This window comes from Alligator mississippiensis, chromosome 4, assembly GCF_030867095.1.
Source record: "Alligator mississippiensis isolate rAllMis1 chromosome 4, rAllMis1, whole genome shotgun sequence".
Taxonomy (NCBI): Eukaryota; Metazoa; Chordata; order Crocodylia; family Alligatoridae; genus Alligator; species Alligator mississippiensis.
Window position 1 is genome coordinate 128441986 of NC_081827.1, and position 288358 is coordinate 128730343.

Genomic DNA, 288358 nt, shown 5'->3' on the forward strand with positions numbered 1-288358 from the left:
AACAACAACTGTGCACCAGAATGAATGCATACTGGTGCACAGTACCAGTACCAGCAACATCTATTAAAGACAAGAACAACCAATTACCAGCGGGGACACATTTCTAACAAGAAAACCACTCTCTCTCCAATCTCTCAGTCCTGATCCTCAAAGGGAATTTCCAAAGCACTTTTCACAGACGAGCCTATAAACTTCACTTCATCAACCTCCTTGATACAAAAACTCATGGACTCAATATAGACATTGGATTTATGACACACCATAACCTGCCTAACATCTGTTTCCCCAGGTACTTCTCCACTTTTACCTGCTATATCCCCCCTACCCCCATCCCTTCCATCCTGTCTCTCACCCCCTGATACCTCAATTTACATTTTCACTGACTGGCTTTCTTGCATGCATACCAGCCTCTGGCTTCTTTACTATTCATTCCATCCAGGAAGAACACACACACCAGCTGCAGATGCTTTCTCAGCCTGATGAAGGGATTTTAAACCCGAAAGCATGCCAAGATATATTTCTCCAACTATTCAGTTGGTCTAATAAAAGATATCAGATTGACCCAAAGAACCTTGTCTGCCTTGTGTGTGTTAAGATTCATAGATGTTAAGGTCGGAAGGGACCTCAATAGATCGAGTCCGACCCCCTGCATAAGCAGGAAAGAGTGCTGGGTCTAGATGACCCCAGCTAGATACTCATCTAACCTCCTCTTGAAGACCCCCAGGGTAGGGGAGAGCACCACCTCCCTTGGGAGCCCGTTCCAGACCTTGGCCACTCGAACTGTGAAGAAGTTCTTCCTAATGTCTAGTCTAAATCTGCTCTCTGCTAGCTTGTGGCCATTGTTTCTTGTAACCCCCAGGGGCGCCTTGGTGAATAAATCCTCACCAATTCCCTTCTGTGCCCCCGTGATGAACTTATAGGCAGCCACAAGGTCGCCTCTCAACCTTCTCTTGCGGAGGCTGAAAAGGTCCAGTTTCTCTAGTCTCTCCTCGTAGGGCTTGGTCTGCTGGCCCTTGACCATACGAGTGGCCCTTCTCTGGACCCTCTCCAGGTTATCCGCATCCTTTTTCAAGTGTGGTGCCCAGAATTGCACGCAGTACTCCAACTGCGGTCTGACCAGCGCCCTATAGAGGGGAAGTATCACCTCCTTGGACCTATTCGTCATGCATCTGCTGATGCATGATAAAGTGCCATTGGCTTTTCTGATGGCTTCATCACACTGCCGCCTCATGTTCATCTTGGAGTCCACTAGGACTCCAAGATCCCTTTCCGCTTCCGTTCCACTAAGCAGGTCATTTCCTAGGCACTAGGTATGCTGGACATTTTTCCTTCCTAGGTGCAGCACTTTGCATTTCTCCTTGTTGAACTGCATCCTGTTGTTTTCTGCCCTCTTGTCCAACCTATCCAGGTCTGCCTGCAGCTGTTCCCTGCCCTCCGGCGTGTCCACTTCTCCCCATAGCTTTGTGTCATCTGCAAACTTGGACAGAGTACATTTGACTCCCTCGTCCAAGTCAGTGATGAAGACATTAAAGAGTATCGGTCCAAGGACCGAGCCCTGCGGGACCCCACTGCCCACACCCTTCCAGGTCGAGACCGACCCTTCCACCACGACTCTTTGGGTGCGACCCTCTAGCCAATTCGCCACCCACCGGACTGTGTAGTCATCCACGCCACAGCCTCTTAACTTGTTCACTAGTATGGGGTGGGATACCGTATCAAAGGCCTTCCTGAAGTCTAAGTATATGACATCCACCCCTCCTCCTGTGTCCAGGCGTTTCGTAACCTGGTCATAGAAAGAGACTAGGTTGGTCAGGCACAATCTGCCCGCCACAAACCCGTGCTGGTTTCCCCTCAGCATAATTTACCCTGCCGGGCTCTCACAATTGTGAGCCTTGATAATTTTTTCAAAGACTTTACCAAGGATGGAGGTGAGACTGACTGGCCTATAGTTGCCCGGGTCCTCCTTCCTCCCCTTTTTGAAAATGGGGACCACGTTAGCCCTTTTCCAGTCCTCTGGGACTTGGCCCGTGCGCCACGAGCGTTCAAATATTCCCACCAGTGGCTCTGCAATGATGTCGGCCAGTGCCTTCAGCACCCTCGGATGGAGCCCATCCCGGCCTGCTGATTTAAAGGCATCCAGTTCTTCCAAATGATTCTGCACCACCTCAGGATCTACGTATGGAAGTCTGGTGCCTTGCTGCTGCCTCTCTACAACCCCAGTGAGAGACTTGTCGTGCCCCTCACTTAGGAACACTGAGGCAAAGAACTCGTTGAGGAGTTCAGCCTTGTCCCCCCTGTCTGTCACCAATTGTTTCTGCCCATTTAGCAGGGGTCCTATTCCTCCCTGGGCCTTCCTTTTACTCCCTATATATCTAAAAAACAATTTCTTGTTGTCTTTTACTTGGGTTGCCATCCTCAGCTCCATGGTAGCTTTGGCCCGCCTAACTGCCTCCCTACAAGCACGAGCAGAGGAGGTATATTCATTTTTAGTGATCTCACCCTGTTTCCACTTTTTATGTGCTCCCCTTTTGGCCCTTAGGCTGCCCTGGATTTCTCTGGTCAGCCAGGGAAGCCTCCTGGCCCCTTTCCCTTTTTTGCCTCGCTCGGGGATCATCTTGCTTTGTGCCCGAAGGATTGTTTCCTTTAGGCACAGCCACCCTTCTTGGGCTCCCATCCCTTCAAAACTCCTACTCTGCAGTGCTTCCTTGACTAATCGCCTGAGTGCATTGAGATCAGCTTTCCTAAAGTCTAGCACTTTCACCCTACTAGTTACCTTACCCACTCGCCATCTTATGTTGAATTCTATTATAAGGTGATCACTGTCTCCCAAATGGCTACCGATCTGGAGGTCCCCTATCATGCCATACTGGATCTGGTATTGGTAACAGGAGATGACATTCCCCCTAGTGGGACCGTGTACCTCCTGTGTCAGGTGGAGGTCCTGTACACAGGTTAGAAACCTGCGTGAGCGATGGGACCTTGCTGTCTGCGTCTCCCAGCAGATGTCTGGATAGTTTAGGTCCCCCATGATTACTGCCTTTTTAGCTTTTATGGTTTCTGAGAGTTGCCTCAGGAGCCCTGCATCTATTTCTTCCCCTTGGTGTGGGGGTCTGTAGCAGACCCCTACCACCAAATCCCTTTCTCCTTGCCCCCCATGTAGCCTAACCCACAATCCTTCTACTTCCTCAACCTTGGATTCTGTCTTGATGAGGGTTGATGTATATTGCTCACTGACATAAAGTGCAACCCCCCCCCCCTTTCTTCCCTGACCTGTCCTTTCTGTACAATCTATAGCCCTCAATATGTACCGCCCAGTCATGGGATGAATCCCACCAGGTCTCTGTTAGCCCCACTAAGTCATAGGTGTTTAGTGCAAGCAGGAGTGCTAGTTCATCCTGATTGTTCCCCATGCTGCTAGCATTAGTATATAGGCACTTGAGCCCTGCGACTGGTGCCTTTGCTGCCCCCCCGCTCCGAGTCCCAAGGGGCCCATTGTTTCTTACCTTCTTGTTTCTTACCTGTTCTGTAGTGCTGGTCTCCCCATGGCTTTCAGGTTTCCAATGTTCTCCTTCTTCAGACCGTGCTGTCCTTGTGGGTGCCACATGGTTTGGTGGTCCACAGCTTCCCCTGCCCTCGTACTCCCCTCCCCCCGACGAGCCTAGTTTAAAGCCCGCTGGAGGAGATCCGCCAACCTAGTAGAAAACACATGCTTACCTTTGGGGGACAGGTGAAGCCCATCCCAGCTAAGCATGTCCCTCGTTGTGATGTGCGGGTCATTGTCCAGGTCATTTTGTTCGTTGATAGGGTGTAGGCCTACATTCATCGGTCTACCAAACAAAATTTTGTATGGCGTCAACCCATGTTTTCTATTTGGCATGTTCCTGAGGTGCATCAGTGTAATTGGAAGAATGTCAGGCCAAGAAAGTCCAGTTTGCTTACAAAGTTTGGATAATTTGGATTTAATATCTCGGTTAAGACATTCAACCTTTCCTGAGCTTGCTGGGTGATAAGGTGTATGGAATTTCCATGTAAACCCCAATGCCTTACTTAATACTTTCTGAATTTGTGAGATAAGATGTGGCCCTTGATCCGAGTCTACCGTGAGGGGTATGCCGAATCTTAGAATTAATTCAGTCATTAATTTCTTTGCTACAGAGACTGTGTCTGCCCTTCTGGTAGGGTAGGCTTCTATCCATCCACTGAAATGGCATATTACAACCAGAACATGCTTAAACCCTTTGCTAGGTGGGAGATCAATGAAATCTATCTGCAAGTTCTGAAATGGTTCATAGGACCATGGAGTAGCAGTGGCCTGGACATGTGTTGGTTTACTAATTCCATGTTGTAGGCATATAGCACAGGTTTCCGATACCTTTTTCGCTTCTGCATGAATGGCGGGTGCATACCAGTACCTCAAAATGTTCTCAGCTACCCCCCTTTTGCACGCATGTCCCATTTCATGGGATGCACGGGCAAGCTGAGGGACAAGGGTTTTTGGGGCAGTAATGCACCCATCTGGAGACTTCCATAGCGTATCAGAATGTAAAGTACAGCCTGCTGCAAGCCACACACGCTTTTCAGATTCTGGAGCTGCATCTTGGAGGAGAGAGATATTAGATAGTGAAAGATTAAGAGTTGCACATGAGGAGATAACAAGTGGGGTGCCTTCAAGGATGGCACGCTGCACGTGCTGATCCACACAAGCATTTCCTTGGCTTATCGGATTAGAGCCTCCTGTATGAGCTTTGCAGTGTATAACAGAAATCTGTTTAGGGAGTAAAATAGCATCTAACAAGGCGTTAATTAATGGAGCATGAGAAATTGAGGACCCTACAGAGGTAAGGAATCTGTGATGCTTCCAAATCTGACCTGTGGAATGGCACACTTCAAAGGCATAGTGAGAATCAGTGTAAATATAAGCAGACTTGTTTTTAGCTAGAATACAAGCATGGGTTAAGGCTGTTAGTTCAGCAGGTTGCGCACTACAGATACCAGGGAGACTGTGAGCTTCAATGACTGCATGTGGTGAACATATGGCGAATCCCGCACGAGGTTGCCCAGTCGTGTCTCTTTTGCATGAGCCGTCTACGAAAAAAATACAATCAGGGTTAACTAGAGGTGTATCTGTGAGATCTGGACATGGGGTAAATACCTGATCTGTTTGAGTAATGCAGTCATGATCTAACAAGTGAGTATCTCCATCGTGCGGTAAAGGTAAAAGAGAAGCAGGATTTAAAACATTACAACGAACAACAGTAACATTATCGGCAGCTAAAATAGTGCGCTCATAAGAAGATAACCTTTGAGAGGACAAGTGTTGAGTTTTTCCACAGTTTAATAAGGCAGATACAGCTTGGGGAACCTCAAGGGTAAGGGGAGATCCTAACACTATAGCTGCTGACTTGGCCAAAAGCAATGCAGCGGCAGCTACAGCACACAGGCAGGGGGGAAATCCTTGTGCAACAGGATCAAGCAAGGAAGAAAAATAAGCAATTGGTTTGTGAAAAGAACCAAAAGGTTGAGTCAGAACTCCAGAAGCAACACCTTCTCTTTCATGACAGTACAAAGTAAAGGGCTTATCGTAGTCGGGGCATCCCAATGCTGGTGCAGAGGCTAGGGCTGCCTTTAAATCAACAAACGCCTGTTCGGTCCATGGGAGAGGGTTATCAGCAGAATCATCTCTAGTAAGCTCGTTTAAGGGTTTTGCCAGTAAGGAAAAGTTGGGTATCCATTGTCAACAATATGAAGCAGAGCCTAGAAACCCTCCGAGTTGTTTCTTGGTAGTAGGTTTGGGGAGAGAAAGTACAGTAGAAATGCTAATCTGTAGTTAAATGTCTATGCCCCTTGGAGATTTCGTGCCTCAAATATATAACTTTTGGCTGGCAAAACTGCAACTTAGCTTTGGAAGCTTTATGACCTTGTTGGGCTAAACATTTTAGAAGGTGAATTGTATCTGTAACACAGGCGATTTCAGTTTCTGAAGCAATCATAAGATCATCAATATACTGAATGAGTACTGAGTTACAAGGTAACGTGATAGTATCTAAATTTTTCTTTAGCGCTTGAGAAAATATGGAAGGGCTTTCAGTAAACCCTTGAGGCAATTGTGTCCATGTATATTGCCTTCCTTTGTAAGTGAACGCAAACAGAAGTTGGGAGTTAAGGTGTATTGGGATAGAGAAAAAAGCAGAACATAAAATCAACAACAGAAAAGAAAGCAGCAGAGGCAGGAATCATGCTGAGGAGAGTAGAAGGGTTTGGCACAACAGGATGAGAAGGAATAAATTGATTGACTTTTCTTAAATCTTGTACAAAGCGATAAACAGGTTTTCCATGCTTGTCTAATTTCCCAGGTTTCTTTACAGGTAGGATAGGGGTGTTACAGGGAGAGTGAATTGGAATTAAGACACCCTGTTGCAACAGTGCATCTATGACCGGGGCAATGCCTTCCTCAGCTTCTCAGGAAAGGGGATACTGATCTACAGCAGGAAAAGGTTTGCATGTATTATAAGTCAATTGAATATTGAGCCAGTTCAAGAGCTTCCCCATTTCATTGAGGTGGGAAGCCCACAAGGACTCTGGAACATCCGAAAGAGATGGAGAGTTGGAAGAGTCACCATCTATTTGGTTATTCTCAGGGTCTGTAGAACAAGAGCATTAAATTTTGGGTCTGATCAGAGGGCAGATCTAAATACACACCCTCAGGGGAACAGTAGATTGTGGCGCCCAATTTACACAACAAATCTCTTCCTAATAGATTTACTGGAGCAGTAGGACTTAAACAAGAAAGCATGGTCAGCAGACATTGGCCCAATTTTGACTGTAGCTGGACTAGCATATTTATGCAGAATGATTTGTCCCCCTACACCAATTGCATTGACTGTTTCATTGGTGGGTATTAGTCTTCCAGCTTCCTCATATTTTATAGTAGACATAGAGGCCCCTGTATCTACGAGGAAACTATGAGATTTGTCATTAACAGTCACAGTTACACTGGCATCTTTAGAGGTTTTGATGAGAGAATGCAGCGCAGTACATTCTGGAGACACAGAGGCTGTGCTGAACCATCATTGAGTAAGTAGGGCTTGAGGGACAGGAAACAGATGGGCCATTACGCTGGGGCTGGTTTGGGCAATTAGTTTTCCAGTGTCCCTTTTGTTTACAGTAATTACAAACATCGTCAGGACATGGTCCACGTTGGAAACGCGGCTGGAAAGGAGGTACATTTGGTCTTGAGTTAACTTGTGAATGAGGGTTTTGATCAGATGCTGGGGCCCCAGGATAAAAGTTTTTGTGAGGTTGGATGTATGGGTGAGGACCAGTATGCTGTTTTTGTTCTAAGTCTTGGATTTGCAAAGCCATCAGGCTAGTTTTAAGTTCTTTTCTTTTTTCCTTTTCTGCCTGCTGTTGTTCCCATAAATCTACACAAGCCTGAACAATCTCAGCCATGGGTTTACCCTTCCAGCCCAGAACTAATTGCTGTAGTTTATCTTGTAGCTTTGGCTGTAAATTCTTTACATAAGTGTTTAGGAGCCAATCAACATCTGACACGGTGGGATTATAGATATTAAAAACTTGTTGCAACTTTTTTCTAAAGTCTGAGGGACTTTCTCTCAGTTTTGGAAAGGTATTGCAAAAAGTGGTGATGTTACTAGCAGTGCAAGGAACATGAACAATAGTCCTTTGGCTGCCATGCATTTGAGGCGGGTATTGTCGCAATGGGCAGAGAACAGTTGATTTAAAATACTGAGGGTCTCCGAAGGTGGTTACAATCAATCTTCCTCCCTCTTGGGCATATTGGGTTATTACAGTCTGCCCATTTAGACCCCTTTCAATATTTTTAATGTCATATAATGGTCTTAATTCAGACTTTAAATTTTTCTTAACATCACGGACAGCGGGCAGGTCATCCTCATCTGAACTTGAGTCAGTAGAAGGTGGGGGAGAGAGGGGAGCGGTTGGTTAGCAGAATTTTGTCTGGCACTGCTTTCAGAGGTAATGGACCCCTCTGCAGGAACTGGAGGTGGAGGAGCTTGACTGGGTACCCAGGAGTCTAGCAAATTTTCTGTGTCTTCCAGAGTGGTGGTAGCATTGGGCACTGCAATACTGGGGTACAATTTTTTTTTTTAATTTTTTTTTTTTATAGGTAGGAGGACCAGGTGGGGGAGCGCTAGGGCTGGATTTTGCCTCTTTTAAAGTAGCCGATTGTTCTTTCGATTTTTCATTTGAATCTCTGCGACTAGCCTCAATTGATTTTTGTTTTCTTTTAGAAGCTTCATTATCCCATAGGTACCAATATTTTATTTGCTTTGGCTTGGGTATTTCGAGGAATCCCCTCAGATAATTTAATTTGTCAGGGTCAAAGTTTCCTTTATTAGGAAATTGTAACTCAGGGTTTTCATAGGTATACCCATTCCAAGAATGTGCCAATTTAACCAAGCGCTTTTGCTTCTTGGAACCCAATTGAGTTCCATAAGTCTTACACATATAACCCAAGGGTGTTTTTTGTTTTCTTCTTCAGTTAAGGAAGAGAATGGGAACTTAAATATAATAATTGTAATCAAGGGTAGTACACAAAGCGGCGTTTTACGTTTACCCGCTGATTAGTCAGACAGCCCGTTCATGAATGAGGAGAAAGGAAAGGAAGGGGAACCTGTTCGCTGGATCACGAGGTTCAAGCTGAGCCCCCTTGCTTTCAAGTCTGCTTTGCGGGCAGCCTTGGGGCGGCTAGACTCAGTCTTAGTCTCAGATCTGGTCAGCGGCTCATTATCATTTTAAAGGATAGCGCTGAGGCACGGGGTTCAAGAAAATGTTCTTTAGTCCCAGCCTTGGTCAGCGAGGGTATGGATAATGTTCATAGTACTTTCAAGGTTTCAATATCCCTTAGTCTATAGTAATCTAATATAAACCCAGTTCCCCACTACACTTGTAGAAAGTTAACAAGTTTGTCAAATCAAATTTTAGCCTCAGGACAGGGACTGCTAAAGCCAGTAGGCAAAGGGATAGGCAGAGAAGAGTCCGGGCGTCCCCAGACCAAGTCAGAGCAGTCTACCTGTCAGGGATCCCATATATTCAGTTTCAGATAAAGTATCCTGTTACAAATTTCAGTCAGTCAGATAAAGCAAGTCTTAAACTCTACATTAATAACGTAGGGAGCGCTTACTGCTAAGAGATGCAACTCGTCCAGGCTAGGGAGCACTGAGACCCGTTAAGTGAGATTATTCAATTAGGATCTCTTACCTCTGTGTTTGGCGCCACAGGTGTCAGCTGTGTCCCCAGACTGTTCAAACCGTCAGCTCGGTGTTCCGCCGCATCCCACTTCTGATACCAGAAAACTGTTGGGGAAAACTTGTCCCCGGGTTCGTTAGGCAGAGGCTCAAACGAACAACAACATAAGTTTAAAGACTTGATTTATTGAAGAATGCATTCTGAACAGACAACTGCCCCGAGAGGAAACTGTTTGTTGTTCTATTTTGCGCGCAACTTGATTATATATCCAATATGATATAGGAAGTATGACATCATATACATAGTAACAGATACATCAATCTATTTAATAGCCACACTCTTTCTATACCAGTATCCTGTTTTTACTAAGCTAGAATTGTTCCAGTTTGTGCTTAGCCTAGCAGCTTTGGGTCATGCCCTTTGACTTCCTCATAGCTTAAGCTGTGTACATGACCTGTTCACTTACACATAATGGCAATTGAATCCATTCTGTTCCCCTTCACCTGAACACACACAGTGTCACCTATGTCATAAGTTTTGCTTATCAGCAGTTTGAGATTCAGTTTCCCAGAAACCCCTGCACCTATCTCCTTGAAACTCGGCAGGCTCCATGGCCTCAGCAAGAGCTACCATCCCTGCAGTTTGCACCCTGCTGTGGCTTAAAACACACATGTGACATCCGTTTTGCTTGCAGGAATTTGAGGTACAGTTTCCCAAAACCCCCTGCACCTATCACCTTGAAACTTGGCACACTTCATGCCCTTAGCAGAGGCTACCAACATGGCAAGTTTCATTCAAATAATCCAAAAAACAACAAAATTTTAGATATTTCATTGATTCCCCATTATACCCTATGACCAAATCTTTTCTGAATTGATTCGGAAGCTCCAATTTGATTTGGAAAGCCTAAAGCTTCTAGCAATTTGATTTGGATTCATATATTTGGCCTCTGAATTGTCCGAGGAAAAGCAAGGGCAACATTGGACCCCTGCTAAACCAGATGGGACAACTGATACCCAGGAAAAAGCAAACTTGCTAAATGGGTACTTTGCGTCAGTTTTTCCACCGGTCCCATGGGAAGCCCCTGCCCACTGCAGCACAGGGAGGCCTGGGTGAGGGAGATTCCTTACCATCCATCAAAGTTGACCTTGTGAAGGAACACCTTGACAGGCTGGATACCTTCAAGTCAGCCAGCCCTGACGGTTTACACACAAATGTACTCAAATTGCTGGCAGGCATCATAGCTCAGCCCCTGGCATGGATCTTTGAGAACTCCTGGTGCTCTGATGAAGTGCCCAATGATTGGAAGAAGGCCAGTGTGGTGCCTATCTTCAAAAAAGGGAGGAAAGTGGATCCAGCAAACTACAGAACCATCAGCCTGACCTCTATCCTGGGGAAGGTCTTGGAAAAGATTATCAAAGAGGCCATCCTATACTGGCTAGCTGACAGCAATATCCTGAGGGATACCCAGAATGGGTTTGTTGCGGGTAGGTCCTGCTTGACCAATCTCATTTCCTTTTATGACCAGGTGACATCACATGGACAAGGGGGAAGAGATTGATGTCATATATCTTGACTTTAAAAAAGCCTTCGATCTGGTATCCAATGATCATCTCTTGGCAAAACTGGCTAACTGTGGCTTCGACCTCACCATGATCCACTGGCTGGGGAATTGGCTCTGTGGCAGGACCCAGAGGGTGGTGGTTGACGGAAGTCAATCATTGTGGTGGCCTGTGACCAGTGGGGTTTCTCAAGGCTCTGTCCTAGGCCTTTACTCTTTAACATCTTCATCAATGATCTAGACATTGGTGTTAGAAGTGGGCTGGCCAAGTTTGCCGATGACACCAAACTCTGAGGTAAAGCATCCACACCTGAGGACAAGAGGGTGATCCAGGCAGATCTTGACAGGCTCGTGAAATGGGCAGATGAGAACCTGATGGTGTTTAACACCGAAAAAGTCAAGGATCTCCACCTTGGGAAGAAAAACCTGCAGCATCCTTACAGGCTCGGCAGTGCTACGCTGGTTGGTGCTACAGATTAAAAGGACTTGGGGGTCATGATTGACCACAAGATGATCATGAGCCTTCAGTGTGATGCTGCGGCTAGTAAAGCGAGCAAAACACTGGCTTGCATTCATAGATGCTTCTCAAGCAAATCTTGAGACATCATTCTCCCATTGTACTCAGCCTTGGTCAGGCCATAGCTAGAGCACTGCATCCAGTTTTGGCCTCTACAATTCAAAAAGGATGTGGAGAAGCTTAAGAGAGTCCAGTCCAGAGGAGAACCACACGCATGATCAGAGGTCAGGATAACAGACCTTATGCCGAGAGGCTGAGAGCCATAGGACTCTTCAGCCTGGAAAACCGCAGGCTCAGGGGCAATTTGGTGGCCACCTTTAAGTTTATTAGAGGTGTTCACCAGGATCTGGGGGAATATTTGTTCACCAGAGTGCCCCAAGGGATGACAAGATCAAATGGTCACAAACTCCTCTGCGACCATTTCAGGCTGGACATAAGGAAGAACTTCTATACTGTCTGAGTCCCCAAGGTTTGGAATAGACTGCTGCCGGAGGTGGCTCAAGCACCCACTTTGAACACCATCAAGACACTTTTGGATGTTTACCTTGGGATCCTATGATCCCTGCTGACTTCCTGCCCTTGGGCAGGGGGCTGGACTCGATGATCCTCTGGGGTCCCTTCCAGCCCGAATGTCTGTGAATCATTTCTGCGATCCGAAGCTTTGACCAGCCCTACTGAGCATCTATGCAGGGGCAAGCAGGTGGATATCCCTTGAAACTTCAGGAGTAGGTGGGACATGGCCAGCTGCCTCACTGTTGCAGGTAGAGGGCACTGGCAAGGTGACCCATCATCCACGTAACCAAAAAGGACCCTGACGGGGCCCATTTAGCTAAGCAGCAGTGGGCAAGGGGAGTGAGACCAGGGTGCCTGGGCCCCAGTGCCAGGGACATCAGGCTCTGGGAGGGGGGTAGTGTCACTATCTGCACCCCACCCCCCCACAGCCCTTGAGGTTGCCCTGTGTGTACAGGCCAACCAAGTGGTTCCAGGAGAGTCCAACAGGGTGCAGAAGCATGTCAAACCAGGAGAAGAGTGCAGCCCACCAGCCCACCAAGCCAGACTGTTGCTGGGACTACAGTTGGCATCTGAGCCTGCCTGCCTTAGCTTGTCCACCAATCAGGCATGGGACCCAGAGGAGATGGGCGGCCCCCAGGCTCAGTCTTGCTGAATGAGGTGCATCCCAGGCTTGGCCGAGGGTTGCAGGCTTGAGGTCCTGAGGGAGACTGGGCGTTCCACAAGGGAGTGCCATGAGTCCACAGTCCCCACTATGGCAATGCCTCCTGCCCTGCAGCTGCCTCCTCCACAGTCTCACACCAGCCTCCCACCCTACAGATCTCTGAGGTGAACAGTAGTTCTGGAATCACTTACCTGTCCATCTCCTACAAGGAGAAATCCCTGGTCTTTACTGCCGAGTCTGGGAATTAGTATCCCAGATTTAAAGCCCTCTTCCCCATACCACCCCTCCAAGTTTGTGTTGAGTTTAGCCTCTGCGGCATTCCCCCTAATCCCAACTCCCTCCCTGTTCCCTGTCCAAACTGCCTCTCTAGGTTATTTTGCCCCTCTCACAAACCTCCCCAGTCCCTGATCCTTCCCCCACCCTCCTCCAAAAGCTTGCTAGTTTGTGCCAATGGGAAGAGGGGCCAGATTGAGGCAGGGGCAGCATCCAACAGGTTGGGTTTTTTTATTATTAAAAGTAAGAAAAATTTGGCAACTACACCAAAATTTGACCACAGCACACACTTCAGGGAGAGCGGACTCCTGAAACGAGATGGTATCCACCACACATGGAGAGGTACGTCTCTGTTCTAAGCAAGGATGGCTGATCTACTGGACAGGGCTTTAAAGTGACTTTGCTGGGGGACAGGGAAACTCCAAGTGGAGCATACCTGGGGACTGGCACACAGGAAAGCTCCCAAGTAAAGGACAGTAAGATAACTGTTTTTGAAAATGCTAACCAAACAGTTCTCCCACAGCATCTCAGGAAATTGAGGGTGTCAGTTGGGGGCCTCAGTGCCTGTACACCAATGCTGGGAGCATGGGGAACAAGGAGGAGCTAGCCCTCCTGCTCTCTAGATTCATAGATGTTAGGGTCGGAAGGGACCTCAATAGATCATCAAGTCCGACCCCCTGCATAAGCAGGAAAGAGTGCTGGGTCTAGATGACCCCAGCTAGATACTCATCTAACCTCCTCTTGAAGACCCCCAGGGTAGGGGAGAGCACCACCTCCCTTGGGAGCCCGTTCCAGACCTTGGCCACTCGAACCGTGAAGAAGTTCTTCCTAATGTCCAGTCTAAATCTGCTCTCTGCTAGCTTGTGGCCATTGTTTCTTGTAACCCCCGGGGGCGCCTTGGTGAATAAGTCCTCACCAATTCCCTTCTGTGCCCCCGTGATGAACTTATAGGCAGCCACAAGGTCGCCTCTCAACCTTCTCTTGCGAAGGCTGAAAAGGTCCAGTTGCTCTAGTCTCTCCTCGTAGGGCTTGGTCTGCAGGCCCTTGACCATACGAGTTGCCCTTCGCTGTACCCTCTCCAGGTTATCCGCATCCTTCTTGAAGTGTGGCGCCCAGAATTGCACGCAGTACTCCAACTGCGGTCTGACCAATGCCCTATAGAGGGGAAGTATCACCTCCCTGGACCTATTTGTCATGCATCTGCTGATGCATGATAAAGTGCCATTGGCTTTTCTGATGGCTTCGTCACACTGCCGGCTCATGTTCAACTTGGAGTCCACTAGGACTCCAAGATCCCTTTCCACCTCTGTGCCACCCAGCAGGTCATTCCCTAGGCTGTAGGTGTGCTGGACATTTTTCCTCCCTAGGTGCAGCACTTTGCATTTCTCCTTGTTGAACTGCATCCTGTTGTTTTCTGCCCACTTGTCCAGCCTATCCAGGTCTGCCTGCAGCTGTTCCCTGCCCTCCGGCGTGTCCACTTCTCCCCATAGCTTTGTGTCATCTGCAAACTTGGACAGAGTACATTTCACTCCCACGTCCAAGTCGCTGATGAAGACATTAAAGAGTATCGGTCCAAGGACCGAACCCTGCGGGACCCCACTGCCCACACCCTTCCAGGTCGAGACCGACCCATCTACCACAACTCTTTGGGTGCGACCCTCTAGCCAATTCGCCACCCACCGGACTGTGCAGTCATCCACATCACAGCCTCTTAACTTGTTCACCAGTATGGGGTGGGATACCGTATCGAAGGCCTTCCTGAAGTCCAAGTATACGACATCCACCCCTCCTCCTGTGTCCAGGCGTTTCGTAACCTGGTCATAGAAAGAGACTAGGTTGGTCAGGCACGATCTGCCCGCCACAAACCCATGCTGGTTTCCCCTCAGCATAATTTGTCCTGCCGGGCTCTCACAAATGTGAGCCTTGATAATTTTTTCAAATACTTTACCAAGGATGGAGGTGAGACTGACCGGCCTATAGTTGCCCGGGTCCCCCTTCCTCCCCTTTTTGAAAATGGGGACCACGTTAGCACTTTTCCAGTCCTCCGGGACTTGGCCTGTACGCCACGAGCATTCGAATATTCCCGCCAGTGGCTCTGCGATGACGTCGGCCAGTGCCTTCAGCACCCTCGGATGGAGCCCATCCGGGCCTGCCAACTTAAAGGCATCCAGTTCTTCCAAGTAACTCTGCACCACCTCAGGATCTACGCATGGAAGTCTGGCACCTTGCTGCTGCCTCTCTACAACCCCAGTGAGAGACTTGTCATGTCCCTCACATAGGAAAACTGAGGCAAAGAACTCGCTGAGGAGTTCAGCCTTGTCCCCCCTATCTGTCACCAATTGCTTCTGCACATTTAGCAGGGGTCCTATTCCTCCCTGGGCCTTCCTTTTACTCCCTATATATCTAAAAAACAATTTCTTGTTGTCCTTTACTTGGGTTGCCATCCTCAGCTCCATGGTAGCTTTGGCCCGCCTAACTGCCTCCCTACAAGCACGAGCAGAGGAGGTATATTCATCTTTAGTGATCTCACCCTGTTTCCACTTTTTTATGTGCTCCCCTTTTGGCCCTTAGGCTGCCCTGGATTTCTCTGGTCAGCCAGGGAAGCCTCCTGGCCCCTTTCCCTCTTTTGCCTCGCTCGGGGATCGTCTTGCTTTGTGCCCAAAGGATTGTTTCCTTTAGGCACAGCCACCCTTCTTGGGCTCCCATCCCATCAAAACTCCTACTCTGCAGTGCTTCCTTGACTAATCGCCTGAGTGCATTGAGATCAGCTTTCCTAAAGTCTAGCACTTTCACCCTACTAGTTACCTTACCCACTCGCCATCTTATGTTGAATTCTATTATAAGGTGATCACTGTCTCCCAAATGGCTACCGATCTGGAGGTCCCCTATCATGTCATCTCCTGTTACCAATACCAGATCCAGTATGGCATTCCCCCTAGTGGGACCATGTACCTCCTGTGTCAGGTGGAGGTCCTGTACACAGGTTAGAAACCTGCGTGAGCGATGGGACCTTGCTGTCTGCGTCTCCCAGCAGATGTCTGGATAGTTTAGGTCCCCCATGATTACTGCCTTTTTAGCTTTTATGGTTTCTGAGAGTTGCCTCAGGAGCCCTGCATCTATTTCTTCCCCTTGGTGTGGGGGTCTGTAACAGACCCCTACCACCAAATCCCTTTCTCCTTGCCCCCCATGTAGCCTAACCCACAATCCTTCTACTTCCTCAGCCTCGGATTCTGTCTTGATGAGGGTTGATGTATATTGCTCACTGACATAAAGTGCAACCCCCACCCCTTTCTTCCCCGACCTGTCCTTTCTATACAATCTATAGCCCTCAATATGTACCGCCCAGTCATGGGATGAATCCCACCAGGTCTCTGTTAGCCCCACTAAGTCATAGGTGTTTAGTGCAAGCAGGAGCGCTAGTTCATCCTGCTTGTTCCCCATGCTCCTAGCATTAGTATATAGGCACTTGAGCCCTGCGACTGGCGCCTTTGCTGCCCCCCCGCTCCCAGTCCCATGGGGCCCATTGTTTCTTACCTTCTTGTTCCTTACCTGTTCTGTTGTGCTGGCCTCCCCATGGCTTTCAGGTTCCCAATGTTCTCCTTCTTCAGGCTGGGCTGTCCTTGTGGGTGCCACATGGTTTGGTGGTCCACAGCTTCCCCTGCCCTCGTACTCCCCTCCCCCCAACGAGCCTAGTTTAAAGCCCGCCGGAGGAGATCTGCCAACCTAGAAGAAAACACACGCTTACCTTTGGGGGACAGGTGAAGCCCATCCCAGCTGAGCATGTCCCTCGTCGTGATGTGCGGGTCATGGTCCAGGAAGCCGAAGCCTGCCTCGAGACACCACTGCCGAAGCCGCCAGTTGGTCTCTCTCTAGTGGACAGTATGACCTGGTAGAGATCACGGAGACCTGGTGGGACTCCTCGCATGATTGAAGCGTAGCTGACATTGGCTCCAAAGATAGGCATTTAGTACAGGCCACCGAAAGAAGGGGAGGAGCTTGATCTGGAGTTCTCATGAGAACTGACAGAGGTAGCATATGCAAGGGAGTTGGTTGTCATGGGCGACTTCAATTACCCAGACATAGATTGGGAGGAACACTCGGCTAGGTCAGATCGGTCATGTAGCTTCTTAACTGTAATTGAGAAGCTCTTTCTGACCCAGGAAGTGCAAGGGCCAACCAGAGGTACTGCTCTTCTAGACTTGGTCTTGGCCAAAGGAGTGTGGGGCCCCTGCTTAACACCTCAGGACTGCTGGTAACAGACACTCAGGAGAAAACTGAACTCCTGAATGCCCACTTCGCTTCGGTATTTCACTGGACCAATGGGAAAGACAAGCAAGATAAGAATCACAGGGGGCATGGTGGGAATGATAGCCTTCCCACTGTGGATGCTGAACTGGTGCAAAGCCAACTAGAAAAGCTAGACATTTAAGTCAGCAGGATCAGATAAACTTCACCCAAGAGTGAAGTTGATGGAGCTGGCTGAGGTCATGGCAGAACCCCTGGCAAAACTTTCAGAAATTGTGGCACATAGGGGATATCCCTGAGGATTGGAAGAGGACCAACATTGTGCCCATCTTCAGGAAGGGGAAGAGGGAGGACCCAGGTAACTATAGGCCAGTCAGCCTAACCTCCATCCCAGGGAAAACCCTGGAAAAACTCATTAAAGAATCTATGTGTGATACACTCATTGAGGATAAGATTCTGAACAACAGCCAGCATGGATTCGTCACAGGTAGGTCTTGTCTTGCCAATCTCATCTCCTTCTATGAACAAGTCTCTTGCCACCTGGTCACAGGAGAGAAGGTCAACATTATATACCTAGATTTCCAAGAGGCTTTTGATCTAGTATCCCATGATATCCTTGTGAAAAAAAATGGAAGATTGTAGGCTTAACTGCTCAACAGTTCAGTGGGTGGAGAACTGGCTGCATAGCAGGGCCAAAAGAATTCTTATGAACAGATCTGTCATCCTGGCGGGAAGTGACCAGTGGTGTCCCTCAGGTGTCCGTGCTTGGACTGGTTCTTCATTCTTAATCAATGATTTGGTTGTGGGGTGAAAAGCTTGCTGGCCAAATTTGCAGATGACACCATGTTATGGGGGAGCGTGGTCATGCAAGAAGATAGGTTGCAGATACAGGAGGACCTGGACAGGCTGGAGAGTTGAGCAGACCGGAACCAGATGAAGTTCAACACTAAGGCATATAAGGTATTCTATCTGGGGGCAAACAATCCCCAACATACCTACAGGTTCAGTGGTGACAATTTGACTTGCACCATGGCTGAAAGGGACACAGGGGCAGTGATCAACCATCGCATGAACATGAGCCAGCAGTGCGATACTGTGGCCAGCAGAGTAACCAACATGCTGACATGCATTAACCATTGCATCTCATGCAAAACTAAGGAAGTGATACTCCCACTGTACTCTGCACTGATGAGACTGCAGCTGGAGTAGTGTCCAGTTCTGGGCACTGTCACAATCCAAAGTTGTGATTTTTTGTTTGTGTGTGCTTCGGCACTGCTAAGTTGCGCCCGCTAAATTGCAGCTTCTTTGCACGGTGGAGTTTTCTGCTGCAGAGGAGAACCCCGGTTCAAAGGAGAATTCCCGCCGAATTTGTAGCTTTCTTTGCAGGGTGCATTTCTCTGCTGCAGAGGAGAAATGCTCGTTCCAAAGAGTTCCCGCTATTCGTATTATAATTCAAGCCCCGTTATTGGCTAGTTTTAAAATATGCACACGTGGCGGCTAGTGATTGGCTTGCTAGCCGTATAAAAAGCTTGAGTGGTTTCCGCCCAAGTTGGAGGACTCCACGAACATCAGGAGGAGGAGACTTCACCCTGTGTGAAGATCTCTAAGTGCTGCGGATCCTTACGGACCCAACGCATTTCAAGCAAGCAACAGAGGTCTGATCAGCCTCTGGCCTCTCCCCGTTGCCGATAGATTCCTAGACGTATCCCTTCCTGCATATTAAAGATACGAACCCGCGGAGCTTTAACAACTTCGGGGCAAAAGAACCGAACTGGACCCACGGAGCCTAGCAAAAACTTCACGTGAGTCTATTCAGAGCTCTTTAATCGCGTACTTCCTTCGGTTGGCACGACAGGCTCGCGGTTTAAAGCCTCCAACCGGATGGGCTAGAAGAGTGTTCACGGGAAGGAACTCTAGTCCGCCTCTTCTTTTCTATCTGTAACCGCAACTCAAGCAAGTTTTCCTGCCTGCACCGCGACCATCTTCGGTGCAAGTAAAATAATCTTTAAATCAACCACTACGCGTCCGTGACTAGTTCTAGCTCGCCCCCGGTCTCCTCCGGCCCCGCGTGCCCGGGCTGCTGGCCACAGCCCACGTGCGCAAAGATGGGCCCGGCTCGCCCCCGGCCCACACAGGCACCACACTTCAACAAGAACATGGAAAAACTCAAGAGGGTCCAAAGAAGAGCCATCCATATGATCAGGGACTTGCAAGACAAGCCATACGAGGAGAGGCTGAGGGACTTGGGCCTCTTCAGCCTACAGAAGAGAAGGCTGAGAGGGGACTTGGCAGTGGCTTACCACTACATCAGGGGAGTACATCAAGAACTTGGTGAACAGCTGTTCACCAGGGCACCCCTGGAGAAGACTAGGAGCAATGGATACAAACTCCTGGAAGGCCATTTCAGGCTCAATTCCAGGAAAAATTCCTTCACAGTCAGGGTGTCCAGACTGTGGAATAAACTACCTCCAGTGGTGGTGCAGTCAAATAACCTGGAAATCTTCAAAAGGAGACTGGACAGTGATCTCACTGGGGTCACTTGATCCCAGTTGTCTTTTCCTGCCTAGTGCAGGGGGACTGGACCCAATGATCTACAAGGTCCCTTTCAGCCCCTAACAATCTATGAATCTATTGTAAACTGAGGCATGTCTCTTCCTTGCAACACATTCCCCTGAATCCTGGTCTGTGCCTCTCAGGGGAATTGGGAGGCAAAGGGGAATGGTGGCCAGGGTTGTGGGTATCACTGCCCAGGACACAGGACCAGAGAGGACTTGTGCAGAGATCCATTGCTTGGTGCCAGGGCAAAGGCACTCTAAGCCCTCTGGCCCTACTCATCCAGGGAAGTCCTCCCAGTCTCCAAGGGTGAGGAGGTAGTCAGCCAGGGCTTCAGAGACCCTGTAACAGGTTACAACTGTGTCTAGCCATTTGCCTGTTAGCAAACCCTGGCAGGAAGTTCTGGCCCCACTTCCAGACTGCCCCCCCAAATCACAACTTAATATTAAATTGTAGAATTCTTTAGCTGGGGCTCTCCTACTCTGCCCGGGTGGTAGTGCCAGCCAAACTGGTCCACTTGAACACATTTAGCCACTGTCGTACAAGTGTAGTATCACTGAACTTATGTTGACCAGTCTGACGTTGATGTATCCTGTCCCCTTGAGCTCAATAGCTCACAGAGGAGGGCCCAATCTCCTTTACTAACGAATGCTCTTCTACCAATGCATAGAAGAATGCAGGGCCTATTGGGAGCTCCTCCATTCAAAAACTTCCTCTATACACTCACTTCACAAACTTCCAAGTCTTTCATAGATGTTAGGGTCGGAAGGAACCTCAATAGATCATCGAGTCCGACCCCCTGCATAGGCAGGAAAGAGTGCTGGGTCTAGATGACCCCAGCTAGATGGTTATCTAACCTCCTCTTGAAGACCCCCAGGGTAGGGGAGAGCACCACCTCCCTTGGGAGCCCGTTCCAGACCCTGGCCACTTGAACTGTGAAGAAGTTCCTCCTAATGTCCAATCTAAATCTGCTCTCTGCTAGCTTGTGGCCATTATTTCTTGTAACCCCTGGGGGTGCCTTGGTGAATAAATACTCACCAATTCCCTTCTGTGCCCCCGTGATGAACTTATAGGCAGCCACAAGGTCTCCTCTCAACCTTCTCTTGCGAAGGCTGAAAAGGTTGTTTCTCTAGTCTCTCCTCCTAGGGCTTGGTCTGCAGGCCCTTAACCATATGAGTGGCCCTTCTCTGGACCCTCTCCAGGTTATCCACACCCCTCTTGAACTGTGGCGCCCAGAATTGCATGCAGTACTCCAACTGCGGTCTGACCAGTGCCCGATAGAGGGGAAGTATCACCTCCTTGGACCTATTCATCATGCATCTGCTGATGCACGATAAAGTGCCATTGGCTTTTCTGATGGCTTCGTCACACTGCCGGCTCATGTTCATCTTGGAGTCCACTAGGACTCCAAGATCCCTTTCCACTTCCGTGCCACCCAGCAGGTCATTCCCTAGGCTGTAGGTGTGCTGGACATTTTTCCTCCCTAGGTGCAGCACTTTGCATTTCTCCTTGTTGAACTGCATTCTGTTGTTTTCTGCCCACTTGTCTAACCTGCCCAGGTCTGCTTGCAGCTGTTCCCTGCCCTCCGGCATGTCCACTTCTCCCCATAGCTTTGTGTCATCTGCAAACTTGGACAGAGTACATTTCACTCCCTCGTCCAAGTCGCTGATGAAGACATTAAAGAGTATCGGTCCAAGGACCAAGCCCTGGGGGACCCCACTGCCCACACCCTTCCAGGTCGAAGCCGACGCATCCACCACGACTCTCTGGGTGTGACCCTCCAGCCAATTCGCCACCCACCGGACTGTGTAGTCATCCAAGTCACAGCCTCTAAACTTGTTCACCAGTATGGGGTGGGATACCGTATCGAAGGCCTTCCTGAAGTCTAAGTATACGACATCCACCCCTCCTCCTGTGTCCAGGCGTTTCATAACCTGGTCATAAAAAGAGACTAGATTGGTCAGGCACGATCTGCCTGCCACGAAGCCGTGCTGGTTTCCCCTCAGCATAATTTGTCCTGCCGGGCTCTCACAAATGTGAGCCTTGATAATTTTTTCAGAGACTTTGCCAAGGATGGAGGTGAGACTGACTGGCCTATAGTTGCCCGGGTCCTCCTTCCTCCCCTTTTTGAAAATGGGGACCACGTTAGCCCTTTTCCAGTCCTCCGGGACTTGGCCCGTGCACCACGAGCGTTCGAATATTCCCGCCAGCGGCTCTGCAATGATGTCGGCCAGTGCCTTCAGCACCCTTGGATGGAGCTCATCCGGGCCTGCCGACTTAAAGGCATCCAGTTCTTCCAAGTGACTCTGCACCACCTCAGGATCTACGCATGGAAGTCTGGCACCTTGCTGCTGCCTCTCTACAACCCCAGTGAGAGACTTGTCATGTCCCTCACATAGGAACACTGAGGCAAAGAACTCGTTGAGGAGTTCAGCCTTGTCCCCCCTGTCTGTCACCAATTGCTTCTGCACATTTAGCAGGGGTCCTATTCCTCCCTGGGCCTTCCTTTTACTCCCTATTTATCTAAAAAACAATTCCTTGTTGTCCTTTACTTGGGATGCCATCCTCAGATCCATGGTAGCTTTGGCCCGTCTAACTGCCTCCCTACAAGCATGAGCAGAGGAGGTATATTCGTCTTTGGTGATCTCTCCTTGTTTCCACTTGTTGTGTGCTCCCTTTTTGGCCCTTAGGCTGCCCTGGATTTCTGCGGTCAGCCAGGGAAGCCTCCTGGCCCCTTTCCCTCTTTTACCCCGCACGGGGATCGTCTCGCTCTGTGCCCGAAGGATCGTTTCCTTAAGGCACAGCCACCCTTCTTGGGCTCCCATCATTTCAAAACTCCTACTCTGCAGTGCGTCCTTGATTAATCGCCCGAGTTCTTTTAAATCAGCTTTCCTAAAGTCTAGCACTTTCACCCTACTAGTTACCTTACCCACTCAACGTCTTATGGTGAATTCTATTATTAGGTGATCACTGTCCCCCAGATGGCTACCAATCTGGAGGTCCCCTACCATGTCATCCCCCGTTGCCAATACCAGATCCAGTATGGCATTCCCCCTAGTGGGACCATGTACCTCCTGTGTCAGGTGGAGGTCCTGTACACAGGTTAGAAACCTGTGTGAGTGGTGGGATTTTGCCATCTGCGTCTCCCAGCAGATGTCTGGGTAGTTTAGGTCCCCCATGACTACCGCCTCTTTTGCTTTTATGGTCTCTGAGAGCTGCCTCAGGAGCCCTGCATCTATTTCTTCCCCTTGATGTGGGGGTCTGTAGCAGACCCCTACCACCAAATCCCTTTCTCCTTGCCCCCCCACATAGCCTAACCCACAATCCTTCTACTTCCTCATCCTTGGATTCCGTCTTGATGAGGGTTGACGTATATTGCTCACTGACATAGAGTGCAACCCTCCCCCTTTTTTCCCCCACCCTGTCCTTTCTGTACAATCTATAACCCTCAATATGTACTGCCCAGTCGTGGGACGAATCCCACCAGGTTTCCGTTAGCCCTACTAAGTCGTAGGTGTTTTGTGCAAGCAGGAGCGCTAGTTCATCCTGCTTGTTTCCCATGCTCCTAGCATTAGTATATAGGCACTTGAGCCCTGCGACAGGTGCCTTTGCTGCCCCCCCGCTCCGAGTCCCAAGGGACCCCTTATTTCTTACCTTCTCATTTCTTACCTGTGCCGTAGTGCTAGCCGCCCCGTGTCTTGCAGGTTCCCAATGTTCTCTTTCTTAAGGCTGGGCTGTCCTTGTGTGTGCCACATGGTTTGGTGGTCCACAGCTTCCCCCGCCCTCATCTTCCCCTCCCCCCGGCAAGCCTAGTTTAAAGCCCGCCAGTCAGTCCTTGGGCGCCAAGTCACACTGGAAGAACTTCAAACTGCACTCAAACTCTGGGCTGGAGTCAGACTGCTTTCTTACATAATAAATCCTGGTCTTCCCACTCAGTACCTCTAAGAGTCCATTTGAAAAAAAAAAAAACCCAAAAAAACAAAAATGCAGGCAGAATCACTGCCCCTTACCAATCCTTGGTGCTCACTCCTCAGTTTCTTGTTCCTCATTCTTCCTCTTGTCCCACTCCTGTAGCTGCCTCCATGGTGCTCCAGCTGGCCAGGGCTGGGTACTTCCAGAGAGGCTGTATTCCTAGTTCCGGCAAGTTAAGGGGAGCCTGCTAGCTGGGGAGAGCCCTTAGTGAATCTGGAACTCCTGGGCTTCCCCAGTGTCCCACATAGGGCTTTTCCCTGTACTGTCATTGGGGCCAATCCCCCACTGTCCACTGGGGCCAGCTAGAGGATGGACCAGTCCACCCTTTGCCCTAGAAGGGAACAACCTGTACCCTTCCCTTTCTCCCTTACCCTGTTACAGACTCCCTGCTGCTGTGCCTCCAAGATCATTGGGGGGCTCACTGTCCAGCATTCCTGTGCCATGCATGCATGAATTGCCATGCCTCATCTATGTGCCATGCCTCCTCTGTCCAAGCTTCATGAAAGACCTCCCCCCTGCTCTCATAGATGTTGTGGGGGACACTTGTGGCAATGACAATGCATGGTAGGTTCTCCTCAACCTCAAGGCATGTGCTGAGAGCCTGCCCATGTACTTTGAGGCAGCTGAAGGTGCACTCCACCATCATGCAGCACCTGCTCAGGCAGTAATTGAAGTGTTCTTTTTGGTGGTCCAGCTGCCCCATGTAGGGCTTCACAAGCGAGTGCAAGAGAGGGTAATCCAGGTCCCTGACATTGAGGTGAGGGATGACAACAGTGCTGATGATGAAGTTGGGGACCCCTGGAGCACAGCGCCACTCCCCATCATCTTGGGGAATGGGGAGTTGGAGAAGATGCAAGCATTATGCAAGACGATACCCGTCTTGACACAGGTACTATCCTATGCCACAGTAAATTACTACACTTAAACACACATCTAAATAGTGACACTGGGATTAGTTTACTTCGATCCAAATTGAGCCAGAGTATATTCAGTCATATTAATTACACGTATAGATGGGCCCACAGTGAAATATTTTGGCAGGATGAAGAATGTTTGTTACTTTTAATCCTTCTCCCATTATCACTAAGTATGTAGGTATGAGTGAGGATGTCTGTGTGTATAATTTGATTTCCAGAGTTGCATACCAGTTCTTATCAGTATACTTCATTGTCTTTCTGACAAACCTCTGATGGGAGGTTATAAGAACCCTCTCTTCCTGCTGCATCAAGCACTGACCCATGCCATATAAAATATACCATACTAAACCCTCTGGTATGCTAGAACTCCTTTGGAAGAGCGATCATAGCAGATTGAGGGCAGTTGTGAAACATTTTTGGCTCTTGGCACAAGTTAAAAATTTCAGGGTTGCAGGATTGCAGACAATCCTATCTGTTGGGGCTTTGTCATGCCTATTACACAAGTGTAGCCAGAACCTGCCAATGCTATGTCATCTATTATCCCCAGAGGCCATGTGAGGGGAATTCTCCATATCCTCTTTATGTTGCCAGGGTGGCCAAAAGGAACAGGGAGCTAGTGCCAACGGTCCATACCACCGATTCCACCATGAACACACAAGCATGCACATTTCAGTTTGTTTTCTGTGAGCATTCACGATGTTGAAATAAACCCTCTGAAGCCTTTATGGATAGTAAGCCAAGTGGGGCATAAATGAGTGAAGCAAATTCACACAAGAGCATTGAAGTGTAATTAAATATTATTTACATTAAAGTAAAAATCTGCATGCATTGTCTGGATGGGTTTGTGTGGTATTTACCAACCTCTAATTCAAATGTTTGAAAGAAGGTAGAAGTCTTCAGGACAGCTTGGTTAAAGCATGCCAATAACTCCACAAAGGAGTGTTGTGGTTACCACTATGACCAGCTTCCTTTGACTCTCCAGCACAGATGACCAAGTTACCATTTTTCATGCTGCTTACTCAGTTGGGGTTGTCTTTAAACATGAGACAAAAATAAGCCTCCACCTCATGCCTCTCGAGACCTAACAAGATGCCTGAACTGGTCTCACCCTGCCCCCCATCTGAATCAAGTGCTCTTTCTTCTATGCTCTGCACCCACAGATATGAAATTCCAGGAGCGCTCTTCAGTATAAATATCACTTTAATGTTTTCCTTCATCAGATGTGGCCTAAAAGAACTGGAAGGGTCTGGAGTGAATTCTATAAATGCAGAGAAATTATAATTATATGCAAGGATACTGCTTCAAGCATTTGTCTATGAAAGGTGAAGGGGGTTCATTTTGTGAGCTGATTAATGAAAAGCCTTAACATTTTCCCGTCATTCTGATTTTACTCAAGAAGCAGTATCTGTGAGTTGAATTATATGGAGGATGAGTGAGCTGAAAAAAAAAAAAAAAATTTTAGCTGAATAAGTATTTTCTTCTTATCAAGTGTTAAAATACACTCTTGTTAGCTCATGTATTGTGATACTTTGTCTGATAATTTTTGGACAAAGCAAATTTTAGACATCATTTCTACTCATTGGGCACCTATACATGAGATGCTTACTGCTCATTAGCGTGTCACTGCAAAAACTGTGACAATAGCTTACTGCACAGTGTTATTAGGATAATGCACAGTAAGCATCACTAACTAACCTGCAGGAACCAAACTATCAAATCCCTGAGGTTTACACAATCCCAACAGTAAAGATTTCTTCTTTCCATCACCCAGTGTTCTGTTTTCCCTGTTCAAAAACAGGTCTGATGCCCCTATAACACATACTGGTTTATCAGACTATGCACATGCTATTCTGAATATTTAAAGAATGCTGTTCTGACTGAGCAGAATTTTATGCTCTTTTCTTCCCCTTTGCAAATAAACCAGGAGAGAGAAGTATGGGAATACAGTCAGAACATTTGTATTTTCTCTCTACATGCAAACAAGTCTATTACAATAAGCACATGAAACAAGATCAATACTGATATTAAGCATTACATACATTGAACATCTTTATCAGAAAACTGTGAAATCTCTGTTATGGCCATTGATTTCCCAAGTGCAACAAGTAAATTTTCAAATAAGGGATAAAATTAACAGTAAAACAAAAAAACCCCCACATATTATTTAAACTCCAAGATATTTACCAGATAATTAGCCTTGAATATGAAATATAACTTTTAAAGCTTCTATTTGCATTGACTTTGTGAGGTGACAAACAATTGTAATGTTATGAATTGTCATATTAATGTTTTTAGTAAATCATTATTTTTTAATAAATTGTTTTCTTCTTCTAATAAGAAAGTTTGCCACAAGAAGGAAAACATATTACTTCCACACTACAAAGTAGGATAGGTAGCAGAATGGTCAGAAAGGGGGTGTGACTACACCACTGCACCCCTTCTGGATCTGTCCCTGGACAGGGATGATCCTGTCTTGAGCAGAGATTGGACTACAACAGATTACTTTGAGTTCCCACCCAGCCCTAGTTTTCTATGATTTTTCAAATTCTATAATAAAGGCTTTCCAGACCTGCTTTCCTTTCCATGTGTAAATTCTTGTGGACCCTGGATTTTAAAGTAAGTATCTTAAGCCAGCCAGTGTTCCAACACTTGTTGTGTGTGCCTGTTTTAGGAAAAAACAAAGCAGCAGCATTATTCTAGATGGGGTAGCTTTTGCAATTTTTATTTGAAATAGCTAGTTAAATAATTTGTAAAAAAAACACAACATTCATTTAGCAGAATGCTATCCTTTTCTTCTTTGTGAATTCTCCACCATTAGACTGTGATTTTTATTAAATTATTAACTCGAAGTTGTTGCAAAAAAGCCTTAGCCAACAAACCTGCTTGTGAACTGCTTGATACCAATAATCTTTCTTCTGCAAATAGCTTTTTGGTAGTTTAAATACCATGAAGCCCTCTTATTGTAAGGTCTAGGACAGGGATTCCCAAACAGAGTGTCACAGCACCCTGGGGTGCCTCGAGAACCTTTTAGGGTGCTGCGGGGTACCACATAATGTTAGTACTGTTAGCAACATGATTCACAAGAAAAACCTGGGGCTGTGTCCAGCACTAATGTTTGTTTCCCTGGGGAAAGTAGCAGCAGCATATCTTGTGCCACTGCTACTTGTCCCCAGGCAATGTTCGTTCCACATGTGCTGTAGTGCTCAGCAGGTTACCCCAGGTGGGGTAGGGGAGGCTGGGACCAGCAACTATGCTAGCCTTACTTGGGGTCTTAGGGGCCGTCCAGGGCTGCAGCTGTGGTAGGAAGCCTTGCCGACAGGCAGAGCATGGCTCCAACCAGTCAGGCTCTTCTCAGTTGGTGCGCACTGCTGCCATGTGCACTGCCCCATTTTTCTTCAGCATAGTTTTTTTTTTTTTTTATCCTGGGATCTCCCAAGGTCAAAAAAACCCTCATGTTACCAGGTAGCAGCACGGGGAACACTTGCATGTGCAGTGTGTGTAGCATACCACACAGCTGCACTTGCTGGATGTGGCCAAAGATTTCAAATAGGAATCTACAGTGTTAAAAACATTCTGACCTGTTGTGGTCTTTGCAACAGAAGAACTGCCCTATTATTTTTTCTGTCATCAAAAAAAACAAGGGAAATCTATGTTCTGGCACTTTCCAAGGGGTGCCTTGAGTCTATTCAGCAGGGCCTTCAGTCTGAAATGTGTGTTTTGTTTTGTTTTTTCCCCCAATCAACAACACTGGTCTAGGTACCATTGGCAAAGAGCCCACTTTCCTGTTAGGAACCAAGTGCCTGGAACAGAGTGCCTGGGTTTCTATTAGAATTATGTCCCTGGACATCTTTGTAAACTGTTCTCATTTAGCCTCTGTCTAGTATAGCCTAGGTAACTTGGGTATATACACACCCCTTCTCCAATTGAAGGGAATTGTTAGCTGGCAAGTGTGCTGTGGGGGAACTGTAGATGGCTCAGTTTCCCTCCGTCCCTATAGAATCAGGCCAGGACAGTCAGGGGACTTAATTATATACAAATGCATTTACATTAACTTATCACAAGGAAAAGAACCATGGGTTTATAAACAAATAACATATAGCATTGACCCAGAGGGTATTGTTTAAAACCTTACCCCAGTGCTCCAGATACAGTCAAGTATCTGATTTGAAACAGATAAACCTGAAAATAAACATAGATAGCCAACAGCTAAACTATAGCTAAGTATGGGTAAACAATAAATAAGACAAATAAATAAAAATAAACAATAGGTAAAATAATAGCAACAGTGGTCCCAGCAGAGCCCTAAGACTCTACTCGTCTACTAATTTACAAACATGAGAGTTCACAAAATATAAGGCATGACATCATACCACCTATGGCACAAGAACCCCAAAGATAAACTTAATCCCAAAGGGAAAGCCCAATGCCCTTGGGCTTTTCCAAGCCCTACAAGGAAGCTGGTAACTTTAGGGGGGCTCCTCCCAGTGGGACTTCCCCCACAGGGGAGGAGGAGTCCTCGCTGGTTAGTTAAGGGCTCCTGAAAGTGGATCATCTTTTCCCTGCAACTCATGGCTCCCAGGCCTGGAGGGTGGCCCTCATCCTCTGTGCCAAGCTACTCTCTCACCTGTAGTGGGCTTGGGGGGAGGGGGTGCTGTCCCCTAGAACAGGGCTTCTCTATGCAAGGCTTCTGGGGCCTCTGGCTTGGTGCCATCTGGTGGCTCAGTAGCTCAAACACCGTCTGGCTCCTTGGATTAGACCTTTTGCTATGGGTCAAAGGCCTGGGCTACCTCCATTCAGCGCCTCCTGCAATGAGCTCCTAGCCTCATTCTGGGGGTTGAGGACCTGAGCCACCCAAGCGCTCCAAAGGTCCTACTCCATGCACCAGCCTGTGCACCATGACTCTGGCCACACACCAGAAGTTGCAGACCCAAGCCGCTTCACGCAGCTCCCAGGGTCTGGATGCCATGCTGCACGCCGAAAGCCTAGCTGCTGGAGCCGTCCGCCATTCCCCACTGATGGAAATCTTCAGGGGTGCTCCTGGGCTACTGCTTCACCCTGCTGAGCAGCTCTCCTCAGCTCTTCTAGGCCCTGATCTTCTCTGTCCCAGATGCGTTTCCCCTCATGCTGGGCATGTAGCTCCTTTTATACTCTCCAGGGCTCTGCCCCTGAAGTCTTCCAGACCTGAGTGTTGCAGTCTTCAATCAGGTCTGAGAGGGGGAGGGGGGGGGGAGCAGCTCCTCTCCCACTTCTCTCAGGAAAGGGGAATGACTTAACTCCTTTTGCTGCCTCCTGATTGGTAGATGGGCTCCACCAATTAAAACAGCAAGTTTTCAAGCCTGGGACTCAACCCAAGCTCTGAAAGGCAAGCCTGCTACACTAGCAAATGTTTTGTTAATAAGATACTTTCCAATCCTCTGGAATTTGGTTTCTTCTCCAAGTCCAGAGCCTTCTGGCTCCTTAGAAAAACAAAGCATTTTCACTTTACCTTTCCATCAGTCTCTGTTGCCTGGATCCTAGTCCTTTTCCTCCAGTGAAAACTCCATTGACTACTTGCTGGTCTTTGGGTTATTTCCCCCCCCCCCCCAAAATCACTGATGGCAGTAGGATGAAATTGACATAAAAAAAAAAAAAATATTATAGTCCACTGCTCTGGGACTAGCCTTGTGCCCTGGTGCGAAACTAACCAGATTTGCTAATTTCACCCTGTTGTGGCTTGGCAAAGCCACGAGCAACGCATAGTAAAGCTGGTCACCCTACAAGTTGGTGATGCTTTGGCAAGTTATATTCTGTTCACATTTGGATACAACCATAAGGGTTATAAATGCATTTAGTTACAGGGTCCAGAGGTAAAACTTAATGGAACATTATAATGGAGCTATGCTAATATACACCAGATAAGGACATAACTATAAATCTTCATATAATCCTATTCATAATATGTATACCTTTCAATTTCGTACTGTTTGTATTCATAAACTCATGTTGGGAACAGAAGCCATCATATTAATATGGAGAAATGACTGACCAACACAACAGTTGATGAAAAACTGGACAGGAATAGATGAGATGTCAACACAAAGATCATTTTCATTCTAAGGACTCTTGGAGGCCTCCTCCCTCCCAAAGCAACGATTTATAACACCAGTTGTGTGACATTTCCCAGCTAAAAGAAAAAAAAATTAAGTACGTCAATCAACCAGTTGTCACTGGGAGTCCATGGTAGATGCATCTGCTCAGTGCTTCTGCAAATTAGTCCTTGAATCCAGAGGTGCATAAGAAATTGTTCGTTTCCCCTATCCAGTCATGCACAACTTTACCAGTCCACACAAGCAGGTTGCTTGGTCAAGTGAATGCATCTCTCCCTTTCATGGGCAGAGGAAGGAGGGAAGTCAGACAAGGGACTAAAAGCAAGGTCTTTTTTGTCAAGAAATATATAGTTTGTTAGGACTTTTATCCTTGCTGAATTTCTGTTATTATTTATGGTTGTCACGGTGGGGTCCTGCAGGAGGGCCGTGATCTCCTCAAGGCCCCCTTCTTGTGCCAAGTTGGCCCAAGGGCACCCTCAGATTCTCACCCGCCACGTCTTTGATGGAGATTAAATGTATGGGAGGCTGCCTTATGCCCTCTTGGTCACTTCTTAGTGGTGACTCAGACCCCGTGGTTTCCCAGACCCCTTGTGGGTCCCGTTCTACAATGGGTGCTTCCGGGGCACCCTAGCCCTATGGGCTATGCATGGCTCCAACCACCCCTTTCACCACGCCCCAAGCCTCGCAGCTGGAATAGACATTGTTCAGTCTCCTTCTGTCTCCACTCCCTTTCTGGCACTCGGGCTCTTGACAGCCCCATCTCTCTCTCTCTCTCTCTCTCTCTGTGCCCCCTCTCGGGGCTCTTCTCTGCAATGCCACCCCCTTCTCCAGGGCTGACCACGCCCACACTGGGGCTTCTCAGCAATGCCCCCTCTCTGGGGCTGGGGTCTGTGCACCCCTAATGCTGCACCCTTGCTGGCACTGGGGTTCCCACACTACTGTGTGTCCCCTATGAGGTCTCCTCCAAACCCTAATAGCCTCACCCAAACCACCGGTGATAAACAGCAACACAAAATGCAAGCCCATCGGCTATAACTTAAACAGAAGCCACCCGGCTATAATCATGCTTTGCCTACCAGGGTTCTTCATCCCACAGCCAGGTCATGTGCTGCTCCTTCAGCAGGCATCTCCTCTCTTCCACAGCAAAAAGCTCCTTCCTCCAGGGCTCCTGACAGGGACTACCTCTGGTCTTAGCTCCTAGGGTTTATAAGGGAGCCAGGCCCTACCCCTTTCAGTCAGCTGACCTCCCCTGGTTGCCCTGGCAACCCACAGCTGGGCTCCTTGTTCCCTGCTAGGGCTCTTTCCCCATCAGTTTCCCCTCTTCACGAGCAGGGCACCTAAGTACCCTGCGACAATGGTCTTCATTGCTGTACGAGACATAAGAGGAAGAGATTATAACTGAAAACTCTGACCTTGCAAACATATATGCCTGTGTTTAATTTAAACACCTGAGTAGTCCCATAAGGCTCCTTAAACTGCAAACTCTGCAGATGACTTCAGTGGGGATACATGCAAGTGCAATGCCCTGCTTGCATGAAGTCATTTGAAGGACTAGAGCCTCAAACACACAGGGAGAACAGACTATGTTATGGAGCCTAAAGAAGGATTAATTTGCAATATTACTCAAATGCAAGCAGGAATAATCACAGAACACCCTCTAAAGAAAAAAAAATCTATTGTTTAAAGTATTAAAAATAATACAAAAGGATGCAAAAAAAACCCAATAAAAAATGCTTTTCTGGGTTTGGACTTTTTATTATTCTTATAACTATTTCTCTACAAAAATAAATAACAAAAATATTTTGTTGCTTTTTCTCACAGAAAAATATTTCCCAGCTTACTGTTAGCCCTCTCCTTCTTTAAAAACTGGGACTTATATTTACAGAGTATGTGCTTGTACAGTATATACATAAATACACTCATGTGCAAAGGTTACATCCAGTGATATGCAAAGGTGAACGCACAGAATGCAGATAACATCATCAGGGTTACACCTAGAGAAAATGATGTAACCCCGGGGGGTAGGGGGGTACATACACACACAAATACGCACACACACCCATATATATATTATACAGGGTCTTCATAAAGTCTGTATGCACTTTTACACTTTAATAACTTAGGTTGTAAGTATAATAGAAACAATCTATAAATGGCATTTAAAAGCAAATTTATTAAAGTTTTAGGACAACTAGAATACACAATGTTAGACTTCAACATAACCACCATTTTCTTCTCACAGCTGATATGGACTTCAATTCTGCTACCCATACGACAGTTTACCTTCTCGTCTACAGTAGCCATTTTTTGTTTGTCAAAGGATCTGAAATAAGAACTAATTCATTATTACTTATGAAGTCTACCATTGTGTACTCTAGTTGTCCTAAAACTTTAATAAATTTGCTTTTAAATGCCGTTAACAGATTATTTCTATCATACCTACAACCTAAGTTATTAAAGTTTAAAAGTGCACAAGGATTTTATGAAGACCCTGTATATATATATTATACTAATAATTGGCATTTAAGGGGTTGAGATATAAAATGTATGCTGGTGGGAGTATGAAGGCAGCTGATAAATCTGGAAGGAGGTACACAATAAGAAAAAGTTTCAGAACCTCTGCTCTATATGTATATATCCTCTCTCTATATATTGGGGTGGAGAACCCCAGTGGCTATATATATATATATATATACACACACACACACACGCGCGTGTCATCTAGTCCGTGTGTATAGAGTTGTGTATATACACACGAACACCCACGCTGGGACTCTCCACCCCACTGTGTGTGTGTTTGTGCATATCTACACCCCTCTTCAAAAACATGTATATATCCCCTATATGTATCTATCATCTGTCTCTCCACACCCACACGTAAACACACTCCGGTGTATTCACACACGCACGCCCACACACAGCAGTACACGTACATGCACACGTACACGCGCGCGCGCACACGGGTGCGTCCTGCTGAGGCGCCCCTTGTAGCAGTCGCCGCGCTGCCGCCATGCCCCGGGCGCCTCTGTGCGTGTCCGCCCTGCACAAGCGCGTGCTCTCTCTCTCACACACACACGTACTCACACGCACTCTGCCCCCGAAGCGGCCCCTGCCCTCAGCGCGGCCGCCACTGGTGCTTTAAGACGCTCCCACAATGCCGTGGCGCCCGGCCCCGTTACCAGGCAGCTCGGGCCGCGGCAGGGCCGGGAAGGGGCGGGGCGGGGCGAGGTGCCCCGCGCACAGCTGAGGGGAGCTGGCAGTCGGGAGCCGTGTGGGCAAAGCTGAGGACCCGCTGTGCTGGAGCCGCCGCTCGCGGTGAGTGTGGACTCGGGACGTGCCCTCCCCCGTGGCCCCCGGCCGGCCCTCTCCTCTCCTCTCCTCCCCTTCGCCCCTCGGCTCTTCTCCGTCTCCCCCAGCTCCTTTCCCCACTTCCCCTCTCTTCGGTTTTTAACAGCCCCCACCCTTCTCTTCCCACCTCCAACTTTCTCTTCTTCCTGGTATTTTTCACCCCTTGCTTTCTCTCTCTCTTTTTTTTCTATTTCCTTTCCACCACCCTCAGTTTCCTCTTCTACCCTGTTTCCTCCTGGCGGCTCACCCCCCCTCTCCTTCTCCTTTCTTTCCCAGCTCCCTTTCCTCCCCTCTTTTATTCCCCCCCCCCTTTTTTTTTTGGTATCTCTGTCCCTCTCCATACAGCTCCCCTCTTAAAAAGTCAGGGGTGTTTTCCACACCCTTGGCAAGACAGTTTCGAAGCCACTTTTACCCATCAGGAGAATGTGTAGCTCTTTATTTTTCTTTTTTTTTTAAACTTCTCTGGGCTCTCTCTTGCCTTCCCCCAGTCACCCGAATGAAAACAAAATGAGTTTTTCTTCCCAAAGTGGATTGTGTTTTTGTGTTGGCTCCCCCCCCCTCCCCCCCCCCCCCCCCCGCCCCTTGCTTCCAGACAGCCAGGATTTATTTTGTGGTTAATCTTTTTTTTATTTCCCCGCCTCCTAGTAGGAAAAAGATTAAAAGTAAATCCGTCCTGCCTGTGGGGAAATGGATCAGATTTTAGGACTGGCTGCTAGGAATGCTTGAGTGAACGGTGTCTGATTTTGATCATAAAACAGCTTTAAGGCTAGGCAGGCGGGTGGTGTGGGTTTTTTTCGGTCATTGGTCGATGCAGCATTGAGTACATTGTAAACTTTGTGGAGACCGAGATGGGTTTGATTTCTTTTTTTTTTTTTTTTTAATTTCCAAGTCAGTCTTCTGATATGGGCCAACCCATCTTTCTCCACAATCAAATGTCATTTGGAGACAGCAACAAAGCTTCACATTAAATTGCAGCTCTGCATTGCTCGTGGATTTGATTGGTGTCCTATGTAAAAAAGGAGAAATATGGTGCACATTTTGTTGTGCCTTACTGAATTGCACCTGTCTCCTCTTCCATTTGAGTCTTGCACAGATCGCAAAGCTTGGCATAATAATGATCAGAAAAAAGTCACTAGAAACTAATTGAATACCTGACCAAATATATTGTGGGTTATGAAGTCTGGCTTGTGCTTTACAAGTGGCTGCATCATCTTTCAGCAGCATTGCTTGTTAAAATTAAATACGCACTGGACTGTGGAGAACTGCTAAATCAATTACCCCTTGATTTCTGGAAAGACACCTGGATTAAGATGATTATTTTCTTAAATTTTCAACTGATTTTGTATATGCAGCGCTATCCCTACTGTATGTATATCTTTGGGAAATGTAATCAAATTGGACATTAATTTGGTGCCGCTTCATATCATGGGGTCGGGTCTGCAGATGGGTAGGTAAAGAGTTGGGGGTGCTTTTTTTTCCTCAGTGGATTATATTGTGTTTTTTAAAATACATTTAAGTTAGATAAGTTAATTGACAATATTGTTTGTAGTGTCTGCATAATTTTTAATATAAGACAAAATGAGGCTGTCTTTGGGGAAGGGGAAGTGAACAGAAAAAGACTATTTTTCCTCCACGGAGTTTTCAAAAACACATGCTCCAGCAGGATAAAACAACTGTGTAATACGGTTTCTACAGCTACATGAGAACCTCTAAATCGGCCCTTCCCATCAAATAAAAAAATCCTTATAGAAGCTGCCCCTAGTTGCTTAGATTGGTAAAAGATGGGTCTTTCTCTGTGTCAAGCTTTCTGGAGACAAAAGACAAATTTGTGAATGGAATCATAAGAAACAGATGGAAAGGCAGCAAATGCTTCTGGCAACAAGTTAGTACATCTTTTTGGAGTCTGGTGGTGCTGTGTCCAGAAATATGAACAACCTGACAGAGATGACTAGCAGCTTATTTTTGATCCTTCCTTGAGGGAAGCTTTGAAAAGGGATGTAGTATTAAGAGGGGAATGAAATCTAGCTTTAAATGAAATGCAGGACTAGGGAGTTGAGTTTCTGTGCCTGTTTGCTGCCATTCCATGGCATGTGACCTTTACCTAAACTTCACCGTCTGCCCCCCTCACAGGATGTTGAGTTTTCCAGTAATGACTCTAAACTACTTTTAATACCATTTGGTGAAAATTCTTTGGTGCAAATGTATCAGTCTGTTTTTTTGCCTAACGGTTGTTTAGGAATGTTAGTTAAGTAGCCCTATGGATTCGTATATTAATATTGGCTCTTGTACGGTTGGGAAAGCACAAACCTCTCTTGTGTACACAGTTAATGTTGTGCTCTGACAGCAGTATATGTGTGAGCACATGGGGAATTTTAACATTGGCATACTGTTATGGAAACCGACCTTCTGCTCATCCACAGTGCAGATATTAGTGCAAGTTTTCCCCATAGTGTGCACCTCAAGCCACTCCTGAATAGGCTGTTTAGTGCCTGGCAGAAAGGAGACCTATTAGTTAAGTGTGGAAAAAGTACTGAGACTCCCCTAGCTTAATACACAAAATTCCTGAGCAAATGTTTTTCCTTTGTAGATACTATAAACAACATTGCCTACTTCAAGCATTCGAAGCCTTATAATCCAGACTTCCAAAATCATGAGAGGCTTAGAAATTGTGAGGGTTTTCTTTCCCCTTTTTGGTGGGGAGGAGGGGCAGGGGTATACTTTTCTTTGCCTCCTTATTTAAGGTGTTTGTTGTTGTTGTTGTTGTTATTACCTGCTTGCGTCATGTTTTCAAGCTAGTAACTTCTCCTTTCTTCTTCTAAGAAAGCTGAAATTCCTCTCCCCCTCCTTCCTCTGCAATCTCTTGATTCCAGGAGTCAAAGCTTTAAGAAATACACTAATAATAATGCTTGGGATAAAATCATGAGTGCTGGCAACATAATAAATATCTTGAATACTGATTCTATTTGCCTTCCTTAGTAATTTCCCAAATGCACTTGGAATTTTATTATGATAGTTGATGATCCTGAAGTTTTAAAATGATGGGTGGTGCCATAATCTAGAATGCTTGCATTTCTGTAAGAGGTTTAGTAGGTTGCAGACTTCTATCCTACAGACTGCAAATACAAGCCTTCAGGTCCCCACACTACAGCTGGGCAGTGTAGAGGAGCAGTAAGTGGGTCCTAGCTCCAGGGCTAAGTACACATAGTCAAAAAGCCTGAGACTGAATTGATTCAATCTTTGCAAGTTAGTCTAAACAGACATTCATTTTTAATTCTGGAAATGGAGCCACTAGCCTGCAGTGGCCCAGGCCAGAAGCTGTGGGGCACTAGAGCACACCTCCCTGCTCAGCTGGAGCAGACAGCTTGAATCTGGAGGGGATCTGGAACAGAAGTTCAATAAACCAGTTTAACCTAAATCACGTTAAATTTGGTACTACATCAATCCAAGTTTATCTTAAACTGGTTTTGATAATTTTGAAACTGGTTTATGTGTACTGAACATCTGTTGTGTTAGATTTGAACTGATTTCCAATCATTTATACCAGTTTATGTGTAATTTCTGTCCCTAGCCCAGTTCATCTTTGACCTGAGCTGAGCCCACTGTTGGGAAATGTTGCTGATCAGTGCTATAGGATGTAATTTAGCTTCTATTACTGCAATAGTTGAAGAACAATCAGCATGAGTAAAGTTTTACAGAATTAGAATTTGGTATGGAGATATACCACGGCTTTGGGCTTGAATGTGTGAAAGTATGCTGTCAGTTGGACAGTTATCCTGTGTAGTCAGACGTGGACTCCTACATAATAGTGGCTTTGCTCTTCTTCAAGGTAATATGCTATGTTTTCCAATCTATGAAAGATTTTATACACTTTTTCTCTTTTGACATTTAGAGGAGTTTACATATATTCCATCAGCAGACAAGAGAGATGTGGCTTTTACATCTATAGGCTTGTGTGAAACGGTGCGATAGTCCTGACATTTAACTCTACTCTGTTAGATGTTGCATTGAGATCATAACATTTACTCTGCTTAGAACTGAGAATGGCTTATATTGAGTTGGTCTACAGCCCCTGAAGCACTCAGTGAATTGGCCACTTGGTGTTTGCTTAGAGCTTTGAGTTTTTGGTCATCTTTGTGGCAAGGTAAGTAAAGATGCTGCTAGAAGTCTGATTAATTCCTCATGCACAACAAGTCAAGAATAAAGTTTCTTTAACACTTTTTTGGGGGGTTGGGGAGTGGGAGAGGAAAGAATGGATAAATGCATTCAATTTCCGTAACATTAGGTATTCAGGTTGTAGCTGTATTGGTCTAGAAAAAAAACCAATCGGGACTCGTAGTAAAGGTGATATTTTTTTATTAGACCAACTAGATTTTTTGCAAAAGAAAATCTTTAATTGCAAGCTTTCAGCCACAAATACCTTCATCAGACATCGCAGAAGAGATTGTAAATGTTCTTCTGGGTAGAAATGAAAGTTCATATTTCATAGGAGAGTTGAAGGTGTGGTAAAATCTCCTTCTTGGAAAAGTTCATTCTATATGCAGATTATGCTATCACTTTTCATAAAGTTATTTTAATCACATTACTTAAAAAGAAAAACTTAGTTTGTTTACTCTAATGTCATGCTTGAAAAAGGGCTTTTCTGCTACAAAAGAAAAAAGAAATTGTAATGCTTACAATCCAGGATTATGGAACAAAAAGGTCTTGCTGTGAAGTATTGTTGTTGCACTCAATGCTGTATGATAACACATGTTACTCAGCTGTTGTTTCCTCAGTGGCATAGACTTCAAAGGCAAGCAGTGAAACACAGCCATGGCAAAAGAAAAAAGGGTTTAGTTTCAGTGGTCTGTACCATCCAGCTGTTTAAGTACTTTGCAGAACTACCAGAGACAGTTCAGGCATCCAGTTAGGCCTGACAAGCCATTGCATCTGGAAATGGATCCTACTATAAGAAGACCACGTAGAGGGAAGATAGCATTTAAACATTGCATATTTATTGTCAATCAAAATCTCCTTGCTGTTTTAAGTTCCTTGTTAACAATACCTTTTCATATATTGACATTTTCTAGTTCTGGTAGCATTGTGCTCTATTTATTTTGGGTTGGTTGGTTGTTTCCTTCAATATAATATTTTTAGAACAGGAAGGGAAACAGAATAATAAAGAACAGGAAGGTCGTTTAGTTCATAGAATCATAGAAGTAGGGTCGGAAGGGACCTTGAAGATCTTCAAGTCCGACCCCCTGCCTGGGCAGGAAGAAAACCCGGCTCAAATGACCCCAGCCAGGTAGGCATCAAGCCGCTTCTTAAAGACCCCCAGGGTAGGAGCCAGCACCACTTCCGTTGGAAGTTGGTTCCAGATCCTAGCCACCCTAACTGTGAAGTAGTTCTTACGGATGTCTAATCTAAACCTATTCTCCAACAACTTGTGGCCGTTATTCCTTGTTATCCCAGGGGGTGCTAGGAGAAACAAGGTCTCCCCCAAACCCTTCTGGTCCCCCCTAGTGAGTTTATAGATGGTCACCAGGTCCCCCCTCAGCCTTCTCTTGTGAAGGCTGAACAGGTTCAGGTCCCGTAGCCTCTCATTGTAGGGTCTGCCCTGCTGTCCCTGGGATCATGCAGGTGGCCCTCCTCTGGACCCTCTCAATGTTGTCCACATCCCTCTTGAAGTGGGGTGCCCAGAACTGGACACAGTACTCCAGCTGTGGCCTGACCAGTGTTGTGTAGAGGGGGAGGATCACCTCCTTGGACCTACTTGAGATGCACCTGTGGATGCACGATAGGGTCTGGTTAGCCCTGCCGACCATGACCTCGCATTGTTGGCCCATGTTCATCTTGGAGTTACTGATGACTCCAAGATTCCTTTCTGCCTCCGTGCTCTCAAGAAGGGAGTTTCCCATCTTATGAGTGTGCTGCCAGTTACTACTGCCCAAGTGCAGCACCCTGCACTTGTCCGTATTGAAACGCATCCTGTTTTTGTTAGCCCACCCCTGCAACCTATCCAGGTCTTTCTGCAGTCTTTCCCTCCCTGCTAATGTGCCCATCTCACCCCAGATTTTGGTATCATCAGCAAATTTGAACAGGTTGTTTTTCACCCCGTCGTCCAAATCGCTGATAAAGAAATTGAACAGTGCGGGCCCAAGGACCGAGCCCTGGGGGACTCCGCTGCTCACTTCCCCCCAGGTCGAATATGACCCGTCCACCACCACCCTCTGAGTATGACCCTTCAGCCAATTAGCAATCCATCTGACTGTGTAGGCATTGATGCCACAGTCGCCTAGTTTTTTAATGAGGATGGGGTGGGAGACAGTGTCAAAGTCCTTGCTGAACTCCAGAAAGACTACATCCACGGTAACACTTGCATCCAGTGCTTTTGTGACCTGATCATAAAAGGCAATCAGGTTGGTCTGACATGACTTCCCCCTAATGAAACCATGCTGGTTGCCCTTGAGCATCATCCCCGATGCCGGCCCATCACAGATGTGCTCCTTGATGATCTTCTCAAAGAGTTTCCCCAGGATTGAGGTAAGACTGACAGGCCTATAGTTGCCTGGGTCCTCACTCCTCCCTTTCTTAAAGATGGGGACCACATTGGCTATCCTCCAATCATCTGGCACCTGGCCCGAGCACCACGAGCTCTCGTAAAGCCGTGCCAAGGGCCCTGCAATAACCCCTGCTAGCTCCCTCAACACCCTGGGGTGGAGAGCATCCAGACCTCCTGATTTGAATATGTCCAGCTCCTCCAGAAGCACTCTAACCTGGTCCTCCTCAACCTTAGGTCTTGAGGCATTCCCCTCGAGTCTGTTATGTTCTTTACTTTTAGATTAAAGGTATTGCAGGCTGTATAGCTTCAGTCATCATATAATATTGCTAATGCTGGAATTAAACACTTATCTGCTAAGTCTTTTGCAGTTCTTTGTAACAACGTGGATATAGATTTTAAAACTGAACAATATTAATTCAATCATTTAAAAAAAATGAACATATAGTGCCAAAAACCTTCTGCAGCTATAAAAACTGTAATAGAATTTATCCCATTGCCATCCTCCAACCTGAGCCTGGAGGATACATTTTTTCTTCATGTGTGCTGTCTTTATTGAATCCTAGAAGCTATACATTTTATCCAAAATATATTTGTTTTGATAATGTGTATATATTATTGTTGCTAGCTCCTAAAGGTGTTCTAAATCCTGTGATTTGCTTATAGGTTTTTTTTCTCTAAATCCATAGCATCTGGGATCAAGTGATTACATGACAATCTCTGCTTTAAAATAAAATAAAAAGGACTGTTGTTTCTGTTAAAAGTGATCCTTAGTGTTTGTAGAGGATCTTTAAACTCCCCAAAAGTTCAGAAACCAGGAGGCAAAGAAGAATTGAATAATATGAATGAATTAATAATTTTGGGGGGAGGGCACCCAGCTCATTCATTTTCAATACAGGAGGTTTTCATAAATTGGAGACTCTGCTTGCGCACTGGAATGCTACTGAGAATTATGTTCATGTTGATGAGGGAGCAGATGCACTACGAAGGCTCACTGCTTAGGCTTTTAAGAATGTTGCGATCCTAGTTCAGTGCTTTTCAACCTTCTTTTCATTTGCGGACCCCTAAAATTTTTTGAATGCAAGCGCCAGACCCCTTTGAATTGTAAGTGTGGGCTTTCACATACTTTTGATCATAATCCTCTTTCATGGACCCCTTAGATATAGTTTGAGTACCCTCAGGGGTCCACGGACCACAGGTTGAAAACCACTGTCCTAATTGCATGAAAACAAAATCCAAGAAAAAAAATGAACTGCTGGTCACTCTGGATGTGGCTGACTTCTGCCTTCATGCTGTTAGGCTCTTTAAAAAAAAAAAACAACATATGGCTGTTAGACATTTAGCATCTGAAATGGACAGTTTCTTCACTATTGTGGCTGCTTTTATGAAGTGGATAGAAAACTGGCTGGAACATTGGGCTCAGAAGGGAGTAATCAGTGGCTTGATATCTAGTTGGCAGCTGGTATCAAGTGGAGTGCCCCAGGGGTTGGTCCTGTGGCTAGTTTTGTTCAATATCTTCATCAACGACCTGGAAGATGGCAGAGAGTGCACCCTCAACAAGTTTGCAAATGATGCCAAGCTAGGGAGAATAGTAGATCTGCTGGTAGGTAGGGCTAGGATTCAAAATGACCTAGACAGATTGGAGGATTGGGCCAAAAGAAATCTCATGATGTTCAACAAGCACAAATGCAAAGTCCTGCAATTGTGCATGGGATTGTTCCATCCTCAGTATGAGATTGTTGACTGACTGGGCAGCAGCTCTGCAGAAAAGGGCCTGGGGGTTACAGTGGACAGTAAACTGAATATGAGCCAACAGTGTGCCCTTGTTGCCAAGGCATACTAATGGCATACTGGGCTGCGTTGGTAGGAATGCTGCCATTAGGTCAAGGGAAGCAATTATTCTTCTCCACTCAGTGCTGGTGAGGCTATGTCTGAAGTATTGTGTTCAGTGAGGGCCCCCCAGTGCAGAAAGGATGTGGACAAATTGGAGAGAGTCTAGCAGAGGGCAACAAAAAATTGTAAGGGGGCTGGGGCATATGACTTAAGAGGAAAATCTGAGAGGACTGTTCTTCTTTAGTCTATAGAGGAGGAGACTTAGAGGGGATTTAATAGTAGCCTTCAGCTACCTGAAGTAGGGTTCACAAGAGAATGGAGCTAGACCAGGGGCAGGCAAAATACGGCAAATGGGCTGGATCCAGCCTTCCAGGCCATTCTATCTGGCCCATAGAGCCCCTAAAAAATTCAGTAAATTCATATTTATTTGCCCTGGCTCCCTGTCAAAGCTGGCTGAAGCTAGGGGCAGTAGGACCCAGAGGGAGCCCTCAGCAGGCTTGCAGGCTTCAGCAGCCCACCCCCACCCACTGCCAGCCTGTTCCCTGCTTTCCTGCCTCTGCCCTGCTCCAGCACCAGGTGGCTGTGGCTCCCAGCTGCATCCCTGGACTGGGGAGCACAGGACTGCACTGGTAGGGATGTGTATGTGTGTGCGCACATGTGTCAGCAGGCACAGGAGCAGGGTATGTGAGTGTCTGCAGGCACAGGGGCAGAGTGTGTGTGTGTGTGTGTGTGTGTGTGTGTGTTCATAGGGTGAGTCTGACACGCATACCCCTCCATACACATGCACCTACACCTCCCCTTGCACTGCCATACACAAATCCCAGCCACCCTACCACCCCATACCCACCCACACCCCACATACCACTGAAAACAGTCTAGCTCAGGGGCAGGCAATTATTTCGGGCGGAGGGCCACACCCACAGCCCCCACAAACCTATACCCCCCCCACAATATACAAGAATAAGACTTGATTTTAAGCTATTGTGCAGTCAGCTCTGTGTACTCTACACAATGCATGTAAATCAGGACAAAAATATTTTTTGAAATCAAATTAATGAATGTTGTAGATGATCGCTTTTTAGAATATAATTTGGTATTTTTCTGGTTCTGAGATGGCAAAACCCCATGTTGAAAGGAGTACTTCTGGTGGCAAAGGTCACAGGTTGGGGGTGGGACTTCGGGTCACAAGATGGGGGCCAGGGGGCGGGGCATCTGTCAAGGGGCCTGGCTACCCACGTGGCCCTTGACAGCTTGCCAAAACTCAGTAAGCGGCCCTCCACCTGAAATAATTGCCTGTCCCTGAGCTAGACTGTTCTCAGTAGTGGCAGATGACAAAATAAGGAGCAACGGTCTCAAGTTGCAGCAAGGGAAATTTAGGTTAGCTATTAAGAAGAATTTTCTTACTAGGAGGGAAGTAAAACGCTGAAACGGGTTACCCAGAGGAGTGGTGAAAGCTCCATCCTTGGAGGTTTTCAACACCTGGCTAGATGAAGCTTTGGCTGGGATAATTTAGTTGAGGATAGTCCTGCTTTGAGCAGGTGACTGGACTAGATGACCACCTGAGAATCCCTTCCAACCCTAACTTTCTATGATTCTAAAGAAAGCTCACTAAATACATCGTCTATCATTCAACTGCTGCCAGAAGCAACATGTGCTCAGCAATGGAAACCAGTTATGAAGTTGATTAAGTGTAGCCAGCACTGAGCATGACTAAAACACATGACCCATATGGAGCAAACATACTGATGGGAACTTTTATCTGTGTGGCCTCTAAAAACACACAGGCAGCACCAGGCTGAGTACAATACCAGGCTGGCATTCAGAGAGGCTGGAGCAAGCTTCAACACCCTCTCCTGGTGCCAAAAATACTGATGGGGAATTTAAAAAATATATATATTTTTTTTTTTTAACGCATTTTATTTAAAACACTTATCACCCTATACTTACACAACTTCACATAGTAAGCATCCTTGTTTTACCAAAATTTTATACCACAAAAGCAATTGCATATCTAAAAACATACAACTACATATATTGAACCCTTAAACAACATATATCAACTTCCTACAAAAGAACCCCTTACAGAACTCTCTTTCTTTATACAGAACCCCATGAAAATTATTACCTCAGTAACTACCTAGAGCTTTTTGCTCCTGCCATCAGTCCTCTCTGTTGGTTCAGTGAAACAAGTGTGTCCAGTCCTCCTTCCTCCACTTCTCTGCTTCTTTTTCTCCAATCTTCTTTCTTGTCTCAATTGATGTACAATTTCAGTCCATGCAGCCCCAGCTTCAAGCACTCTCTTTCAGTGAAAGCCATCCCCTTAAAAAAACACAGTTTTCTTATTTTGCATAAACTGGTTTTATACATGTGCTTGGTGGGAGGGAGGGGGTTCATTTTAATTAGAGCGATTCCCAGACAGCCACTCTAATTAAAATGGCTCACTGTCACGTATATTAAACTGCTGAACATTTCAAAGTGGCCATGGGATGCTGTATCTAAAGCTCATTTGATGAGGTATAGATAAAGCACCCCAACAGCCATTTTGCAATGTGTGAGGGCTTAGTACATGTGACAGTGAGGCAACACTGGAGCATTCTAATTAGAACACAGAGCAGGCTTGATTAATTGAGTCTGCTCCAAAGCATTTTAATTAGAACGTGAACAAGCATGTCTATAGGCACTGTATAGTACCATCTCCCAGGCTAACAACAGATTTATTTTGGTAACACTCAGAAAGTAATGGACCCTTTCCCACACCCCCCTTGCATATGTATGCTCCCAAAACACACGTCCAATTGCTTTGTTTTCCCTGCCTCTTTCTCTGGCAAGATATTTCTTACAACCATCCCCGCTAGGTCAGCTTGTTCTCCTCTTTGTTGTTTACCCACTACTGCTCCCCATAGCCTTCTTCACTTTTCCATCTGTGATGTTTTCCACTGGCGCCATCGTGTCTCTCCCTTACCACTTTCATCAATTTCTTATGATCCTTCAAGACCTCCAGCCCTACCTTCACTATTTTATACCTCTGCAAGAAACTTTCCATCCTCACTTTATGAATTGGTGGTTGCCCATGGACTCTTCAAAGAGGTCTGATTATACTTCCCATTTCCTAAAAATTGCAGCTGCATGAAATTGGGTGATTTATGCTGCATTTCTTGTATCCCTCCATTATGGCCTTTGATACTGTTTTTACTGACTTTGAATAGATGAACAATCCCAAGTCCAGCATTCCCCAGCTCTCTTGCTTTGTACAGTTCAGATCTAGCCAACCTTTATCTTTTAGCATTGCAGAAGAATACACGCATTTCCCTCTGTACTTTTACTATCTGCCACCGCATCTGTCAGAATACAATTCCCATAGATAGAATAATTGACAGTAGCACAGCCTTAAATGCTGCCACTTTTCCAGCAAAGGGTTATGGTCCAGAATGACACTGTTAAAATATTTGCCATATCCTTGCCATCATTTTCACATGCTCCATTACCTTTTTCCTTCAACATTCTTCAGGATACCTAACACTTTTTTTTTCTCTCTCTCATTTGAGGACCAAGTCCCTCTAGTTCCCCACTCCCATTATGGTGCTTTTTATTTAAGTCCCCTAGTTGCTATTTAGTCTAGTCCCCATCACTTCTCCATACTCTGTATGCTTTAGCACCGTTTCCATTGAAAGTCTATCTCTCACTGCTACATTTATGTCATCCATGTATAACCTCTCCCCCTCCTGGTATCTTTAGTTTGCTTCTGAACTTGACTTTTTTCTTGTTCTTTGTGTAAACAGTTCCAAGCTGCACATGAACAGTAGTGTTAATGGGGCACCCTTGTCTCACTCCTGTATGGATTTTAAAGGCCCCACTTAGGCACCCACTAATTTGGACTTGGCTCTCTGTTTCTCTATAACCTTATCCAACATATACATTTCTCTGGGAACCTCATTTTTCCTAACACCCCTAATATGTAATCATGATCCACTGTCATGTGCTTTTTCTAAATCTAGGTTTGCTATAACTGTTTTGTTTTCCTCTCTTGGATATGGGACAGTGTATCTCTGATTGCTCTGATCACTTTGGAGATCCTTCTACCTGGTACTGTGTATACTTGATCTTCATTTATTATCTTCTGAAGGTTTTTCTACATCCTCAAAACTAATGTCTTGGCCATTAGCATATAGTCCATATTAAGGAGCATAATTGGTCTCCAGTTTTTCAGGAGTTCCTTCTCCCCTTTCTTGAAGGGTAAGATCACAATGCCTCTTGTAAAACCTTTCCCTGCCTCTCCTGCTTCCACTATTTCCTTGAACACTTCCACTATATCCCTCCCTACCAATGTACAAAACTTCTCATAACATTCCATTGGCAGTCAACTGGTCCTGGTGATTTCCTTCTTTTAAGGGTTCTTAAACACTCCACTACCTTTAAGTGCATCTTTCCTTCCATCTTCTTTGCTTCCTCCTCTACTTTCTCTACAATCTTTTCCAAGAAATCCTTCATCTTCTTCATGTCTGTTTCTTTCTTCTGATATTGCTCTGTGTAAAATCTTCTCGTCACTTCCAGCACCACCTCCTGCTTTTCTACCCAGGCATCACCACCTTCCCGCACGGCTTTTAAGCTCTCCTTTTGCTGCCTTCGCTCTAGACGAAAAGCACTGGGACCGCTCTTCGTTTTCTCCCACCCAGGGTGCTTGTGCTAAAACGATTTTCTCTCTCATCTTTTTAAACCAGCTTTCTATCTCTTGCCTTGTTTCTTCTAGTTCTTCTCTTCCTTCTGTGGCTTCCTTTAGCAGCTCCTGTATCTTTCTTTGTAGCTTTCAGCTCTTTTGTTCTTTTCCCTGTGGTTCTTCAGCCTTGCTTCCTGAAGAATCCTCTCATCCACTTTTTCACCATAATCCACCTTTCTCTGGTACTCTTAAAATATTTTTTTTAGTGTTCCCTACCCCTCCTATCATCTCATATACACTTGACATATCTCCTCCTCTTGTAGTAGGCACATTTCCACACTCCTGTTCCTCTTACAGGGCTCTTGCCAAGACTCAGTTCTGCCTTCAGCATCCCATGATCACTAAATGCCACAATTACAGTTTCTTTCTTCCTTGTCTCTCTTTCTTTTATATAAACACAAAGTCAATTCTTGCTTTTGTTTCTTTCCACTGGGGTCAGTTCTACTGAAAACTTTCTCCCCTGCCCACACTTCTTTTAGTGACTCTTCTTTTATTATATTTGTTAACAGTTTGGATGAACTGTCTAAAGTTCCATCTCTTCGTCCTGCTGTTCTGTCACCTGCTTCTGTTACGCAGTTGAAGCCCCTGCTGTTATCCATGGTCTCCCTCTGACCATGTCAACTGCTAGCTTTCTAAGCAGAGCTCTCCTCTGCTTCTGGTGGTACACATAGGTTGAAAACTTCTAATTTTCCTCCCCTGACTGATACGTGTAACTCATTAAATAAGATGTATGGTAGTGTGTATTGCGTTCAATCTCCCTCAGCTCTGACTCTTTCTCAAGTCATGGTACGTCATTGACTACATTTTGACTTCTCCCATTACTCCCACAGCTTTCTTTCCCACTTCCAATGACTCCTGTTTTTAACCAGCCTTCAATGTCTGGCAAATGTCACCAAATAGGGCCCTAAACATCTAACCCCCTACAGGGGATCCATGTGTTAATCAGCCCCCACTCATGACTGGAACCAGGTGTTTTTGTCACAAGTCCTGAGATGTTCCAAAAATGTATATGCAGATGAGGCACAGGGCATCCTGATTTGGCTTCATCTTGTGGAGGGGGTGGCCACACATCATATGCACCAGGTGACGCATGGATTCTGTGTGTTTAGAGTACACACATACTAAGCAGTAGGGCTTAGAAGCTTTGGGTGCATATTTGATTTGGAGGAGTTTCAGCCTATTTCAGCAGCCGAATCTCCAAATCTGAATCGAATCAGGAGACTAATAAAAAGGTCCGATTTGATTTAAAGCTCTCCGAATAGATTTGGAAAAGAGTCGAAGATTTGGATCCTGCTTGCTGCTATAAGGAGCTGGACCTGGACTCTGTGCTGGTAAGTAGGGGGTGGGGCTGGAGGAGGGGAGAGGGGTCCATGGGGGCACCGCATCCAGGCCCCATCCCCTGCCCACTGTCCCAGCCCCCCCGCCATGGCTGCCCTGCCCAGTCCCAGTTCCCACTTCTTTAAAAAAATAAATAAATAAAAAATGCCCCCACTCACTGTCTGCTGCAGCAGCCTTGGGGCTTCTGGGGGTTCCCAGGAGGAGCCAGTGAGTTCAGGGCTTTTTTTTTTTTTTTGTGAGGCAGCCATTGACAGGGCTGGGAGAGCAGGCAGGGGATGGGACCTGTCCGATTCAGAGATTCGTCCAATTCAGCAGTGGCCAAACCTCTGAATCGGATTTCGCCTAATCGTTTCGAGACAGTAATTTGAATCACCGAATCAAATCACTGTCCCTCGAATTGGCCAAATCTGAATCCAAAGCAAATACTAGCCCCTTTGCACAGGCCCACTAAGCAGTGCTGAGCTGTGGGGTCACCATGGCTTGAAATGCTGTTAACTGGTGGAGCCCAGCCCAATAAACTATGTTGCAAAGCTTGAGCAGTAGCCTTTGGATTAAGATTACACGTAGTTTTAGCTACATATAAGTAGATGTAAAAGTGCTGATTGGAAGAGTGTGTTTATGGAGTACCTGTGCTAAAACTTGCAGCGGTTTAAAAAAAAAAAGTAACATGCATCAATTCTGGATGAACTAAGTGCATTGGTACTGCATGCAATTGTTATAGCCACATTTAATTTCAAGGTGGTTGGTTTCAAATTTGCTCCTACCTTCCATGTGTTCAGGGAGACCAGGGTCTGACAGTAAGAAGAGCTGACATCAGGGAAGTTTTGGGGGAAGCAGAGAGCAAAGGGGTTACCTGACCCCCTCCCCGCCAGATTTATTTTCCCTGCTGTAGCAGTCGATGGGGGCAAATTCAAGGCAGACCTCCAATAATTAGATTTTATATCTGGAAAATTATATCAAATTTATAAAGTTTCTATATATAGAAACTAATTTACTGGGGGCTTGGCTTATAAACAGGGTCATCTTCTATTCAAGTAAATATGGTTCATTCTTTCTATCATTCTTTCTTTCTTCACTTAAAGGATAGAAATGAACAGGTAACTGTGCTTTTTAACATGGATTTTGTCTGCCCTTGCCCCATGCCTCAAGTTGTAGTTTGAATGTATTTGTTGGAGCTGTGCATTGTTCTGGAAGCTGCACCAGGTATAACCTTGTGAACTGTTAGATCATTCTTTGTAGTAATGCTTAAACATTGTGTCCAGTAAGGCACCTCAGTTATAACTCTGGATCATCCAGTTTTAAAGCTGTTTGGCACTTCCATGCCTTCATTAGACTTCTGTGACAAAAAGCTTTACTTCAGCTGAATGGAAAATAAATTATAAAACAATAACTGGGGTTTTGAGTAATTTGAATGTTACATACTTTTATTTAAAGGAGGCTTGGAGTCATCCCAGAAACCTGTTTTATATCTTTTAAGTGGTGGTTTTGTAACTAAAACCAGCAGTTGCATAAACATGGGTGGGAAAATATGATTTGCAAAACTACATCCAAACTACAATGGGAATTTTTGTCTTGGAGATGTACCCAGGGACTTGGACTTGAAAAACCTGGGTTCTGTTCCTGGTTGTATGTATCTACTGGGTGTATGTATGTAGCCAAGTAGCTTCACTGCCTTCTCTGTTTCTACATCTAAACTGGAGATGCAGTGTACCCACTTAAGTGCATAGTCTTGGGATTTAAGAGGCTATGCCCTGAGCCTGACACCAGATGAACAATACTCACTAATTGCAAGGAGATCCTGCCATAAGCTTTTTTCTTTTCATTAAGACTTGTTTCCCTGCTTTCCCCCCCCCCCCCAAGCAACTTATGCTTACAGCCTTGAAATTGCCAGGGTCCTCAGATCAAGGTAGTTTTAGAAGCACTGGAATTGCCAGATCTTAGTCAGTTTCACCAATTAGGTACTTAAACAGAGTACAGTTGCATTAAAAGTAGGCTGTGGGGCTAAGACTTCTATAGCCCGAGTGGTTTATGCATTTAACCAATATGCAGATAACCAGCTTGTTATGGTATAGTGATAGGGAACAGATAGGAACTTCTTTTTTTAAAATAAAATTATTCCTAATGTCAATGTGTCTGGCCTTGGGACTGATTCCTTCCTGCCACGGCTTTGATCTTTGCTAGTTTCTGGGGAGGAAGAGATCTTAAACGTCAGTACCCGCAGGGAGAAACACGCTTTCTTGATATCAGGTTAACAAGCCTTTTTATTGTTTACAGCTGGTTTCACTTTGACCCTGAATGCCCAGCCCGAGGGCCAATTACTGGGATCCACCAGTAAATTACTTGGGGATGGTTACAGGCTGAGGGTTAGCAGTTACCTGCCCGTCTGCCGCTAATTATCCTATTAGCGGCCAATTAATGCCGGAACCGGGGATTCCCCCTGGCCGCAGCTTGAGTTTGTGAGTGGAGCGTCTTTCTCCTGAGATCTCTGCTAGCTCCGCTTTTATCTCTCTCTCTCTCTCTTTTCTTTTCCTCTGTCAATCTTGACCACCTCGGGACCGCCGCCTGTCGCTGCTTCCCTCCTCCGTCCCCATGACTCACCACTGCAGCAGGTTCTGCAGGTAGGTAGTGACCTGGCAAGTCATGGTGATTCCGTTTCTTGTCGTCAGAGGTGATAGCAGTCTCTATCCCTTTCGGTGCTTCTCGGTTTCTCCTGAGCAGCCTCCTCGTCCAACTTTCATCTCAGTCCGTGCCCGCAGGCAACTCTGGGCACTCTTCTCTCCCTCTTATTCTTCCTTCCGGGTCCTTATTGGTTTCCTGGGATATGGGGTTTCCTGTTTCCCAGCTGTGCTATTCCTCCTCAGCTGTTACTTTTTCTAAGTAACAGAGTCGCAGCCGGGACTCTGTTACACCCACTATTGAATTTGTTTGTTTGTTTTCATTCTAGTAGCTAGTAAGCAACTAGAGCAATCTTCTTAGCTCTTGCCACAAAATTAGCTTTTTTGTTTTGGCTTCCAACTGTGACAAAATAAATTACACCTAGTCATGCTTTGCTTTTCTAAGAATGGAAGACTAAGGGGGCAGGTGGAAATGGAACATAAGCATCTTGCATAAGGTTGCCTTCACAAAGATGACGATCAGTTGTTTTCCATGTGTGCTGCAGTCAAGACGAGAAGAGATTAGTTTAATTTGCAGCAAAGAAGAGTTAGGTTAAAATCTGACATTAGGGCAGGGAGCTTTGGGTTACACGTTAGAAAAAACTTTCTAGTTCTGATGATAGTATGTACCCACCTGGCCTCATGTAGGCGCTCCCTTGCCACCTTGGAGCATGCGCCTGGCGACGGCTGCAGAGATTGTTCCTGCAGCCTTGATGTTGGGTCGTGTTCTCCCCGAGGGAAACCCCAACACTTGCCTGCCACAACATGGATCTTCCTTTCAAGGGTGGGGCTCCCTTCTGTGGCTCATGGGTCAGGCGCTGCTCAGCGCATATTCTTGGGGCTCCACCTCCTCTACACCCCAGCCATGTGCTAGCCTTTTAGGATGGCCAATTGATGGTCGGTCAGCTTGCCCTCCATTGTTGCCTCCTGGATCCCTCCCGTCTACTCAGCTCCCGGTTGTCTTCTCTTGCCCTGCCCAAGGTACAATCAGGACATCGGACCGTCTCTGTTGCTATGCTGGATTTTCTTCACTGCATCACTGCTTGCTGCCTCAGCTCATTCTGCCCTGTGAGCATTGCCTGTGGCCTTAATTCGTGCCTTAGGGCTCTAGGGAAAAAATCAAAGAAAAGAAAGAATTAACAAAGACAAACAAAAATGGGAGATGGGGCCTCAGCCCACCCCACTTACAGCTCTGGCACCTGCGGCTCAGCTGTCCCTCAATGCTGTCTTTCCCAGTACGGCTTCCCTGCTGCCTGGTCTCATGTTTCCTTAATCGCCCTTGGACCCGTCCGATGGGGCCTCCCTCTGCTGGGCCAAGAAACCCTCTTGGCTGAACAGGGAAATCCAGGAAAGCCTAGGGGCAAAAAAAGGAGCCAGAAGAAGCAGGGCGTAGCTACCAAAGCAAGAGTATACCTACTTGGCCCACACTTTCAGGGAGGCAGTCAGAAAGGCCAAAGCAGAAATGGAGCTTAGGCTGGCAACAAAAATTAAACACAACAAAAAGTCCCTCTTTAGGTATATAGGGAGTAAAAAGAAGGCACGGGGCAGCATAGGACCCCTGCAGGATAAACTAGGGCAATTACTGACAGATAGGGGGGACAAGGCTGAGCTCTTCAATTAGTTTTTTTTGCCTCTGCATTCCTGAACATGGATCAGGACAAATCTCCCAATTGGATCATAGACAGACACAAAAGGGAAACCAGTCCACAAACTGTTACCACCGACTTTAGTGAAGGGACACTTGGGGGAGCTGGATGTGCGCAGGCCCAGATGATCTTCATCCAAGGATGCTGAAGGAATTGGCCGGTGTCATAGCAGAGCCACTGGCACAACTGTTTGAGTGCTCTTGGTGTTCAGATCAGGTCCCAGAGGACTAGAACAGGGCCACTGTGATCCCTATTTTCAAGAAGGGGAGGAAGGAGGATCCAGGTAACTATAGACCGGTTAGTCTCACCTCTATCCTTGTGAAAACCTTCGAGAGAATTATTAAGGATCACATTTGTGGGAGTCCAGTGGGAAAAACTGCTGAAGGACAGCCAGCATGGATTCATAGCAGATACATCCTGCCTGACTAACCTTGTTTCTTTTTATGACCAGGTCACAAAATGTTTAGATGCAGGAATTGAGGTAGATGTCATCTACCTGGATTTTAAGAAAGCCTTTGATATGCTATCTCATCCTACTCTTCCAGATAAACTTGAGTGGCTGTGACATAGATGATTACATAGTCAGGTGGGTGGCAAATTGGCTTAGGGGTGGCACCCAGAGAGTGGTGACGGATGCGTTGGTATCAACCTGTAAAGATGTGGGCAGTGGAGTGCCACAGGGCTCGGTCCTTGGACCTGTGCTGATTCAGTGTCTTCATCAGTGACTTGGATGAGGGCGTGCAAAGCACTCTGTCCACATTTGTAGATGATACCAAATTATGGGGTAAAGTTAACACTAGAGGGTAGGGAATGAATCCAGGAAGAACTGGACAGGCTGGAGAAGTGGGCGGAACAGAAGAGGATGCAGTTAAACAAGGACAGGTGCAAGGTACTGCACCTAGGGAGAAGGAATCACCAGCACACTTACAGGCTGGGGGAGGACCTTTTCAGCAGCACAGCAGCAGAAAGAGATCTTGGAGTCATTGACACCAAGATGAACATGGGTCGTCAATGTGACGAAGCAATCAGTAAAGCTTAACTGCACTCTATAATGCAGGTGCATCATGAACAGGTCCAGGGAAGTGATACTTCCCCTCCTTGTGGTAGTGGTCAGGCTGCAACTGGAGTACTGCATCCAGTTTTGGGTGCCACACTTCAACAGGGATATGGACAACCTTGAGAGGGCTCAGGAGGGCCACTTGTATGGTTAGGGGCCTGCAGGCAAAGCCCTACAAGGAGAGACTGAGGGCCCTGGATCTGTTCAGCCTCTGCAAGAGAAGGCTGAGAGGTGATCTTGTGGCCACCTACAAATTGATTTGTTGGGGGAGGGAGGACAGCAAGGAATGAGTAACTAGGCACTCCTTGGAGTAACTAGGAACAACAGCCACAAACTGACAGAGAGCAGATTTAGGTTAGACACTTGAACATCAGGAAGAACTTCTTTACACTATGGGTTGCCAGAATCTGGAATGGGCTTCCAAGGGAGATGGTACTCTTCCCCTACCTTGGGGGTCTTTTAAGAGGAGGCTAGACACTCTTTCCTGCCCAGGGCAGGGGTCAGACTCGATCTGCTAAAGTCCCTTTCGACCCAACCATCTATGAATCTTGCCCAAAATATGCACTTTGGCTTGCTAGTGACCTTGTTTTTAAAGTATATTTTCAAAGGATGCTACATGCTGAGGAGAATTTTTTGTGTAGTCAGTAAGTGTTGTTGTACCATGGGCACTGGATGTTCAGTGCCATTGGGTTCCAGTTGTCCTTCAGTGCAGCTTGCCTTGGGTATTATTGACACATTAATATAGGAAGGGGAAGACCTTTGATAGGCAACACACATTCTTATTGTACTCTATTTAGGATGTGCCAGAGTTGAAAAAATAAGCCCATCTCCAAGGCTTATTGAAGTGAATCCTCTATGTCAATTCAAATATGTCTAATATATTAGGAGATTTTCAGCCCAGCCTTGCAGACAAATATAGGCTGGAGCCTCTGAGCACTTCTCATCTCCGTCAGGCTTGTCCATCAGTGCCTTGCACTTGTCAATTTGCTGGTCCCAATATCCCTAGCATCCTCCTTTGTTATCATTACTTAATTTTTTTATTACAGTAGCACCTAGAAGCCTTAAATAAGATCTGGGCCTGCCCCAAATACCTTGAGTCTAAATAGACCAGACTGATAAAGAGTAGAAAGGAAAGCAGAAGCTGAGCAAGTAAAATTGACTTGCCTAGGGATCTTAGGTCTCTGGACTCCCAAACCATTTTCTCTTCCTTTAGACCAGGGGTGTCCAACCTTTTTGAATGTGGGGCCAGATCATGAACTTTTTATCACCCAGTGGGCCAGTGAGCCATATTCAAAGATGTCACAGGAAGTGATGTCACGTGACCTTTGACACCAGTGAAGTTGCAGGGATTGACATGGTGCTGGCTGACATGGCATGAATGCCCGGGTTGACCTGGTGCTGGAGAAGCTGCGGGGCCAGGCCAGGGTTAACCTGGGGCCCACCTGGCCTGCCGGTGCCATGCCCGGGTTGACATGGTGCTGCAGGACCCGCCTGGGCAGAACCAGGTCGGCACCGGCCAGGAAAAGCAGCATGCAGCTGAAGCTGGCTTCCCATGTGCTGCTGGGGATGGGAGGAGGCTGGCCAGGTCTGCACTGGCCAGCAGAAGTGGCGGCAGAGCCATGTGCTGCTTGGGACTGGCCAGTGCAGGCTCGTCCCGTCCCAACCGGCACACGTCACTGCCACCACTTCTGCTGGCTGGTGCACACCTGGACAGGCTCCTCCTTCCATCCCCAGCAGCACATGAGAAGCGGCCCCCTCGGGGCCTTGCGCGCGGGTGACCAGGCCCGGAGAGCCGCAGTGCCCGGGGGGAGACTGGCCAGGGAAGCAGGCACCGCCTTGCTGTGGGGCAGGGCAGCGGGGCTGGCTTCAAGCAGGCAGGTGAGGAGGCAGACGCAGGCCGGCAGTGCCAGCGGCCACTGCTTGCCCTCCCGCGCAGGGCCGTTCCCCTGGGCCCCGCGGGGGTAAGCAGCTTCCCTCCCCTCGCTGCTGCCTGGGGCCCGCGGGCCGGCCCTGCCTGCCTCGCCATGGCTCCGTGCCGCCCCCGTGGCTCCGCGCTGCTGCCGCCACAGCTCCGCACTCCACACCAGCGGCTCCTCGCTCTATGTCGCCGCTCCACGATGGTGGCTCCATGCTCTGCACCACCTCAGCTCTCGCGCTTCATGCCACTGTGGCCTCGCCACGGCACCGTGCTCTGCACCGCTGCCCCCTTGCGCTCTGCGACAGCAGCTCCGCGTCGCCACCCTGCCGCCGCCGCCCCACACTCTGTGCTCCATGCCGCCCTGCCACTGCCGTGGCTCCCCGCTCCGCAGCAACGCCGCAGGCCAGATAAAATGGCTTGGCAGGCCGCATGGCAGACCCCGGGCTGTATGTTGGACAAGCCTGCTTTAGACCGTCATATTCCACTTTCTCTGATATCCATTGTAAACCCAAGCAAGGAATTTTCTAGTAATTTTTTTTCTGCTCTCGTCCTTCACTGACCTCTTGCTGCAAGTCCGTACCTGACAAAATTCTAGGTTTCATTTGTCTGCAGTTCTCCTTTATTCTCCTCCATCTTTATGATTTATTTTTTCAAATAACTTCTTATGAATGCTAACTCTTTTACCAGTCTGGTATCTCTTTCTTATCCTCAATTCAGTTTCAATCTAATACTTTACCAACAACATGTAAATGTTTTCTGTGAGTTACATGGCATGATGCTCAACATCTAACTGATCAGTAATAAATGGCAAAAAGTAAGAAATGCTGCCACTTTCGCCTTCTGAAAATGAACTCCCCAGCCCTCTGAATTAATCCTATATAGGAGTGAAGAAAGCTTTTTGTCAAAGCTATTTTTATTACCTGTTTCAAGGTTGGTTGGTTGGTTTGTTTTCAAGTCAGGAATGAAAAAATGTGCTAAACGGGAACGGATATCAACGTAGGGGGGAAAAATGGAAAATGAGGCATTCCTTTGCATGCATGAATGCCAGTGAAAAGTTATGGCACTATTCATATCAAAGCTGTACACTAATGTAATAGGTGATGGTGGAAAGATACTACTGTGTGAGGGGAATAAAAAAGGCAAGTATAAAAAATGTTGACTTTCAAATACCAACATTTCCTTCTCTTCCAGATAAAATGGGAACTCCTCTGTGAATAAGTATTCACTGTGGTTAAGAACTTTGTAGTCCCTTGCTTTGTCCCTTGCTTACTGAGTATATCTATTAGTAAGCCTTACCCCCTGCATCTAAAAGTTCAAGCTTTCTCCTTGGGAAAATATTTGTTGACATCAGCTGTCTTGAAAAACTAAATATTTTAAGAAGGGCATATTCCTCTGTGTATGCTGGTAGTGTTGACAGTTACAAGCAATACATTTTTCCTCCCCTGCTTTCATTTGTCTTGACATCAGTGAAGCCTGAGCAATGTTAAAGGATGGACAAGGGTCTTAATGCTACGAAAAAGTGACACTAAGGGAGCTCCAAGAATAAGAATAGAAACTGCTGCAATGTTCTGTTCATTTTAAGGTCATCAGTTCAAATACTGTCTAGGACAGTAGTGACCAAACTTGTTACTGTCCATTGTTGACCTGTAATCAGTGTAAAACAAGCTGGTCTCATTCTGGTTCCTAAAAGATGGGCATTCATTTTACAGAAATTAGCAGCACACACCTTCTTCCCCAATATTAGGTTTTTCTAAAAACTATAAACACTTTAGCTCATGCTGAAAAAAACATGAGCATTAGACTTGATTTATAGAGAGGTAACAAATATCCTCTATTAATCCCTATGTTACTCTATTGGTTCTAGTGGCTACCAGGCCTATAGCACTTCTATCTACTTCAAAGGGAGATTATCATGTATAGACTACATGGTTTATTTCAATCTCTCACACTTGATTCTTGGGACAAGTTTATCAAGGTGACTTAATCTTGGCTTACCTCTTAAGTTTAAAGAAGGTAAAATTATTTTTTTTCTAGTAATATAGCTTCTCTGCAAGGCCTGAAAAGACAAATCTTTGTTAAATAAATAATTATGAAAACTTTTGCTGGCATACTAAATTCCAAATCTTTGCATTTGAAATAAAGCTTACATTTGCAACCAATCATAGTGGACCTTAATGGGACTGCTCATGTGCTTAACTTCAAGTGTATGTGAAAGGGCTTGCAGGCTGTGGGCCTACCTCCTTTGTGGCTTCATTCATGACAAATGCTCTTAGAAGCCAGGTACAGATATTACACTTTTTACCAGTATAAGTGATTTGGAAAGTAGTCTGTGCCTATAACAGAACTGAAGGTTGCTGCACACAGACTGGTTTAAAAATGTCAGAATCTGGTCTAAGATTTTCCGACCCTCACCTTCCTCTCCCCTTCCCCCGTCCTCCCCCGCCAAGGGTGAATGTATGTTCTGTTTGCTACCAATCTAAACTGCACCACTTACAGAAAACTGTGTAACTTAAATGGATTGGGCTTTTTGAATGTCTGTATAGTTCCAGGAGAACTTAGATTGTTGGGCTTGCCTTTTCTGGGAAACAGAAAGTAAGGAAAGGGAGAGGGGAAGTGGGGGGTGGGGAAAGGACTGCTCTCATATTGACTGTGTAGCTGGCCAGTGACTCATCCTTCCCTGAGGTCCCTTCCAATCCCAGCGCTCTGGTGGCAGGGATGGAAAACCATCATAAAAGGCAGGATTATTTGAATTGGCCTGCTTTCTGCCTGGACAACTGACAGTTACTGAGCTATCTTCCAGCAGCTCAGGAGCGTTAGACAAAGGCTACTAGCACTGATCTGAAGGATTTCTTACTTGCTAGCCTAGCCTAGCAAGAGGGATTCCAGAATACCTTTTTCTTTCTTCCAGATACTTGTATTTTATTATTATATTCATTGATTTATTCTTTTCAGTTTTATAATTATATTGGATAGGATATTATACTATAGAATTACATTTATATAGGAAGGGAATACATTTATATTTTATTTCTATACATTTATACTTTGCAGCATACAGACATTATCAAATTTATATAGGAAGAAAGATATATTTATATATTTGTATAAAAGCAAAATGTTATGAAACGCACCATGAAGCATGGTGGAAAGGCAGGTAGCAAGCCTTCAGGGAGGGGCAGAAGAGTGGATAGAGGGAGAGGTGTAATTTCCCCCCCAACCTGAGATGTAGCCTCTTTCTTCCAACTAGCAGGAATGAGGCTTCCACAAACAGCAAGGAGAGGGGAGCAGTGCCACTGCCTTTGCCTGAGACTGCATCCCCTCCAAAAGCACCAGCTATAGTGCCCACCACCACCGCCATTATGACAACAACAAGCAGCAGTACCAGCACTAGCATGACAGTCTCCCCCACCCCCATTTCCCTTTCCATGGTGAGTCTTCCAGTGCCAGAGGAAGAGCTGGATCTGGAGCTGGATCTCAGTGCCCCAACAAGGGAAATTCTGGGTAAGGAGGGGAATAAGCTCAGTTTGGGCTTTACACCCCTCAAGTTTCCCCTACAGCCAGCTCTCCTTCCCAAGAAGTCACTTCAGAGGACGTTGAGATAGAGGTTGTAGAGGCAAGCAACTCAGCTTAGTCTGCTTCTCCTGTTGCTTTGCCTCTGCCTGCTGAGGAGGGTGAAAGTGCAGCATCCACAGATGCACCTGCACCCCAGAAGCAAACAGGTAGTGTGGTCTGGGATCATTTTGAGCTGGCAGATGATCCCACGTCCGCTATCTGCCTGCATTGCTGAGCCAAAATCAGCCGGGGCAAGGGAACAAAACGCATGAGCACCACAGGGATGCTGATGCATCTCTGCAGGCACCACCCCCTTGCCCTTGCTCCTCCTCAGCCTGGCATCAGTGGGAGTGTGCCCAAAAGGAGGTCCCCCTCTCGCTCTAAAGCTCCCATCCCCCCAAAGCAGAGGTAGGTCACCCTGGAACAGTGTGGGAAAGGCAGATGGAAACCAAGGCACGTTGCAAAGACAAGCGAGATCACCCAGAGCATTGGGGAGATGCTTGCTGTGGATGGCCAGCTCTTCTCCTTAGTTGAGCAGCCAGGGCTCATGGCACTCATGGCCCCATCATATCAAGTGCTCGCATGCACCACCTTCAGGAGGATGGTGGTGCCCTCTCTGTATGAGGCATGCAGGGGGTATTTGAGGGAGAAACTATGCAAGGCAGGTCTGTAGGTGGCCTTACACTTCACCTCTGACATCTGGAGCAGCTGGGGTGGAGATCACACTTACCTTCCCTCACAGGGCACTGGTGCGACCAGTCAAGCCATCAGTGGGCTCTCCTTCAAGCCAAGGTGACAGGTGAGTCCCATGGCAACCAAGCTGATGGGGGGCCATGAACCGCTCGTTGGGCAAGGCAAGCTCACCTGTGGGTTCATGGTCACAGACAATGGGGTCAGTATGATTAAGGCGGTCCATGATGCCAACTTGGGCGTCTGTTGTGTGGCACACAAGTTGCACCTTGTTGTCAGGGAAGCCTTGGAAGGGGCCAGGGCTGCCAGTGACAGTGCCAGCACCACCAGCCAGCTCATTTCCAAATGCAGGAAGGTGACAGGCTACTTCCTTCAGAGCATCAAGGGGGGGAGGGTACTGCAGAACAAACAGGCAAAACTGAACATCCCACAGCACAAAATCATACAGGATGTGGAGACTTGGTGGAACTCTACATACCTGATTCTCAAGAGGCTGGTGGAGCAACAGAAGGCCATCCATGAGATGGCCTTGCTCAGGGAGATTGGGATCAGTGGCCCCCTTAACAGAGCTGAGTGGGATACCATCTCCCAGATCTTGGTGGTCCTCAAGCCCTTCCTCGAGGCCACCAAGACCCTCAGCGCTGGTGATGCCCTCCTTAGCCAGGTGATCCCTATAGTGAGGGAATTTCAAAGCCAAATGGAGAGCTTCCAGGGGATCAGTGTTCCTGGCTGGAGCAAGCTGCTGTCACCAGATGTGCAGGTACTGGTGAGGCAGCTGAAGGAGGGCATCAGGAAACAGCTTGATCCCTTGAGGTCTAGTATGGTCCACGTGCTGCCCGCCATGTGTGACCTGAGGGTGAAGGGCAGTGTATGCAGCAGCCAAAGCCTGAATCAGTGGATGGAAGTGCTGGTAAAGAAAGTCAGGGAGACAGAATGGCGGAGGTGGGAGGACCTGGAAGAGGGGGATCCACTGTCGCATGCTAGCACACCATCCACTAGCTAGTCTCCTCCTCCACCACAGGTGCTGCAGCTGTGGGCCAAGAGCATGGCTTCCGTAGTGGGGTCCAGAGGCACCAGACCCCACCATCAGGCAGGTAGCACTTAGGCCTTGGTGGCTGCCTATCTTGCCTAGGATGTGAAGCCGCTGCTGTGCAACCCTTTGGCTGGGCAAGCCACAGCCAGATGTACACTGACTAGTGTTCTGAGTGAGTGGATGTCCAGCATTGTTGCAGATGTAGTGACACTCCCCCGAACCTGCTTGGATCCTGGTTTGGTGGAGCAGCTAGTGTTCTTGAAGGTGAACCTCCTGCTGCTGGGATTGAATTAAGGGGTTTTCAACCTGAAAGTTTGGTAAGATATATTTCTCTTAAGTATTCAGTTTTGGTTTTTTTTAATAGTAAACATATAAACTTAACAGCACAACATAGCCCATCAGACACCACATGTAACGCATCATTTATATAGCCAAAGCAACATCTCTATTGCTACCATTCAAGTCTTATATAAAAATTCTCATTTCATTAACCATAAGCCACTTCGCCCCATTGGACAATCAAGGAAAACCCCTCTCCTTAAAATCAAAACACAACCGCTCACTGTCCCAGCTTTCTCTAACTATTCGGTTAGTCTACTAAAAGATACCAGATTGACCCAAAGGTCCTTGTCTGCCAGTGCCACATCCTTAGACCAACACTCCAGCATCTGTCCCTGGCCAACTGACCGGAAGAACGCAGGGCCCTGGGCAGTGGGCACATCTAAGCCCCAGGGCTGGGGTTGGCAGGGAGAGTGCTCTGGCAGCTGCTGGAGAAGAAGCTCCTACAGGAGAGGAAAGAAAGGCTGTGTCACAGTTTGGCTGCCTGAGATGCTGCTGGTGCTACTGTGCTAGTGCTCACTAAGTTATTTTATTACCTGTTGTCCTGTAAAGTGGTGGACCGGACTGAGGCTGTAGGAGAGGAGGAGACCTCATTGGGGCACACTACCATGTCATGTAGAGGTCCCAGTGCCTGTGAGGGTGCGCCTTAACACACACACAGTCACCCATGTCACGGGTTTTGCTTGTCAGCAGCCTGAGGTGCAGTTTCCCAGAAACCCCTGCACCTATATTCTTAAAATGTGACAGGCTTTATGGCCTCAGAAGGAGCTACCATTCCTGCAAGTTTCATTTGAATCAGGCAAGAAATGACAAAGTTATAGGCAGTTTCATGCTTCCCCATTGTAGCCTATAGGTGAACCATCCAAACAGCAAAACAGTTTCAACGAAATGAAATGGAACAGCAGTTTCGAAACAAAACTCTAAACAAAACACTGTTTTGTCAAAATGGAAGTTGAAATGGAGCTATGCTTTTTCACACAGCCCCTAGTGCTCTTCTATGGATCAGTCGCTTCCCACATAGATGGATAACAAAGTCCCCAGAGGAACTCTGAGTGCCTGGTTCTGAGTGGAGTCCAGAGCTTTGAATTTGGGTAGTGCACCTCTGAATAGCATGTGAAGTGCTCAGAATGGGATCCATGGATGGGATGCTGGCATGTAAGCTTTAGAAAAGCCTAGCAAAACTCTAAGAAAGGGTGTAGGTACTTTAATGCTGGGTTGCAGGGAGGTGCCCAAGACAGATGTGGGTGTGTGCAGCCTGAGCCACTTCCCAGAAAATCAACCCTTTGAGAAGGGGAGCAGGGTCACTCCTTTCTTTTTAAAAAGCAAAAAAGGAATGGAGAAGGTGATAGCTCTCTCTTATGCAATAAGAGTATGTAGGATGGTTACCCAGGATGGGGAAAATATGAATTCAATGCATTTCTCTAGTGGATGGGTTCAAACCCACATCTTTTAGTTACTGTAGAGTACCCTAATCAACCCTCATTACTGTGTGCTGCTCTTCAGTCCTCCTCTCAATACTGTACTGCTTTGCAATAAAAAGCATGCGAAATTCTTTGAACCAGAAAGTGAACTAGAGGGACTGTGATCTAGGCCAGTGGTTTGGGCCCTCTTGTGTGAGGGAGAGACCTGGGTTCTTCTCCCTGCTCTTCATGCATTGTACCCATTAAATGTGTAATGGAAAGTGCATCAACAACCATGGCAGATGGCAGGGGTTCTGAGTGTATTCTGAAGCAGATCTTATGTGCTGAGGAAATCTTCCTCATGAAGACTTAGGCATCTGCGAGTCTGGGTAGAGGATTTAAGTATTACACTGTTGGACTGAAGTGGCAGATAGGTGCCTCAAGTACTCTTGGGAATTTGGACCTAAGCAGATTACTCAGGGTTCCAAGGAGGGTCTGTGACAGAACTGGGAACTAAAGCCAGGTCTCCTGAGCCCTGGGCCAGTGACTTAACCACATGCTCCTCAATCCTTTACTCCTAGTGTAAAGCACAGATTCCTCTAAGTTCTCAATGTTTGGTAGAAGTGGGATTTTCTGCCCATTATGTTTTTTGCTCCAGTAAGTATCTGACATGATTAAGCTGTCTAAAGTAGGGACAGTATTTCTGCATTGTGGATTGCACAGTGCGTAGTGCAACAGGACACTGGCATAAGGCTTGTGTGCCTAGCCTTACTATAAATAATAAACAACATTAGTCACTTGACCCGACATTAGGGATGATCCTGCCTTGAGCAGGGTTCTAGATTAGATCTTGTGAATTCCCTACAGCCTTACATTTCTATGATTCTAGGTATTTTGAAAAGGTTAGAGATGTCACGTGAAAGGGACAATGTGAAGTGGCTTACTTTACAACAATTCAGCAAATTAGGTGCATTAAATGCTAACTTTTGCGATTCCTTAGTCTAGGAGATAACTGCCTTCAAGAAGGTAGCAATGAGCTCTGAATTCACAGAGATACTCTCCCACTTACACAGATATACCCTTTCCCTCAGGTTCTAACTTAGCAGTTCAGGGGCTTTCATGAGCTGTTGAAAGTACAATAGAACTGAGTGTGAAGCAAGGATGGAGACTTGTCTTGGCAAATAACACACAAAATACAGGCAATGACAAGGCTTGAAAGTAGTGGCAGAAGACAACTGCTAAACTATAATCTTTCCCCTTTATCTTCCCTCAAAATGGGGCTACTTTTTCATAGATCCCAAAAGAAACCTAATTTCTAGATTATCAGCTGAGTTTTAAATGATTGTAGGTGTGTGGCTGCTGCCTCGCTTTGAATTAGTATCAGGAGCTAAGATGAGATCCATCTTGTGATTCAGTGGGCACAACTTGTTTATTTATGGTAATTTGATGGGTTATCTAGTAGTGAGTGTTCCTATCATTAGGGCAAATTTGATAAGATTCTACCCTACATTATTAGTAGGGCTATGCAAAATTTCGGCAGCTGTTACTTTTTGGAGGTGTTTTGGTGCCTGAAACACCAAATCCAAAACAGAAGGCTTTGAAACATCTTCAAAACTAAACGAAACCATCCGAAACGTTTCAGAAATGTTTTGGAGGCAGGCTTGCAGGCAAACAGAAACTCAGAAGAGGGAGCAGGAAGGGTGGGGGGGAAGGACTGCTCTGATATTCACATCTGTAGCTGGCCAGTGTCTGCGATTTGTCCCCAAGGTCCCTTCCATTCCCAGTGCTCTGAGGGAGGGACAGAGAAACATCATATAAGGCTCTATGTGAAGCCTTTCTGTCCCTTTTGTGAACTCTCTCTCTAGAAGCAACAGCATGTGAAAGGTACTAGCTGGCTGCCATGACTGGCTTCCTAGTCAGTCTCCTGCTAGTCTCTCTTTTTGGAGAGGATTGGATACACCTTCCCAATATATTACAGATACAAGATATAGTAAGCAGATAGACAAGGATATAGTAAAGACAGAAAATATAGTCAAATAAGCAGATAGAAAAAGATATAGTAAACACATAGAAGATATATTACACACACATGCGCGCGCACACACACACACGCGCGCACGTGCGCATGCACACACACACATTTTCCAGCACAGCAAACATTATGAAGCATCCTGGAAAGTCAGGTACCACATCTTCTGTCAGGGGAGTGAGAATGGGCAGAGGGAGCACTGTAAGTTTCCTCTCCCCCTTCTCCCCCCCCCCCCAAACTTAGACACACCTTCTTCCCTAGCAGCCATGAGGCTTCTGCCACTAGTGGCAGCAAGGAGGCGGGAGCAGTGTCTGCACCTGCCCCACCTCCACTAACGCCAGCAGTAATAACCTGCATTGTGATCAGCATAAAAAGCACCAGCATGATTGTCTCTTCCACCCCAATTTCAAATGCAAGTGCCAGAGGAGGAGTTGGATCTCGAACCAGGGGAGCTCAGTGCCATAACCAGGGAAATTTATGGGGAAGGAGGGGAATTTGAGTTTGTGCTCCACACCTTTCAAAGTTCCCCTAGAGCCAGGTCTCCTTCTCTAGAAGGCACTTGGGAGGAGCTTGAGGTTGTGGAGTCAAGTGGCTCAGCTGAGTCAGCTCGCCTGTTATTGTACCTCTTCCTGCTGAGGAAGGGGATAAGGCAGGATCCACACCCGCACCACAGAAGCGAGGGGGTAGTGTAGTGTGGGAACATTTTGAGGTGGCAGATGATCCCAAGTGTGTTATCTGCCTGCACTGCCTATGCAAGACCATCTGGGGCAAGGACGAGAAACATTTCAGCACCACGGGGATGCTGATGCATCTCTGCAGGCACCACCCTCTTGCCCGTGCTCCTCAGCCTGGCACCAGTGGGATCATGCCCAGAGGGAAGTCCCCCTCTCACTCTAAAACCCCCATCCCCCAGAAGCGGAGGCAGGCCACCCTGGATCAGTGAGAGAAAGGTGGAGAGAAAGAGGGGGCATGTTCCCAAGGTGAGCAAGGTCACCCAGAGCACTGGGGAGATGCTTGCTGTGGATGGCCAGCCCTTCTTAGCTGAGCAGCCAGGGTTCAGGGGTCTCATGGCGCTCATTGCCTCATCATACTGCGTGCCAGAGAAGGTATCAGCTCCTCCTGGCCTCACTGTTCCCCTGCCGTGATGGCCCCTGCTGGCCTGCAACCACCAGCCACCAGTGCACCTGTGTACCGCAGCCACCCTGCTCATGGGGCCTGAGTCGGGGACCCACCCACCCAGGGATTTTGTTGAGAAGGCAGCAGGGCTCTGGCACGGGAAACAGTGGGCCTGGGCTCCAAGCTCACACTGCCCAGCCCCCCACCCGCCCCATCTTGCTGCTACCACTCCTCCCTGCCTGTTCTAGCACCACGTGCTGGAGCGGACCCTGGGCTCCTGCTGGCTGTTGTTCACCACTTCACTCAATGCCAACACCACAACCACTGCTTCTCTCCACCCCCACTCTGAGCGTTATGACAAAACACACTGAGCGCTGAGTGAAAACACGTAGGTATTTTAAATGAGCGCTATAATGAAACCACGGTAAGTTGGGGTTGCCTGTAAAATATTTCATTTTAGAGTTTAAATTAAAGCTATACTTAACATGAATTGTAACTAATACCATCATCATACTTTACTAAATGATGTTGTAAAAAAGGATTTTACTTGATGCTTACCTTAATGTCAGTCGCATCTGCCAGCCTTCTCTTTCTGTGGAGTGAGCACTTGTCTGCACACTGAAGTGGCGTACTCAGCATCCACTGAGTTAGTTGGAAGGATGAGGCAGCATTTTGCTGGGGGCATATAGATGTGGAAACTGGTAACAAACAGATTCCCAAAACATGGGCACAGGCATCCGCATCTTTGACAAAGTTCACATAAGCAGCACCTTCCTTGTCATGATTTTTTCCCCCATCCACAGATTGATTTAATTATTTGAGGGTTACAACTTGGAACAGGCACCTGGTTGGAGTCCAAAATGCAAACAGTACTAAAAAAGGAGGCAGCCAGTTGTCTGAACTGTGGTGGCAGTGATGGGTTGTACCTGTAGTAGTGGTTCAGCTTCACAGCTATTGCCTGGAACAGGTCCCTTCTCTGATAGTTTTCATATTGACACCTTAACAGTAGGGTTGCACTGATAAAGATTTTTTTTTGGCTGATTTATTAACCAGCCATATCGGCTGATATGAATCCAATTAGTGATATGCCCAGCAGCTTGGAGAGCAGTGTCTGGCTGGTAAGTCTGTTGTGGGGGAAGGGCCATGGTGGAGGGAAGGGTGGGAGGGGCAGATTGAGGCCCCCACGATAAGGCAGGGAGTCCAGCAGTGGTAGGTGCTACCCAGCTGGGGCAGGGCATGGGGCGGACACATGGGCAGCTTATCTAGGGGCAACGGGGGAAGCTCCCTGCTGCTGCATGCACCCCTAGGGGAGACATGGAGAGCATGTGCCTCCCGGATTTGTGTGTGGGATGAGGGCAGGCTGCCCATTGTGGGCTCAGGGCCAGGGGTTGTGCCAGCCTTTTCCCAGCGAGGGCGCTGGTCTGGGACTGTGCTTGGGGCAGGTGATAGTGGTGCTAGGAGGGGGTCCTACAGCAAATTTTGTGGTGACTAGCCCACCCCACAGCCCCCTACTCCCAGCACCACTGCCACCCACCCCAAGCACAGGCCAGCTTCCCCGCCAGGAAGAGGCCAATGCAGCCCCTGGACCCAAGCCTGCAGTGGGCAGCTGAAGCTTGCCTCACACGCAGATCTGGGGGGCACATGCTCCTGAGGCCTTCCCCGGGGGTTTGCACAGTGGCAGGCAGCTGCACCCCTTCCCCATCCCCCGGAACAAGCCACCCATGGCTCTGCCTCACTTTCTGCACTGCCCCACCCTGGCTGGACAGCACCCTACCCCTGCCCCAGCCCCACTCCCTCCCTTACCATTGGGGCTTCAATCTTCCTCCCCTCCCCACTTCCCCAATCCACCCTGGATTTACCAGCCAGACACTACTCTCCAAGCTGCTGGGCTGCATTTCTGGCCACGTGCATGCTGTGGCTGTACTTATGCATGTGGTATTTATCGGTCACATTATCAGCCACATCAGCCAAAAAAAGCCAATTGCCAATAATGTCAATTTTCCTTTTATCGGTGCTCATCTGATGTGGACCGATTATATCAGTGTACCTCGACTTGACAGTTCTTGTAATGTCTTCCACTCAACTTATCAAATCCATCAGCCTGGTGTGTGGTGTGGTGTGGTGGATCAAAGCCTGCCAGCCTTTGAAACACGTTAGACACTCCATGAATCAGGTGACATTTTCCACCACAAACTTCTACCACTGATCTTGAACATCTCCCTGTTCCAGTAGATCACATAACTTAAGCATGCACTGTGTTCCAGGTGTGATTTTTTTTTTTTTCCAGTGCTTTGCTCACAAACTGCTGATAGTACTGCATATGCTTGGCATAGTAATGGATTGCACTGAACCACAAATTTCATTTTGTGAGCACAGGCTCTGGTAGCAGCGACACAGTGACAGAAAAGTTCCCACTTTGATTGGCATGGGACTTCCTGTACTGGAGCTTATGACCTGGACAGTGCTTGAAGACTTTCTTGAAGGAAGACACCAGGCTATCCACATCAGGGAATTGCATGTACCAGATGTCACTTACTAGAGACAGAATGTGCACATTGAAGGTGACATGAATTGTTGGGTAGCATTCCTTGGAGCACATCAGAGAATTTTGTCAGACAGGAATGCTGAGATCTTGTAAAGCCATAGTTGACAATTGTCTTCACTGCAGCCTGAGCCACACTAGAAAAATTGACAGGCTCTGTTTAAAAAATAGGCAGGTCCTGGTCTGTCCAGCTCCCAGGTACAAATGCAATGTGCAGCATGTAGTTATCTTGAGTGCCAGTGGCTTTATTGGCCACAAAAGAGCAGGAGTCGTACTCTGCCAGTGCAGACTTTGAGGTTGTACGTGTGAAGCAATCACTGCAGGGAGATAGTCATGGCAAAGCTTGTTCATACATGGAAAACTGCCAGCATTTCACACGGTTTCGTGCAGGTACTCCCTTAGGGTGATCAAGTTTCTCCAGCAGGATGTTTGCTACCACAAAAGCTTCCACAAGGGAAAATGCTGCCTTGTCTTGCCAAGCTGCTTTCCATGGTCCTTTTAAAGAGTGAGGACACAATGGCTTGTTTCTTGCTCTAACCTTCAGCCTCTGCAGCAGCCTTTTATTTCTTGTGTGCCTTGGACTCTTAAGTGTCAATCTATACTGGTTTTCCTCAACACGTCCAGAGTCACACTGCAGGTGGTACAAAACAGTCTGCCTCCATCTGCATGCAAGGTCCCTGCTGGATACTGCTATACATGGTCCTAAGCTGAAACATATTTGGCCCTCTTGGAGGATTTCTTCTTACTGTTTATCCCTGATCAATCCTACTCAGGCTGCCTCAGCGTGCTTCTGGCTGCTTAAAAGATGATGCCAAAAGGGGGTGGTAATTGATGGAAGTCAATCATCATGGTGCCCTGTGACCAGTGGGGTCCCCCAAGGCTCTGTCCTTGGACCTATATTGTTCAACATCTTCATTAATGATGTGGATATTGGAGTCAGAAGTGGACTGGCCAAGTTCACCGATGACACCAAACTTTGGGGCAAAGCATCCACACCTGAAGACAGGAGGGTGATCTAGGCTGACCTGGACAGGCTCAGCAAATGAGCAGATGAGAACCTGATGGTATTTAACACTGAAAAATGCAAGGTTCTCCACCTTGGGAGGACAAACCTGCAGCATCTTTATAGGCTCGGCAGCGCTACGCTGGCTAGCACTACAAAAGAAAGAGACTTGGGGATCATCATTGACCACAAGATGAACATGAGCCTTCAATGCGATGCTGCGGCTAGTAAAGCGATCAAAATGCTGGCTTGCATCCATAGATGCTTCTCAAGCAAATCCTGGGACGTCATTCTCCCTTTGTACTCGGCCTTGGTGAGGCCGCAGCTGGAGTACTGTGTCCATTTTTTGGGCCCCGCAATTCAAAAAGGATGTAGAGAAGCTTGAGAGAGTCCAGAGAAGAGCCACATGCATGATCAGAGGTCAGGAAAACAGACCTTACGACAACAGCCGTGGGGCTCTTTAGCCTGGAAAAGCACAGGCTCGGGTGATCTGATGGCCACCTATAAGTTTATCAGGGGTGACCACCAGTATCTGGGGGAACGTTGTTCACCAGAGTGCCCCAAGGGATGACGAGGTCAAACAGTTATAAACTACTGCAAGACCATTTCAGGCTGGACATAAGGAAGAATTTCTTTACTGTCCAAGCCCCCAAGGTCTGGAATAGCCTGCCATCGGAGGTGGTTTAAGCACCTACATTGAACACGTTCAAGAAAAAATGTGGATGCTTATCTTGCTGGGATCCTATGACCCCAGCTGACTTCCCGCTTTTGGGCGGGGGGCTGGACTCGATCTTCCGAGGTCCCTTCCAGGCCTAAAAAAACCCAACCAAACCAAAAAAACCTGGTCACTTCCTGGACCTGGCACCCATACTGCAGTCTACATCACAGGCTCAGCTTCTCATTTGCTCCCTCTCCCTCCTCCCCTCCTGCCCCCTTCCCCAGTGCTTCAAGACTGTAGGGTCTCCCACTTTGTTTTCTGGTTAAGTTTTGTTTTGCAGCGAGCCTGCCAAAATCTCAGAGCCTGCTGTTTTTCATGGAAAACACCTGATTTTGCATTTTCAGAGTGCAAAATCAAAATTTTCATTAGGTTCCTAACAATGTGTGTTAGATTTGGGTACAGGAGACCCTTGCCATTTGCAAGGTATACGTTCTGGAGATCCCCACAAATGGTAAAATCCATGATTACTGAACTGCGTTTATGAACGTCGTCTATGTTCGTGAAAGGTGCGTGCCTTGGGTGGCTGGGGGGGGAGGGGGCACAACTGCACTGGCAGTGGCGGGAGTACGACGGCAGGAGCTCAGTGGTGTCAGTGGTGGGAGTTCAGTGGCAGCAAGTGGATATTTCGTGCATTGCAAATGTTTGAAACCGCTAATGCTGAACCCGTGAATAGCGAGGGTTTCCTGTACTTGGTTCAAATGAAGTCAGTTGGAGTCTTTCCATCAATCTTATTGGATGTTGGGATCAAGCCCTTTAAAGAAGGGATTAAACTTCTTTCATCTATAAATCATACAGTGTAGTCTCCTTTAGCTTTTTCTACCCTTTCTCTCTGAAAGCACAATAAGCAGTTCACCCTGCAGTAAACTCTGTGCTGATTGTAGGTGTCTAACTGTACAAAGGTCACTGCAGAACCGAGTCCTTGAACCCTTTCAGGTAGATGAGGGAACTAGCTTTCATTATGAACACATAAATAACCTTTTAAAGGTTTGTAGTGTCTCTCTTGAATTCTTCTTGTAAATGAACTCTTGACTTGAAAAATGACTTGCTTCTAGATCGTGTTACAACTTAAGATATACACAGCTACTTATACTATATTGTTTACTTCTATTTGTTAATACTGTTAGCCATCACTATGCTTATGTTATGAATGAATATTTTCATTAAGTTAGCCACTAAAGGAAAATAAATGTTACAAAATATGCTTCTGTTACTATTGTCTAGAGTTGTACCCTGTGTTCATCGCTATTGTATTGACCGTAGGTTATGTGGTGCAAAGTTTTGTTTGTGTAGCTGTCAGCTATAGGTGTGAAAAGATCACTCCTCTTAGCTGATCTAAATATATCAGTAAAGCGCCTGGTGTAGATGCAGTCATCCAGATGACAGAAGGAGGAGTCTGTCTGCTGTTTTGGTGGGGTGGGGGCAAGGAGGTATAGGTGTTCTGGCAGAAAAAACCCTGTGTCTTCAGGAGGGGCTCTGCTGTCATAGCAATGGTAGCACAGCTATTGTGGCAGAGGCCCTGTAGTGCAAATAAAGGTTAGCATGTAGTGCTGGAGAACATTGAAAAGTTGTTGTTTTTGGAAGGATACAGGTGTCCCAAAATGCCTTTAAGGAATACAAACTGTTCCATTTATCCCAGTGGCACCATTATCTGTGAAACCTAAAGTAACAGTTTAAAGCTCAGTCCTTCCAACATTTACTCATGTGTGAACTTTAAGCATATAAGTACATATACTGAAGTCAGTATTAAGCACCCATAGAAGTATTTGTAAGATCAAGGTCTATGTGTCATCATTACCTCACCGTTGATAATTTTAACAGAAACATCCAGAAGATATAACATGTAGATATGGGGGCAGGTGAATTTAATGCAGCACTTGATTGGAAAAATGCATTTGATGGCTAACGGGTTGTCAGTCCCACATGTTTTGCATCTGCAACTTGGATACCTGAAACTTTTAGATGACAGAACTTTTCAGAACCCTTGTCAGAACTTTTCATGTCAGTTGCAGGTTATCCCCCAACCTAAAAGATGGACTTTTGCTTCTTCTTTATTAATGTGAAATGTGTTTATGTAAGATACTCAATAGTTATGACTGCTGATAATTGGTACCCTTTTCTTTCTACAGTATTTAATTTGTAGTAAATCACATTTTACGAAGATATCATGGCATACAGTTGACTTTAAACATAAATTGAAACAGAGAATCAATTGTCTGTTCTGTTTTCATATAGAAATCATATGGCTGACAGAATTCTTCCTCTAAATGCACATACAGCGCAGCCAGTATTTGTTGTCTTGGGCATAAATGAGGACTCTTGTCTCGTGTGTGTCCTGGAGCTTGGGAACCCTTGGGAGGGAGAGTTTTGTTCCTGCAGCATCTCTAGGTATTCAAGGAGAACTCAAGCTATTCCTAAAAACCCTCCACACTGACTTTGCTGACTTTCTGTGCACTGGGGATCATAATTCTGAATGCACACTGAGCATGTTAAAACAGCATGAGTCACATGATGAGAATGCTTGGAAATTCTGGTTGTGTTGGGCCTGAAAGTTGTCTTGCCTTATGACTTTCTTCAGACTTCCTTCCATTTTGATAATGGTAGAAACATAGTTAAGCTTAAATCCTAAGTTAATAAACTTAGTTATATTTTAAGTAAGATATTTATTTTAACTGCATGCAATAGCAGTGTGATCAAACAGTAGCTTTAAATGGTAAGTTATGTCGTTTTAATAATCCGCATCATATTACATATGCAGGGAAGGTGTAATTGTGTGTGTATGCATGTGTATGGTTTTTTTTATTTAAATATGTATATTTATTTATATGTATATTTATTTTGGCTGGACTCTTTTTATTAACCATACTAGCAAACTGCCCATCTTAAACGACCGGGGGAGGGAGGGGACAGGGACGGAGCGCTGCCACCCAGCGCCCTGCAGTGCCGCCGCTCCACCTCCAAACCCTGTGTGCTCCACGTGCGGCCCCTTGCACCCTCCCCCTGCCGCTCCACCCTATGCTCTCCCAGGAACGGGGGAGAGAGGGGGAGCTTGCACATGGCAGCAGCTGCCAACACCCAGTGCCCCACACTGCTGCCAGTCCACGTCCAGCCGCATGCAACATTCCCCCCACCGCCGCCTGCCACTCCTCCCTCTCTCCTTCCTCCCTCCCTTCACACTGCCTCCTCCCTCTCTGCCGGCTGTTGTTGGGGCCAGGCAGCAGGGAGGTGTGGTAGGTGGCGGTGGTGGGGGGGTGCTGCCACTGGAAACACCCCCCCCCAGTTCCCCCTGCCACTCCCCTCTCTCTTTCTCTCTCCCTTCCTCCCCTCTTCCATGCTGCCTCTCTCTCCCTGCTGAGGGGGAGGGCAGGGACAGAGCACCACTACCCACCATCCCATGCTGCCGCCGCCTGCCGGGGGTGGGGGGAAGCTTGGTCTGCTGTCTCTGCCACCACATCCAAGGGGTGGCCTTTCCCCACCCCCACCCCCCCCAGCCCTGCTCCTTGGAGGCAGTGGCAGTGTGGGATGCTGGCGGCATAGCTCTGGCCTTGGCCCCCTGCTCCTTCCCCTCTGTCATGGCAGCACTCTGCCATGCCAGTCTGTCCCCACCAACCCCTGCATCCCCCTCTGCTGGGGGACAGAGCACCACCCCTTGGATGCAGCAGCGAGGCTGGAGCGAGGGGGCGAGGGCAGCACTGCGCCACCACCTCCTTCAAGGAACCCCCCATCTCCACTGTCATGGTGGCACTCTGCTGTATGCGTCTGTCTGTCCAGAGCACTCTGGTTGTTTCAGTCAGCATTGTGATTGGCTGCCCAGACAACCAATCAGTGTGCTCATAAAGCATTACAGACAGACAGACAGACTCAGGCTTTTATTATATTAGAATTAGACATTGGATCAAGCCCTTTAAAGAAGGGATTAAACTTCTTAAGCATATACCTACCTTGTAAAATATTCTAGAACGATAAAAACTGCCATCCATAAAGCATCTAGAACATGTATGTGCCCATCAACTCAAGTGGCGGGATAGAGTAAATAGCTATCTGGAGCACTGGGTATCTCTATTGGGATGGAATCTTCTTGCGACGGATGAACAAGAAGCTAATTCTTTTTGTTATGCTGAGCATCATATAAGTCTGCTTTCATTACTGCACTCGTTTTGTTTGTCTCTTTGTTTCATGTGTAGCTAGAGTCTGCTCTGCCTTAAACTAATGACAATGCTGGGAGTTAATAAACAGGTTAATTTTATATAAGTTAACCATTTGGAGCCTGAACTGCCACAGATGGCTTATATGAGAATGGCATTGGCCAGCTCTAATGAACTGAACACGCCGATTGCAAACTGTATGTGCCGTGATAACTTTTGGCTTAATTTATATAAGCCAAAGTTTTTTCTTTGTATCTTGAGGTTTTTCTTTGTGTCTAAAAGTGGGTTTTGCTTTCATTTGTTATCAGAAAGTCAAAGGCAGATCTATATAATTTATGGGTCATTGTGATCAGATGTATTTACTCTGATTAGGCATCAGCATTAATTTAATGCATTTAGCATATTTCCTAACAACAACTGGGTGACCATATGTGAGACTATGTGAAATCCAGGACACTGTTTCCCCTGCCTTTCCCACCCCAGGAGTCAGTGGCTGGTTAATGACCTAGTGTTCTTTACCTGTGAAGTAACAATTAGTGTTAATGGCCAATCCACTAATCAAGATAATGTATTTTAGGGCAATTTTGCTGTCTGCTAGGGCTTCCTATTTCATTGCTCCTGTCTCTGCCTCCACACCCCATGACTTGGACACTCATTTTGATTTTCACTGGCTGTCAGGGACTAGCCCCCAAAATCTGAGACTTTTCCAGCCAAACCTGAACATATGGTTACCCCACCTAATGAAAAACACAAGTTTAAAAAAATTGCATAAGTGTCTGATGCTTCAGAATCACTTGGTAAATAAAGGAAAATATTTTTAATATATTTTTTAATTTGTAAGCTGTAGAGTGGCATTTTAACAATCAAAAATATATATTATGAGAACTATATGATAACAAGGTGCACACATTTTTAGATACCTGGTTCTGATCTGGCATGGGTCAGTGATTTTTCAAATGTATGCCTGGTGTGTATTTGGCATATGGATAAAGATTTGAAGGTTTCCAGTCTCTTTCCTAAAAGATGCATCCGTACTGCAAAACCACCAGTCCTCTCAACAAGAAAACTGAGGATTTAATAGCTATGGTGATCAGAACAAACTTGGTCTTATGACTGGCATTTTCAAACTAAGGTTGAAGTATAGTTTTTCCTACATAGATCGTGGCCTGTGCTGCTCTCATGCAGGGTATTCCTGTTCTATGGGGAAATGGGCTGTTTTGAAGGCTGTCAAGTCTGCCCCTCTCCACAGGTACAATAGTTTGCCTGTTAAAAAGGGGTTTTTTTATTATTCAGATAAGGAAAGCCCCCTTTCACTTCTCCATATCTTTTAGATAACTCAAATATTCCAGGACCTGAAATTCTTTATTGTGTTGAATAATATTGTGTTTGAATGCAGCATCAGAAAAAAAGACTATACTTTAGGAGTTTTCCATAACTATATAATATATTCAAGCCTGCTATAATTAGTTTTAGATGGATTTTTTTCTGTTTATCCTTATGTGACCTACCTAATAGTGTACATATTAATTTCAATATATCCAATATTATCTACCTTTTTATTGGTATATTCTAATTAAAAAAAGCTGAGCACTCCATTAAATTACAGCCTTCCATTCATAGATGCACTAAATTCATGCTATAATAAGGAGCTAAAAATGTGGACACTTCTATAGAGGAGAACAACAAGAAGACCAATCTGGTATGACCTTGGTTGCAGATGAGAAGAAAATACAGGATCCAGAATTTCAGGTCTGCTTTGTACACACATTCCTTTTTAAAATGGAACATACATTCTGTTGTTCATTGTGCAAATTACAGATTGTTTCACAATCTTGTGTGACAACAAAGTCTGACTGATACATGCTAACTTGCAGTCAGGGATATACCTCACTTCCTAGCCAGCAAATTTCAGCCTCTTGTAGCCACAAGCTACAAAGTAGAAGTATACAGATTTTAAGTAAACTTCTGAAAGAAAGCTAATAATACATACTCAGTTTTACACCATTAGAATTTTGTTAGAATAATTTGATAGTGAGGGCTGTTCTGGGATAAAAGTGGTGAAAAATAGTAATGATACACAACTGTAAATAGTGGAGGGGGGGAAGCTTTTCTTTTCTTTTTAAGGTGACACTTGCTGGCCAATGAGTCTCTTTCCACATAGGAGTTCTACACAGGCCTTTTCAGATTTGAGAATTATTATATTGGTGGGGGCAGGGACACTAATAAAATCAAGTGAACAGCTTCATTCTTCACCAGCCTCTTACATTGGTCAATGGAAACTTGTAATATAGCAAAAAAAAAAAAATGGAATAAAGATAGGGAGGCAATGATTTTTGTCAAAATAGGAGTCCCAAATGTAAGTCACCTGAGCTTCAAATGTGCTAAACCTCCACGACATCCCACAGACCTTTGCACTTCTTCAAACGTAGGCTGGTTGGTTAGCTATCTGTCTTTTAGGTCCGTGGTTCTGAAATGCAAGACCAAGTGTTTCAGGTTAGAAAGCAACATATAAGAGTATTTTATACAGTCTGATTTTTTTTTTTTTATGCTGCCCTTAAGGGGGAGAAAAAGGCATAAAGCAGTGATGCACTCTGGTATCTTCTTCTGTTCTTTGTAATCATTTGCACTGGTAATACTTTAAGTGGTGTGATTCACTTCCTCCTCTAAATTAAAGGTAACTGTCAAATCTAGTTCCTAATGGAGTCATAGAGCAGCTTCCTGAAGATATGGTATTGCACACTTGTAGACTAGGGAAATGGGCACGATTTTGATATAGCTGTTTGACTAACATAGCTTCTCGCAAAGGAGGAACTTTTGACACCTTACACTGCTGAAGGGTACTCCAAAGTTCAAAGAAAGGGATTAACAGTGAAAATAAGGGAAGACTGATTTTTCTGAAACACTTAAGTTTGGTCTGGCTCTGAAGTTAATGGTAAGCACCCCTGGGAATTTGATAGGAGTGAAATTGAGCCAATGCTGATGGCTTCTGAAAATCTCACCATAACAATGCAATGTCATAGAAAACAATTAAAACTAAATGGACCATGGAAGCCAGATTGCAAGATCTTCTATGCACAGTGCTAAAAACTGTGCATATGAACTTTTAAACATTTGTTTCGCTCAATTTTGGAACATTTATGTATATCTTGTCTTCTAGAAGTCAGGAGGGAATTAAATGCTCTATGTATTGTGTTGTGTGTATTTAATAAGAAAGTATTGATTTAATTAATATGGATATATGGATCTGTATTTAATAAGCATTCCTGTACCCCTTCCTTCTCCCTCTCCCCCTCCCCCACACACAAGCCAGAAGTCACGAGAAGTGGTTACCTCGAATATCTTGAAAGTTGGAGTTAAATTTGGGGTGCTTGTTCCTAAGGAAAGGGATATAGAAGTAAGAGAAATGGAGCCCCTTCAAGCCTTAGCATCAACAAGTACCTGTTGAAAGTAAAGGCGCCCAAGAAATTATAGAGGATGTTATCAGAGACAGAGAGGTTTTAGCCACGTGTCAATAACTTGCTGTTAAAAAGCAGACTTCATACTGATAAAATAACATCTTTCTCTGAAATTCTTTACTGGATTAAATGTATCCATTAAAAGTTTGCTTGATTAGTGACATCTCTAAAACTCATCTTTGTTGTTTGTGCCTTTGAACAGGTGAGCATTCTTGTTTTTTTTCCATTCACAAATGTGTAAATAAAAACCTATGTTTTCACACTGCCTGCATTTCAATTGATCTAATATATTATGTCATCTGTGGAACACAATTTCTTAATTTATGTTCTGACTTGAAAACTTTGCATTGCCTTTATGGTGACAACTATCATATGCTAGTTGAACAGCTTGCATCATTTCTGGCAATGTTCTTAAAGGAGCTAGACTACAATCTCTAAATTTGACCTACAGCTCTTCAATCTGGATCTTTGTAAGTACTGTTTTTAGATGCACCCAGTTTTGTTTGTGTTAATAGACTTTGTTTTCTTAACCATTTGCTTGTATCCTATACTATTTGGTTTCAAAGATGAGAGAGTGCACAAATTTGCCCTGGACTCTTAGTGTTAGTTAAATAAATTTTCAACCACAGGGATAAGAGAGGTTTTTTTGTTTTTGTTTTGTTTTGAAACATAGGGAATGTAACATGTTGTCTGGATGTTTTCTTTTCATGTACTTAATTCGACAGGAATATTATCCTCCTTTACACTGGCATTCTATTACCTGGCTTGAGATTCTGTTCTTGTAAAAATATGTGGCTAGAATAGCCTGTTGCATTCAATAAAGTTCATGAATTGGTTTGTTATCAAATATTGTAAAGCAAAGCTCTGTGTAATGTGTAAATGCAAGTCTGATCCTCAGAGCCCTCACCTTTTTCACTGTATTTGCAGTGTATGCCCTGCAACTAACTTGTTTATGTAAAGCTTATCTCTGTGCGAGGAACAGAAAAGGTGTAGTTAAAATTGGTTGCTTGCCTAAACTCATTCATGTAGTTCAGGGATCTGAAAATAAATATATAAAATAAAGTGGGAGATATAGACACACAGTTACTCTGAGTTTTTATGTTGGTGACTGATGACTGTAACCAGTTATAAAAGTAGAATTAGCAGCGTAAATGACAAAATAGTGATTTCTTTTAAACAGCACTAAAGGTTTCTTCAATTTGCCATGTTTTGATTCCTGCTCCTTTCTTTTTTTCCTATCTTCTCAAGTTTATCAGTGAAATGAAAGGCAGCAGGGAGGAACAGAATGTAAATTTCATGAAGATGCTACCATCAGGGCAAATGTATGTAAAATAGCTACTGTTACCAAGGATAGTGTAATTGATTCACATATTTTTATGACCAGTAGGGACTGTTAGATCACCTAGTCTGACCTTGTGTATAATAGACTATAATAGACTATTGTATATAAAAGACTATGGAATTTCACCCATTTACCCCTATATTAAAGCCAATAATTGTGGACCTACACAATTATTGCACATCAATCCAGAAATTAAAGCACTTTTTCTGCATCCCTGGACATACTAGATTGGGGTGTGATACCCTCTCATACAAACCTGTTAAGTAAAGGTCAGTGGTTGTCACATAATGTGTTCTATTCACTGTCTAATGATGAAGGGTCTGGCCCTGATTACTCTTGAATATTTGCAATTCCTGTGTATGCTAATGGAAATGTTACCTGTTCAGTACCTTTTTCATCAGTCTCCATTGCATGGTCTTGATGATGATTACTAAAATATACACTAAATAGTTTGTGTGCTTAAACTTGTATGGTCCCCCACTCCTATGGTATTTGTGAAATATAATCAAAACAACCACCTTTTAGGGACAACTTACCATATACAGGCATTTAGTATAATGGTGTCTTTATATAATGGTGTAGGAAGTATTTGCAGCTTTCTGAAAAGTGTGTGTCCTGTTCCAAGCTGACATGTTGAAAAGTGTTGGATCTATAAAGTGCTTTATATTTTAGATTTAATTTTTCTGGTGTTTGTGATCTGTTCATACTGCTTAGAGGATAAATATGGAATCAATATTTGTGAATGCTGTCAGACTGACGAGCAAAAACTAAAGAAATCTATCTAATGAACTTTATCAACAAGTTTTGTAGTGGAATTAAGCTGGATGGATGGCTTCAATTTCTTTATACTTGAATCCTTTTCATAGTTTCATAGTTGGTAGGGTTGGAAGGGACCTAAGCAGATCATCAAGTCTGACCCCCTGCCATGGGCAGGAAAGGATGCTGGGGTCAAACGACCCTGGCTAGGTGATTGTCCAGCCTCCTCTTGAAGACCCCCAGGGTAGGGGCGAGCACCACTTCCCTTGGAAGTTGGTTCCGGCTCCTAGCCATTCTGACTGTGAAGTAGTGCCTCCTGATATCTAGCCTGAATCTACTCTCAGTCAACTTATGGCTGTTATTCCTTGTTACGCCCAGTAGTGTTTGGGGGAACAGGGACTCTCCAATTGTCTGCTGGTCCCCCTTGGCAAGTTTATAGGCAGCCACCAGATCCCCTCACAATCTTCATTTCTGGAGGCTGAACATGTACAGGTCCCATAGCCTCTCCTCATGGGGCCTACCCTTCTGCCCCTTGATCATGTGAGTGGCCCTCCTCTGGACCTTCTCAATGCTATCCACATCCCTCCTGAAGTGCATTGCCCAGAACTGGACACAGTACTCCAACTGCGGCCTGACCAGTGTCGCGTAGGAGGGGAGGATCACCTCCCTGGACCTGCTCATGATGCATCTGTGGATGCATGACAAGGTGCGGTTAGCCTTCCTGACCGCATCCCCACATTGGTGGCCCATGTTCATCTTGGAATCAATAGTGACTCCAAGATCCTTTTCTGCATCCATGCTGACAAGAAGGGAGTTCCCCAGCCTGTAGGTATGCTGCTGGTTCTTCCTCCCCAGCTACAATACCTTGCACTTGTCCGTGTTGAAACCCATCCTATTCTCATCCGCCCACCTCTGTAACCTGTCCAGATCTAGTTGTAGCCTGTCTCTCTCTTCTAGCATGCTCACTTCATCCCACATCTTGGTGTCCTCTGTGAATTTGAACAAGGTGCTTTTCACCCCCTTGTCCAAGTCACTGATGAAGATATTAAACAGTGCGGGCCCAAGGACTGAGCCCTGGGGGACCCCACTGCCCATATCCCTCCAGGTTGAAAATGACCTGTCCACCACCACTCTCTGGGTGCAGCCCTCGAGCCAATTTGTGACCCATCTGACTATGTAGGCATTGACACCACAGTTGCCTAATTTTTTAGTGAGGATGGGGTAACAGACAATGTCGACAGCCTTCCTAAAGTCCAGAAAGACTACATCCACCGCAACACCTGCATCCAAGGCTTTTGTGACCTGGCTGTAGAAGGCAACCAGGTTGGTTTGATAGGACTGCCTCTAATGAACCCATGTTGATTGCCCCTAAGCATAATCTCCCCTGCTGGTCCCTTGCAGATGTGCTCCTGGATAATTTTCTCAAAGAGTTTCCCCAGGACTGAGCTAAGACTAACAGGCCTATAGTTTCCTGGGTCCTCCTTCCTCCCTTTTTTGAAAATGGAGACCATATTGGCCCTTTTCCAGTCCTCTGGCACCTTGCCAGAGCACTGCAAGTGCTCATTAAGCTGTGCCAAGGGTCCCACACTGACCTCTGCCAATTCCCTCAGCACTCTGGGGTGGAAATCATTAGGACCTGCTGATTTGAACATGTCAGGTCCCTCCAGAAGTTCCCTGACTACATCCTCACTGACCATGGGTCTGGCTGCACGTCCCCTGGGTCCATCTGGAATCCCAGTGAGAGGGATGTCCCTGACTGTGCTCAGCAAAATAGAAGCAAAGAATATGTTAAAGAGATTAGTTTTGTCATCTGGTGCTACCACCAGATTACAAAGCATGTCCTGCAGAGGCCCCACATTACTTGGTACCTTCTTTTTACCCCCTATGTATTTAAAAAAGGGCTTTTTGTTATCTTTGATCTGGGTCGCTAGTCCCAGTTCCATCTCTGCCTTAGCCTGCCTAACTGCCCTCCTACAATCTCGAGCAATGGAGCTATAATCCTCCTTGGTGATGGCCCCTCCCTTCCATTGGGTGTACGCCTCCTTTTTGGCTTTGAGACGTTCTTGGATGCTTTTGGTGAGCCATGGGGGCTTCTGAGCACTCTTGCTCCCTTTGATCCGCGTGGGGTTGTCACCCTTTGGGCTTGGAGGATCGTCTCCTTAAGGAATGACCACTCTTCTTGGACACCCAACTCCCCTCCCCTCCGGGACCTCAGTGCCTCCCTGACTAATCTCTTTACCTCATTGAAATCTGCATTCCTGAAGTCCAGGGCTGCTGCCTTGTTGCAGGCCTTTGTCACCCTGCGCTGGATAGTAAATTCCAGTAGGCAATGATTGCTATCACCCAGGTGGTCAAGCACCTGCAGTCCCCTCACCAGGGAATAGCCCTGGTTTTTGTCCCTTGTCCTAGAGGCAAATTTTCCTTTGTTTGAAAGGTAGAACTTGTTAAATATAGCAAGATGGATGTGTGCAAAATATTTTGAATAACAGTGTGTGTTGCAGTTTTCTTTTCTATAGTGTTTTTTAAAAGAAATCACTGTTTTGTCATTTGCCTTACTGATTCTACTTTTCTAACTGGTTACAGTTATCAGTGTAATACAGACCTGGATCTGTTGCAAAAGCTGTCTACTATATTCTGACACGCCTGGATGCAGTGGGTTTCCAGAAAGGTGGCACTTTCAGCATTTGTATTTCTTTGCTGATCAGCAGAGATCCTAGTTTTCTCTGTTTAAAAATTGCAAATTCTCTGATAAAAACCAGCCCCTCTAGAGTGGGCCTCTGGCTGCCAGAAAAATGGGACCAGGGACCCGGGTCCACAGCCCCCTGCAGCAGCACCCAAAGCCCGACTACTGCCTATGGGAGGCGGTGGCTTTTGTGGCAAACAGAAGCATGGGGCCTGGCTCCCCCTCCCCCATGGGTGGCATGGCCAGTGTGGAGCCTTGGAGGGGGAGGGGAAGGGTGAATGCAGGCTGTCCACTATGGGCTTGGGCTCCCCGCCCTGCTGCCCTCCCCCTGGGACCTCTGCAGCCTAGCAGGTGGGACCCCATGCAGCAGGGCAGAGCATGACCTGGCAGGGAAGCTTGTTGCTGCCTCTGGGAGTTCCACATCGCCATGGCAAGGTGCCCCCTGCCCACTTGGCAGCAACAAGGAGCACAACTCCACATCACCACCCCTGCTGCTGCCAAGGGGGCAGGTGCTACCTTGCCATGGTGATACAGAAGCGGTGGCAATGAACTTCCCCACCTGATTCTGCTCTGCCTGGCATGCTAGGTCCTGTCTGCTGGTCTGTGGAAGCCCTAGGGGGGAGGCAGGGAGCCTGAACTCACAGAGGGCAGAACCCCCGCCCCATGCACAAACCTGGGAAGTACATGTTCTCCTGGGAGTACACACAGTGGCAGGGAGCTGCCTCCCCTACCCCCTGGACAAGCTGCCCGCAGCTCCATCCTGCTCCCTGCTTAGGTCCTACAGCCACGCATTCTAGCCCCAGGCCTCAAGCCCCATGCTGTGCCCCAGCTGGGCAGCCTTCAACCAACTCCCTCCCTCCCTCACTATGGGAGCCTCAATTTCCACCACTATCCCCCCACCACACTTACCTGCGGGGAGCTGCTCTCCAGGCTGTCTGACAGCCATGTGCATGTGCACATATGCATATGGCACCCCCTGCCTGACCATCCTCTTCCCAGCACCTTGCAGGCTGGAAATCTGCAAGCCTGCAAGGGCAAACCCACCATTTCCCGCATGTTTTCCTTTAAAGGAGAAAATCTGGGTTTTACCACTTTTTCCCCGGGTGAATAGAAAACCTGGATCCCTGCTGGTCAGGGTACAAACTCAGATCCCACCATCTCATGCTTCCTTCCTCGCTACCCCACATCTTCCTAAGTATTCAGTCGTGTTACAAATCCCAGGAGCTGAAGCAACTTTCATAGATTTCATAGACATTAGGGCTGGAAGGGACCTCGGAAGATCATCGAGTCCAGCCTCCCGCCCAAAGGGCAGGACGTCAGCTGGGGTCATAGGATCCCAGCAAGATAAGCATCCAGTTTCATCTTGAAGGTGTTCAATGAAGGCGCTTGAACAACCTCCGGCGGCAGGCTGTTCCAGACCTTGGGGGCTCGGACAGTAAAGAAAGTCTTCCTTATGTCCAGCCTGAAACGATCTTGTAGTAGTTTTTGACCATTCGTCCTCGTCATCCCTTGGGGCGCTCTGGTGAACAAACATTCCCCTAGATACTGGTGATCACCCCTGATAAACTTGTAGGTGGCCATCAGATCACCCCTGAGCCTGCGCTTTTCCAGGCTAAAGAGCCCCAGGGCTCTCAGCCTGTCATCGTAGGGTCTGCTTCCCTGACCCCTGATCATGCGCGTGGCTCTTCTCTGGACTCTCTCAAGCTTCTCCACATCCTTTTTGAATTGTGGAGCCCAAAACTGGACGCAGTACTCCAGCTGCGGCCTCACTAAGGCCGAGTACAGGGGGAGAATGACGTCCCGGGATTTGCTTGAGAAGCATCTATGGATGCAAGCCAGCATTTTGGTCGCTTTACTAGCCGCAGCATCGCATTGCAGGCTCATGTTCATCTTGTGGTCAATGATGACCCCCAAGTCTCTTTCTTCCATAGTGCTAACCAACATAGCACTGCCGAGCCTATAAGGATGCTGCGGGTTTTTTTTCCCAAGGTGGAGAACCGTGCATTTATCGGCGTTGAACACCATCAGATTCTCATCCGCCCACTTGCTGAGCCTGTCCAGGTCAGCCTGGATCACCCGCCTGTCTTCTGGCGTGGATACTTTGCCCCAAAGTTTGGTGTCATCGGCGAACTTGGCCAGTCCGCTTCTGACTCCAGTGTCCACATCGTTAATGAAGATGTTGAACAGTATGGGTCCAAGGACAGAGCCCTGGGGGACCCCACTGGTCACAGGACACCACGATGAGTGACTTCCATCAATTACTACCCTCTGGGTCCGACCCCGGAGCCAATTTTCCAGCCAGTGGATCATGGGGGACCCAAGGCGACAATTGGCCAGTTTCTCCAAGAGACGATCATGGGACACCAGATCGAAGGCTTTTTTGAAGTCAAGATATATGACATCAATCTCATCTCCCTTGTCCAGGTGATAGGTCACCTGGTCGTAGAAGGAAATGAGATTGGTCAAGCAAGACCTACCCGCAACAAACCCGTGCTGGCTATCCCTTAAGGTGTTGGCGTCGGCCAGTCCATTAAGGATGGCCTCCTTAATAAACTTTTCTAAGATCTTCCCCGGGATAGAAGTCAGGCTGATGGGCCTATAGTTAGCCGGATCCACTTTCCTCCCTTTCTTGAAGATAGGCACCACGTTGGCCTTCTTCCAGTCTTCGGGCACTACACCAGAGCGCCAAGAGTTTTCAAAGATCCGCGCTAGAGGCTGGGCTATGATGCTCGCCAGCTCCTTGAGTACCCTGGGGTGAAGATTGTCAGGGCCGGCTGACTTGAAGGTATCCAGCTTCTCAAGATGTTCCTTCACGAAGTCAGCATTAATGGAGGGCAGGGGATCACCCTCACCCGGACTTCCCGGCCCTGTAGCAGGCACAGGCGTCCCATGGGGCTGATGAAAGACCGACGCAAAGTACCTATTTAATAGGTTGGCTTTTTCCTGGGCGTCAGTTGTCAGTTGCCCCATCTGGTTCAGCAGGGGTCCAACGTTGCCCCTGCTTTTCCTCCGGCTCCCCACATATCTGAAAAAGGACTTTTTATTGTCCTTGATGCTCAAAGCTAGCTGGAGTTCAGTTGCAGCCTTGGCTTTCCTGGTCTGCTCCCTACAGGACCGGACCAGTGCAGAATAATCCTCCTTGGAGGTGACTCCCATCCTCCATCCTTTGTAGGCCTTTCTTTTTAGCCTCAGGAGGTCTGCTAGATCCCTGGAGAGCCAGGGGGGCTGCTGTGCCCTCTTGCTGCCTTTCCTCCGAGATGGAATAGACTTAGTTTGTGCATTGAGGATCGCTCCCTTGAGGAGCAACCACTCTTCTTGAACTCCCCTCTCCCTGCGGTCACAGTCCCTTAGGGCCTCACTGACAAGCCTCCTGAGCTTGTCAAAGTCGGCTTTCCTGAAGTCAAGGACTTGCGTGTTGCTGACCGACTTGCCAGCTTTTCGGCGGCTGGTGAAGATGATCAGCTCGTGGTCGCTGTCACCCAGCTTCCCATCGATCACTAGGTCGTCGACTAGGTCCTCCCCAGTAGCCAGCACCAGGTCGAGCAGCGCTTTGCCTCTCGTTGGCCCATAGACTTCTTGAGTCAGGTAGAGGTCATCCACGCACGAGAGGAAGCTCTGCGACCGCTCAGATTTTGCTGAGCGATCCTCCCACGAGATGTCCGGGTAATTGAAGTCACCCATGACAACCATGGTCCTGGAGCAAGCTGCCTCAGCCAGTTCCTGGGCAAACTCCTGGTCTAGCTCAGGACTTTGGGTGGGAGGTCTGTAATAGACTCCCACCATTGTGTCCCCTGTGCCGTGTTCCCCACGGATTTTAACCCAGAGGGTCTCCAGCCGTCCACCCTGGTCGCCAATATCGGCTTGCAGGGACGCGTAGCTTTCCTTAACATAGAGAGCTACACCCCCGCCCCTTTTCTCTACACGATTCCTCCTGTACAGGGTATAGCCATCTATCCCCGTGGTGCAGTCATGGGTGGAGTCCCACCAGGTCTCCGTGATCCCTATGACATCGTAATTGTTTGCACTGAGCAGGAGGATGAGCTCCTCCTGCTTATTCCCCAAGCTCCTGGCATTTGTGTACAGGCAGGCAAGCACCCCCTGGGGGGCTTCTTCCTTGCCCACAGATTTTACCAGGGCTGGGGCTGGGGCGGGCTCCCTTGAGTGCCATGATCCGCTGGCTTTACAAGGATTGTTCAGCGAGCCAGCAGTGGCGGTAGTCCCCCCGTCCCCCAGCGGGCTTAGTTTAAAGCCCGGTGGAGCAGGTCAGCCAGTCTGGCTGAGAAGAGCCTCCTCCCTAGGGGAGAGAGGTGGAGACCATCTCTTCCCAGCAGCTCGCTGCCTCTCTCGCCAAAGAGCGGGCTGTGGTCATGAAAGCCAAAGCCTTCCTGACGACACCAGCGCCGCAGTCTTTGGTTGACCACATAGATCCTCCTGTCCCTTCTCAGCCCATAGCCTGAGACTGGGAGGATCGACGAGAACACCACCTGTGCCCCCAGACCCTTAAGCCCCACTCCCAAATCCCTGTAGCGCCTCATGACCTGGTTGGGAGTGCTCCGAGCCGTGTCATTGGTGCCCACATGAATAAGGAGCATGGGATAGCGGTCTGTGGGTTTGAGGAGCTTGGGGATCCTCTCTGCAATGTCCCGGATGCGGGCCCCTGGGAAGCAGCAGACTTGCTGGGCTAAGGGGTCAGGGTGGCAGATTGGCCCTTCCGTCCCCCTCAGGAGGGAGTCTCCCCCAACAAACACCTTATGTTTTGTCTTGGGGAGAGCAGGGGCGGGAGTTGCAGTTGGGCCCATGTTGCCTGTGGGGGCCGGCAACTCAGCAGGCTCTGCTGGGGCAGCAAGAGGTGCATACCTGTTGCTCAGTTGTGGCGGGGGTGGGGCCTTGGTGCGACGGGCCTTAGGGCCCTTGACCACCTTGGTCCATGCCCCTGGCTGGACACAGCAGGAGGTCCCAGAGTCTTCCTCTGGCCTGGAGGGAGACTGTGATCTACCCTCTGCCTCCCGGGGGAGAAGGGCCTGGCAGTAGGAGTCTATCTCCTGCTCACAGTCCCTGATGGCACGCAGTCTGTGGACTGTGGCCTGGAGCTCCTCCAGCTGGTGTGCCAGAGACCCCAAAAGGGAGCAGACCCCGCAAGGGGAGGTCGCCATGCTCCCAGGCCCCAGAGCCTGAAAAAGGGACAGGCAGCCCCCGCAGCCGAGAGCCAGGGGCTCCGTCTGCGTGGAGCCCGGAACCAGGGGCTCCGTCTGGGTGGCCGTCTCTGAGGTGCCAGGGGGGGGGCCACGGAGCCCGAGGGGACCCTCGGGGTGCGGCGCGTGCCCATCCGTGTCATGCCTCTGGGAGGCTGGCTACAGCTGGGACTGTCTACCCTGGGGGGTGCGCAGGCAGGGTCTGGCGCCCTCCCGCGCGAACTCCGCGCTAACTCACGCGCCGGCAGAGAAGCGCGCCTGTTTGTGCAGCCTGTTCGCGCAGCTCCAGTCTTAGAGGAATGAGTACAAGTGGCTGAGGAGAAGAGCTGGTATGTGGCCCCAGCTTGTGTGCACATGGCTGAACTGTTGGCTGCAGCTACAACCTCTCAAGAAATAGTTCTGGAAGTCCAGAGTCTTCCCTTGTTGTTACCAATTAGATGATACAAGAAACAGGAGCTATAAATGCTGATTGCAAAATAATATTTTAGTTGTCAACAAGCAACCCTGTAGATGAAACTGATGAGTCTGGGCTCTAACTTGCAGCTGGAGGCTGCTGTGTATTTTCAGCTCTCACTTAAGGACAGAGCAATTAAATGTTCTTATGATTCAAAAATACCTAAGTTCTGCTGTTGCCATGCCACTCTAGCTACCAGGAGCTATCTTGACAATATAAACACTTGAATCCTAATGTTGTCGTCTTAATACCTTTTGTATCTAGTGTGGCAGGGTGACTTCCAATTTTACCACTGTTCATACTGCATTGTAAAATATATAGAATTATAAATTGCCCTAACAACATCCAGTGACTACTGTCCTAGCTGAGCTACAAAACCTGCCAACTAAAACACACTGCTGTTTCAGAAATGTCACTGTCTAGCATCAAAACTGAACATAATACAGCTGCTGGTTCACGATATGTAAGAGATGCCCACCTCTGGTGAGGGAAGAAAATGAGATATTGATATAAGAAATTAGTTGGTAAGCCAGAACTCTCATTAATTTCAGTTGCTAGGTTTTTTTTATTACTTTTTCCCGGGAAAATGGAGGTTGGATTGGAGTATAAATTTTTTTTTTTTTAATGATCCGAAGTCCAGGGTGCATGGAAACAAAGTTAAAATCCTCTTGCTGGTCAGCTTCAGCTACTTAGCTGTCTGTTAGAAGAATTAAAAGTATTTTCCATTGAATGTATGGGCTTTCGATCAGGCTGATGTCGATACAGTAGTAGTGTGTTTCTTGCTAAGGATAACATGGATGCTCTTATTGTCGTATATAGAAGTTGCTGGATGCGAGTATAAATCTCTTATCTAAACTTTTATTAGAGATTTTTGCCAGAAAAATCAACTCATTTTTTTAAAGTTTTGGTATGTTCCTTTTGTTATGGGAATACGGTATATATGAAACTGTTTCTATTTCTGTTTGTTTTTCTCAGAAAGCCTTTGGCTTGCTTGAACCAAATGACTTCAGTATATCTCTGAACTCTTATTGCTGTCACTGACTTGACTAGGTAGGCCACCACCACATATCGATGTAGAAAGCCCTGGTTTAGTGTTGAATAACTATTATTTAGGGCTTTTTGGGTCTGCTGGATAGGTAAACTTAGACATAATTACTACTACAAAAAACCTGATGACAGCCATTCAGCACACCATTTTGGTTACAGCACTGACTCTGGTAGTGACAGAAGTGACCTTACCATTGTCACATAGGTGACTGAAATTTTTCTGGCAGAAGGAGCGTAAGAAACCATGGCTTTAAGTGATTGCTGCAATGGAAAGTAGATAATACAGATATCTCAGAGAACACAGGGAGTACTTCTTTGGTTAATGATGATCTTACTGTATAAGAAAGGAGTTGGTTGAAGAAATTTGGGAGTCTTTGACAGTATACATGATTAATTTTACTACTTTTATAGAGAAGCTATTTTAACCTCTTCAAAGCTCTGGGGCTTCACATAAGTTGTCTCTGCTCATGCTCCCTCCTTCTCCTTTTCCTCCTCCTCCTCTTCCTCCCCCAGCTACCTTTTCCCTGACTTCAGCTTTCATTTTAAAAATCATTGGTGACTGTGAGAATCCATTATGGATATTACAGGAAAGTAACTGGCCTTTCTATATTGTACTTAGCGTGTGTATAATATACAATTAATAGGAAATATGACAGCAAAGGTAATACTTTCTGCCATTTTAATTTCTACATCTTCTTGATGCTCATTCTATGGACAGTGCTTAGACTGGTAATCTAAAAGGAGTATGTCATCTTATCTGACATCACGGTGGGATAATGGGTAGAAAGTACACTGATGTGGTTTCATTTAGGCCCTGACACTACACAGAAGTTAATAGGGTTCTGCATAAACATGGTAATCTGCCTACATGGAATGTATTCTATAACTAGCGGAAGGACCCGTGTTTCTCCTGGGTCAATATTTTTGTAACTGTAACGTTTATTTTTAAAGAACAAAATACAACATATTTAACATTTAATATTTAATGTGGAGCGACATTTCAAATGGCGTCCAAATTAATGATCTTCATTGTAGAACTTCTTTGTAAATAATGCTTGCTTTGTTTCCTGTTGGCGCCAGTATATACAGCATAGACAACCTTCTTTGACTACCAACTTTGGAGCAAGCCACATATAACTATCCATGTGAAAAGTATTGTTCCCTTAAATAGTAGCTTGAAGCCCCCAAAAGGGTTAAGCGAAAAACAAATCACCTATAATTTTCTTCAGGTGGTATTCAGTGATTTTGGAAAGTTTAGATAGGACCAGCCATTCTTGAGTTATAAGCAAACATACATACAGACATGCACTTCGTTTTATTTTTATTTTATATAGTACCAATATAAAATTTATTTTATACAGTACCAGTACCGAAGAGGAAAGGCCAGTCCCTGATGAATAAGACAGCCTCATCTATATTATAGAGATATATTTTATATATCTCTATATAGATAGATGAGGCTGTCTAATTCATCAGGCACTGGCCTTTTGTCTTGTGTACTAGTACTGTTGCCAGTGTGGTGTAAGCCAAGTAAAATGGCCGTGTGTGCAAGGCCGCAGCATGCATGCACTCCTACACTAGAATTCTCTGATAAACCTAAAGCAGGCAGGAGTGCTGCACTGGGCTGCAGCTCTTCTGGATCAGCACCCCCCTTCCTTCCCTTCTCCTCTTTCATGCTTCTCCTAGACAGAGGTGTGCAAGATAGTTCTATGTATCCCATGCACCTCTCTCTCCAGAAAATGCTGTGAAGAGGAGGAGCACATGCACATGTCAAAGCCTTTCCTAGTCTTCCTCTGCATTTTTACCTGGCAACAGTGACACCCAGTTGAGAAGCACTGTGGTAAATTGAGCACAACAGTGATTTTCAATGAGGATGCTGCCATATTCAAAATTAAGGTGTGGGAGGGGTGCCCTGACTGAAAAGATTGAGAACTCCTATCTTTATGTACTGGGAAAGTAACAACATTTATTGGAACTGCAAAGTACATTAGCATAGAAGAGAAATATTAACATTTTGTGGTAGCAAAATAAATTAATTCGTAGGAAAATGTTGCTGGCAGGAATCTTACAAGGCCATCTGCTCCAGCTTCCTACTCAAGGCAGGATTGTGTTTCTCTAAACTCAGATAAATGTTCATTTAACCTGGGTTTAAGAAATGTTGAGAAGGAGGATGCCACAGTTTCTATAGGTAATCTGTTCTCATATTTAACCACCCTCGTAGTTAAGAAGTTCTTTCTAATATCCAGTTTGAGTCTCCCATTGTGTCAAATTAAGGCCTCTATTTGTTTTGTTCTGTGGACACAAAATAGTTGTCCATCGCTATCCTCTACATCAGGGGTTGTCCTCTATATCAGGGGCTACTTGTCCGCTATCCTCTACATCAAGGGATACTTAGAAAGGCCCTAGGGAGTATGCATGAGCAGGCAGGGTGGAGCACCACCACCCACCCCATACTGCCGCCTCCCAGGAACAGGGCCTGGGTGGGGTGAAGGCAGCAGTGCCCTTCTGTGGACTACACAGGCACTGCCCAGCTGGCCAGATGCAGAAGGGGGGAAGCTTGCATGTGGCAGCAACCGCTGCCACTCTGCGTTCTGCCGTGCACCACCCTCTCCCCCTGCCCCGCTCTGCGTCCAGCCGCCAGGGGTACACTTATTTTAACAGGTTGAAAACCTCTGCTCTTCATAACAACCATTTTCTTGTATTTGAAGACTACTACCAATCCCCATCCCCTCTCCCATTCATCTCCATATGAAATATTCCCAGTTCTTCCAGTTTATCCTTGTATGTCATGTTTCCTCGATCTAGATTTTTGTTGTTGTTCTACAGAATCTTTCAAGTTTGTTCACATCTTCCTTGAAATGCAGTGCCCAAAACTGAATGCAGTACTCCAGCTAGCCTTCACCAGTGCTGAATGGGTGGGAGAACTGCTTCTCTTGACTTGCAGGCACTGCTCCTGTTAATTCATCCCAATAAGCTGTTGTGGGGTTTGTTTGTTTGTTTGTTTGTTTGTTTGTTTGTTTGGGGGAGGGGGTGGTGAGTGAGTATAATAGTGTCCAGATGCAAAAACTGGGAACTGCACATGATGCCATCCCATGTTGAGCCATTAATGACTACAAAATATGTATTATTTTGAACAGAGATGCCTAGGTAAAAATGTAGAGGTGTTTATACAAAGTCAGCCTGCAATGTCTCCAAGCCATGTTATCGCTAACTCACCTGGATGGGCATGAAATGCATCTGTTAGAAAGAAAAAAAACTGATTAAAATTAACTGATATACTGATAGGGATTGCTTCTATCTAAAATCATTGGATGTTAAATGGAGTTAGAAAGTAGCTGCATTGTATCAGTTTGTCTGTATTTTCAGACCTAGAAATACAAAATTTGAGGCAATATTCTTGAGCCAAGTGGATAAGCTCAGAATCTGAAGTGACAGCTACTTGCTTTTGATTTCTTTAATGCATTATATGGAAACCAAAGTCCTCAATAGAATAGAAATTTGTCAGGTTTGTGTCTCTGGCAATTTTCTTGATTATTCATAAATAGTGAGGGCTATGATTTAGAGGTGGTGTAAATTTCATCTACATAATTCTCAATTATCTTTAACTACCTTTACCAATAACTGTCTGATCTAGTCAGTACTTTATCAGTAGAAGTTGTGCTGCAAATCAAGCAACACTTCAATCTCTAGTGTTTACACTGGAAAGATACTATAATTCACCAGAAGCTTTGGCACAAACCCAGCCCTTGAAAACAGACTTGTAAGGATGTTTAAACTTCAGCTTTTTAGTATCATGATTTTATATTTTTCTGAAACAAACTTTTGCCAGGGGCCGCCAGCACAAGGCTTGACAAATTTATGGCCTTTTGTATAAGGCTTGTGTTGTTATGGAACTGGCTGTGAGAGCGTTTTTCAGTCAATATGTGATCTTTAATGCACTTATTTCTAGAAGGTTTGAATTTGTGTCTAAACACTCGTTTTCCACCATTTAGTGGGAATTTAAATTTATAATATTTCTATTTTTTTTTTTAATATTTTAGAATTTACATTTGATTTGCTTCTGCTTTTTCCTTGTGCCTTATCTTTATAAATTCCTGGGATTAAGAGCAGACACAAAATCAAGAAGGTCTTATAGATTTTCCTTTTGGGTTTGTCTTGAACACATACATGTGCACATTACATTATACAGAATTGCAAGTTTTACACTTTCTTCCAACCTGGGAAAACCACATCCTTAATTTTTCTTTCCTAGCTAAAGCTTTTTGTCACTGAGAATTAAGACAGCCCATTAACACCTTGAATCAAAAAGCATTTTGTTTTGCTCCGTGACTCATTAGCTTCCATATTTTACACAGATTTATAAACTATGTTGCAAGTACAGCTTTTCGTCAGCTGTTCAACTAAAATATATAGGGAGTCACCTACTAATCACCATTTTAGTGCTTCACAAAACTGAAGTTGTAAATAGTAGGACCATAGGAAAGTAGGTCTGGAAGAGACCTCATTAGGTCATCTAATTCAGCCTCCTGCTCAACGCAGGATCAAACCTGACTTAAACCATCCCAGCCAAGTGTCTGTCCAAAATTTCTCTAGGTGGCTTGTTCCAATACTTGACCATCCTCATAATCAGAACATTCCCCTTGATCTCCAATCTAAACTTCCTTGGCCGCAGTTTCAGGCCCTTTTTCCTAATTCTGTCCCCAGCAGCCACAGAGAAAAGCCCATCTCAATTCCTTCCGTTATTGTCCTTCAGATAGGAGGACTGTTATCAAAGCCCCCTCAGTCTCTTCTCCTCCCTCCAAGCTAAATAACCCTGGTTCTATTAGCCTTTCCTCGTAAGTCTTACCTCCTAGGCCTCTAATCACTTTTGCTGCTCTGCACTGAACTCTTTTCAGTCTGTCCACAACTTTGAAATGTGGGTTTCAAAACTGGACACAGTGTTCCAGGTAAGGGCTCACCAGTGCTGAAAAGTGTGGAAGAATCACTTCTCTTGATTTTTTTGCAAGTAACATGCTTGTTAATACAATGCAGCATACTGTAGCCCCCTGACCCTGCGCACACTCCCCTTCTCCAAGATCACACTGGCTCTTATTCATCTTACTGTGTACTGCAGTGGCTCTCAACCTTTTTAGACCTGGCACCCTGTGGAAAATGCCAGCTCTTAGTTTTTTCTGTTGCAAAGAACTTGAAGACCACAACTATGGATTTCTAATTTGAAATTTCTGGATTTATCTTGTGAATCATAATAAACCTAACATTGTGTGGCATCCTGCAGCATGTGGCACCCTAGCTGAGAATCACTGGTATACCTCTGTGGTCACCACTGTGGTACTGCAGCCTAGCCAATCATTTCCCAGTCTGTATTTGTACATGCAATTATTTTGTCCCAAGTACAGAGCTTTGCACTTGTCTTTGGTGCCTCTCATCTGGTTGATTGTGGACAATTTCTTCCACTATATCCCAGTTATTCTGGATCCTAGCCCTACCCTCCAGGGTTTCTGCAGCTCCTCCCAACTTGGTACCATCTGCAGGCTTGTTAAGCATGCACTCATCCCATCATCCAAAGCATTACTGGAAGTGTTGAAAAATAGTGGACCCAGGAAAAACCCCTGGAGAACCTCACTTGGTAATTCCTCCCAACTAGATATTGAACCACTGATGACAACTCATTGAACATGTTGATTGAACCAGTTATGTATCCTCCTTACTGTATTTTTCATCTAGTCCAATGGTTCCCAACCCCATGGACGCAGGAGTAGGGGTTGATGTCATATACTTAGACTTCAGGAAGGCCTTCGATACGGTATCCCACACCATATTGGTAAACAAATTAAGAGGCTGTGACTTAGATGACTACACAGTCCAGTGGGTGGCGAATTGGCTAGAGGGTTGCACCCAGAGAGTCGTAGTGGATGGGTTGGTATCAACCTGGAAGAGTGTGGGCAGTGGGGTCCCGCAGGGCTCGGTCCTTGGACCGATACTCTTCAATATCTTTGTCAGCGACTTGGATGAGGGAGTGAAATGTACTCTGTCCAAGTTTGCGGATGACGCAAAACTGTAGGGAGAAGTGGACACGCCGGAGGACAGGGAACAACTACAAGCAGACCTGGACAGGTTGGACATATGGGCAGAAAACAACAGAATGCAATTCAACAAGGAGAAATGCAAAGTGCTGCACCTAGGGAGAAAAAATGTCCAGCATACCTACTGCCTAGGAAATGACCTGCTTGGTGGAACAGAAGCGGAAAGGGATCTTGAAGTCCTAGTGGACTCCAAGATGAACATGAGTCGTCAGTGTGACAGCCATCAGAAAAGCTAATGGCACTTTATCGTGCATCAGCAGATGCATGACGAACAGATCCAAGGAGGTGATACTTCCCCTCTATAGGGTGCTGGTCAGACTGCAGTTGGTATTTAAAGAAGTGAAATGTTTTCAAGTCGGTAGGCCAAAATGGGATGCATCCTAGGGTACTAAAGGAATTGGCTGAGGTAATTTTAGAGCTACTGGCATTCCTTTTTGAGAGCTCATGGGGATTAGGAGAAATTCCAGATGACTGGAAAGGGCTAATATAGTCCTCATCTTTAAGAAAGGGAAGGAGAATCCAGGGAATTACAGACCAGTCAGCCTGACTTCAACACCTGGAAAGATCACAGAGAATGTCCTCAAGAAATCCACAGTGAAGCACTCAAAGGGGAACAAAGTGATGAGGAACAGCCAGCAAGGATTCACCAAGAGAAAGTCATGACAGACCTACCTGATTTTCTTCTAAGGTGATAGGCTCTGTGTGGAGGAGGGGGAAAAAGAGCGTGGCAAAGAAGAGCTGGGGGGTTGTGATAATTTGACTTTAGCAAGGCTTTTGAGACTGGTCTCCCACAATGTTCTCATTAACAAGTTAAGGAAATACAAACTGGCCCACAGGCCAAATCCAACACGTAGTACCATGTCATCCACCCTGCAGGGCTCCCCATGCAGGAACACTACAGACCATGGCCCCACGTGCTAGGTTAGGCACAGAGGGTACTTCAGGATCCAGTCCTGGAACAGAAAACTGGGCAGAGGCAGTGCAGGGCCCCCAGAATCTGCATGGGGATGCATGGGGCCCCTGGAGACCAATCCTGGCATGTGGGACTGAGCAGAGGTGATGCAGGACCCTTGGAGCCTGATCCCTGCAGTCAGGAACAGAATGGGACCCAATCCTGGCAGACAGTGGTGGTGTAGAGCCCTAGTAGGCAGGGTCCAGTTCAGCCCATGGACTGGCCCCACATCCCCTCATCCAGTCCATAGATGCTAGGGTCGGAAGGGACCTCAGCAGATCATCGAGTCCGACCCCCTGCATAGGCAGGAAAGAGTGCTGGGTTCAGATGACCCCAGCTAGATGCCTATCTAACCTCCTCTTGAAGACCCCCAGGGTAGGGGAGAGCACCACCTCCCTTGGGAGCCCGTTCCACACCTTGGCCACTCTAATTGTGAAGAAGTTCTTCCTAATGTCTAGTCTAAATCTGCTCTCTGCTAGCTTGTGGCCATTATTTCTTGTAACCCCCGGGAGCGCCTTGGTGAATAAAACCTCACCAATTCCCTTCTGTGCCCCCGTGATGAACTTATAGGCAGCCACAAGGTCGCCTCTCAACCTTCTCTTGCGGAGGCTGAAGAGGTCCAGGTGCCCCAGTCTCTCCTCATAGGGCTTGGCCTGCAAGCCCTTAACCATGCAGTTTGGGGCGCCACACTTCAAGAGGGATGTGGATTACCTGGAGAGGGTCCAGAGAAGGGCCACTCATATGGTTAAGGGCTTGCAGGCAGTTTTCTGTTCCAGGACTGGATCCTGAAGTACCCTCTGTGCCTAACCTAGCACGTGGGGCCATGGTCTGTAGTGTTCCTGCATGGGGAGCCCTGCAGGGTGGATGACATGGTACTACGTGTTGGATTTGGCCTGTGGGCCAGTTTGTATTTCCTTAACTTGTTAATGAGAACATTGTGGGAGACCAGTCTCAAAAGCCTTGCTAAAGTCAAATTATCACAACCCCCCAGCTCTTCTTTGCCACGCTCTTTTTCCCCCTCCTCCACACAGAGCCTATCACCTTAGAAGAAAATCAGGTAGGTCTGTCATGACTTTCTCTTGGTGAATCCTTGCTGGCTGTTCCTCATCACTTTGTTCCCCTTTGAGTGCTTCACTGTGGATTTCTTGAGGACATTCTCTGTGATCTTTCCAGGTGTTGAAGTCAGGCTGACTGGTCTGTAATTCCCTGGATTCTCCTTCCCTTTCTTAAAGATGAGGACTATATTAGCCCTTTCCAGTCATCTGGAATTTCTCCTAATCCCCATGAGCTCTCAAAAAGGAATGCCAGTAGCTCTAAAATTACCTCAGCCAATTCCTTTAGTACCCTAGGATGCATCCCATTTTGGCCTACCGACTTGAAAACATTTCACTTCTTTAAATAATCCCTAGCCTATTCTGTCACTACTCAAATCTTCTTGTCTCCTTCCTTATCTTTGCTGCCAACTTCACTCATCATCTGGTAGCTGCCCCTATCTGTGAAAACTACAGTAAAAAAGGTGTGCAATATATCATCCTTCTCTGCATCATCCATAACTAGATTGCCTTCTTCATTGCCTAAGGGCCAGAGGTCTTCTCTGGTCTTCGTCTCATTTTTTACTTACTTGCAGAATCCCTTTTTGCCCTTTGCTAGTTGCATCTCAAATTGTGCCTTGCCCTTTCTAATTTTTTCCTGCACACCCATGAGATATGCTTATGCTCCTCCCTAGTACTATGACCAAGTTTCCACTTTTTATAGGATTCCCTTTTGGGTTTCAACTCATTGAAGAGAGTGCTTTCTAGTCAGGCTGGCCTCCTGTTGTGCTTCCTATTCTTCCATTGCATCAGGATAGCTTGATCCTGCACCCATAAAAAGGGCGTCCTTTTAAAGTAAAAGTCGCTATCCTGGATACCTTTTCTCTTCAGACTTGCCTCCCAGGGGATCTTGCTTGCCAGTTCTTTGAGTTTTGTAAGCATCTGTTTTTTTGAAGTCTAGAGTCTCTTATTCTGCTGCTCTCCTTCCTTCCTCCTCTTAGGATCTTGAACTCGTATCATTTCATGGTCACTATCACTCAAGTTGCCTTCCACCTTCACATGCTCAACCAATTCTTCCTTGTTTGTGGGCAACCTGTTTGTAAACTGGTGATTTTTTTTTTTTTCATTGGAAGTATACCTTTTTTCCTGTACATGATTTCCTTCAGGCTTCATGTGTTCAAACATACATGTATATGCATGTGTGACATTGGTTTATAGAAACCCTCAAGTCTGTTAAGTGAGTTCACCCTTCCTCTTCCCAGTGGTGATTCAATGATATTAGTGTTCAGTGTGAAAAATCTTTTATCATTTTCTATTTCTGTGGAATTAAAAAAAATAAATTTGAAAGCAGTGGGGTTGGGTTTGAAATATTAGGCAAAATGAGTTGCCTCATTCCTAACATTACTCAGATTTAATTTTTGTCTGAAATTCTAATAAAATTGTACATAAGCTATGAATGGCATATGATGAAGTAGGATGTGGCCTATGAAAGCTTATGCATTTCTGAACAAATTGGTCTCAGAGGTCCAACCTTCCCTGCTTTCTGCCCAACTTCTTCAGGCTAACACTGCTAACTACCCCTCTTTCTGTCAAAGTTATGGCCCCATTGTTTTAGCCCATGAGTGTTCAACGCCCAGTGCATGGGCCAGGTCTGGCCCATGGCCTCTGGGGCTTCCCAAAGGTCTGGAAATTTGCTGGTAGGAGAGCAGTGTCACCACTCTCTACCCCTCCCCTTCCCTCCCCCCTGCAAATTTCCAGACCCATGGGGAGCTCCAAACCCTGTGCTGGATTGGGCACCTGATTCTGGCATGCAGGAGGTGGCCAGGAGAGAGTAGCACTGGGCCCCAGGGACCAATTCTGGCATGGGAGGCTTGGAAGGTGCAGTGTCAGGACCCCCAGGACCCAATCCCATCATACTGGTGGGTGAAGGGGCAGCGCCAGGCCCCAAGGGACCTGTCCCAGGTCATGGGGCTCAATCTGGTCTACAGACTGGTCCTGCCCCACAATTGGAATATGTACAAATTTTCTTCCTTCTGCCTCAACTAGAAGCAAGAGCATTTAGTCTCTCCCTCCCCACCCACAAGAACAAAAAAAGCCAAAGCCTTTGACATGGATGGATGGTGATGAGCAGACTTTAGCCCTGTAATCAACGTTCAGAACTGCCTTGAAAACAACTTTAGCGTGCCACAATCCTTGTGTGCAGTTTACCTAATGAGCCATCTGGTTGCACTGTACCACTACCTGGGCCTTTAGTATTTCAAATGACCCCCAAATTTTGTTCAAGAGAAGGACACTTTGTGCTTCTCCATTCAGTGCAGTTATTTGAGCCCAATTTAAGTTTAATGACACTTATTTTGCATGCCTGTATCTCTTTTTAAGATGTAATGGGAGGCACTCCAGACTAAAACTCTATAAAGAGTGTGTGTGTGGGGGGGGGGGGGGGGGTGTATTGTCACAGGCAGTTTATTCCTTTACCCTTGAAAAGGCTTCCAGTATCTTTCCTGACTGGCTAGTTGGTGAGAGAGAAAAGTATGTTTTCTTCAGTGTTAGTAGTCATGGAAACCTGCATCAAGACAACTTCTAGGATACTAGGACTGAAGAATTTCTGACTAGAAACATTCCAGTTGCATTCTCCCCCCTCTTTCTCTTGGAGACGGACCTTTAACCTAATGTTTCTCAATATTTTATCACATTGTTCTGAAAGTTTCACAAGCATGTGCAGGATTCCCAACACAACTCTTTGCTTGCAGTTGGTAGGTTTGGATAAGCATAGTGACTTCATGAACTCCTACACCTAACGCTGGCATTCAAGAAGTTTTCTGATTCTGCATCTATATATCAATAAGCAGCAGCAATATAAATGGATATGTTGCTTCCTTGCCAAGCTTTTATTTATTTATTTATTATGATAAAACTTCCTTGTGTGGGTATCAGTAGCAGTGATTAGAGATGGACTTGGTATAAGCAGCTGCTGTTTTGTGAGCCCTCTGTATGTTTCTTTCAGTTGTACCTGACCTGTAGTAAACTGGCTGTTTTTGTCAAGAGTTTCTCTTTTACAGGTTCTCCTGTGCCAAATGTTTGTGGAATTATTATACACAGACATAGACACACATTGTTTCCATTCCAATTATGTACCAGTGTCCAGTGGATGACATATGTTATTCCTAAAGGCTGCTGTTTTATAAGAACATAATTTTATTAAAATAAAGTAATGCAAGCCAGTTTGGGTAGAACTACCATTGGGCAGCACAACTAATAAGAAACTTCCTATGGCAAAGATTAATGGTATTGGAACATAACTGTTAAATATCTTGAATTATAAATTCTAGTAGGTAGGAACACAGGCAGTCATAAAATCATTTTAAATATCCACTATGTTTAAAAGGCTTTAATAACCCTTTTTAGGTTGTCAACTATTAGATATACTAGTGCAGAAATGCAGCAATTCTGAAGGTGAGAAACCTGGCATTAAATTTCAGAGTGATGTACCTCTAAAAGCATAAGAGTGAACTAGTGATTAGCACTGTGCTAATCCTGCTCCTGTCCCACTCCCTCTCACTATGGGGGCCTTGATTTGCCCTTCCCTATAGATTACTGGCAGGCAGCTGCTCTCCACACTCCCTGGCTATATTCCTGGCCACGTGTATGCGTGTGGCTGCTGGTGGTTCAAAAAATTAATTTAATTTTATTAAATCTTGGATCTTGAGTTGACCAAAATTTTAGCTTTTTGATTTTTTGCTCTTTGCAGACCTTGATCTAGTAAATATTTGTCTGTCATATCTTTTTCCATTCATGGTTTTTAGGGTTTTGTGTGTGTTTTCGGGTTTTTTATTTTCTTTTTTTTTTGGTGGGAGGGGGATTGGGAACATCTCTTCCATTAAGAAGAACTAATAAATTGGTCTTTATCTTTTTTGCCTTCATCTAAAAACAGTTTAGTTTTGGTAGTACAGTAATTACAGAACTCTGCCTATTACATTTTAATGCCAAGAATGAGTTGTTTTTAACATAGAACAGAATGTCCGATTCCTAATGTATATTCTGTCACATTCAGCTTAATGTTGCAAGAGACTCTCCACAAGAGGGATTCAGAGTGGGTGAAACCCACAAAAATACAAAGTGGGTTAAAACAAAAGTCATAAAAGATCATTTAAAAAAATAATTTTTTGTTTGAACCAGACAAGCCTTGTTTCCAAGAAAGCCAAAAGACAGAGCAACTAATTAGTAAGTAACTGCTAAGCATTCCTGGATGCACAGAGCTAATAGCAGTATAGAATTCTTCTATTGGTAAGATTTTTTTTCTTTAATTCCACAGTACAATTAGTTATTTTCCTCAATTAAGTAGGCACCAGATATAAATATCCTTACACGTGCTCATTATATGGCTCATAATCTGCATCATAGTTGCATGTAACCTTCTGTCTTCACTTCTACTAAAAAATTGGAATGTTGAATTTTCCTTTGTCATTTAAAAGATTTTCAATTAAAATATAAGTATCAATAGTGTAAGTGGCATTCATTCCCCATCCCCTCAGCCACCCAACAGGCAGAGGGAGAATTGTTTTGTGAAGCAGTTTTTAGAGGAACAAGGTGGTGAGGGTGAACATGCGTTATTGTTGAGTGCAGTTGGTTTTTGATGGATTTTGGGGGTGGGGGGGAACTGTCTTCCCTTCTTTTATTCAGAAGTGAAACTACAGTATGTAGATTCCCACCTCCCTCCCTCGAGTGTTCCAAGTTGGAGTTAAGGGATATTTGCAACTTCCATCCTTATTACTGAGGACAAGGTTATTGTGGATCCTTGTCGGTATATTTATCTTGCTTCACGGCTATTTTTTATCTTTTACTTGAATTTTTTGTCATTGTTCCTAGCCTTATTAAAGCAGACTCTTATGAATAGCATATGCTTTCAGGAGTAAATGTTACAAGACTTGGCTCTGGCTCTGTGGGTCAGAGGAATGACCAGTTCCTGAATCCAAAATGTTCTCCATAAAATGCTGCAGTGCTGTAATATATTAGCAGAAAACATGGGGTATTGGCTAAAGGGAAGGCATTATGAAAACCTTTGTTTTATCAATATCCCTGACTTTAAACACAGTTCCTGGAGGAAGTATTCCAGGACAGAGATGCTCCATAAGACCAAACTATGAGGGAGTAGAGGGGCAGCCCTGGCCAGATCAGAGCTTGCTCAACATGATACCTAGCTGGTCAGCACATTGCATATAGAACTTCCCCATTTCTATTACCCTTCCTGAAATTGTGTGTGTTGGGGGGGTCCTACTTGAAATCCAGGTGCTTAGAGGTGCTGCTCATTGTCAATAAGAAGCTGGGCCTTCAAGGAAGAGATGGTACAGGTTCTAACAGTCTGGTGTTTCTCTCAAGAGCATATGTGTTTTCTTGGGTGAAAGGAGGACAGTATATCATGCAGGGCATCTAGTTAGCAAAGCCAGGATCATCCAAGTTGGGCTGTTGGTCCTTTCCAAAGCTACCTGTGTTGTCTGCATAGAAAACATCTGATACCTACCTACTAAAAATATTGAGAAATCTCATAAAGTATCTTATGCTAAGGCACATCAATCCAAGAAGCCTTCTGCTGTTCCTCTGTGTGGAAATATATGGTTACAGAAAATCAAAGTACGGATGAAAAAGGAGAGCACTTAGGCACTAGAGCTGAATTTCATATTGCATTTGTGTCTTGCAGCTAACATACCATAAAAGCTATAGGTTGATGCTTTTTATTGTTTTGTGGGGTGAATAAAATTTTCATTGCCATTGATGTATTTCCACTCTTCACTTATTAAAAAGATTATGACTGAAATTTGACATCTTTCCATTAAAAAGAGCTATTGCTGGTAAAAAGACCTACAGAAAACAAGAACTCTTGGTTCCAAAATGATACCTTTTATTAGACCACCTGGAAAATGGCAAGAAAATTGTCCTTTTCTGCAATTTCAGGATCAAAATCCCTTCGTCAGGCTCTGGGAAAAGTAGATGGAACAAGATACAAAAGTCCCCATAGGTAGGAAATAAAATTCATTTTTGCACAGAGGAAGCTGAAGATGGAAGTCTGTCCCTCTGGGTCCATGAGAGTATCTTCTTGAGCTGTGTTGAATAGCTCTTTGATGTGTTGATCAGGTAGACTTCCTTCCCTGGAGGTGTCAGATGGCTGGCAGGGAGGCAAAAAAACTTCCTTGTTGTTCTGCAATGAAATTTAAAATCCCAAATCGGCTAAGATTCAGCATCTTCCATGTTTCAGGGGTGTACTTGGTAGCCATGTTGGTCTGAGACAAAAAGACCTACAAAAAACAAGAACTCTTGGTTCCAAAATGACACCTTTTATTAGACCACCTAGAAAATGGCAAGAAAATTTTCCTTTTCTGCAAGCTTTTGGAATCAAAGTCCCTTCGTCAGGCTCTGGGAAAAGTGTAGATTCGTAGATTCATAGATGTTAGGGTCGGAAGGGACCTAAATAGATCATCGAGTCTGACCCCCTGCATAAGCAGGAAAGAGTGCTGGGTCTAGATGACCCCAGCTAGATACTCATCTAACCTCCTCTTGAAGACCCCCAGGGTAGGGGAGAGCTCCACCTCCCTTGGGAGCCCGTTCCACACCTTGGCCACTCTGACTGTGAAGAAGTTCTTCCTAATGTCCAGTCTAAATCTGCTCTCTGCTAGCTTGTGGCCATTATTTCTTGTAACCCCTGGGGGCGCCTTGGTGAATAAATACTCACCAATTCCCTTCTGTGTCCCCGTGATGAACTTATAGATGGTAGATTTGAAAATGTTTACCAGCAATCTACAGTTTTCCCAATCTGTCAGTTCTAATTTAAGCAATTAGAACATCATTAATGTATTTAAAAACTGCCCATCTCCAAGCTATAAAATCTAATTTCCACTTTAATTTTTGCATTCGTATTAAGAATGTAAAAATGGATTTGAAAGTAATGTCATCATTAATGCAGCTGAGCTTGGAATTATGCAAAATAATTTAGCTCATTCCTAACATTACTGAGTTTTATTTTTTGTCCAAAATTCTAATAAAATTGTACATAAGCTCTGGGATGGATCAGTTGCATAAATCAGAAGAGGAAGAGGCCTTGAATGGGGTAGGGAGAAAACACAATGGGCAGCGGGGGAAAACAAATGCAGAAATACCAGCGTAGGGGAGAAAATATATATTATTCTAAAGGGGGGAAAATAGTGCGTCTGTGGCACCTTGTAAAGCCCTTATCTTGCAATACGGTCTGCAAAGGGAGGTGACTGGGGCACTTCATGGACATAGAGGGTCTGCCTGACTGATAATAGGGTTTGGGCATTTTATAGGCACAGGTGGGTCAGCATTGCTTGCTTGGTAAAGGGATGGGTTCACAGGTAAGGGATCATATTAACCATAGGTTGGCATTTAAGAGATCACAAACAAACTAGTTCTGAGCTTCCCTAACTCATTTTGGTTAGTTGGGTTTTGTACAGCAGATAGGTGTGGGGGATGACTTCCTGGTAGAGCAAAACACTGTGAGAGAGAGATCCAAGTAAGTGCTAAGTGTGAAGACAATCTGGGGGTAGAATTTAAACACTTTTCTCTAGTGCTTGATGCATAAGTGATGCAGGACAAGAAGGCAAACTTAATGAAAATGCTCTAACATCCCTCTTAAGTTGACCTGTGGGGTTCTGCTATGTTTTACTCCTGAAAAAGGAAACCTTAGAGATGGAAAGTGTGCTTTTGGGAGGTAGTGAAAAGATAGCGACTTGGGACAGAAATTGCACACAAACTGGTATAAGTGATCAGAAGTCGGTTCAAATCTGTAACACAACAAATTCAGTGTACATAAACCACTTCCAAAATGGCCAAAGCTAGTTTAAGATAGACCTGGATGGATGTAGTATAGACATGCCTGATTTAAGTTAAATTGGTTTATTGAACTTCTGTCCCAGATCCCCTCCAGATTAAAGTTAATTTACAGTCCCCCAGCATCCCAGGATTCTTTGCACCTCCCCCACAAACCCCTCCCTTGCAGTGTGGGTGGGCTAATCTTGGAACAAGCTGTCTGTTCCAGTTGTGCAGGGAGGCATGCTCTAGCACCCTTCAGCTTCTGGCCTGGACCACTGCAGGTATGTGGCTGCATTTCCAGAATCAAAGTGAATGTCTGTTCACTTGCTTATTGGTTCAGTCTACTAGGAGTGCACCAATAAATATTTTTTTGGCCAATACCAATGGCCAATTATTAACCAGCTGTATAGGCCAGTGCTGATCTGGTAGCCAATATACAGCCTAGCAGCTTGAACAGCTGGTAAATCTATTATAGGGAAGGAGTGTGGGGGGGCTGCAAATCAAGGCCCCCATGGTGAGGGAGGGAATGGGGCTTGGGCAGGAGCAGGCGCTGCCCAGCCAAGGTAGTGAATGAGCCCCTGGAAATGGGGTGAAGCTGTGGGCAGCTCATCTGGGGGTTGCGGGGAGGGGGGTGAGGGGGTGGCTCTCTGCCACTGCATGCACCCCCAGGGGAGGCATGGGGAGCATGTGCCTCAGATTTGTGCACAAGGTAAGGGCTGCCTGCTGTGGGCTCAGTGCCAGGAGCTGCACCAGCCTCTTCCCAGTGTGGGGGATGGGGTTTGCGTGGGCTAGAGCAGGGCAGGCAGCAGCAGTGCTGAGAAGAGGTGGCTGTGGGGTGGGCTACAGCCACTTCAAAATTCCTTGTAACCACTGGGCCCAGCCCCACCAGGAAGAGGCTGTCACAGCCCCTGGCCCTGAGCCCACAACAGGCAGCCCACCCTGCGCTGCACACAAATCCGGGGGGCACATGCTCCCCATTCCTCCCCTGGGGGCATGCGCAGCAGCAGGGAACCGCATCCCTTCCCCCCACACACCCCAGACAAGCCACCCACAGGTCCATCCTGCTCCCGGGGTCTCATTCGCTGCCCTGGCTAGGCAGTGCCTGCACCTGCCCTGGTCCCAGCCCCACTGCTGCCCTCACCATGGGGGCCTCAATCTGTTCCTCCTCCCATGCCCCTTCCCCCCTACAGACTTACTGGCCAGATGCTAATCTCCAAGCTGCTGCGCTGCATTCCTGGCCACGTGCATGCACATAGTACGTATCAGTGACGTTACTGGTTACACTGGCCAAAAAAGCTGATTGCTGATTAATGTAAATTTTTCCTTTTATCGGTGCCAATCCGATATGGACTGATTATATCGGTGTGCCTCTGCAATATATGCAGCTTAGACTAACCTGTGACGATTGAATCAATTAAGCCTTGGGCTTTATGACCATCTGTACTTAGCCATTGAGCATGAAAGGGGAAAGAGCAGAGAGTATTGGGTTCCTTTCATCTGGAGAGGTTAATTGTCTTGGAATGGAGCACTGAGATACCTCTAACTCTACACTATGTTCTGCTGGGCAGTGTTTCAGAAGCTTATATAAAGCTTGTTAAAAATGGAAAAACATTTTCAATGCTGTCAGTGGGTGTTGGTTCATGTCCTGAGATCTGAATCCCTCACCTTCTCTTGATGTATTTAGTTTGGTTCCTTAACACAAGGAGCTTGAATTTGATCCTGTCACATCACTGTGTAATTCAAGTGTTGCTTTTAACCCAAGCAAAGTAGAAGGTAGGAGTTTTAACTTATAAATCTTGTCTAATTTGACAGTTTTGTTTGAAAGCTGGAAGCCAAGGATGGTCAAAGGGCCATCTGCAAGCAAATGTCAGCCTGTGGCAAGATGCCAGTGCAGTTCTCTATTTGAGCTAAGTAAGTTTAGGTTGGCTGAGTTTTCAGCCTAACAGCTTTACCAGGAAAAAATCATTCTATTTGTGACCTTAGTCGCAATCCTTTCCCCATTAAATTCCCATCCCTTTCATCAGCAGAAAGTCAGACCTCTTGTATGGAAAGCTATCTGGGCAGAAGACCAAACACTTCTTAAAACAGAGATGCGGAGAATGTGAATGCAATGAGGCAAGTTTTGAGGTCTTGAGTAACAGATGGGACCTGAGCAGGGGAATAGCGAATCAGATCATTAATGCTGGCAGTAATGACTAAAAATGCTTGTCAGCATATTGGAACAAAATACTGAATATAATTAAAGCACCACTATCAAGCTGAACTCCTCCAAATGTTTCCCAATTGATACATCTGTCTTCAGTCACTTCTTCCTGGTCAAAATTTTGTCAAGTAAATTCAAAATGGGTTTATTCAAGAGTGATAGTAAAATGATAGCTGGCATTCGGAAATGTCTCACAGAGGGAAGTCTTTATTTTTTTGTTAAAGTGCCAGGAGTTGCTCCTCCCACTAAGATCTTTCTTTATTCTTGTACTTGGTGTCAAGTATGTTCCCAATGTAAATGCTAGAAATGTACTCCTTAGCAAATGTTTTTGAAAAATGCATGTGATTGCAAAAATATTTTGAGGCCAAACTGACTAGCACTTACCAAAATAGAAAATAATCACAGCCATAAACTCCAGCTACATGCAATCGCAAGACAAAAAAAATATGATTTCACACATGCTCTACCTGTGCCAAGGTTGGGCAAACCTCCAAGGGTTTGTAGGGTCAGTTGTTCATGCAAACTTTACTGACTGTGGAAAATTGAGTTGGCAGTCTCAGGAAGAGAATGGACTTAATGTGAACTCTCAGTAATCTAGCTGCCCTAATCCTTCTCTCCTTTTTTCAGAAGCATATGTTTTTGTATTACATTTAGATATTTCAATCATAAGTTATCATCATCATCTTCCTGTGCAACATCTAGCATACCCTTGGAGCAAAAATCGTGAAGTTCAGGGCGGCACAAAAATAGGGGATTAAATATCTTCCAAACTTTGATATTCAGAATAATTCTTGATTTCATACAATCACTTTGGTCCACTTTGGACTTCAGTTTCAAATTGAAATGTATGATGTACAGTAGCATCATAATAGAATTCTATTTTAATCAGGTCTCAAAAAGCACTTAGTTTTAAATGATCACTTCTCCTAGCCACAGACCTTCTAAAAGTGATCAGCCTGGTCCAAGATCCTGCTCAGCTCTGCAGAGAGTCATTGGCTCACACATCACATGTACACTAGATGTTTACTTCGAGTTGCCTAATTAGCTCTGCAGTAAAGTCTTCCCACCTACATGTGCAGCCCTATTAGGCCACAGGAAACTAATGAACTCTGCAGCGTGGTAATACTTGTCAACACAAGTACCATCCTATGGCAGTGTTATTTAGTGCACCGCAACGCATGTGTATACACCAATGGGGCTGGCAGGGGCACAAGGATGCTTCAGTGCGGGGGCTGCGTGCCAGCTAGCCCCACACTGGTGCACCCTCGTGCCCCAACCAGCCCCTCCGCAGCATATTGAGCCAAGTCAGAGCAGCCCCAGGATGACCCCCGACAGGGCCTTTGCCGGCTGGGTTCGATCTGACCCAGCTCAATGTGCTGTAGGCCCAGGCACATGTGTAAACTCTGTCTAGGAGCAATAAACGCTGGCGTGAACTGTGCCAGAGATTATTCAGTCACATTAATGTCATGTGTAGATGTGTCTACTGTAGCCTTTCAGTAGCCAGCACTAGAGGGTGAAACTTAGTCCTGGATGTTGTACCCTTTTATCAAGCTGGACAAAAAGCTTGGCTCAAAGTGGCATTGACTTTTCTGTCCAGGTGTGTTCACTCTAGACTTCAGCTACATAATGTTTTACTTGTAATAGAGAATAGCTCTGGTCAGACCCAGGTAGTTCTACTTTACTTGCCCGCTCTGTAGACTGTAATACAATACAATGCTTAAACAAGAGCAGTCTAAGGCTCCTCATTGTAATATTTTTCTAGAATTAAACCATAACCCTGCCTTCCAGGTCCTGTGCTATTTGCCATTTCCAGTAATCCTTGAGAAGGAAGATTGTAACATCCCAGTCATCTTTGACCTCTGCCTCTGCCACTTGCAATTTTCATGGTTACTTCGGTAATCTTTTCTTTGAACTTTTTGCCACTGGTTATTGTAATACTCTCTGTGATGCTGCTTTTGCAGGAAACTTGCCATTGAGGCCTTCAGTTGCTCCTCCATTGAAATCAGTGGGAGCGTGTTTAGTAAAGGACTTGAGCAGGCCTGCCTGACTCTATATCCCCTGTTCCAGTAATGTTGTATCGGTCAGCCCATCTTGCGTGCTGATGTTCCTCCTCATCATAGAATATCTGAATGCCCTACAATCTTTAATGCATTAATCCTTGCAAAACCACAGGGAAATAAAGAAGTGATATTTTGCCCCATGTTACAGATGGAAGCTGTGGCAGTGTGCTTTGTGTCCTAAGCAGCATCCAGTGGACTTTTAACTTTGAGTGAGGCAACAAAGCTCCCCATACAGTGCATGAAGAGAGTTAGGTTCTTGAAAAGATGGATGATCAGAAGCCAGCTGAGTGTGAAGTTGCCTGTACTTTGAGACCTGAGAAGGGTAGGGAGCAGAGAGTAGCTTTTAGGCATCTTAGTAACTGACCTGGTGGGCCTGGCTGGTAGGGCCCAAAAGCAGGCATCTCCCTTTGCTCAGCTATGAACTGTCTTCTGAAGTTAGATATCAAAACAGTTAATCTAATTTAGATAACCCATGCTGCTTTAGCAGGCATAACTGTCTTCTCTCACTCTCGCTCGATCTCTCCATTTCCTTTCCAGCCCTAGCTGCCTAGTTCAATGGCTATTCTGCTGCCTTCCTCCTATTGGTGGAGCATCTTCCTGTTGAAGGGGTGCCAGGTAACACGTATCAAAGTACCTTAATAGAATCTGGACCCACTGATGAGGTGAATGCTTCATGCCTAGTTGGAGAATCCAGCTTCTGGGGCCTGCTGGGTCTTTTCTTGGACTAGGATCTGAGCACCTTGCAACTGCTACCACTCTCCCCAACTAACACGTAGGCAGGTTTGCAAATACTGAAGGACAGAAACGTAGGTGCATGGGCGTTAGGCAGTGAGTGAGCATCAATTATGAAGATCCTAGTGCTGCCTAAATGGTGGACTTCAGATCTTAGGTATGGTCTGTACCCTTAAAATGACTTGCCCAAGTCATACAGGAAGTCTGTGGTAAAGCAGGAGGCTTGCACCCAGGTTTCCTAAGTCTAGTGCCATAAAAAATAGATACATTTTTTTTTCTCTCTCTCCCTTCTCTGAAGGTGGCTTTAGAGGGATTGCTTATGGACTAGCTCAAAAGAGTTGTTTAAATTTGTAGATTCATCCAAATAATGAGCATTTCTGCTCATTATTGGTTAGAACTTCTCTTGGTTAGAACTTCTGTGTTGCATTGTCAAGTAACTTGTCTTTTTTGCATGTGTGCAGGCATGTAGGATTCAGCGTAACATCTCTATACTAACAGATTTAGTCTGATGACTTCAGCCACTTAGCTTCAATGCTTCTTTGAATATCCAGCGTTGTGAGGGTCCTTCACTACACATCTGTAAAATCAGCTCCCTTAAAATCAAACTGCTTCTCTGGCTTCCTTGTGGACCTTTCCACACCTCTGAAGAATTTGATGACACATCCTGTGTTTCAGGTAGCAGATCTTTACAATAAAGAAATAACTGGCTGTTTAATTCAGTTGGTTAGAGTGTGGTGTTAATAACACCAGGCTTACAGGTTCAATTCCTGGTTGGGCTAGATCAGGGTTTCTCAGCTGGTGGGACGTGTCCTCTAGGTGGGACTCGGGTCGCAATGGTGAAACCGGAATTGCCACGGTGGGACTTCCAGTTTGGTTCATAGAGTCGGAAGGGACCTCAGTGGACCATCTAGTTTGACCCTCTGCCCCTGGCAGGCAAGAAAAGGGTCACCAACCTTGGGGTTATGTGATCCCAGCTAGGTGCCTATCCACTCTCTTCTTGAAGACCCCAAGGATGGGGCGAGCACCACCTCTCTTGGGAGCCCATTCCAGATTCTGGCAACCCTGACCGTGAAGAACTTTTTCCTAATGTCCAGCCTGAACTTTCTCTCTAGTAGCTTATGGCCATTGTTCTTTGTCATTCCCGGGGGTGCCCTGGTGAACAGATCATCGCCTACTTCATGTTGCTCTCCCCTTATGAATTTGTATGCCACCACAAGGTCCCCTCTCAGCCTTCTCTTGGAGCGGCTGAAGAGGTTAAGGTCCCTTAGCCTTTCCTCATAGGGCCTTCCCTGCAGGCCTTTAATGAGGCTCTTCTTTGGACCCTCTCCAGGTTGTCCGCATCCCGCTTGAACTATGACATCCAGAACTGGACACAGTAATCCAGCTGTGGCCTGACCAGTGCCGCATAGAGGGGGAGTATCACTTCCCTGGACCTGTTTGTGAAGCACCTACAGATGCACGACAAGGTGCGATTGGCTCTGCCAACTGCTTCATCACATTGGCGACTCATGTTTATCCTGGAGTCAACAGTGACTCCAAGATCTTTTTCTGCCTCAGTGGTGCTGAGATGGTTGCCCCCCAGCCTGTAGGTATGATGGCAGTTCTTCCTCCCTAGATGCAACAGCTTGCACTTGTCCTTATTGAATTGCATTGTTGCTGTCTGCCCACTTCCCCAGCCTGTCTAGGTCAGCCTGGATCTAGCTCCTCCTCTCCAGGGTGTTAGCTGCACCCCATAATTTTGTGTCATCTGCGAATTTGGACAGGGTGCTTCCCACCCCCTCATCCAGATCACTGATGAAGGTGTTGAACAGCACCAGCCCCAGAACTGAGCTCTGAGGGACTCCATTGCCCATATCTTTCCAGGTTGACACTGACCCGTCCAGTACCACCCTCTAAGTGTGACCCTTGAACCAATTTGCTACCCAGTCTACTGTGTAATCATCCAAGGCCAATCCCCTCAGTTTATTTATAAGGATGGTATGGGATACCTTGTCAAAGGCCTTCCTGAAGTCCAGATAGATAATATCCACCTCAACTCCTGCATCTAAACAGTTGGTGGCCTTGTCATAAAAGGAAACTAGGTTAGTCAGGCAAGACCTGCCTGCTAAAAGCCTATGTTGGTTACCCCTCCGCATCACATTAGCTAGCAGGCTCCCACAGATGTGTTCCTTGATAATTTTTTCAAGGATTTTCCCAGGGATAGAGGTAAGGCTGACTGGTCTATAGTTCCCTGGGTCCTTCTTCCTCCCCTTCTTAAAGATTGGGATGACGTTAGCCCTCTTCCAATCCTCCGGAACCTGACCTGAGCACCATGAGCGCTCATATCCTTGCCAGTGGATCAGCTATGACCTCCACTAATTCCGTCATTGCCCATGGGTGGAGTCCCTCTGGTCCTGGTGATCTAAATACATCCAGTCCCTCCAAGTGTCTTTTTATCGTGTTGGCACTGACCTTTGGTTGGCTGATATTCCCTTTGTTGGTGTCCCTGATGTATGTTGAGGGTTCGTCTAGATTCCCATTTAAGAAGACAGATGCAAAAAACTCATTGAAGAGCTCTGCCTTGGCCCTGCTATCTGTCACTAAGCCCCACTGCCCATCCTGTATGAGTCTATACTATCCCTCTGCACCCTCTTTTTGTTCCCAACGTACCTAAAGAAGGACTTTTTATTGTCCTTAATCCCTGACACTAACCTGAGTTCTAGAGTTGCCTTGGCCTTCCTGACTGACTCCCTGCAGGTGTAGGCCAAAGAAGTATACTCTTCTTTGCTAGCTACCCCCTGCTTCCACTTCCTGTATGCCTTTTTTGCCTTTAAGGTATCCTGGATGCCCCTGGTTAGCCAAAGGGGCTTCCTGGCCCCCTTGCCCCCTTTCCTCTGCCATGGGATTGACTTACTCTGAGCCCAAAGAATGGTTTCCTTGAGGAATGTCCACCCATCCTGGACCCTCAATGCATCTAAGTTCTTAGCTCCTAGCACCCTGCTAACCAATTTCCTGAGTCTATTAAAGTCAGCTTTTTTAAAGTTTAGCACCCGTGCCCTGCTGAGTAGAATGCCCGCCCTTCACTGGATAGTGAATTTAATTATTTGGTGATCACTGTCCCCTAAGTTGCTTTGAATCCGCAGGTCCCCCACCAGGTCATCCCCTGTGGCCAACACCAAGTCGAGCAAGGCATTGCCCCCGGTGGGGCACCTTAACCCGTATTCAGGACTTCCACCTAACACAGGAGGTAAGAACCTGCGAGAGCAGTTAGATCTAGCTGACTGCTTCTCCCAGCATATGTCTGGGTAGTTAAGGTCCCCCATGACTACCATATCTCTAGACCTCACAACCTCTTTGAGCTGCTTGGAAAATTCCTGGTCTAGCTCGTCATCCCAGTGCGGTGGCCTGTAGTAGACCCTCACCACCAGATCCCTTTCACCCCGAGCCCCTTGGATCTTAACCCACAGAGTCTCTGCTTGACCACCTTCTGACCCTAATTTGATTAGGGAAGATGTGTACTGTTCTTTGACATAGACAGCCACTCCCACACCTATTTTCCCTACTCTATCTCTCCTATACAACCTATAGCCCTCTATTCCCATCACCCAGTCATAAGAAGAGTCCCACCAGGTTTCAGTTTAGTCCCACTAGGTCAAAGTTGTTTCTCACTAGCAAGAGCTCTAGATCCTCCTGCTTGTTTCCCATGCTTCTGGCATTTGTGTATATACACCTAATTCCCCTGGTGGCTGTCCCAGGTCCCCCCCTTAAACTGCTGTCTAATAGGGTCTTTGCTACATACCTGGGCTGATCTTGTGGGTGTCTCTTGGTTCGGTGTTCCGTTGCTCCCTCCATACTTATCCTCCCCTTCCACCGACAAACCTAGTTTAAAATTTTGTGCACTTTGATTCCCCCCCCCTCCCCCCCCAGTCTTCAACTGGCCTCTGGGGGACACCCCACCCCTGTCCTGCTCATCAACTGGTGGGATTAGGATTTTTTGACCTTACGCAGGTGGGACATAAGGTGCAAAAGGTTGAGAACTGCTGGGCTAGATGATCTCTTGAGGTCCCTTCCAGCCTTACTCCTTCTATGAAAGTTTTCCAAACAATGATTTAGTGCATCTTTTACAGTATGCTTTCCTTATCAGTATGTACATAAAGCATTTCAACTTCTCACTACAGAAGCATGGCTAACAACTGTGGGATGAGTAGGCACTTCCCTCAGATTTGTTACAATGCACAGTACTTGATTTACAACACTATTTTAGGGAGTTCCAAGGATGTAATTTAGTTCTAAACATGAAAGGGAAGCTAGTAAACTCTGAGAGCAATGTGACAGAAATGACTGGTTATATGTGACTGCTTTTCTGACACCTTGACTTTTTTTGTGTTCTATTAATTCAGGGGTGGGCAAAATGTGGCTTTGATAGTCTGGATCCAGCCCATCAAGGGATTCTGTTTGGCCCAGAGCAGGTGTGCTGACCTGTGCTATGGTGCTGCACCAGGTGTGCAGTGGTTTGGGGCAGTGCAGTGGCTGCACTCAGCTTCCCAGCAGCCCCTGCAGTGACAACTCACTCTGAACAGGAAGACAGGGTCTCCACGGAGTCTGGCCCAGGACCCCTGTAGACAGGGTGTACTCCCCCGGACAGATGGGATGGGGCTATGGGTAGGTAGGGAGCAGCATCCAGGAGCAGGACAGGCAAGGCTGGGGCCAGGATCACGGGGCAGTGACAGGGCAAGGCTGGGGCCCAAGGCAGAGCCATACTCCACTCCCCACACATACCTGCCCACGAAACAAGTACCTGTCACAGGGATATGCAGGGAGCAAATTGCAGCTCTGTCCCAGCCCCACACTTATTGTCCTATAATCTTGGCCCCACCTGGCTGGCCATCTCCCAGGCACCTCTCCCCTCTCACCTGCAGCCCCATCCCATCCACCCAACGAAGCACACCCTGCCCACAGGGGTCCTGGGCCAATCTCCATGGAGACCGTGCCTGTTCCATCTGGTGCCCTCAGCAGCGGGCATGGGATGGACAGGTCAGGGCTGGATAGAATCATTGGCTCCCCCTCCCTCCCTCCCTCCCTCCCCCCCTTTCCGCTCCTGCCAGCCCACAACAGATCACCAAAACTCCTTAAGTGGTGCTCCAGCCCAAATAATTGGCCACCGCCAAATTCATTCCTGAAATCTACTTTTTAACCAGATGGTAAAAGGGTAGATAAAGACTATCCATGTACCCTGAGAGCGCTGGAGTCAACCATTTACTTTAAGTAATAAAAGGGGTTCAGATAAATATATTGTTTTCAAAGTATGGTGACTACCCATCCCTAATTGGGTGGAACAGTCCTGAACGGTAAACAGCAAGTCATGCTCCCAGGCTCAATGGCCCTTCTGATTCAGTATGCACCTTTCAATGGGTCTCCCATTTCGATTCGGATTTGGAGATTCGGCCACTGAATTGGGCTGAATCTCCTCCGAATCAAATCAGCTACCAAAGCTTCGCACAGCTCTACCAGACTGTGGTAGGGACACCACCACAAACTAGGATTTACCTTTCAACCAGGAGCAGAGAGAGACAATGGAGCCGGCGGGACTCTGCCAAAGGCGCAGTGGGAGAGAGGCCTCCATGGGAGGACAGGCCACACTGAAACCAGAGGGGGAGAAGCTGACGCCGCTGCAGGAGAGTCAGTGCGTTCAGCCACACCAGCATGGGCATGCTTTATGGCTGCATGCAGATGCTGGTTTTCCAGCCAGCCCTCAGGAGGGGAATAAAAGCCCCACCGGCCAGCATTTGAGGAGGACCAGAAGTAAGTCCTCCAGAAGGCCCAGAGCGGCCAGAAGCATATGACTGCCCCAACAGTGGCAAATGGTGGCAACCCCAGGAGGGGGAATGCCCTGGGAAAGCAGGTTCGGCAGAACCTGAACTCTTACCTTGGACGAGACCATGGACCCGGATGCAGCTGGTGGAGACCGAGACAGTGGTGAGGCTGGGAAGAGGGAAAGAAGAATACAGTCTAATGCTGTGAGTAGACATTGGGAGAAGAGGGAGAGTGCCAGAGAGCAAGCCATCCAGATCAGAATAGGAAGCTAAACCAGGCTGATGTGAGATCTAAACCAGAACAGTACACTGTCCGAACTGGACTGTGACTATATAAGGGCTAAAGCCCTTACCATGGTGAACAGACTCTAAGCTGCAACCAAGGAGCAACGTCTCTGGTTGGCATAAGGCGGGATGTAGGGAAGGCGGAGCCCCAAAACAGGAGTCTAGGCAAGAGACGTGAAGGAGGGAACCAGGAGAGGCAGGATTTAAAAACATCCTTCCAACAATAACCGGTAACAACAAGACATGGCAGGTGAGAATCCTCAGGGACCCTTTGAGGCATCTGACTAGAAGGCAAGCTGTCAACTTGAAAGGAGACAGCTGCGCCTGAACAGCCAGAAAGGGCAAAGCACTTAAGTGAATGTCATGGGAGGTTACATTGACACTGTATGATCTTATCAGTGTTGGCATGAAAACTTCAACCAGTTGGGCAGAGACAAGTTCCAAGGTTCTCTTGGTTAAAGGTGAAGTTGAAATCAGAAACTCAAGGAAAAATCTCACTGTTTCCAAGTGGCATGATACTTTGAGGCCTACCTAGGTTTTAGCCACATGGCACATTTATGTACGTGTTTCCCTCGCTGCAATAAAATTTCTGCTGGCATTGCTGAACTGTTAATCTGTGTGGTAACGTTACTCCTATATAAATCATGTTTCCATGTTTCTTTTTAGATGATTTTACTCGGTAAATAGCAATAACTTCTTTTAAGCACCACTTATTCCTCTCGCATAGTTGGCATTCATTTAACTGAAAAAACACATTATGTTTGCCTAGTTCTGTTAACATTTATCAGATTGACAGAAGAATCTGAATTGGTTGGTTCATTAAGTACATTTTAAATGCAGTTAAAATTTAAATAGTAATCACTTTTAATGATCAGAGCATTTTCAGTTGGAAAAAGATACATTAGGGTCATCATGTCTTTTGCCCTGTGAGAGGTAAGTGCTGCTTCATGTTTAAGAGAATTCTTTCAGCTAAGTACCAGCCTTATTTTTTTTTTTAAGTTTCACATTGATTTATTTTTCTTAAAAATACTTTATCAGAGCCTTATCACAGAAACTTAAGTTAACTTTGAAGTCACAAGTACCTAAAGCATAAGGTTAACTTCATTTTTATATTTCTGGGTTTTTTACCCTTTGGGCAAGTTGTACATGTTCTCCTTCAGAGATTTATGTCCTGAGTCTGGCATTTATTGAGAACCTTTGACCTTTCCTTATAGTTAAGGCTATTGCACAACCCTCAGAATTAAGCCCTGATATTTTATTTGAGATAAGATCTTGTATGAATTATGGTGTAATAATCTCCCTAGGCAGTTGACAGACATAGCTGTATAGCCTAGTGCAGTTGACCTACTATATTGGTCATTATTTAAACCCTACTACCTAATCTGTTGAATATTTTATTGCTTAAAAGTGAACTGAATGGAATACTGATAGTGAAGTGCTCAATTTTTTGTTTGTTTGTTTGTTTTGTGGGGGGGGCAGGCATTGTACTAGTTAGAGATAGCTTTTTAAATGCAAAAAACCCTGTTACTGGAAACAGAGCCCTATACCCACTGCAACCTCATTCAACTTTTGCAACACAGTAAAGCGTAAATAGTTGTACACTAAATACATGTCAAAGATTTTTAATTGCAGTCATCTCCTCTAGGTTTGGCATTTCCTGACAGTTGGTGACTGGTTGAGCTTTAGTTTCTCCAAGTAGCTATTAACTAATACATTTCTATCCACAGCTTGCTGTTACTTAAATATCCACCCCTGAAAGTGACTTTTTAATTAGCCTCTAACAGATTGCTTTTTTGTATGTCTGCCCATGGAAAATGTCATGTTTTTGCTTGGTGCTAATGGCTAGATCAGGGCTCCACTTTTGACAAAACAGCAAAGTCTTCTGAGATTGCCTGCAGGGTTTGAGAAGTGGGTTCATACCTTTTTATTGGTCCATATTATACAGTTGGAAGAGATGAGAGGCAAGTGTCTTCAAATGTCATTCATCTAGTCCCAGAAGGAAAACGTCCCAATCCAAGCTAGTTAGAAAAATTGCTCTCTGTTTAACCTAATTAAGTTGGTCAATTATTCCATTTGAGAGAGAAGTGGGTAGCTTGCACCCGTGGAGCAGAGAGGAGTTAGGGGTGGGGAAAGGTAATTTGCAATGGGTTATAAAAGTTATGTTTCTGTTAAGTCTGTGGTTTTTAGTCCATTAGAACTATGAATTTCTGTTCCCAGGTGCATCATGTAAAGGTATTGTGTAGGTTTCCTTTACAACTGAGGACTGTGAAGTGAGAGGTAGAGTGACTATTTTGTGAAACTTATTTTCCCACTGACCATATATGTTTTTGTCCTTTTCTGATTTTTCTCCCTTTGGGAGTTCTTTCTGCAGCAGGGTGGCTTCACCCATGTGACTTCTCTGAGGATATATGGTGCATTGGATGAAGTATATCAAATTTTGAGAGAGCCATGTATGAGATCCATAGAATTGTCATAGTTTGTTTGTGGGGGTGTTGTAGAAATTAGGGAAACATTGACAGAGTTTGCATTTGTTCTGGTGAGGTCTAACTGCATTTGATATTTGGGGATTAACCTCTGAGGAGAGCTAGGCAAGTTGGAGAGGAATTTTGAAAGCTGGGGGGGAGATAAAATCTATTTTCTTGTAATATTCTAATTGTTTAGGGTTAACTACAGACATTTGGGAGGTTAAAATGGGTTCAAAATACATTGCCCAATTTAAATTTAGCTCATCCTTTGTCCCAGCCGCCAACGGGAGGGTTTGGGATTGAGAGAGTGGTTGGGAGTAAAAAAGGTAAGAGGGTTATTGATTTAACAAACACACACCTACGCGTAGTATAAAAAGACAACAATGACAGACGATAACAATTCACTTTGGCACGATAACAATTCACGTTGGCAACTTATCAGCAGTCCCCTCTGATGCCTGATATATGACAAGTTCCTCCTCTATAAAGCTCAGCAAAGTCAGGCGTTCCTGATCTGTGCTATCTGTGGGGTACCGGGAAGGACCCTCATATTCAGTCCTCAGGCTTCTCGAGCTCTACTGGCCCACTGAATCCAGGTCAGCAGCTAATCTTTAAATTAGTAGCTTGTTTCACAGTGCTGTGTCTTTCTTTGCTGATTTCCAGGTGTGCTAGCCAATTTATAACTTCTGAGCTACGCTGTTGACTCACAGCCACTCACACTCTTGCACTCTGAACTTTCCTTGTGACTGACCAATAGCAGTACAAGCCTTTGCATTTTTCTGATAAGGTTCATTTTAACTGCGTCCCTACATACAAGGCCTTACTACTTTCAAGGCCTCACTAATCTTTTCTTTACTTAAACTCTTAGTGGCAACATACAGCTCACAATGCATGAACAAACAACAAGAAACATCTGATTTAATCCTCACAGAGCGTTCAGCAAGCACCTTCACTACACAGACACAACTTTTAGCTATTACAATGCTGGTGCTGACCTTACACTTACAGACCTAGTCTCAGTGACCAGTAATTAGTCTAAACCTGTAACTGAACAGAAGTTCCATGCACACAAACCAGTCTAAAAATTGCAGAACCCATTTTAAGATAGACCTGGATTTATGTAGTATCAGACTTACTTGATTTAGGTCAGACCAGTGCAGGGAACTTCTGTCCACTTCCCCTGTGCAGCCCCATGACTGTGAACACCCAGCCACTGGTTCCCCTTTTCCTCATACTAGTCTATTTTTTGTCCCCCCACCTGGCCCCTTGTTGTCGTCCCCCCCACCCACCCACCCAGTCAGCGCTCTCAACCCCCATCTGACAAGCCACTCTGGACACAGCTCCTTTTATCAATGTTTGCTGCTGCCAGAGCTGAACAAGTAAATCCTGGTGTGAGGAGGGATGAGGGTGTAGGTTCACTGGAGACGGGATCCCCAAACCCCTGCTCCCCGTGGGTTGTGCCTGCCCCCCCTTGTGAGTTGCACCTGCACCCCCATCTCCTGGTGGCCCCCTAACCCCTCCAACCTGCTGTACCCCCATACCCCTGTCTAGCTCCCCCATCCTGACTTACCTGGTATCGGGCAGCAATTTTATATCAATTTAACCTCTCCATAACATCCCCAAATGTCTGTACTTAGCTCAGGTGTTCACATAAGTTCCAGTGCATTCAGTTTTATACTTGAGGTCCAGTACAGGTACAGCATGTAAAATTGTGGTATCCCTATTTTCATCAGATTGTCCATGTTTAGTGTCAAAAACTGACTTCACAGAAAAATATATTTTTGTTTTAGGCTAAAGTATGAATACTAATACCCGTGGTCCCAAGTTTTGTAAACTGCTTGGCAGCAAGTGCAGCAAAGACTCTCCTGTGCTGCAGAAGGTGTATCTGTATAGGAGATTACACTAGTAAAATTATATTAGTACTAGCCAATTGCCTGTCAAGAATGATGGGGTTGAGGGAGGGAGCAGATGGGGATGGAGCCCTGGGCCCCCGACTGTCCAGGCCTGCTCCCGCTTTCCTCCTACTGCTCAGGGTCCAGGCCTGCTTCCCCCCTTCCCGGTGCAGCAGCGGTGGAAGGGAGGAGTGGACCCAGGCCCGATGCAGGGGAGGACCCTGGGCCAAAGGGTGGGGAGAAGCTGGGCCACCGCAGGGGGGAACAGTGGGCCTGGGCTGACACGGCGGCGGTGGGAGGATGGGAGGAGTGGGCTTGGGGCTGACGCAGGGGAGCGGGGGTGGGGGAGGAATGGGCTCAGGCCCAATGGGAGGAAGAAGAAAAGGATCTTGGAGTCACTATTGATTCCAAGATGAACATGGGCCGCCAATGTGGGGAAGTGGTCAGAAAGGCTAACCGCACTTTGTCATGCATCCATAGATGCATCACGAGCAGGTCCAAGGAGGTGATCCTCCTATGCAACATTGGTCAGGCTTCTGTTGGAGTACTGCATCCAGTTCTAGGTGCTGCACTTCAGGAGGGATGTGGATAGCATTGAGTGGGTCTGGAGGAGGCAACAGGGTAGGCCCTATGAGGAGAGGCTATGGGACCTAAACCTGTTCGGCCTCCACAAAAGAAGACTGAGAGGGGATCTGGTGGCCACCTACAAACTTACCAAGGGGGACTAGCAGGCAGTGGGAAAGTCCCTGCTCTGCCAAGCACTACCAGGAGTTACAAGGAATAACAGCCATAAGCTGACTGAGAGTAGATTCAGGCTGGACATCAGGAGGCACTACTTCATGGTCAGGGCGGCTAGGAGCTGGAACCAATTTCCAAGGGAAGTGGTGCTTGCTCCTACCCTGGGGGTCTTCAAAAGGAGGCTAGACAATCACCTAGCCGGGGTCGTTTGACCCACATCCTTTCCTGCCCGTGGCAGGGAGTCGGACTTGATGATCTGCTTAGGTCCCTTCCATCCCTACCAACTATGAGCTATCAGGTGTTCTCCTTCCCTCCCCCCGCAGCTGCCATGTTGGGCTGGGGGCCCAGCCTCCCCTGGCCCCACTGTCACTGCCAACGCCATGGCATACCTGCTTCTCCCCCCGCCCATCCGGCCCACTTGAGGAAAGGAGGATTGGGCTCAGGGCCAGTGCAGGGGCGGAGGATGGGGGAGGAGTGGGTCCGGGTCCGAGGAGGGGAGGAGGCCCACTCTTTCCCTCCCCCAGCCACTGCCGTGCCCACATAGGACCAGGCCCACTGTTTCCTACCCCCTCCACTGCAGTGGGCTGGCTTTTCCCCTGCTCAGGCCCACTCCCCTTCCCCTTGCTTTGGGCCCAGGCCCACTCCCCTCCGTCCCCCTGTGTTACCTGCAGGGAGCAGGACCAGGGGGGAGGGAGGCCAGCTGCCTCCGCCCCCCATCTCCTGTATCTGCATCATCATGGCAGCGGGCTGCCTTCTCACAGAACACTTCTTCACACTGATTGGCTGTTTGTCAGCCAAACAGAGTACAAATAAAGTGTTACAGACAGACAGACTTAAGCTTTTATAATATTAGAATAATGGGCAAAATCTTTCTATGTAAAACTTCTAGTTCTGTTTTGCGTATTGTATCAAATTCATTATTAATTTTCCTCTCTTGGGTGTGGGGGGAGGGAATATGTAACAATATGCCATTGAACAAATCTACAGTAACTAGCAAATTGCCCATCAAGAATGATGGGGGAAGGGTGGCTGGGGGGGTGACAGAGCCCCTCATCCAGCCCCACTTCCACCTTCCCCTTCTTCGGGGCTGAGCTGCCATCCCCCCCCCCCCGAAGTTTGGGTCCAACCGCCCCCTCCCCACCCCATTTGTGTCTGATCCTGCCCTCCCTCCCCCACCAGTTTGGGTCTGACCCCGCTATGACAGAGGGGCTCCTGCTTTTTCTCAGCTGGCCCTGCCACTTTTAGTACTTTTGAAGTGCTCATGCCAATTTATTTTTTTGCCATGTGTGGAGGTGGGGTGGAGGGAGCCACTGCACCAGAGGTTCCCGTTCTAACTCAGGTGGACCTGCCTCTGGCCTCCCGGCCTGCACAGTCAATCGGCACATGTACAGTTGGGCAAAAGCATTATGGACAGGCAGACAGACTAAGCCTTTTATTATATTAGAATATGTCAGACCTTTTAGAAAATTTTAAATGATGTTGAATGACTTGATGTATCATTTTTGCATACTTTGTGGTACCACCATAGAGGGCAACCCCACTTTCTAGAGCCATCTCAGTCTCATGATGTGCCTAGTCTAGTATATGTAGTCCATGTTTCTGAACCATAAAGCATGGATGACAGCACACAAGTTGCATAGATTTGTATCTTCACTTTAGCTGATAGTTTGCTGTTATTCCGTGCACATTTCTGTAATAGTCTGAAATTCTTAGCCAGTTCTGTTAATCGGTTCAGTCTAAAGATCAAGATTCCTGCTGATCATAGAAACCAAGTAGCAAAAACTGTCAATGACCAAGAGATTTGGGAGTGATGAGATTCCAGAGTGATGTCAGGTATTGAATCTTTCACCCCTTGATACATGATCACAGTCTTCTTAAAACTAATTGCCATCCCAAAGCACTTGCTTAATTCAGAAAATCTGCCCAAGATTTTTGCAGGGAAGATTCACTGTGGACAACCAAGACCGTATCATCCGCAAACAGGAAGTTTCTCAAACTTGTTCTTTCACCTTGGTTTTTCACTCTAAACCTTGTGATGTTGAACAATAAAAATACTGTGTGTGTAAATAAAGTGGTTTTGCTGTGGTCCTAGTAAAGGACAAGGAGAGTTAATGTGGATTAAGGAAGGAATTTTGAATTGAGCATCTTCAGGAGAACTGAGGCCCAGCTTCCCAATCTGAAGGTACAACTATTTTTTGCAACCATAACATGAATAAGTGCTTCATATCACTAGTTTCACCTTTTAATTGTCCAATGTGTGCTTATATTTTGGTTTATGTATGTGTAACCCTGGGCGCAACACTACATGCGCCCTCACCTGAATAATGGGATCCTGTGGTACCCGGTAGCCAGTAGCCCTGCCCAGCCCCCCTGGGAAGCTGCTGCAGTACCCCCGAGCAGAGAGCCTCCCCTTACAATCAAGCACCCTTGCAGACAATTCTCAGACTATTTACAGGATTTAATTATTTACAATATAATAAATAATCATTAAATAAGCACATGGATATACCAACTAATAAACCCTCAAGAACTTATTTACACAGTCTGTCACTTGCACACGGTGTACTGGGGATCCCGTGTGCACTGCCCCTGGTGAAGGGGTATCTCAGGGAGCGGGACTGTCTGTCCCTGCACGTGGTCTGTGGACGCTCCCTGGCACTGGTGTCTGTCTCCGTGCTCCTGGAGTCTCCGGGCAGCAAGCAGTGATGACTCTGCAGTTCCTGCAAGACAGCCTTCCCCTGCCTTTGACCCCCTTCCCTGGTTCTGCTGTGAGCAGTGTCTGGGCTGCAGGCTGTAAAAACCCTCCTGCCCCACATGGCCTCACAGCCCAGGCAAATGCAGCCCCTCCCTGGGCTTTGCCTGTCCCTGGGGCCCCTACCCATCAGGGAAACTAGGGCAGACTCCGGCAGTCCCCACCCCGGCTCTGCTGTGCTCACCCAGCCACACTGGCTACAGTCAGGTCTCTCCAGGCTTGGATTCTCCACGCTAGCAGTCCCTGCCTGCTCCTGCCACCACAGCTTCTCCACTGCTACTCCTGCAGGCCTCTCTCAGGGGCTTTCCGAGGGACCACTGTGCTGAGACTCTGAATCTGGTCTCCAGCCTGTCCCTCAGCCCCCTCTCTCGTTTCCCCCCCACCACGGGGAAAAACTGCTCCCCCTTTTATCCAAGCCTCTCAGCCAATCCCAGCTCAGGGCCCTTCCTGGACTTTTGCTAACAGCTCTCTTTCAAAACTTTGCTGGGGTTACATCACCCCTCCCACTTCCAACAGGGCTGCTTCCAAAACAGCTTCACTTGCCCTCAGAGCCTACAGTGTCCCCTCTGGGACAAACTCTGTCTCTGCCAGGCAGCCCTTTCCATTCTGTTCAGGTGGGTCCATTTTTTTTAAAGCCTGCTTTAAAACAAGCAACTTGATATATTTAATTGAAATGCCATGTGTAACCACTATCAAGGTCCCTAGACTTTTGAATACTATGTTGTACAGGTGAACTAAAGGTAGCAGGGTTGAACTATGAGTATAGAGTCCTCAGCTCAGATAATTGTCATGAATTCATATTTATCAGCTCTAAATATAGCTCACCATCTCTGTGATGATTCTTAAACCTTTAGTTGAAATAATGAAGGAAAGCCACGTTAAACATCAACAAGAGAAGGATGAATCAATGATTGTAAAATGGTGCAGAACTTTAAAAAAAAAAAAAAAGTTGTATCTTCTATTGGGCATCATATTGTAGTCAGCAGGTAACACCTGGGCCTCTCCCAAAATGCAATTGGAAATGAAAATGAGAAGAATACCCAAATATTGTTGATAGAAAATTAAACCTTTTGATCCTTGATCAGTTTAATCTTCACCTACAGGTCAGAGATCTCACCCTAGGAGAGAACTCTCAGTAACAAATGTGAAATAAGTTTGCTCTCCACTAAGTAATTTCTAGATAGTCACACACTTGCATCAGGATAAAACAGTAATTGGTCCAGGTTACCCTTTGGCAGGTAGCCCAGAGACTTTGGCATACCCTATTATTCTTAAACATGGTCCCTGCTCAACTTTTTTCATGAGATCTTCTATTTCTGCTGCTGCCATATGTTCATGGTTATACACACATTTTTTTAGTACATTTCTGTTTGTTAAAGCAAGACAATAAAGTAAATGAGATTTTTAAGATTTCACTGAAATTGCAATTTAAGGAAGCTGTAAGCTGCAGTGTTATGTTACCCTGAACATTTTTTTTTATCTTATCTTGAACATTTTTAGATGGAAAAATGCTATTTACTGCTAAACAAGTATGTTGCATCTTGTCCATGTTCTGTGTGATTTGGGGTGCTTTGTAATTGGAGTCGTTTCTTCGTGGTCTTGCTTATTGCCAAATTTGATATCAAGCAGTTAAGACTTCTGGGCATAAACAGAAGATAGTGGGTATAGAAAAAGTTATGTACGTTATCTGTCCCTTGGTATGTAGGTTGTATGCACCTCAGCTGCAGTTTTTCAATTTGTAAATTTTGTTTTAAATGAGAGTGTCACAGCGGGGTCCTACAGGAGGGCCGTGATCTCCTCAAGGCCCCCTTCCCGTGCCCAGTTGGCCCAAGGGCACCCTCAGTTTCTCGTCCGCCATGTCTTTGATGTTGAAATATGTTAGGGAGGCTGCCTTTCCCGCCCTCTTGGTCACAACTTGATGTAGTCTCTGCCCTGTGGACTCCCAGACCCCTCGTGGGTCCTGCTCTACAAATGGGTGCTTCCGGGGCACCCTAGCCTTATGGGCTATGCATGGCTCCTACCACCCCAATACCACGCCCCAAGCCTCGCAGATGGAATAGACATTGTTCTGTCCAGGTCTACACTCTCTCTGGCGCTCGGGCCCTCCGTGGCCCTATCTCTCTCCTTGCCCTCTCTCTGGGGCCTTCTCCACAATGCTGCCCCTCCTCAGTATTGCCGCCCTCTCTCCGGGGCCTTCTCTGTAGCACCGCGCTCTCTCCGGGGCTCACCGCACTGCTTCCCCCTTCTACGGGGCTCTTCTACAATGCTGCCCTCTCTCTGGGGTTCACCGCAATGCTACCCCTTCTCCAGGGCTCACCACACCCGCACTGGGGCTTCTTAGCAACGCCCCCTCTCTGGGGCTTCTTAGCTGCCCCTTCCTGGGGCAGGAGTCTGTACACCCCGAACGCTGCACCCTCACTGGCACTGGGGTTCTTACACTGCACTGTGAGTTCCCTATGAGGCCTCCTCCAACCCCTAATAGTCTCACCCAAACCACCAGTGATAAACAACAACGCAAATGCAAGCCCTCCGGCTATAACTTAAACAGAAGCTGCCCAGCCATAACAACATTCAATCCTACCGGTGCCCTTTAGCTCTCAGCAATGTTAAATGCTGCTCCTGTATCATGTTTCTCCTCTCTCCCATAGCCGAGAGTTCCTTCCTACTGGGCTGCTGGCAGTGAACTGCCTCTGGCCTCAGCCCCTAGGGTGTATAAGGGCCAGGCCCTGCCCCTTACAGTCAGCTGACCTCTGGTTCCGCTGGCAACCCACAGCTGGGCTCATCACTCACTGCTAGGGTTCTTTCCTCGCAGTTTCTCCTCTTTAGGAGCAAGGCACCTCAGTGCTCTGCGACAGAGAGCAAAAGAAATCTCTGGTAGAAAGGCATATGAAACATTTAACTTGTGTGTGAGCATTAAAACAAAGATCTAATTCACATCCAAATAGCTCTGCATCGAAGATTTTTATCATTATGGCAAAGCAGAAAGAAATGATTGCAGGTCTTTGGAAAAGTAAAACCTATGTGCGTATCCCATCTGTTCATGTTAATACTTAGAATGGTGTTTTACTTGGTGCTTTCCTCTTATGAGCTATAAACCTGGCTCTATTTATTAGAAGAGAGGTTTGGAACCAAGGGTCATTGGGCAGCTCTTTAATATAGAGGTGACTGAAAGCTCACCTCTATATTTTATTTTATTTTATTTTGCCCTCTAAATAAAAAAGGTCAGAGGTGTCAAACTCATCTGGTTCATGGGGCAAACCTGGACCACAGGGCTTCCCTCAGGCCAGACAACCTGCAAGCAGCAGCAGTGGTGGCAGTTAATCCCTGAAGCTGCTGAAGTTGTTGTTTTAAGGCAGCTCCAGAACCTTTATTTAAGTTGCTGGGGTGTTTAAGTGAATGATGTGCTAGAACAGGAGCTCCAGTGGCCATGGACATTAACACCACTGCTGCAGGGGTTCTGGCAAATGCAGCAAGGTGCCCCATGGTGAAAATTCATCCTATGAAAAACCCCATAGACTGGAAGACCTACCTGTACAAGCCAGATCTGGCCCATGGGCTGTATGTTTCTCTCCCCTGAGAGGGACAGGTGCATGCAAACCCTCTCTTTTGTTTTAATGGATTAAGTAAGAAAGAGATGTAGGTTGAGATTGGGAATTTCTGTCTTAAATAGAAAAGGTGAAACTAGAGACCTAGAATTTATCATATTTATTTTTCATATTTCATACTTACTGGTGAATAAAAATAACCTATTTAAACTTCATCCAAATAATCTGTAGCTTCTGCAGAAGTTCATACTTTCTGTATTTTTGTTTTCTTGTTTTCCTTTGAAGTCTTTACATAGTCTCCAAGATGAACTAGGCAATGTTCAGACAAAGCCAAGGTAAATCAGCAACAGACTGGATCATAAAATAACATACAGTATGTTCTACAAAGTGAACTAGGTAGAAGCTATAGAATTAATAAACAGATTTTTTTTATGTCTTTTCAGCTATTCCTTGCCACTGATTATATAAACAAGGATGTAAAGTGTCTGTAATGAAGAGCTAAAACCTGTTGGCAAGTTTTTCTTAGGAGCATGCCATCTTGTGTTGAAGTACCAGTGTAGAGTCACATTTGTGTTATTTATTTTCTTTGTGTGTAGAAAGAAAAAGTCAATATAAACAATCTCTGGAAGCAAAAATGATAGTTCCCAGTTTGCAAAGATGATAGCCTTTCAGGATTTTATATATATATTATTTATTTATTTTGTTTATATAATATATAAACAGATATTCTGGAGTTATTACAAATTTGTCATGAGGTGAAAGTTGAAGTTACTGTTGTCAAGAGATTCGTCTGAAAAGTTAAAGCCATTTCTTCAGAAACTACAATATCCAGTACATTTGAGAGAACTCCTGGGATTGCTGAGTTCTGTTTGTATATCGCAAACACAATCTATGCATTAAACTACTCTTCCCCGCCCCCCTAATTACTGCTGTTTGCATGCTGATTAGGAATTTCTTACCTTGCCAAAGGAAAAGAGGCTTAACTTTGTTACTGTACCAATTTTACATTGACATGAAAGGAGAGTCCATTCCAGGCTCTCTGTTCACTTACCATTGTTCACTTACCATTGACTGTGCATTCAAAAAGAGAAAGTGCTCTGAGCTCTTCAAATGATATAACACTGCACAACTATGCAGGCAAATATATAAATGAAACTTTTTTTTAAATGGCAGTACCATTTACACTTTTTCAGTGTTAACTCGTCATGTTCAATGGTTTACTGGCTTCTGTCAAGAAGCCAGCATTTGATACTGCATATTCAATCTTCGAGGGTCATATTATGTCACTCAAAGGCTAGCGACTAACTTTGTTTTAACTGCATGGAAATGAAGAGTGGCAGAACTAGAGCCTAGCTCTAACAACCAGAATGTTTCCTGTGTATGTGAAATAACTAGCCTGTGTATGTGTATGAACACTGGACACTTTCAGTTTGCAGGTTGTCAGGCTCTCACATTTCTGGCAGAAGGCAGGTGAGATTTGCACTTAGAGAATAATTAGATCAGAGTTGTGTAGCTATATATATAGTGATGTATGGCTAGATGTCTCTGATTTAGTTAGTTTATAAGGTGCAAATCTGCCTTCTGCCTGGCTTCAGACTAACACAACTAACTACTTCTCTTATCCCATTTTTGCCAAGAATCATGAGTTGGGACTATTTTGGGTATTCTTCAACCATTATCCTTCACGATACTTTCAAGGTGCAGGTGTGACTATAAACCTACAGCATCACAGGCAAAACAACAGTAGATTTGCATCCCCTGTATAAATAATTCCGAATGTGAATTCTAATATTATAAAAGCCTAACTCCTGTCTGTCTGTCTGTCTGCCCATAATGCTTTATTCATGCTCTGACTGGCTGACAATAGGAGCGCAAAGAAACATTCTGACAGAAGGCAGCCTGCCACCATGATGGTGGGGACACAGGTGATGGAGCAAGGGGGGCAAAGCTAGCATAAGGCTAGCGCAGCTGCCCCCCCCCCCAGCTCCCTGAAGGTGGCAGCAACAGAGCGGATGGAAGGGGGGGCAGGTAACATAGGGGGGGAGCAGGCCCAGGCCTACAATGCAGGGGGGGAGGGGAGTGGGCCTGGACCCAACACAGGAGGGGGAGGGGAGCAGGCCCGCCACGAAGGGGGGGGAGACAGCGGGCCCAGCCTGAAGCAGCTGGGGGAGGGAAGGAGCGGGCTCCCTTCCCCTGGACCCAGGCCCACTCAACCACCCCTGCGTCGGCCCCAAGCCCGCTCCTCCTGTCCCCAAGTGGGCCTGACGCAGGGGCGGAGGAGCTGGCACACTGTGGCATCGCCAGTGACGGTGGGGCCAGGGGAGGACTAGGCCTGAGCCCAAAGTGAGCGGGGAGCGAGCCTGAGTCAGGGAAAAAGCCGACGCGCCATGGCAGTGGGGGGGGGGGAATGGCCCCAGCTTGGCACAGCCCAATACGGCAGCTCCAGGGCAAGGGCAGGAGCAAGCCTCCTTCCCCCCATCAGACCCCGGGCCCACTTCTCTCCCACCCTTGCTCACCCACATCAGCCCCAAGGCCACTCCTCCCATCCCCCTCTTGCCGCCGGGTCAGCCCGGGCCCGCTGCTCCCCACCATGGTGGCCCAGCTTTTCCCCACCCTCGGGCCTAGTCCTCCCCTACATTGGGCCTAGGCCCACTCCTCCCTTCTTCCCGCCACTGTGTCAGTGAAGGGGAGAGCAGGGCCAGAACCCAAGCAGCAGGAGGGAAGGGGAAGCAGACCCAGATTGGCGGGGGGGGGACGGCTAGGCTCTGTCCCCTCTCCCCCTCCCCCCATTATTCTTGACGGGCAATTGGCTCGTGGATGTATAAGGGCAGAACTAAGACAATTTATGGGTGCATATTAAAAATGTTCTTTCTTCATGGATGCGTATACACATTCAAATGATCTAAGAGAATTCTACCAGGCTTGCTCTCTGGGTAGAAGAACAGACCTTCAAATGCTGAGACCCTGACGACTGGAGAGCTTGCAGTGTGGACATTGTGCAACCAGGGGAAATGGGGAGGGTGCACATCTTGGCATGCTCTGCAGGCTTCCTTAGTCTGCCTGGCAGCAGATAATAGAAGTACATAGGGAAGATCTGTTTGGCTGACCCATACTGCTCAAGGTCAGTTTGCATTTCTCTGCAGCACAATGTGGGGATTGCAAAGGGGGAGGGTTCAGAAGCAGCAAAGTCCAGCAAGCAACACACTTTCTCCCTGGGGGGGGGGGAGGGAAGGAGCTGGAGGACTGTGCTGTCTTCTGAGAGAAGCCATAGCTTGCTTAAACACTTACTTTTCCAGGAGAAACTCTCCTGGGAGTGATTTAACCCTGGTTGTTGCTAGGGTTTTTTTTCTTCTCTTTTTCTCCTGGAGTGGCCATTTTTACTTTGGAGAGGGTGGGGAGAGGTAAACCTGAATATCTGTACATTTGTGGTTTCTCCTATGAGAGCAGTGACTCTCCTAGGAAAAACTGAATGTCCATATAAGGCCTTTAGTGCCACAGACTCGAGTAATCCCATGTTTATAGCTTGAGTAGCATGAAGGGCATCTTTTTGAGGAGACCAAGAATTTATATACAGGAAAATTTTAAGTCTTTTTGCCTGTGTGCTATCTAATGACAACCTATGGTTCTTTAGTTTATATGCATGGTTGTTTTAGAAATGTTTTAAAGACTCACATTTTACTGCAATCCTCTGTTTAAAGTTCATATAATTTTTCATTGTAAAACGTATCTTCCAGTCCATATTTACTGAAGAGTTTTCCCTCTCTTTTCCGCCCCCAAGAGTAACTTGAACTGTTAAGCTATACTATACTAAATTAAAGCAAGTCACTTGCTATTTGAAAAGACACAATGAAAGCAAACTTCCTTCATGCATCCACAAAAAGAAACTTTTAAATGTACTTTTTTACATAAAGCAATCTTAGTGCTATGGCTTGTTTGCTCTAATTATTTTTCTTGGCAAGACCTTTGTACTACTCTGCATGTTTTGAGTGTATACTGGAATAGAGGCTGGAGAAGTTGATACAAACAATTCTTTATTACAAATTTGTCATCTTTAAGTGTTGGACATGAAGATGCCAGTTGTGTTCCTATGCAGTTAGATAGGGACTGGGAAGTAAGATGTCATCTCTCCCCAACATATTGCAGAGGTATGTGTTGCAAAACCCTGTTCCTTCACCTTAAGAAATATTCATGTGTTAGTTTACTTTACAAGCCCCTCATAAGCTGCTAGCCAAGACTGAAGTAAGAAGAGTAATAACAAATAGGAATGTTGAACAATGAGATGGGAACATTAGAAATGTTTAAACAGATTGAATCATTCAGTTAGGTTTTTCATCTGATGTTGATGATACCACATCCTGTGTATGGGATCTTTTATTTAAAGACTTGTAGCTCTTAAGTGAATTTGGAAATGTTCCTGTTGGGTAGACTACTTTGGAGTCTGAATATAACCACAGATCAACTACAGTAAGGGCAGCACCACGTTAAGTTTCCATTGGTACCCTAACAACCTAACATAGGTCAACAATCTCCATGTGAATAAGAAGATGTAGTTCTGTGTCTGCAGCTGTTCTCATTTGCACGTTTGAGACATCTAAGGAAGCTAGTATTGATTCTGTTTTTCTGAAGTAGAAGCTTCCTGGTTAGAAATCAGGCGGAGAGAAACTGATTTGAGATAGGCTGTTACACATCAATTGGATGAAAATTTGATTGCCAGGGGTGGGAGGATAATTAGGACTGCATGACCTAGATGTTAAAGGTTCCCTACCCTGTGCCACCCTGTTTTTCCTTTGCTAGCCAACAAAAACAAAATGCACGATTCATCACCCCCTGCAGGATGTTCACATATCTGTCTACTACAGGCATGATGATATTTCTTGTATATGATGACCTAAAAGCTAATCATAAACAATTGTAGGCTGCAGTCTTCCAGAATTGTCATTATTAACATATAGTCAAACTAACATCCTTTTATTGCCCTATACATGAGTGGCCAAAACTGTGACCCTGTTACACTACAGACATGTCTCCCTGGAGACAGTGACTTAGTCTCTTAAGATTACTGTTCCCATATTTTTTCTTTATGGCTAATTGGTACGTAACTTCAACAAACATTGAAAGGGCTTTCATTTAAAGGTTATCAAAGATTGTGTTTTCCTGCATTAACACAAAAAAGTCTTTTCAAAAGCCAAGTCAGTTTCTTGGTTCTTGGTGACTTTATTTTTCCCTTCAGAACTTAGTTTTTTCCAAAAAGTCTCTTCCAGGATCCTAAACTACATGTTGTTCCTCTTGAACTTCCCTTTTAACAAGAGATTAGTTTAAAATGAGTAGGGACATAATTTTGGTAGAAGTACACCGATACATCAGTCCCATATCGGACCAGCACTGATATAAGGAAAATTGACTGTATCGGCAGTCAGCTTTTTTTGGCTAATGTGGGCAATGATGTGGCCAATTAAATGCCTCATGCATGTGCACAGCCGCAGCATAGCACAGAGGCCACAAGGAGCACAGCCCAGCAGCATGGAGAGCTGCATCCAGCTGTTAAATTTATTGTGGTGGAAGGGGTGGGAGGAAAGAAGGGGTGTGGGGAGGGGGGCAGATCGAGGCCTCTGAGGTGAGGGAAGGAGTGGGGCTGGGGCAGGGGTATGGGCAAGTGCTGCCCAGCCGGGGTGGGGTGGGGCATGAGACAGAGCGGCAGCTCGTCCAGGGGGCACAGGGAGCAGGGGGCAGCTCCTGCCACTGCGCGCACTACTGAAGGGCATGGGGGGGGCTGGGCTAGGCTATGCTCAGAGTGAGTGGTAGCAGTGCTGGGAGGTGGCATTGGGGAGGCTACAGCAAATTTTGGGATGGCTGCAGCCCCTCCCCGCCGTGGTCCCTTCCCCAGCACCGCCGCCCTCCCCAAGTGCAGCCCAGCCCAGCCCAGCCCCCTGCTGGGAAGAGCACGGCACAGCCCTGGCCCAGCCTGCAGCAGCAGCCCACCCTCACCACGTGTGCAGATCCAGGGGCACACACCCCCTGTGCCCTCCTGGGGTGCACGCAGCAGTGGGAGCCACCCCCTGGACAAGCCACTCAGCTCCGTCTGTGCAGTGCCAGCCCAAGCCCCACTCCCTCCCTCACCACAGGAGCCTCAATCTGCCTTCCCCCTCCCGAAGCCCCTTCCCTCCCCCTGCCCCTTCCACCACAACAGACTTACCAGTCAGACACTGTTCTTCAAGCTACTGGGCTGCATGTTGGCAACCAAATTGGTATCGGCCAATATGGCTTGTTAAAAATTGGCTATCTATATTGGCCCAAAAAATCTCTTATCAGTGCACCCCTAAATTTTGGTTGTCATTCAGTAAATTTATAGAATAACTACTGAGTAATTAAAGTAGGTTTCATAGTCCAGAAGTGTTACTGTGTATTCTGGCACCAGTGCTGCTTTCAGTTGAAATAGATGGAAGTTTTGCTCTTGATTTCCATGGATGCAGCAGTAGGCTTTTGGTGTTCAAGTTAGATGAAACTGAGTATCTAGGAGTGTTGACACGTGTAACTGAAATGTTTCAAAAGGTCCTTATTTTAAGGACCACCTGCATACATGTACAAGCACTTTTTGAAAAAAATTGGAAGTAGCTGAAACACTTGGGCTAGAGACAGACGTTCAAAAAGCTGAAGCCTGAACTGATTCAACCGTTGCAGGTTAGCCTAACCTACATAGGCTGAACCAATTTGTAACAGCTGAGCTGCAGCAGCAGCCATATTGAGCAGTACCCCTGTGCCATGCTGGGCAGACCTCGATGCCATGCCAGCAGCTGACTAAGCCCCCTCCTGCCCGGAGGGGGCTTGCCCCAAACATAAAGCAGCTGCCAGCACTGCAGTGGGGTTTGTCCAGCATGGTTGCAGCTCAGGTCCAGCTCCTAAATAAGCCTCCTCCTGCTGGCCCTGAGCATAGAGCGTCGGCTGCAGCCATGTTAGGCAAACCCCACTACGGTACCAGCAGCTGCTCTGTGCTTGGGGCAAGCCCCCTCCGGGCAGGAGTGGGCTTACTCAGCCACTACTACAGCATCATGGTCTGCCCAGCACAGCATGGAGGTACTGCCCAACATAGCTGCTGCCACAGCTTGGCTGAATGGCTGAATAAGTGAAGCTTCCTCCTGCCAGGAGGGGGCTTGCCCTGAGCACAGGCCGAGCGGCGGCGGCCATGCTGGGCAGACCCCGATGCCGTGCCAGCGGCCAGAGTCTGAATAAGCCTCCTCCTGCCCGGAGGGGTTTGCCATGAGCACAGACCCAGTGGTGGGTGCTGCTCCTTCCTGGCAGCTGAAGTGGTGAGCGAGTGATGGTGACAGGCAGCAGTCTGTCACTGCTTCCCAGAGCACAAATACCTTCCCAGCAGGGACTGCTCTGTGGGGCCGGCAGAGCTGCTGGGGAGTGCTGTGGGGGACTTGCGGGCTCTGGCTTTCTTTGGACCCAGGTGCTGCTGTGCACAGCCCACTGCAGTTCTGCTGGCCCTACGGTGCAGTGCCCCCACCAGGAAGGGGCTTGCACTGTCCCACAGTTTGACAGGGACTGCTGCCCCCAACCAGGACCCTGTCCTTTCCCACTGCACCAGCTGGGTGGGGGCGCAGCCAGGCAGGATCCCGGGGAGGGGAGGGGGTGGCAGGGAGTACAGTGTTGAGAGTGGGCAGACCCAGCTCAGTAGAGGGAAAACTAACTCTTCTCCCTCGCCCCCTCTGCCTCAGGGGCCATGGTGCCCACTGCTGCAGCGAAGGGGAGCACCCGGCAAACCCAGCTTGGATCCCTGCTGGTGGGATAGAGAGGGGGAATTAAACTTATCCCTGACCAGACCCCCACCCCTGCCTGCCCCATCTCTGCCTGGGGAGCAGAGGGGCGGGGCCAGCCTGGCTGGGATGGAGCAGAGAGCCCAGCCCAGAGAGCATGATGGAATGCTATGGGTCTCTGGTTTATCTTAAACCAGCAAGGGATCTGGCACAGACATTGCATAAATCAGTTTGAGCCAAATCAGTTAAGCCTGATACTACATTCAGCCAGGTTTATCTCAGATTGGTTTCAGCCATGTTAAAATTGGTTTGCATGCACTGAATGTCTGTTCTGTTACAGGTTTAAACCAATTTCTGATCACTTAAACCGGTTTATGTGTAATATCTGTCCCTAGCCTTGAAGTGCTATTACAGAACATTTCACTGTCCCTCACTTCTGAATGGGTGGAAGGAGGGAGATCGGAGTGGGCAGCTGTTGGATCCCACTCCACATCCTAGGATGCTGCAAGGTCCCCATACCCCCTGCTGGGGCCCCTGTCTCCGTCAGACACAAAGCCAGGCTTGCTGCCCTGCCAGACCTCCACCAACTCCCAAGCCTCCCACTGGAGCCAGGCTCTTCAGTTCCAGTCCCCTCTCTCTGCTTAGCCAAGAGGGGGAGAGGAGAAGTCAGAGGATAGGACCTGGAGCTGCAGGGGTGGGGAGCCCTTACTTACCTCTCTGATCTGCCTTCCCTTCCCTCTACCTCTCTCCCCTATTGGGATGTGTGGAGGGGGGAGGAGGATGGAGAAATGCTGAGAGCAGAGGCAAAGGTGGCTGCAACCTCCTGTAACAACACCCCCCATCTTTTCCCCTCAGCTGTCATTAGAAGCTGCAGCATCTGAAACATTTTAGCAAAGGGGCATGTGTCCCTTGGCTGGAATGTTTTCTTTATGGAGCATTTCCAAGTGTGCTTCACTTTGGAAATTGTTTAATGTGTTACTTCTGTCCCCAACCAAAGTGCTGTTCTCCTTCACCCTCTTTAAGTTTCGGATCAACAGTTTAACGCAAGGTTGTCTTCTTCCTTGCTGCTTTTTGTGACCTTGCTCTTAAGACTAAGGTGAAGGGTGTTACAAAAGTATACCTAGTGACAGTTTGTCAGGGATCCCACTTGGACAGGTCTATGAATAGAATAGGTTCCAGCCTTGAGATTTTCTCACATTCTCAACTGGTGACTTCAATTCAGTTTGCAAATGATTCTTTTTTTATTAATACATTGTAGACTCAACCTGATAAATTCCTTTAGCCTGCCACAGCTAGCCTGTTTCTTTGCTAACAACAGAGCAGAATGAGTTACCCTTCCCATGCTATATTGGCTTTGCAAGTCTGAGTTGTGAAAATGTATCATTGGGGTCCTCAATGAATGGACATCGTCCTTTTGTTTGTCATGACCCAGAGGGTATGATTGTGTGTGCTTCGGCACTGCAGAATTATTTCCCGCCACTTGGAGCTTTCTTTGCACGGTGCAATTCTCAGTTGCATAGAGAAAACCCCGGTGCAAAGGAGTTCCCGCCACCCATATGTAAATTTGTTCCCCACTATTGGCTGTTTCTAAATTATTCCCACGTGGCGGCTAGCGATTGGCTTGCTAGCCATGTAAGAGGCTTGAGCAGTTTCCGCCCAAGTTGGAGGAGGAGAACTTCACATCCATCTCGTGAAGAACTCTAAGCGCGCTGTGGAGCCTAACAAACTCCGTGTGTGCCTTAAAGGAGGATACAGGGGCCTGATCAACCTCTAGCCTCTCCCCGTCGCTGCCTGATCCCTCGACGTACCCCACCCTGCGCGCTCGTGGAGAGTCACCTTTCGGACTCTCATTTCGGTCAGTCCGCGGAGCCTAGCAAACTCCGTGTGTGTATCCAGAGTTCTGTCTGGGTTGTTTCAAGAGGCTCAAGTTTTCTGCGGGTCTTGTTCAAGTTTTGTTTTCGTTTTGTAACTGCAACTCAAGAAAGTTTTCCTGCCTGCACCACGACCACGTACGGTGTAAGTAAAATAATCTTTAATCAACCTCTACGCGTCAGTACCTAATTCTAGTTCGCCGTGCCGACCACTTTCCCCGGCCCACGTGCCCGGGCTGCTGGCCACAGCCCCTCAGCCCCGACATTGTTAAAGGACATTTTTACAGCTATGAGGTTCTTTTGAGTAGCAAATTAATTTTAAATTCTTTAAAACCTGTAAATTGTTGACAAAATGTATATGTTTGGGGGGTTTTATCTAGTTTGTGGGCAAGTCATGGTGTTCTATAACTTCCTTTAAGCTGTTTCCTTTTTCTAGAGAAAAGGCTTGAAACATTCAATAAATACCTACTTTCCAGACAGTTTCACCTACTAACAAGAGGTAGATTTATCCCTGCTGCCTGTTTTTGTGCCCTTGCGTCATCTTCCAGCTAAATAACAAGAGAGAGGTGTTTCCCTAAAGATGGCATCCTGCAGAACAATCAAGTGTTTCTGTTTCATGATACTAGAAGACTGTCCATGAACCTTGTGATCTTGTATCTCCGCTATTAAAAGATGCTGTGATCTTCAAGCCAGTTAGCCAGCAATCGTTTCTGTTGGCTAAACTTGCCCGTACCGTGGGAGTGATTTTGCAAGCCAATGGAGATATCCAGAAAGAAGAAATGTTTTATGAAGTATCATGAAAGCAGATTCATTCATCTATTTAAATGATGTTCATCTGTAATCCACATGCTGAAAACCAATTCAAATAGAAGGTTCTCTTGGCTTTCACATGTTGAATCCACCAAAACACAAGCAGGCAACCAAGCCAGAAGATACTTCAGCAACCACCTGCTCCTGTTCTGATCCAGTGGCTTCCTCCAGTACTGAAAAGATGAGTTGCAGAAGGATAGCCTAGAGCAGCATTTCTCAACCCATGGGTTGTGACCCAAAATGGGTTGCAAGGATATATGAAAGGGTTACAAACAAACATTAAAAAATGGATTCTCCTTTAAAGAAGAAAAACATTGGAAACCATCAGTTTTCTCATGCAGGCTGGTAGAGTTCCAGCCAGCAAGGGTCTCCGTGGGCCCCACGCACGGGGGGGGTTGGGGGCAGCAGGTCAGGTGTGAGGGGCAGTAGTTTGGGACTGGCAATCAATGTTTACAAATGGGTCCTGACAGAGCTGACCCGAGCAGGGTGCAGGGTCTGGGGCAGATCAGCCCATGTGGTGCCCCACCCCCACTCCGATCCCATGGGCCCTGGACCTGAAGAAGCTGCCACCACCATTGGCAGCAGCAACATCAGTGGCAGAGCATGGGGGGGAAGGTAGCAAGCAGCTGGGCGCGGAGCTGCTGCTCTGCCCAGCTCCGCGCTGCCACTGCTCCGTCCTGCCCTGCAGGGTCCTCCAAAGCGCAGGGCCTGGGGTGGTCACACTAATTCGCCCCTCCTAGGAACGGCCCTGGGTCCTGGTACAAAGATGGTTGAGAACCATTGGCCTACAGCAGCCTCACCAGTAAGCAGGTAAGGCACATATAAGATCAGCCTGTGCACATGAGCATTGCAATTCAGACATATAAGCTAAACATCTCTGAAAGAGGCATTGCCTTTTGATAACCCTAGGTATTAAATGGACTGTGTGTGTGCATGGATATTATATTTATATAAACCAGTTGTTCTCAACCTCATTAGACTCAAGGCACCCCTTGAAAAATACTAATTCTTGGTTTTAACTCTTACTATGGAAAAATAAGGAGAAAATTCTGTTGCAGAGAACTCAGACCACAAAAGGTCAGAATGTTTTTGATGCTATGGATTCCTATTTAAAATCTCTGGGTTTATCTTGTGAATTATGAGTTAAGTGTTTGTATACCTAATAGGACTAATATTAATCGGCACCCTTAAAAGGATCTCAAGGCATCCCAGGGTGTCACAGCTCTCTGATTGAGAATCACTGATATAAATGCATTAAAAAGTTGAGATTTGTTAGAAAGATGAACAGCTACTTCAAAGCTGCCCAGAGAAGGAGATGGGAATGTCTGGGATATGTCTAAGAAAGAAGGTGGGGCCTTTCTTCAGTGTCCTAAGTGGCAGTGCAGGTAGGATTTAGATTCAGAAGCTGCTACAAGAGCATCTGTCCCTATCTCTCTCCCGCTTCTGCTGTCAAGCCTTTTGTGATAGTGTTTGAGGGATGATACTGCTATATATTCATCTCCCCTTTCTAGCCCATAAAAAACACCCAGAAAAATCATATCTTCTCTGCGAATAAATATCAGCCCACTCCTAGTTTTCCCCACCATGGTCCTTTGAGGTTTGCCTGCTGGTTTTGAATGGAAAAGTGAAATTGAGTTATAGTCCTGGTGAGTTTGCTTTCTTGTAGTTTGCCAAAACAAACAGGACCTAAAGAGGCCCTGGACTGATTTCCAACCCCCCCCCCCCCCCCCCCGGTTGTGAAGATCTTCCCTCAGACTTAGAGTAGAAACTGAAATTTGTATTACATAGAAACTTAATTCTTTTTAATTATTAAAAAGCTTCGATCAGCGCTTCACTAGGAGAACCTTCCTCAACTCTGTTGCATTTTTCAATTTCTGTTTAATTCACTAAAGTTCATATTGTAGCTCAACTATTTATAAACAGCGTAATGTGATCACTGCCCAAACTCCCAAAGCTCTGCTAAAATCCTTTGAGCAAATAAAGGGGAGGATTGGGCAATAGTGTGTGCGTGCATGAGTGCATGCCAAACTGCTAGCTGCATGATGCCAAAAATCTCATTGGCAAGAGACAAAACATCTGTATTCTTTTTTTGCAGTTCATATATTGGACATCTGCCTAATGCATTTGAACAAATATGGCCCTTCTGTGATCACGTATCCTCCAAACTAGACTAATATGTTACTTGCTGTCCCTTGCTGCCAACAGCAGCTATCATTTTGGAGAATTATCATTACCTTTTCCTCTTGAGCTACACAATGACTATTAGACAGCTGGAACCTCCACAAAAGTGTGAGTAGGGGTAGATTAGTTGTTCGTTTTGTTTTGTTTGCTCTCTGAAATTTCCATGTCTGACTTGCAACAGTCTACTTCTTTCTAGTCTACAGGTAGAGTGATCCTTCTTACACTGTTACCATGCTTTGATTTTACTAATCTAAAGATCTCAAACTGGTTAGAAATCCCAGCCTAAAAATGTATCTAGTTGTTCTGGGAGTCTTAAATGTGGTCTTTGTTAGACTGCTTGTTGCAGCAGAGGCAGCTCAGATGGCCTCAGGGAAAGTAGGACTGTGTCTGTAGCCCTTGCCTAACTTCCTTTCCCCCTACAAGCAAGGGCTGTGTCCACCGGTCCCAGATTCTGTGGCAGGTCCCACCACCCACAGACCACACCCCCAAATTCCTTGGGCCAAGCGGAGAAGCTCTGCTGGCCAGATGTTGAACACCCATGCCACAAGGTATACACAAAGACAGTACTCCCTTAACCCAAATTATGTCCATTGATGCTTTTTGATTGGAATTCATAAAAAGCTTTCTACCGAGATGACTACTGCATCTCTAGAAATTTGCTGCCACATGTGATCTTTCTGTAAGTTGATTTAACAGCTTTATTTTATAAACATGCTTCCAGAAGTGATTGCCTAAAATAGATTCATCAAGAAAGGAGGTATCCAATGGCAAAATGTGTGCTTGATTTGACCTCGAGTTCACTCTTCTACACTCCAAATATCTACTCAGATCAGCTAGTCATTTCAACAGTTAGTGTTCCCTTGGAGCTAAAATTAGCATCGTTCTGGGTGGTTGCTGATAAGCAGTTGTTCAGAGCGAACAGCCAGCATCATGGCAACTTACTTTTTAGGTAAAGATTGACCATGCATTTCTGTTGAGTGTTAAACTAGGCTGATGGAGCACTGGACAAGGAGAATTTCAATTAATGCTTGGTTCAACCTTTGGTCTCTAGCTTTGTCTTCATGTATAGCAAATTGATAGTAGGTTTGAGAGCTAAGCACTGACAGCTTTTTCCAGGACAGAACTTAACCAGATGTACATTTTTTTTTTAATTTTTTTTTTTAATTTTTGAAGATACGTTTTCAGATAAACTGAGTGACCCCACATTATGGCTTCATTTATATGCCCCAGCATCAGTGCCTTGGTTTTTAAGAGGCATTAGTGCCCTATTTTTGATGATTCACATGGGGTAAGGGTGATGTTTTGACTTGGTGCATATTATTTGATGTATGGTAAATGAAACTGGCCAGAATGACTAACTTTTTATGATTGCTATGACTCCCAAGAGTCTAGAAGACTTGAGATGTCACTCCGTCAGAACATGTTCTGAAAATCCCCAGTGCTTCTTTTAAAGTCAGTTTTCTAAAGGCTGTTAACCCTGATTCAAGGTCCTGTGATTTGACAATATCCCTCAGTAAACGGGAAAGGTTTTTGTTCTGTATACAGTTATTGTAATTTGTTGGGGATGCACTCAGAACCTTGGAGAGGTGACTCTTGATTCTTGGCATAAATCTATATAAATAGAATGTGTGTGGTTGTGGGCTCAGTATGTGAATGCATTTGATTTCTGTTACTCAGTATGTAGACTTATTCTATCATACATACATTTCAAATGTTAGCATTAAGTCCTGTTACCTCCTGTACTTAACCTTCTTTGAAGACTAAGTACAGTGGAAGCGATTTTGGCTCATGGAAGCCACATGGAAATGTTTCAACCAAGGAGAGAAATTCTGGCAAAAGGAACAAGCTGTATGTGTTTTCCTTCTTTAAAAAAAATCTGTTCAGCTGTTGTTTAAACAAACCTTCAAATATGCATATGTTAAGTGGGGAAAATGCAAAACAAGCCTACAATTCAAATACCAATAAAAAAACAATCTTGTCAGTAGATGCCTGGATTAAACTGAGTTGTTGTGACAACCCATTCTTTTTCTGTTTTAATGATACTATTAATCCCTCCTTCTGCTACCACTGTCCACATATTTATATTTATATTGCCTTTCAGCCAAGTAGTGGCAGTTTCGTGGCCTTTCAGACTGGCTTCTCAGGGGAGGAGAAACTATGACAAGTCAGAGTATATCTTTATATATAAACTTTGTTTTATTTCGGCACACAAACCAGCCATGGAATGGAGGCAGTCAGATAGCATGCAGCATAGCATAGCAGGTTTCTTCTCTGAGGTATTTTAACCTGTGGCCCAAAAGCAACTCATCCTGAAATTTAGTGTCTGTAGGCCAGTTATTCTCAACCAGGGTGCTGCCAGATGCCATATTAGCCCTCATAGGTGCAAACACCCACGTGTGATTCACAAAATAAAACCAGAGATTTCATAGATTTCATAGACATTAGGGCTGGAAGGGACCTCGGAAGATCATCGAGTCCAGCCCCCTGCCCAAAGGGCAGGAGATATCAAATAGGAATCCATAGTGGCAAAACCATTCAGACCCGGTGTGGTCTTTCTGCATTCTTTGCAACAGAATAATTGCTCTTGTCGTCTTATAGTCAAAAATGAGTGAAAGCTAAGAGTTGGCATTTGCAGTAGGAAGCTTTGACTCTAACAAGGTTGATAACTACTGCCTATGATAACTACTGCCTAGGCAGACTACAGTCTCTCCTGTTGCTTGCATTCCTCCTTTTGTCGAAAGGACCTCTGTTCTCTCCTTAGAGTTTTGATTTAGAATTCACATACTTTGTCTTCCAAAAGATGAACTTTTGTTTGGAAAATGACTTATTACAGTGCTGTCTTGCCTCCCCTGCCCTACCAATATTTGGTGTGGATGGCAATGGTGGACATATTTTATTTTGTTTGCAGACAGTGTGTGAGAGAAATGTTTATGCAACATGTTCTTGCCAGTAGGATGTTGTTTAAAAATATTGATCCAACTTCATTTTAGTCAAGAAAAGGCTAATTAGCTAACCATTGCAAGGCCTGTTTTCCTGTTTGTATATGTATATGCAAATGAGTAACCAGTTACTCTAATATGACATATGATGGGAAAAGGAGTGGGGGAGAGGAATACAGCCATCTGTCTATCTCAAACTGAGCATATGCATGGGTGCATATGCTGTATCTACCCAAATCCAAGACAACTTCAAATTTTAAGATGACCCCTCACTAATTAGATTTTATACATGGAAAAGTTATGAATCTTGTTATTATTTTCTATGTATAGAATCTAATTAGTGGAAGGTTGTCTTAAATTCATTGCCCCATCTGGTGTGGCAGGAAAAGCAGCAGCGGGAGGTAAGGGGCCAGACCCTTTCTCCTTTGCCTTTCATCTCCCTACCCCTGCCATTTTCCCCCTGCCTGTACCTGCCCTTCCACCCCCACACCTTCTGCTGGAGCTCTGTTCTAGCTGGGGCAGTTAGCTGTAGTGGTGGCCCACTTGGCCCCAGTGCAGCCTGGCCAGGGAGGAGTGGTGGCAGCTCTTAGCTGGGCCAGGTCAGGGCTGAAAGGACTGGGGTCAGAGCGGAGAGCAAAGGGAGATGGGACAGCTGGGCAAGAAGAGGTAGGCTTCGAAGAAGAGTGGGGCAGTGTAACATCACGCATGAGGGCAAGGCAGAGGGGTGCAGATGGAATGTCTCCCCCTTCCCCCTGGCCATGTGGCTCCTCCCCCACCCAATGAGTCCTTCCAATCCAGGGCTGGTAGAGCCCAGGACCAAAACCAGAGCTAAGATGCCACCTACCCTGGGCTGGTACTTGAATCCAAGACTAGGATCCCCCCATGCTGACTCAGGGAACAGAACTAATCTTGGATTCGAGTAAATATGGTATGTGCTCATGGAGACATCTTATTCGCTGGAGTAGTTTTCCTCATTGCAATATACTATTAGCTGATAAAGCTGTGCAGTAAGAGTGGGTTCCGAACATTGGTAGGAGGTACCCCCATAGCAGCTTCAGTGCTTCATTTCTAGGTTTGCTGTGTGTGAAGCAAGTGGTTAGAACTCTTATTTCTTGGCAGTGCTCTCATGAGTGCTGTAGGAAGAGGCATAGATATTTCCACTAGAGACTTCTACCTGGTGGCTCTCAGGTTTCCCTGCCCTGTTGCACTGTCAACTTGTCCCTGCTCCTGTATCAATAGCTCCTTTTGGGAGCGTCTGTGGCATAGTTCCTGTCAACTTCCTCAACACTGGTAAAATCACTATATGCTGTCTTCATCTCTTGTTCACATTCCTACTAATGAAGGCCTCACTTTTGAAGTAATCTAGAATAACTAAAACAAATATCCCTTTCACCAATTTATTTATTCGTAATGGATCCCTTCCCTCCCACCTTTCTTATTTTTAGTAAAATCTTGCTAAAAACATTGCCAGACCATTTGACTGGGGTTTCAGCCTATTCTTCAATCAGCTTTGTTCCTGAGATACAACTATCACTTTCCTCTCCACCCCCATCCGTTCTGGGGGGGGGATTGGGGAGTATGTTAACTCCAGTTTTTCAGGACTTGGAAATCTCCCAACGTTCAATGTTAGAGCCCCAGCATCAGTCAGTGCATTTCAAAACTCAGTGTTTGTATGCGTAACATTCCCAACAGTGGGGTTTTGATTTTGGGGCTTTTTTCCTGCCAAGCACCTACTTTCCCTTCATTGGTTTCCCACATTCCCTCTCTACCTTTAATTTAAAAGAGAAACAAAAACAACCCCCCTCCTTCCCCTTCCCTCCTTCCATTTACTTGGATTCACCTGGAGAAATCTAACCCTCCTCAGGGGATCCATCATCAGTTAAGCTTACTGACAGTCTGTTTAATTTCTCTTGCTGGCACAGGGTTTGTTATCTGCTGTTTGGATCAAAGTAATTTGTGAGAGAGAGGTTTTTTGCTTTGATGTCTATAAGTGTCTTTGCAGGCTGTGAAAAGTGTTCGACTTCTGCCCAAATAGGTGCAGCAGTCAATTAAATGGTAAGGAAACACCAGCATGAAAAGGAAATGGTTTTACATTTAATGGATGCTGCCTTGTAAATGAAAGCTGGGTGCGCAGGATGAAGCCCTGAAAATAGATTCAGAGGCAGTCTGGATCTTCAGTATTTATTAGACATCTTGATGTATGTATTTTATGATACAGCAACAAGGAATATCTAGGTTTAGAAGGATTCAGTGAGTAGTCCTTGTGCCTGCCATTTTTTAACTAATCAATCCATTCCTCCAATCCTAGTGTTATATCCTAGTCCCATTAAACTATTTCCCTTGGCGCATCCCTTGACTTCACCTATGTGGGTGCGTCCACATAAGCCCAGTCATGCAGTATGTGGTGTCACAAACACAGTCCACTGTTTTCCATGCTGCAAAGGCATGCTGCCTGTGTATGTGCTGCTCCATTTTGGTTTTTTATTCCGCAGGGTTTTTTTGACCCCTGGATATCAATAGTCTGGCTTGGGAAAACAACCTGTCGTCCTCCCTTGCTCAAATGGTGTTTCTCAAGCAACAGGTTACGTAACTCCTATTCTCACCAAAGCACCAGACCTTGTTCCAGACCCAAATTCAGCTGTGCCCCCTCATTAACACAGGAACCATCATCACTGGACCAAATAACACATATTTATCTACACCTCTACCAACACTATACACACCATCACCTGCTTACATCGCTGCTGCCTGCATTGGACAGACAGGGCCATCCCTAAGTGTAAGAATGAATGAACATCAATCTGAAATCAGTCCCAGAAAGGCAGGTCTGTAGCAGAACAGTTTTAACGTTCCTAGACATTCCGTTAATGACAAAGTGGCTTTTCTTGGACAACAAAACTTTCAAAATGACCGTGACCAGGAAATTAGGGGAACAAGAAATCATCCACAGACTGGATTGTGTTAAGTATGGTCTAAACTGAGGCTATGGATTCTTATCCCATTACCTAGATTAATTGTTATAAACTGTATGTCCCACAGTAGGTTAACTGCTTCTGCTTTTCTCTCCTACCCACCTACCTACTCCTAGCCTCTCAGCAATGCCTCCTATTTCTTCCCCCACCAGCCTTTCCTACCCTTTGTATTCTAATCATTGCTTTCTATTTAGCAGCTTCTCTTCCTGCAATCCCTTCACAGCCTCTGACAAAGCAAGGCCTCTGGTTGTGAAAGGTTATGCTATACATCTCCAAGATGTATAGGTTTCACCTTAGTCTGTAAGGTGAAATCTACCCTGCCTTGTACACATTCGGGAGCTGAAGCCAATGTTGCCCTGACTTCACTGCTCTTAGTGCCCAAAGCTATCTGAGATGCTTCCTACATGTGTTGCAGTTGCATCTCCAATTGCAGTATAGACATATCCTTGATTAGAGTGTTACTGATCTTGGAGGTATCCACTTATTAATTCCTTCTTCCTCCCCTCCCCCCCCATGTTCTTAAATTTTCTTGGAATATAGTGCAAGGTCTGCATATCTAGGCCTTTGGTTGAATAGGAACCCTACATTAGGGTGCTATGGAACAAACAGCATAGAGAACTGTTTCATCTGGTATGTATGTGTTTATCATATAAATATGTTTTTATATAGGTACCTGGATGATCTAAACTTAAAAACTGAACATAAGTAAAAAATGTTTACTTTCTATTGGTACCAGTAATATGCAAGATTACCATAACTGAAAGAATGGGGAATTTTTTTCCAGTTTGCTTGCTTTACGCATTTGGGTATAGTTCTTTCATTGGTTTAGTCTCCCTCCCGCCCTTTTGCCCCAGTCAGTTTTCCTGGTGCTCTCTTTTTGTGGGGATAAAGGGTCTCTAGAGTATGTTAGAGAATTGGTTCCAGAATCCATCCATACTTTAATATTATTTAAATAGTTCTGTTCTTTGTGTTTATGGAAAAAATATTCCAAATATGAACAGCGTGCAGGTGATGGAATAGCATCTGCTTAGGTCTGCAGATGGCCTGAAACAACTCTAAGAATGTTGAGCAGTTTTGTTCTCAGGGGGTAATAGCTCTGAAACCCAGTGATAACATTAGCATTTTCTTTTTTATTTTAACTCTTTATTTCACTGCTGATTTATTTTTAACCAAAACATCTAGTTAACATGTTGCTCCTATAGTCTAAAATTGCTTCTTGTGTTTCCTCAGCTGTCAGAAGTTCTTTCTACCAAACCTACAGGTTTTCCTTGAACCTCCAGATTCCATTGTGTTTTTTGTGGGGTAGGGAGGAATAAGTTTTGGCACGGTAGAAATAGTCGAGAGGGAAATATTAAAATGAAAGTCTAAAAAGCAATACAGGGGCTACTGCATGGATGGTATGTATTTTCACATTCTATTTCCTGTAAAATCCTCCAGGTGATGATGCCAAAGAAGTTGTTTTGTTTCACCAGTTTTGTTTCACCAGAGTACTGTTAAATTAATGAAACTCAGTGACATAACTTTTACTTCAGTTTGCTCAGAATTTATACCTACTCTTGCTTAGAGTTAAAAACATCCTATGCAAATGCATTTGTACTTCTGTCAAATTGTTTTGTTTTTAAAGGTTGGGGGTACTGTTCCACTTATTATCCTACTCTACATAATTTTTGCAAGTTGGAAATAAAGCAATATAATTCCATATTCACTAATTCTCTATTCAAATGCTACAGAATGGCATACTACTGATTTGAAATACCTAGGTAACCAACATAAGTAGAATATGGCGCTGTACTTCAGTTACCAAAAAGTGTTGGCTCGTCTAGTATGTAATCCTATGCTTCTAAAGCAAGGAAGCTTTTTCTACAGGGGTTATAATATCAGTGGAATTCTATGTCCCATGTCACAGAGGAGGCTGGAGTAGACTCTGATAATGGATGCCGCTAGCTGTAAAAATATTGGAATTGGCACTGGATGGTCTGGGTGTACTGAGAGCAATTGCCTTAGTTACGTACTGTGGAGTATTATTAAGTGGAAATACCCTGTACTGTCTTAGTGCAAGTCTGCAAAGCTCTGCATCTTATGTTTATTTTATAAAGTGCTTTCGATTGCACACTCCACAGACAGCCATTAAATATCAATCACTTCACCACCCATAAAATACAGGCTCCTTTGGGATGGTCCACAGCAGCTGTTGGACAGTGCACAATGACCTTGCACAGCAGTTTGGTAGAGGAACTGAAGGCTGCCCTATAGAAGTGAAAAAGCAAGCACAACATATAATGGATGTGGTCCCCCACAGGGAAGAGACTGACACAGCACAAGCATGCCAGTCCCGGAGCTGATGAACTCAAGGGAACCACACATTTGCTAAACTCCATTCAGTTTTTGTTTGATACTTTTCACAGAAGATTCACAAAAACTTACTTATCTTCAAGTATTTGAAGGAATGTATTGACCAGTAAAACCAAATGCTGGGGAGTCTCCATTTATATGCCAGGTGACTAGGGTGGCATTCATCTTTTCTGTGTAGCTGGAAACTGGCCATACAATTTGCATGGTTTGGATGACCTCCTGAAGAGAAACAGAAGGTGCATTGGAAAACTTGCAGAGGTACATATAGGGTGAACACTGGAAATTAAGGAATTACTTCTCTTGTTCTTGCTTGTTCTCAGTACCACATGTTTTTTTTTTTTCTGATCAGGGTGGCAATAGAATAGTCTAAGTCTATCATGCACCCGTTAGTTTACTGTTGTGGGATCACCTCTACTGCTGCTGTGTGGTAGGAAGCAAGAGGGCAGGCTTCCAATGTATCATTCAGGCACCTATCCAAATGCTGTAGGCATAGTCTAATGTGACTGTGCCTGATGCTTTTTCCCAGCTTGGCAGGGAAATGAATGCCAAAGACACTTCTGGAGTAGGGCAATTGCAACCCCCCTGCCCCACTACCACCTTTGAAATTTAGCCAGCTGTTGAAATTTTAAAAATTTGAAGTCATCTCTTTAAGTAGCTAAAAATGGGGGGTAGTAATTTTATTATTGCTATTATTTAATAATTTGATTAAAGTTTTCTACTTTCCCCTTAACCTTTGAACTTTGGAAATTTGACCAAATGTAACTAGCTCCTCTACCTGTGAAATGTACACAACATTATTTTTAATTCATTGAAGCTCTAATAACTCTCCAAATTGAATAAAGTTCCAAGGGAAGTTTAATGAATGCAAATATCACATCATCAGTTTAAAATCTCATTTCAACGAATGAGTCCTCAGCGGCATGTGACTCACAAGTGGGCTTGAACAAGTGATTCATTACTAAGTCAGAAGAATGACAGCCAAGTCTTGAATCATTGATACCAGTTCCTGGAGCAGCCTTTTTGCCTTGTATCTGGATAATGACCTGCCAACCAGCTCTTGACCTACTTAGCTACTGATAAGATTACAACACAAGAAAGAAGTTAAGTTTGCATGAAGATAGACAAGGAAGGAAACGGTAGGAATTGATGATACATTTGATGTACTTGATTTTGGCCTGAGAATTCCAGATTCTACCCTCATGCTTCAGCAGGTAGAGACCTTGAGCTTTACCTTTAAGAACGGACCTTTATTTCAAGAGCAGCCAGATATTGATGGGAAACACTGCAGCTGTGTTTGGGCGTTGCTCTTGTTTTGTGGGGAATCCTGCTCCAACCAGTGTTTTACTAATATTGTCCCTTTTTGATTAATATCTGTTCTCTCCTTTAACTCTTCAGCCTTTTTTGCCTTTTTTTCCAGTGCAACTTGGCACTTTTCTGGAGCTTCACAATCCACTCTAACCACACCCTTAAAAACAAGCAAATAACCAAGACCTGTGACATCCTTCAGAAGAAGGCTTAAACTGAGAATCCTTCTAAGCCCAGTCCCTACAGACTCAGTAGAGCTTTCCATGAGATCTTGTTAGCATTCAACCCCTTGGGTGTTTTAAAATGTACAACATGGCTGCATCCACACGAGTGTGGACATTTAGTTCCCCAGGAACAACTAGCAGTGGGACACCTTGTGCTGCTGCTAGTTGTCCCCAGGGAGTGCCTGTGCCATGCGCCCTCTGGTGCATGGCAAGTTACCCCAGGTGGAGTAAAAGAGGCTGGGGCCAGCACCCAGAAGCCTTACCTAGGGTCCTGGGGGCCTCCTGGCACTGCAGCAGTGGCAATCCTGCCACTTGGAGCCTGGCTGGCAGCCAGAGCATTACTCTGGCAGGCCAGGCTCTGGTTTGGAGTTGTGTGTGCTGTCCCCATGTGCACTGCTCCACTTTTTCTTGCACTGGGTTTTTTTGACCCCAGCTTCCAAGCGAAGTGGTGCTGGCTCTTTCCCTAGGGGTCTTTAAGAGGAGGTTAGACAAACACCTTGCTGGGGTTGTTTGACCTCAGTACTTTTTCCTGCCATGTCAGGGGGTCGGACTTGATGATCTGCTCAGGTCCCTTCCAACTCTACCAATTATGAAACTATATCCAAGGATCAAAAAAACCCGTGCACTGCTCACTGCAGTGTGGAGAACAGCTGAATGTGATGTATGTGGCATAGCAGGCATGTATGTACCACACAGCTGGGCTCATCTGGATGTGGCCTATGAGATCCTACGTTGTGAGCAGATTTGTCTTTATTTTGGAAAGGCCATGCCATGCAGTGAGATGACAGTGTAGAAAGAGTGCTTATCATCACACTTCTGTATATGGCACATAATGGACTCTGACTGCAAGGTGAACTTGAGAGAAATATATAAATGGGGAAGTTCTTGACTTGCCAAAGAAGAGGGAATATTTTGTCTTCTATTTTTGCTGTAGAGACCCATCAGACAGGAAACTTAGCTAGATGTTTTTCAGCTTTACATAAGTATCAAGATTATACACGTGCACCTTCCTCATCTTGCCTTTGTTCAGAGCTGTATATAAAAAGAACAGAGCTGCTTTGACACTTATCTCTGGAACCAAATTCTTGGATTTTACTGCATTCCCCCGGAATACAAAAACAGTTGTCATCTCTTCTTCCTCTCCCTTCTTCCCTGCCCTGAGTTAAGTACGACACAATATGCCTCTTATTCTTCCACTGTCTGTGGTGCAGCTTTTGAATGACCTTGCGCTTGTTCAAACTGGTGAGATAGCGTAGTTGCAGTTCAAGACATCATGATAAAAGCATCTCTTTATTTTTTTCTTCCCCCTTTTTCATTTCTTGTAGCGCATTTAACAGTGAAATGAGTGGGCTTGTGAGTGCTTGCTTTTTGATACTTTTTTAAAAAGCTATTATTCCCCTATCTTTTCAGTGCAAAACTCTGAAGTCTACTTATGCAAGTATAATAAATTATTTGCAATTATATGGGACTTTTCATTCAAGCTTCTTGAAGCAACTTACAAATACTAATGAGTTGGTCCAGAACATGAACAAGTAATATCTTTTAGCATGCAGATGATGGAAGAGTAATAGAAGGGCTGATTTTGGGGGTTGACTACTTTTGGTTTCCTACGCTAACAATACAATCCTAAAACTGTAGCAATTGAAATCAGCAGAGTCAGACTCTTCTCTGACCGGCTACAACACCTGCTTGTCCCAAAACAAGGACAGTGGAATCCCTTTGGTCGTCAGCTGCAGATCCCCAGCTTATACACCTCAGACACAACATAATTGATCTCCAGCCCTTCCTGGAAATGATGATGACCATCTCAATGGAGCCATAGGGGACAAGCTAGTAGCTAGCTTACTGGCAGGTTCCCTTCCCCTCCAACCTCAAACCATCTCTCTCCAGCAACAGGCTACCTAACTCCTGTTCTCACAAGGCATCAGACCTTGCTCCAGATTCAGATGGCAGCTGTGCCCACTCATCAACACAAACCACATAATTAGTGGACCAAATAACATGGATTATTTACCTGCACCTCTGCCAACATCATATGCCCTCACCTGCTTACAGTCTCCTGCTGCTCTGTACGTTGGACAGATGAAGAGATCCCTACTTGTAAGAATGAATAAATGTCCGTCTGACCTCAGTACCTGAAAGGCAAGCCTGTGGCAGAGCAGTTAAACTCCCCGGACATTCCATTGCTGACCTCAGAGTGACTGTTCTTGGACAACAAAACATTAAAAATTAACTTATTTGGGAAATTATGGAACAAGAAATCATCCACAGACTGGGTTGTGTTAAGTATGGTCTAAACCAAGACTTAACAATTCTTATCCCATAGCTAATTGAAGTGAACTACTTTGTTTTTCTCCCCCACCCTCCTGTCCACATTGCCTCTCTTCTAGTGCCCTCTTTTTCCTACTCCCTTCTCTAGCCTTTGTATTCTAATCCCTGCTTTCTGTTTAGGAGGTCTGCTTCCTGCAGTCCCTTCACAGCATCTGGTGAAGTAAGCTGCTACTTATAAAAGCTTATGCACCTCTGAACTTATTGTCTATAAGGTGCAAATCTACCCTGCCATCTATTTTGGGAACTAAGGGCATTTATCCACATACTTTTCTATTCTGCAATGCGCTGGAGATCCGCCACTTCGGAACAGACTCAATTAATCAAGTCTGCTCTGCATGTGAGCTGAGGCAAACTGCGCTGCACCACGTGCAGTTGTATAAGCAGTGAAATGTGCGTCAGAGCACAGAAAATGGCAGCAGTGTGTTTTTTAACTAAAGCACCTCCAATGTGTTTCAGTTCAAAAGTGCACTGCCACCATTTTCTCAGTGCTGATGCACATTTTGCCACTTATACAACTGTAAGCATTGCAGCACCGGGGGCTTGCATATATAAAAATACCCCTAATTTAAAACTATAGCCCTCTTAGATATCTAAAAAAATGATTGAAAATCTGGCATTTGAAAAAGCTGCCTTATTATCAGATGTTTCTAGATGGCCACTCAAAAATTGAGTCACTTACAATAGAGACCTATTAAACCGGCCTGTGTATGTTGTAGAAATTCAACAGAAGTCTGTCAGAGCTGGGGAAAGTATCAAGATCTCCTGACTGTCTTAACCACCAGACCTTTTTTTCTCACAGACCTAGAGCTTATCATGAGATGGACAACCAGGTTTTCCTGGGGCTGTTTGAGTATGTTCCCTGTCTGTAGGGAGCCAGTAGTAGGTCTCCTGCCTCAACAGTGCGTATTGTTTCCAAGGGGGACTGCAGGTTGCCTGTTCCCCACATAGATGGTCCTGAGGCAGCAAAATGCTTGCTGATATGATCTCTTTTATTAGACCAATTAAGTATACATCTACTCAGAGAACCTTGCCTGCCAGTGTCCTTAGACCAACACAGCTACAGCCAAAAACCTACCTGCTGATACTACTGGTACTAAGTGGAGTGATGCTGTTGCCATGATGGTCCAGGAGCAGTGTTGTTGCCATGATGATCCAGGAAATATGCAAGAGATAAGGATGTTCTTTTGGGGGTGATCTCTTTTATTGAACCAACCGCATGGTGGAGAGAAGTTTCGGACAAACTTTCAGACAAAATGCTCTTCTTCTGGTCTGAAATCTCTCCCACCATGCAGCTGGTCAAATAAAAGACATTACCTCCAAAAAACCATCCTTGCCCTTGTGAATACTGCTGCCTACAGTAGAGTGAGGCTGGGGCCTTATGCCCCCCAAATCCTTGCAAGATTCTTCTGGCTTAGAATTTAATTATGAAGGGGAGAACTGTACTGCTAAAGTCTTAAGTGATAAGCATTCTGGAGATGGTCAAATGGAAAAGCAGATATGCAAAGCCAAGGTGAGTTTTACTAGAGAGAACACAAATATAAGTGTAGACAGGCATAACTGTTATACTGCTATCAGAGGGTACCAGTGTAAACTGTTACATCTGCCTGATATAGCCATACAAATGTGGCTAAACCTCAGTGATTTACCCTGCTCTATTCAGCGTCAAAGCAGTAATATAATCCTGGGAGGGTGAGTCAGGCATGAACCCTGGTTGATTCCTAAGGAGGAGGTTGTGCTGCAAGGGAGTTGGGAGAGCCTCATGCTCCTGTCCGTCCCCCCGTCCCCTCTCCAACTTGCCTCATGGGCATGTTCCTAGCAGGGGGACTCTGGCTTCATCAGCAGGGAGGGCAGAGCACTAGTAAGAACAACACAGGAGTGAAGGAGGGAGGGGGGTGGGATCAGGTACTGGCCAAGGCATAACACCAGGCAGTTACTTCTCCAGGTCAAAACATGGATGTTTTAGCTAACTTGTATCACTACAGGATCATGCTGACCTAACAGTTGGATTCTAGCAGCTCTTTTTCTCTATTTTTTTAAAGTAGTTAAAAAGTACGGTTGTCTACATCCCGGATTTCAGTTTGTGAAGCTATAATGAAATTGGGAATTGAATCGAGAGGGGAAGGATAAGCTTTTGATGTTAGCAGTGGTCAAGCTTCTCTGAGTAATAGTGAAAAATACTAGAATTGTCCCGGCTAAGGCACTCACAGATGGTTCTCTGGAGTTCATAGCCTTTACTTGCCAATAGATGTCAAAGTGAAATTTAAAAAGTGAAGGCTGAGACAGCATGACTAGAAGCAGCACAATGGGGAGAGGACAGAGAAATGGATGGCCAGACCATCTCCCTCCAAGATGGTCTAATTTGTATACAGAGAAAGGAAGGATCGGGGTATGTATATGCTTTGCCACTTCAAAAAATATTTTTTCCCTCCTCCCCACTGCATGCTCCTAGATCATGTAAGTTCAGTCCCCTCCTATCCTAAAAACCATACCATGTAATTTTGTTTGTGGACTTACCAATTCCCTTTTAAAACCAACTACTTATGTTCTTTGCCTGCCCTGCTTTTGTTCCTACAAGGAAATGTTTTAAAACTAGATGTTTCTCATCATGTAGTGAAAAAAGAATGAAACTGTGCTTCCCATGAGATCTAGCTTGAATTTATGGTTTGCTTAGCTGACCCTTTTAGAGAGCATAGTTTTTATTTTAAGTTATGCCATTAACTTATTGGCCACTGAGAATTATGTAATACTCGTGTACTTTTTAATGAAAAGGTTAATATTAGCAATAACAAGATATAGTGAAGCAGCATCATGAAGTTATTACTACAGTATGCAACTGTTAAAAGTATTTGAAACAAAAATGTATTTATCTTGCATGCCTCCACCCCTCTATAGAAGTGGGGGGGGTCAACCTTTTTGACTGCCATGACACAAATTAACCTCCTTAAGTGCCATTGCAACCCCCTTCCCCTGCCCAATCTGTTGCTCTGCTTTCTGCTTCCTGTCCTATCTGCCACTATGCTGCTTATCCCTCCCTGATCTGCCACTTGCTCCTCACAGAGGCTACCCATGCCACTTGGGAAATATGTGCCACAGGTTGGCCACCCCTGCCTAGCGTATAAAGGGTCAAAGCTCCTTTACTTTTAGTTTGCCTGCCAGTTCATACAAATGCTAGTTATAGTCTCTCTCCTCCTGTATTTGCAAGTTGTGTTGTATTGATTTTGCACTAATTAAAATACATAAATTATTTCTCATTTTGGCAGGGGAGAATTGGACCTTTGGAGAGGTATCATTTTGATTACAATCTTCTCTTCCTTTTCAATATAATGTAATTTCACCAATTCTCTCTCTCAGATCATCAGAATGGGAACCTTTATATTTGAAATCTTTGATTTAAGCCTGATGGAAAATATCAAGTCCTAGTTTCAGGTTCTAGTTGTTCAACTGGCATGTTTTAGTGGCTGCTGTCTTAAAGTAAGGAATAATTAAAATAAGATGTTAATTTGAATGAGGCAAATGTGAAGTCTCATATTTTGGAGACTTCAAATCTATTAAGACTTTTGTAAATGAATGCAAATAGCTTTATACTCAAAACTCTGGCTGCTGAGCAGAAAGAAAGAAAATATGAATTCCAAATATATTTTTTAAACTTTTATCATAAGTGTACTAGCTTTCTACTTGTAAAACAATGTTGAATTGCTTGACACGTCTGCCTAATGTAAGCAATAAAGTTTGCTTATTTTTCACAAGCATATAGCTGAGTGTTGAGAACATGTGTTTTACAACTTCCAAGAAAACTCTTGTCATAAAAATTTGTCATTTTCCCAGTGTCAGCGTTCTGATACCTGCAGTCCATAATAAAATTTATGGATTTTGGAAAAATGATCTACATCAGTTTCTGACATGAGATTATTTCATTATTATTATAGCCAGCATGGGTTTGTTGTGTGTAGGTCTTGCTTGACCAAACTTATTTCCTTTTACGACCGGGTGACCCATCACCTGGACAAGGGAGAAGAGATTGATGTCATGTATCTTGATTTTAAAAAAGCTTTTGATCTGGTATCCCATGATCACCTCTTAGCAAAACTGGCCAACTGTGGCTTCAGCTTCACCATGATCCGCTGGCTGGGGAATTGGCTCCGTGGTCATAACCAGAGGATGGTGGTTGATAGAAGTCAGTCGTCGTGGTGCGCTGTGACCAGTGGAGTCCCTCAAGGCCCTGTGCTTGGGCCTATCCTATTCAACATCTTCATTAATGATGTGGACATTGGTATCAGAAGCGGACTGGCCGAGTTCACCGACAACACCAAACTTTGGGGTAAAGCATCCACACCTGGGGAAAGGAGGGCAATCCAGGTGGACCATGAGTGGCTCAGGAAATGGGCAGAGGAGAACCTGATGGTGTTTAACACTGAAAAATGCAAGGTTCTCCACCTTGGGAAGAAAAACCTGCAGCATCCTTTATAGGCTTGGCAGTGGCTAGCACTACGGACGAAAGGGACTTGGGGGTCATGATTGACCACAAGATGATCATGAGCCATCAGTGTGATGCTGCGGCTAGTAAAGTGAGCAAAATGCTGGCTTGCATCCACAGTTGCTTAAAAGCAAATCCCAGGACGTCATTCTCCCATTGTACTCGGCCTTGGTCAGGCCGCAGCTGGGGTACTGTGTCCAGTTTTGGGCTCCACAATTGAAAAAGGATGTGGAGAAGCTTGAGAAAGTCCAGAGGAGAGCCACACGCATGATCAGAGGTCAGGAAAACAGACCTTATGACAAGAGGCTGAGAGCTATGGGACTCTTCAGCCTGGAAAAGTGCAGGTTCAGGGGTGATCTTGTGGCTGCCTGTAAGTTTATAAAGGGTGCTCACCAGAATCTGGGGGAATGTCTGTTCACCAGAGCACCCTGAGGGATGACAAGGTCGAACAGTCTCAAACTCCTCCATGACCTTTTCAGGCTGGACATAAGGAAGAACTTCTTTACTGTTCGAGCCCCCAAGGTCTGAAATAGACTGCTGCCGGAGTTGGTTCAAGCACCTACTTTAAGCATCCAAATTTCTCTTGAAGGCGTTCATCTTGCTGGGATCCTATGACCCCTGCTGAGTTGCTGCCCCTGGGGCAGGGGGGCTGGACTCGAAGATCTTCTGAGGTCCCTTCCAGCCCTAATGTCTATAAATATCTATTAAAAGTAAGAGTCAAGGTTAAAGGAAAAAAGACCAAATCACTGTGCTCCAGTACTTTTTGGCTCTTCTCGCCCTTCCCCCAACAATAAGATAAGCTTTTCCTGGTGTTCAGATGTCCTTTCCTTGCCTCTTCGGCCTTTTCTTTCTTTCTTCTACAAACTGGGCACTTTGGGGTTGTGGAAATTTGAGCGCTATTTGGGATTTATGGGTTTTTTTCAATGTTCTGGTTTTAAATGATGAACGAAAAAGGAAATGGTTTGATTTTTTTGTTGTTACTATTTCTGTCATTGAATTAAAAAAAATGAAAACTTCTGTTTCATTTGACATGAAATATTCCATTTGACAAAGAAAGTTTCATTTTCAGACGCTGAAGAAAAGCAAAGAAAAAGAAGGGCCAGTTGTATCAAATAGATAGTGCTAGTACCCCTTTTTCTCAATAGTTCAGTGGTTAGAGCTCTTGTCAGGGTGGGTGTGGAAAACAAAAGCTCACTTCTGTCCTCCTATTTGAGAGGATTTAAACCCACACCACACATCCTACCCCCTAGAGAATGTTGTTTGTGCCAGTCTAGAGGATATCCTGAGATGCAGTGGTCTCAGTCATACTTGACACTGTTCCACTTGGTATAAATGAATAAGCTGAATGTGACTCAACAGTATGCTCTTGTTGTAAAAGAGCCAACAGGATATTGGGCTGTATTAACAAGTGTGTCACTTACAAATCAAGCAGAGTGCTCTACTCACTGGTAAGGCCTCATCTAGTATACTGTGTTCAGTTTTGGGCCTCACACTTCAAGAAAATTGTGGACAGTTGGGAAAGTCCAGAACAGAACTGCAAAAATTATTAGAGGTCTGAGGAGCGTAATTTTTGAGGAAAGGCTGAAAGAGCTAGGGCTATTTTAGTCTGGAGAAGAGAAGACTGAGGAAGGATCTGATAACAGTCTTAAAATACCTGAAAGGTGATTATCAAGGGGATGGAAATGAGTTTTCTCCATAACTATAGGGAACAGGACTAAGAGCAAGGACCACAAACTGCAGCAGGGGAGTTAGGAAGAACTTTCAGACTATGAGGGTAGTCGAGCCCTGGAACAGGCTACCTAGAGTAATTGTGGAATTTCCATCCTTAGAAGTTTTTGGAGCTGGATGGACAGATGGTTGTTGGATAGGATGGTTTAGTTGGGGATAATTATGCCTGTTGGGGATGATCGGGGCTGGACTAGATGATCTTGTAACGTCCAGCGCAGATCTGCTTCCCTATGATCCTATTACATTCCCTGGATATGACAATGCACTGAAAAATTGATTGTTTTCAGTTAAATGAAAAGAGGGGGAGAGGCAGAGAAGACAAAGGGTAGTAAAAAGAGGTTATATAAAACTCCTAATCGAATCTTGGCTAGAACTCATGTATTTCTGCCTTTCTGGGGAAGTAGAAGTAACAGGGTGAGGAAAAGAAACAGGCCATAGTTTGTAAATAATCTCCAGTGCTTGCTCCTAAGTTAGCTTTCTTGCAAGTATTCCACGAGAGAGAGAGAGAAAGTTTACAAGGGCCAGGTACTGTTTCATTCCAAGGAGGTTTTAATACTTCATCAGTCCAGTAGAGAAAAGATGCATTTCTGATGGAAACTGTAACAACAAGCTAAGTCTGTACCGAAGCTGACAGTGACTGATGGCTCTGGCAGTAAGCAAGAATGGACTAAATCCAACTGAATGTCTAAAGAGAAAACTAAGTGAATTTAAATAAAATTAGCATCCAGAGTCTTCATATTCTGTCAATCAAGGAAGAAAAAAACAGAAAGTCAAACACCCTTGTTGACTATAGTGTTTAGCTGTTAAAAGGCTGACTGGAGATAAGTAGCAGTATACTAACTTTTAACCCAATTTAGTTTATGTTTTATGGGTGTGGAGGAAAGCTTGAAAAATGGGGTGTTAACTATTGCAGAAGGCAAGGTAGATTTGCCCCTTATAGACTAACTAAATCAGAGATGCATGATGTAAGCTTCTATAAACGAAGGGCTTCAGGCACCATCTGAAGTAAGGTCTCTGCTTATGAAAACTTCTGCTATATATGTCTGATTTAGTCTATAACAGAGGTTCTCAAACTTTTTTCTTATTTCATATCCCCTTCCAGTTTTACCAGCTGCCCCTATACTCCTACCAGCATACATTTTATATTTTAACCCCTTAAATACCAATTATTATTATAATGAAAAATTGCCATTGTTGCACTTACAAACCAGATTTTAAACGTAATGCTTTAAGAATTGACACAGTACTTGGTTGATTAATAGCAGAAAGGCTTGCTTTAATAACTACCCTCAAATTATAAAACTAAATGACAGACAAAGACTCTTTCTTAATATTCAGTACTTGAGCTATTATAGTGCTTGTATTATTTTGGCTCCAAGAGATTTTTACCCAAGCAGGCAGGAAGTGGTTCTTGTCTTTATAGCTTTCACGCAGCATGGGTCCTTCACTTATGAGCTGGGTGCATGGTGGTTTCTTGACCTTCCCTGGACTGCACACCTTGCTGGCAGTTCTGTCTTGCTTTTTATACTGTTTTAGTTGTATAGCTTCAAAGCATTTTTCCTTGATGGTTGGTCGATTTAAAGTCCAAACAAAACATGGAGGAAAAGGGAGATTATCACATTACAATTGTTAAATTGCCTAGCTCTTGTTTTTCAATTTGTCCAGGTGTGAAGACTTCTGCTTCTTGCAGCTACTGACTACCTTGGAAATTATATGTCAATTAAATGTGTTGGGTGTTGAGTGGCTAAACAGGGATACCTAGAGACATTGGTTACCGGACCTATCTTTGGGTATTTAACAGTGGCACAAATTTTCCATAGCCTGTACTGGTAATGATGTATTTACAAAACACCAGACAGATATTGAATGATTGAGACATTTGTAACGCCTTAGACAATGGATGCCTGTTTTGAGAAATATGAGGATGTGTTTAGCAAGACATGCATTTGTCACGTACAGGGCATCTTTCCTGTATTCAGTGTACTGTACCTTTTACAGGTTTTGCTTGAAATATATATTTAGTCTTTTGTTTTCTTTAGTTGCTAGTTCACTTGAAATGCATATGCAGGTTCCTTGACTTCTCTAGTTACACTAACTCAGCCTTTCTCTCTTGCTTTCTTAGCTTGGATATTCATGTGCAATGTGTGTCAGGTCTCTGCCAACAATTTTTCTTTTAGAAGAACCATCACTCTTTATTTTTAGACTCACGTAGAGGGTAGAGGATTGAAGCCTATCTAACTCAACACCTAGTGGGTGGGAACCACTAGCGGACCAGCTGTTCTTCTCAATAGAGCTCTCCCCATCCTCATCCACTCTTGCCCTGGCCTTCATTATGAGGTTGATGTCGCACCACTCGGAGCCACTTCATCTCCTGATTGGAGTGGTAGCGTCTTGTTGTTGGAAAAACTGTCTGCCACACCTTTGATGTTATGGGAGATATGTCTGGACACTCTTGGGAGGCAGCATATATTGCTCAGGATGTTGCATATATTGCTCATAAGCTCAGGATGTTGACGGCTCTTCTCAGGGCTTCGCCATTCCCATACCCTGCCCTCACCACACCTGATGTTCCGGCTGTTGTTACATACCTCTGAGATGGATGTTCCCACTCTCACTCAAAGTACCTTCACCTGAGTCTTTGGTTAATTGGCTGCTTGCCCTGTTCTTCCCTGCACAGGTCCCAAGTTAGCTATTTCCCTCTTTCAGTCTCCTGTTGTCCTCCTGGGACTGGGACCAACTCTCTCTTCCTCCCACCCTCCCGGGGAGTAATTCCATCCGTACCTTCTTCCTTCCCCAGGTCCCTGGAGCAGTTCTCTTCGCCCCCTGGTACTGGATTCACTGGTCAGTCAGCTCTCCCCACCGGATCAAGTTCTTCAGGTTTCACCAGGTAGTTTGAGAGGCCAGAGTCTTCCTTCAGGCTCTGGGGTCAGTCTTCTCCTCCCGTCTGTTCTCCATCCTCCTCTCCTGCTCTTTGCTGTCTTTCCCCTCTCCTCCGACCCTGGACGCTTCTTCGGCATCCCTTAAATCCCCATCTTTCCAGCTGGGTCTGCCATGGCAACCTCCTGTTCATTGCCCTTCTCACCCAGCTGTTTCTTCTCTGGGTATCTGGTGTGGTTTTTTCTTTTGCCACGCCATTTTCTCCCTCCCAGGTTCGATCCCCAGCGTTTGACTTTGCTGCGGCAGCCTTTGATCTGCTGCGGCCCCAGTTGACTCCCCTGATCATCCAGAGCATGGCGTTTTCCTTGTCCCAGCTTGCCATGGCTTCTCCTGTTTCTCTGGGTAGGTTTATCCTTTTTGCCTCCCTCTTGGTGTTCCTGTGGCAGTGTGCTTCAGTTACCCTGTCACAGACTATTAGCATTTTATGGCCTGGTTCTGGTATTGGGTGCTTCATGCTCAACTTTCTCTATGCCTAATCAGTTGCAACTATTAAGTTTTATTTTCTTTGCGGCAGACTTGTTACCACAACCCAGTCTTGCCTCAACCAGTCTTGCATTTTTTTGCAAGAGGCACTGTCCAAGCTTTCACAGCCATCAGCCATTACACAATTTCTCCTACATAACCCCAAGAGATGCTTTGCTACCCCCAGGAGTATGCATACTACAGTTTGAGAACCCCTGGTTTATAAGGTACAAATCTACCCTGCCTTCTGACTAACTTTTCTATGCTAATTACTGCCATAGTGCATTAAAATTGGCTTGTATCTAGGAGCCTTGCATGCAAGCAAATTCCATCCATATTTTTAGTATATCTGCTCCTGTTTTTTGTCAGTAGCATATTTTTACAGTGAATCTTGCAAGGGGGGGGGGTGTTTGTGCGATTCTGTCGCCTCCGCTTTGAGCAGCTGAATCTGATTGCAGAATCTTTGATGGATGTACAAGAAAGAATAGAGATGGATAGATATTGTAATCTTATGCTTCCAAAGAAAAGTAACATCATATAATTCAAGGAATAGTGCATTAGAACACTATCAAGCAAATAAAAAGGGACAAAGAATTTCTTTGAGTAAATGTGACTTAGGGATTATTTTTTTTAATTTGCAAATAGTGTACATCAGTGTGTTCCCAACTCAATTTAGATATTTCAGGGGTGTGTTTGTTTTGGAGGAGAGGGGTGTTTGAGGGGATTAGTGTCTTGATTTAAATAAAAGGTTTATTTGTTGGTAGAATGGACTGGGTTTGACAGTTCATATAGGAAAACTACTGATAGGGGTTTTTCCACTTAAAAATAAAGATGTATGTCAGTTGTGGACTCTGCTCTGAGAATTATTATAAACATTATGTGACTTCTATAGTCAGAAGTAGATACACAATACATTTTGCCTTCCTGGCATTGTTTTGTAGTACTTGAAAACATTCAAGCAAAGTAAATGGGTTTTGGTACATATTTGGATAGGATATCCTAGCTGTCTATGGTATTTTCCCCCAGTGAAGCTGAAACTGTGCTTGGATGGGTGGAAGAATATTGCTATATTTGTTGCATTATACTGTTGAACAAAGAAATAGTTTTGCTTTTGGTTTCTGCTAAGGGTGCACCAATAGAGATTTTTGGGGCCTGTACCAATAGCCGATTTTTAAAAGGCATATTGGTTGATGCCGATCAAATTTCCAATACACAGCCTGGCAGCTTGAAGAGCAGCATCTGGCTGGTAATCTGTTGTGGTGGAAGGGAAGGGGTGTAGGGGGTTGCAGATCAAGGCCCCTGAGGTGCAAGAGGGAGTGGGGCTGGGGCAGGGCATGGGACAGAACCACAACTCTTCTGGGGGGGGCACGGGGAGGTGGGGGGGGGGGGCCCAGTCACTGCATGCACCCCGGGAGGCATGAGGGGCATGTGTCCCCAGATCTGCACTGGATGGGGTGGACTGGGGCTGAAGCTGTGTTGGGCTCTTCCCGGAGGCGGCTGGGCCGGGTTGCACTTGGGGCAAGTGGCAGTGGGAGGCAGCTACAGGGGAGGCTGCAGCCACCCCAAAATTTGTCGTAGCACCCCCAATCCCCCTCCTAGCACAGCCCCAGCCTGCCCTGCCCTGCCCTGCCCCGCACAGATATGGACCCTCCCGCCCCACACAGATCAGTGCCGATCTAATATCGGACCAACGTATTGGTGCACCTCTAGTTTCTGCATTATCATTATGCTGGCTTTTCTGATAAGAGCCACTCTAGGGGTTTGCCAGGGGGTTGCTTTTTTTTTTTTTATTGCAAGGGGTTTTAAGCCATTTGCGAAACTAACAACTCATTCTAACCCACCGATCAGCTTTTGTGTGCTCCAGCTCAAGTCTACTTTTATAACAATGCAAAGCATCCTGTTGTACTAATTTCTTAAGTGTGTTCTGAAAGTGGAAGCTTCTACTGGAAACTTAAGGAATTGTTCCTTATTTTTAAGTTTCTAGTTGACTTAAAATGGATCAAGTTCTACCTCTTGGGGCACATCTACATATGCAGTTAATGCTCTTGAATTTTCTCTGCAGAAAATTTAGGCTCATAAAAGCACTCCCAGGTGCACATCTACACACATGCCTGCAACAGGAGCAAATTGTGCCCAACACAAACAGCCTAGTTCAGGGCTGCCCCTGCTTGGCTCTGCCCTCCTGCATCAACCAGGGGAAACTCCACACTCTTCCAATTGCCAGCCTCTATCTGTCTTGGGTCTGGGAGCAGCCCTGATCTGTGCAGTGGGAGGTGGGGTGGCAGCTGTCCCAGCTTCCAATGACTGCCAGCCCTGGGGAGATTGGGGTCAGCCCTGAGCCCCCAGGTCTAGGGGGAACTGTCCCAGCTCAGTTGGCAGCTGCCTCCCAACCCTGTGCAGATCGGGACCCATCCTGATCTCCATGAGGCAGAAAGAGCTGTCCCAGCTGCCAGGACCACTCTACCAGCCACATGGATATTGGGACAGGTCCAGATCTGCACAGGGCTGGAAAGCAGTGTCCCACCAATCTGGGACCACTTATTCCTGCCCCCTGTGGCCCCCTTCTGCCTAGGCAAATTGCTTCTGGTCAGCATCTACACCTGCACATCAGTGCATTAGTTTAATGTGCCATTTCCTCGTACCTGTATCTAAAGTATCTACAGCTACTAGAAAACAGCACAGACTAATTTACTGTGCAGTAATTGCTGCACATGTGTAGACAGTGATGCTTTACTGAGCATTAGATTAATCTAAGGGTAGAAACTATGCCAATGGAGGAGGTTCCTGATCCTGGGGAATGACCTAAAATTATACCCTGCTGAGGTTGAATGGTGTGGTGGGACTGCCTGTGGCAGGGTGGTCCCCAGGAAATGCCACACCAGTTGCCTCCCTAGTGAAAGACAAGTATGTGGTGCCATATAGCCTCAGCCCCCATGGGTTGCCCAGTAGAGGAGACAGGCAAGGAGTCCAGGCATGTCATCAGAGGCCTGAGGCCCAAAGAGAATAAGGCCTAGTATCCCCGGTGAGGGGGCATCTGTGAGCAGGCTGTGTAGAGTAGGGTCTGTGTGGGCAGGCCTGAAGGACTGTGTATAGGTTGGCCCAGAGATAGAGTGAGCTGTATTTGGAGGGGCCTGAGAAGACGGATCCATATGAGAGGGAGTAGGCTAGGTGCTCAGGAACCTAGCCAGGCAACCCTTGACTGGTCAATGCTGGGGCCAGAACCAGAACAGTCAGAGTGCCAGAGCACCCACCATGAGGCACAGCCAGAGCCAGGGTCCTGGAGTTCTGAGTGGTCTAGAGGTAGGGCCAGGACCTGAGAGGTCAAAGGTCCCAGAGGGAGCCACTGCTGAGATGGAAAGAGGTCTAAGGAGTCTGCAGTCCTGCATGATGGCGGAGGTTAGGTCACATGACTAGGAGGGATCCAGGACAGGGTCTGACATGACAGACTGGAATATAATGGGACCCAGTGTAGGGCCAGAGCCACATAATAACACTATATGCAAGGCATGGGACACAGTGTAAGGACAGTACAGAGCAGTGTATTATGCCCTTGGTATCGGGCAGTAAATAGGCAGCCTCCCACCTTGTAAACATCTATTTTGGTTGCATCAAAAGCATGGCAGATGAGTCAGGTGGGCAGACTGCCCATGTTTGAACCAGCTCCAAGATGCCCCCCCTCCCACTCCCCCAATCACATGACAATACTAGCTTTAATTTTTTAAAAGTAAGATGCTGAAGATCAGGGATATCCAGGGGTCAAAAAAACCCAGAGAGAAAAAAAGTGGGGCAGGGCACAGTTCCGAATCGTGTCCTGAGGCAGCCAGTGGCTGGGTCCTCCACAGAGGTGCTCTGGTAGCAGCCAGAGCTTCTCTATGATTGGCCCTTGCCCTGGTGCTGAAGCACACTGCCTGCTTCTGCAGGGCAGGCAGTGTGCCAGCTTCAAGGAACTGGACCCAGGCTCCACTGCTGTTAAGTAAGCTCCCTGACCTCCCCCCCCCCCCCGCTGTCCCATCCAGCCCCCCAATCCCAGCCCCATCCCCCCAAGTCCCCCCATCTTTGCCCACCCCCCAGCATCCCAGCCATTTAAAAAAAACAACAACAAAAACCTGGCACTCACTGGCAGATCCAGCTGTCATCAGGGTCACTGGGGCTACCCCGCACAGTGCAAGGCTGGGTGACAGCCCCAGTGGCTGCAGCCCAGGCCCTGCTGCCCCCCGCTGCCCTGTGCTGCATGGTAGAGCTCTGCCAGGAGGCCCCAGAGCCCCCAGAGCCCCTGCTCCTGCAGTGAGTAGAGGCTTTTTTTTTTTTTTTTTTTTTTTTTTTTTAAGTGCCAGAGGTTGAGGTGGGTGGGAGCGGGACAGCCATCCATGGCGGGGCTTGGGGTGCAAACAGGGGATGGGGCCGCGTGGGACAGATATTGGAGGTGGGAGCAGGCAGGAAGTAGTACTTGGGTGGGGCAGCCATGGGGGCTACAGGATCTGGCAGGGGATAGGGCCAGGCAGGGAGCAATCTGGGGGACTGGGGGAGCAAGCAGGGGTGGGGCATGTCAGCCCTGAAATGGGGGTAGCCCCTGTGGGGGCTGTTTGACCCCTGTTGGGTGGGCTGTGGCCCCTGTGGGAGGCAGCAAAACATAGGTATTTAGAATTCACTTTATTATGATGATACTAGTGTTCCAGCTTCCAAATTGCTTTAACCCTGTAGATGTATCAATAAAACATTGCCCAACTGATTGCGCACGCGCTCTCGCTCTCTATCTATTTATTTATTTATTTATTCATTCATTCTCATATGTGTGTGTGTGTGGTCTTTTGTTTTAATTGTGGAGGACCATGGATTTCAGGGTATTTTACAGAGTGACTTTGGGATTTTTTTAATCAGGGATTTTTCAGTGTTCAAATAGGGAACACATGAATTTCTGCTAGGGAGGCCAGTGGCAGGACCCTGCCTGCTCAGACCTGGCACCTTGGACCCAGATGGAGGTGGCTGACCTCCTGACCAATTGGGGCCAGGAGGACATGCTTTGAAAGTTCAAAGCAGGCCACCACATCCGGAACATCCTCTGGGCGATAGCTGCCCAGATGGCCAGGCAGGGGGTGCACGTGGCAGTAGTGCTGCACAAAGACCAACTTTGCAGTCACAGTCTACTGGCAGCTGGCCCAGAGGGGCAGATGCCTCTACTGGCTGTGCAGTCCCCATCCGGGTCTGGCAGATGCACAGCAGGTCACAGCCAGGCAGCAGCCCCTACTGCCAGACTGCTGCAGTGGGTAAAAGGTGCAAGGAACTCTCAGGGCTGCCTCAGCAGTCCAGTTGGCACAAGGGGTAGTGTCCCCAGGTACCAATTGACTGGGCCCCAGAAGCTCCTGAGAGCAAGTAGCCCTGAGCTACTTGACAGGGAAGCTTTTTGTACTGATGGGGCCAGGACCGGGCAGCTTTTTATACTACTGGGGACAGCACAGTTTCTGGCCCTGGGCTCTAGCTCCCCCTGGCTGCAGATCCAGGAGGAGGCAGGCAGGGTTATTTTGCCCCACACCAAAGTGCGTGTCCAGGCAGATGCACTGAGGCAAAAAGCCCTGGCTCAAATTTGCACTGCTTGTATTTGAGCTGCCGCAAGTGCATGTACTTGCATGTGTGGACGCGCCCTACTGTGTCACACTAAACATTTCCATCTATATTATGGGCCTAAATCTCACATCAACTTCAAAGTAATCTCATTCCATTCACTTCAGTAGATTTACTCTTGGTTTTACCTAGGTTTACAGGATGAGTGTCAGGCCTGAAATGGGCATAAGAGTAGTGATTCATACATCAAAGTAATGATGCCATGGCGCTTGGTGCATTAGGAGACTATTTGCGGATGCTTTATGTGACTGTTGGCAGAGGGCCTTCAACCACCTGAATAACATGCTAATAATCTATTGATACTTAGTACCCCCTGGCACAAGCTATACATAGCAAAATATGACTCGGGGTGGGGGGGAGTTGGACAGTTTTTAGAAAGGTTTTCACAGTATGTCCTTCTGCCCTGAAGAATAATTCAAATTATTAGACTAAGAAGCTCTATTCCATGGGATAAATTATAAATCTGTTTACTGTTCTGAATGTACATGCCTGTACAGTTTTTCCCCAGCCATCTCTTGCTTATGTATGTTTCAAACTCACTCTCCCTCCTGTAAAAATCCTTGAACTGTTTGATTCTTGTCTCTCCTCAAAATTTCAGCTCTATATCCAGCTATTATTTGTGGCCCCTTCGCTTTCAGCTGACTTTTATTTCTGATTTCGGAAGGTGTTCTACAAGTAGTAGCATCTGAAACAAAATACCTGAAACAACATAACTAAACTACCTTGTAAGAATCCTATCTGATGTCTACTGTTTAGTCACTTAACACCTGCAGTACAAATCTTTCACAGCAAAATGGAAGAAAAACAGATTTTGCTGCTTAATTTTGAAACAATGATCTAATAATGCTGTAAGCAAAAGCACAAGAGGCTTGTAGGTTTTTTTTTCTAGAAGCTATCCCCAAGACACCAAAATTGCATCATAGAGTTTAGGAAAATTTTGTACCAAGGCTTTTCATGAGGAGCTTCTTTGCTACTCTTGAGAGAGCAAACGGTTGTCAGACAGCTGTCTTTTTACAAGCATATGTCTACATAGTACAAAATTTATGGAGAAAAATAACCCCAAAATAATATATACTGTTCAAAGTACCAAGAGTTTTCGTCTTGCAGCTCATGTCGCCTGTGAAAAATGCGTAAATACATAGATCTTTGGAAGCATTCTGTAACACTGTTTTCTCCTCTTTTTTTTCTCTCTGTTTGTACAAATCTTTCTGTGCATACTGTTGCTACGAAGTATATGATTTGCACTTGAACTTCACTGGTAGATTTACAGGGTAGTTAAATTTTATTGTGGAATTTTGAATGCCTTTATTTTCAAGAAGGTTGGACAAAAAGATAAAGAATCTTTTAGAAAGCTAATTTAAATTTTAAATGCATTAAATCTTGTCTCTGATCTCTGTAGTATGAAAAATATTGTTCCTAAAGAGGAGAAGTTTTAGGGAAATGCATATGCTTTGTCAATGAGCCAAATAGGGCAGAATTCTGTGATTGTATTAAGACACTGTAATTGTATGGGTATAACCCCAACTCCTACTATTCTTTTTGCATTAGCTCAGAAATTGACAAGCTTTTTGTTGGCATGGGCCATCCTTTTTGACCTAGCTCCCACCATGGGCTGCAAGTCTTTACCACCCCAGTGGCTATCTCCCTGCATTTAGGCTTGCCACTGATCCCCCAACCCCTCTGCAATGAGGATAAGCGCAAATGCAGCAGGCTCCACAGTGAAAAGAGTGGGCAGCATAGAACAATTTCCCCTGTGCCAAATTGTACCTCTTTGTGCGCTAGATCCAGCCCCTGGGTCATAGGTTGTCAACCCATGCCTAACTATGCTCTTCTTGCAGGAAACAGGGCAGGATTGCATCTTGGGGACTAATTGGTTCAGAGCCATAAGTTTTCATAGGCAACAGCCAACCTACATCATGCTATGAAATGCCTATGCCTCTGAACCAGTTTGTTTCTAAGGGTGCATCCCCACGAGTGGGAATGTGGTGTTTCCCTGAGGACAAGTAGCAGCAACACATTTGTGCTGCCATTACTTGTCAACAGATATGCCCCTGCATGTGCACTCTAGCTTGTGGCAAATTGCCTCAGGTAGGATAGAGGAGGCTGGGGCCACCACCTGGGCTGGCTCCAGCAGCCTTACGTGGGGTGCTGGGGGCCTCCTGGGGATGCAGCAGTGGCGATTTGAGTGCACAGAGCCTGGCCAGTAGCTGGAGCTTGGTTCTGGCCAGCCAGGCTCTGGTTTTGGGTGGCGCAAGCTGCCGCCATGTGTGCCACCCTGCATTTTTTTTCCACTGTTGTTTTTTTTTTTTTAGGTACTGGGATTTCCCAGTATCTAATTTTGCCACTGTGCTGCAAATATGCAGTATGGCAAATAGATCTATGTGCACCGCATGCATTTCATGGTGCCACAAACCACATGTTGACACAGCCTAAGGTGCCATCCTGCGTTGCCCAGACTAACATAGCTAGCTACCTCTTTCTAAAGTGATAAACAATGTGGGGGATGAGGGAAACCCCCCTTGTTCTGGACTAAGTGTCTGTTTGCTGGGTTGTACTGGTAAAACCATCTGTTTTAATTTGTGTTTTATACAGTTACAACTTTCCTATACAGGCAAGCAATTTCCTACAATGTACCTGTGAGTAATCACTTAAGAATACTGAGGCAAAGTGGTTACCTGTTTAAGTAAGTGAAATACCACATACTTAGTGGAAAAGAAACATGGTTTAATTTTTTGTAAACAGCTTCTGGATCTTTTGACAGTACTAAATCAAAGTTATGATAGTCTCCCTTAAAAGCCATTTTCTGAAATTGTCATGTAGCATATAATGTGAGACCGTGGAGATAAACTGAAGGTTTAGTCATAGGTTTATTTGTCATCTTCAGCTTGGACAAACTACTCTGATGTTGAATTTGCCAACTGAGATTTGAGAAAAGCTTGGGAAATCTGTGGTGTTTACTTTGTCCATTCCTCTGGTTAATGTTCATTATGTTCATTTCATTACTGATTTATAAGTCTATAGATATTTTCATGGTAGATGAGGAGGGTTATGCTTATTTGACATGGTTAAATGATTAAAAGACACATTGGCAGTGATTATACAAAGCTTTCTATTTTTGTTTCAAACTGTATTGGGTTTTCCTGTCTGTAATTGCTTTTCCATTTTGTTTTTAAGTATTTCCATTTCTTGTTTAGTGTCTTTCTGCAGCAGCCAGCTGCTGCCTCTGAACAGCCTAACAGTTACAGTTGCCTTCATTCTTTTGTTTGTTTGTTTGTTTGTTTTATTTTTTAACGTGAAAGCTATATACTAGTAAGAGTTATGTGATTTCTGATTAATTTTTCAAGGTACCGATAACTAAATACTGAAACAGCAGGCTGTCCACTATGGGAGAGAATTCCTGTAGCCTGTATTTGGGTATTGCTGCAGGTTAAGTATTTCACTGATTGAAGAGTAATGCTCAGTTAAACTTTGATAATTTTACAATCCAACTTTCACTCCACATGTTTTTTTGCAGTGAACTGGCACTAATGCCATAGGACATAACTAGATTAAGAAAGCTCTATTGTGGGCTTCATAAGTTGTTTAATATGTTTGCTGCAGTATTTCAGAAAAATTGAATCTATCATACCATACTCATACCATCCTTTTGGCATGAGTTTGGCCTGCTTAGTTTGTTTCAGATGTAAGCAATAGTCTGGTGAAAAGACAATTGCTTCAACTTTTGTTTGCTGTGCTAAAGGGAAAGACCCAGCCTTTAGGTTAAATAGCTAAGGTTAGGCTTCAAGGTTAAATCTTGTTCAGCAAAAGCATCTGAAGGACAACTTGACCCCCAGCATTCTATTAAGGAAATAAACTCTTACAGAGTCTGGGCAGAAACTACCAATTGTATTGCACTGAGTTTTTCTGCCAAGAGCTATACTTTGGCCAGCATTGCAACATCACCAAAAAAAGTGGTAGCAAACTCAATAAATCCTAACAGTATGAGAGCTCTGTTTAGGATAGAACTGAAGGCTTAATTGATGCAGCTGCCCCCTGGTTATTGAAGCCAGAATTTAATAAACAAATAACCAAGAACCATTTACTTTATTAGAGCCCACTCAGCCTAATATGGCAGGAGGAATGAACTTTTAAGAAGAGCTCAGTACTTTGTTTGAATCAGGACTCTAAAATTGTTAGACGTAAAACACACCGTGCCTATTCATGGAGTTCCTAGGCAAAAAATGTGCTATAGTTGTAATATGCTTTTTATACTGAGAGCTACGTAGGGGTAACACCCCATTTCTCAAAAATGTGTCCAAAGTAAAATGTAGTGTTTTATTTTTTCTGTGTTTAATAAATTTGCTAATCCTGATGCAGGCTGTTCTGTACATGGTAGAATATTAAGAATCTAACTGAAATGTCAAAAATAAGTCAAGTTCAGCATTTTTTGTTTGTTTTTAACATGAAGGTGTGGTTTGTCTCTCATTATGCTCAAGCTTGCTTGTATTTTGCATGCTGTTTTAGTCTGTCTCTTTTTCTCTTCCGCATCATTTGCCAATATGTTTAAAAGGGGATGCTCCTACTATCCAGTTTGCTCCTTTGATTTATCTATCTGCAATCACAGTAATGGGGGCCTTACAGTTTTTCATAGATTTCATAGACATTAGGGCTGGAAGGGACCTCAGAAGATCATCGAGTCCAGCCCCCAGCCTGAGGGGCAGGAAGTCAGCTGGGGTCATAGGATCCCAGCAAGATAAACATCCAATTTACTCTTGAAGGTGTTCAATGTAGGTGCTTGAACCACCTCCGATGGCAGGCTGTTCCAGACTTTGGGGGCTCGGACAGTAAAGAAAGTCTTCCTTATATCCAGCCTGAATCGGTCTTGCAGTAGTTTGTAACCGTTTGACCTCGCCATCCCTTGGGGCGCTCTGGTGAACAAACGTTCCCCCAGATACTGGTGGTCACCCCTGATAAGCTTGTAGGTAGCCATCAGATCGCCCCTGAGCCTGCGCTTTTCCAGGCTAAAGAGCCCCATGGCTCTCAGCCTGTCGTCGTAAGGTCTGTTTTCCTGACCTCTGATCATGTGCATGGCTCTTCTCTGGACTGTCTCAAGCTTCTCCACATCCTTTTTGAATTGTGGGGCCCAAAACTGGACACAGTACTCCAGCTGTGGCCTCACCAAGGCCGAGTACAATGGGACAATGACATCCTGGGATTTGCTTGAGAAGCATCTATGGATGCAAGCCAGCATTTTGGTCGCTTTACTAGCCACAGCATCACATTGCAGGCTCATGTTCATCTTGTGGTCAATGATGACCCCCAAGTCTCTTTCTTCCATAGTGCTAGCCAGCATAGCACTGCTGAGCCTATAAGGATGCTGCAGGTTTGTCCTCCCAAGGTGGAGAACCTTGCATTTTTCAGTGCTAAATACCATCAAGGTTCTCATCTGCCCATTTGCTGAGCCAGTCCAGGTCAGCCTGGATCATCCTCCTGTCTTCTGGTGTGGATGCTTTGCCCCAAAGTTTGGTGTCATCGGCAAACTTGGCCAGTCCACTTCTGACTCCAATGTCCACATCACGGGTTGTACTCAACCTGGCGAGATGTGAGCAGTGGGGTACCCCAGGGCTCGGTCCTCGGGCCCGCACTGTTTAACAACTTAATCAGCAACTTGGACGAGGAGGTAGAAAGCACACTGTCCAAGTTTGCTGATGACACTAAGATGTGGGGTGAGGTGGACACACTTGAAGGGAGAGAGAGGCTGCAACTAGATTGAGACAGACTACAAAAGTGGGCAGACGAGAATAGGATGGGGTTCAATGTAGACAAATGCAGGGTGCTGCACCTTGGGAGAAGGAATCCACAGCATACATACAGGCTGGGGAGTTCCCTTCTTGAAAGCACAGAGGTGGAAAGGGATCTTGGAGTCATTGTTGATTCCAAGATGAATATGAGCCGCCAATACCAGACTGCAGCCAGCAAGGCCAGTCATACCTTGTCATGCATCCAAAGGTGCATCTCAAGCCGGTCCAGAAAAGTGATACTCCCCCTCTATGCGACTTTGGTCAGGCCGCAGTTGGAGTACTGCGTCGAGTACTGGGCACCGCACTTCAAAAGGGATGTGGCCAGCCTGGAGAGGGTTCAGAGGAGGGCCACCCACTTGGTGAGAGGGCAGCAGGAGAGGCCCTACAAGGAGAGACTGAAGGACCTGAACCTGTTCAGCCTCAGCAAGAGGAGGCTGAGGGGGGACCTGGTGGCTGCCTACAAGCTCATCAAGGGGGATCAACAGCAAATAGGCAGAGCTCTTTTCTCCCAGCACCACCTGGGGTGACAAGGAACAGTGGTCATAAGCTGATGGAGAATAGGTTTAGGTTGGAGATCAGAAGACAATATTTTACAGTTAGGGTGGCCAAAATCTGGAACCAACTTCCCAGGGAAGTGGTCCTCGCCCCTACCTTGGGCATATTCAAGAGGAGGTTGGACAGTCACCTGTCTGGGGTCTTGTGAACCCAGCATTCATTCCTGCCTGTGGCAGGGGGTCAGGCTAGATGATCTGTTCAGGTCCCTCCTGACCCTAGCTACTATGAAACTATGAAACTGTCATTAATGAAGATGTTGAACAATATGGGTCCAAGGACAGAGCCTTGGGGGACGCCACTGGTCACAGGACACCATGATGATTGACTTCCGTCAATTACTACCTCTGGGTCTGACCACGGAGCCAATTTCCCAGCCAGCGGATCGTGGTGGACCCAAGGCCACAATTGGCCAGTTTCGCCAAGAGATGATCATGGGATACCAGATCGAAGGCTTTTTTGAAGTCAAGATATATGACATCAATCTCTTCTCCCTTGTCCAGGTGATAGGTCACCTGGTCGTAGAAGGAAATGAGATTGGTCAAGCCAGAGTTACCCCCAACAAACCCATGCTAGCTATCCCTCAGGATGTTGGCCTCGGCCAGTCCATTAAGGATGGCCTCTTTAATAAACTTTTCTAAGATTTTCTCTGGGATAGAATTCAGGCTGATGGGCCTATAGGTTGCTGGATCCACTTTCCTTCCTTTCTTGAAGATAGGCACCACATTGGCCTTCTTCCAGTCTTTGGGCACTACACCAGAGCGCCAGAAGTTTTCAAAGATCCGTGCCAGTGGCTGGGCTATGATGCTCACCAGCTCCTTGAGTACCCTGGGGTATAGATTGTCAGGGCTGACTGGCTTGAAGGTATCCAGCCTCTCAAGGTGTTCTTTCACGAGGTCAGCATTGATGGAGGATAGGGGATCTCCCTCACCCGGACCTCCCTGTCCTGTAGTGGGCATGGGCGTCCCATGGGACTGATGAAAGACCAATGCAAAGTACCCATTTAATAGATTGGCTTCTCCCTCGACGTCAGTTGTCCCATGTGGTTCAGCAGGGGTCCAGTGTTGCCCTTGCTTTTCCTCTGGCTTCCCACATGTCTAAAAAAGGACTTTTTATTGTCCTTGATGCTCAGAGCTAGTTGGAGTTCAGTTGTAGCCTTGGCTTTCCTGGTTTGCTCCCTGCAGAACCGGACCAGTGTGGAATATTCCTCCTTGGAGGTGAATCCCATCCTCCATCCTTTGTAGGCCTTTCTTTTTAGCCTCAGGAGGTCTGCTAGATCCCTGGAGAGCCAGGGGGGCTGCTGTACCCTCTTGCTGCCGTTCCTCCAAGATGGAATAGAATTAGCTTGTGCATTGAGGATCAGAGTTGTATCAGAGCCACCTCACTGTCCTTTATCCTCACAAGACCTTGCACTCATAGTAGTATCTCATACTAGTATCTCAGACTCAATTAATCTAGTCTGGTGGAGCATGGTAATTACCATGCTCCAGCAGACTCTAGTGTCATGTGTATCAGCATCCCCATGCTAAAAACTGGTGGTGGCAGCGTTCAACAAGCTTCAGTTAAAGCACTTCTACCACCATTTTTCAGCATGGGGATACTGATACATGTGACACTCTGGGCACTTTAATTAGAGCAGCTTTCAGAGCCACTCTAATTAAAGTGCCTCCCCCTTATTCCCAGAGCACATGTGTATACATGCCCACAGAGACTCTAATGCCCAAATCCTCCAAGCTGCTTTAGGTAACTCCCACTGAGAACTTGGGCCTCCCTAAGTGATTTGCCTACGGTCACAAAGAGCCTGTGGCAGAGCAAGGTCTTGAACCCCAGTCTCCCCAAGCCTAGAATAGTGCCCTTTGGGCCCTGGGGTACCTTGTAAGGAAATATAAATTGAAATTATGATGTTGTCAAGAAGGATAATGCACATTAGGGTATACAGTCATTGCTTGGCTTTCTGGTGTCTTAACATTGATGGCTATAAAATGGCATTTAGAGGTTTGCTTTTGGGAATTGGTTTATAGGTAAAATAAATATGCGTTAGAACAGTGTTCCAGGGTGGCAGCAAGGGTTAATTGATTTATAAAAGCCTGGCTGTCACATAGTTTCACAGCCTTCAAGGCAGACAGGGATAGACACACAGGCTGGGAAATTGAAGGCATGTTCCCCACTGTTCCATAACATGAAGGAAGGAAGACCCAATCAGTTTGACATCCATCCCTGGAAAGATCCTGGAGAAAATCATCAAGGATTCCATCAGCCAGCAGGCTAACGGAAGGCAACTTTCTGAGTGCTAATCAACATGGCTGTGTTGCTGGAAGGTCTTGCCTGACCCACCTCATCTTTCTATAACCTGGTGATGCATTACCTGAACAAGGGAGACAAGGTTGATGTCATACATCTGGATTTCAAGAAGGCCTTTGACTTGGTCTCCCAGGATGTGCTCGTGGCTAAGCTGGAGAACTGCAGCATCGACCATCTCATGGTCCGATCGCTGGGGAACTGGTTCTGGGGTCAGGCCCAAAGAGTATTAGTTGATGGGAGCAAACCAACTTGGTGCAAGGTGACCAGTGGTGTCCCTCAGAGCTCAGTACTTGAGCCAGTAGTCTTCAACATCTTCATAAATGATCTGGATTCAGGCATCAGATGTGGACTGGCAAAGTTCGTGGATGACACGAAACTATGGGGGAAGGCGGTAACACTGGAGGATAGGTTGGGGATATAGGCCAACCTGGACAGGCTTGCAAGGTGAGTGGACCAAATCCTGATGGCATTTAACATAGAGAAGTGCAGGGTGATCCACCTGGGGAGGAAAAACCAGCATTGTACTTATAGGCTCGGCAGTGCTATGCTTGCTAGCACCAGTACCAAGAGACTTGGGGGTCTTGAATGACCACAAGATGAACATGAGCCACCAATGCAATGCCATAGTAGCAAAGCAAACCAAACTCTCGTATGTATCCATCAATTCATCTCAAAACCAGGGACGTCATCCTCCTACTCTACTCAGCCTTAGTGAGGCCACAGCTGGAGTACTGCGTCCAGTTTTGGGCCCCGCACGTCAGGAGGGATGTGGATAAGCTTGAGAGTCCATAGGAGAGCCACCCACATGATCAGAGGCCAAGAGAGCAAGCCATATAAGGAGAGGCTGAGGGACATGGGACTCTTCAGCCTGGAGAAGAGAAGGCTCACAGGGGACTTGGTAGCAGCCTATAAGTATATAAGGGGGGTGCACCAGGATCTGAGAGAACAGTTGTGCTCCAGGGCTCCCCAAGGGATAACTAGGTCTAATGGCCACAAATTTCTGGAAGGACAATTTAGACTGGACATAAGGAAAAACTTATTTACAGTCCAAGTGTCCAGGACCCTGGAACAGACTTCCCCCACAGAGGTGGTGCAAGCACCTACTCTGGACTCATTCAAAAGGTGTTTGGACGCATATCTTGCTGGAATCATTTGACCCCAGAGGGCTTCCTGCCAGGCCACAGTGCCCAACTGAGAGCCCTTGGGCTTCCCAGTTTGGGGGAACAGACCAAATTAGGAGGACACCAGGAAAGCCCAAATTAGGATGAGTGCATGTGATGGGCTTTTAAAACAAAGGAATATGCTGAACGTGGGTAATATGATGACCACTGAGAGACCAGTCGGCAATGCCCATGGATGAGAAGTCATCAGGAGGGGAAAAGAATACAAAAGAAGGGATTTCAGAGCAACAAAGGGTCCCTGACAGAGGGCGGGGGGGAACCCGAGGCACCATGGACAGAGGGCATACCACCGGCCCATCTCATCTACCCCACTGGTTGGGGATAGTCCTCAGCCTTCGACCTCCAGGCTGCTGACATCTGATTCTCAAGAGAGAACCTCAGAGTGAAGCTTACATCCTGGCCAGACATACCTTGACTCTGATGACAGCCCTAGAACTGGTAGATATAGAATTGCTTGTTTTATGCTTATCTGCTATCACTATGTATCAATAAAATTTGCCTATTATCGAATGGACAGGTCATGGTTGGTCTGAGGTTCCGGGTCTGCCCGGAACAAGGTATCTGGGTCATAAATCCAGTGCCAACAATTGGTAACTCCACCAGGACGGTGACTCTGACTCTGTCTCAGGGACTGGGACCAGGTCCAGTGCCAAGAGTTGGTGACTGGACCCCTGGGACTGGAACTTGAGGGCAGTAACCTGACTGATCATGGAAATTTGTTAATACAGAGTGAACCTCTTTAGTGGGATCAACCAAGACTCTTAGTGAGGTAAAGCCAACTATGGTTGTAAGCTAAGTAACCATGTTTGTGTTAAAGATTTTGTGCAGACGGTTGGTTTGTTGCACTGCTGACCAAGGGGATGCTTTTTCTCCAGGTCAGGCAGAGTAATGGACAAAAGTATGTGCCTTAGGTTAAGTAAAATAATCTCCTATCACTGGCTTGATAGAAAGAAAAAGAGAGAGAGAAAGATTTGCTGGATTGGTTTTGGTTTGCAGAAAGCAAAGCTAGCATAGACTGTGAAGCCTGTATCCCAGAAAGGATATGGTTAAGGTCTGTCAAGGGAACGAGAGACTGGAAGTTAAGGGAGACCCAGAGAGTGAATGTTAAGACCCAGAGGAGAGTGTGGGGACTTCAGAGAGCTGCTAGAGAGAGAGAAATTGAGAGATTTATTGAAGGGTTTAAGAGAACAAAGCCACAGAGTGCTTGGTTTTGCCCTTCAGAAATAACATAATGATATGCTGTCACTGATATCTTACTATGAATTAGTATAGTGGCTTACAACCTTTTTTAATTTGTGAACACTGAAAACATTTGAAATGGAGGTGCAGACCCCTTTGGAAATTTTGAATGGAGGTCTGACCCCTTTGAATTGTAAGTGTGATCGTAGTAATGTATCACGGACCCCTTAGACATAGTCTGCAGACTATGCAAACTACTGCAGAGATCCACAGGCTACAGGTTGAAAATCACTGTATTAGTATATAAACTTTTTCTCTAATGTATATTTTTCTGTGGTTAAGTCCTGTGGGCATGTCCACACATGCAAGCACATCTGCTTGCAGCAGCTCAAATAGAAACTGTGCAAATTTGAGCCGGGACTTTTTGCTTCAGTGCGCATGCTCAGATATGCACTTTGATGTGGAGCAAAATGTGCCACTTGGAGCAAAATAACCCTGCCTGGCTCCTCCTGGATCTGCAGTCACAGGGAGCTAAAGCCCGGGGCCAGCACCTGTGCTGTTGCCAGTAGTATTTAAAAACTGCCCTGTCCTGGCCCCAGCAGTATAAAAAGCCACCCTGGCAAGTAGCTCAGGGCTACTAGCTCTCAGGAGCTTCTGGGGCCCAGCCAATTCGTACCCTTGTGCCAGCTGGACTGCTGAAGCAGCCCTGAGAGTTCCGTGCACCTCTTACCCACTGCAGCAGTCTGGCAGCAGGGGCTGCTGCCTGGCTGTGACCTGCTGTGCACCTGCCAGACCCGGATGGGGACTGCACAGCCAGTAGAGGCATCTGCCCCTCTGGACCAGCTGCCAGTAGACTGTGGTTGCAGGGTTGGCCTCTGTGCAGTACTACTGCCACGTGCACCCCCTGCCCAGCCATCTGGGCAGCTATCGCCCAGAAGATGTTCCAGGTGTGGTGGCCTGCTTCTAACTTTCAAAGCACGTCCTCCTGGCCCCATTTGGCCAGGAGATCAGCCACAGCCAGCTGGGTCCAAGGTGCCAGGTCTGAGCAGGCAGGGCCCTGCCACTGGCCTCCCTAGCAGGAATTCTAGTGTTCCCTATTGGAAAACTGAAAAATCTCTGATTAAAAAAACAAAATCCTAAAGTCACTCTCTAAAATACCGCCAAATCCATGTTCCTCCACAAGTAAAACAAAAGACCACTATATAGACAGAGACAGCGATCAGTTGGACAGTGTTGTATTGATATATCTTACAGTGTTAAAGCAAGTCTTATAATAATAAAGTGAACTCCAAACACATATTTCATGAATACATATTTTGCTGCCCTCCCACAGGGGCGATGGCCCCCACACAGGGGTTACAGCCCCTCAACAGGGGGTTCAGCCCTCACACAAGGGGTACAGCCCCCCAACAGGGGCCAAATGGCCCCCGCAGGGGCTACCACCCCCCCTGCAAGGCCCACATGCCCCATCCACCACCAGCTGCTGCAGCCCCCGCAATGGCTGCCCCACCCAACCTCACCCACCAACTTGCACCCCCAGGCCCCTATAGCTACCCCCACAACCCCAGGCACTGTCACTTAAAAAAAGGGGGGGGAAGCCCCTGTTTACCTTGGAATCAGTGCGGGGGGGCTCCAGGGCCTCCTGGCAGAGCCCCCCAGGCAGCACAGGACAGTAGGGTGGGGCAGGAGGGCTGGGGCCACTGGGGATGTCAACCTGCCCCGCACTGTGCGGGTGGGGCCCCAGTCAGCACTATGGCAGCCAGACTGCCGGTAAGTGCCGGAGTTGGGGAGGGGTTGTTTTATTTTTAAACTATGGGGTGGGGGGCAGGGATCAGAGAGGCTGGGGGGGATGGGGTTGGCCAGGGCAGGGTGGGGCTGGTGGGGGCGGGCAGCCACAGCAGGGGGCGGGGGCTTCGGGGGGGCTGGCAGGCAGAGGTGCTGGCCAGGGCAGAGGTCAGGGGCCTGGGTGGGGGGGGGGAGGGCCGTCTAGGGAAGGGGGAGGGGGCCCTGAGGGACTGGTGGGGGGAGGGGCCAGCCAGGGCAGGGGGAGGGGGCCTCAGGGAGGCTGGTGGGGGGGGGTAGGGCTGGCTGGGGGAGGGGGCTGTGGGGGACTGGTGGGGGGAGGGCTCAGCCAGGACAGGGGGAGGGGAGGCTGGGGGAGTGGGCGGGGCCATCAGGGGTCCCTCCTCATGATCCCAGCCCCCCCCCTCCCCCGACCTCTCACTCACTGGCACTGGAGCTCTGGTGCTGAACACTCAGCCTGCCCAGCCGCATGTTTCAATACCAGGGCGAGGGGCCAACCATAGAGATGCTCTGGCAGCCAGAGCATCTCCGTGGAGGACCCAGCCTCCAGTTGCCTCAGGACATGGTCCACTTCTTTAAATTTCTATTTTATTTTTAGACCCCTGGATTTCTAGGGGTCTAATTTTCTCCCTGTGCTGCAAGTTTGCAGTGTGGGGAACATTTTATTGTTCCCACACATGCCTGTTGCCCCGCCTCAAAGGGGTTTGAGGCAGGGCAAGAGGCATGTGCGTGCTCGTCTGGACATGCCCTATGATTCCAGTTGAATACTCTGCCATCCCTTCTTACTGAAAGTTATAAGAGGATGGTTCTTACTTTTAGAATCTAGTTTTTTGCTAGGTAGAATTCTACAGAATGATTTATAAGGTATATATTATCACTTGGTGATCTATTGAGGTCCCTTCCGACCCTAACATCTATGAATCTATGAACTTGCCATTACAAATATTGTTTTATAATGCATTGCTTTAAATACAGGAAATTGCAGTAATATATGTTCTTAAATTTAGGTAAACAATTTTGGATCCAGAAACTCTTCAACTGCAATTGTTGGAAAGACTACATTAATCTAAATTTGTAATGGGGTGGGAGAGCATAGATAAAAAAATATATATCTATATATTTACTTTTGATACAAAGTTGAGATGTCACAATCTAGTGGGTGATGGGGTGTGGAAGAAATGTATTAGAAGTGAGGTTAAACCAACCATCTGAGCTTGTCTTCCTCCTCCCCCCCCATTACAGGTTTCTTTTTGGGTGTTTATCTTTTAGAGTATGTTTTGACAGAGTACAGCAGTTATTTTGTGGTTGACTGGATTACGATATTGTTGGTTTAGGGTTCAGAAGCCTAGAATTAGATTGTTCGTTGTCAGCAAAGTGCAGGATATACCACATGGTGTTTGCACATGGAAACAATATGACCTGAGGCCCAGCAATGAAATTCAGATAAAAATGATACTGTTCTCTTTTTAATGTCTGGTAAGAGACGTAAGGACTGTGACTACATGCTGAAGCTTTTGCATATGGCTTTGTGTTGTAGTTCAAGAAAATTTAATTTTCTCCAATTATAAACATTGATAACGGCTTCAAAGTATCACTGTCTTATTTCTCAGTGATTTTTTGCAGTCTTACAGTATAGAAAAATGTAGTATCAACTCTGAAACATTTAACAAGAGTTGAAACACTTGCGATCCCCTGCATGTTACACCTGATGACTATAGTCAGTCTTCCTGAGACATTGTAAATAGGTGAACAAATTGGATTTCAAAATTTGTTTTTAACTAAAGCCCTTATTGCTCTCAACTATTTCCACAAAGGGGAATGGAAACTCTCATGCGTCCATACGTAAATTTATTCCAGGCAGGTGGGAGCAACAGGTGATAGATTTGACCACCTAATATATGATGTATATTCCTCACTGAAACAGTCACTTCCTTCATAGCCACAGAGTCTTATCTGGCAGCAGAGATTTGCTGGGATGGAAAGCCCAGCATCTGTTTTGCATATACACTTCTCCTGCAATTTGCATCCACCAATGAATTCTTGTGGGGTTTTTTATTAAATTTGTTTTTTCAAATAGTTAAGGATTGAGTGCATCCAAACAGTTAAGGGTTGCCCGCCATGGGACTGAACGCAGACTTTTGAGAGGCTGAAGGATTCCCAGGGCAGTGGTTTCAGTGGTCTGTGTTAATGCTCAGGCAGTCCAGCCTGCCTCAGAGCAAATTATGCTTTAGTACCAGTCATTTATGAAAGTGCACTGAAGACCTGAAGCTTCAGTGTAGTCTTTAAAGCCAAAGGGCTTTCCTTTTGAGAACAGAAGTGTAATTCTTTTCCAAAATGTTGCCAAACTAACTTAATCTATTGCTTCTTCTATAAAACACTGAATAACTGGGTAGTTTTACACTTAATTTTATTAAGGAAATTGTAGGAAGCAGTGAGTATTTGAAAGAGCCTGGTACAGCTTGCAGGGGTGTGTACATGCTCTCCCCCTTCCAAATGAGTTGCTGTTTAGGAATTGTAACTTTTAAATTCCCTTGCACTTAAATTCATGAAATTGTATCTACGCAGAAAATGGCCATTTTAAAATGATAATAGCTTCTCAAAGGGCTTGGCATGGTAGCCATATGTGCACATCTTTTTTTCATGTAAAATCCTTCTACTCCATATAATTAAAAGTTGAAAAATCAGATTCTCCAGTTTCCAAATGGTTAGAAATGCACGAGGAGCTTGAACTGTGGACTAGGTAAAACTGTCATAAAAAATGCTATTATAATGTCTAAGTTGTCATACTTGGCTCTACCAGGCACCCACAATTCACAGTATTATTTCTCATGTATTCCGCATATAGGAATCACTAAATTTTATGCCTATTTTAATCATAACTATTGTATTCATTCCTGCATTCAGGAAATCACAGTCTAACTTTTAAACCATTGTGGGAGTTTTTAATACTGCTTTTGTGAATGACTGCATTGTTTTCACAGTAACTAATTGCCCTTCAGAAGCAGAAAAGGTAGGAAAAGACTAAATGCTAAAATATAGACTTTTTCTCACTTGTTCTTTTGTATGTCTTTTAAATCTCTAAGAGCTCATTCTAGACTAAAGCAGGTATGTGCCCTTGTGAGAAAAGGCTGGATGTTGTGTTTTGTCATGTAGGTTCAGTTTTATTTCTTGTTATCTGGCTTGTCAAGCTGGTGACAGGTCACAAATAAGTGTTAGAATGTGGTGACTACCCCACTTTGCCCATGTAAATGAACAGGATGGAATGGGAAAGTTCAAAGACCTTGGTTAGATGGGAGGGGAGTATAGAAAACTTCTGAGAACAGGCCCTGTAAAATAGTCTTTCAGACTGGAAAATCTCTGTTCTCCTTGCCTGGGGGTGTCTCTCTTATTGGTGACCAGGAAAGGAGAACATAACAAATCTCAAGCCCAAATTAAAAGATGGTGAGGGATGCTTGGAAGACTTTAACCAGTTTTCCAAACGTGACTTCTGAAAAACTCAACTTGAGAAGCCTGAAAATGATCCAGTTTGGAGAAACTGAGCAATTAGCACATTGAGCTTTAAAAATATAAGCCGCTGACAGACGGGGGGGGGGAGAACCCAGCACTTTACTTTCAGCTCAGCGCATCCCCGCACCAAGCATAGCACATGCCCAGAAGAGGAACCGCCTCTCCTTGACCCAGTTTGCCCAGCATCTGTATAGATCATGCACTTCAGCAGGGTTTCTTGGTGCTTTTATCCAATGGCTGATTGAATCAGCTATTCACTGAAAGTGCCAAAAAGCCCTGTTGATGCACATGATCTATACAGATTCTGAGGAGCCAGGTCAAACTGGTGTGGTTCCTCTTCCAGTAACGTGCCATTTTCTGGGGGGGGTCCACATCTGTCAGCAGCCTTAGACATTTATTGCCTCTTCCTTGGGCTTTGTCACTCTTGAGTAATGTAGTGTGGCACTGAAGGTTTTGTACTGGTTTACATGGACCCATGTACATAATACAAAAAATGGCATATCCCAGGGCTGCCCAACTGGTGGCCCACAGCAAGGCATTAAGTTTTAGCTCGTAGACTTCTGCCTGGCTGCCATTTTCCACCATCGCTGCAGCTGCAACAGCAGCTAGAGCCTCCAAGCTCCCCCTCCCTGCTCCATCTTTTGCTGCGTGTCCCCACCATGGGGCAGGGCAGGGCAGCGCGGAGTGGTGTGGCCCAGGAAGCTGAGGGTGAGCTTAGGGCTGTGCAGGCACATGGTGTTGCAGTAGGTAGGGAGTGCAATGTAGTGGGGGTGGGGAAATTTGGCCTATGCAGTCATGTGGTACAGTAGTTGGAGGGGGACATAGATGCATGGTGCAGTGGGTAGGATTATGGGGGTTATGTGTCAGGGGGAGGATAGCATTGATGTGGCATGCAACCCAGGGGGCATGTGGCTCAGCCAAGTACAGCCCACCTGTGTGGTCCATGGTGTGACCATCCCCCAGCTGTTTAGAAGTTGGGCAGCCCTGGCTTATGCTATCATTCAACTATACAAATAGAAAATGAAAGAGGCTCCAATTATGCAACTCCAGAGAAGACATACAAACCATGGATCATCTGGAGAACTGCTGCTAATGATCTCTGGAGGAGCTTGGGCTCACAAAAGCTTATGCTATACATCTCTGATGTAGCTGATCTATAGGTTGCAAATCTACTCTGACTTCTGCCTGACTTCAAACTAATGCAGCTAACTACCTTTCTCTGGAGGAACAGTCTTGATTCATTCTAGACCTAGATTGGGCAACAAACTCAAATGCCAGCCTTTTAACAACCTACACCCCTGCAACTTTTTAATATTGCTTTTTAGATTCACTGTACAGAAGATAATGACAAATATCGCTCTTCATGCTTCAGGTTTTTTTATATTGCATTTGTCTAGTTATATTTATTAGAGCTTTATGCTGTTGGACCCGAGTGCTTACTGAGCCTTTTGTACATTCTTAAATAATTCAAGTCCGTAGATAACTACAGTCTCTGCTTGCAGGCTGATACTAAACAGCCATCATTTTCACCTGCATTTACTCACCAAGATTTGGTTTGTAGGATATTTTTGTGCTTCAGAGAACATCACTGCTTGCCCAGCACTATAGAATTTGACACCTATGTTGTATTACATTAACAGTAGTCATAGGGGACCCTTTTAGCTTAACTAAACATTAGATTTTACCAATCCCTGTCTCAAGGTGTAAATACTGCACTACCCAATTGCCATGTACTGACTGTAATTCCTCCAAGAAGAGAAGGATTAGCTGAAAGAAACTGAAAGTAAGTTTAGAACCAGCCATAAACACAGTGTCTGGATTATGACATGCTGAGGCCCTAAACTATGTCCAGTTTAAGAGGCCCCATATGATAAAAATAATCCAATGTATTTATATTTTTGTCATATTAGAACAAAAATGTGCAGATTTAGAGAATCATTTTCCCATATCTCCTTTATTTACCAACTGATTATTACAAAACTTGATATTGAGTCAGGTTTTTTTTCTTATTTAGAAGCCCCTCATATCGTGAGGCCCTAAACTGTAGCTTAAGCCTAAATCTGGCAATGCATAAACAAGTAAACTCTTCTAGGTAAAATCAAGTTATTGCTCCTAAATTGAGAATTGATAAATGTGAATTAAGTAATTCTTTGAACTGTCTGTTTATTGTAAGCCACCCTGAACTTTTATGTTAGAGTGAGAGAGAAATCTAATAAATAAAATAAATACACAGACTGTTTGCCTCTCTTCAATGGCAGGAACACACTAGAGAATGGTCTGGTAGCCAGCTTCTTCCTTTGGCAAGTAGTCATCTCCAGAAGACAGCTAAATTACTTGTTCCCTTAGTGAGACCTAGGAATGCTGCTGTTGGGCCCACGAGTGCTAATTAGCTATGCTGAAAAACAGGGTTTAGTAGCCTGGGTGAAGCAGCTGTATGAAGCATTACTTTGCTGCATGGTGACAATGGTAAAGGTAGTTTGGCCTCCTGTACAACTTACACTTTGGAGTGCGTGAAGGGATGGTCATATACCTTGTTACTGGTTACTCAGTGTGTTACAATGCGCTTTTTGTTTTGCTTGATCAGTTATTAAAGCCTTGTATACACTGCCATCCCACATTCTAGCATCCTAGGAATCTCATAATTAAATGAGCAGGTTGAAGGGGAGTCTGGTGTAGGAGGCAGGATGCTAACATGAGTGGTAGCAGTGACAAAGGCATGCTCTCAAAAGGCTTAATTAAGCAGTCAATCTTGTGACAGCTTTTCAAGACCTATTGAAGTTGATCATGTTGTTATCTGTATTGAATTATTGAAGTAGTAGTATCCTGCTAGGCACTGTACAGGAATTCTGCAGAAAGGCAGGGACTGCCCTGAGGATCTTGCAATCCATGTATAATATTATTGATGCAACAGGTGTATAGAGGAGGTGTAGGGAACCCATGGACACAGAGGCAATGACAGGGAGGCAAAACTAGCCAGCCTGAAAAGCAGCAGTTGCAGCAGGCCAGCTACTGAAGCATAATAGAGGTGTTAATGAAATCATTGAAGCAGAGAGGAGCTGTCTAAGCAAAAACTGAAGGAGGATTATGAAAAGACTGAGCTGACATTTCTATGAAACTCCTCACATGTATGAATGTGTGGTAGAGGTGCTTGTTGGAATTCAGCAAATCAGAAATAAAACTAGCACCACTGGCAGAGTGGAGCTGGAGTCCAACATCTGTGGAGCATACAGGATGCAAGCAGGGTGGAGAGAAACCATGAAGGGCCTTGAAAAGCTGACACGAGCAGTTGACGCAGTGAGAAGAGTAGGGGTCTGAAGACGAAAATAACTAGGACAGGTGACAGTCAAAGTGGCAAGCCCAGTAAGTGATCTTTGCAGCAGTTTTCTGAATGAATGTGGAGGACAAAATGGGATTATTCAGGGCAGGAAAGGAAAGAACCTGTAGCAATGGTTGAGATGATCTAGTTGTGAATGACAAGGACCTCAGAGATATTATGCAGAGAAGTGTTGAGATGTAGCCAGTACTTGGAAACAAGGATCTAGAGAGAAGGCCAATTTGGATGCAACTCCAGGTTACAAACTGTTGTGCTGAGGAGGTGGGGGATAGTGTCCATGGTGACTGAGAAAGGAGAAAAACTGACCTGGTAGGAAAAGAATTTTAATAGGTCTGGTTTGGTAGTCTAGCCAAAATTGGTAGTATATAAACTGGAAATGACAGCATATAAACTGGTGGACATCTATTACTAGTTTAGCTTTAGGGGCAATGATTTCTGATGACCAGCTGTGTTCTTTTGTATTTTCCTCCAAGACAAAGCTGTTTTACTGAATGATTTCATGAACACAATGAGGGTTTTTTGCTCAATGGGAGGCCTTGCTCCTTAGATGGTTACAAGTATACTGTGTTTAAGTTAAAAGCAGGACTAAGGCTGCAAATAGATGTCACCCTTGTGCTGCCATAAAAAAAATTATGGTGGTAGAAAACCCAAGCAAATAGACGTTCTTGTTGCTTATTGCTCCACAAATGACCAATACTGAGTGGGATGATTCCTATAGTTTGTGCTGCATTTTCTCAGCAGATATCCATTTTACGACACAGGCAGTCCAGGGCTGCCTACACCCTCCACCCATCCTGGGCAGGTGCTCACACGACTTCAGAGGCCCAGCACTGTGGAAGAGTGGCCCTAGGTGCCTGGCCCTCCCCGGACAGGCTTCCTTGCACTTTGCTTGCAGATGCACATTGCACGCCCCAGGTCAGGACCAGGTACCCAGAGCTGTTTGTCCCTCACATGTTGCGTGGGGCCATTATCCCCCAGGATTGAGTTCCTGCCACTCTCAGGGTCCAGTCCTGTCTGCCCATCCATCAGATCACCTGTGCCAAGACAACATCCCAACACAGCTGATCCTACCACAAAGCTGAGGTCTGCTTATAGCCTGAGGGAACTAACTTCCCAACTCCCACAATGGGGTTCAGAACACCTTGGACTGTATCATCCTTTGCCCTACATTAAGGCTTTACTTTTTAGATGTATTGACATGCTAAAAAAAATCAGTTTAAAGAAGTCTTAAAACACTTGCCTAGAGGTGTGAAATTTTTAATCGATGCAGATGACTGCTAAAAATGTAAGTTTGAAAAAGCAGTGAAGTTTGTCCTTTTGTGCTTGGGGAATTGTGAATGTAAGTGCAGCCAATTGGAAAAAAAAAACCCTAGAAAGGGAGCTTTTTTCTTTCTTTTTGTTTTGTTTTCATTCCCCTTCCTGGACATTTGGTTCCCTGTTCTTTTAGAAAGAAACTGAATGCTATCCTGTCTGTACCATGGGTCTCTTCCCATAAGGGTTTCTTACAATGTAACTTGATATTCTTAGAGGCTGCTCTGTTTGATGGAATGATGGATCTTTCATTCTGAAGAAAACTTTCAATGTTCTGTTGCCTTTTTTGAAAAAAAAAAGTGTGGCTTTTCAGTGCCTTTTCAATGCCTCACTTTGTTACTGTTTCAGAAATTGAATTTATGTAATTACTTTGAGAGAGATTTCTTCTTTTAATAGCCACATGTGTAATGCTTGTAAACTCTCCATTTAATTGACTTCAAAACTTCTAAATTGTAAAACATTTAAATTGTAGAACCTGGTTTTTTTCCTACATTCCCTTCGGGGAAAACATGAAAATCGACTGCTGTAACTTTCTCAAGAATATAGCAGTTGAGGGTGTCATTTTCTTCTGTTTCCCCAACTTCCAGAATGAGGCTGAGTTTATCACTTTCACATATACATTTGTGTTCATCTTGGAATTAGAGGATAGAAACTTATTTATTTTTACCAGTGACCTTTTTTTCCAGATGGCTCTGTTCATCTTTGTTTGGAGCCAAATCATATTTTGCCCTTATATGCCCTAAGTCGTATTTTGGTAGCAGGATAACTGCAGTTTATATTATTTATATTCTGTTTGGAATTATCCCTCATTCTCTGGTGGAATAGGGTCACCCTGTACATATAACAGGGAAAATAAAATGAAGGAGGAAAGAGAGGTGTGACCCACTGGGCAGCGAAGAGGAGGTAAAAAATATCAAATCAAAAAGAGAAAAGCAAGCCAAGGGGAGGGTAGCTTGTTGAGATGGATTTTGTCCTGAAAAAGAGGGAGAACCTATGTCTGGTCCTGTCCTCAGCTGAGCTTAAAACATCCCACTGCTGTTTATCCATTTCATCTAAGGAATATTGAACGCAAAATACAGTGCACTAACTTCAAGGGCTTGAATGTCCTTTAGTCAATGCTGAGTATACTGCCTAGTCTGTACATGCTAGGAAAGGAGTGCCTGAACACAGGTTTCCCATGATCTGGGCAAGTGCCCTGGGCACAAAACTACTGAACTAAAAAATAGGAGGGCTGCCCTTCTGCTGGCATCAAGCACCCTCTAGTTGTGGGGGGAGGGGTGGTAGGTTGTTTGTTTTCTGTTTTGTTTGCTGGGGGGGGAGGGGTTCCCTCTGACTGAAGTGTTGGGACTTACTATTCTACCCAGGCATCTATGCAGCTATAGCATAGCCTGCTGAACTATATAAACATGCTCAGTAAGGAAACTCAGGACAAGCCTAGTTATAGGGGATCTAAACTGCACGTAAGTGCCAAAAACAAAGCTTCCTAGCTGTGTATGTGCTATTTAGGCACTCAAAGATAAAATAGGACTCAGCCATTTGTCTCAAAATAGCTTTGTGGAAGCTATCAAATTGGTGGGTACTCCAAATATTTTTAAGTGAAAGATAAAGAATAGACTTAGCTTTACAGAAAGGAGGATTGAACTACCTCCTGATGAAATGAAGCAGGTTATTTCAATAGTGTTTTGGTGCTAAATACGATTGTGTACAGATGTCATCAATCAAATTCTTCTTAAACATTTTCTGGCAACATGTACATGGGATGTGAATAAACTGGCATTCTCTTCCTTGTCTAATGCTTTGAGATGTCAACATTTTTTTTTTTTAAAGACCTGCTTCGGTATGACAGTGGGAAAGAAATACCCTGTCAAGTAAGGATGTTTGGAGAGAGTCATCCAGGATATATTTGTGGCATTATGGGAATTTCGTGCATTGTGCTTTTTATAAATCAGTTGTCTTGAAATCTTTGATCTGCAACAGAATTATTTCCTTAGACTTCTGCTTTTTAAATACAAAACCATCCTTTTCTAGAATTGTATAAATATGATTCCTAGGCATAAGTCCCTATACTTCCAGTTGTTATTTTCAGTGGGTATACGTGTACTGCAAGGGCTTTCCTTGGTTTCATCACAATGTTTGCCAAAAAGAAAGTGAGATTTTTAGAAGAGTTAGACTGAGTAAGGACAAACATAGGGGGCTTAGGAGGCCACAATAATGTTTAATTTGTCTCTTGATTTGATTCATAGTTCATGTTGAGTTTAATGTTTGGTGTGTGTGAATAGCAGGCTCCTTGTATACTTAGTGCTAGAAGAAGGCATCAGGTTGATGCTTCTAAAGAGTGACATCTGCCCAAAGAACAGGTGCACCCCAAGTAGCACCAGGCTGACCTACATCTGCATAATTGTCAGATACCAGATGAATTTTGTTTACTTTCCATGATTATTCAGTCTTAATCTCTACTAAAATGTCCAGTTAAAACCAGTCTGCTGATAGATTTGTGGTTCTAGCATGTGAAATAGGGACAGAGGTTACCAGTTTGCTTCATATAAAATGATGGAACTCCCTTCAGACAGTAAAGTAGTCTAACTACCAGACTCTGTCAGGTTCGAAACAGGAACTTGGAGGGAAAGTCTTCAAGTTCTGTTTGTTAGCGGTTCCAGCTGAATTCAACACACATAAAGCAGCTTCAACAACACACAAAAAATAAATATCAAGATCAGTTTAATGGGATCAATTTAAAGAATTGCAAGCAATGCACGGTATATTTGACATTTGTTACAGTTGATGGAAAAATATATCCCTAGGACTTAACTGCCAGGTCTGCAAATAATGTCACTGATGTTAATTACCCCCGGCCTAGATTTAATGACGGGAGAACCGTGTCTCAAAAATATTTTGTGTTAGATTAAATGTGGCCATGCAGGTGTAAAATGCATGTAAAAAGGGCCATTATGCTCAGGATCCATTCCAAACGGGGGCAAAAATAAAAGGGAATTTAATAGGCCATCTGTTTAATTAGCGTTTACTGTTCTGTTTTGAGTCTTTGTTCATTTTTTGAGGCTTCCAGGGCACTGTGAAATGAATCAAGGTGTGCTAAACATTGCATCTGGATTTGTGCTTCTGAAGCAGTGCAGCATGGACTGAGTGAAATGTCCATGAAGGGACTAGCTCTAAAACTATTGACCAAATGCAACAGCAGTGGGTTAGAGCATGTTTCTGCCTAGGCAGATGGACTTTAAGGCTAAGTACAGGCAGTCAAAAAGCCCAAGGCTGAATTGATTCAGTCTTTGCAGGTTAGTTTAAGCTGCAGAGGTTGAACTGATAAGCAAATGAACACACATTCACTTTTGATTCAGGGAATGCAGCCACATGCCTGTAGTAGCTCAAGTCGGAAGCCAAGGAGCAGTAGAGCCTGCCTGCCAGCCACTGCCAAAGGGGAGAGAAGAGGGAAAGCCCTCCAAGCCCTGCTGGAGCAGAGCGGGTGTGGCCAGGCACCAGCATCCTGTGCTCTGCCTGAGTTGCAGGGTGGTAGTGGCATTTAATTAATAAAAACTTGAACAAAAATAGTTTTCTCTCTGAAAAACTATAAACACAGCATGCAGTCCTGCTACTTCTGACATCTCTGGAATTTGCAGTCTAGAATCATAGCAGCAGGATTGTAGGGTTGCTTATCATTTCCTCTTCCTGAGTCCCAGTGTCTCTGGGATTTGTAGTCCACAGTCGCAGCCATCACTAAGCCAGCAGGGCAGGGCAGCTCTGTACTCGGGGGGGAGGGGGGGGAGGAGGTGAGTTTAACCCCCTTCCCCTGGTCCCAGACCCCAGCTGGGGTTTGCCTGAGGGGACCAGTGGGCCAGCCCTCACTGTTCAAGCTAGGGAACAGAGGGCTGAGGCCAGCCGTGATCTCTGGAACAGACAGCACAACCCAACCCAGGGCTGGAAAGCATGCTGGGATTCTGGGGGGCTGTGACTTAACTTAAACCAGGAAGGGGTCTGGAACAGATGTTTCATAATCTGGTTTGACTTAAATCAGTTAAACCTGGTTCAGTGTAGTATCAGACTTCTCTTAAACCAGTTTCAGCATTTTGAAACTGTTTTATGTGCACTGAACTTCTGTTCTGTTACAGGTTTAAACCAGTTTCTGATAACTTAAACTAGTTTGTGTAACTTTTGTCCCTAGCTGAAATTTGCTCTGTGATCCTGAGGCTGCTAGACCATCCCAACTTCCTTGTCATTCTGCAACTCTCCAGCCTGGAGAATCTCATTTTGTACTGCAGCTCAAATCACCACTGCACAGCATCTCACTTCTAATCTGGCTCAACCCTTAGCCAGTCACCAGCCGGCTGGTGCAAGGGGAGAAATCAATGTTTTATAGCTAATTAGTTAGCTCTGTAGTAAACATCTTATGTAGACTCACCCACTAAGTAGCAGAACTCATCTGCTAAAACCAGTTGTTTCCAGCCAGCAGCCACATGCTGCTGTGGTATTTGTAAATGAGCAATTGCATCCCAGGTCTGATTCAGACATTTAGGTCTCATCACAACATAAGAACTGTCAGATATTCAACTTTGCATAGGGCAGGGAGCAGAAAATAGAGTAACAAATCAAGTAGGGAGCACGTGGTAGGAGGAGAAACAGAGCAACAGATCAGTTAGGGAATAGAAAACAAAGCAACAGATTGGGAAGGGGAAATTAAATGGAATGGCATTGAGAGGGTGCAGGGTTTACCTTGTGGCATTCTTGTGAAAAAGGTTGGTCTCCACAGGTATATGGCAGCTGAAGTTTATGGAATGGGAAGAAAAGATTGGGTAAACTCTACACACTGCTTATCTAGTCCTACCTAATAATAAATGCATCTGTCCAGATATAATAAAATCTAGTTGTCCTTTTCTTGACTTGGACAAGTTTGGACTATTGAAGTTAGCCAGAATTCTGGAGAACCAAACGTTCGCCCCTTTGTCCTGTCCATTTTTTCAGCCAGGACTGGCTTGGGTGAAATTGCTGTTAGTATTGTCAGAGGATCAGTTTTTAATAGGATAGCTAGGTTTTGTAAATATTTTTTTCATAGCATTTGATGGTCTGAAAGGCTTGTTGCAGAAGATGCATAAATGTAACACCAGCACAAGGAAGCTGGCCACCTATAGATTTGCATTGAGGATGATAAGCCTGGACAGAAGGGAAGCACTGGGCTTCAGAAAAATTGTAGCAGTCTTGTTACTCAGTGCAGTTGCATGCCTATTTTGAAGCTTTCTTTATTCCTTTACAGAAGAAGGTAAATATATAAAAAGTTGCATGGAACAAAGGAGGGACTTTGGGGGACAGGAGTTGTACGTGTTGGATTAGATAAATTAAGGATATTCCAGGTATAGGTTGCCAACAGGAAGAAAGCAAAGAAAACTGAGATGAAGGTGATTCCCAAACTCCTACGGTTCCAGCTCAAGTTAGGAAGGAAGCAAACTCCCCAATCTGAGCACTGAAGAATTTTGGGTAAATTAAGCTCAGAAGTATATTTAGTCTCCTACCAATGTCCTGGTCAGTGTTTCCTCTTCTCTTTTCAGTCCTTGCTAGAACCAGGAATAATAACAACCTGTGTATTTTTCTGTGTTTTTAATTGGGCTATTTTTGAATTTCCAAGTTAGTTCAAATTCAGTTATATCAAGTATGAAGGTTTTTTGGTCTTTTTGGGGGGTTTTTTTTAATCCTCCCCTTCCCCTGGCCTAGTTAACGTGATTGATTTATGCTGCTGAAGGCAAGAATTGTCATTCTCTGTGTTAGGAAGGTGTCTAACATATATTTTGTGCAGTAGCTCAACATAAGTAAGTTTTAGGCTGTCAGTACAAATCTCAGTGGAAGAGCAAAGAAACAGTATTAATTGGGCAGCATTAGCATTAACTGGCAACAAACAATTAATAAAAGAGAAGGGGAAAAAAAGCAAGCCTATTACAATTGATACTGTAACCTTATAGATAAGTGGCTGTCCTGAGAGGAGAAATGATGATGGGAATTATTTCTCCTCTCAGATATTCCTGTTAGATATTTATTACATAGTTATATAATTCTCATTTGTTCCACCTCTATTTTAGATCCATTACAGCTTTTCTTTGTTTGGAAATTAGTCTGACATGGCTTTCATAGTACATTTTGCAGGTTTCATAGTTCAGGGATGATCTGTTTCTAGCGTCTGGCAGGGAAGAGTGACATATTAGTGTCTTCGGTGATTATGCAGTTCCCGAATTCAGTTCTGCATATGAGCATAGGTGCTGGGTGACTGTACAACAGGCTGTTTTTATTGTTTTGCTTTCATGTTGCTATTTGTTCCATTAAAGTTAGTTTGCCCTTTAAAGTACAAGTGTCAGTCTTTCCTTTTAATTTAAAACTGTTGCAAAAAAGACTTAAAGGATCAGGTTATTGGTTTTTTTGTGAATGCCAGAAATGCCCAATTTGGGTGTCCTTTCATTTTTGAAAAAGGAAGCCATTGGCCAACACTATTGTTATTATTAAAATATTAATATGTTTTTAAGCTTTCTAAAATACTGATCCTCAAAAGATGTGTAAAATCACAGTCTGCCATAGAGTTAGTTATGCGTGCTGCGTGCAGGAGAAAAATGCCCTAGCTTTGTCACATTGAAATAATACTTTGGATGTTGACAGGCAGAGAAACAATTAGGCTGCTGGATGCTTTGCTGATGTATGTGCTGTCATATGGAGAGATGGCTTGTTTTATGCCAGTAAATCTGAACTATTCAACTCAGCATGATATTAATTAAGAAGTTCTTTGTAGTTATACTTGGAATGCAAAGTCTGTTTGTTTGTGTAGACAACTTTTCTAGAAATAAAAATTAAGGTGACTGATGGAATCTTTCTTTTTGAGGTGTTTGGTCTGCCCATTATATTAAAAGTCACAAGACCCCCCTAATCTTTGGTACATTGAAGTGATCTTAACCAAATGAACATTTGCAGTATTTGTACTTATATGTACTGACATGGCTTGAAATATATTTTGAGTATTGGAGATGTCTTAAGCTGTTAAATCCCTATGGATGAAATTTACAGGGTGCTTTGTAATAGATGAAGATAACATAATTGTGTCTTAATGGAAATTCCTAAGAGGCTTAATTTGTGTTAAAGTCTACAGCAGTGATTCTCAACCAGGGTACGACAACACCCTAGGGTGCCTTGATCCTGTTAAAGAAGTTACAGTATTAGTACTGTTAGGTTCCTAAACGTGATTCACAATATTAAACCCAGAGGGTGCGTCCAGACGAACATGCACATGCCTCTTTCAGCATCTCAACCCCCTTTGAGATGCTGCAAGAAGCACATGCGGGATCAAAAAACATTTCCCCACACTGCAAATTTGCAACACGGGCAAAATTAAACCCCTGGGGTCAAGAAATACCCTGGGGGGAAAAAGCAGGGCAGGGCACAGTCCAGGACTGTGCCCTGAGGCAACCGGAGACTCAGTCCTCCACAGGGATGCTCTGGTAGCCAGTTAGAGTGTCTATGGCTGGCCTTCGTCCCAGTGCTGAAGCACGCTGCCTGTCTGTGCGGGGCAGGCAGCAGTGCGAACTGCAGGACCTGGGCCTGGCTTTGTGGCAGGTAAGTAGGGGTTTGGATGAGACCATGCAGGGGGCCACCTGGCCCAGGCCCCTGTTCATTCCCCCAACTCCCCATTCGTTCCCCTGCCCCTCACTTGCTTTCCTGCCCAGCCCCAGCTCCCCATGCTCACCAGCAGTAGCAGCAGCAGTCAGGACCGCTCGGGGCTTCATGGCATAGGACTCTGCCAAACTTGGTTGGGGGGCGGGGTCCCTTGAGCTCATGGGGCAGGGCTCGTAGTTGTGGCTCGGATGCCAGGGGGACCTGAGCAGGGAGGGGTGCTGGTGGTAGGGGCACCCCTCTTGTCAGTGGGACCCGCGGATGCCCTCCCTGCCTGGCCCATGGGGCACTCATGATGCAAGTGCCCTGGGGCATGGCACCAGAAGCACCGCAGGTCCCCCAGTGAATAGAAAATCCACACTAAGGCCCCCTGATAAGGAATTGCCAGGCACCCCTCAGCCTCCAGCCGTGCTCCCACCACCATCTGGATCATAACGTGGTGTCTGAAAGAGTACATGTGATGGAGGCCGGGGTCTCAGCACCCCAGCGGGAGGGCTACCACTGGGGAGATAACTCTCCCCAGAGTTTGGAGCTGGGAGAACAGGGCCCAATTGGGGATATAGGAAGGGGATGGAGATGAGGACCACCGTGGTCCCCAGCTCTTCCAGAGGCTCGCTTTCCACCACGAGCCCCCTCTCCACTGCCTTTTGTGTGGCAGCCTCCGAGGCAAGGAAAAAGACCCCTTTGCCATGAAAGCGGGAGGCCGCCACGATCTTAGGGGCTCCTACCCAAGCCAGGGCCTGCACCCAGGTCTCAAAGTGTAGGTTCTCCCACTTGGGCAGTTGGTACTTCACCGCATGCCTGTGGGTGGGTGTCAGAAAGGGGGCCCCACCCCCCCGAGCTGGAAGGGCCGGATGTGGAGGGTCCAGGCCCCCCAGCTTCAGGTCTCCCCGCAACTGCCTGTGCATAGCTACGGTCCCCCCTGCTGGGAGCCACATTGGTGGGGCCAGGGCTAGGGCTAGGGACAGGCTGAGTGTGTGTGCTGGCTGGTGTAGCGTACCTGGTCCCCTCAGGTACTGGTGGTCTAGGCTTGGGGGCAGGGCCCTTGCCCTTCCCACTGCCCTTACCCTTGGTCCCTGACAAAGGGAGATAGGGCTTGAGAGCCTCTCCAGGGGTTGGGGGGCCTAGCCCTGTTGGCTCCCTACTGGAGTCCCGCCTGCCCCTGCAGCAGAGATTGCAGGCTTCTCCACCCCCGGAGAAGGTTGGTCGGACTCTGCCTCCGGGGTGGAGGCGGCAGGGGCATGCATCCCTTTGGCTGGGATCCGCCCCCATAGTGGGGGCTGCAAGAAGCTCTGTGGGGGCATCTGCCCCCCCCCCCCAAAAGTTCCTGCCCTGCTATTGTTTCACATGAGGGCAGGGAAGACAATAAAGGAAAACAAAATATCTATTGGGACTGGTGAATCTAGTAGAAGCAGGCTGGGGTTGTGGGGGAAAAGTGGGGTAGGGAGGAAGGGGGCTGAAGCTCACTGAGCTATAGCCCCACATGAAAAAAACCAGGAGGACTATGCTTTGAGAATGTGGGGGAGGACACACACACACACACACACACACACACACACACACACACACACACACACACACACACACACACACACACACACACACACACACACACACACACACACGGCAGGGGGAGTGGACCACAGGATTTACCACACAAGGGCAAGAACACACAGATAAGGCTGCTGAGGCAGATACAAGAGATGGTTGGAGCAGTGAAGGGTCTTGTTTGTTGAAGATCTGTCCAGGAGCCCCTCGAGTCTCCAGCCAGGCACTCAGTAGCAGAGCAGTAGGCAGGAAGACAAAGTAGGATCAGATGCAGTGAGGTAGCTGTGGGGGAGGGTAGGAGCAGTCAGTCAATTAGGGAGTAATCCAGTGCAGGTTTGGTATCAGGTGGTCCAGCAGGGAATCTCCCTCTCTCCTGAGGGTGGGCAGCACCAGAAACAAGGGCAACAGCAATAGCAGCAGTGATGGTAGGAGCTGTCCAGTTCAGCCACTCAGGGTGTGTTTCTGGTACAGTTGGAGGTGAAGTGGGGGTTGGCCTGCCAAGGCAGCTGGTGGAAAGTGAGCCTCTAGAAGAGCTGGGGACCACAGTGGTCCTCATCTCCATCCCCTTCCTATATCCCCAGTTGGGCCCTGTTCTCCCAGCTCCAAACTCTGGGGAGAGTTATCTCCCCAGTGGTAGCCCTCCCGCTGGGGTGCTGAGACCCCGGCCTCCATCACATGTACTCTTTCAGACACCACGTTATGATCCAGATGGTGGTGGGAGCACGGCTGGAGGCTGAGGGGTGCCTGGCAATTCCTTATCAGGGGGCCTTAGTGTGGATTTTCTATTCACTGGGGGACCTGCGGTGCTTCCGGTGCCATGCCCCAGGGCACTTGCATCATGAGTGCCCCATGGGCCAGGCAGGGAGGGCATCCGCGGGTCCCACTGACAAGAGGGGTGCCCCTACCACCAGCACCCCTCCCTGCTCAGGTCCCCCTGGCATCCGAGCCACAACTACGAGCCCTGCCCCATGAGCTCAAGGGACCCCGCCCCCCAACCAAGTTTGGCAGAGTCCTATGCCACGAAGCCCCAAGCAGCCCTGACTGCTGCTGCTACTGCTGGTGAGCGTGGGGAGCTGGGGCTGGGCAGGAAAGCTGAGGCAGGCAAGGCACCTTTAGGCTCTGGCAGTGATGGTGGGGGAGGGGGCCCCAGGCAGCACAGGCTCCCTCCCCAGGCTGTCCCCGGACCGTGACTTGGCAGCAGGCTGGAACAGGGATGTGCTGGGGTGTGGTGGGCCCCTCCCTGAGGAGGGGCAGCAATGTACAGCAGAGGACCCCCTCCAGGGGGGAGGGGGGGAGCAACAGCAACAGCAGCCACCCAAGGTAAGAAGGGGTATGGCCAACTTACTCAAAAAGCTATGAGACCAAGCCAGCAGCTAGCAGTAGCCAGAGGCAGGAAAGGGCCTGGCTATCTTCTCCCCAGAAGCTCCTGACACCAAGCTTGCAGCAACCAGCAACAGCTTAAGACAGGAAGGGGTGTGGCCAACTTCCTCCCAGAGGTTCCTCCCCCAGAAGCTCCTGAGAGCAAGTAGCCATGAGCTGCTGGCTGCAGATCCAGGAGGAGCCAGGCAGGGTAATTTTGCCCCAAGTGGCACAATTTGCTCCACAACAAAGTGCATGTCCAGGCACACACACTGAGACAAAAACCCCCAGCTCAAATTTGCAGCGCTTCTATTTGAGCTGCTGCAAGCATATGTTCCTACATGTGTGGATGCACCCAGAGATTTCAAATAGAAATCCATAGTTGTGGTCTTTCTGAGTTCTTTGCAACAGAAAAATGGCTCTATTTTTCAGTAGTCAAAAAAGAGTGAAAACTAAGCTGGGATTTTCAAAGGGTGCCTTGAGTATATCCAGGGGTCCCTTGAGTCTAAAAAAGGTTGAGAACCTCTGGTTCAGAAACATGAGACGTGTGATTTTGAGATTAGCTTTTATTGATAAATGTCATTGTTCCTTTTGTGTAGAAGTCTGGTCATGCAGGCTTTTTTGTATTTGCTGAATAGACTTCAGATCCTGCTCCATAAGAACCTGAAGCACTGACTTCCATGGGTGCAGGTTTGAGGTCCACTTGAGGTCTGTGGCCAGTTGTTTACTGAGTCACACCTTACCAAATGCAGATCAGCCAGCTGCCTGAGTAGTCTGTCAAATATGTACCAGGTGTAGCAATAAAATATTGGGTTTAAAAATAGAATAATCTCTCCATTGTGACTAAAGGGATAGACTCGCACTTTTTTAAAAATAGAAGCAGGAACATTCTCATTAGAAAGCAAAATATTCAGTTTAGTTTACAAATTGCAAAACACAAACTGTTAAGCATTTATGTCCAGAATTCTTTCCACACCAGTTTTGCCTCCAAGTATAATTGTATTAGGTCCATCAGCAGATTCAGATTCCAGCTGTTTTGTGTAACCAACCCCTCTTTCTTGTGATAATCTCCTCTAAATAATTTTCAAATCTCTTTTTTTCTCCGTCCCTGTTGTCTACTTTCCTGTTACTTAAGTCTTTGAAAACATCGTCTCTTCTTATATTATCCTTTATCCATATGGGATTACCCAAATATTTGAGTTTCCTTTGCTGAATTAATGCAGTTTATTTTTCTCCATCTGTTAAATAATCCAACTATCTCCTTATGTTAAAAAAACAAAAAACAAAAAAAAACAACCTCACTACCATCCTATCTTAAACAATCTGGGCAATGCTTCCTTGGAGTTACTTTGAAGTCTTTGAAATTCAACATCTTTGTTGTCCCAGTTAGAAATTAACTTTTGTGGGACACAATCCAGACAGATGTTTCAGCAAAAAGAAAAACAGAACCTAGCAAAGCTGAGCTATTAAAAACCGCACTTATTCAGAACTGTAGTTATTTTGAAGTGTAGTTATTTTGCATGTTTTGTCCTCTTAGTAATGAGGATCCAGCCTACAGAGAGCTGATCACAAGGAATGAGTGAAGGATAAAGTCTTCTTGCAATGTGCTTGTAAATTAATTCTCCCAATCTTTAATCATCTCTGCTATGACCTGTTCTTCATCACTATGCTGATATGGAATGTGGGTGACTGAGGAATTTCAGAGCAAAGGTGATGATGCATTTCTGCTTATTCAGGATTAAACCTTTTTAGATGAAAGGAAGGTATTTTAATAATTAATTTTGTATGTGCTGAAATGAAGAGTTAATGGGCCAGCACCCCAACTGATGTAATTGGCTATAGCTTTGTCAAAAGCAAAGCTACATTGAGTTATACCAGCTGCAGTTCAGATGCAATACCTCCTTTATTTAATTGAATGTAATGCCAATGAAAGGTTCAGAATTGATAGTATCCTTAGTAATCGGAGGCTTCTGTCTGTCTGCAAAATTGACACGCTATGTGCAGGCATATGCTAACTTCACCAAAGAATTTTTCCAGTGAACCTCCTTCTTGAACTCCATCATTCAGTCTTTGTGCCTGTTTTGGTCCCGTGGCTGAGCCTGCCTGCAAGGGTGTTAGGCATTTGGCAGGCTCTATGAAGTAGATGTTTCTGCACTAAGGACTGGACTGTGAAAATCAATTTTGCACAGGGGAAGTAGAGTTAATGCTTTGCCTCCCATAGATTTAACTTTCAAAAGTAAGCAGTGCAGGGAGGAAGCTGTATAGTCTTCTCATTGAGTGTCTTCTATTAGTCTTTATTCTCGTTTTTTATTTTAGAAATGGCTTTCTGTATTTCTCCCTGTCAAGTGTTTTGTGAAATACTTTGTACAAAGGGTATATTAGGAAATCAACTTGATTTGAAACATTTTAATGTTTATAGTAAATTGATGTAGCTGGGGGAAAAAGATGCATTTAAAATAAAAATACCTGCCATGTTAGTAAAGCTGCAGATTATTATAAACTGAATTTTAAAATCAAATTTACTCTTCCCTGTTTTTTTGTAGGAAAGAGTATGATTTCCTCATCTTAAAGAGAGGGTCTGGTTTTACTTTCTGGTTCTCAAGGGTTAGCATGGTGCTTCTGTTCTTGGGCTTCCAACACCCACCTGAGAATGCAGAAATGCAATCGAAATGCATTCATTTTAAGCTAAATGTTGTTTTTCTCTGCATGTTAGGTTCTGTAACTGGAGATTCAAGAAATATCTGATCCAGGACTTCGTGCATTCTTGTTTCCCTCTCCTGTAGATCTTAAGTAAATTGGGGAGTGTTGTGTGGAGGTGGGGGGAGTTTGTGGGGGGTTCCGAATTAAATTGGTTATGTCTCACACTAAAAGACAGGATTATTTTCTTTTCCAGCTGGTAAGGGGAGTCAGCCCTGTCATCTTTGGTGTAGCTGTAAACATGACTTGACCGGTGATTACATTCATGGCTCTTGGCTGATCTGGTGAACCATGGAGCTCAAAGTATGGGTGGATGGAGTCCAAAGAATCGTTTGTGGGGTCACTGAAGTAACAACTTGCCAGGATGTTGTGATAGCCCTTGCTCAGGCTATAGGTATGTGAATACATTACTTGAATTCCTGGGAGTGGGTTGGGGTGTCTTTGTATTTTATGAAACAACACTGAAGATAAGGTTTTTCCTTCTTTTGAGCCCTTCAGCATTTAGTTAAATTACATAGCTGTAACGGGGCGCAACTGACATCTGAGAGAGGGAAACATACATACACACAGGGTTCTATCATTTGTCTACAGCAGAGAAACTTTTGGTGTTTGTTTGAAATCTCCGAACTTAAATTCTACATCAAGTTATTCTCCTAGCTAATAACATACTACTGTTTTGTGTAGTGTTTTTCAATACAACCCACATGCTGTCTCTGAGAGAACTTTAACAACTAAGTTGTCAGTAATGGTTGCTAAGTTCCGAGGAAAAACTGAACTAACATAAAATACTAGTGGCAGACAAGGTTCTTTGGGTAAATCTGATATCTTTTATTAGACCAGTTCAAATAGCTGGAAAAATTCTTCTTAGCAAGCTTTCGGGTATAAATACCCTACGTCAGGCTGAGGAAGCATCTGCGGTTGGTGTACTCTCTTCCTGGATGGAGTGAATAGTTGGTCCTTAGATGAACACAGCTACAACCCTATAAAATATTACTGACACTCACTGAAATTATATATATCCATAGGCGATGTGTAGCAGGTGCACGTGCATCCCCTGAGAGCACTGTCGCCCCCCCTGAGAGTAAGCATTCTCAGCTTAGGCGACAGGCAGCGGGGGCAGGCAGATCACTGGTGCCCCTCTCTCGCCCCTCCCAGAAGTGCTGCCACCACTGCCAGACTTGACATCTGGCCATGGGGGGACCCCCAGGTTGGCAATCAGCCACGGGGGTCCTGCCACAGCGGGTAGCTGCAGACAGTTCCCATTTGGCCCACCCTCGCCGCTGACACTGGCGTGGCCACCTGTGAGCAGTCCCCGCTTGCCACTGCCACACCCCACTGCTGACACCGCCACCGCCTGCAGGCAGTCGTCATGCCCCCTTCAGGAACCCTGCTTCCTATGCCCATCCCAGACCAACTAGAGCAGGCATCTCTGGCACTGCATCTGGCATGTGAGAGGGTGTGGGGTATCCATGGGCCCAATTTGGACAGCCCAGTTCGGTCAGCTCCATGCCATTCTTCCTGGCTGTGGACCAATTCTGTGCCGCTCCCACCTTCTCATTTCTGCCAGCACCAAGTAAAAGGTTAAACACAAGCTTTCATGTAGCTTATGTTGTAGAGTTGTCTCCCCTCCAGATTGTCAGGAATCTTTTTCCTTCCTAGAATGTCAGCGGTATATTAAAAAACAGTACCCACTTTTTATAAACGTTCAGGACCTAGGGAAGCCCTCATGGGGGCTTTTGTGTAGTGGATGTGAGCTATTCTCTGCTGACCACCTTCTTGGCTGGCTCTGATCTTTCCCCCACCACTTTGCAGGGTATGTCCTAGATCAGTCATATAGGCTTTGCACAGCCAATAATTATCCATCTCCATGGTTTCTGTTGGTCTGGCTGCAAACCTCTGTAAATGTTCTTTTGTTTTTCATGTCTGACAGAATATTGTCCTTGATTTAAAAACTATTACAAAGCTGCACAGGCTTCTCTGACTAACCTGGAATGTGGAAAGCAGCAGGTATCCTGCTTATGTTGAATCTCAACACCATCAGTACTTGCAAACTAAGAAAAGTCTGATTTTTGCAGTATCACAGTGTGGTGAACGTACTGGCCCAAGGGACCTGACTTATCCCTTGTAAGATGCTCATAGTTTCAGAAGCTATTTGCATCTTCCTCTTTTACTAAGAATAGTGACAGTGTAATTTTCTGATATATTTTAACACCTATTTTCTATGTGGAGGAGTCAGAGAGTGCTACCTTTCACTATTTTTTTAACTTCATCTTCCATACTACATTCATTCTGTGTTCAGTATTTGGCTTGCACTCATGTGTTTACTCCAGCTTTTTTCTCTCTAACTCCTTGCTTTGGAACTACCAGGCTTACCTGTCTTGCAAGATCTTACACACATTTCATCTCCATGTACAAGTGTCATTCCTCCAGCTGTCTCTTTGACACTGTTCCACCAACATTTCCTGTCTTCCCCTGCTCAAGCAGAGTGGCTAAAATTCTCAGACCACTCACAGCTCCTTCTGTTCTGGCCTGCCTAGTCAGGGGATTTCTGATTTTTGTGACTTCCTTTCCATGCAGCACCCTCATTGACTGTTAAGTGGCATTGGGTTGAAGTCCATATTTGTTAGAAAAGGCTCTGAAGAATTTAAAAATTTGTGTAATGCATACACAATTTGTTAAAGCAGTATTTTTTTAGGACCACAGTGATTGCTTTCAAAATTTTGGTGTCAGACCAAATGTTTGAGGTACTGGGAAGAAGAACCTTATGGATTCTGGTACAAATGGAAAGCAGGAATGCTAGAAAGCTTGCCACAAAGTATGTATTGGATGCTTTAGGTAGAAGATCATTGCAACTCAGACAGTCATCACTCACTGACATACTGTTCATTACCATATTTCAGTCCTATTGGCTGGAATGAGTCCTTTCTTTTTTCATGTCCTTCTGACAAGGTATTTACCAAAATTTGCAGATTCATTGGAATCTGACAGGCCCAGGTCATGAGCACTTCTGCTATGACCTCTAACTTACGACCTCCGGGCTATCAACTGTGCACCTTAATGCCCATAGCACCACAGCCCCAGCTGCAATGAGTAATGAATGAAACTAAAGGTCAAGACTGAAGTGCATAGGTAGAATCAGTGGGGCACAAGGGTTCAGAACTGGAGTGGTAGAGACTGCTTCAGATCAGGAGCAATATTGGCTATGTAGGAATGAGACTGGGGATCTGCAGTATGAGTCTCTCCATAGTATACTTTAGCTCAGGCAAGTTCCCTGCCCAATCCTCCACTGTTGAAAATTACCTTGGCTACAATGAAATTAAAACTCACACAAGTCCACTTCTTATAATAAGAAATATAGAAGCATGAAATGCTCAATAACAGTTTGTGTGGAGATAAAGTCCAGGCCTCAAAGACCCACTTATTAGGTAAGCTAAAATGGCTGGAGTAATTGGTGGACAAACTAAGTGCACCCAGTGAGCTAAATCTGGAATAACACGCGTCAAACAGTTCACTTGGAGGAATGCCATTGGAACACCATTGAATCCAATGGAGCTATGATTGTTTATCCCTAGAGGAAGGGGAAGTCTGATTCTGTGGCAATTAATAGTTCCGTCTCAGAGGTAGATCTAGGGTCTTTATCTGTTGTATGCATGCTGTGTGCATGCCCATTTTGGTTAATCCAGTGGTTCTCAACTTTTTTAGACTCAAGGCAGCGCGTGAGCTCCGGGCGGGCAGCAGCAGCAAACGCTGCCCAGCACGGCAAGCGGGGCAAGAGGTGCAGCTGTTGCCGCTGTGCACAGCCCTGATGGGTGAGCCCAGAGGCGGCGCGGGTCCCAGGCTGCCAGCGGGGGCAGGGAAAAGCAGCCCCTCTCCTGCCCCGTGCCTGGCACCCTGCACTGCAGCCACTCACAGCCCATGTGGGGCTGCCTGTGCCTGCTCAGGACAGCCCCACATGGGCTGCGAGCGGCTGCAGCAGGAAGTGCCAGCCACGGGGTGGGGGAGGGGCCGCTTTTCCCCCTGCACTCAGCACCGGCTCCTTCCCTGCTGGCGAGCAGCGGGTCAGGGCTGTGCGCTGCCCCCCGCCTATACTGCAGGGCACTGGGGGTGAGCGGGTACAGGAGCACGGGGCCCACACCCATGTGCCAGGGCCAGCTCCAGCAGGGCCCAGAGCAGGGCAGCAGGAGTACAGGGTTCCCGCCGGCAGGGGCTCTATGAAGCCAGGCCAGCTCCTCGCTCTCCCTGCTAGTGCAGCCCAGCCCAGCCCAGCTCCACAGACCCCTGCCAGCCTGCGCCCTGCTCTGGGCTCCACTGGTGCTGGCCCTGGGACATTGGTCCCAAGATGGTGACCAGGGAACAGGGCACCTGCCAAGCGGGGCTACCCATGCGGCCCTCGACAGCTTGCCACAACTTGGTAAGCGGCTCTCTGCCCGAAATAATTGCCTGCCCTTGGTTTAGCTTCTGCTGAAAAAAAAAAACTTCCTAATAGGATACTGGGAAACAGTGTTATACTGACCAGGTTTGTCTACTAATTTGTATGTGCCCTGTTTCTGAGTTATAAGATAAAGCTTCTACCTGCAGTGTAAGTCCACAAAAAGCCAATTTTATGATAATGAAAAACAAAGATTCCTTCAAAATGGTAAAAATAAAACCAAGCAATACACAGTTTGAATGGAAAAACATGAATCTTGCTTTTAAATGTTGTTAAATGAAATAGAAACAGGAATGAGCACAATGGAAAAACTGGCTTGTGTCTCCTGGCAAGAAAGTTTATTTTTTAACCAGCCTTGATGATTTTTGCAGGGCTTCTTATTACAAGCTACACAGTACAGCTTTTGGTAAAGACAACCTCCTCTTTCCATTCTGAAAACCAGAACATCAGGAGGGTCTTTTTTTCCCCTTAAAATAAAAAAGGAAGTGTGGGGGGAGGTATTACTATTTTGCATTTCTTTGTACTACCATTGTGTCTACAATTCCATATACACCTGGTTAAGCCCTATTTATCCGTAAGGTCAAGCCCTGCTTTTCTCATACAGATTGCATTGCAGGTTTGGGCTGCAGAATAAAAATTATCTGTATCCTGGAGAATACACAATGATCTTCTTAGCTGATTGGAATAGGAAGGCTTAGCTTGATAGCAGTGAACTTTTTAAGAATTTTTTTTTTGCAAAACTCCTCTTCTCTGTAGTGCTGAACATGCGTTTGTTAGTTAATTTTCCCTGCAGAGAAGGAACAAGATGAGTGGCAGTCATTGGTACACTTGTTTTTTCAATGGCAATTTCCTCCCACTCCTACCCCCTATAATGACCCATTGCATTTGTTACATTTTCTTTCCCCTCCAGGGAATAAATGGGTCTTCGATAGTCAGAATGACAGTGAATATTTGTTTCATGGAAAAAGAATAGTTCAGTCCCCAGAAGGGTAAGCCTGAATTCCAAACCAAAGCTTTTTTATGCTTTCTATCTTAGCCACAATTTCCTGTGGAAAGTAATTAAAATGACAGGATTGGGCTGTTTTAAATATGGCTGTTTTATATGGAACACAATATCAGCAGAATATAGGCTTATTGCACAAGAGCCACAGCTATCTCCTTTAAAAAAAAAATGCCAACCATCAGAGCACTTTTATTGGTTTTGAGTATTTGTTTCCTCACAAGAGAGCTAGACAGACTATTGAAAACATTAAAGATTTGTTAATTATGTTCTATAAATATGTTTTATAGTATTTTATGGCTTAGCCAGAGTTATACATGGGAAATCGCATCACATCACATCACTTTCTTTTTTGCAAGTAATTTCTACTAAAGCAAGCACCAACATAGGCTGTGAAAAACACATTTAAAAGCTCTGAGATTAAACTGAGTCACAGCCCTGAATCAAAAGCGAATTAGAGAAAAGTAGTGCTATCTGTTTATATACAAACAAAAGCTGATATGTTGTCATAGAAAAGCACTGGGGCAATCGTATACTTTGAAGTTAGTACAATATAAACTCACTTCTGATAATGAGAGGAATTGTTGAAACATTCTTTGCTGCTTCTAAAGGCATCCATTAATAATAAAATCAAGTATGAGAGCAGCAGTATTCGTTGACCCCACACAGACCCCTGTTCTAATAAACTTTTTCATGGTTTTTCCCCCATCCCTAATTATATTAACATAAAAAGTACATTTTTGCCGTCCTTGTAAATGAGAGAGTACTTCATATCTAGTTCCACCTATTAGGCCTGTATGTGGCACTTAAGCATCCAAGGCCCCCTCTACATGTTACAGGTATTGAGCAAGTAACTGAGAGCAGCAAACCCGTGCACAGTACCTATCATGCCATAGAAAGGTTCAACCAGTTATAAAGTTAGACCTTGAAAATGTGTGCTGACTTTCTAGCTGGTTGCTATTCAGCTTTAATTTGCATGTGTAGGAGGGTTTGTTCCTGTGGCTGGGAGCCCCGTCACCTGATAGGGCTCCCAGCCACAGGGGTGCACCAGGCACAGCCAGGGCAGGGAGTCCTACAGCTGAGGGGACTCTCCATTCTGGCCATGACGCGCTGCCTTGGCTGCAAGTTCTGTCAGCTATGGGATTCACAGCTGTAGGAGCTTTTTTACTTGCCAGTACAGAGGGAGCCCACTATGGTGATCCTGGGCTCCCTCTGCACCAGCAGTAAGGCATGGTAGGATCTGATGCTGGTTTTCACAATCACACCTCCTGCCATAGCCATGTGCGGCACGGCTGGAGGCACAATTGCGTGGATCACGCACATCAGATCCCATGGTGCTTTTAACTGAATGTCTAGAGGGCTCCAAATGCAATCAAATTCTACCCTGCTCAAAATCTTAAGAAAGCATTAATGCTTTAGTAGTGTTCCTTCATTGTAGCATTGAGACTAAATTATAAAAAGTGGTGTGAAGGAGGAGGAGCTACCCAGCTTTTATATTAATGTTTTTTTGGAGACTTGAACAGAATTGAATAGAATTGCACTTAAATCTGAATATGTGGTAAAGGAAGTGTCCCAGTATGTCTTGTTCAATGTGGAGCATGCAGCTGTGAGCTTGATCATATTTTTTTTAATCATCAGATCTTCCATGACTTGTTCTCTGACCCTAGACAAGATACTTATTCAAATCTCATCCGTCTTGCTTGACACCAATCTATAAAATGTGTATACCACGTGAAACTTAATGTTTGTGTAGTATTTGAAATCATTGGATGGAAGAAAAACAAAATATTTCCTATTAAACCAATGCTTTGTCAGATTATAGGAATTAACTCTTTACTAATGCTTTTGTTATAGAAGCAGGAGAAACTAAGTCACCAATCCTGTAAACCATTGTGCATGTGAATGCATTCACACACGGGAACAGTCCCACTGAACTCAGTAGAGCTTTCTGCATCGGTGCAATCAAACGTGGGGATACAGTAGTTACAGGTCTGGGGTCTAAATGATTGTCATTACTTTCTGCATGGATGGAGATTGGCATGAGCTCAGCTCTAGCCCCTAGTTTAAGGCAGGGGGCAGGGTTGTTCTAAGCATTTAATGGAAAATGTGTTCTCAGGATGATGATAATTTTAAGTTGTTATAAATAACTAAAGTCTGTGTCATGCAGTGGGTAACAACACCAGCTTCAGATTTCAAAGATACTGAGTGCATATCTTACTAAGTTGTTTAGTATGCATTAGTATTAAAACCACCAGCAGTTATTTTTCCATCAATGCTAGGAGTGGTTCCAAGTTCCCACTTTGCTAAAGCAAAAAAAAAATTGAACCCCAAATGGTTCACATGTTTAAAAACGTGTATTTAAAACAGTGATTAAGCCATATGTGATCTTTTCTATAAACAGCTGCATTAGAAAATAGAGCCATTTTAAACTGTCATAAGACAGAACTAAATTTGCCTCTCTGCCAGGGTTAGATGATCACATGCAGGAGATCCAGGTAGGCAGCAGAGGGATCAGCTTGACTTCGCATCTGTTGCACCCTCAACAAGATTCCCCACGAGCAGGGAGGGTAGTTTGGGTTTGGGCTTTTTGTTTGCATTCAATATAAATTGTATCTTAAGATATATTCAAAATACTGGGTCAGACCTGAGGTCTGCCTGGCTTAGAATCTTGCTTCTGACAGTAGCCAACATCAGCTGCTTCAAAGTACAAAAGCCTCCGCTATAGATGCTTAAAGGAAATTTCCCCCATTGGCCACTTCCTTGATTTCACCAAGTTCTTTCTGGTGGCTTCCAAGCCTCTGAATGTTTGTTATCCATATATGTGTCCAGACCCTTTGGGTACATCTACATAAGACACTAAAAGCTCAGTAGACTAATTCTACTGCTCATTAGCGTGTCACGGCAAAAGCAGTGCTCTAAAACACAGTAGAATTAGTCTACCGTGTATTAGTGTCACCTAAAAGACATGTGTCGGCACTACTATGCATTATGTCAGTGTCTGTTAACATACAGGTACTAACATAATGCTGAATACAGCGAATTATGTTAGTACCTGTTATTACAGGTACTAAACTTAATGCACCGAAATTATGGTGCATTAATGCACATGTAGGTATGCCCACTGAGTCCTAAGAAGTGATCTCTTATAGGCAGCAAGTTCCAAAGCTTGTGTGGAAAGTGTTTTTGTGAGTGGTAAATTTGCTGACTATTGAATGCTCCTTTGTCCTGGTAATATGGCAAAGTAAATAGGAATGCCTATTTTACTACTTCTGTACTGTTTATAGTTCAGGCCTCGCAAATGAATCTGTTATGCCAGTCCTTCATACAGTATGTGTTTTGTTCTTCTGTCCCAACTCTCCATGTCACTGCAGTCTGTTTTACCCAGTGGTTCTCAACCAGTGGGCTTCAGAGGGGTTGTGGGTAGGGCACAAGGGCAGCTACAAAGGAAGAGATGTTACTTGACTGTGCTTCTGCACTAATTCACAGACATTTAAAAGGGCATAACAATCAGGAAGTACAGATGACTGCTGGTCTTAGAGCCAGATTCTCTTAAATGGATGTGTATTTTCTGTAATACTTTTCTGTAACACTTCAGCACAAAAAGTAACGAGGAGGAGGAAAATATTTTTAATTAATATTTTGTTAAGCATATTAAGTAGGGTACAATAGGATAGCATTTAGGCACCTACATTCTCTCAAACACAAATAGGTGGAATGGTATCTGGCCCTTAGCACTTGGTGGAAACTTAAACAATTAATTCTTTTGCCACTAGACTTTGCTGGGATCCATCCAGAATCACACACTGTTGTTACTACTATTTCTCTGTATTAGTGCTGCATCCATAATGGCACACGGGATATGCAACAAGCAAGATTGATTTGGTAATAGATTTTATTGGACCTGTTATATAATTAGGAGAAATGTTAGACCAACTTGCAGGGACAAAATGCCCTTTCTCTAGGTCTGGGAGAGAAACAAATATAGCCAGGCTAAATACCAGTTAGAACAACTAATTTTGTTTTAAGCCCAATATATAAATGAAAGCAATCACCTAAAAATTGCAGTTGTGACCAAGGGCTCTGGCCTCATTATGGTGGGTTCTCTTGTGCTTCCACTTGATAGAGGTGCCTGTATACTGTCGTGGAAAAAACACGCTGTAGAATTTGGAATCAGATCAGGTAGAAACTTTATTTCGATAGCTATCGGAGAGAGACCGTTAAAGGAAAGATTCTCCCTGGCTCTCTGCCTTACAACAAGGGCAATTAACCTTTTATAGATTCAAGACAAAGGGTTTCCTAAACTAGCTTTTCCCACCTTGGAGCTATCTGTTTTGTGTCCTTCAAGACAGCTTTAATGGTCATCTTCCTCTTATCTAAGGAATTCCTCTCTCTCCCCCCGTGAGGCCTCAGCCATTCTTTGCTTCCACAATATGTTTGTACATAAATGACTATAAATATAAAAACAAATTATTCATATTATTGTAAATGTATGTAACAGACACCCATGCTCACCCATGTAAAGTTTTTCACATTAAAGGAGTATACATTGTTGACAAAGTTTGTAACTGGTTTTGAAAATAGTACTTGTTGCTAAGTTAAGGTTCTACATGAAGGGGAAATTCATGTGCGTGCAGCAAGGGGGCACTAGGCTGCCCACATGGCAAGAGGGGATAAGGAAGGGGGGCAGCCCTCAGATCCACACCCCATGTTGCATGAGGCTCCCAGCTGCCCAGAAGTTGGACAGCCCTGTTTTAGACAACAGATGTAAGTGCACGTGCATACCATTTGCATTGCTGAAACCAAAGCACTACGCTTGTACAGGAGCTTAATGAAAATGCCTGCTCACTTCTTCGTAGATTTATGCTATGTGTTAATAGAGTATAATCTAAAAATCCAACTCTTCAGGGATAGCTTGAGAAAGATCTCATTTGCATAGTTACTGCATTTTTTAAATTTAATTGTAATTCTGTATAAGTAATTGTTTGTAAGGAAGGAGCTTAAGTCAATGCAAGGTTGCAGTAGAACTGGTGGTGGTGGGGAGGACCTAAGCAACATCTGATTGTTCTAGAAGCGCTTATGTACAGGAGTCATGTTTGCAAGCCAGCAGAGCTCCTAAATCTTTGTTTTCCTTTTTGACCTCTAGTTAAGGTTTATGCATTCAACCTTCTCTATTGTGCAGATGCATTGGGACAATTTTTAATCATACAAAGTAACTTAAAGAATTAAATGCATCTTAACTTAGTAGTGCTTCTCTGGTAATTTGCATTTATGTATCCTGCACAATTTGTCCAACAACCTGTATACTATAAGTACATAGTCCTTGAACCAAGGGTGGGCAATTATTTAGCCCCAAGGGCCACATAAGGAGTTTTGATGAGCTGTTGCAGGCTGGGCCCACACTACCCACCACTGCAAAAACTTACCAAAACTCCCTTTGGGGCTTTGGACAGGCAGGGAGCTGTGTTCAGGAGCAGCTTAGGCAGTCAAGGCCAATCCACTTCCTGCACACCCTGTCCTGCTCCCCTCACGTCCGGCAGGAGCCACCCACCTGGAGCAGTGTAGCAGGGGCAGGAACAGGAGGAGGAGCCACTGCTGCAGGTGAGAGGAGCAGAGCAGTACCCAGCTGGCTGCAGCCACACCAGGAACAGCCCCTCCAGAAGCTGTGCACATTGGCTGGGACCTGGGCCCACAGGGCTGTTCTGTTCCCCTAGCCTCCAGTGGTGGCTCCTCCTTCTGCTACCCCTGGTGTGCTGCTCTGGGTGGGTGGGAAGGAAGTTTCAGCCAGGCGGTGCCTGCCCCAGCACATGGGAGTCCAACTCTAGCTCCCGGCCTCCTTCCACCCGCTCCACCTGCCCGTAGGTAGCTGCTCATTGTGCTGGGCAGGCAGAGCAGGTGGAAGGCAGCTGAGAGCTAGAGCTAGAGCCAGAGCCACGCATGCTGAGGCAGGAGCTGCCTGGCTGAAGGGGGGTGTGTGTGTGTGTGTGTGTGTGTGTGTGTGTGTGTGTGTGTGTGTGTGTGTGTGTGTGTGTGTGTGTGTGTCGCTTGGAGTGGAGAGGCAGGAACAGGATGAGGAGCACCTGCTGGAGGCAAGGGGAATAGAACAGCCCCACTAGCCTGGGCCCCAGCCAGCATGCATAGCTTCCAGTGGGGTTGTTTCCAGTGCAGCTGGCTGGGTTCTGCTGTACTCCCCTCGCCTCCAGCAATGGCTCCTCCTCCCACTTCTCCTGCCCCTGCTGCACCTCCCAGGCAGGCAAGTGGGGAGGCAGCTTCAGCTGGGTGGCTTCTGTTGGAGGTGAGGAAAGCAGAGCAGCCCCAGGAACAGCCTTGCCAGAAGCTGTACACACTGATCGGGGCCCGGGCTGGCAGGAGCATGCCAGGTGCTGCAGCGGTAGCCACAGGCCAGATCAAGTCAGTTGGTAGGCTGTATTTTTCCACACCTGCCTTAAGCACTATAGGGGTAGCAGCTGCACTGAGTACTAGTGAGAAACTGATGGTCTATATTAGGTTCTTTAGCTCATAAATTGGTGCTAAAAAGAAAGTGTACTTTATAGGGCTGTTAACTCCTTGTCTGTGAAAGATGTATTTGGATTACTAAATTTTATACAATTTTTTGAGCAGATTCCTAACTTTCACTGGCATTATGGCACAGGGGAAGCACACAACAATTAAAAGAATATGCAGGAGTTGCATGTGTAACTAAGCGAATAGGAAAATGTGTTAATTCTTGTCAGAATCAATAAGTCATGGTCTAAATAAAATTTTGTCATATATACAGGGGGTGTTAAGCCTAATTCGGTAGAGTCATTTCAGTCAGCCTGTGGGGCTCCCAGAGGGACCAGGAATTTGGGGGCAGGACTAGGAAGGGTGGGGGAGTTGCCACCAAGTTCCCAGCTTCAGAACCCTAATGGGCTCATGTTGACGGCAGGAGGTGGAGGGTCAACCAATAGTTGTATGCATTTTCCCCCCTCCCCCATCATCATCACCACCACTGCTCACCCATCTACTCTTGGGCACATCCACCTGTGCATTAATGTGCTTTAGTTAATGCTTATTAAATCTAGTACCCTTGAGTGCCTATACACATGTGGCGAAGCTGCTCCAATGCATGGTAGTTACTGCACTCCAACAAACTCCAGTGTCTCATGTATCAGCGTCCCCACACTGAAAAAATGGTGGCAGGAGTGCTTTAACTAAAGCTTGTTTGAGCTTTAGTTAAAGCACTCCTGCTGCCATTTTTCAGTGTGACTCTTGGAACTGCTCTAATTAAAGCGCACACACCCCCCTCACATACACTCCCAGAGCACTTGTATAAATGCCCAAGGGGTGCATCTACATGTGCATTTTAATGTGCATTACAGTCACATAAAAACCATGCTTTTTACTTAATGCACATTAAAATAGGTTAATGCACATTTAGCATCACTTAAAAAGCATACACTTTAGTTAATGCACATTAAGACAAGCTAATTTTCCTGCACGTTTTCCTAGTATCTCAGAATGGACTGAGTCCAGTTCTGGCCTGAGAGGCTCATTGCAGGCTAGATCTGGCCTACAAAAAGCCCTGTGGTCTGGATCTGGTCTGAGGTTGCAGGTGATTTTGATACCCCCGATATACATACGTTGAAACAGTTATGATAATGCAGTTAAAAATCAGAAAATGCTAAAAAATACAGACTATTTTCTCAACCTAATTTTTTATGTGCGAGTGTGTATTAAGTTCCTATTTCAGTAAGATAGAGTTTTCCTGAATGTGTTATCGCGCATTGCTGTGGTGGAAATGTAAAAATACAGAATGTAGTGGATGTGTCATTGGCATGAGGAGGAAGAGGATTAATTTCCATGACTGTAGTGTGTAGAAGCCCTAATCGTGGATGAGGATTCCACTGTGCGTGACACTATACATGCACAGAGCAAAAGCGATCTCTGCTCCCCCCCCCCAAAAAAAAAAAAAAAAACAATTTATAATCCAAGTGTAAGACAGGGCAACAGATGGACATAAGACGACAAGGGAATACTGTTCTTTGTTAAAAATCAAAGCAGTTTATTTCTCTGCTAACAGCAATAGATCACAAAGAGCAATTTTAGCTTTAAAGGTCCTTGCATCTGAAACATTCTAATGTTTGGTTTGAATTAACTTGTTTGTATTTTCACTTGTGAATTAGCAATACCCTCATGACTAGAATCTGAAGGTTGTTTATGGTAAAGGGCATTAATCTATACCATAAGTAGCCTGGAGGAACAAACCAAATGATATTCAGATTGGATAAAAGGTTATTTTGTTTTAAACTGGCTCTGACTCGGAGTGTAACTGCTGCATTGTATAAATATTAACTTTCCAAAGTGGGCCATGTTTTGTGCTGAGTTGGAGCCATTAAGTATATTGATTTAGGACTGTATGCTGATCTTTGAGCTGTTATCCCAGGTATGAATTGCTAGCTAGGTAGTTGGCTGACATCTTGTTTAATTCTTTTAATTCACTTTGTTTGACTTCTTCTCCCCTCCCTCCCCCTAACAAGTTAGCTGGAACCCCTATGCCATGCACTTGCTTAATAGTGCTCTGCTTACAGTTACAAGGTTTTGAAACCATGCATCTCAAACCAGAAGATTAGTGCCATTACTTTTATTACAAGGCAAAAGAACTAGAAGTATTTAGAATTAGCCAAGTAAAGGGCAATGCTAAAACCTTTGTCCTAAGCAATGGGTTTTCTGCTTCCTCCTTATCCCTTGGAGTTTTAGAGCTGTTTAATAGGCTGAGGTGAACTTCATTAGACTAGTTTTTTTTCCAAAAGTGACACTGATGCTTACTTAATACAGATTCAGTGTTACTATGTGTTTGCCAACCCAAAATATACTGCATCTTGGAACATTCACTATTTTTAGAACACTTTATTCCAATATGCATTAAAACTGATGCTAAACATGTCAACCAAGTAGACAGGTATGCTGAACTGATCAAATCATTTCCAATACTTATCTTGAGTCATGAACAGGTTTTCAGGTTTCATTGTGAACTGATGCTGCCATTTTTACTTGTTTTGCTCTTCAGGGGTCTGGAAATGCTCTTAAATCTCCTTTTGCTTGTGCTCTACTCTTCCTACCCCCCCACCCCCCCCCCCAAAAAAAATCCAATTAAGTATTAGACTAGTCATTCCAAGGTTTCTCTCTTCTAGTCAATCTCCATCGATCTATTTTTTTTAGTTCCTAGGCATTATGAACTAGGAGTACACAAAATGAAAATGGAGAAGTTCCAGATGCAGGAGCTATTTTCTCTAAAGCTCTTTCCAAGGTTGGTATGACCAGGACAGGCTGAGAAAAGTCATATATTTGATCTACAATGGCCCTTAATGCTTGTCTCTCCTAAAAATGTCTTGAGTGAATACATCTGTCAGTAGGCCTGTGCGAAGCGGCTAATATTCGCTTTGGATTCGGATTTGGCCGATTAGAGGGACAGTGATTCAATTCAGTGATTCAAATCACTGTCCCAAAACAATTCAGCCGCTGCCGAATCTCCAAATCTGACAGACACCAGCTCCCGCACCCCATCCTAAACAATTGTATTTCAGGCACTTAAACGCAAAAATTAGACCCAGCGCTGTGGCCTCTTGTCTAATTTGTCATGACTGTATTAATTCAGAGATTGTATTAATAGTTACTTTATTTGTTCTGGTTAATAGTTATTTTGGAGCTATTCAGAAATTACTGCATATCTTTCTTTTGACAGCAGTTTCCTGTATCTGCCTTTTTATTTGTTTTATAATTCTAGGATTTTTATAGGGCAAGTTTCTCAAAGTATTTTTAGAAAACAGTTTTCTCCAACCTTTTGGAGCCTGTCATAGCTCAAATAAAAGGAGGGTTATTTAAAAACTGAAGGCAGAAAGGATGAAGAAGGCTTTTATGATGACCTTTAAAGTGTGATTAAACACGTAAGGGTTAATTTTGTGGTATATAAAACATTATTTATTATCCTCTCTACTGGGTGGGGGCTGCTGTCATTAATTTGAAGACTGCGTACCCCAGTATGTTAATGACTGCTCTTATGTGTATTTGGAAAGCACCTTGTTCTGTATGGGTGCTATAGCAATCAAGTTCATCATTGAATTTTCAAAGCATTTTACATACAAAAATTCAGTGTCAATCCTCTTATTAAACCAGAATTGTATGTGTGTCTCTTATGTGCTATTTCTAGCATGTATTCCACAATATCAGTGGAAAACTGCAGCTTCTGATATTAGGTTTGGGATGCTGGACTTTATCCAGGAATTCCTGGATATCGTTCTATGGCATATGTTATGCGGGAGATTAGATGATCATAATAGTCCGTCATGGCCTTAAGTGCTATGAATCTAGGATTTACTTACTTTGTCCAGCTTTCTTGTAGGTTTTTAGTAGATAACATAATCTAATAGCTCCCTCTTTTGGGTGGCTATCGGTAGTACAGCTTTCACAGTTCTCACCATCTTTTCATTTAGGTCGCACTGGAAGATACACATTGATAGAAAAATGGAGAGACACAGAGAGGCACCTGGCACCTCATGAAAATCCAATAATTTCACTGAACAAATGGGGACAGTATGCAAATGATGTTCAGTTAATATTACGTCGCACAGGACCATCTCTCAGTGAGAGGCCAACTTCAGACAGTGTTGCTCGAATCCCAGAAAGAACTTTGTATCGGCAAAGCTTACCTCCATTAGCCAAGCTAAGACCTCAGAATGACAAATTGATAAAAAGAAGAGAGCCCAAAAGGAAATCTTTGACCTTCACAGGGGGTGCAAAAGGATTAATGGACATTTTTGGCAAAGGTAAAGAATCTGATTTCAAGCAAAAGGTGCTCAACAATTGTAAGACAACAGCAGATGAGTTGAAGAAACTGATACACCTCCAGACTGAGAAACTTCAATCCGTTGAGAAACAGTTGGAGTCAAATGAGGCTGAAATTCACTACTGGGAGCAGAAGTATAATTCCAGCCTGGAAGAGGAAATTATCAAGCTCGAGCAGAAGATCAAAAGGAATGAAGTGGAGATTGAAGAGGAGGAATTCTGGGAAAATGAACTGCAGATTGAGCAAGAAAATGAAAAGCAGCTGAAGGAACAACTCCAGGAGATCAAGAAAAGGATTCTGGAGTGTGAGATTAAGTTAAAGGACTGCATGGCTCAAATTCACAACATGGAAAGTGGCCTCGAGGCAGAGAAGTTGCACCGAGAAGTTCAGGAGTCCCAAGTGAATGAAGAAGAGGTCAAAGAAAAAATTGAAAAGGTGAAAGGTGAAATTGACATTCAGGGCCAACAAAGTCTAAGGTTGGAAAATGGCATTAAAGCTGTGGAAAGGTCATTGGGCCAAGCCACCAAACGATTTCAGGTAAGACTGCATGGGAAAAGTCAAGATCTTTTTAAGTTTTGTTTAGTCAAACAGCTGATAATTCATTTTGCTTACAGAAAATTCAGCCCATGTAAGATAGTCAAAAACAGAACATTTTCCATGATGCTGAAAAAAGGACAATATTATCCCTTCTCCCTTCCTTCCCCTTCATTTCCTATTCCAATGTGCGTGTGTTCCTCTCTGCCACATACCTTTAAAAAATGGCCTTTTGTCTATGTTGATGCATTAAAGTGTTAACACCAAGAAGGACTAGATGGTATGAGCAATTATTCAGAATAAGACATAGACTGTTTTATGACATGGGCTAGTTCAGCAAGCGTCTCCAAAAGTGATCTTAGGCCCAGGTTCTCCAGGGTGCTAATGCAGCCAACTTTCATTTAAAGCAATGAAACTTCAAACCTAATTTCCTGGCATATGTTCATTTAAAGGCACTGTGAGAATTTATCCCCAATTCCAAGAATTGCGCCTCCACATATGCATGGTGGCAGGGTAGGGGATCAGGATTTTGGAATTGGGAATCTGATCCAAATCATTCCCTTTCTGCTTACTAGTGCAGGGGGAGTCTGGGATCAGATCCTGGGCTTCCCCTTGCACTGGGAAGTTGAAAGCAGGATGCCCACAGATTCAGGGCCAGGGTATGCAATCAGTTGATTGTCAGCCTCCCCTACATGTTTATTTTAAAGCCATAAATCAGCCTTAGTGTTATGCATTCTTTTAGAACATTTTTACAGTTGGTTTGCCACTCTATGGCACCGTAAATTGGGTGCACATATGGCACCCTTGTCATTTATGCCAGAATCAACATGTTAATTTCAGTATAAATGTAGCATGCAAGAAGGGGGCCTTAGGTGATGCAGTACCTTTTAAAGATCTGGGTCTTAGATCCTAGTGGATCCAAGCCTACACTGTCAAGATGACTACCAAATTTAGTACATGTTGGCAGAGGCTTGGACTCTCATCTTATTCTAAAGAACACCTTTAAAGTCAGAGTTTGAAGGCACATGGAGGTAGCAAAGAAGGGGATGGGGGAAGGGGAGACAGGACTTGAATTACCCCTATGCTTAGGGTGACCATATCTCCCAGATTGTCTGGGATAGCCTCCAAAATCCGGGACTGTCTCAGCATCCCAACTGTTGGAGAAAACTGAAGCAGAAGTCCTAAATTGGTGTGAACCCAGATGCACATGCCCAGCTTCTGACTCAGGAGCCAGGCATGTGTGGGTGGGTCCACGGCAATCCAGGACTTCTGCTTCAGTTTTTTTAAGGGAGTCCAGCCAGTGGGCTGCTCCTTGGTTCATACTCTGCTGGGCTGCGAGGGGAGTCACTCAGTAGTCAAGGTGCAGAGGAGCCGCAGGATAGTGTGTGTGTGTGTGTGTGTGTGTGTGTGTGTGTGTGTGTGTGCACGCACGCATCCATGCTGCCCTGCCCAGCCCTGCTTCTGGGAGCCATAGGGTGTGGGGGAGGAAGGGGAGGATGCACATGCTAGCTCCCCCTCAGCGCAGATTTCCCTTAAATTATTATGGTCGCCCTACCTGTGCTACAGTGTCTCTTTTTTTTGAGATTATGCTGGATGGTCAGGATAGAGTTTAAATGTGTGTGTGGCGGAAGGGGGAGATTTAGCTCCAAAATTAGTATCAGAATATATTTGAGAGCTGAAGTGATGAGTGGCGTGGTTTCAAAACAGCTCTTTGGAGTTCTTCCTTTGACCTATCTGAGTTCAAGATTGTTTTCTATTTTCCTCAAGTATTTATAGAACACAGATCACTAGAGAATCTATCATTGCTTTTTATTCCCTGAAAAAGTTAATAATACCACTTGGAACTAAACAGAGAATTAAAGAATGCTGGTACATGTGACAGTCTGGGCACTTTAATTGGAGCAGATCTTAGAGCTGCGCTAATTAAAGTGACCCCTCCCCCACCCCAGAGCATGTGTATAATCACCCTGTGATAATGGAAACGGCTCAGGATTCTTCTGGTGAAAGGTCCCTGTGTCATATTAAATTAAGCTGTGTTTGTCAAGTTAAACTTTAAACATGTTTTGTTTTAGATGGCAACCCCAAACATATATGTCCATGCATCCATTCAGGCTTCCAGTGATTTTATAAAATGATTTTAAGTTGCTGTGAAGCCATACAAACCACCACCCCCCCCCACCCCCAACTACAGAATGGACATGGACAAATTGGAAAGAGTCCAGCAGAGGACAACAAAAAATGATTAGGGGGCTGGGATACATGACTTCTGAGGAGAGGCTGAGGGAATTGAGCCTATTTAGCCTGGAGAAAAGACTGAGAGGGGATTTAATAGCAGCCTTCATCTCCCTGAAGGGTGGTTCCGAAGAGGATGGAGCTAGACTGTTCTCAGTGGTGGCGATGACAGAACAAAGAGCAATGGTCTCCAGTTGCAGCAAGGGAAGTATAGGTTAGATATTAGGAAAAACTTTCTCACAGGGAGAGTAGTAAAGCACTGGAACAAGTTACCTAGAGAAGCTGTAGACTCTCCATCCTTGGAGGTTTTTAAGACCAGGCTAGATAAAGCCTTGGCTGGGATGATCTAGTTGGGGATGGCTGTGCTTTGAGCATGGAGTTGGACTAGATGAACTCCTGATCTTCTAAACCTAATTTTCTATGGTTCTATGATTTTATGGGTATGTAGTTTTTTTACAATTGCTGGCAACACCTACTAAGGCTAATTCTGAGTTCAAACTCCCATTATTACTCCATTTTACATGTAATGAGCTCCACCTTTCTCATATGCATTCCTATTAAGCTACAGCTTTTTCCATGTTGCTCTCAACCCAAAACTAACTTGTTTTCTGATAAGCTAAAGGCATATCAGTTCAGCTCTGTTTCAATTATGCAAATAGAAGGATACAGGAAGGTGGGGGAGTGAGTTTCACATGTGCTTGGAATCGATAGTTTTATAAGCATTTCAGTTTTAAACTAGACATTTTAAATATGTCTTGTTTTTATAGTCCTTGCTGAGTAAGGAGAGGCAGGAAAATTTGGTTCAGTAATTTTTAAGGTTATGAATATATAAAGTCAGCATTTTCTTGAGGCATTTGAGAATTACCAAATTATGTTTTTTCCTGTGTATTATAAGGACACCTTCAGTTAAAGATGTTCTCTGATTTAGCAATATTTTTTTTCTCTTTTCGTTTTTACTTTTAGAAAGGAAAAAGATTTTTAAATACCAGAATAACCCCTTGAACAGTAATAAAAGATTATGTGCAAATTTTCAAGCTAATATTTTTACAAGGTTGCAGATGAATCAGGAGCTTAGGTCAGTGGGACATATACACTTAAAGTTTTTACCCTACAGCATTTGAACTGAGGAATTTTCAAAAGCAAAGGTCATTTTATAATGCAAGTGTTGTAACTTGCACCTTTTTTTAAGGTCTTCTAATCCTGCTTGAGTTAAATAAAAGCTGCAGTGTATATTACTCTTCAGTCTGCTCTGTGAAACATTTGCATGTAGAGGTAAAACTACAGTAATATATTTTTTTTAATTTGGGAACTTCCTAACTTCTGAATCTGATGCTCTGTTCATAGTAGCTGGGATAAAACAGATTATGAGCAGTTCTAGCAAAAATCTGGGGCTTTTTCCCCTTAAAACCAGTAGAATTTCTGGGTGGGTTCTTTCCCTGTATTTCCATCGTAATTCTTTGGCAGTTCGTTTCAAAAGAACAGAATGTGATTCTAGGGCAATTTGTTCTGTCAAGCTGCATTATATATACTTATGGAGCATCTCTGGTACACAAGCTGCAGAGCCAGAATAGTTGGAATTTAAATGGGCTTTGTGCCCGCTTCAGATTTGATTGAGGCTAAGTTCAGACTTCCTCTGGTGCTTTGTGTTTATAATCATTGGCTTAGAGCTCAATCATGGTTTTGCCACAAGCCCCAACCAAGGGTCCATGCCTTGATATACTGTCTGTAGGAGAACATGAAGTAGGTTATAGCTTTGCGTCACAGGTGGCCTTCTGGATCACCCTTTCCTACCAGAGGAAAGATCCTGTACAAGGTATCTCTGCCAAAGAATGCACCATTGTAGTTGGCATATATTAAAGGGGACACATTGGCTATGCTCACTCCCATTGTCTTGCCAAGTAGATGAATTTAATATTACTCTATTTCTGTCCACTAAGCAAAAGTGAAGTCACAGCCCTGCTACCCATAATCTGGATAGCCAGCATCAGCAAAAACTAATGGGGTCTCCTTGTGTGGCCATCCCTGTAGGCTCCATCCTGCCCCTTGAATAATAGTATGAGGGATAACTTTATCCATCACCTTAACAAAGTGGGTGCGAGAGGACTTTATTTAAGGAAATGAACCTCTAGATTCTGCAGGCCACAGCAAAATGCACAGAGGACCTGTAGGAGACCCTAATTTTTTGTCCATTTTTGTACTGCTGTTGTGGCCAGAGGCCCAGCCAAGATTTGGCCCTTATTTATGCTAAACACCATGTACTTCTCTGATGAAAGTGAGGCCTAGAAGAGTTCAACAACAATACAGAGGTTGGGAGAAAAGAGAGTATAATCCCTAGTTTACACTGGGAAACTGAGGTACAGAGAGATTCAGTTATTTGTTCAAATTTATACAGGAAGTCTGTGGCAGAGCCAAGATTTTGGATCCAGGTGTTTAAAGACCCAGTGCCTTAAACACAAGAAAACTAGCTTCTGACGTTATCAGAATCACATTTTGTTTATGCTTGCATCTTTTTTGTACCAGTCTTCTGCTCGGGTGACCTGAGAAGCATCTGACAGAGAACAAGCAAGCAATGTAAAGAGCTGCTAATGACTGACAAGTAATACTCAACATCATTTTACCTTCTTCAGGCTATGAAGCAAGTGAGCTTTCAGCTCTTTCACAGGAACAATAGCTTAACAATGAGTTAGTTACCTGTCAAAGTAGGAGGAAAGGTTACTTGCTGCAGGCACACAGATGAGTAGAATTTTAGAAGTATGTTTCAAACTATGTCAGAATGGACTCTCTTCCCTCTTCCTCTGCTCAGGACCGAGAGCAAGAACTGGAACAGCTAACAAAGGAGCTGCGACAAGTAAATCTCCAGCAGTTTATCCAGCAAACAGGAACAAAGGTCACAGTGCTTCCTGCAGACCCTATCGAAATAGAGGCTTCACATGTAGAGCTTGAAAGAGGTATGACTTGGAAGTTTTCTAAGAAAAGCAACGTGCTTACCTGTTCCTTTTACTCTAAGGGTGCCTATATACATGTTCTCACATGTTCTGATTAGAACATGTTGGAGCAGACTGGATTAATTGAGTCTGCTGGAGTGTTCTAATTAGAATGCTCCAGCATCTTGTGTATTCAGTGTCCCACGTTTCAGAATGGTGGTAGGGCGCTTTAACTGAAGCTTGTCAGACAACCTTTAGTTAAAGCACACACCTCTGCGGCCTTTTTAAAATGTGGGATGCTGAACACATGAGACGCACCTAACAGCTGCTCTAATTAAAATGTCCCCTACGCCCACCCCAGAGAATGTGTATAGTACACCCTAGTGCAGTGTTTCTCAACCTTTTAAGTACCAACTACCCCCTAACTTCTGAAAATTTTAATAAGTACCCCAACACTCAATTTTCCAGGGGATTTTATATTTACAGACTAGTGTATGCCATATGTTGGAAGAAGGGCTGTGTATATAAGGCTGTGATATGACAGATATCTGATCTGGTGTGGGTAGGGTTGCCACCTTTTACATCGGGGTGCACAACTCAAGTATGTACCTGGGCTAGAGGTGATGGTGGCCAAAGATAGGAGGGCTGAACCAACCAAGGGTTGGCCAAAGCAAGGAGGGCTTTGTGTGGCATGCAGAATTATTACTGGGGAATTTAAAGCGCTGCACAATGCGTGGTGTATCAAATTTTTTGCTATAGTTTTGAGAGGAGGAAGGGGTGAGAGAGAGAGAGGAAAAGAGGGTGAGAGAGAGCGTGTTGAGGTACCCATGTACCCCCTGCCTGTATCTCGCGTACCCCCAGGGGTACGCGTACCACAGGTTGAGAAACTGCACTAAATATCAGGTGACAACTTCATATTTTTATTGTGCAACAGTATAAAGTGAAGTAGAGAGTATTGTGTATGTGTGCATACACACGCTTGTGAGCATATATATAGTTACCTCTTAAGCGAATGTGTACATACAAGTTAGCTTCTAATGGAACAGCCCCCAAAATAAGGAATTGTTTTCCTCTGGACATTCATTTTGCCTCATTCATTCCACTTTTCAGAAAATTCTTCTGAAATGCACCTTTTCCAAGGCCTTTCATTTCAGCTCCTGTGGAAGCCCTATTTACTAATGATAGCATGGTATTACTTTACAGAGGACAGGGAATTTGGTCTTTTGAGGATGCATTTTTCTAAGTCCCCATAGGTATGAGACGTATATTTTGCAACTTCTTTACATAGGTTGATTTAGCCAACTAAGGAAGCTAGATGTGCAACTTCCTTTAAAATGGATAGGAGCTGTGTACATAAATCTCAACTGTGGTAGTTGCATGTATGTATTTGCATGTGTAACTTTTTATTTGCACATGTAATTCTTGCCATAACCAAGCCCCATAATGGGCAAGGGGAAGAAGCATTTTCTATTAGAATTACTCTCCATTCTTGCACAAATCATACTACTTGTCTTTTTCTCTGCAGAGATGACATTTCAGTCTGGGTCCCTGAAGCGTCCTGGTTCATCAAGGCAGCTCCCCAGTAATCTTCGTATTCTGCAGAATCCTCTGTCATCTGGTTTTAACCCTGAGGGCATTTATGTATAACAGTAGATACCTCTTTTGGAGAGGACCTACAAAGGTATCCTGGGCATAATTTTTTTTATTTCACCGATGATGAATGGAAGAAGGTTTTCCTTTCTGTTGGGCCACCCCACATTGTTTTTTCATTCTACACACCACTTGGAGCCATACCCTTGTGCACTGATATGTTAAAGAACAAAGTAACCATGTTGATACACAGTTGATGACGGTGACATTTTTGTCCAACACCTATTGTGTAAAAGCTTTATTACTGCTACTTCAGAAGCATTTAGAAAAGTATTATTCTATGTATACGCATAAATAAAAACACTGACTGAGCAGAGTGAAGGAAACCACATATGCAATGGATATAAGGTTTAATTTATTCCGTTTAATCAATGGCTGTGTGAATGTTGACCTTTTAATATTTTTTTTTATTTTATTGCTTTTAACTCGTGACTGATTATGTAATGTTGTATTTCTCAGTTTGACAAATATATATATATATATTTTTTTTTTTTTTTTTCTTTTTGCTTGTGCAAGCATCCAGCATTTCATCACATATCAAGTCTCAACCACAGGAGTGTTGTGGAGGTGCTGTATCGCCAAGATGGTCTTTAACAACTGATTGTGTGTGCTGACATTGTGGATTATGATACATCCTGCCCTTTGCTATCTTTGAAGGCCAAACTGAGTTTGGAGGATTCATTTCCTATTGATTTCTGCTTTGAGGAATGGATAGTTCATTCAAAAGATTATGGAATTTATACCTGGCTTGATATGAGTATATTCAGTGTCTGATTGAAGATGCACTAGCTAGACCATATTTTTTTATATAGAATGCCTATTTCAGATATTTTGCTATGTTGTACATGCCTTTTAAGAAACAAACAATGTAAGTAAGGAGTCTTCATCATATCTTACAAAAAGGGTTTATAAAATTTTCAGTGTTATTTTTACTCTTTTCTTCCCCCCCCCCCCCCCCAGCCATTACAAGGTTCTTGTTTTGATGTTGCTAAAAATAAAATCTGTAATTCAAAAAAATTCTCTCAAAGCATGATGATTGTATAGAATCCTGGTCCCATGGAAGTTGGCAGCACCAAAACTTCTACCAGCTTCACTGAAGTCAGGATTCCTCTCCAGATTCTTAACCGCCCCTCCCCTCCCCCCTTTTTCCCCACCAAGAACATCCTAGAACGTGTTTAGTCAGGTCAGTCAGTTACACAACACTTATTTCAGTATACATAATCTTACAGATGGAAGAATGAGGAAAGAAATTCACACATTTAAATAGTAAACTCCATTTATTTTTACAATGTTTTAAGTTCATCTAGCACACAACTAAAAATCTTAGTAGCTGTCAACAAAGGAGCTCTCCAGACTGTTTAAAGGTAAGTGCATTATAGGTATAACACTTCCAAATAATATACGGGTTGCAACATGAAGCTGTGGTCCTACACTCAGATTCATACAGCAGGTATCTGAGTTGTTACAGAATACCATTGGCTTAAATAGGAATCCCATCTGTACAACCTGGTGTCTACCAGATATTATAACGCCACCAGATATTGCCTTCTCATGTCACTGATGAATGAAATGCCAAGTTTGATTAACTAAATTCAAAATTCAGAAATTTGAAATTTCCCAAATTCAAATTAGAAACCCAATTTCTTTTGTCCAGACAATGCTAAATCCAATTCCTTATTTAAAAAAAGCTGTGTAGTCACACTGATAAAGTTTTATAGAACACAGTAAAGATGAAGAATTCTGAAGAATTACATGCAATTATTTTCCTTCCTGTTTTATTAATGGCACCATTTGTACTAGAAATGGTGCTGTACTAAGACTAACAGCAATTTCAAATCGCGTTGTGTCAATATAAAGGACCTTTCCGAATGGATTCAACTGAAAAATAAAATTCAGCACTCTGGACTCTTTACCTGTGAACAAACTGGAAAATATACTGCTCCAGCCTAAAGAATCTTTGTAACACTTGCAGGTTTTGATAACAGGTTATTATGATTCCATGTTCCACTTCTGTTTTATTCATAACTTTTCTTATATTAAAAAGAGAACTTATATATTAGTATAATACACACGTGATTCAAGGACTCTGGTTTTTTTTGTCCAAAGAACTTGAGCATATATGCCTTACTTCCTGGGCCCAATTTACAGGGAATAAAATAGCCCAGGGGAGGGATACTTAGTATTCTCTACTGTCCTTAAAAAGGACAGATTTGAGCAGAATCAGATTCAAGTTGTGTTACATGGCAAAGAGGCTATGTTACTTATTCACAAAGAAAAGTTTGATCTAAACCTTGACCTGAGATTAAGTATTTTTCTGGCAGAACAGTATCTATCCTCAAAATTTTCCATTGTACAGTAAGTGACTGACCTAGGTTCCTTTTGATTTCAGTGAGACCTTGAGCAGGTCTTACAGTAATAAGAGCCATTCTCTCCTCCCTCTCCTCCTTCCTTCCTCCTTCCCTCTGCCCCTCTGCTGCAGGGGAAAAGAGTTTTAAAACCCCCTTTTTTCCCCTCTATTCACGGCATTCATCAGTAAGCATTTGGAGTCTTTCCCCCTAAATGAATGTTTCAAATTTGGCATAGGTGGGTAACGATAGCTGTCAAGGAGTTGAACTGGCTTAGAAAAAAATGTCATTGCAACTAGTGGTTCCACTAGGCGTGGGCTGAAGAACATCAACAAGACAACCAGAGCAGCTTCAGCCAGCCAAGTGAAGAGAGAACTTGGGCCTCCAGACTTTTTGCTACCCAGGCAATAAAAGAGCATAAAAGCTGACAATCCACTTTTCTTGGCCATACTTTTAATGTGTTGAGCTTTTATGTAGTGAAAAAGTCTTTTAGTTTGTATGCCCTGTTTGTAGATGAGCTAAAAAACATCATGAATTGATTAATCAAGTAAAAACTTAAAATCTCAGCATCCAAAGGAAAGTTATCAACATGGAGACCTCACGTTTTATTATACATGTATATTTTTATCATGCTTTCATTTCCAGAAGCTTTTTTTCAAACCTGCTCAAGGGGCATTAGTAGAATGGAGAGCACACATATACTGATTTTTAAGAAGTTATATGCCAGCTACCATAATAAGCATGGATTTTTATTGTTATTAATTAATTTAGTACACAAGCATTATTTTCCTCTCAGTGCACAGGGGATTTATATGGCTGGCTCCTGTTATTCCTAATGGGAATTCATAGATTCATAGATGTTAGGGTCAGAAGGGACCTCAATAGATCATCGAGTCCGACCCCCTGCATAGGCAGGAAAGAGTGCTGGGTCTAGATGACCCCAGCTAGATACTCATCTAACCTCCTCTTGAAGACCCCCAGGGTAGGGGAGAGCACCACCTCCCTTGGGAGCCCATTCCAGACCTTGGCCACTCGAACTGTGAAGAAGTTCTACCTAATGTCCAATCTAAATCTGCTCTCTGCTAGCTTGTGGCCATTATTTCTTGTAACCCCCGGGGGCACCTTGGTGAATAAATACTCACCAATTCCCTTCTGTGCCCCCCTGATGAACTTATAGGCAGCCACAAGGTTGCCTCTCAACCTTCTTAACTGTATAATATTCTCATCCAGGAGGAAACAGTCAATTATTCCCCTTCATGTTGTGTCACTTGTAATCGCAGGAGGGGAGATTAATGAAAGAATAGATGGAAACGGGTTTAAGGTAAAATTTTTCCAGGGTGACTTAGGCACTTAAGTCCCACTGCCTTTCAATAGGCATTTATACATGGGCTCTGGGAGTGGGGGGGAGGGAGAAGCACTTTAATCAGAGTGGCTCCAGGAGCTGCTCTAAAGCACCCAGAGCATCTCTCTCATTCGAGCTTTAGTTGAAGCGCCCCTGCTGCTATTTTTAAGCACAGGGACAATACACAAAATGCTGGAGTCTGCTGGAGCGTGGTAATTACCATACTCCAACAGACTTGATTAATCGAGCCTGCTCCAACGCGCTGGAATTACAGTGCGTTGGAACAGCCTTGCTGCTTATGTATAGATGTCCATTGCAACTTAAGCTCCTAAGTGCCCAAGTTATTTTTGACTGTTGAACTTAGACTTCAAAATTTTACCTATACTGTGAAAATGGAAAATAAGTCCCTTAAGGAGACAGTATATGCCATTACTATCACAAACATAAATAAGCTGTAAATATGCACTTTCTTTGTGAATAAGCGTAGAAAGGTCTGTAGAGGAATGAAAAGCTCTACTTGGGACTCTGACTGACTCCACCTTTCTAGTACACTAAATATTGCTTTACTGCAGTGAACTGGGATTATACGAGTATGAACAACAAATTGATCCTCTGATTTTTTTTATTTTTTTTTTCTGAATTATCTTGAAGTATATAAATTCCCAATGTGCATTACCTTGAGTGAATTGGGCCTTAATTAATAATAAATAACAAAACTGTATTTAGACTTTTTGGAAAAAACTCTGATAGGCTGTACTATATTAAAATAAGTGTCAAAGTGTTACTTTTATATTATGCCGTTTTTAGAACGTTGAAATGCATGTTTATTCTACTTGCTACAGTATTTTAATGTTTTGGATGAAGGCCATCAGCTGTATGGAGATGACAAAACAATCATTCTGACAATTTATTTATTCAGTATTGCTGCTTAAAGTTTTCAAAATAAAGCTTTCAATGTCAATGAGATGACTGATTGAAAGCTGCTAGCACTGTGTTCAGCTGCTTTGTTGTATGCTTACAGAAAACAAAATAAGTGCAAGTTCATAAATTAAACCGGCAGAGAATTAATGGCAATAATAGTGTGTGTATGTGTACATGCGCATATAGGTATCCAGTATTTGAATTTAAGCTCCAGTTCAGTAGTGCATTTAAACATAAGAGTAAAATACATCCAGTTTGTGCAATGTCCTGAAGCAGAACGTGACTACGCTCTGCCCAAGTGCTGTTCTGACTGGCTGAAGTCATTAAATGGACAGTTTATACAGGGCATGATCCGAAGCCTGTTAAATGCAATGCTGGATTGAGACCTAAAAAATAATTCCAGTTCCAAACAGTGGAATGAATTTGAGTGTGACCACTTGATGTGGTAGGGGGATGGAAATTTAAAGAATGTTCCAAGGGTAAACCTAACTTCTCTTTGGAAAAGGATCATCCAATAAAACTGTCCTACTCATTGTGTGAGCTCTGATTAGAGGATTTGAGCTTCTGAAGCTTTAACTGGGGGAAGCAATGTTCATTAACTGTGAAGACAAAACTGAACATTGTTGTGCTGCTTTGCTTAAATACAAGATGGTAATCTGTATTATATGTAATTAAACTTTTCTTTTGACTGTCATTTTTAATAGAAGCTATTTTTTGATTATACTCATGACCTGTTCTTCAGTACTTTGAAGAAAATAATGGATATCCTTCCATGCAATAAAATCTCCTGCTGAAAAATTGGGTTTGTCCAATCCATGATTTTCTGGAATGCATTGTATATCTCATGCTAATAGACTACAGTTGTCATAATTTTTTGTCTATTAAAGAATATCTACTATAAAAAGTGGCCAAGATATAATTATGTGTATTTATAGGTGTCTCCTGAAAAAACCACCAATGATGCAAAGCAACTCAATTAATCTAGGAGGGTTGTTACAGCATCTAAAGTGCCCCAATGGTTACAGCAGCCTCAGGACTGACTTGACTTGATTAAAATTTTCTGGAAGCCTTTTACACCTATAAATCTAAATTCTTTAACTCAGCACATCATACCCAGAGTAGCAAAAGACAGAAACTGAGAGCCAGGATTCTGCACATACCTGTTTAAAGGGAAAATTTTACCTACAGGGTGAACGGAAGAGACCAGACCACTGCTTTGGGCAGGGGCGCTTCATGGTGAGAGAAGGCAGATTGTGCGTGGCTATCAGACCTCCAAGCAAAAGGACTAGTGCCTGTAACCTGGAGACGGGTATGGGGGTGGGGGATGTCTAACTGCCCGTCAGGGCAGTGAGGAGCAAATATACCTAAACCAGTCATATTTTCCATTTTCTGTCATGGGTTTTCATAATCTGAAGACACATTTTAGTCTTAAATTAGGCAGAAAGCAGAGTAGAGTGGTCACTTTAGAGCAGTGCTTCCCAAACTTTACTCAGGATGACCCTATGTATGGCCCCATTTCCTCAGCATGGCCCTTCACTCCCAACTCACAGTCCCCATGACCCAGTCCATTGATGTTGTGACCCCATTTGAGGTCATACCCACAGTGTGGGAACTGCTCTTAGAGACTAACTGGTTCAAAGGCATGACCTTTTTGTAGGCAAGAACCCACTATGAAAATTTAGGTTTTCATGGTGGTATGCTGCTCTAATCTCAAGTTGTGTGAAAATTTCCGATTGTGCAAAGAAATGTCTATTAGTGTAGATCTTAACTTTTTTGGCCATTGCTCAGAGACTGCAACAGAGGCCTCCAGAGCCCCCCACAACCTTTCACCCTGCAGAGCTGTTTCACTCCTCAACAGCAGGCAAAATATTGGGCAGAGGATCAATGACTGCAAGAGAATGATGTGAAATATGACACTGCTGCACACTGGGGGTTGCAGTATCTAAGGAAAGCAGGCATATATATATCTTAAGATGCCCGACCTGGTTTCTAGGTAAGAAACTAGTCAGTAGCCATTTCAGCAAGTTGGAAGTAGCAATACTATTTGCTATAAAATTTGATTAACTTAAAATTGTGGGGTTTTTTGTGAAAAATGAAGAGCAGATCTGCATGCCAGGGCCTGAGTAGTATTTGTAACAAGCCAAGGTCTGTGTAAGAAACTTGGTCTAGGATTTCAATTAAGTTTTTGTATCCCTTTGCCAGTGCGTGCCTGCTGCTTCTATTTGGCATGGATATAAATGAGCTGTTGTAGCATATCTGAAAGGACAATCACAGCCAGCAGTTCACAAGCTTCACTGCCACTCACACAATCAGGACCTATGCAAACAGGACACTTCAGAGGGACTGTTCTATTGGTGTTGCTGTCAGGTTGGTAATTTCAAGAGCTCCTTTGTGTTCCCTGCTTAAAAATTAGGTCCTCATGCATCTCTTTCCTGCAGGAGCTCACAGGTTCTAGAGAAGACCAATGGCTCTAATACTACTTTGGCATGCTTTTCAGACCCCTGACTGGATTTTTGGCTGAGTCCTGCTGATTCATATTATCTTCTGGTTATTAATGCAATCTCTAACTTGTCACCACCTGCAGAAGTGGAGACTGCATTAGCCTGGGCATGATGTTCCCCAACTTTCCCTTCAAGTAGATTTTCAAAGGCATTTGCTGGTAAGTGGTGGTATCCTATAAGGAAACAAGAGTACACTAGAGCCAGTTAAAAGGCCCTGGACTGCTTCCCAAACCCCAAAGATCTGCAAATTCTGATCAGTGAATCCTCTCAAGAAGCAAATTTCTTCAGCATTTTTTCATGCCCACTCCCTCATGTTCTCCCTTCCCTTCTCTAGGACTCTCTTCTATGGTATGTGGTCCTGGAGGTAGCGATGTGGCATTCTCGTGCTATTAACTTTTGCCTACGAAGGCCTAGATACTGTTACAGTCTTTTTCCAAAAACAGCCTTGGTCCCGCTGACATCATTTTCATTACAATCGCTGCTAAAAACCTGTGAGTCTGACTGTCACAGCTAGCAAGAAGGAACACGCCAGTATCCAGGGTCACACTCACCTTTGTTCTTCCTTTAACAGTCATCAAGTTAGAAGAACATTTACAAAGAATCAAATGACAAGCAAAATGGGCCAACTTCATATTAGCATGCTAAATTCAGCATTACACCTAATCCAAGCAGACTGACCTGCTAGTGCCTCCTGTAGGAGAGCCGTATTTGTTTTGTTTTGTACTACATACAGCTTTCGCTTTTTTCCCCCCCCTGCATCTACCATGTTTAGCTGAATCCAAGATGACTTGGAATTTAAGACAACTCTCCAATAATCAGGTCTATACACAGAAAATGTATAAATTAGTTTGAATTTTCTAAGTATAGAATCTGATTATTGGTGGGTAATCTTAAATTCATCCCCCCCCCCCCCCGCCCGCAAAGTAGCAGTGGGAAGCAAGGGGACAGACTCCTACCCATTAGCCCCCTGATTTTGCCCCCTTCCACCCATGCCTGTGCCTGCCACCTGTCCTCCTGCCACTTGTTCCCCCTCCAGTGCCTGCGCCCTCTGCCTCACCATGCCTGTGCCTGCCTCCCCTGTCCTTTGTCTCCCCCATACCTATGCCTGCTTTTCTGCTTTCTGTCCCTTTGCACCCCCTCCTCTCCCCACACCTTCTGGGTGGTTCTGGCTTTGGCTGTGGGGCAGTCAGCAGTGATGGTGAGCCTGGCCCATCCAGGGCGAAACTGCAGGAAAAGATACAGCATTTCAAAATATATAACAGGCCTTTTTCCCCTCTCTTGGTTGGCTTTGTATCCATGTTTCATATGGATATGATGTCACCAGGAAATCAGGTCAGCTTTGTGCCTTGGTTTCCATCCTCAATACAAAAAAGAAAAGTGTCTGCCTCTCTTGTAAAGCACTTTGAGATCTAGAGAAAGGAAAGCGTTAGATGAGACATAAGAATTATGTATTGGAGGGACATGTATACAAATGTGGCCTTTCTCAATAAGCAAGAGTTTCAAGAAAGTATTAGGAAAAGTCCCAGTTGGGCTTGTAAGAAGAGACAGACATAGTCTGTGTTAGTCTGAAGTCAAGTAGAAGGCAAGGTAGATTTGCACCTTATAGACTAACCAAAGTAAATGATTTCTGCAACTCTACCCTGCTTTCTACATGCAAAAAAATCCAAAAAAGCTTTTATATTCTATTCATTCCTTTCAAATTATTCTTCCCCCAAAATCCTCTTATTTGTTCTTGTTAGTCTGTCTTGATTCTTTCCCCCCACAAAAATAAACCTGTGTTTTCCCGACAGTGTGTCATCACTGTGCAGGAAAGCACAACATATATTACACACACACACACATTTTGCAGCACACCAAACATTATGAAGCATGCTGGAAAGGCAGGTGCCAGGTCTTCTGGCAGGGAAGGGAGAGGGGGCAGAGGGAGAGCTGCAAGTTCCCCCTGCCCCAACCAGATGCACCCTCTTTCCTGGCAGGGATGAAGCTTCTGCTGCTAGTGGAAGCAAGGAGGCGGTAGTGCCTGCACCTTCACCATCACCACTAACACCAGTAATCAGCAGCAGCATGACATTCTCCACCCCAATTTCAGTTCCCAGTGTGAATCTTCCAGTGCCAGAGGAGGACCTGGATCTGGAAGCAGAGGAGCTAATGGCCCTAGTGAAGAAAACTCTGGAGAAGGAGGGGGAATCTGATTTTGTGCTCCACACCACTCAAAGTTCCCCTAGAGGCAGGTCTCCTTTTCTGGAAGGCACTTCGGAGGAGGTTGTGGGGGCAGGTGGCTCAGCTTCTCCTGCTGTTGTGCCTCTGCCTGGTGAGGAGGGGGATAAGGCAGGATCCCCACCCTCAACCCAAAAGTGGGTGGGTAGTGTAGTGTGGGATCATTCTGAGGTGACAGATAATCCCAGGTATGCTACCTGCCAGCACTGCCAAAGGCAGATCAGCTGGGGCAACGTGGTGAAACACTTCGCCACCACGGCAATGCTGCTGCATCTCAGGAGGCAGCACCACTTGCCCTTGTTCCTCCTCAACCTGGCACTAGTGGGAGCATGCCCAAAAAAGAAGTCCCCCTATTTCTCCAAAGCCCCTGTCCCCAAGAAGCAGAGGCAGGCCACCCTGGACCAGTGGGGGAAAGGCGGGGACAAAGTGGGGCATGTTCCCAAGGCAAGAGAGGTCACCCACAGCACTGGGGAGATGCTTGCTGTCAATGGCCAGCCCTTCTCCTTTGTTGAATATCCAGGGTTCAGGCAGCTCATGGTGCTCATGGCCCCATTGTACAAAGTGCCTGCACGTAACACCTTTAGCAGGACGGTAGTGCCCTCCCTATATGAGGCATGCAGGGAGTACTTGAGGGAAAAGCTGTGGAAGGCAGGTCCACCAGTAGCCTTGCACTTCACCTCCAGCATCTGGAGCAGCTGGGGTGGAGATCATGCCTACCTCTCCTTCACAGGGCACTGGTGTGAGCAGTCAGGGCATCAGTGTGCTCTCCTTCAAGCCAAGGTGATGGATGAGTCCCACAGGGCAAGGGAGATCATGGTGGCCATGAACTGAATGGTGCAGGGGTGGCTTATTGGGTAGGGCAAGCTCACCCGCAGGTTCATGGTCACCGACAACAGAGCCAATATGGTCAAGGTGGTGCATGATCCCAACTTTGTTGGCATGCACTGTGCAGCACACAAATTCCACCTTGTAGTCAGGGATGCCTTGGACAGAGGAACCAGTGATGGTGCAGTCACTACCAGCCAGCTTATTTCAAAATGCAGGAAGGTGGCAGGCTACAGGGGAGCAAGATGCTGTGGGACAAACATCCAGAGCTAAGCATCCCTCATCACAAAATCATGCAGGATGTGGAAACTCGGTGGAACTCCACACACCTGATGTTGGAAAGGCTGGCTGAGCAACAGAAAGCCATCCATGAGATGGCCTTGGTCAGGGAGATTGGGATCAGTGGCCCCCTTAACAAAACAGAGTGGGATATGATCTCCCAAATCTTGGTGGTCCTCAAGCCATTCCTCAAGGCCACTGAGACCCTCAGCACTGGTGATGTCCTCCTTAGCCAGGTGATCCCCATAGTGAAGGAGCTTGAGAATTAAATGGAGAAGTTCCAGGGGATTGATGTTCCTGGCAGGGGCAAACTGCTTTCACCAGAGGTGCAGGTACTGGTGAAGCAGCTGAAGGAGGGAATAAAAAAATGGCTGGATCCATTGCAGTCCAGTATGGTCCATGTGCTGGAGAGCCTGTGCGACCCAAGGGGTCGCAGCAGCAAAACCCTTGATCACTGGACAGAGGTGCTGGTGAACAGTCAGGGAAACAGAAGGGCAGAGGCAGGGGGATGTGGAAGAGGGGGATCCACTTGTCATGCCAGCACTCCAACCACAAGCCAATCTCCTCCACCATAGCCGCTGCCCATGTAGGCCAAGGACATGGCTTCCATGTTGGGGTTCAGAGACACCAGACCCCACCATTAGGCAGGTAGCACAGAGGCCTCAGTGGCTACTGTTAGACCCTGACTCCATGCGGCGCCCAACAACTAAGGAGACAACAGTCCAATTACCTCTGGATCCTGTCACTTATTAGCCAGAGCAGAGCAGGGAGCAAACACTAGCACACATTGCTCACAACAGCTTTATTCAGAATGGAAACAGCTTTGGACTAGCTCCCACACCAATGGAATACAGGGAGCCATGATGAACAATAGTTTTTTCTACATTTATACACTTTGGTTCATGTATATTAACATTTATTCTACCCTCCCCCCTCCTATGTTCAACTCATTTCTCCGCCCATCTCAAGCCCTGCCTCTGTTTACTGTTTGCTTCATTAGCATGAAATTGCCTATGTATTTCATCATTTACATTACTTCTTGCTATGAGCGCATGTCTAAGACCTTAACTCCTTTTCTTCAGTCAATGGGCGGACTTTGACCAAAACCTGAAAGCTTCTGGAGGCTTCTTCACCAATCACCATTCACCTTTTTGCATATGCTCATCTCGGATTCTGTTACCAATTGTGTGTTGTTTTCCACATTCCAGTCTGTTTTTTCTGTTTCAGGTTGTACCATCTTCCACCCTTTTTTTTGGTCCCTGTATCTTATGTTATTCCTCACTGTAGCTGGGTCACAGCACACAGACTTACTTGCTGCTTTTCCCTCAGCAAATGGTTGACACAGTTAAAATGGTTACTTAGCATAAACAAATGGCTGGCTTAGCTATCATTCTGCCTTGTGGTCAGCAGCTCTGCTAGGCCACAGTTTAAGCCTTGTATTCAGCTTCAGATTCAGTGCTTCCTAATATCCAAATTATTGTCACCTTAACACTCCCTCACAGAATTAGTATAGGCAGCAAAAGAGAAACCTAGTCGATTCTCTAGAGGTCATCACTTTCTCCACACAATACACCCCTTGGGCCTGGTAAGGTAGATGGTGCTTTTGTGTTACTCGAACAGAGGTCTGACCTTTTTGCCCATCGTTGATGACAAGTGGGAGAGTGCTTAGGCTACTTGCTTTTCAGCTTAGGACCAAGCTAGGAACTGGGACGATGGTACCATAGGGATATTTTTTGCTTGTTCATTGGTATGAATATGCAGCTGAATTGATTTGCTTTTTTATAAATGCAGCATATATATATAAAAACGGCGGGGGGGTGGGCAGAGAAAACAAAAGATAACAATAAAGCAAACAATTTAGTAGCCTTTTTGATCTTTGGTATGGCTAAACTTTGCAAGGTCATGAAGGTAATGCTTTGCATGATGTATCATTTTTGTAGCCACTCTTCAGGTATTTCATAGCTTATCAAGAAGTTTTGCTTAACATTTTATAGTTCAGCATAGTTGACATTACAATTACTTATAATAACAACATTCTACAAACTTAGTAAAACACAATTACCACACACAACACAGTTAAGCTTGATTTCTTCTTGTATTCAGCAAACTTCTTCAGTGATGATTTCATCTTGTAAAATACAACAACAAAAACAGAGGGGCTCACCCCTTTTGGTTAGTTTATTTTTAAGCTTATACACTTGTGGCTGGCTTTGCTTATAGCAAGGTTGGCAGTCATTAATACATTTCTCCTCCTTGCACTTCACAGAGGCTGCTTTTACAGCAGTGTTTTTCTCCTAAAGTGGTGGGCGTTTCATACCACACATCTCTTTTCCTTGGCTTTCACGAAGGGTTTTCCTGTTGGAGTATGCTCCTGTTAGCTTTTTGTTAATGAAGGATAGCTTACGTGGAGGTGGGAGCTAGGATTTTATGGCACTTTATATTTGCTTTTGCTTCTTTTCTAGGGTGGTTATAATGCAGCATTTTGCAGGTAGCTTTACTACACTGACCACACCTAGGAGGGTGGCAGTTGTAGGTTATATTTAGGATTAAACTTTCTACTCTCTTGCTTTGATTTTATTTACTTCTTATGGGCACAGTCTGACTTCTGGGCTTTTTGCCCCACCGTCCCGCCCCTGGATCAATTGAGATTGCAGGCTCCTGGCTCTGGCAGCTCTAACAGTGATTTTTCTTTGTGTGCTCCTTCTCTGGACTGCCAGATTACTTGGTCTTTTAGGGTTCTGCAGACTTTTTATAAGATTTTCTTTTTTCCTCTTTCTTTCTAGCGACTCTCTAGAATCCTAGCACTTTTTCTAGGTTTTACTTAACTTTTAGTTTTTCCTTTCCTTAACAGATTTTAACCATAACTTTTTTTTGGACTACAGGCTTCACAATTCATTTTTATCAGTGGCTCCCTCCTGCCTTGCTCCTCATATACTAATTTATTCATCAAATTTTTCTCTCTTACAGCTGTACAATCGAGCAAGCTTCACTTTAGGACTAAGAAAGTTCTCCCGAAAGACCATGGGTGAAAAATTACACACTACACACAATCCTTTTAAGAAAGCTCTTTCTACTCTAAAAAGAAACTTTTAAACTATGCCTTTGCAGAGAAAAAACAAAACATGCCTCTGATAAGCTCACTCCTTTTTCCCTGCTCAAAGTAACTCAAATTAATTCTGGGCACTGATCTTTATTTTCACAGCTGTTAACAATCTTTATCTCTTCTAGGCTCTTCACTGTTCCTGGACAAGCAGGGGGGAGAGAACCAAGTTTCTCTTTTCATTTCTAATCACAAATTCTCTGCTACTGCTTGAACAGATGTCTAGTAACATTCTTGTTTCTTTCTGTGCTACCTTGCCTTTAATTTTTGATACACACAGGATCCTAGAATGTCTCTCTTAAATTTCTTAACTGTTTTTGATCTCTTGTGAAGCTATACTGCTTGCATAACACTTTATTTTACTATTAATATCTTGTCCATCCCTGTCCTCGTTGGATTTTTCAGGTCGATCTGTAGGTACCTTCCCCATATCGTCACACCTTGACAGAAAAGCAGCCACTCAGTTAGCCGTTCCTGGCCGGTAACTAACCCTAAATTTGAAGGGTTGCAATGACAAAGCCCACTGCATGATCTGGGCATTGTCATGCTTCAATTTGCTTTGCCATTGTAAGGGAGCATGATCAGTTACTTCGAACTGTCGCCCCATTAAATAATACTTAAAATAATTCACTGCCCATTTTATGACCAGACACTCTCTCTCAATAGTTGAGTACCTGGTTTTGGCGGCGTTCAGCTTCCGACTAGCATAGGCAATCGGGCGCTCTATGCCTTCTTGTTTCTGACAGAGTACAGCTCCTACAGCCATCTCAGAAGCGTCTGTCTGTAGGATGAAAGTTTTAGAAAAATCAGGTGTTATGACAAGAACGTCACTACATAAGACCTTTTTGACATCCTCAAAATCCTTTTCCATCTCAGGGGTCCAACAAATGGGGCCCTATATTTTCCCCTTTATATCATCTGTCAGGGTTGCTGCCTTCTCTGCGAAGTGGGGAATAAACCTTCTATAATAATTCGTTAGGCCAAGAAATGCTCGCATCTGATGTTTCGTTTGCTGAGAGGGGTATTTTTCTATTATTTCCACTTTACTAGCCAGAGGACAAATAATCCCCTGGCCTACTCTGAATCCAAGATAATTGGTCTCTCATACACCCAAGGTGCATTTTTTTGGGTTAATCGTCATCCCCGTCCATCGTATTTCCTGTAATATTGCACCTGCATGACGGAGGTGCTGCTTCTATGTTTGCAAGAAGATTATGACGTCATCGATGTATGCGGCAGCGTGTGTGGAGCGAGCAAGTGATCCATGAGTCCTTGAAATGTGGCTGTAGCACCATGCAGGCCAAACGGCATTCTTGTAAATTCAAATAGCCCCCAGGGGGTGCCAAAGGCTGTTTTTTGCTGGTCATTCTTCGCCATCGGAATTTGCCAGTAGCCCTTCACCATCTCAATCATGGATATGTACTGACACCACCCTATCCGTTCCAAAAATTCTTCCACATGCGGCATAGGAAAAGCGTCGAACCTGGCAATCTCATTAACTTTCCTAAAGTCAATGCATATTTGGAGAGTCCCATCGCCTTTTGGTACTATGGCCATCGGGCTTCTCCAAGGGCTGCATGAAGGCACAATGACCCCCTGTGCCCACATCTCCTGTAGCTTCTGTCGCACTTCCTCTCACAGGTGATGTTGGATGGGATGCCATCTTTCTCGCACAATAGCTCCCTTTGGTGTATTAATCTCATGTAGTACCCCTTGTGCTCGTCCGGGCCTCTCATCAAATACTTCTATGAATCTGGCTACTAGCCGCCGCAAGTGGCAGCGCTGTTCTTCGTTAAGTCCGGATCCATGTGCTAGTTGGTCATCTTGATCTGCCTTTGCCTATGGCTCCCCTGCCTCAAGTCCCAATTTTTCTTGGGGCTCCTCCAGGCTTAGCATCCATCCTTCAGGCTCCCACCATACCTTCAAGAAATTTACATGATAAATCTGGCGCTCTTTTTTATGCCCTGGATGATGTACTTTGAAATCTACAGGGCCTGCCTGTCGCACAATTTTGAATGGCCCCTGTCATTGAGCCAGCAACTTATCCACCGTGGTGGGAAGTAAGACTAGTACCTTATCCCCTACACGGAAGTTGCGTATATGGGCTCCTTTGTCGTACACATTTTTGCCTCTGCTGGAGCTCTGCCAGGTTCTCCTGAGCTAGCTGCCTTGCCTTTTCAAGCCATTCGATCATTTCTTGTTGATGCCAGTGGATGTCGACTCCCGGCCGTCCCAAGCTCTCCCAGTCCTCTCACTTCTTGCAACAGGCCTTGTGGCCTATGGCCAGAGATCAACTCAAAGGGAGACAGCTTCATCGATGCTTGGGGGGTGTCTCTTAGGGCAAAAAGGAGGGGTATTAAGACCAGGTCCCACCTCCGTGGTTTGTCTTGTGCACAGCACCATAATAAGCATTTAATCGTGCCATTCAGGCATTCCACTAATCCATTAGTTTGTGGGTGGTACACTGAAGTACGCAACTGATGAATCTTTAGTACCTGACACGTGGCCCAGATCACCCCTGGCATAAAATTAGTCCCCTGATCTGTGTCTACCTCTCTCGGGACTCCCACCTGTGATATCCATTTTAATAATTCCTCTGCGATCTGTGGCTCAGTCGACGACCTTAGGGGTATAGCATCAGAGTAACGCGTTGCATAGTCAATTATGACCAATATGTACTGATATCCGGCGCTACTTTTTGCCAAGGGTCCCACTATGTCCAGGGCTATCCTATCAAAGGGTACTTCTATGATCGGGATTGTCTGCAACGGCGCCCGTGGGGGCTGTCGCTCCTGGACTCTCTGGCACTCCGAGCATGCCTCATAGCGCCCTGTGATTTCCTCCTGCATGCCTGGCCAAAAGAACCACTGCCCAATCCTGGCCAGGGTCTTATCTGCTCCAAAATGCCCCCGCATGGTGCTAGCATGCGCCAACATCCACACCCGACTACAGAGATTCTTAGGTACCAGTAATTGCTGGGCCCCTTCCCCACAAACAGGATACTTACAGACCTGGTATAATAGACCTTCGTGTACCCAAAAGTACAGAGCACTTACATCAACCTTGGGACGTATAATTTCTTCCTCGATATGGGTGACCTCTGTTTCCCTGATCTCCTGTAATTCATCATCTTCTTGGGCGATTCTGAATTGAGGTCCTTCAGTACCTGTCTGGAGGCTTATCCACTCTTCCTCTCAGGACGAAGCTAATCCTTCTTCTGCAATCCACCCTTCCCCTCAAGGCCGCCCTTTGCGACGCAACTCGTCCGCCCATACCTCTTCTAAAACTTTGTACTACTTCCCTGGTGCCCTCCCCTTGGTCACTTTCTCCACTCCCTTGTATGTGGGGCTCAACGTCCCCTACACCCCACCTACCGCTAACTGTGATGTTACCCTTGGTGTTGTCAAGGGTGATGTCCCGCCGCCTCCCAGCTCCAGCAGGTAAGTCAACTTCACACCTTATAAAACAAATCACTCTGCATTAACACCTTTTCTGATCAGTTAGGTTACTACTTTTGTGTCTTGGTGAAGTTGCTAATTGTTAGACTGGATTTGGACCCAGTACCTATACCTTTGTTTTGGACAGACACAATTTTTAAACTGACTACAATACTTGCTAGTTGATAATTGGTGAATTTATTGATACAGAGAGAAAAAAAACAAGAAAACAGACAATTAAACAATTCTATAACTACTAAGCCTAGGACTGTTATCACAGTTAAGGTACAGCTAGCTAGAAAGCAGGGTTCACTTTGAAGCTCTCTCTCTTAGATGTTAACAGTCTGGAGGTGAAATCTTGAACACTCTAAGCTAAAGCCTGGAGGGCAGTTGCTTTACTTAAAGTTCTTTCGACTTAACCCAGGCCGTAGTCCAAACTAGGCTAGACAGACTCTCCTGGGGCCCCTGCAGCGGACCCCCATTCCGTTTAACCTAACTCAAAGAAAAAAACACGGAGGTCACCTTGACCCCACACACACAGAGGAAAAGCCCCTGAACTTTCTGCCATGCTACTGGGGAAAGGTAAAAGATGGGGTATGATAGCTGAGCCAGCCCAAGAGAACCTAATACACACGAGGTGACCTAGGCCCAAAAGAACCCAGTATACCTGCTAGGCCTTACCCTGCTAGGATCGGGATGGCCAATTCCCTCCAAATGTGTGTTGAATCTTGCTGACTACGCCAAGATGTTAGACCCTGACTCCATGTGACGCCCAATGACTAGGGAGACGACGGTCCAATTACCTGTGGATCCTGTTACTCATTAACCAGAGCAGAGCAGGGAGCAAACACTAGCACACATTGCTCACAACAGCTTTATTCAGAATGGAAACAGCTTCGGACTAGCTCCCACACCAATGGAATACAGGGAGCCGCAATGAACAATAGTTTTTTCTACATTTATACACTTTGGTTCATGTTTATTAACATTTGTTCTACCCTTGCCTGTATTATGTTCTACCCATTTCTCCTCCCATCTCAAGCTCTGCCTCTGTTTACTGTTTGCTTCATTAGTATGGAATGGCCTATGTATTTCATCATTTACATTAGACATGCACTCATAGCAAGAAGTAAGACCTTAACTCCTTTTCTTCAGTCAATGGGCAGACTTTGACCAAAACCTGAAAGCTTCTGGAGGCTTCTTCACCAATCATCATTCACTTCTTTGCATATGCTCATCTTGGATTCTGTTACCAATTGTATGTTGTTTTCCACATTCCAGTCTGTTTTTTCTGTTTCAGGTTGTACCATCTTCCACCCTTTTTTTGGGCCTCTGTATCTTATCTTGTTCCTCGCTGTAGCTGGTTCACAGCACACAGACTCACACAGATTTACTTGCTGCTTTTCCCTCAGCAAATGGTTGACACAGTTAAAATGGTTACTTAGCATAAGCAAATGGCTGGCTTAGCTATCATTCTGCCTTGTGGTCACCAGCTCTGCTAGGCCACAGGTTAAAGCCTTGTATTCAGCTTCAGATTCAGTGCTTCCTAATATCCAAATTATTGTCACCCTAACAGCTACCTATGTCACTTAGGATGTGGAGCTGATGCACTGTGACTCCTTGGCCTCTTGGGCAACCCACAGCCAGGTGTGGCAGGATCTGGCCATGGTTGCCCAGGAACACCTGTCCTGTCCACCGACCAGTGTTCCAAGCAAGAGAGAGTTAAGCATTGCTGGTGATGTTGTGACATCCCACCACACCTCCTTGGATCCTGGTTTGGTGGAGCAGCTGGTGTTCCTGAAGGTGAACCTCCTACTGCTAGGGTTCCCCAAGCTCTATGTACAGACAGAGTAAATGCCACCCTCCTCACTCTGTACCTATTTGCTTTTTTTATTTGCTTTCAGAAACTTGAGCTGCACTTTCACAGAAACCGCTGCACCACTTTGCCTGAAACCTAGCAGACCTCATGCCCACATGAGGGGCTACCATCCCTGCTGTTTTCATCCCACTCTGCCTTAACACACACAAATGATACAAGTTTTGTTTTCAACAGTTTGAGGTGCACTTTCACAAAAACCCTGTTCCTTTGTGCTTGAAATTTGGCAGGCTTTATGCCCTCAGAAGGGGCTACCATCCCTGCTGTTTTCATCCAAATCTACAAAAAAAATGAAAAAGTAATAGGTATTTTAGTGATTCCCCATTGTAGGCTATGGCTGAATCTCCGAATCAGCATCAAATCTCCAAATCCAAATCAGCCAAATCAAATCTCTGCCCCTCCGAATCAGCTGAATTTGAATCCAAAACAAATACTTGCTGCTTCGCACAGGTCTAATAGGCATACCAGTCACTAAGACCTAGCATGCCTGTATCACCATTTTGGAATCTGTGCCCTGCATTTTTATGACTAAGTGGCTCATCTGGTCATTTTTCACCAATATAAAATGAGAGCAAAACACTGCCTAAACCAGGATGAGTGACTATATACCCTCACTTTGTGCTAATATTAGATGCAAAGAATCAGATAAGCTGATCCTTTGACTGTAAAGCTGAATTGTTGCATTTGCAACAAGATGTACACAAGAGGGCAGCAATCCATTCTGCCATTTTTGTAACAGTACAACCAGGTTACTGCAGTCAAACAAGAGGCAGAGACTTTCTAGGCATGTAGCACCTGATACTGAATTATGTCAGAAACATCTTTCTACCTTTTCAGTACTGGTGAGAGGTGAAAAAAATCAGCATTCCTGGAGACTAGAGTCCTCCAATTCATCCACAGAAACATATATAGCAACAAGTATCCCCATAGTATATGCAAAATTCTAGCAAACTCTAGCAAAGTTCTTTCAGGCTTCTAGAAACATTTATAATGTGTGTGCTGAAGCTTCCCCTTTTAAAGAATGGTGATCTTTTGGCTAGGCAATTGACATGGACTCTGGTGATATTGGTTCATTTCCCAGCTCTGCCACAGTCTTCCCGTGTTATCAGAAGCAAGGTAAGTACCTTCTGTGTTGGAGATCCCCATATGAGATATGAGAAACTAGTTCTTCTCTCCCACCCTTTGATTTGTCTACTTAGACCATAAATCCTTTGGGGAGCAAACTCCCTTTTCCTATTCATGCAGTCTTAGCACCATGATCTCCTGTGGTTGGCTGTGCCCCAAGATGCTACTATAATTAAATGTATTTCATCCCATCCAGGAGATTTCCAAGGTGCCACTAAATTGGTTTTATTTTATACCAAAAACAAACACACTGACACAATATGAGACGAAAAGTGTTCCAAGGTATTGGTGGATTTTTTCAACACTTAAAAAAATATATTCTAAAGGTGTAAAAGGGAACAGACTGTGTAGCAGAAAGCCCCCTTTTCCTCTTGCCTGCAGTTGCTCTCCCCTCCTTGGATATGTTTTTCCTCTTCTACCTTTTCTTCCTTCCTCTTTCTTTCGCTTTAAGATAAGGAATTGTGTTTTAAAAATTGTATGTGTGCATTTTGTATCTCCCCATGTATTTTGGTATTTTTATCTATTTGTGTGCCATGGCATTTGTAGCTTATATTTTATACTCCTCACCTTTCAACTTTCAACTGTAAATGTGTTTAGTAACAATGTTAACAAGGGTAGGAGTCAAACTGCCACTTCCCTGTATCAGGCTGGCCCCTGAAAGAGCAAGTGAATCAGTGATTGAATGTGTAACACTGTAGCAGACAGTAATTAACACCTAGGGAAACTGCAGATCAACCAACGGAAGAAATAAATAGAAGACAATGCAGCAACCGGGACATCTCTAAACATCACTGATCAAGGGCTAGAAGCCCTGGCCTGAGTTAATCAACACCGGGGACCAACTTTTGATCTGAATATCTCCAGATCGACCGCTCCCAGAGCCCTATTCAAAATTCATCAACGGACTCCCAAACCGGCACGTACATGCGGATGACCCCTGGGGCTGACAGATGTCATCCAGTAGCCACCGAGGGGGGAAATCCCATGAGGGTCAACGACCCCTGGATTGGGCAAACCTGAAAACTGGGGAGTCACCAAAGTCTGCCAAGGACAGATAAAAAAGCAGTGAAAAGTGACCCTCAGCGGCACCCTCTTGATCTCCAACTTGACCAGCACCCGACCTGTCCAGCCAGAAGCACCAGCTGGCGACCCCCTTCTGGAAGATGATACCATGCTGAAAGAAGCCTCAACGGCAGACTCCAGCACCTGTGAGATAGGTACTCTGACTCCTGACTCTTGTAGCTTGCTATTGTGTGTGTGCAAGGGCGGGGGGGGACGGACCAGCCCCAAGGTTTATGATTTAACTTCATTACAGTGCTTCAATCCGCCTAATAACCCAGAATTTTAAGGATCCCGAGTTGGACATTTGTAGCCAACAACTGTTCTTCTTGCAAATGGTTTCTGTTATACCAGGCAGCTTTTCTCCTTTTGAAAATGCTACTAAGAATGTGCAGCAAATCAATAGCTTTGGTTGACTGAGCATTCAGAGGCTTGTTCATGGTCCTAAATGTTCCAGTGTTTTCACAGGGCTGCTGATGTTCTACAAAATGCAAGTAATGAGTAACATACTGTGACAGCTTGGTATTTCATGGTTGGCCATGAAACCCAGCTGCCTTCTGCTATTATTATGGTTTGAAGAGCAAGGATGAGAATAAGGTTATATTTATGGGGAGCACAAAGGAAAAGGTGTTCCTTGATTCCATAAAAGAAAAAAAAAGGAATTATGGGCCTTTTTATTCCTATTAAAGTTTGATACTGTGCGGGCCGGGAGCGATCCGGGGCCCTTTTGTGCACGCGGGCAGTGGCCAGCAGCCCGGGCACACGGGGTTGGAGAAAACAGGTGGCGAGCTAGAATTAATCACGGACGCGTAGTGGTTGATTCAAGATTGTTTACTTACACCAAAGATGGACGCGGTGTAGGCTGGACAGTTTTCCAGGCACAGCTCCGATTAAATCCTCGTTTGAGGACTACGACAAGCTCGGGTCTCTCCCATGGAGTGGTTGAGGCTCCGTGGATCCTTTTGCACGCAGGGAAAGGGATACGTTGAGGATTGCGAACGGCGACGGGGAGAGGCTAGAGGCTGATCAGACCTCTGTTGCCTGCTTGAAATGCGCTGGGTCCGATAGGCTCCGCAGCACTTAGAGATCTTCACACAGCGTGCAGATCCCTCCTCCTGGTGTTCGTGGAGTCCTCCAACTTGGGTGGAAACCACTCAAGCTTTTTATACGGCTAACAAGCCAATCACTAGCCGCCACGTGTGCATAATTTAGAACTAGCTAATAATGTGGCTCGAATTCTAATACAAATGACGGGAACTCTTTGCAACGAGCATTTCTCAGATGCAAAAAGAAATGCACACTGCAAAGAAAGCTACAAATTTGGCAGGAAAATAATTTAGCAGTGCCAAAGCGCACACAAAACAAAAATCACAACTTTGGGTTGTGACAGATACCTAACAACTGCCTGTGGGACAGGGATTTCTGCTGTGAGCAGCCAGAATGAACAAAGGCAGAAACTCAACCTGTTTCCCATATCTGGGAACAAAGTCGGTTTTCAACTACCTTGGCAATCCCCCCATATTTTTGGGCTGGCCAGTGGCCAGTTTGGACTCAGTAAGAGTCATACAACCATGAAGTGTAGCATTTTACATTCCCTTATCCAGGTGTATGTGGGACTACAAGATGCTAAGGCAATGAAGATTTGGGCCCCCAGTGTTTGTCATGTGCTGTTCTGTAACATTCTTGTTACCCTCATTCCTTGGTGCTGCTTTATGTAAGTGGTTGTACATAATGAGGTATCCAATGCTGGGTGTATTTTTCCACCCCCATGGCCAAGGTGAACTCAGCATTTCTTAAGGTGTGGCCCCAAGTGTGTGATTCTACAGGATAGCCACATACTCCAGGTGAATTATAATAGAACAATGACAGATATCAAGTGCCTTCAGCTAGCTGAGAAGTGGGAGTAGGCAGTACAATTGCTTTTGCTGTTGGAGACGCCTAAATGGCCCAACTCATAGTATCTTTATCCATAATCCCCAATTAACACACACTGGACACATCTGCACATGCATTAATGTGCCAAAATTATGGCACGTTAAGTTAGTACCTGTAATAACAGGTACTAACTTAACACGCTGTAATCAGCACTATGGTGCAGTAGCACTGGCATACATCTTATACATGATGTTAATGCACAGTAGACTAATTCTACTGTGTATTAGCATGGCTTTTACTGTGACATGCTAATGCACAGTAGAATTAGTCTACTGCACTTTTAGCAGCTCATGTAGACATGCCAACTGAATAGTAAATCTTTACTTTAAAGCATCTCCTGCACTCTACATATATTTGCTATCCTTGGCCAGCTGACAGTAGTATCCCAATCCGGCAGATGAGGAAAAGGTGTTTATAGACATGCTCCGGGAGGTTGGGGGGGGAGTCAATTACAGCGACTCTCATAGCCACTCTAATTAAAACGCCCAGAGCATCATGTGTATCAGCATCCCCACTCTGAAAAAATGGCAGTAGGGCATTTTATCTAAAACTTCTTCAATAAGCTTTAGTTTATGTGTCCCTGTCACCATTTTTCAGCACAGGGATGCTGATATATGTGATGCTGGACTCTGCTGGAGTGTGGTAATTACCAGACTCCGGCAGAGATTAATCAAATCTGTTCCAATGTGCTCTAATTACAGCACATTGCAGCAGCGTTGCTGCATGTCTATAGGTGCCCTGAGGCATGGAAGTAATGGGCATCCCCATGCCCATCATCTCCTAGTCCCACTCACATTTTTCTTCCTGTTTTATGTATCTCTGCCTGTGTCTGAAACTATCTTCTTCCTATAAGGCACCCAGAGGCCTCATTCACTTCCTAAAAAAAACAATCCTCCCTCCTGCCCCCATCTCTGACTGGAGAATAGCTTTACAAACCTAAGAAGATAAGAACTGTCTGACCTAACGAGACCTTAGTTTCATCAAGTTCAGTCTCTGATCCAAACCCTATCCTTTCTGCATCATATGCTTCAGAAGGAAGTGCAAGGAACTCTGCAATATGCAGCTGTGGTTTAACCTACCTGCAAAAGGAGTTATTCCTCACTCCTCAGTGAGAGGTTGAATCTTTCCCTGAGCCAAAAGAGCTTGGGTTCATTCCAAGCCAAACAAAGTACATAATCCAAATGCTATGGTTCATAATATTAAATTTCCCTCTTTTAATTTGTTGTGCCACAAAAATTAGGCTGCAATTAAACAGCTAACAAGGGCTATTTGGATAAGGAATGGGACAAGCTGAGTGATGAGATAATAAAAGAAACAGATTTTGATGGACCCAAATAAATTCAATTTAGCAGGACCTGATGAACTTCATACCAGGGTAGTGAAGTAACTGGCAGAGGAGATCCCCGAGTCGTCGACAGTAATATTTACGAAGTCATGGGAGACAGGTAAGGTACAGGACACTAAAAAGCACCAATATAGTTTCCCTGTTTAAAAGAGGCAAAAAGGGGGACCCAGAGAACTACAGATTAGTTACCGTCACCTCAATACCTAGGAAGTTACAGGAGTATGTCCTAAAGAAGTCTATTTGCAAGTATCTGAAGCAGGAGAGACTGATCATAAGCATGGATTTACTGGGAACAAATCATACCAAACAAACTTTATCTCCTTCTTTGACAAGAAACTAGATGGGTAGATTGTCATACTGGGTCATGGGCAGCCAGATCTGGGTGTTACCTCAGGGTCAGAGAAAGACAGGAAATCAGAAGCCAAGAGATCTGTCTGGGGAACCAAATCAGAAATCCAGAAGGTCAGGCAGAGCACAAGATCAAGAGGCTAGCCAAGTCAGGTATTTGGGAGGTCAAGCTAGAGCCAGATCAGGTAGAATGTGAGATCAGGAGGCTAGCCAGGTCAGGTATCAGGCAAATCCATCAGCGTCAGTAGCAGCACAATCCAAGGGTGCAGCAGCCTAGATACAAGGTTACACCTTGTTGCCCAGATACTTCCCCTTCTGGATCAGGGGCTTATATGGGAAGGGGTAAGAGGTCAGCCAACATTTACTGGCTACTCCAGTGGCAGGGAGTGGGTAAATGCCTAGGCCCCAATGAAGTGTGGACTAAACAAAACCTTCTAAGGTGGGTAGTCATCTGGCTCAATAGCTGCAAGTAAAGGGTAATTATAAATGGATCCATGACAGGATGGCAGGAGGTTTCGAGTGGAGTCCCACAGGAATCTGTCCTGGGCCCAGTGCTGTTTAGCATGTTTATTAATAATCTGGATGCTGACATAGAAAGCTTTTGAGCAAGTTTGCAGACAACACAAAACTGGGAAGGATTGCAAACATATTACAAGACAGGAGTGCATTCAGAGGGATCTTGACAAATTGAAAAGCTGGGCTGCAGATAATTGGATGAAGTTCAATGCTGACAAATGCAAGGTGTGATGCCTCAGGAATAATCAAAAATACAAATACAAAATGGGTGACATCTGTCTGAATGGCAGCATTATGGAGAAGGATCTAGAAGTCATGGCAAATCACAGGCTCAACATGAGTCTGCAGTGTGATGCAGCTGCACAAAAAGTGCAAGTCGCTTTGGGATGCATCAATAGAAGCATTAGGTGCAAGACACAGATGATAGTGCCTTTATACTCAGCACTGGTTAGGCCCCATCTAGAGTATTGTGTGCAGTTTTGGGATCCACATTTTTAAAAGGAGAAGTTAGAGAGGGTCCAGAGGTCAGCAACAAAGATGATCAAGGGTTTGGAAGGCAAGTCATACAAGGCGATTGACCACAGAGGGACCCTGGGTGCCCCCCCAAGACCCAGGAGTCACCAGTTGCCAAGCTGGGAGAAGTGTGGGGGCTACGCACACCCTGGCAGACCCAGAAGTGGAACGGAAGTGCTTCTGATCCACTTCCGGGTCTGCTGCTGAGCATACTGGGGACCCCGCCACACTCCTGTGGGATGTTCCATTCACAAGCCGCCTGGTACCTTAAGGTATATAGAAAAAACATTTAAAGCTGTGTCTATGTCCAAATCATCGAATCTTTCTGAATCTCTCCAAATTGATTCGGAGGGTTCCAATTCAATTCAGAGAGATTAAAGGGTCTCCTGATTCAATTCTGATTCAGAGATTTGGCCACCGAATTGGGCCAAATCTCTGCTGAATCTAATCAGCAACTGAAGCTTCGCACAGCTCTATTAGACAGGCATTGGTCCGGGATAATCTTAGAGTAAATATGCTTTTTGCCTATGTTTTACTCTGGGTGATTCCCATGTTTCTGGGCTTGCTGGTTGTCAGATGGGCCTGGGAAGTGGCCTTATTTTTTAAGTCTTTTTTTTAATATATGCATGACAGGGTTTGTTTGATTTTTTAAAACCTTCCTAAGAATGCTTGGGTGTTGGATGCAGCCAAGGCTGGGGATTGTTACTGGTATGTACCAGTGCCCCTGCTGAGACTGAAACCCAAAGGTTACTGTGCGGGCTGGGAGCGGTCCGAGGCCCTTTTTTCACGCTGTGGGCTGTGGCCAGCAGCCCAGACACGCCGGGTCAGGGAAGGCAGGCGGCATGCTAGAATTAGGCATGGACGCTTAGTGGTTGATTTAAGATTATTTTACTTACACCGAAGATGGTCACGGTGCAGGCAGGAAAACTTGCTTGAGTTGCGGTTACAAAACAAAACAAAAACTCGAACCTGAAGAACGTAAGGGTACGTCGCAATGGGGTTTCGGCAACGGGAGATGAACAAAAACCTTGAGAGTACGTCACAATGGGGTTTCAGCGATGGGAAGAAAAAAACTGCAGGACTCAAACCCCGGGTAGAGCTCTGGATTCACTCACACGAAGTTTGCTAGGCTCCGTGGAACTTGCACGCAGGGAAGGGTACATCGAGGGATCAGGCGGCGACCGGGAGAGGCAAGAGGTTGATCAGACCCCTATAGCCTTCTTGAGATACACGCTGGGTCCGATAGGCTCCGCAGCGCTTAGAGATCTTCACGAGATGTGAAGTTCTCCTCCTCCTGATAGTCGTGGAGTCCTCCAACTTGGGCGGAAGCCACTCCAGCCTCTTATACGGCTAGCAAGCCAATCGGTAGCCGCCACGTAGGAATAATTTAGAACTGGCCAATAGTGGGGCACGAATCTGAATACAAATGGCGGGAACTCCTTGCAACGTGCATTTCTCTGTTGCAACGAAGAAATGTACCCCGCAAAGAAAGTTACGAGTGGCGGGAAATAATTCAGCAGTGCCAAAGCACACACAAACAAAAATCACACCCTTGGGTTGTGACAGTTACTAGCTAGGGAGCCTTGCCCCTCTGCTCATTCATCACCATATTTGAGGTCAGGAAGTAATTTTACCCTATAGTCAGATCTGTATGGACTGTGGGGGCTTTTGCCTTTCTCTATAGTGTGGGTGTGGACCTCTTCCTTGAGCACATTTTAACAACCTAGCAGCAGCAGGACATTGGCTGCTATGATCCTTTTGCTTTATCTGTGGCAAGTTGGGGTGTTATGTCTCATGGCTGTGTCAGGCTTGACTCTGTAGTTTTGCTAATAGGTAAGACCAGGGTTTCTCAACCAGTGGGACAACTCTAGGTGGGACTCGGGTCGCAGCGGCGAAACTGGAAGTGCCACAGCAGGACTTCCAGTTTTGCTTTTGCACACTTTGATTGGCCTCTGAGGGACATCCCCCCAACCCTCGACTCTTTGACTGGCCTCTGAGAGACCCTCCCCGCCAACCCCCAGCCCTGCTTGTGGACTGGTGGGACCAGGATCTTTTGACCTTACGTAGGTGGGACATAAGGTGCAAAAGGTTGAGAACTGCTGGGTTAGATAGTGGATTGATACAGGATTGGATAGGGATGATCCTGTCTCATGCAAGGGATTGGACTAGATGACCTCTGGAGGTCTGTTCCAACCCTACTCCTCTATGACTATATTCATTTACTCAAGTCTAAAGATTTTACAGGTGAGATGTAGTAAGTCTTATTTTTAACTTAAGATTCTATCCTTACAGAGATAAATGTCCTCAACTTCTATTGACTGAAGTATTTTGACTTCATGGGGAGTGAAGAAAGTTCGGCTTTTCAAAGGATCAAGCCCATTGATTTCAAACTCTTTGGAGCTGCAACTGCAAACATGAATGCTAGTGGGGGAAATGGCTACAGAATTTTATTGGTAAAATAGCTTTGCACTGTACTGACATGCAGATCTTCAAGGTTCCAGTGAACTTAATCTCCCCTTGAGTTTTCAGACGAGATTTGACATATTTTAAGATCCTGTGTTAAGAATAAACACAATCCTGTTTGGCTCTGATCCATATCATTTTGGTTGTATAAACATGCACATACACAGTTGAATAACAGCCTGTCCCACAGTCTGAGAACTGTCATACCTGACTAGATCCTAGAAACAAGTTTAACTGAAAGGTATTATAAAACAAATTAATAGAACAAGCAGTGAAATTCTGGGATGCCCCAAGTTGGGTAAAAGTGTGAGTCAATTCCCACTTTATTCTGGGGTTGCCAGTAGGCTTGCCAGGTTGCCTTCTCCAAATAATTTTGATTAGTGAATTGCTCTCCTTGCTAGCCTATACAAGTGCTCTATTTTGCTGAAAAAACAGTCTAGTAAAATGCAGGTCAGCCAGCTGTGTTTACCCTCAGCTTTCATTTCTGTGATAGAAGCAGCAACCGTGGACAGCAAAACTATTTATAGATTTAAAAACATCCCCCTCCCCCCCCCCCCCGGTCCCCGTCCCCCAAAAAAATGACTGTGGTTATTTTGAACCATAGATTCAAAAATGTTTATATGTATCATAGTGATGTTCATGGCATAGTATGGATAGTCCTTTCGTCTATACTTCATCTCTACTCTCATACCAGTAATATTAATGAATTAGAGAAACAAAAGGGCTCAGTCCTCAGCTGAGCTAACTGATGAGTAAAGGGAAGGTGGTTTCAAGCCACCATCCTGCCTTTCCTGATCCTGGGCCAGCCAGAAACTGTGAGGGCCCCTGTATGACTGAGAGCAGCCTGAAAGCTAAAGCAAGAGATGGTTCCTTCCTTAAATAGCAAAGGTTGTGTGAAAAGAGCTTCTATCATCCTCCTTTTTTTTTTAAAGATGAGTAAAATCTCATACACTAGAAACTGTACTTGGCTGTTCTAGCCATTAAGCTAAAGATCATTCACCTTTGTTTACTGAAACTATGGACGTCTATACACAAGCAGCGAGGAGCAGACTCAATTAATCTAGTCTGCTGGAGCATGGTAATTACTGCACTCCAGCAGACTCCAGCGTCTTGTGTATCAGTGCCCCCGTGCTGAAAAATGGCAACGGCATCCCTGTGCTGATAAAAGCATCCCTGCCACCATTTTTCAGCACAGAGATGCTGATACATGAGATGCTCTGGGTGCTTTAATTACAATGGCTCTCAGAGCCACTCTAAAGCGCCATCCCTTCCCCGAGCACAAGTCTAAGTGCCCTCAGAGCTGCTCTAATTAAAGCACCACCCCCTACCCTCCCCACTCCTGGAATACGTGTATAAACGCCCTATATTTGTAAGCTCCAAAATGAAGCAAATGTCATAGCCAGGATTGTGTTGTTGATCTTTTATGGACAACTGAATTGATTTTAATTCCTTTGTGCAGAACACTGGATGTATTATGTACATGTAGACACATGTCCTTAATATAGTCTTTGTACTATAAGCATCTTTAACTGCCACAGCAAACAACTGGACTCTGGGAAATGGTACCCAAAACTACCAATATACCAAGAGGTGACGTCTGATGGCTCTGGTGGTAATATCCATCTTGTGCACAGCAGAGATTTTAAACAACTGCATTTTCATGGCATGTAAAAAGACTTCTAACATTAGGAATGGTCAATATGACTGATTGTTTTCCAAAAAATTCTTTGACATTTTGCAGATTATTTTTTAAACTATTTGTCTATCCAAATTCCTCTCAATTGCATAGAAAAAAATGACATGAGATAGGTAATATCGGTTAAGACTCAGATGTCAGGAAATAGTAAAATTAAAGTTGTGTATGTAACCTTAACTCTGTCCCTTATACACATGTAGTCCAAGTGTCTTTAGCCACATTCCCAATAATAAATAGTAACTGGCTCTTCTGTGGAATCATACAGTTCTCTAGTAATAGTGAGTGCCATTAACTTTTCTTTCTAAATATTGCGGCAATTGCTTTTTCCCTGGCTCCTTTACAAAGTTTAAGTTCACATAATTAATGAAGTTAAGCATGCGTATAACTCTTTCGTCTTGCTGGGAAAGAAATTAAATCTTCTAGACCTGCTAAGTACTTAGTTCTTCATTAAATCACAGCAACTTCCCTCTGGAATAATGGTGAGCACTGGTCTTTCATGAGGACTACTGTCCTGGTCTATTTTGCTTTTCAGTGTCCAACCAGAGGCTAAACCAGGTAAAACAATAAAAAAGTATATTCCTTTGACAGGCTCTCTATGAGTTTTACCTTTTGGCAGAAACAACTAATGGAAAATTTCAGTCCAGAAGTTGAACGTTTTATACAGTTATATAAAGTTTGAAGTATAAAGTTAGACTAGGAGTTTTACTGTAACCTTCATTATAGCATCTGCACTGTAACACAAAACGTTCTTTCTAAACTGTTTTTCTCACATTTTTAGTGGCTAACATGTGGCCAAGCAATTAAATATGGATTTGTGGTTTTGGCCTTCCATGCAGTAAGAGTGTTTGACAGATCTCATTCCTGGTATCAGCACTAGCAGCAGTAGAACTATTCTGATCTTTTTCTGTAGCTTCTTGCTCCAAACCATCTTCGGTCACAAAGACAAAGAGAAGGGAAAAGAGTAGACAGAGTAAAAGCACTAATTCCACAAAAAAGTGGCCAGTTCCTAATTAACTCCCAATTTTCAAGTGCCAAAGTCTAAAATTGTAATATTTTAAAACCTCTGCTGAAGTGTATTTTTTTTCGTTTCTTTTTCATTAAAATTCCCCAGGTGCCTAAAGTTCCACTTCTGGGCATGAAGCTAGCACTGTCTTGGTTTTGACACTGCTGAGTAGTTTGGCACATCAGCTGCCACCAACAAGGTGCCCCTCTGCCTGTATCACCTAAGGACCTCAATCCCATAAGTATGCCCAGGATACACTTAGCAGCTAAAGCTGCACACAAAACATGGCTGCCACTGCTTCTTTATTTCAAAATATGGCTTCTGGAAGAGTTTAAGGCTGCATAGATGGTCTAATCCCTGAGCTTTGGCATAAAGCAAGGGATGGTGCAACTCTCGTTTTGTTTTTTTAAAGGAAGGGGCAACTTCTGTCCCTTAAAAAAAAGGGCTTAGGCATCCCTCCTTAGAAGATTGTACATACCAAGTGGAGGGAAGGCTGTTTAGTCACAGAGAGGGAATGGAGTTCAGGTGCATCCCTCGGTATTTGCATGAGGGAGAGATGGGCTGAAAGGAAAAGTATTTGCATGAGGGAGATGGCCTGACACTTAGGGATTCATTCCCAATGAAAATGCCAACAGGGAAGGTGAGAGAATCAAAAGCTCTTCCTCCAGTATTATTGCTCTTGGATGAGAAAGAGGGGTTTTGAAGGCTGTCCCTGTCCTTTTCCCTCAAAAGTGCCTTTATTCAAGGGGGTGGGAGACAGGAGAAGTATCATTCTTTTCTTGCTTTAGCTCATTTTCTATCAGTGAGAGACTATGCTGAAGCCTTTTTAAAATCATTAAAACAGGCTTTGAAAATTTCAGCACAGAAAAAAAATTATCTAGGAACAGCAGTTACCTAGGGTATATCATTCCCTCAGCTGATGTCTCATGGTATATTTGGTCAATATTGCCTGTACCCAGAATCAGAGTTACTCCATATTTGCATAATGTTTCACTATATGTATTTGGAATGCATCCAGTGAATCTCTTCAAGGCTGTGGCCCTGGATCCTCCAGGCAATGCCAAAGCTTTGTATCATTTTCTATAATCACTAATGACATTATTGGAGTTGCTGGACATACAGACATAGTCCAGAGCTGTGAGTGCCACTTCACTGTATGTTCAGGAGTGCTTGAAGAGAGCAAAGTAAATTAGCTGTTTTTAATGGATTGTTGGATGTGAAGCATACACTGGACTCCAGAAAACTGACTGATCTATATAATTGGTTTGTCTATCTGATGGGATTTCCAGACTGGTATTTTCCTCAGACTACATTGGTCTACCAACCTTTCCCAGAATTCCTTCCCAGTACACAAGCACCAAGATGTTGTGAAGTCAGTTACTTGCTGGTTGTATAGATTAACCTGCTGCTGGATCTATGGAACGCTTCACGAATTTGCGTGTCATCTATACAAAGTCCAGTCCTCCAGTGCTTTCATACATATGAATGCCTTTGCTAATGGAATCAGTCGTGAAATTCAGGAATAAGCAGGTGAGTAAAATAATTCATGCCTATAAGTGGTAGCAGGACCAGACACATGTGGGAGGTAAATTGGTAATGTAGAGATATTGGTGCAATATGTTGCTGTAGGGCCTGCAGTTAGAACAGAAAAGTTGAGTCTTACTTTATTTTTAATAGGTGTAAATGTCATCTGTACTCTCTGTTCATTGACATGCCAGTTGTTGATAAGGTCTCAGGTAACTGGACTGGAAATTCAAGAGACTTGGGTCCTGTTGCTTCAGCCATTGACCTGCTGTGGGACCCCCAAAAAGACTCATTGCTGCACTATTTTTCTGTTTCCCCTTCATTTCTTTCAGTTGGCAGAAGTGGACTGACTTTGCAAAGTGCTTTGAATTGCACAGGTGAAAACAGCTGCAGAAGAGCGGATTTAGTCCTGTTAATGATTTATCTGGAGGACACCAAAGATCTTCTTAGAACTCTGCTGTGAGGACCGCAAACCACAGGCCCCTCTTTGCAATGAGATGGATACAGTACAGAGCTACAAGCCATCCAGAAGGGAGATTACTGCCGTCAAAGGAGTTCTCTCTCTCTCAGACATGTGCGGTCCTCCTTCCCCCACCCTCCTGTAACAACAGCACAGCCCTTTCATAGCCTGCTGCTGAGCAGCCTCCCTGTCACATGCCTTGAAGCGTGTACTTTTGCATGTGTGAGGACACGTGATTGCCCAGGCCAGCAGCAGCTGCAGCTCCCTGGCCTCAAACACAAGTACTGCACTTTGAACCCAGTTGGAAGGAAGGAGAGGGAGGAGGGAGTGATGTCAAGGCAGATTTATTGCTAGGCAACAAAATAATGCTTCTCTCTTTGGAATCCTGGAGCTTCTTCAAGATCCCCTGGTTGGCAGTATTATTCCCTCCCCCACCCACTACTTTTCTGATGCTAAATCCAGCTCCAAACTGAGTCAAATCACTGTGGTCTTTAGCATAACATACCTGCTTTAAAATAAACCTAATCTGCTCCTTCTAGATTAAATAAACTCATCACATGTTCTCCGGGCATTTGTAGGAAACTTTCAAAGAAATATACATAATCAACAGACCAAAAAGCCTAAACAGCTACTTCTTGGCCCAAAATACTACTGTCTCTATTCCCTCAACTCCCCTCCAGGTACCTGTGTGTGCATACATGTAAATAGAGACAAATAGCTAAATATCCATATGCTGATAACATATACATTGCAACTTAATAGTTGCAATGCTTTATCTCTTCAGAGCTTCAAACAATTTTAACTACCAAAATCTCTCATTCAAATGCAAGCATCATAAAAGATATTTGATACTGAAAAGGGCAGTTCTTTCAAGCATCTCAATTACATCCAGAATAAAAGTGTTCACTTTACAAGTAAAATGATCTTTGTTTTCTAACAACCAACACTGCAAATTCACCCTGAGGTCTGAGAGTCTAGACAGGTTCTCTTTTGCCTTGTGCTCTGTACTTAGTTTTCAAGATTCTGCTGGTCACATGCTGCTCAATGAGCATCCTTGTGCCTTGAATGGGGATGCCAGCATTTAGCCCCAGGACTGAATTTGGCTCTGTAATTGGAATGGAGGGGCCAGGCTTGTGACCTTTTCCCCTATCTATAATCATTCCTCATATGAGTTCTCTCACTACACATTGATTTGATGAAGGGTTGTTCCCTACAGAAAAGGGGGCAGGCCAGTGGGGTTTCTATTAAAACAGAAAGCTAGCAGCATGCTGGTGGACTGCTGTACTGAGGCAAAAAAGTCCCACTGTAGTCAACAGCACTGTGTGCAAGTGCAGCTATCTGCCTGCATGCTGTCAATGGCCAGGCTGGAGTCCTTACACAGTAATTCTCTTGATGAAGTGCAATGAGAATAGGACCCACTTCCAGTATCTGTCACCTCCGTTGCCTCTGTAATGCAGCTACGACTCCAAATTCACTTACAGAGCAGATTTTTCTGCTGAGTAAGAAGAGGCCGTTTTTACAGAGCAGTTTCTCCAAAGCAGACTCGATCACCAGGAGTGAGTTTCAGAGTGAAAGGGACCTGGACCTGTCTCTGGTTTTGATAACAGGTTATACAGAGACTGGTTTGGATGAAAGGAATTTAAAATGAAAACTAGATTCCTTCTTGAATTTCAGCCCATATGAAATAAAGACTATTATTCCCTCTCTATTTGCAATGTTGGGCCTGAATCAAGCAAATAGCACAATCTGGATCAACCCCTGAACCGACACAAAGCCCACTCACTTTAGTGTGACTCTAAGTAAAGATCCAGCCACAAAGACCTTGTAGACAGCTCAGGGCCTTGCTTTGTATTAAATCATGCCCCTGAGCTGTGGTAAATCGTGGAGGGGGAAATATGACTGCATTTTAATTTAAACAAAGACAAATCTCTCTCTACACCTGCTGCGCCCCCAGCCCCTTCCTCCCCAGGCATGGTGTTAGCACAGGGGCAAAGATTTTTCAAAACTATCCCATGAAGATCAGTGTGACTGCTTTGAAATGCTTTTAGCTAAAAATGAGGGTCTGGGTTCAGAAGCCTCATAGCATAATCCCAACAGATGTTACCAATCTCTTTCACAAGTATGTACAGGCAAAAGAAAGAGCCTGAACTCTCCCTGCTCACCCTTGCTGGTCTGGGTCGTCACCAAGCTCTCAGGGAAGTACAGAGGCTGCTCCCTCAGGGGGGTTCATACCACACCAGAATGGGCAGTGAAACAGGACCCGCACATGGTGAGGAGGGGGCTAAACCCCAGTGAAGTGGGACAGTTGCAAGTGTGCTGCCATGTACACCTCTGGAACTTGCTAAAAAAAAATGACTTCTGCTGGTCCCCCTAGGGCAAGGCAACTGTACAGGCTGGAGGGAAACCACACTGGAGGCTTCAGTGAACTTAGTGCTTGTGACAGACTGACAACTTTGGAATTGATATTGTGTATCCACAGGAAGGGTATGGAAAATGAAATGGGAATGCCAGCATCCCCTCCCTGCGCCATACAAACAGGCCATGGGTATCCTGCCCTGAACAGTTAAAAAATAAGTAAATGCAATATTTTCTCTATGTCTTCTTGTCATTCTACTGAGCCTGAAGTATCACCAATGAGCAAAAATCTAGTCAGCCATCTCATCCCCAAATCACAAGACTGGCTTTGAAAAAGCAAGAGGCTTTTCCAAAGAGGACACATTTGAGGTGCCTATCACTTGTTCTCTGGATTTCAAACTTAAGAGATTACCTTTTCCAACTCATTTCTAAATGAGGTTTGGACACTGAATGTAATTGTAAAATGAAAGCTAAGATCACAGGACTCCAGGAGCAGGGACTCAGGATAAGATCATGACTCTTGACAACACTAATCTTGCCAAATGTGAAACGGTGCTCTTCAAATAACCCTCAGACTTTTACAGTAAAGGTGTTCATTAGATAGCAACCTATCAGTGCAAATTAAACAAAAGGGGAAAAAAATCTTAGGGCCTTGTCCAAAACCCATTAAAGTAAATCAAAAGACTGCCATCAGCTTAAATAGAGTTTAGGTTTTTTGTAAACATGGTAGTGCTCCCTTGATACACAAAAACTCTAATTGCCTTCAGTGTGAGCTGCATTATTTTTATATTCCAATGCTTTAACAGCCTACATAATATTTACTTAACTATAATGGAACTTTTGGTGCTCCTATAATATACCGGACAAGTAATGGTTGTTTTCAGAATTTACTGCTTAAGAAAATACATGTAATATCTTACAGATCTTATGTAGTATCTTTCCGTCTACAAGAAGCACAGCATTGATTGAAGTCTACTCTACATAATAAATATAGAACCCAGCTCTGCGCTCTAAATCTCAGGAAAGGCAGGATCAGACCCATAAATTGTTGAGTTAGAGAAAATCAGGCAGGAAATACAAGCTTAAAGAATGTCTAAATATGTATTTCTATGAGTTTTAAAAATAGAGTTTCCTAATATATTTTTAATTCACTTCAAGAACATATAAGAACATACAGTTCCACTAAGGTGCCAGCATAGATTTCATATAAGCCAAAAGTTTTGTATTTAAAGCTGAATCAAAAGTCATGGAAGAAGTGATATTTTTTATTAGACCAACTAATGCTGTCTACTGATATCTTTTCTTAGACCAATAATTTGTAAACAAATTATTTGCAAGCTTTCAGGCACACACACCCTTCATCAGGCATAGGAGAGAGCAGAGATTGTAAAAGTTATCCTAGGTAGAAATGAAAATTCATATTTTGCAAGAGAGCTGAAGGTGTGGTAAAATTTCTGTTTTGGAACAGTTCATTTGGTCCAGGTTAGGCACAGAGAAAGGTTGAAAATGTCTATTTAAAGACACTTTAGAGGTTTGTTCCCAGAATATTTGTACCAGGCCAGCCTTTAATTTTATACCAGTATAAAAGTGCCTCATATCAGTAGAATTGATTCCACGCGTGTAAGCTGGAGTATAAACACAAATATACCAGCAAAATTATGCCTGCATGATGGTATCATTATATGAAGGTAGTTAACATGGTGGTGTAGTTAAAGAGATAAAAGTGCATATCCTGAACTTGGTTGTCCATATCCTATTGAATTTAATGCTTTTAATACCTCTGGGAAACCCTGGTATGCTGGAGCAGAAGATCACTGAAGACTGGAGGCAGTCTTTCCATTGGCATAGAGCCAGGCCATTGATTAACTGACTTCCCGGAAGATTCTTGACAAAAGATTGTAGGATCTGGTCCACTGAGAAATACTTCATAAAATTCTCCAAAGACATTAAGTGCAACTCTGTGCATGTAAAATTCACGCATTTCCTATCTACAGTGAGCTTCGATTAGCTTTGATTCAGATGTAAAGTTACTTGCTTATAATACCACCTGTGAAGTTTAAAGGGAGATTTTATTTTTCCCTCTATTTTGAAAGGATACTGAAATGAATATGGGTCCTTTAAGTTTTCTGCTATGTTCATGGTCAGTGCAGCTTATAAAAAGTTAATTGATACTGAAGAACCAGCAGAGGGAGCACAAAATGCTTGCTTTATCTTACGTAAACACAGGCCACTTAAAAAAAATCTCAGGAACAGGATGATAAATGTTTTAAAATGAAATGATCTAAACCTCAAATATAATCTTATATTAAAGCTATTGACATTTTTAGAAAATATTTTCCATGTTGTAAATGATTTGACTGTACTAGGGGTTGGTTTTTTTTGGTATATCCAGATTCAGGTATACATACAAAAATTTCCCCAATCTTTGATATTTGTGCCATCAACCTGTTGTAAAAACCTTGCTTGAAATTTGACTACTGTGAATGATGACAAAGTACCCACAGTATCTGTAGTGTGAATGATGTTAGCCTGTATGACCTTAATTAATATTTTACAAGGAAAAATAAAGGAAAACTTCAAAGTTAAGTTAAAATGCATAAGTTAAAATGCATGTGCATGGATATGTATGCTATACAATGCCTTGTGATATGTACAAAATGTACTACAAAATAATTTGTTAAAATAATCTGTTCAATCAGTCTAAGAAAACTAAGCAAATTCAAACCCATGTTAAAGCTGTGAAAAGAAATGAAGTTGCTATCTACATTCATGCAATCATACGTTTTTAAAGCTTTCTATGCATCTATTTTATTAATGTAGGAGTTTTAATTATTAGACAACCCCGTATTGTGTATTAAACTTTTTATTCCTTAGTAAGAATTTTTTTTTTAAAATCACAAAATAGCGTGGAAATATTTAGATAATAGAATTCATGGACTGCTGGAAATACTGAATATAAAGATTGATTTCTAATATATCACATACTAAAAACTGTTCTAAAACAGCTGGTTTCTTGCAGACAGTATTTATTTTTTTTAAATAATTTAAGACAGCATAAGCTTGTACCAAGCGTAAGCATTGTAACAAAAGTGCAACTTTTTCAGCAAATCGTCCCCAAAGATATTTAACTCAAAATATCATTAACACATATTTTCTCCCTACAAAAATAGCATGTCAGACATCATTAATTGGATGTATTAACAACTATTTACATACAGCCACTCTGTAGGCTAGTAAGATTTTTTAACGTTGTTTAAACACAGCGTTTGAGGCAAACAGTAGCAACAGCAGCAGCAAATGCACCAAACTGACTAACAGACCCAGGATACTTATTCACCCATAGTCAGACTGTTGTGTCTCACCTCTTACATAACATTCAAGTGAGATTTCTCACAGTGCTACCTTGGCAACAAACTAAAAATATCTAGGCAAGGTCTTGGTTTAAGCCTTATTAAAAAAGCTTTATCTGTGTGATTATCTGGTGCCTACTATAGCCCCAGAAAAGGAAATCATGATATTTGGAAATAGAAAAACCACATGGGACCTTATCCCAATTCTTATAAGCATTTCTAATTAAAATCAGACATGTTTAATTATTTCCTCTAGTTTTTTGGGTTGTTTTTTTTTTTTTTAATAATCCATAATTAAGGATAAAATTAGTTCAGGGCTTTTTTTTTAGTTCAGTGCAGAAACATTCATTTTATACAGTAAGGTTAGAAAAACTCAGGGACAGAATGAATTAAATAAGGACGTGGGGGCAGGGGAGAACAAATGCACTTGCCATACCACCAGACCTTAGCTAAAGAAATTATGTAATGGATCTGATCCTCTTTCCCTTGCATACCCAAAACTCTCACTGAAGCCAATGGCAACTGGAGGTGCACAAGGCACTGAAAGATTGGGCTCAAGGTTAATTCATTCATAGTCCATTTCTCAATAAAGTGCTTGCATGGGTACTAAAACCTCCTTCCACCTCCTCCTCCTCCCCCTTATCCCGGACAAAGCACTAATACAGGGCTCTCTAAACAAGTGCAAGTTACCAAGTGGAACTTAGAGACACTACTATCGAAAACCAGTTCAAAATAAGGTGCAACGTTTAATTTACTTTGGGGGGGGGGGGGAAATGTATAATGTCTCCGTACTATATTTTTTCCTTTTCTTTTTTTTAAAACATACCTGTGCATTTATAAAGCCAAACATTAAAAAAAAACTGAGTAGCAAATTTAATCCTTTGCAGCATGAGAGGCCTCAAAGGGAAAGCTCTCTCCCACCCAGACCTGGACACAGTCTGATCTTTGCCGATTCCCATCACTTTTTTATTATTAGGAGTTTGCATTTCCGAAGTGGCCATCATGTGGCCTCTTTGCCCTCGGCCCTGCCCTCCCCACACCCTGCTCCACTGCACCAGGGGGAGATGCCTGCTCCCTTTGGCCCACCTGTTTCCACCCCCCCCCCCAGCCTCTGCTTGACACTTAGGATTCGAAGGTAGAGAGAAAAGTTCAAGGCTTAAGCAAGTTGCTCTTGGTTCCACTGCAGTCTGAAAGGAGGAATGCAAAGCGTTGGTTGTAGCTGTGTTCGTCTAACCTTGCCTGTCAATGCAAAGGGGCTTTTACAGCAGAGGAAGGTGGGGGGAGATGGGGAGGTCAGGAATAAACACCAAAAAGAAAGAGATGGGGACAAAAAAGAAACAACCAACTTAGAGGGGGTGTGTGGGGGGGTGTGCGTGCACACACATGTGCATGTATGTGTGCACCAGTGTGGGTGTGTATGCAATGCATAGGTGGGTGTATGCATATGTTGGCACCATGCACATGTGCCCATAGACACAAACGTGTGCACGTGTGTGTGTGTGTGCATGCATGTGTGTGTGTGTGTTTGCCTTCTGTAACCTGGGGGGCAAGGGCTGCTCGGGGCATGTGCCAGGAGGGCTGCGGCTGCCTCCCCCGCCGCGGCCGCGGCCCTCAGGGGCTGTCCCGGGCGGGCTTGTCCCGCGAGGCGAGGTCCGTGTCGGCGCCGGGCCCGGGGGCGAAGGGCGGCAGCAGCGCGGCGGCGCCCGCCTTGTCGGCCGGGCCGAGCGCCGAGGAGAGGCAGGGGAAGGCGGCAGCGGCGGCAGGGAGGCCGGGGTAGAGCAGCTGCAGCGGCAGCGGGGCGGCGGGGTACACGTACTTGTCCAGGCCCTTGTCCAGGAAGGGCTGCACGTAGGCGGCGGCGGCCGAGGGCGACAGAAAGTAGAAGGGCAGGCAGAGGGGCGCGGCCGCCGGCCCCAGCGGGCCCCCGGCGCCGCCGCCCAGCGCCATGAGCGAGCCCAGCAGCGCGGCGTCGGGGCGCAGCAGCGCGGCCGCGGGCTCCGCGCCGGGGCCGCCGCCCTCGGCCTTGAGGCGCTTGGCGGGCGGCGGCTCGTCTGCCGCTGGCTCCTGCTTGACGTGGACGCCGGCGCGGCGTTCGGGCCTCGCCTCGCTGTCGCCGCCGTAACCGCTGTCCGTGTCGGTGTCGCTCAGCTCGGCCGCGTGAGTCCGCTGGATGACGGGCACGCAGCGGGGCTGTGGCGGCGGCACCTGCCCAGCCGGCGAGCGCGGCGGCGGCGACGGGCCGCGGGGTGCGGCGGGCGGCGGCGCGGGGCCGGGCAGGAACTGCGTGGACACGGCGTGCAGGTGGCTGAGCAGCTGGGTGCAGCGCTGCTCCCGCGCCGCCCAGCTCTCGAAGCGCGACAGGTAGTGCAGCACCTCCTTGGCGCACGTCTGGAAGCCCGAGTGGAACGCGTCCAGGTCGGCCTGCGCCGCGGACTTGGGCGGCCGCTCCCCTGCCGGCACACAGCGGGGTCAGCGGCGCCGCCCATCCGGCAGGCCCGTCCCCCCCATCACCACCGGCACCGGGGGTCCCAGCCCCCAGTGGCATCCCCGCCCCGCCCTACCGGTCTGCAAGGCGAGGATCTTCTGATGCTGCTGCTCCGTCAAGGCCGTTAAAGCTTTCAAGTGTTTCAAAGTTAATTCCAACACGACAGCTTTCTCCAGGTGCCCCAGAGTCTGCAAAGCGGGGAGGGGGGGAGAGGCTTGGTGACTTGCAGCACCCCTGCGTGGCTCTGTGCCCTAACTTCAGGCAACTCAGGTCATGGAAAAGCTGCTGGTTGTACAGAGAGGCAAGAGGTTTTCTTGCGAGGTGGGGGCATCACAGCCTCTTACTAACTCAGATATACCCCTCAGCAGGAAGCCTTTACAGTCGCCCCCCCTCCAAGTTTAATGCCCCCAGGTTTGATCCCCTCAAGCCTGATTCCCCCCCAGCTTTTACCCCCCCCCTTATGTCTGATCATCCCCCAGGTTACAGCCCCTCAAGTTTAATACCTCCAGGTTTTATTCCCCTAAATTTGACCCCCCCCCTGCAAGTTAGATTCAGGTTAGACATCAGGAAGAATTTCTTTACGGTAAGGGTTGCCAGAATCTGGAATGGGCTTCCAAGGAAGGTGGTGCTCTCCCCTACCTTAAGGGGGTGTTTAAAAGGAGACTTGACAAGCACCTGGCTGGGGTCATCTGACTCCAGTGCTCTTTCCTGCCAGGGGCAGGGGGTCGGACTCCATGATCTGCTGAGGTCCCTTCCGACCCTAATATTTATGAATCCCCACAAGTCTGATCCCCCAGGTTTGATCCCCCTTAAATTTGATCCCCCCCCCCCTCCCAGGTTAGATTCCCCTCAAGCTCGATCCCCCCAGGGTTTACTCCCCTCAAGCTTGATGCACCACAACTTTCATACCCCCAACCTTGAGGTCCCACTTTTTGATCATTTGCCTGCCGGGTCCCGCGCCTCCCCCCCCCCCCCCCCCCCCCCCCCCCCCCCGCGCGGGGAGGGCGCGCTGCCTCCCTCTCTACCTTACAGTCAATTTCAGATGCTCGGGCAATAAATCTTTCAGCTGAGCAATGCACTCGTTAATTCTGTCCCGTCTCTTCTTCTCTATCAATCGGTGGGGCAGTTTGTATGTTTCCTAATGGGTACAAGCAAGAAAAAGGCCAGCGTTAGATGCACTTGCGATGACAAGCAAAACAAAAACAAATGCCGTGCCAACCACATGTAGCGCACGCTAGGAGCAGGAGGATGGTAGAGCCCTGCCCGATCTGGTCAACCCGCTTACAATGAAGGAGGGGGAGGGAGTTCACAGGAAAGTGAGGCTGGAAGGGATCGCGGAGAGATCCTCCGGCTCGAAAAAATCAATGGACCCCAGGAGCATCGTGAAACTTGTTCTTACCTTGCTCTCATCCCTCTTCATGCCTCTTTTGGGCTTGCACATATAGAGAGATGGGTAGTCCAACCTGCAAAACAGAAAGAGGGCTCCAGTAGCAGCAGAATGACGGACCCCTGCGGGGAACGCAAGAGGTAGCGCCAGCTCCAGAGAGCAGAGACGTGAAAGACTGTTGCACGTATCCAAAGAGGCTTGGAAAGGAAGAAAGGATCAGTCCCCGGTGCAGCCGGATCTGCCTTTGTCAGTGTGCGGCCGGCAGGCGGGCACTTGGCGAGGAAGGAGGGAGGCTGGGGAAAGAAGTGAGGGAGCGGGCTGGCTGGCTCCTTACCCTAGAAAATCCCTGTGCTCCAGCAACTGCCTCTCTTGCAGGCGCACCAGTCCTTCATCCATGTCGGACCGCGGCTGGGTTAGGGCTGGCGCTGCCGCGGGGTGCTGCGAGGCTGCGGGGCCAAACCGTGCACATGCAGCCTCAGTCCCTCCTGCGCGGCGGGGAAAGCGGGAAGCTGTGCGCTGCCCTCCTCCCTCCCGCTCCCAGCCGCACTCCGGGCTGGTACTTCGCACTCGCTGCTTAGTGTTTGGCCACAGGGCACGCGCGTCGCCAGCCAGACCAGCACCCAGCTCACGTGCGGAGCATACCATCCAACCTCCAGACTGGGGGGTTGGGGAGAGGAGACAGCGCGCGAGGAGGCGGGGACAGCGGATCCAGGCGACCGGAAAAGAAAAACAGCTTGGCCCCGCGATGCAAGCAGCCAGGCGTCAGCTGAGCAGGCTTCCCTCCCGCCGGGGAGGCAGCAGCCCGCCCCCGAGCCTCCCGCTGGCCGGGGGGCGCCTGCCCGCTCTGGGGATGCGTGGGGGAGACAGCCCGCAGCAGGAAGGACGGGGCTTCAGTCACCAGGGGCTGGGCAAAACAGCCAAGCGCCTGGGAAGGAGGAGGAGAGGGGGGCGGGCTGGATCTCGGTTTGACAGGATGGGACTTGCACATCAGCTGTCTGGAAAGCAACACAATGTTGCATTGAAACATATGTCCTTTTCTTCCCCCATGTGCCAAGTCCCGGCGGGAGACGGAGATCTCCCTCTCCGGGCACTCCAGGCTCTCTCCACTCCCTGCTTCCCAACTGAGTCTGGGAGCAGTCTCCAGCCAGATCTGCAACTGGATTGTAGAGACTGCATTCACAGTGTGAAATGTGAATTTCACATTTTTCCTTCCTTGCTCAGATGAATCATCTGTCCCCCTCCTCTCATACATCCGGCCCTCTTTTATTTTTTTAATTTATGTTGTGCCTTAAAGAGTACTTTCAGAAATAAATGTAGCCAGATCTTTTTCTCTCTCTCTCTCTCTCTCCCCCCCCCCCCCCGCCCCTTCCTTCCCCCTTCTTCCCCTGTTTATTTCCAGGAACTCCAAACAAGCGACATCCATGGAGTGAACCCTCCACCCCCCCGCCTGCGGGTGCTCCCCTGCTATTTCCCGGGATCCCTTTGGACGCCACAGAGATCCCTCCCTCTGCAGTGGGAGGCTGCTGATGGCAGATCGGGAGAGGGCTGTGGGTTCCCCTGGGGGGGCGGGCATGGGAGGGAAGTGTAGTGCTACTGGCTCTCCCCTGCCAGCCCGCGGCTCCAGGTGTCTGGTGCTTCGTGCTTCCTCCTCCTCCTCCTCCTCCCCCGAGACTGCTAACGCGTGTGCGCAGCCCACGTTCACTACCGCTGGCACCTCACAAACCTCCTCCTTAATCCTGTCTCCAGCCGGTACGAGCACAGGGCTGGCAACGTGATCCGACCTGCTGCTGTTGATGCCGGAGATGCCTGCCCGGGGAGAAATGCACAGAGCCCTGCAGGAGCGGGATGATTTACCCGCTCCCCCAATGGAAATGAGGAAAACGGAGTCCTGGCACGGAGGCACCTGCCGGGGACCTGCACGTTGCAAATCACTGCAAAGCAGGGAGTGCACAGGGGGGTGGCTTGCAGGGCTGCATCCTACCTGCACAGGGGCAGGAGAAGGATCATTTAGGCTCCCCTGGACTATTCAGAGCTCCTGCTGCTCATACAGGGCCAGGGTTATTTTGTGCCTCTCCAGTGATTCCAGTTGCAATCAGACACTGCAACTGGAAATTAAATGGGGGGGGGAGGATTGCCAACTCTCCCAGTGCTCAAGGTAGTTCAGTTTTTTCCCCCCTTAAAGCTGCAGCTGCTGAAGGCGTGAGATCACCTGAGGCCCCTGGTTTTCAGTGGAGAAAGCTCTCAGGTGGCAGGGGGAAAAAGTGGGAAGAAATTACTTTAAAGCTAGGTAGAGACATTCAAAAAGCCCAAGGCAGAATCAATCCAAGTTACGCGGTTTTCTGTAAGCGGCGCAGTTTTCATGGGTAGCGAGCAAACGCAACACACATTCGCCCTTTCAGAGGAACAAATCTTAGATTGGGTTCTGTTGTTTTTAAGTCTGTGTGCCGAACTTCTGTTCTGTTATGGGTATAGACAAGTCTTGTGTGCTCAATTCTGTTACAGGTATAAACCAGATTCATATCACTTACGCCAGTCAAAGTGTAATGTCTGTACCTAGCCTCAATGGTTTAAAGGCCAGAAAGCAAATCAGAAGACCTCTCCCCACATTAAACAGCCTCATGCTTTTCTTAAAACAATCTCATGAGTTTAGGAGCCTGACTCCTAATTTGTGTGTGTGCTTAGGGTCAGCAAGGCTGCCTTAAATCATGGTATCATAGTATCATAGTAGCTAGGGTCAGGAGGGACCTGAACAGATCATCTAGCCCAGGCTTGTCCAACATATGGCCCGCCAAGGCATTTTCTATGGCCCGCAGTGGTGCAACAGGAAATGAAAGTAAACACAGTTTACTTTCGTTCCCACCCCTTGTCCCTCCCCTAGCCCCTCAGCAGCTTCCTAATGGCTGCTGAAGGGCTGGGGAAGGGACAAGGTTCCCACACGCACCGCATCAGCTTGGCATTGCCAAGGCGGTGCATGTGGGAAGAGGGGTAGCTGTGTGTCTCTTGGAACAGGATGAGCCCAGCCAGAGCAGCAGGGGCTCAGCTGCACTTTCCCCCTACCTGTGCCAGTCAGTCCCAAGCAGCTCACAGCTCCGCTGCCGCCTCTGCTGGCTGGTGCCAACCTGGGCGGGTCTGTCCCATCCGGAGCAGCATGCGGCTGAAGCCAGGTTCCCATGTGCTGCTGGGGACGGGAGGAGGCCTGCCAGGTCGGCACCAGCCAGCAGAAGCGGCGGCGGAGCCATGTACGCTTGGGACTGACCGGTGCAGGCTGGGGGAAAATGCAGCTGAGCCCCTGCCGCTCCGGCTAGGCTCATTCCGTCCCAAGTGGCACATGGCTCCACCGCTGCTTCTGCTGGCTGGTGCCGACCCAGCCTGCCTCCTTCCGTCGCCAGCAGCACGTGGGAATCCGACTTCAGCTGCATGCCACTTTTCCTGGCCAGTGCTGACCCAGCTGGGTTCGTCCCATCCAGAGCAGCATGCGGGTGAAGCCAGCTTCCCACAAGCTGCTGGGGATGGGAGGAGCCCAGCCAGGTCTGCACTGGTCAGCAGAAGCGGCAGCGGAGCCGAGTGCGGCTCCGGACAGAACGAGCTCGGCCAGAGCAGCAGCGGCTCAGCTACATTTTCCCCTTGCCTGCGCCTGTCAGTCCTGAGTGGCATATGGCTCCGCCGCTGCTTCTGCTGGCTGGTGCCAACCTGGCCGGCCTCCTCCCATCCCCAGCAGCATGTGGGAAGCCAGCAGGGGGAGGGCCTCGGCAGGCGGGGTCCTGGTGTGACCTCTGCGGGGCGAGGCAGCGGGAGCTGGTGTCTGCCAGACCCTGTGCTCCTGGCTCACAGCACTGAGGCCACTGGGGCTGTGTGCACGGGCAGCTGGGCACCACGGTGAGTGGGGCCGTGCGGGTGGGTGGGTGAGGGGCTGCAGTGCAGTGGCCGCCTCACTCCAGCCCCCCTCAGGCAGCGCCAGCTCGTGGGGCTGTGTTGCTGGAGGGATGGAGATGTGGAGCTATTTATTTCTCCCCTTCACTCTCTGGGGCAGTAGCTGGCTGGATGCAGAATGGGTCCCTCCTGCCTCTGCCTACCAGCAGCTACCATGAACCTTGCAGTAACAGGCATGTGCAGTAGGGCTACACAGGCAGCGTCTCTCTGGCCCAGGACACAGGGTGTTTGAATATGACTTGCCGGCCCACTGGGTGATAAAAAGTTCATGATCCAGCCCCACATTCAAAAAGGTTGGACACCCCTGATCTAGCCTGACCCCCTGCCACAGGCAGGAATGAATGCTGGGTTCACAAGACCCCAGACAGGTGATCATCCAACCTCCTCTTGAATTTGCCCAAGGTAGGGACAAGGACCACTTCCCTGGGAAGTTGGTTCCAGATTTTGTCCACCCTAACTGTAAAATATTGCCTTCTGATCTCCAACCTAAACCTATTCTCCATCAGCTTATTACCATTGTTCCTCATTACCCCAGGTGGTGCTGGGGAGAAAAGGGCTCTACCTATTTGCTGTTGATCTCCCCTGATGAGTCTGTAGGCAGCCACCAGGTCCCCCCTCAGCCTTCTCTTGCTGAGGCTGAACAGGTTCAGGTCCTTCAGTCTCTCCTCATAGGGCCTGTCCTGCTGCCCTCTCACCAAGCGGGTGGTCCTCCTCTGAACCCACTCCAGGCTGGCCACTTCCCTTTTGAAGTGCGGCACCTAGTACTGGAAGCAGTAATCCAACTGCGGCCTGACCAAAGTCGCATAGAGGAGGAGTATCACTTCTCTGGACCGGCTTGAGATGCACATTTGGATGCATGACAAGGTATGGCTGGCCTTGCTGGCTGCGGTCTGGCATTGGAGGCTCATGTTCATCTTGGAGTCAATAATGACTCTGAGATCCCTTTCCGCCTCTGTGCTTTCAAGAAGGGAAGTCTCCAACCTGTATGTATGCTGTGGATTCCTTCTCCCTAGGTGCAGCACCCTGCATTTGTCTACATTGAACCCCATCCTATTCTCGTCTGCCCACTTTTGTAGTCTGTCTAAATCTAGTTGCAGCCTCTCTCTCCCTTCAAGTGTGTCCACCTTGCCCCACATCTTAGTGTCATCAGCAAACTTGGACAGCGTGCTTTCCACCCCCTCATCGAAGTCACTGATGAAGATGTTAAACAGACCGAGCCCTGGGGTACCCCACTGCTCACATCTCGCCAGGTTGAGTACAACCCCTCCAACACTACTCTCTGGGTGCACCCCATCAGCCAATTTTTTACCTATCCAACTGTGTAGGCATAAATGCCACAGTTGCTTAATTTATTGATGAGGATGGGGTGAGAGACAAAGGCCTTCTTAAAGTCTAGAAAGACTACGTCCACAGTGATACCATCATCCAAGGATTTAGTTACTTGGTCATAAAAGGCAATCGGATTGGTCAGGCAGGACCTGCCTTTGATGAACCCATGCTGATTGCCCCTGAGCATGATCTCCCCTGCAGACCCCCCACAGATGTGCTCCTTGATGATTCTCTCCAAGATCTTCCCGAGCACCGAGGTGAGGCTTACAGGCCTATAGTTACTCGGGTCCTCCTTCCTCCCCTTCTTGAAAATTGGGACCACATTAGCCAGTTTCCAATCCCCCTGCACCTGGCCAGATGACCACGACTGCTTATACAGCCGGGCCAAAGGCTCCGCGATAACCCCTGCCAGCTCCCTCAACACCCTTGGGTGGAGGGCATCTGGACCTGCAGATTTAAAAATGTCTAGCCCTTCCAAAAGATCCCTAAATACATCTGCGCTGACTGAAGGCCTGACAGAGCTATCCCCCAGGTTGTCCCTACCTCTGGTAGGTGGCATATCCAGGTCCCTGTTCAAGAAAACAGAGGCAAAGAAACTGTTAAAAATATCAGCTTTCTTGTCTGGCATAGCCACAAGATGACCATTTGTGTCTTGCAGGGCTCCTACATTGCCTGGTGCTCTCTTCTTGCTCCCAATGTACTTGATAAAGGACTTTTTGTTGTCAATCCTGGACACTAGCCTGAGTTCCATCTCTACCTTCGCCTTCCTAATAGCCCTCCTACACTCACGGGCCAGGGAGGAGTACTCCCCCTTGGTGATAGCTCCTCCCTTCCACTGGTTGTATGCCCCCCTTGTAGTCCTCAGGCATTCCTGAATGCCCTTGCTGAGCCAAGGGGGTCTTTGAGCACTCTTACCCACCTTGCTTCTCTCAGGGACTGTTATCCTTTGGGTCTGGAGGATTGCCCCCTTAAGGTATGACCAGCCCTCGTGGACTCCCATCTCCTCTACCTTCTGGGCCCTCAGTGCCTCCCTCACTAGTCTCCTAAGCTCATTGAAGTAGGCCCTTCTAAAGTCAAGGGCTTTAGCCTTGGTGTAAGCCCTTGACGCCCTGCGTCGGATAGTAAAATCCAGCAGGTGATGATCGCTATTGCCCAGGTGGTCAAGGACCTGCAGTCCCCTCACCAGGTCATCCCCCGTGGTCAGGACCAGGTCCAGCAAGGTGTTATCCCTAATGGGGCTGTGCACCTCCTGGATAAGGTGAAGGTCCTGTAATACAGCCAGGAACCTATGCAAGCAGTCAGACCTGGCTGTCTTCTCCTCCCAGCAAATATCTGGGTAGTTTAGGTCACCCATGGCAATAACATCCCCTTGACCTAACCGCCTCCATAAGCTGACTGGAGAAGTCCTGGTCCAGCTCTTCCCCCTTAGTCATATACTTAGTCATAAAATCTAAATATGGATTTAGGAGTAGGGAGATCTGGGGAGCTGGATGATCCTACAGTTACTGAGGAAATCAAATACTTCTCCAGAGATAAGACTATTTAGACCCCGTATAACACAAAATCCCAGGACACACAGAAATTCACCAGGGGCATCCAGGATAGGGGGAGGGAGGCCTAGGGAGATGGTTCCAGAGCTCTCAGGGGTGTTAGAAGCATTTGCTGCCAGAGAGAAAAGGGAATTACTGAGTAGCTTGGATTATAAACTTTCTCTTCAGTGTGATCTCAAAGAAGACTGCATATTGCAAGTGATACTGGCATGTGACAAGAGTATGCATTCACCAAGTCATTTCCTTTGACTACTGAACAAAGACCTGGATCAGAATACTATTACTGTAGTAATAGTGTAATACTGTTCTTGGTTGGATTAAATTTAATTGAAACACAGGTGTGGATGGTGGAGATGGAACTGTTCAACAGCCTAGCACAAATAAGCGGATAGGAAAGCAGTTCCTTGTCAGAACCAGTGGCCTAGCTCTGATGGTACCTGTGCGGGCGGGGTCAGACCCCGGGCCCTTTTCGTCGCTCTGCACGCGGGCTGTGGCCGGCAGCCCGGGCAGGCCGGGTCGGAGAGGGAGGTCGCCGAGCTAGAATTAGGCACAGACACGTAATGGTTGATTTTAAGATTGTTTACTTACACCGAGATGGTCACGGTGCAGGCTGAGAAGTTGCTTGAGTTGCGGTTACAACAGAAAACACGAACACACGTGGAGTTTGCTAGGCTCCACGCAGACAGAACACGAACAATCACGTGGAGGTTGCTAGGCTCCACGCAGACAGAACTCCGGATGTCCAGGACAAGCGCGCATAAAACTCGTTGGTACGTCTTATAGTAGGCTCCGTTCGAAGACGGGAAGAGGTGGGCGGTGGATCAGGCCGCCAAACTCCTCTGGGCAACACACAGGGTTTCTATTACCCAGCCGCGCACACCCAGAGTCCCCACGAGATGGATGCGGAGTCCTCTTCGGCTTGGGCGGAAACTGCTCAAGCCTCTTATACGGCTAGCAGGCCAATCGCTAGCCACCACGTGTGAATAATTTAGCACTAGCCAATTGCGGGGCACAAATTTGCATACGACGAGCGGGAACTCTTTGCACAGTGCATTTCTGTGTTGCAAAGGGAAATGCACCCTGCAAAGATAGCTGCAAAGTGGCGGGAACACTCTCCCTTGCACGCGGGTTCTCTGCGCAGCAGAACTCCTCCGTGCAATGAAGCTGTATACCCACGGGGATAATTCGAGTGCCGAAGCACACACAAAAAAATCAGACCTTTGGGTCATGACAGTACCAAGGCACTTACCGGCAGAAGGGAGACTAACTTATCAAGATGTAGTGCAAAACACAGGAGCCAGCCAACAGTTTGAGCTAGAAGGAAATGAAAAAGAAGAGACTAACTGAACCAGCAAAAGATTTGTGGAGCCATGTGTTTCTGGGAACACCAACCCAGATATTAATGAGCCAGATTTGGACTTGGAAATCAAGATCAGTGAAACAAGGCCATAAAGGATTTTGCAAGACTACAAACTTTCTCTGCAGCAATGCATCAGAAAATGCAGGCACTACTATGAGAAAAAGTGAAGCATCACAAGCCCTTCCTGCCTGTCTAAAATGTTTGAGAGAAAAGGGGATTTGAATCCAGTTCATCACAATTTGAAATAACTAGAGCCAGTGATAAATCAGGGCTATAGAAGGAGGAAAATAAATAGTAATGTAAAAGTTAAAGAAAACAGTTCAATTATATTCTGCTACTGAGGGGGAAAAAAACTGGCCCTGAAAAGGGCAGTTAAATAAGAAGACAGGCCAGATATGGGTGGATCTAGGATTTTGAAAAGGGGGGTCCAGATGGTGTGGCACATCATCGCATATAACACAACACAGTTTTCTCCAGCTAAAGAGGAACTAGAAGTTCTTCTAATATAGTGAGGAGCTAGCAATCTCTTATTCAGTTTAAGATCAAAGCAAGAACAAATATAACTCTTAGAAAGTGGACTAATTTTGTAGACTATATATAAAGTTTAAAAAATCATAAATTAGTCAAAAATAGTCAAAATTGTCAAAAGATATTTTCTCATTAGTCATTTGGTCATTATAGTTTAATGTACATGCCTTATTCAGATTCATAAAACAAAATCTAGCCTTGAGCATCCCGACAGTGCCTCCAATACTCCATCCTGTCATTTCTATGTCTGAGTTAACATTACCACACCTTTTAGCTAAAGCTAAAAACAGTCCGTGGGGCTGTGAAACAGATAAGAGATCTTACCAGGCGTGGCTAACAGACAACAAAATTACAGAAGAAAGGATGGCTTGAATAGTGGAACAATATCGATAAAAAAGGATAGAGGGTCATTAACACCTGTGGAGTCAAGAGAGATTAGTAGGAATCAAAGAGATGATAATGAGCCATGAAGTATATTAACTCTCTCAGGCTGCCCCTCCCAGGCAGACCGTGTAAAAGTTTGAGTGGAACTGGTATTGCAAGAGTGCACAACTGCACTTACCCTGGATCCTCCCCTAAAGCCAGGCCAGTGTCACAGGCTTTTGTTCCTCAGCCATCAAGAAATGGGGTTACCAACCTAAAGTGGCACAGCATGGTGATACAAGGACCAGCCCCAAGTGCCTCATGCTTAATTGTTATTAGGCCAGAGAGTTGGGTCCAAAACAGAACCACTTTCTTGGCCTCAAATGGAAACAGTGGCTGGGGAACAAGTGCCTGTCCAAAAACTGAGAGAGTTGGGTTTGAAATATTGGACTTTTGAGTATTTAGGCAAGAAGGCTGGTTTAGCTAAGACAGCGAATGAGTTAATAATCAGTTTGGATTTCATTATGGCTATTAGCTGCTTAATAAGTGCCAGGACCAGTATCTTGCAGATTCAGCCTGTAGAAATTCCATTTAAAGATTTGGCTTGAGTGAAGCAAATTATTTCTAGGCAATTGGTCCTCAGTGAAAGAGTTGTCCTGCCTCAAGGGGCAGAAACTGTAATAGCAGCAACATGCTGTGGTAGCTTTCCAGCACACGATGGATAGGGAGTGGTTGCAACTTACTTTGAAATCCAAGAACTCTGGGGAATCTTAGCTGACAACTTGTAGGTTTGGAGCAGGAACAAGCCCCTGTTTGTTTCCTGAATATTTCTGACAAGCCTAAAACAGTGGTTCTTAAAAGTGGGTGTTGACAAATGGAAATGGATCTGAAGGAAGGGGGAAGACAGCTTTCACAGGGGAACATTCTATGGCAATTTAGAATCCTGCCTCTACGCTTATGCAAAGCACTCCCTACTTTTGAGAAGTTAATTGGTATGGTGCTGTACAGCATACCTCACAGCCTTCTGTGTTGTTTGCAATGCTAAAGCAATATACTGGTGCAGACAAAGACCTTTGAACAAGAGCAGGTGCATTTACAAGTGGTCTGTGAAGATAAAGGCTGCCAATCTGCAGCTGGATCCAAAGCAAAGCAAGTTCTTCCAAAAAAAGTCATTCACCTCTAGCGCACAGTCACTGAGGGAGGGACGAAAGAAAGATCAAAACAGTGCATAACTGGCCAACTCTTTAGATACTCATACATTTGTGCAGCTTTGTAGGATTATAGTCCTATTAAAGAGTGTCTCTAGTGGGTTATGGAATAGAGAAGATCCCACACAACTTACTGATTCGTTTGATGCACTGGCTGGGGAAATTTTTAGCTACTTGCACGATTTCACAATGATTACACTCTTAATTCATACAACACAATTTTATTTTAAAATTCTTTGCTACACATATAACACTGCTTAGCTTTAAGAAATACCACAAACATTAAGAACACAATAACTACATATATCAGAAACAATGCTCCAAATGCACTTCCTTAAAACAATTACAATTACAACTCAAAGTTAAATTTGAATCAATACTATTATTTTCATAATATACTTACAATCCTAGAATTCCGAGAAGCCAAACATCTAGATATGCTTTCATTCCTCAGTAGTACAATTTAATGGGTTGGCCGCAGTAGTACGGTTCAATGGGCTCGCCTCAGCAATACGGTTCAATGGGCTGGCCTCAATACTGATAGGACTAAGTCCTCTTCCTTCAGTCCCTTTCGGGTGCTCCGTGACTTCAGCATGAACTAAGAGATTCGTGTTCACGGAGAGGGTGGTTCAGGTGATCAGTCTGATCTGGCCTACACTTGCGATTCTTCCTTTGTTGTTCTGCAAGTGAGGTTACCTCCAAATTGGGACAGTAGGTTACAGTTTTTATTGAGTGAGTTGCCGTCTTGGGCCCCTCCTACCCAAACCTGTCACTACTCCCAAATTTGGGCTCAGATCTTACTCAACAGATTCTTTTGCTTGGTAATTAGTTTCTTTGTTGATCATTTTAATTACTTTGGGGAATTTCCTTTCTTTCCAATCCTTCAAAAGGCTCCTAGGTTTTGATTTCTTGGAATGTGGGATGTTTGCTTAAGGGTCATTTTTAGGTTAACTTTGTTAAAGGCCTCTAAAGATAAAATTCAAGAGTTAAGACTCTGAGCAAAGTCAAGACCTTCCGCACATAGACCAAAACAATGGCCTAGATAAGAAGATAAATCTGGTCTTCTTCCTAAAATGGCTAATGGGCAACTATTACAAACATTCAAACTATTTCATTCAATATGACAAAGAGGGCTATTAGTGGGTTTGCAAAACTATGGCACAGGTTGAGTCACAAAGAAAAACGTTAAGATTAGGGACAGAAATTACACATTAATCAGTAAAAGTGTTTGGAAACTGGTTCAAATCTATAACACATCAAAAGTTCAGTGCACATAAACCAATTTAAAGATGGCTGAAACCTGGACGGATGGATGGATGGATGTATGGATGGACCTGTCCCACGTCCCCTCCAGGTTCAAGTTAACTCACTGTCCCCCAGCATCCCAGGATGCTTTACACCTCCCTCTCCCAGGGTGGACAGGCTAGCCTTGGCCCAAGCTTTCTGCTCCATCTGAGCAGGGAGGTGCGCTCTAGTGCCCCTGGCTTCTGGCCTGGGCCACTGCAGTGATATGGCTGCATTTCTAGAATCAAAAGTCAATGTCTGTTCACTTGCTTATCGGTTCAATCTACAAAGCTTAAACTAACCTGCAAAGAGTGAATCGATCCAGTCTCCTGCTTTTTGACTGTCTGTACTTAGCCTAGTAGTGATGAATAGTGAGATACAGCATTTTCAGATTTGAAAAAATCTCTCTTCTGACTGTTTCCATCTTGATCTGTATTTCAAAACCCCATTTGTATTAGACACAGATGCTAGTGAAACTTCTGCCAGTAGTTAAATCCATGGGACATTTTTACCACTATTTGAATGGGAAGAAATTATAATGATCTTTGAAATCAAAATGTAATGGATCTTTAGACCCCCAAATCCTAACGGGCAACTTGCCAAGAAGCTAGAAAGCCTAGAGTGCTATAACTTCACAGTCACTCACAGACTTGGATACAAGCATGAAAATGCTGATCCCTAGTCTAGGCAGCCTGCTTGGAGGACAGGTAATTGCAAACTTTGCTTAAGCAGGAGAGAAAGGAATTGGTTGTAGAAGGGAATGTGCTGAGGAAGACATTGCTTTTTCCATAATTTAGGAAAGTTCCTGTTTCATCCACTAGAATAGTGAGTTTGGGTTTATCAGAAAAGACTTCAGGGTAATTCAAAGCTTTCCAAAAAAGGGGATCCTGATGTTGGCATAATGAAAAATAATTTGACAAATACAGACAGCCTGGAAGCTATTATACTGTCAGGATACCACAGTGAAAGCATTCTGGTCACAGGAGCCTGAAAAGCCTGGAGCTTAACAAAGAAGTATTACCATATTTACTCATATGCAAGACAAGGTTTTTCCCCCAGTCAGCATGGGGGGAAAAGCCCCTCATCTTATAGTTGCATACAAGGAAACCTCATTAAATACATTGTCTAACATTACATTGCTGCCAAAAGCAGCATGTGCTTAGTAAATGGAAACCAACTATGAAGCTGACTAAATGCAGCCAACATGTCTCTAAAACACATGGCCCATATGGGAAAAACATACTGATGGGAACCATTTTTTTCTTCTTTTTTTTACAAGTTTTATTAGAAACACACTTATCACCCTACACTTACAAAGCTTCACATTTTAGCATACTTGTTTTACCAAAACTTCATATCACAAAAACAACTGCATATCCAAAACACACAACTAAATGTATTAAACCCTTAAATAACATTAATCAACTACCCACAAAAAAGAAACCCCTTACAGAACTCTTTTTCTTCATGCAGAACCCCATGAAAATTATTCTCAGTAACCACCTGCAACTCTCCACCCCTCCCATCAGTCCTCTCTGTTGGTTCAGTGAAACAAGCATGCCCAGCCCTTTTTTCTCCACTTCTTCTCTGCCTCTTCTTCTCCAATCTCTCTCTTGTCTCAAATGATGTTGAATTTCAGTTCACACAGCCCCAACTTCAGGCACTCTCTTTCAGTGAAAGCCAACCCTTTGAAAACCCAGAGGTTTCTTACTTTCCATAAACTATTTTAACAGATGCTAATAAAGGCCTCAATAACATTTCCTCTGGTCCCTTTGGTATGAATCCATATTGTACCATCTCCCATGACACTCAGAAAACGGCAAACTCTTTCCCACATCTGCTTTACATATAAACACACCCAAAACACATTCTACCATTTATTCTTCCCCACACCTCACTCTTGGATTCCTTGATGACCTCATCAAGACCTATCTGTGCTGCACCTCTCTCATTGGAAAGGTATTTCTTACAACCATCCACTCTAGGTCAGCTTATTTCCCATTTAGTTGTTTACCTGCCACTGCTCCCCACACCTTCTTTGCTTGTCCTTCTGTAAAGTTTCCCACCAGCATCATCCTGTCTCTCTCCTTACCACTTTCATCAATTTCTTATGATCCTTCAGGACCTCCAGCCCTACCTTCCCTATTTTATACCAATGTATACATCCATCCTGATGTAATGAATCAGCAGTTGCCACACCCATAGACTCCTCAAAGTGGTCTGATATGCTTCCCATTTCCTCAAAATTGCAGCTGCATGAAATCGAGTGATACACGCTGCTTTCCCCTATCCCTCCGTTACAGCCTTTGATACTGCACTTACGTATTTCACATAGATGAACAATCCCAAATCTGGCAGCTTCCATCCCCCAAACTCTTGCTTTGTACATTTCAGATCTAGCCAATTGGCATTCCAGAAGAATACACATATTTCCTTCTGTACTTTTGCTATCTGTTGCCATGTCAGTGGGAATACAATTCCTGTATGCAGAATAATCAGCAGTAGCACAACTTTAACCACTGCCGCTTTTCCAGCAAAGAACAGTGTCCTTCTGGACCATAACCAAAGTATTTGGTGTAGCCTTGCCATTACCCTTTCCCATACTATATTACCTTTTTCTTTGGTGTCCATTAGGATCCCTAGCACCCTGATTTCTCTCTCTTTTATTTGAAGGCCCAGCTTCTCCAAGTCCCTCCAGTTCCCCACTCACATTACGGGTGCTTTTTGATCTATTTAGTTTAGCCCCCATCACTTCTCCATACTCTCATGTATGCTTTAGCATGCTTTCAATTTAAAATCTATCTCTGACTACTACATCTATATCGTCCATGTATAATACACATTTAACCTCTCCCCCTTCCAGTATCTTTACTCCACTTATGACCTTGTCTTTTCTTATTCTTTGTGCTAACAGTTCCGTGTCTCACATGGCAGGAGCCTGAACCTGCTCCCACCTCTGCCCTGTGCACAGATCTGGGGGGGCATGGGTTCCCTCTGCTCCCCCAGTGCATGCAACAGTGGGGAGCCAGCCCAACCCCTACCTGAGCCCACAGCAGGCAGGCAGCAGGCAGTGGATGGAGGGGAGCCAGGCTCCACTTCCTCCAGCCAGGGGCAGGGGGTTATGGACCCGAGTCCCTGGCCCCTAGCCCTGGCAGCTGAGGGCCCCCTCTCACAGGGCTGGGTTTGGCACGGAACTGTGGGTAGGGGTGAGGGGCACCAACAGAGTCAGGGGCCTGTGTGTGGGGGGGAGCAGTGAGGGGCACCTGCAGGGCTGGGGGGGCTGGGGGTGGAGTGAGGGGCTTTTCATTTTTATCATGGATTTGGGTTTTTTTATCAGAGAATTTTCAATTTTTTATCAGGGAAAACCAGGATCCCTGCTCATCAGGTTATTTAGCACTGTGCTGACTAGAATCCATACTAGGTGAGGAAACTTAAAACTTGAACACAGGGGTTCTCTCTGTCTTAGGGGGAACCTTTCTTTGCAGTGACTGTGTCACACTTCCTATACATTCTCTCTGCTCAGTGCTGCTCTTAGGCCTTCCTGTCTCTTTTCCAAGAGCTGTTATATGCCATGGGTAAGTCATACTTTCTGCTCCTAGAAGCACCATAAAGCAATGTAAACATGTCCAGAAAATTTAAAACTGTGACATAACCTTTTTTTTATAATGTGTCTGGCCAGTTGGTACTGGAACTCATCAATCAATGTTTTTTCCCCCATCTCCATAATACCACATTTACTTGAATCTAAGATGACTCTGAATATAAGATGATCCCCATTAATTAGATTCCATGTGTGCAATATTTATAAATTTATTATAATTTTCCAGATATAGAATCTAATTATTGGAGGTTTGCTTTTAATCTGTTCCCCTTCCACTTATTCTTATTTTCTTCCAGGGAAAATAAGTCTTGGAGAATCAGGTAGCTCCCTTCTACCCCACTCCAGACTGTCAGACCCTGCTTTCTGAGCACATGGAAGGGAGGGGCAAATTTAAAAACGTTGACCTTGAAATAAACATAACTTACCATACAGGCATATTACTACAGGTACCCAAATCAATGCTTTTTGCTTTTTTTGAAAATGCTGCAAGTTTAAACAAAGGTTTAAACAAAGCACTTTTGTACTTCCTGGGCACATCTACATGTATGAGGTGAATATCCAGGGGGGAGAAGAGCTATTTAAATTAAGAATAATATCAACACAAGATCAAATGGCTACAAACAGATTGTGAACAAACTCATCCTGGAAATTAAAAAGTGGCTGCTAGTGGTCAGAGGAGCAAAGTTCTGGAATAGTCTTTTGAACAAAGTAATTAGGGAAAGGAGTTTGAATTGTTTCAAGATGGAGTTAGATGACTTTATGAAATAGATAATAGGATTGGGATGTTCTTGAAGCACTAATCAGTGCATGTGCAGTATGTTGATTCAGCTATTGGGATTGCCATGACAGAGCTGAAAGGAAACTATGTTTGGGAGATGTCTAGTAATGCCATGATTCAGGTAATGCCGTGTCTTGCTTCCTGCTGGTATCCCATAGGGGCCAGGAAGAGATTCTTTTTCTTCATGAATCCTTCATTTAGCATTTGGATTTAGTCCCTGCTTTCCTCTGACCTATTGATTACTGATCACAGCTAGAGGTTGAAGTTTGGCCAGGGTGAACAGGTGCTAATACATCTCAGTCATTTTGCTGGTGGATCTTGCTTGCACATGCAGGGTCAAACTGATTACCAGATTTGGGTTCAGGAAGGATTTCTTCCCCCAAGTCAGGTTGATAAGGACTGTGGGATTTTTTTTATGTTTCTTTTGCCTTCCTCCTCTATAGGAAGGCATAGTCCTCTTAATAGGAATGTCTGAGCATATTTCAATTCACTACATTTATTGCCACTGCAGTAACCAAGTCATTGGCAGTCTCCCTTTCCCCGCTCTGCCCTCTGTAGGGTTTTTGTTTTCATAGGGTACTCTGTGGCTGTTGGTGTATGAGAGGGATTAGAATGAATGATTATGCAGACCCTATAGATAAATGATTTCCTGAAACTTCAGCAGACTACATCTAAAAGGCCAGGAGGCCCCTTCCAGTTTTATGTTCCTCTGACACCCAGTGGGTCATCAGAAAGGTTGAAACCTTTAGATCTGCTACACATATCTTTGCCATGTAAACTAAACAGAGCAACTGATAGCTATAGAAAGTTGTGACTTGTTACATGGACCAGCACTAGAAGACACCTCCCCAGTGGATTTCACAGGTATTTGCTGATAGGAGTCAGGGATCTTGTGTTTCAGCCCAGGTTCTGGAGGAGAGTGTGCTTTAGTAGGCATTCACTTTGCTGCTTGTTTTCCATAAGTCTGGCTACTTATGCCTCATCACCCCCAAACTATCCCTAACTAGTCCTCTTTTCTGGACCTGGATCTTTATCCCTAACCTTGTGTGGCGGTAACGTGCCTCCACCACCTCGAGAAGAGGTGAGGGAGAACTGTCAGGCACACAAAACCCGGAAGCAGACCCTGGGGGGGAGGGGAACTTACCTCCGGAAGACGCGGCAGTGCTGGAGCCGGAGCTGGGACCATGGCGGCAGCCGCAACCACAGCCACAGCTGCAGCCGCGCGAGCCGGCATTACACCGGCTATTTAAGCAGCTGTTCCCTGTGCAGGAGACAGCCGGTCCAATCATGGCAGCCAGCATGGCCGCTGCGGGAAAGTTTAAAAACCCGACAGGACCCGCAGGGAGGAGGAGCCAGAGAGAGAGATGGCTGTCAGCACATCTGGTGTCCTGAGGCTCCTGAGGGGAAGAGGCACGCTGTAGCCTGTGACGTACTGGCACATGAGGCAGGGGAAGCCTTTGAGCCCCTGACTGAGGCAGAGCACGGGAAATACCATAGTTCCCTGCAGAAGGTGGGCAGGGAGAGACCAGCACTTTCCCTAGGAGAAGTAGAACAGGGGAGGGGTTTGGAGTCCCCTAGAGGTCACTGGGGAAGGGAAGGCAGCTTCGTATCCCACTCCTCCCCAGGAGAATACTATTTCTAAAGAGGATAGGGAGAAAAGGCACTAAAATACAGGAAGGAAGTCCAAGGAATTGAGAGAGAAGGAAAACGAGCCAGCTAAGTTGTTCAGCTGTGGGCTCTTCCCTCCATCTGAGGCCTATGGTGGGGCAAGCCCGCAAAAACCGAGGTTAACATCTGACCAGCACAGGACCGGTTGGCGAGTGGACAAGGTGTAGGGGAGGCGGAGCCCTGTGGAACAGCGCACCTAACAACTGTGAATACACCCATGTAGGGGAACCCCTCTAGGAAGATCTCCACTAGACCCCTCCCGTGAGAATTTAACAGCAAAGTCGTGGCAGACGAGTCGAGGGGAGGGGCTACCTTACTGACAGGTGATACCCATAAGGCAACCAACATCACACCTTGTCTTCCTGTTCTGGTCTCCATTTCTTAGGCATCACCTCTAAATGTCAGTTGTCTTGACCAGTTTATCTTATTCTCTCCTCCTGGGCTCAGTGCCCAAGTCTTAGTCTTCATCTCCCCACATCTATTTCCAGGGTAGAAGCTGTAAGGCAGTAGAGCACTCAGTGGGGACAGAACCTTCAGGCTTTTCAGCTACTAAAATCAAACAAGTCTGTGCTGAGTAGAGGCAAAATGTGATTTTTCAAGTCACCATTTTTATGATGGTCACGAGGGAAACAAATGATAAATCTCCAACCTAAAGGTTATCCTCCAGGCAGAGCAAGAGGGTGGATGTGCTGCTCAGTGGCCCTGTTGGGAACACTGTGGAAGCAGTACAGACATACTACACTTGATCTGAGCCTTCAGGGAGGCAAGCTGGTAGAAAAAGATATCAAGGATGAAGATGCTAACTGATTGGAGACTACAGGGAAGGGAAAGCAAGGTCTCAGTTGGTGAACTTGGCTAAAAAAGTCCAAAGAATTTTTAAAGGAAAGAAAGGGAATTCTTATTTGATTCCAGAAAAAAAAATTGGTAAGTCATCATAAGTTTTGGCAGCATGTTATTACACTCTGCAACATATACTGTACTGTAGAACTCACAGTCACAGAATATTATTGAGATCATGAGTTTAGTAGGATTAGAAAAAAATAAAATAAAAAAGGAATAGACATTTATATGGGTAATGGGGAATAAGAACATCCAGATTTACATCAGATAGAATAACCATGTGTCAGGGATATAAACTCTCATCTTTCTGGGGATAAGCCAAGTGCTAAATGCCCGAGGTTAGGAAGAATCTTTCCTTATGGGCAGATTATAATTGTTCATTATGGGGTTTCTTGTATCTTCTCCAGCAGCAAGTAACATTTGGCCCCTGTCAGACAGAAACTATGCGTGGAGATGGCCCAGTTGTTTGATCCAGGGTCACAGTACAGCACTTTCTGTGCTCTTGTGTTCTTGGAGCATGAGGAATTCCAATTCCCCATGAACATGTGAACCAAATAGTAGAGGGAATTTGCAGCCCTGGTTCTTACTTTCACTTCGTGTCAATTCCCTATATAAAAACCTACAATGGGCTTATTACTCTTGCACAGAGCATGAGTTATACAGTATTTTCAATAAAATTAAGAGCAGCCTCTACAAAGGAGCAAAAATTAAAAGAGCCAGAAATATATGAATGTAATATAAGAGCTTAGCCATACAAAACAAACTTGCTAAAAGAAAAATCAACTGTCACTTTAAAATCTGACATTAAGTTTCTCAAATTGCAGCTCTTAATCAGGGAGCAATACTTGAAGAGGAACAAAGAGAAATTATGATGAAAAATCAGGACAGTTGAGCGCTAGGCTCAGTGGGACTAACTGCATGACAATATGGATAAGAATGATAATTGCATTAGCTTAGCCTGAATTGACCGGCCAGAGCTAGATTTTTGGTCAGCTGGATTTTTGTAATGGCTTCATTTACTTTTAAGCAGCAAATCCAAAAGGAGAATTACAAGTGGATTAGGGTACTTCATCTATTCTCTTAATGCTATGGGGCATTTCAAAGGTATATGCTAATATTGGGTTTGTGAGCTTTGAAATACACCAGCAAGACTTTCACGTGTCAATTTAATTAAAGGTCCTCTTTGTTTCCTTTAAAGCATGACTACAGTGAGAGGGTAGCTCCTGCAAATGAAAATTTGTGGAGCCTAAACAATGACGCACCAATTATTACACATTTCATTCTGACTCCCTGCCTGGAGCTGGAATCTAATTATGAACATGCTCACAGTCATCCTGCTTTTAATAGCTTCATTTATTTACTTTTTTATCAATATAAGAAATAGACACCCATCTTACATTCTTTAAAAGGAGCTTAGAAAGACATCTCTTCATAACCTACACTCTACAAGGGACACTGTATTTTTATTACAGTACCACAGCTAAATTCTGCCCTGTTAATCAAGTCCATTGACCTCGATTCTGGGCTCTACTATAGCCCCATCGCACTGGGCAATCCCCCTACTGTAAGAAATTGCTGTTTGGTACTTTAGGGCCAGTGAAATGGCTCTGTCAGAGTTGATTGCAACTTCCAGGATAGGGGCAGTTCTTGAGCATGGCCAGAAAAGTCTATAGGCATTTCAGAGGAATGGGCTGCAGCTATTTGGGGCAGCAGCTTTGTGGCTGCTCTGATTTTCACCAGGCACTGCAATAGCCTCCATCAAAGTGCACCTACAACCCCCTTTCCCCCTCCCCCGCCCCACCCCCCCAAAAAAAAATCAACCCTGAGCTGTACAGTACAGATCTGGGGCAATTGGCTTCAGTGAGTTTGCTTTGGGTATAAGTCAAGGCAGAATTTAGTTTCTGGTTAAGCCGAAGTTGTGGTGACAAAAATAGGAAAATTTAAAGTAACACTCTCTCCCCCGCAAAAAAAATAAAAAACCCCAAAACCATTAGCATGGATAAGACCAGAGAGACATCAGTGAAAACAAGATTCTGGCAAAAGCTGCTGAACCTAGTTCAAAGTCCACAGAGGTTCAATAAGTAGAATTTCATGTGTACTATGTTTTTTCTGGGGTGTCTATGCCTTTGTACAGATTGAATGGAATTGTCTGTGTAATACTCTGAATAACACAGACAAGATAAAAAGATCCTCAGGTTCTTTGTCACACTCAGCAAGGAACCAGGCAATCTGAAAGTCCTAAACTCTATCTACAGCTTGACATAAGGACTAACACTATCTCACACAATCAGGTAGGAACACTGAGATAACCTAATTTGGAATATGGTCAGTATACCAAGATTAA

At 45.4% G+C, this 288358-nt stretch overlaps 2 protein-coding genes and 1 long non-coding RNA gene across 6 annotated transcripts; 1 reads left to right on the forward strand and 2 right to left on the reverse strand.

The window, feature by feature from the left end:
• Positions 1-25622: 25622 nt before the first annotated feature.
• LOC109285897 (uncharacterized) lies at positions 25623-33674 on the reverse strand. Its single transcript, XR_009461834.1, has 4 exons — positions 33611-33674; positions 31603-31893; positions 27010-27102; positions 25623-25877 (listed from the first exon to the last, which is right to left on the reverse strand). It is a non-coding gene; the product is annotated as an uncharacterized LOC109285897 (long non-coding RNA).
• A 77-nt stretch (positions 33675-33751) lies between these two features.
• RASSF8 (Ras association domain family member 8) lies at positions 33752-230577 on the forward strand. 4 transcript variants are annotated; one of them, XM_059726608.1, is made up of 6 exons: positions 33752-33841; positions 201774-201971; positions 217476-218365; positions 223398-223542; positions 225044-225199; positions 225685-230577. In XM_059726608.1, exons 2-5 carry the CDS (start codon positions 201869-201871, stop codon positions 225163-225165), a joined length of 1260 nt encoding a protein of 419 aa, XP_059582591.1. In that variant the 5' UTR covers positions 33752-33841; positions 201774-201868; the 3' UTR covers positions 225166-225199; positions 225685-230577. The 4 variants fall into 4 exon arrangements, with proteins under 4 accessions (XP_059582591.1, XP_059582590.1, XP_014462810.1 ...); XM_059726607.1 differs by having other exon boundaries at positions 225044-230577; XM_014607324.3 differs by lacking the exon at positions 33752-33841 and adding an exon at positions 186901-187038 and having other exon boundaries at positions 225044-230577.
• A 32623-nt stretch (positions 230578-263200) lies between these two features.
• On the reverse strand, positions 263201-268882 carry BHLHE41 (basic helix-loop-helix family member e41). The gene is made up of 5 exons (XM_059726610.1): positions 267910-268882; positions 267588-267651; positions 267219-267326; positions 266265-266376; positions 263201-266153 (listed from the first exon to the last, which is right to left on the reverse strand). Exons 1-5 carry the CDS (start codon positions 268218-268220, stop codon positions 265315-265317), a joined length of 1434 nt encoding a protein of 477 aa, XP_059582593.1. The 5' UTR covers positions 268221-268882; the 3' UTR covers positions 263201-265314.
• Between the last annotated feature and the right edge of the window lie 19476 nt (positions 268883-288358).

Coding starts and splice junctions, on each gene's coding strand:
- BHLHE41 (XM_059726610.1), bottom strand. CDS start 268,220: ATGGTATGCTCCGCACGTGAGCTGGGTGCTGGTCTGGCTGGCGACGCG. Junction 267,652..267,909: donor GAGCACAGGGATTTTCTAGG/GTAAGGAGCCAG, acceptor TCTGTTTTGCAG/GTTGGACTACCCATCTCTCT. Junction 267,327..267,587: donor TGAAGAGGGATGAGAGCAAG/GTAAGAACAAGT, acceptor TGTACCCATTAG/GAAACATACAAACTGCCCCA.
- RASSF8 (XM_059726607.1), top strand. CDS start 201,869: ATGGAGCTCAAAGTATGGGTGGATGGAGTCCAAAGAATCGTTTGTGGG. Junction 201,972..217,475: donor AGCCCTTGCTCAGGCTATAG/GTATGTGAATAC, acceptor CTTTTCATTTAG/GTCGCACTGGAAGATACACA. Junction 223,543..225,043: donor ACATGTAGAGCTTGAAAGAG/GTATGACTTGGA, acceptor TTTTCTCTGCAG/AGATGACATTTCAGTCTGGG.